Raw genomic sequence first — 266231 nt, 5'->3', positions numbered from 1 at the left:
AAGGCCAGCAGGACCATAGGTCCACTGTTTGACAGTTGCTAGGAGACCTAGTGAATAAAGGGGGGTGGAGTAGGGAGGGGGTGGGACTTCCTGCTTCAGCCACTGGTCTCAGACTCCATGTACAGAGTCTGGCAAATAGGTGTATCCAAATTCGCAAACCAGTTGAATCATTCATTCACTCACTCATTCAGTCTTTAAAAAAGTCCACCCTGAACATGAGCACCTATAATACACCTGACCCTTACTTACTGTACAGGATAAAGGCAAAGGAACCAAAGGGCGCTGCAAACTCAGACACCCCCAGCCCATTCCAAACCTCTCTCACATAGACTTTGCTTCTGTGGCTGATGTCTTTATGATGTCATAAAAATTCTGTTAGTGATTGTGAGCCCAAACCAAGCAGGAGGAAACTGAGGCTTAGAGAGGTGTAGCGATTTACCTGAGGTCACACAGGGAGTGTGTGGCAGTCTTGAAATTCAGACTGTCTGACTCCAGAGCCTGGGCTCAGCTGTAAAATCACCCCCACCCCACCCTCATTTCCCCCCTTGAGAGAACCCTGGCATCTGCTCCCTTTGTATAAGGCCACAGAATGTCAAAGGGAATAGGCAGAGGGATACGTGGCAGAGGTGACTGGGAGGAAGGGTCAGGGGTAGGCTTCACGAAGAAGGAGACAGAAGCCAAACTTTGGGGTTTGCCAGATAGTGAAAGCAAGAGAAGGCGTTCCAGGCAGAGGGAAGAACACATGCAAAGGCCCAGAGGGGTGGAAACATGGTAAGTTCAGGCGAGGGATAATGAGGCTGGAGTGGTGGACAGGGCCTCTGGTACATAGCCATGGAGGGCAGGCAGGGCACTAAGACTGTGGACAATAGGGAGTCACATTAGGTTTTCTGGTCAGAGAATAGCTCCACTCATCAGTAGTTTGTTTGAAATAATGAGTACTGACATTTCACACACACTTAATTGTTGGGAAAACTGAGGCTTTGAGCTGAGATGTGACCTACCCACAGTCAAAGAGCAAAACTGTGGCAGAGCTCTAAGTGGAACCCAGGACCCCGCCTCCCAGTGCTCACCTCCCTAGATCACTCCCAGGGGCTGGAAATAGCTCCTTCCAGAATATTGCTCACTGACTGGGGCCCTCCAATATTCCTCAGGTTCAACCAACCTAAAAACAACTAGGACTTTTAACTCTCATCACTGAATGCCATACTCTAAGGTATAACCAGCAGCCTGAATATTACCATTTATAAACCAGAATGTGTAAAGAGATGCACAGAGGATTGTAGAGAAAAAGGGATACTAGGATATAGCAGCTCCCAAAAGGCTAATTAACAAGGGCAGGTCACTAATACCTTGGACAGACAGCTGGCCTTCTGCTATTCAGGTCTCACCTACTGGCCTGAGGCTGGTTTTCCTCCATAGACTCCAGTCTCTCTAGAATCTCCTGTTATGACAGCCCTGAGCTCAGGATTGAGAGGCCAGGTCCTGGATGTGCTTCAGAATCATCCAGGAACATTTCTTAACTTTAATTCTGAGTCTTTACTCCAGATCTGAGGAATTGATTATCCAGGGATGACGCTTAGAAACTAGTAACAGATTGCATTTTCCAAAGACAGCCACTTCAATATATTTCCTCCCACATGTTCTTACAGTGTGATGTCGACATTCCTTCTATCGAATGGTGGATATAGTCTTATCTCCTTGAACCCAGACAGACGTTGTAATCACCTCAATCGATAGAGTATGGTGAAAGTGGCACTATGTGACTTCAAAGACCAGGTCATACAACTACCACATACAGTAAGTCCTCACTTAACATCATCAATAGGTTCTGTGACTTTTAAGTGAAAGGACATATAACAAAAACAATTTTATCAAAGGCTAATTGATATAAACAAGAGTTAAGTTCCTATGGCATCTCTGGACCACAGGCTGATGCTCTAACCACTGAGAAAAACCGGCCAGGGCCCTATGCCATCTCATTGACATTATAATGAAATGACATTGAACAAAACAACATTTGAAGACCTGCTCTGATTTTGCTTTGTTCTCTTGGGGCATTCATCCTACAAAATCCAGCCACCATGTTGTGAGGAAGCACAATAGCCACATGGAGAAGACACATGTAGATGTTCTGGCCAACAACCCCAGCTGTTCCCAGCTGACTTCCAGCCTCAACCTACAGACATGGCAAGAGTACAGACTTCAAATGATTTCAGCTCCCAGTCTTTAAGCCAGTCCAGCTGACACTGTGTATAGCAGAAACCAGCTGTCTTAATCGAGCCCTCCCCAATTTGTAAAATTATGACTAAAGAAAATTATTGTTGTTTTTAGCTAGTAAGTTTGGGGATGAATTCATTGCATAATAATACATAAACTGGTACAGAACTCATATGTTTTACAATTACCTCTAAGATTTTATTACATAGCCAGCTAAAATTTGGAACCACTGACCTGAGAGAGGTGGTGTCCAGGTCAAGAGCCAGGGCATCATGGGACAGAATAAAGGCAAAGGTGTACCACCTGGTTCTCAGGTGTAGGAGATGGATCCATAACCTCACCTTAGCAAAGATGGCTTTAGGACTGGCAAGGTCAAATGGAAGGGGACATCTGTTTCAGTTGTCTACTGCTGTCTAACAAGCCATACAAAAACTTATGGGTAAATAGAAAATTTTATGGATCATCTGGATGGTTCTTCACTGGTGTTGCCTGGGTTCACTCACTGGGCTGTTCTCATCTGGAGAGTTAACAGGGCTTAAAGACCCAAAATGGCATTACTCAAATGTGCTATTAGCTGGGGTACCTCATTTAACCTCCAGGGGGCCCCTGATCCTCCCTAGGCTGAACAGGCTGAACTGTCTCCCTCATAGCATTTTCAGGGCAGGGTTCCAAGAGAGCAAAGGTAGCTGCAAGGATTCTTCTTTTTAAAATCCTCATTTCATTTATCTTCAGATAGAGTGAAAGGATTGTGTGTGAGAGAGAGAGAGAAACATCCATGTACATCCACTGGTTGCCTCCCACAGGAGGCGGACTGAACTGCAATAGAGGTCTGGGAGCTGATGCTCCAACCGCTGAGCCAAACTGGCCAGGGCTCCAAGGGCTCTTTTTTCTTTCTTTTTTTTATGCTCACCCTAGGAGGACATTTTTGCATTTCTTTTTGCATTTCTTCAGACAGAGCGGAAGGCAGAGAGGGAGGAAGAGAGAGAGAGAAACATCGACGTAAGAGACACATGGACTGGTTGCCAACCACATGACCCCACTGGGCCGGGGACAAACTGCAACTGAGGTAGGTGCCCTTAGCTGGAACGGAACCCTGGGTTCCCTAGAAATCCCTGGACCTCCGACAGAGGCTCTAACCGCTCAGCTAGGGCTCCAAGGCCTCTTAACACCTAGATTTCTAACGGGCACAGTAGTACTTCACCGTGCCCCTCCTTTAAAGAAACTCTGGGGCCGCCCCTGGAAGTGGTGGGGCAGAGGGACTGGAGGAGAGACATGAGGCAGAGATGGAGCCCGGCGGCCTGGGCACGAGGAGACTGGCATGGTGGGCACAGCAGGCGACTCGTACCGGCGGCCTGCGGGGCACATGCAGTGGTTGCTGAGAGCCTTGGCGCACCATTGTGATGGGCTGGACCGCGGTGTAGAGAAGGGGATCGTGTCCTTGGAGCAGCGGCAGGGCGGCAGATCCCTGAATGCGCAGAGGAAGAGAAAGGGGAGAGAGATGACAGCCCCACTCCACTTCAGCCTACTTGTATCCTGTCTCTATTCCACTCCATTCCACTCCAACACGCTCCAGTCCCCACCCCAATTCTCATCACCCATTCCACCCCCAAATCCCAGTCCCACCCAGATAACCATCCCACAACTTGTTCCAAACACCCACTCTCTCTCCTTGCCTATTCTAACCCAGTAGTCGAACTATCCCAAGAAACCTGTCCAATCTCACATATTCAGTCATTAAACAGGCATCTTGCGCTCTCCATGGTGCCAGGCTCCTGGGAGGCTTAAGAGATAAGGTGTGAAGAAGGCCCTGTCCCTAGCCTTAAGGAGCTCCCTGCATTCACTGTATCTGGGCTCTCTCCCTCACTTCCTGCGTGCAATATGGCATCTACCCTTACAGTGGGTCTGTGCCAGTCGGGAACTGACCAGTGACTCCTGAACTGAGTACAAAGGCCCTTATTTTCCAATAATATTTAGTCCTGATAAATCCACTGAAGTGAATCCACATAAAGTGGGACCAAAGACAATGAGGAATGCATGTGCAAGATTTTATTGAGACTTTAAAAAAACCAAAATCAAAACTCCAAGTGTTTTCAAGTGAGTTTATTGTACTATTTATTTAATAAAACCAGGTGATATTTTTAACTGCCTATTGATTCTTTTTTTTTTTAATTGTAGTAAAATGTATACATAAAATAATACCATTTTAACCATTTTTTTAGTGTAAAGTTCTGTGGCATTAAGTAAATTCACATTGTTGTGTAACCATCACCACCATCCACTTCCAGAACTTTTTCATCTTCCAAAGTGAAACTCTGTACCCATCACACTAACTCTTCAATTCTTCTCCCTCAACCCCTGGCAACTATCATTCTACTTTCTGTTTCTATGATTTTCACTACTCTAGGGACCTCATATAAGTGGATCGTAAAGTATTTGTCCTTTTGTGACTGGCTTATTTCACTTGGTATAATGTCCTCAAGGTTCATCCATGCTGTAGCAGGTGGCAGGATTCCCTTCCTTTGTAGGGCTGAATAGTATTTCACTTATGTATACACATTTTGTTTATTCACTTATTTGTCAATGGACATTTGGGTTGTTTCTACCCTTTGACTGTTGTGAATAATGCTGCTATGAACATGGGTGTACAAATATGTGTCTGAATCTCTACTTTCAATTCTTTTGGGTATGTAGTCAGACTTGGAGTTATTAGATCACATGGTAAATCTATGTTTAATTTTTTATTCATTTTAAAAAGTAAGCTTTGTGACTAAAGTAAAATGCACTAATTCTTAGACAGAATGATGCCAGGTTGATTGTTCCTTTCAGAATAATTTTTCCAACAGTGATGCATTTTTATGTTTAATTTTTTTTTTTTTTTTTGCATCTTAATCATAAGGCGACCCACAAAAATATTTGGGAACTTTGTTAGTTTTTATAAGGCCTTTTCCCAGTTCTTCACGTCTCTTTTGGCACTCTGGGCCCTTCCTAACCCTGTTGATCTTTTCTTCTTCAGTTGTAAACTGGCCCAACTCTGTCACATCCCCACCATCAGTGACGTTGCCTGTGATTCAAGCAGTTCTTCAGTATACCCTTCACCTACACTACAAAACCTCCCCTTTTTCAAGATATGCAGTTTCACTTTGCAGACTATGTGTGTCAGGTTTTCATGTCTGATAATCAGGGAGAGCTTGAGTAACAACATGTGCTGAAGAGATGAGTGAGGAACAAATGTGATGTAACGTGGAGGGTGGGTGTGAGGACTAGTTTAATAAGTGGCCAGTTCATTAGTCAATATTTTCATGTTATGATAGATTTTTTCCATGACTTTGTAACTGCAGGGACATGGAAAATAAATATTTAAAAAATGAGGACCTTAAAACGTCAAGAAAATGAATTGATAGGAATAAAGTAGATTCTCCAAAGCCAAAAGAGGAGATAGGCTTCAATTAAAGGCTTTTAGGGACAAGGAATCAAACATGCAATTGAAGGTAACTGAGATAATAAAGACTTACAAAAAAAAATCTCACCCATGAAAAACTAAAAGCATTTCCCTTAGGATCAGAAACAAGACAGGGGTATCCACTTCCATTACTCGTATTCAACATAGTACTGGAAGTCTTAGCCACAGTAACCAGACAAGAAGAAGAAATAAAAGATATCCAAATTGGAAAGGAAGAAGTAAAACTACTTCTTTATTTGCAGATGACATAATACTGTATTCCATCAACCCTAAACATTCCATCAAAAAAACTACTAGAACTGACAAATTCAGTAAAGTAGTAGGATACAAAATAAATATCCAGAAATCAGTTGCACTTTTATACACCAATAATGAACTATCAGAAAGGGGAACTAAGAAACAATCCCATTTACAATTGCATCAAGAAAAATAAAATACTTAGGAATAAATTTAACCACGAAGGTAAAAGACCTATACTTGGACAATTATAAGACACTGAGGAAAGAAATTGAAGATACAAATAAATGGAAGCATATACCATGCTCATGGATAGAAAGAGTTAACATTGTTAAAAGTCCATACTACCTAAAGCAATCTATAGATTCAGTGCAATTCCTATCAGAATACAAATGGTGTAGTGCACACAACTAGAACAAATAATCCTAACATTTACATGAAACCACAAAAAACATTGAATAGCACTGCAATCTTGAAAAAGGACAAAGTTAAGGGAATCATGCTACCCAATATCAAACTATACTATAAAGCAATAATAAACAAAACAGCATGGTAGTGGCATAAAAGCAGACATATAGGTTAATGGAACAGAATAGACAACCTAGAAATAAACCTACACCAGTATAGTCAATTAATATTTGACAAATGAGGCAAGAACACACAATGGGTTAAAAACAGTCTATTCAATAAATGGTGATGGAGAAATTGGACAGATACATGCAAAAAAAAAAAAAAAAAAAGAAAAGAAACTAAAACTAGATCACCTTCTTACACCATATGGAAGAATAAACTAAAAAAGGATGAAATACTTTAATGTCAGACTCAAAACCATAAAACACCTATGTTTCCTTGGACAATTATCTTAGTAATAATTTTTCTGATACATTTCCTTGGGCAAGGAAACAAACAAAAAAAGTAAACAAATGGGACTACATCAAACTAAAAAGTTGTTGCGCAGCAAAAACAAAACAAAACAAAATACACCATCAACAAAATGAAAAACCAACTCACTAAATGGGAGAACATATTTGCCAATATACATCTGATAAAGGGTTAATATCCAAAATGTATAAATAACTCAAACAACTCAACACAAAAAACACAAGCAATCCAATTAAAAATTGGGCAAAAGACCTAAATACACACTTCTCCGAAGAGGACATACAGCAGGCCAATAGACATATATGCAGAGAAATGCAAATTAAAACCACAATGAGATATCACCTCATTTCTGTCAGAATGGCTATCAATAAATCAATGAACAATAAGTGTTGGTAAGCATGTGGAGAAAAGGAACCCTCGTGCACTGTTGGTGGGAATGCAGATTGGTGCAGCCACTGTGGGAAAGAGTATGGGGGTTCCTCAAAAAAAAAAAAAAAAAAAAAAAAAATGGACCTGCCTATGACCCAGTGATTTTACTTCTGGGTATATATGTGAAGAGACCCAAAACACTAATTCAAAAAGAATATATGTACCCCTATGTTCATTGTAGCATTATTTACATCATGGAAGTAACCCAAGTAGCCATCAATAGACAAATGGACAGAAAAGCTGTGCTACATATATACAATAAAATATTACTTGACCATAAAAAAGAATGAAATCTTACCATTTGCTACAGCATGGATGGACCTAGAGGGTATTATGCTAAGTTAAATAAGTCAGTCAGAGAAAGACAAATACCTTGATTTCACTTATGTTTGGAATCTAAAAGATGATATAAACAAACAAAACAGAAACAGACTCATGGATACAAAGAACAGACTAATGGTTGCCAGAAGAGACAGGGTTGTGGGACTGGGTGAAAAAGGTGCAGGATTGAGAAGTACAAATTGGTACTTACAAAATGGTCTTGGAGATGTAAAATACAGCATAGGAAATATAGTCAATAATATTGTAAGAATTATGCATGGTACCAGGTGGGTACTGGAAATATCAGGGGGAACACTTTGTAAAGTATATAATTGTTTAACCACTGATGACTAGTGACCTTGAGCATTTTTTCATATGTCTAATGGCCATCTGTATGTCTTCTTTGGGGAAGTGTTTATTCAGGTCCAAATTCTACTTAGAACATATTTTGTTCTAAAATATGAGATAAATTAAAATAATAAGAGTACAAATAGCCAAAATTTTCTAAATTATCTATTGAAAACTGATTACTTGTCTCATCCTTTCCCCAAATATTAAGTGTAATATGATTTATTTCTAAACCACCTCTTCAGTTTTATTAATTTACCTCTCTAGTCATCTCCCAATAGCATTCTGCTTTAATTATTGCAGTGTTTATGCTTTAATATCAGATAGAACCACTCCCACAGCATTATTCTTTTAAAAAAATGTTTTTATTGATTTCAGAGAGAGGAAGGGAGAGGGATAGAGAGATAGAAATATCTATGAGAGAGAAACATTGATCTGCTGCCTCCTGTACTTACTCTAATGAGGATTGAGCCCACAACCGGGGCATGTGCCCTGACCAGGAATGGAGCTGGTGACCTCTTGGTGCATGGATGATGCTCAACCAACTGAGCCACACTGGCCAGGCTGCATTATTCTTTTATTAACTATTTTAACTAAATTATAGTTGACATACAATATTAGTTTCAGGTGTACAATATAGTGTGATTTTTTTTTATACATTATGAAATGACCACCATGGTAGGTATAATTACCATATGTCATCATACAAAGTTACTAAAATATTATTGACTACATTCCCTATGCTGGACATTATATCCTCATGACGTATTTATATATTTTTCTATTTCAAAATGTGTTTTAATTCTCTCTATTTAGTGTTTTTCAATAGTTTATTTTTCTAAATTAAAATCACATTGGAATTTTTATTAGTATTTGCATTAAATTCGCATTAATTCAAGGAACATTCACAGGAGTATGACATACAGTCATATGTTATTTTGAAGTTTTCCCATTAAGGGGAATCTGGAGCTGAATCTATAATACAGTTCCTCCTGCTCAGGGCTTGTTTCTTGCCAGCCAAGCAGCAGCTGCTTCTGCAGGGTAACCAGGCTGCTTCCTTCTCCTTCTGTTGCCCACCTCCCCTGAGAGCCAGTTGAGGGGGTGCGGCAGCCCCACCAGTAGGGAGGAGGTGTGGTGGGAATCTGCATTTCCCCCTATCTTTATGTCTTGAGGTGCTATGTAGCGGAGGGGACAAGACAGGCATTGGCTCCCCACTGTCCAACCTCGCTGTCGATGGCATCAGGAGAGAAGGGATTGAGGAGTCCACACCTGAAAACTTACCCTAGAGGTCTCAGGGTGCTGCCGTACATGGACAAATCCAAGGTGGTGCACTTACACCTGCTGGAGGTGAGCATCAATCTCCTGATGAGCTCGAGCCACATGATGAAGGATCTGTGCTACAAATCACTCAGCCCCAGCCTATGGTGCACAACCTGTTGGTACACATGACTGTCTGGTACCAGGGCCACAGCTCAAGTTCAAGATCAAAGGCAAGCTGCTATTAGTGAAGATCCCTAGAAGGATTAAAGTAAATGTTAAAATCCATCCTGAAATCAAGACTAAACTCACTTTTTAACTAAAAAGCACATTCAACAACGTGTCAAATAAAAATTGTGTCAGCTTTTGAAAAAGTACTCTGGAAAAACCCTCTAATTGCCCCAGGTATAGTAATAGTCACAGTTGGTATATTATTTACCATTTCTTCATAAATCCAGAGCAGCCAGTTTTTCCTCCAGCTTTGGAGTCCATCACTGTTTCTATTGTTAAGCAACAGATGAAGTCATTAATTTGTATTTCAGGCCTAGGTTGTAGGAAAAATACAATTTGAGTATATGCATAGTTGACTTATCAGCAATTAAAGATATAGATGCAATTTCACTGTATTCTTAAATCCTGCTATCTACGTCAGATTATTTCATCTAATCCCTTTCCTAACTTCTATTAACTTATGATTAAATTCTACTAACTAGTCCTAGTGAACCTTCCCATTTTTTCTGTATAGAACACATGCCCCTGCAAAAAAATAAAACCATAGTTCTTCCACATAGATATATATAATCCTAAATTTTTATACATTTCTTTAATATATTTTTTCTATATTTTTAAACAATTGAGGTCATTATGTACAAATCGTTACACTTTTTTTTTTTTTTTTTTTTTTTAGTTTTCTGATATTATAAGTAATGCTGAGGCAGGATAGTAAGAAAGTAGGGAAATTCCTTGACAAGTGGAATAACTAGACAAGGCCAAACAATTTTTTTTTTTTTATCCTTACCCAAGGACATATTTTCATTTTTTGTTCAGGTAGAGCAGGAAGGAGAGAGAGAGAGAGAGAGAGAGAGAGAGAGTGAGAGAGAAACATCGACGTGAAAGGGACACATCGAATGGTTGCCACCTGCCCGACCCAACCAGGGCCAGAAACAAACTGCAACCGAGGTACATGCCCTTAGCGGGAACCGAACCCGGGTCTCGAGACCGCAGGCCAACGCTCCAACCGCTAAGCCAAACCGGCCAGGGCAAGGCCAAACAATTTAACCAATCTATAGCCAGCTAATAATTCACAAGGTTTTATCTTCCCTAACCAAGTACACTTAGGAGAAAATGGTTTACACATTCCAGACTGTCCTGGGGCTGACTGGCCTAGGTCCCAGTCTCTCTTTAATCATGTTCTTTAAAAATCAAACTAACCAGAAAATAATCCTGGGCCCTTTATACACACATTTTGATAATCAACATACTGAAGGACACATCTGAAAAGCTAATGCATATTCTGTTGAGACCTCCCCAGAGACCTCCTCTAGGATTCCTGCTGGCCAAAGAGAGATGAAAAGCCTCAAGACAAAGGATCCACTGTGCCCTGTCCCTTAAGGTAGCATGCCCGCACCTTTCCCTTTCTCCAAAGGCTTGCATCTCCTGAACTCCAAGGGACTTGCAGCCTGGGGTGTGATGGGCAATGGCAGCTCTACCCAGGCTAACCCACTGAACCTGTCTCCAAGTGCCCATTTACTCAAACTTTCTCTCTTCTGTTGCTTCTTCTACCTTAAGTCCTCCCTTTGTTTCACTTTCCCTGGCTTTAATAAACACACTCTCAAAAGCCACGTGGACTCATGCTGTGAAATCTTTTCTACACAAAGTCAAGAACCCACACACTACTGGCAGGCCCTAGGCAGACCCACCCTGGGCTCAGACCCTGTCCAGTAACAGTGCTGTTTCTGATATTATAAATATAAACCCAGTCCTTGACCATCTTTTTTTTTTTTTCCATTTTTTGTTCAGATAGAGTGGGAGGGAAAGAGGGAGGGAGGGAGAGAGAGAGAGAGAGAGAGAGAGAGAGAAACATTAACGTGAAAGGGACACATCCAGTGGTTGTCATCCACTGGACCCAACCAGGGCCGGGGACAAACTGCAACCGAGGTACGTGCCCTTAGCGGGAACCAAACCCGGGTCTCTCTGGACCACAGGCCGATGCTCTAACCACTGAGCAAACCGGTTAGGGCAGTCCTTGACCATCTTGAATGTATTTTTTAATTTTAAAAATTTAGAAATAACATTTAAATTTTGAAACAATCTCAGAAAAGTTGAATGTACAGTTCAAAGAATTTTATCTTCCTTAACCATTTGAGAATAAGTGGTCAATCTGACACCACATCACCCCTAAATATTTTTGTGTTTCCCCACAAGTAAGAATACTCTCCTACATAACCATAAAACAAGAATCCAAATGGAGAAATTAGCATTAATCACCACTACCATCTAATAGTACATAGTCCCCATTCAAGTTTGGCCAATTGTGCCAATAATTCTCTTATAGCAAGAGCACCTGATTCAGATTCAGGTATTATAGGTAGCTGTCATGTCTCTTTAGTCTCCTAGAACCTGGAACATGTGTTCAGCTTTTCTTGATCTCACAGGATTGACACTCTGGAGGACTACAGCCCCATTATTTTGCAGAATGACCCTCAATTTGGGTATAATTGATGTTTTCTCATGATTAAATTTAAGTTTACTATGAAACTTTGGCCAAAAAACACACAGAACCACTGCTGCGTTCTTCACTTTGCATCCCACCAGGTTGTGCCTGGTTTAAATTTGTCCCATTCCTGATGATCTTCACTTTGAGCATTTGATTAAGGTGGTCTCTGTCAGAATTCTTCATTGTGAAATTATTCCTGCCCACTTTGTAATCAGTGAATATTGTGTGGGAATACTTTAAAAGTATGAAAATAGCATATATCTCATTAAATTTTTCCTGAATTCATTCCTTAATTTCCTTAATTCATTCAGATCACCATGGACTTGTAATTCTTGTTTTATTCATTTGATTATAATATACTGTTATAATTATTTATGTTGATGTTCAAATTGTCTTTGATTTGGCAACTGGCAGCCTATTCAAGCTGGCTTCTGTGTCCTTTTGACATGTCCCTTTACTCTTTGCACAGCTTTGTTTTATGGTACAACAAAACATACCAGGTTTATCTTATACTTTCCTTCCATCAGTCATGGAATGAGGTACTTCTCAAAAGAACAAAAACAAAAACAAAACAAAGAAAAACCAGTCTCCCCCCCCAAAAAAACCCCTGATTTTCTATAGTGGGAAATGGTTATTTAGAAGCCAAGACCTGGGGGCTAGATGCATTCATTGCTGTTGGGATGTTGCTGGCTAGTATAAAGCATACACACAGGCAGATGTTAACATTTAGAATTCTCTCTATACTTACCTATATATATTGAAAACCATGAGGTCATACTTATACCAGTCCACATCCAATTCCAATCCAATGCCTTTTCATATTGTTCTTCAGTCAGGCTTCCATCATTTTTAAACTATTTGCTTATTTGATCAATTTTCTATATGTAACTGTACTGCATTGAATGCCCCCCCCCCCCAAGAAATGTCTACATATTAATTCGTGAAACCTGCAAATGTGACCTTGTTTGATGAAAGGGCCTTTTCAGATGTAATTAAGTTAAAGCTCTCAAGATGAGATCTCCTTGGATTATCTGGGTGGACCCTAAATTCAGTGACAGGTGTTTTTATAAAAGACACACACTAGAGAGAGACAGAAGAGGGAAGGCCACATGAAGACAGATGAGGTTTGTGCAGCCAAAAGTCAAGGACTGCCTATAGCCACCTGAATCTGAAAGAAAGAGGCAAGAAAGGATTCTACCCTTTCAGATCTGAAAGATAGGTGTCTGTTGTTTGAAGCTACTGTATTTGTGGGAACCTCACATCTCTGCTGTTACTCCATCTTCTGTACCAGTGCCCTTCTTTCTATGCTCCAGCTCTGACCCCCATTGTGGGCCTTTCCCACCTTCTTCATGGATGTCTGTCTCACCTTATTAAAGCTCCAACACTCAACAGACCAGGCCACCCTCTGTATAAATGCCCTTCTCATGCTGTTGCTGGATAAAATACAGGATGTCCAATTAAATTTGAATTTCAGATAAACAACAAATAATTCATGTAAGATTTGAGATATATTTGTACTAAAAGTTATTGTTTACCTGAGATTCAAATGTAACTGGGTGTTATGTATTCTGTTTTGTATTGTTGGCTTTTCTTGTGGGGAAGGCTAAATCTGGCAACCCCAGCTCCTCCCCCTACTTGGGCTATGACCTCTACCCCATATAGCAGGCCACTTCTCTGGGATGGGCTCTATACTCCACTGGGGTTCTGACAATGACACAGGGCTGCTTCTCTGACGGCATCCTTTTCTCTCTGCTCAGACTCTGGTACCCTACACTGGGCCATCATGACTCCCCACTCCTCTGCCCCCAGCCCCCACTACTACAGACACATGCCTTGCTTTGCCCCACCTAATGGATTTAGGACTGAATTTTTTATAAAGAGAAAGGAAGAAAAGAAAATAGAAAAGAAAGAGAGAAAGAAACAAGTTAGATTATACTTTGAAGTGTGGTTGATATTCTCCTTATAATAGAATGATTTTTAGGTGAAGAAATGGCCTGTAGGTATCAGGATTGTCTAGCAGAAAAACAAAACCAATAGGATATTGATAGATATGGATATATAAATATGAGATTTATTATAGAAATTGGCTCATGTGGTATGGAGGCTGAGAAATCTTACAATGAGCCCTCCACATGGTGGAAAACCAGGAAAGTAGATGATGTAATTCAGTCTGAGTCCAAAGGACTTCGAACTGGGTTTGAAGGAGGCTGGTGTAAGTCTTGGATTTCCAAGGTCCAGGTACCAGGAGCTCTGATTTCTAAAAGCAAGAGATATGAATGTTTCAGCTCAAGAAGAGAGAGCCAAGAATTTGCTCTCCTTTTTCCTTTTTTGTTCTATTCAAATCCTCAATGGATTGGAAGATGCCCACCCACATTTGTGAAGATATATTACTCAGCTTACTGAATTAAAGCCAAGTTTTTGCTGAGACATCCTCACAGACACATTTAGAAATAATGTTTTACCAACTACCTAGGCAGCCCTTAGTCCAGGCAAGTTGACATATAAAATTAATCATCACATGGTCTATTTGAGGAATTCTTAGCCTTTTATCAGACATTAAATAAAAAATAATATCATTTGAGAATTGCCTCAGGATAGTGAGATTTAAAAAGCTTCAAAAGCTAGGAGAAATACCATTTGAAGGGTGTTCAGTGTCTTATCTCCCGATCTCCTCATCATTTTCAACTTCTGTTTTTGTAAATGCTTCTCATTTCTCTACACTATCTACTCAAAAAATTTATAAGGTTTCTGAATAAGAACCCATTACCCCCAAACTCTAAATGTTGTACCTTTTCTTACAACAGTCATTGTCCTACCTCAATCAATCCTTTGATTTGAAAAAAGGTGGTATGGGGGATTTAAAATTGATCTATTATATCTGCTAAGTACTACAAATAAATCAATAATCCCACTCATATTTTTTTCTGCCAAGTTCAGTTCTCTCCTTGAGTCTCTTCCAGATCATCACTACCAACACTACATGCCAGCTTCTCCTCAGTGTCCTGACCTTGGAGATCTATTTTTCTTATGTTCTCTTGGCCTGATGCTGCACCACTGCTTGTGTGCTTGGATATGGGGCAGAGCCAAGGACCAGGCCTCTCTCTTCTGTCCACTTTGTTGCCACCACAGGTATTTCATCTTTGTATCATAGACTTGTTGCTCACCCAGGTCCCCTTACCCATCATCTCCTTATTGTTTCCTGCTCTTCACACAGAAGTGTGACCTTGGATGGAGCCTTCTCTTTAGGCTGGAGAAATAGGAAGACACTTTGTGGACTTTAATTACCTAGCTAGCCCTTTTGATTTATCTGTATAACTTTTATAGAGTTACAGGGCAAAATAAAAACTCAAGCAAAGTTTTGACCTAAATTAATAACTAAATTAGAAAATCTAATTTAGGGAAGCAGCCCAATGGCCAAAGTGCTCTCTAATTATGTTTATAAATTTACTATCAAACCAACTATGATCATAAATTGAAGTGCCATGGTTCAAGGGTATATTTCTGATAAAATAAACCACAACTCCAAGTTAGCAAGTCAGACCATAGCATACTTTTTTTCAGTTTTTATAGACAAAAGAAGCAGTAATAAAGCTGTTTCAGACTGTGAGAAAAGTTGCATATATTAGTAGTTACTTTATAACTATGCCAATGTAATAAATTCTGATGCCTTTAAAAAATATCCTCATTCATTGATTTTCAAGTGGAAGGGAGGGAGGGAGGGAGAAACATCAATGTGAGAGAGACACATTGATTTGTTGCCTCCTGTACTCAATCCCAACCAGGGCTGGGGACCAAACCTACAACCCACATATGTGCCCTTGTCTGGGAATTGAACCTACGACACTTTGGTGTACAGGCTGACACTCTAACCACTGAGCATACTGGTCAGGGCCAGATGTTTTTTATATGTTAGAATACTTTCCATTCACAAGTGATGTACAAAGTCATGTTTGTCTTTCTGAAGATCTGTCATAGTCATTTCTACCATCTCTGCATGGATCACTCTGCTTAATCTGCTATGACTTAGAAGATTGTAGACAATGGTTGACACAAGCCTAAGTAATAAATATGCAGTTAGCTCATATGAAAACCCATGTAGACTCATTTCATGAATAACAGGGAAAAGACTTATGGTAATAATGTAACTGAAACCCAAGTTTAGCTGCCTGTCCCACAAAAGCCAAACTTGTGAGACAGATGTTGATGAAAAAGGAAAGTGGTTTATTCAAGTGCAGACACCTGAGAAAATGGGAGACTTGTTACAAAACCTATTTCAACATCTCAGGGCAGGCAGGGATTTTTATAAGGAGAGAGAGGGAAAGAAGAACAAAGAAATCAAGGGGAGGTGGTGGTGGTAGTGTTGAAAAGTTCTCTATGTGCAGGCCAGCACGGTCCATTCTAATAAGAATCTTGAAACTGGTCAAGTGATGGTCTGGTGTGTGTCATCCTGGTCTTGATCATTCTGGTTCTACATTTGAAGGTCAGCAAATCTGGATCTGGGATGACTGAAGGTCAGGGTCTGTGTCTCCTGAAGTTAGATCCTAGGATTCTTATAAAAACATGCTGTTTATCTATAAGATACATATTAGTCAGAGTCAGCAATTACAGAAACAATGTTAAAAGAAGAGTGGGATGGGTAACAATTCACCACTGTAGATTTTTCTTCCATTTCCATGGAACTTAAAAGGTTGTAGCTAAAGTATTTCAGAAAACTTGAAAAATATAGAATCCAGTAAGTTTATAGGTGAAAAATAAAATTTTACAGACAATTAACTTAATTTGAGTCTAATATCTATATTTGTTTGTTATAGACTTCATTAAAGCATAATTAATTTTTTTTTTTTATTTTTGTTAGAGTCAAATTTGCACCAGTTCATTTATTGTATTAAGTCCAGTTTCAATTTAGCTTGATTAATTGCATAAACACAATAGGAATAAAAATTGATTATATAGACTTTTAAAAATCTGTTTTGCTGGAATTTTACAAGAAATTTTCAGACTGAACTTTAATTAGCCTCTCAGGGCAAAGAAGCCAAGCCACACAGTTGCTGTCAGGTTTTGCCTATAATACCTATAGGTTTGGATAAACTTCTCATGTTTTTGAGGTCACCAAAATGTCTTAATGTTTTTTTCTTGTTATTTCCCAGGAAAGTAACTTTCACCCCTTACCTGGAAAGAATACTATGAATCATATGAATAAGCAAGGCACCAAACCATTTTTCCAAGGGGCTTTTATTGGCTTTAAAGTCAGTCTCTATTCTTTAAAGTCTTTTGCTGACATTTAGAGTCTAGGCATGTCTTTCTTAAACATGACATTTTAATCAGTCTTAACTACAATAGGCCTTTTATGAAGAAATCAGATTCTTATTGGATTCATGCAAACAAACATATTGTCATGAAAATAATTATACTCATTAAGAGTTTTTAAATTCTAGAGGGATCAAGTAGGAAGAACAATATAAATACTTTAATATTTCTTATTAAGGTATAATTTACCAAATTGCTCTAAGAAAACAAACAAGTTTTTTATAAAATCAGCAATATCTTGAACAAAATCATCATAATAATTTTCAGTTTTTTAAGTCCTATAATTAATCTTGATTTATCTCAATTATTTTCCAGTATTTCTATGAAGACAACTATTTCTTAGAGTTCTATAAATCTATATTTATTTTAAAGGTGTGATCTGAAAATTTGTTCTTAGAAATTATATTTTAGAATAAGTCAGAAGATGTAGTATTTTTGCAAACGCATCAGAGTAAAATAATGCTGTCTTTAAATGACAAAAATTTAATATAACATGGTTATAGGTTTGACTATAATGCAATTGACAAAATAATTTGCTTTTTTTGTAACAACATGTTTAAGATAACATTCAGAATTATGAATAATGAAAGAATATTTGACTAAGAAATAAATTAATTTGTAACCCAATGTAAATTGTACCTGGGTTCTTGTGAAAAAATTACAATTGGGTCTGAAAAATAAAAGGGAGCTCCCTGGCTTTTTCATTTGTCATTAAAATTACCACTCCAGCCCTGGCCAATTTGGTCGCAGTTTGTCCCCGGCCTTGGTTGGGTCATGTGGGTGGCAGCCACTCGATGTGTCCCATTCATGTCACTGTTTCTCTCTCTTCCTCTCTTTCCCTCCCATTATATCTGAACAAAAAATGGGAAAATGTCCTCGGGTGAGGACAAAAAAAAATCAGCACTCCATTTTACTATTTATGTGTTTTTCCCCCCATTTCCCTCCTGAGTATTCCTCTTTCATTATCCTTTCCTCCTGTAATATGTACGTCCCTTTTAAAATTCTTTTTCTACAGATTCCAAAATGGCAGTGGAGTTAATGGAAGCTACACAGACCATTTCCCAGGACCAAACTGGAATTACAATGAAAATAAAGAGAAATCGTTAGGAAAAAACAACAGAAAAGCAGCTCGGAGGACCCTATAACCAGGGACACTAACTCAATCCTAGTAGGACTGCAGAGGCGCGAGAGGGGTCTGAGATCCTACAGACAGCAGCGGCCTTAGCTGTGAGCAGCGCCCTCAGGTTAAACTCCCAAGTGGCTCCACAGCGCAGAGCCATGACAGATGAATTCACTGAAAGAGAAACTAAGAAAACTATTCCATTTACCATTGCGGCAAAAAATTTAAGATACATAGGAATAAACTTAACCAAAGAAATAAAGAACCTATTCGCAGAAATCTACAGGTCATTGAAAAAAGAAATAGAGGAAGATATAAAAAAGTGGAACACATACCCTGTTCATGGATTGGAAGAATTAACATCATTAAAATGTCCATACTACCCAAAGCAATCTATAGATTCAATGCGATCCCCATCAAAATACCAACGACATACTTCAGAGAACTAGAACAAATACTTCAAAAGTTCAGATGGAACAAAAAAAAAAAAGACCTTGAATAGCCACAGCAATCTTGAAAAAGAACAAAGTAGGAGGATCACATGACCAGATTTTAGGTTATACTACAAAGCCACAGTAATCAAAACAGCCTGGTACTGGCACATGAACAGGCATATAGACCAGTGGAACAGAAGAGAGAACTCAGAAATGGACCCAAGGCAATATGCTCAATTAATATTTGACAAAGGTGGCAAGAGCATACAGTGGAGTAAAGACAGCCTCTTTAATAAATGGTGTTGGGAAAATTGGACAGCTACATGCAAAAAATGAAACTAGACCATCAACTTACACCCTACAAAAGAATAAACTCAAAATGGATAAAAGACTTAAATGTGACTCATAAACCCATACAAATCCTAGAAGAAAATGTAGGCAACAAGATTTCAGACATCATATGCAGCAGAATATTCACTGATACATCACCCAAGGCAACAGAAACAAAGGAGAAAATGAACACATGGGACTACATCAAACTCAAAAGCTTCTGCACGGACAATGATACAATCATCAAAATGGAAAGGCAATCCAAAAGACATATGGAGAAATGCTCAACATCACTAATCATCAGAGAGATGCAAAATAAAACAACAATAAGGTACCACCTCACACCTGTCAGAACGGCCGCCATCAACAAATTATCACACAACAAGTGTTGACGACGGTGTGGAGAAGAGGGGACTCTAGTACACTGCTGGTGGGAATGCAGACTGGTGCAGCCACTATGGAAAACAATATGGTGTTACCTCAGAAAATTAAAAATTGAACTGCCATTTGACCCTGTGATCCCACTTCTAGGATTATACCCTAAGAAGCCTGAAACACCTATCAGAAAGAGTGTATGCACCCCCATGTTCATAGCAGCACTATTTGCAATAGCTAAGATCTGGAACAACCCAAATGTCCATCAGTAGATGAATGGATAAAAAAGCTTTGGTACATATACACAATGGAGTACTATGCAGCTGAAAGAAAGAAAGATCTCTTATCCTTTGAGATGACATGGAGGGACCTGGAAAGTATTATCCTAAGTGAAAGAAGCCAAACAGAGAAAGACAAGTATCATGTGATCTCACTTATTTGTGGAATATAATGAACATAACAGTCTGACGAATGGGGTAGTCCCAGAGATGTGGAAGTGGGGTACGGTCTGACAATCCCCAGAAGAGGAGGTGGTGGGGGAGATATAAACCACAGAACTTATATGCATGTGTGTATGAACAATGGACATGGACAACAAAGTTGGGGACAGGGCTGGGAGGGTATGGGAGGGGGAAATTATGGGTGAAAAAGGAGAACCATCCCTAACAAAAATAAATAAATTAATTAATATAAAAAAATAATAAAATTCTTTTTCATTTTTTTTATTTCCTTAATTCTGTCTCTTTGCTTCTTTCCTCTACTGAATCCTTCTTCGACTTGCACAGAACTTCTGTGACTTTCCTAATCTTTTTCAGTTTTTCTTAATTCAGAAATAACTAACTTCAGAACAATTTATTTTCTTCCTATGTAAAAGCATTGATTGCCATAACTTATATTTTCATTATCAAAACCATATAGTTTTAAACAACTTAATTTGGAATTCTTAATTCTTAGAAACCTTATTTTTTTATTTTGTTTTATTTTTTTTATCCTCACTCGAGGACATTTTTCAGATAGAGTGAGAGGGAGGGAGAGAATGAGAGAGAGAGAAACATCGACGTGAAAGGGACATATTGAGTGGCTGTCTCCCGCACCATCCAACCAGGGCCTGGGACAAACTGCAACCGAGGTACGTGCCCTATGCAGGAACTGAACCCGGGTCTCTCATGACCGCAGGCCGACGCTCTAACTGCTGAGCCAAACCGGCCAGGGCAGAAACCTTATTTATTAGTGATAACTAAAAGCAATACATTTCATAATTTTTAGAAACAGGTTTTTTCATTGGCAAATGCACTCACATTTTTAAGAGGCATAACAGAGATAATATGACCTTGGAAACTTTTAAGAGGCTAGAGAAAAGGCAGTGGGAGGTACTGGGCCCTGCAACTTAGATTTAACAGTACCATTTTCCCTGCACATTGAGGTGGGGCAGTGTCACCCTGCTGCTTGTACATCCTCACAGGGGTTTGGGATGGCATTAATTTCCTTATTGTTCCTGGGACGGGGCAATTCCTGGGCCTCAAGGAGGAGGATTTAGAGTGCTAAAGAGACTTATTTCCTCACAGTTTTCTTTTTGGGTTTTACTCTCTGGGAGGGGAGTCAGAACTTTCTCCCCTCTTTGAACCATTAATTTAGATCTTTCTGAGTAGAATTCTTATGATGTAGTAACATGAAAGCTTGCACGTAAGAGATATAATCCCATTTACTAGACCTTAGGCAAAACAACTTCAATTGCAAAATAGTATAGTAGTTTAATTAATTAATTAATTGATTGATTAATTAAGTTCTCACCTGAGGACATTTTTGCATTTATCTTCAGATAGAGCTGGGAGGGAGAGAGGGAGGAAGAGAGAAAGAGAGAAAGATTGATGTGAGAAAGAGACATTGAGTGGCTGCCACCCACATAAATCCAAATAGAGCCGGGGACAAACTGCAACTGATGTACGTGACCTTAGCGGGAACTGAACTTGGGACTCTGGTTTGCAGGCCAATGCCCTAACTGCTGAGCCAAACCCACCAGGGCTGGTATAGTAGTTTAAATAACTATTTAGGGGCCATCACTCTTCCAACCCCAAAAGATACATTGACCAAGACATGTTACAATAAAAAGTCACCTTTTTTCTTGGTTATTGGCTCATAACCACAGGTGGACCAATCAGCCAGTATGCAACCCAGGGGCTGCCAAGGTCCCCATGCTTAAGGGTAAGGGCTACACACAAAATTGCAATTAGATCAACAGGAAGGAATAAGCAACTATATAACAGTATGATTCTTATGCAAATTTCTTCAAGTAATAATATTTCAAATCAAGAATACAATTACTGAGATACCTCCAAATATGTAGGCAATGAGAAAAGCAAACAATACACAAAAATCCAAATACTAAAACCAAAAAAATGCTCTAAAGAAATCCTACATCGAGGAACTGGAATTTTTCTTAGTCACTGAGCCATGCCTACCACTGCGTGGTATCTATTGATACCTATGGTATCCCAAATGGTTCAAAGAATCCCAAATGGCAGGGGAGGAGCTCCTGGTCATGCACACCAGAGACTTTACCCAGTTTTGGAATCCACTGACTCCTCAAAGAACTGTTTCCTTTCACCATCTAAGAGTTTCAGGTAGTTGATGCCTTGAAAGGGAGAGCAGAGAGAGTCCCCGAGTTAAAGACCTCTTGGCAGCTGCTGGGAAGTTCCTACAATCCCTGCCATAGGGTCAGCCTGCCACAAGCACCTGGGACCCTAGCCCGGTCTCTCTGGGATTTACCTGGGTCTAGTTATCCTAGATGGCTTGACAAAACTATAATTAAAACACAGGTTTGGGTGCCTAGTCATGAAAGCCAAACTCATGAGACAGATGTTGATGAAAAAGAAAAGTGGTTTATTTAAGTGACAGACAGCTGAGAAGATGGGGAACTCTTGTTGTAAAGCCCACCTCAACATCTTAGTCTGTGCAGGGGTTTTTATGAGGGAGAAGGAAGGTGGAATACAGAAATCAAGGGGTGGGCGCGTTGAGAAAAAGTTTTTTATGTGCAGACCAGCACAGTCCATTCAAATAAGGATCTTGAAACTGGTCAAATGATGGTCCAATGTGTCATCCTGGTCTTGATAATCCTTGTTCTATGTCATCCTGGTTTTACAGTTGAAGCTCAGCAAATTTCCTGGAACTGGGATGACTGAAGGTTGGAGTCTGTATCTTCTGAAGTTAGTTCCTAGGATTATTATATAAACATGCTGCTTCTCTATGAGATACATATTGGTCAGGCTCAGCATTTACAGAAACAATGTTAAAAAAATGGTGGGGTGGGTTACAATTCCCTATTGTTACAATAAGGTGGTGATGCCTGTGAAAATTTTAGTAGTGGTGGAGTTGAGACATGGAGAAATTGGAATAAGAGGGTTATATCCACCTAATGAGTGAAGAAAAATTTAGAATCACTGAATCAAGATCCTTGATAAAAAGGGGAAACTTGAATCAAGAAATGTTTCAGATCACTGCTGGCCTAGTGGACACCTGAGGGTCATTAGCACTGGGCAGCTTCTCCTGTAAAATGAGCAATAACTCCCTCTCTTTTCCTTAGAAAACTTTCTTAAATCCAATGAGGTGACAAATGACATAAAAGAGCTTATAAAAATCTTGGTGATATCCCACAGGGCCAGAAACAAATTTTGTTTTTAAAAGATAATTACTGCCCTGGCCGGTTTTGCTCAGTGGTTAGAGCGCCAGCCTGCGGTCCTGAGAGACCCGGGTTTGGTTCCTGCTAAGGACATGTACCTTGGTTGCAGTTTGTCCCCGGCTCTGGTCAGTCGTGCAGGTGGCAGCCACTCGATGTGTCCCTTTCACATCGATGTTTCTCTCTCTCTCTCTCTCTGTTCCTCTCTCTCCCTCCCACTCTACCTGAACAAAAAATGGAAAAATGTCCTCGGGTGAGGATAAAAAAAAATAAAAAAATAAAAAAATAAAAAAGATAATTACTACCACTACTCTCTGTTTAGGAATCATATAATTGAGGAAAACTCATTTTAGTGATGTAGATAAAAATCAGAACCTACCAATGAATTGCCCTTGGGTTGTGCTTTTTTGTATTCAACCCCTCCACACATTAATATTTTTACCATCAATATGGAGAATATGGGGGCAAATGCCAGAGAGTTCAGGAGCAAGAGTGGCTATCAGCATGAAGAAGAGGCACAGGTGAGGGATGCTCCAATAAGGTAGGTTTCAGTATTTTTTACTGAGCTTTTTTTTTTTTTTATCCTCATTCGAGGACATTTCTCCATATTTTGTTCAGATAGAGTGGAAGGGAGAGAGAGAGAGAGAAACGTCAACATGAAAGAGACACATCCAGTGGTTGCCACCCGCACAACCCAACCAGGGCCAGGGACAAACTGCAACCGAGGTACCTGCCCCTAGTGGGAGCCGAATCCGGGTCTCTCCAGACCGCAGGCTGACGTTCTAACCACAGAGCCAAACCAGCCAGGCTACTGAGCTTTTTGCAAAGGCTTAGGAATGGAGTTGTGACGAGGGAAGAAGTCAAATTAATTTTCCTCTATGGTAACTAGAAAACCATAGCAGGTATTTTACAAATTACATATTTGAAGAAAATGCACTTTGGAATTAATCCAAATAAAATCTTGGAAAAGTCACAGAAAATAAATATCATTTCCTGCTTGTTGTTATAAACTTTAAAGCATGGTGATTACTTTTTAAGATTAATTTGGTAATAATTTGGTGTGGAGTGTGTCTTCAGATAATACCTAAGAGGGTGGTGATTACAGTCTGAATTCCTGTTTTGTTTTGTTTTTTTGCCAACCCAACACACATGAAAATGACATTTTAGAGCATTTCCATCAGTACAAGATTTAGTAAAGTGAGGATCATGTTATTAAATAGGAAGAGACTTGAATTTATTTTAAAAGGTAAAAAATTATAAAACATTGATGCTCTGTTGTTAATAACTAGTCCCTGTGTATCTCCTCAAAATAGATGGTAACACTCCAAGTGTGCTAATAATATAGTTTGAGAGTCTTGTTTAGAAAACTTTTGAACTCAAAATGTAGCAGAGGCCACTCTTCCCACTCAGAAAGTTTCAAGGGTTCTGCAGAACTGTTCCCACTCCAAATGGTAGGATTCTGGATAAAATGCAATAACTTTGTTTTCTGAAAATAAAAACCTAGGTGCCATAACAGAAGATGGAACTCAAAACTAAAGCAATATGTGTATGAGATAATGCCCAAGAATTCCCGAGTACACTAATCCCAGACATAGGTTTGAATGACCATGGGCTGGCATTTTAGTATCCACACAAGGCTGGAGGCCACAAATGAAGGTTCACACCAGGTAAGTAGCTGGAACTAAGACTGCTGCTTAAGAGCAGAATCCTGGGAGGATTGGCTCTTTTTTGACAAGCACTTTAGACAGACCACATACATGGCCTAAAAAAGTTTGTGCCTTTGGGCACTTTGTGCATAAGAAGGGGTCTCCTCTGAGAAATTAAAACTCTATGCAAAGGTGTAAGATCTGAATTTGTATTGGCCATGTGGTATAAAATTACCAAGCTCATGTATTAGTATAAAAATGTGTCCTGAATGAGATAGAATTCCCAAGAGCTGTGACAGAAGCAAATGCAAAATATCTCTTGGGTACACTTTTATGATTGAAGGCACATGGAATATATCAAACAAACAAACAAAAAACCCACAAAAACACAAAACAATGCACGTTTCTAAAGATGTGCTCACAACAGAAAAGGGTAGACTGCATGAGGAAAAGATCCACCACGAGGTAGGGTCAGGACACAATACATTGGAGAATTGGTACCCCAAGGGCTTGAGATGACAGAGAATAAAATAATGAAGAGACTAAAATAAGAAAACACAAGAAGGAAAAGATGAAAGGAATAGGTTGCTTAGTAAAAGAAAGAGGCGTTAGAATATGACATAAATAGATATATTCCTACAACTCACTGATTCATAACGGATTCAAATTGAAACAAAAATTTGTGGGTAAGTTTCAAATTTTTTGATTGTTATACTTTGGAATAAATTACCTGTAGGGATAATGGAAACGGAATTATGTGACTCTTAAAGATTATATTTAAAACCACCTGATGGATTTAGTTTAGATCATGAACTTTTTGTTGATGTTTGAGCTGCTATATGAATAAATTTTCCCATAGAAATGTTTTTCTAATTTTTAACATTTTCTAATTATCAAAATAATCTCTCTTTATTATTTGAGACAAATTCTGAAATATGGAAAAAGAATAAATATTAATAGTTTCACTACCCTAAAAGATGATTTACATTTTAATATATTCCTGTCAGTTCTTGCTGTACAATGTGTTCCTGTAGAGGTGAACTTATACAGAAATACAATGTAGTGTACACTTTATTTATAAATTAACATTTGGTCATAATTTTATAGTTTACCCATAACATTAAAACTTGTTATAGATAAAACTTAAGTGATTATATAATATTCCTCATGAATATAGCATTTATTTTATATTGAATATTTAGATTGCTTCAACTTTTTATCATTATAACTATGTAGTACATATTTTTTAATACATTTTTATAGGATTAATTATGTTCTTAGGCTATGTCTAGGATTTTTTATTTTATTTTATTAAATCTATTCAGGTGATATTGGTTAATAGGCTCATATAGGTTTCAGGTGTATATTTCTATGATGCATGATCTATATATTGTATTGTGTGCCCACCACCCAAAGACAAATCATTTTCTGTCTCCATATATTTGGCCACCTTTACCCTTTACTACCCCATGACCTCCTACCCTCTGGTAACTACCATACTATTGTCTGTGTCTATGAGTTTCCATTTTATATCCCACTTATGAATGAAATCATGTAGTTCTTAGTTTTTTCAGACTGACTTATTTCTCTTAGCACAATATTCGCAAGGTCTCCCATATTGTCATAAATGGCAGTATTTCATCTTTTCTTATGGCTGAATAGTATTCCATATTATATATGTACCACATTATCTTTATCTAACCCTCCACTGAAGGACACTTTAGTTGTCTCATGTCTTGGCTGCTGTGAATAATGCTGCAATAAACATAGATAGGGGTGCACGTATATTTGCACATAAATGTTTTTGAGTTTTTTGGGTAGATACCCAGAAGAGAGATGCTGGATCATATGGTAAATTTATTTTTAACTTTTTGAGGAACTGCCACAGCGATTCCCATAGTGGCTGTACCAGTTTACATTCCCACCAGAAGTGAAGGAGTGTTGCTTTTCCTCCCCAACCTCTCCAACACTTGTTATTATTGTCTCATTGATAATAGCCATTCTAACAGGTATGAGGCGATATCCCATTGTCGTTTTGATTTGCATTTTCCTAATAGTTAGTGAGAGTGAACATTTTTCATACATCTGTTGGCTGTTTACATGTCTTCTTGGGAGAGGTATCTGTTCAGGTCTTCTGCTCATTTTTAAAAGAAAATTAAAACCATTAAAATTTTTTTTAAATTATTTTTTATTTCAATTTTGCCATCACCATTTATCCCATGTCTTCTTCCACCTCAATCCACTACCTTCCTCCCTGCAATCTCTACACTGTTGTCCATGTCCATGAGTTATCTCTCTCTCTCTCTTTCTCTCAATAATTCTGCAAATTTTTTTCTTTTTTTAAAAAAATTTATTTATTTATTTTTCTTACAGATGTTTCTCCTTTTTCCCCCACTGATTCCCCCATCCCCCTCCCTTTCTGCCCTCTCCCCAGCTTTGTTGTCCCTGTCCATTGTTCATGCATACATGCATATAAGTTCTGTGGTTTATCTCTTCCCCCACCCCCTCTTCGGGGGATAGTCAGTCTGTACCCCACTTCCACATCTCTGGGACTACCCCATTCCTCAGACTGTTATGTTCATTATATTCCACAAATAAGTGAGATCATATGATACTTGTCTTTCTCTGTTTGGCTTGTTTCACTTAGGATGACACTTTCCAGGTCCCACCATGTCTTCTCAAAGGATAAGAGATCTTTCTTTCTTACAGCTGCATAGTACTCCATTGTGTATATGTACCACAGCTTTTTTATCCATTTGTCTACTGGTGGGCATTGGGGCTGTTTCCAGATCTTTGCTATTGTAAATAGTGCTGCTACAAACATGGGGGTATATATATTCTTTCTGATAGGTGTTTCAGGCTTCTTAGGGTATATTCCTAGAAGTGGGATCACAGGGTTAAATGGAAGTTCAATTTTTAATTTTTTGAGGTAACAACATATTGTTTTCCATAGTGGTTGCATCAGTCTGCAACCCACCAGCAGTGTACTAGAGTCCCCTTTTCTCCACAGCCTCGCCAACACTTGTTGTTTGATGATTTGTTGATGGCGGCCATTCTGACAGGTGTGAGATGATAAAACATTGTTGTTTTAATTTGCATCTCTCTGATGATTAGTGATGTTGAGCATTTCTTCATATGTCTCTTAGCCATTTGTATGTCCTGTTTGGAGAGGTGTCTATTTAGTTCCTCTGCCCATTTTTTAATTGGGTTATTTGTCTTCCTTTTGTTGAGTTGTATGAGCACTCTCTATATATTGGAAATTAACCCTTTATCTGATATATCATTGGCAATTATGCTCTCCCACCCAGTGAATGGCTTTCCATTTTGATGATTGTATCTTTTGCTGTGCAGAAGCTTTTGAGTTTGATGTAGTCCCATGTGTTCATTTTTTCCTTTGTTTCTGTTGCCTTAGGGGATGTGTCAGTGAAAATTCTGCTGCATATGATGTCTGAAATTTTGTTGCCTACATTTTCTTCTAAATTTTTTATGGGTTTATGAGTCACATTTAAGTCTTTTATCCATTTTGAGTTTATTCTTGTGTAGGGTGTAAGTTGATGGTCTAGTTTCATTTTTTTGCATGTAGCTGTCCAATATTTCCAACACCATTTATTAAAGAGGCTGTCTTTACTCCACTGTATGCTCTTGCCACCTTTGTCAAATATTAACTGCGCATATTGCCTTGGGTCCATTTCTGGGTTCTCTGTTCTGTTCCACTAGTTTATATACCTGTTCTTGTGCCAGTACCAGGCTGTTTTGATTACTGTGGCTTTGTAGTATAACCTAAAATCTGGTAATGTGATCCCTCCTACTTTGTTCTTTTTTTTTCAAGATTGTTGTGGCTATTCAAGGTCTTTTTTGGTTCCATATGAACTTTTGAAGTATTTGTTCAAGTTCTGTGAAGTATGTCATTGGTATTTTTATGAGGATTGCATTGAATCTATAGATTGCTTTGGGTAGTATGGACATTTTAATGATGTTAATTCTTCCAATCCATGAACAAGGTATGTGCTTCCACTTTTTATATCTTCCTCTATTTCTTTTTTCAATGACCTGTAGATTTCTGCGAATAGGTTCTTTATTTCTTTGGTTAAGTTTATTCCTATGTATCTTAATTTTTTTTGCCACAATAGTAAATGGGATTGTTTTCTTAGTTTCTCTTTCTGTGAGTTTATCATTGTTTGGTGTATAAGAATGCCATCGATTTCTTGACGTTAATTTTGTATCCTGCTACTTTGCAAAATTTATTAAGTCTGGTAAATTTTTGATGGAGTCTTTGGGGTTTTCTACATATAGTATCATGTCATCTGCAAATAATGACAGTTTCACTTCCTCCTTTCCATTTTGGATCCCTTTTATTTTTTCTTCCTGTCTAATTGCTGTAGCTAGACTTCCAGTGCTATGTTAAATAAGAGTGGTGAAAGTGGGCATCCGGCCTTGTTCCTGTTCTTAAGGAAAATGCTTTTAGTTTCTGCCCATTGAGTATGATGTTGGCTGTAGGCCTTTCATATATGGCCTTTATTATGTCGAGATATGATCCATCTATTCCCACACTGCTGAGCATTTTTATCAGAAATGGATGCTGGATATTGTCGAAGGCTTTTTTGGTATCTATTGATATGATCATGTGGTTTTTATTTTTCATTTTGTTTATGTGATGTATCACATTTGTTGATTTGCGAATATTGTACCAGCCTTGCATCCCTGGGATGAATCCCACTTGGTCATGGTGGATAATTTTTTTGATGTGTTGCTGGATCTGATTTGCTAGTATTTTGTTCAGGATTTTGGTGTCTATGTTCATCAGGAATATTGGCCTGTAGTTTTCTTTCTTTGTAATGTCTTTTCTTGGTTTTGGAATTAGAATTATGCTGGCCTCATAAAACGAGTTTGGAAGTCTTCCTTCTTTTTGAATTTTTTGAAATATTTTGAGCAGAATGCGTGTTAGTTCTTCTTTGAATGTTCGGTAAAACTCCTCCGTGTAGCCATTTGGGTCTGGGCTTTTGTTTGCTGGGAGAGTCTTGATTTCATCTTCAATTTCTTCTGTTGTTATTGGTCTGTTCAAGTTTTCTATATCTTTCTGGTCCAGTTTTGGGAGACTATGTGTTTCTAGAATTTTTTCCATTTCGCTTAGATTGTTGAATTTGTTGCCGTATAATTGTTCATAGTAGTTGTTGACGATCTTTTGTATTTCTGTGGTGTCAGTTGTTACTTCTCCTCTTTCATTTCTGATTTTCATATTTGGGTTCTCTCTCTTTGTTTCTTGGTGAGTCTAGCTAAGGGTCCATCAACCTTGTTTATCTTTTCGAAAAACCAGCTCTTTGTTTCATTGATCCTTTGAATTTTTTTTTTGGACTCTATGTCATTTATTTTTGCTCTGATCTTTACTATTTCTTTCCTTCTACTTGCTCTAGGGTTTTCTTTTTGTTTACTTTCTAGTTCTTTAAGTTGTGACCTTAAGTAGTCCATTAGAGATTTTTCTTGCTTCTTGAAGTAGGCCTGTTGTTCTATAAACTTCCCTCTCAGAACTGCTTTCACTGTATCCCATAGGTTTTGTGTTGTTGTGTGTTCATTTTCAATGGATTCCAGGAAGTTTTTAATTTCTTTCTTGATCTCCTCATTGACCCTTTCGTTATTTAATATCATGCTATTTAGCTTCCATGTGTTCAAATATCTTTGCATGTTCTTGTTGCAATTGATTTCTAGTTTCATGCCATTGTCATCTGAGATGTTTGATATGATTTCAATCTTCTTGAACTTGTGGAGACTTAGTTTGTGTCCTAACATGTTCCATGTGCACTTGAGAAGAATGTGAATTCTTCAGTCTTGGGGTGTAATTCTCTGTAGATATCTATTAAATCCATTTGGTCTAGTACTTCATTTAGAGTTTCTGTTTCCAGCTACCTTTTTGTCAAGAGGATTTATCCAGTGATGTTAGTGGGGTGTTGAAGTCCCCTGCTATGATTTTATTGCTGTTGATTTCTCCTTTGAAGTCCTCTAGAAGATTTTTAATATATTTTGGTGCTCCTATTTTAGGTGCATATATGTTTACTAAAGTTATATCTTCCTGTTGGATAGATCCTTTCAATATTATGTAGTGGCCTTTTTTGTCTCTAGTTATGGTCTTCATTTTGAGATCTAATTTATCAAATTTGAATATTGCTACCCCTGCTTTTTTTTTTTCCTTTCCATTTGCTTGGAAGATTTTTTTTTTCATTCCTTCACTTTCAACCTATGTGAGTGTTTTGTTGTGAGGTGGGTCTCTTGTAAACAACATATAGGTGAGTCATGCTTTCTTATCCAAACAGCTACTCTGTGTCTTTTTATTGGCGCATTCAATCCATTTACATTTAAGGTGATTATTGATATGTATTTATTTATTGCCATTTTTGTTTAGTGTGGTTCTATTTTTGTTCCTATTTCTCCTGCTAATTACAGCAGTGCTTTTAACATTTCTTGCAGTGCTGGTTTGGTGCTAATGTATTCCCTTAGCCTTTTTTTCCTTTGTCTGGGAAGCTCTTTATTTGACCTTCTATTTTGAATGATAGCCTTGCTGGATAGAGTAGTTTGGATTCAGATCCTTGTTTTTCATGATCTTGATTACCTCATGCCATTCCCTTCTGGCCTGTAGTGTTTTTGTTGAGAAGTCAACTGAGAGCCTTATGGGGTTTCCTTTTTAGGTAACCTGTTGCTTATGTCCTGCTGCTTTTATTATTCTCTCTTTGTCTTTAATATTTGGCATTTTAATTACTATGTGTCTTGGTGTTTGCCTGTTTGAGTTCTTCTTACGTGGGGCTCTCTGTGCTTTTTGAACTTGAATGCCTTCTTCCTTCACCATATTAGGGAAGTTTTCTGTCATTATTTCTTCACATATATTCTCCAACCCTTGCTCATTTTCTTGTTCTTCGGGAACTTCTATGATGCGAATGTTATTACGTTCTAGTTGTCCCACATTTTTCTTAAGCTGTCTTCCTGTTTTTTAATTGTTTTTTCCTTTTGGTTTTTTGATTGGTTAATTTTTTGTACCCTATCTTCTCATTCACTGTTTCGGTCCTCAGCTTCCTCTACTCTGCTATTTAGTCCTTCCAAAGTGTTCTTTATCTGATATGTCATTCTTCATTTCTTCTTGGTGGTTTTTAATTTCCAACTGGTTGATTTTCAACATTTCTATGTCTTTACTCATGGTGCTCATTCCCTTACACATGCTCTTGAGCTTCCTCAAGATCATGGCTCTGAATTCTATTTCTGTTAACTTGCTTAACTGCACCTCATTTATCTAATCTTTGGTAGAGGTCTTTTGTCCTTTCATTTGGCTTTTGTTTCTGTGTTTTTTGTCAGATAGGCAGAGTATATATTTTTTGGTGTGTTGCAGAGCATTCGTAATTAGTTTGTGTGCCATGAGATGAAAAGGTTGCAACTCACTGCCCTGTATTTCGGTTGTGATTTCAGATTGGTCCTGGGAAGAGCTGACTTCACCTACCCTGCTGCCTCCTGGATCTCCACCTCATAGGGCTCTTTTTAGAAGAGGAAAGTCTATGAAAATACAAGGTGTTCCCTGAAAGTCTCTGCGATTCTAAGCTTTGGCACTTGTAGAAGTATAAATGCTACAGACTTACACAACATCGTGTGAAAGTTGAAATTTCTTTTCGACTAATATAGTTTTGTAAATTTTAAATATTAAGCCTTTAATTTTCATTGTTTCAGCTGCCCGTTTGAAGATACAAATGTTGCCCCAAACAAAAAAGTTTCCTATCTAAATTTAATATCTTTCCAGCCCATTGTAGCTGAAACAAAATATTTAATATTTAAAATTGAATTTTTTGTTTCATCCAATCAGGGCTGAAATGATGATATTTCATGTTTAATATTTAAAAGTTAAACTTCTTTGTTTTAGTCAATCTTTGCCATCTTTAACAGGGGGCTGAAATAGGAAATTAAAATTAAAACCTTCATAACTACAACTTACAAAACTAAATAAGTTTAAGAGAAATTCAGTTAAACTTTTAAATGGTGTTTTATAAATCTGTAGCATTTATACTTCTGCAGGGGTCTCAAGCAGAAGTATACTCCTGGGGGGCCCAAGCACACAGTATCAAGGCTTGTGGGACATTTCTCATTTTCTTTAACCGTTTAACTTCTTATTTCCACTGTTTTTGAGCAGGAGAGGTGATATTTCTATAGTTTTTGTACATGAGGGTCTCATGATGTTACACCCCCTCATTTCTTTCTTAAGAGAGCATGGCTTTGATGTGTTGTATGCCAATAAAATTGTCAGCACTAAGAGATCTTTCTACAGCAGCCCTGCACAGGTCTTTTTCTTTACAGTATCTGAAAATGGCCTCGGAAATGAAACCAAATACAAAGGAAGTACACTTTAAAAAAGAGTTCCAGCCATTTAAAAAAAGCCACACTGATAAGCCACCCATTTCACAGTCCTTTATGTAGATTATAGTTACTGTCCCTTTGAGTAGCTGAGGTCTGCACTGCCAAGTTCTCGGCATGCCTCTTTCTGCTAATTCACTAATGTAAGTCCCGTGGGGGCTATGATTAGATTGTCAGAGAAGGGGAATTTAGACTTAATTTAAATCTTGGGTTCTCAAAGATGTCAAAGGCGTGACAGGCTCCTAATATCATCTGTTGCTTGTGCATTTGTACCTTAAATGTAATAAATGTACACTTGGGCTAAGCAAACTTTAATGAGGCAGGCATGTGCTGTCCTTTTTTGGAAGGTAGGAGAGGTCTAATGACTGAAGCCTCATAAGGAACTATTTCACTTGCATGTTAATTACGGTAGAAAAACATCTTATTCTAAGGTACCACAGAAAGTGTGTGTTTTAAAAGTGTCCATTTCAGTTGTGAATAATTTTATTGTATACTCAACAGAAGTCATAAACCACAAACATTAGTTTATCCCCTGTATTTTACCATTTTCATTAAAACCCCCATACTTTCTACACCCAGGATTTGAAACACACACTATACATTCCATGTATAGGTCTCTCATGTTAGCCATTAATGTTCTGTCTAGTACACTCATGGGACTAAAATGTGATATATGTAAAAAAGATGTGAACTTGCAAACTGAGTTAACAGTGGGAAGTGGATTACGTTTGTAGATTCGATTAGTTATACAATTGTAAAAAATGTGTGGTTATAAGAAAGGGTAAGGGCCAAATGGAAAACCATTAACACATTAAATGTGATTTAAAATATTCTGAATTATGGTCACAAAAAAGATCTAGAATTGTTTAAATAATGTGGAATCCTTGTATAAACCATAAAAGGCATCAGAAATATGATGTGAAAGGGTTAATAAGCTCTTCTTTAATGTGTTAATTTTAAAAAGCTTTCTACTTTTCTAGTTATGCCTTAATATGATTATTAACACATGTTGGCTTAGGTGATGGACAGGAAACCCCACTTAGTGATTCCACAGCCTTACTTCTGGGTTCTGTGCTTTCTTTGCAAAGAGGTTCAAATAGAACAAGCAGGTCATGTTTATGGGCTAAGGTTTGAAGGTCAAAGTAATATCTGGCATAAGTACTGGCAGGAATACTAATATTAAAGTGAATTAAATGTAAAAAATACATTTCTATCTCATGCCTAGGGGAGGAGGAGGAGACAAAACAAACACAGGACAATTTTAGTCAGCTGGGCTATCTTAAAAAAGATCATTCTGAGCAACTGAGATGACCCTCTATTTTGTTTGGAAACAAACAAAGGCTACCCAGCTGTATCAATGCCCCAATGTTCAAACAAAGTGCAGCTATTTGTGATCTGTTCTGCATCTCAGCACTTGGTAGATTCACACCTCACACTCACTCACAATCCCCCAGGATCATGTTCAGACGAAAGGAATGATGTGTGCTGTTTCTTAGCACTGAAGCACTTGCGGGCATGGTCACTAGGCCCATCATAGGAAGGGATCTACTGAAGCAGAGACGTGCCAACGAAAGAAGTGGGCACATCACCACGGCAACAGATGAATCCATCTAGAGCCATCACTATTATTGCTGATGTGGCAGCACTCCAGGCAACAAGGATTCATCTCAATAAATAAACAAAGAAAGAAAGAAATAAGCCACATTCAATGGGAAAGGGGACCTTCCCCACCCCAGAGTATGTGACAAACATCAGGGGATATAATGCAAGTTTCTGTTCACCTTAAACTTACAGGGGTGAGAAATTGTTGCTATGACAGGACAGGAGGCACTTTTTAATCTGGAAGGCAGAAAGAGTAAAGACAGATGTCCAGGCTGGACTAAAGCCACTTTAGGATATGACCCAAGAGAGAGCCCTGGACTCAAACACAGTGTTTCTCCCATGTTGGGAATGCAGTCCCGCGATGCTCAGCATCCCCTGCCCCTTGCCAGACAAGGGGAACAAACCCACAGTGGTAAGCTCAGTCGGTGGGAGAGGCTAACTGGGAGCCGTCCTGTGCTCTGCAAACATACTGCTGTTGCTTGCCAAGTGTTTAAAACAAACATAAAACTTGAGTCAATTGTACTATTTTCACAGTAATCCCTTGATACAGTTAATGATATAAAAATGATAAATATCAGAACAATCATAAAGAGGCTTATATTCTAACATACTTGTTTTCTTAGTTTTAAAGCTTTGATAGTTTATCCAATGGTTAGGTCAACAACAGCTTGATGTGTAGAAAGCAGTCAGAATATGAGCCAAAATGAGGTTTTCTTATTTGTTGAACTTTAAACCCAGCAGAACCTATTTCCAAAATTATTTTCCTATTCATATGGCCATAAGTCGTTAGAAGGGTAAATCAGATAATGTTTTGAAAATCAGCTAATCAGGACTTAATATTCTACAGGAATAAATAAACTTTACTATCCCTTTTATATTTTCTGCACTAACATATTTCAACTGTGTAGAAATACAGTACCTTCATACGATTAAAAGAGGTTTAATCATGGAAGAAAAGCTTGACTATGGAATATGCATCTTCTGGGTATTTAAAAAAACTTTTTATGGCTAGATGGCTGATTCGCATAGCATTTACAGGCAAAATTTTGGAACAGCAGCTGCTCAACTTAACTTATTCTTTTGAAGGGAAATAATATTCTAAAAAGACACATAGATGTTGGGAAGTTTTAAGAAAAGCTGATAGACAGTAATTTTCAATTTAGACTCAAAATGCGACCATTCCAAATAGCAATCAAGAGCAGGGGGCGGAACCAGTGTGTATGAAACACTGAGCACCCACACTTTTCCCTGCCTGTTCTCTGCTGTTGTAGCTACAGCCAGAGCCCCGAGCAGCTGAGTGGCAGGTTTTGAAAGGAGTAGCTGCCATCATCACAGGGCTAGTGCTCATGAGGACAAATTTTTCTTCCTTCAAGGGACCACTTTGAAGACTGATGACTGTGGTGATCAAAGTCACTTTAATTTCTGCAACTTCCAAAAGTACTTCCATTTATTTCACATTTATCATTTGCTGTCAAACTGTTTGCTAATCCAGCAAGATCACCATGAATACTCAGTTTACACTATTATTATCAAAGTGCGCATTTTCACCAAAAGCCCCTTTGACAGCTACTGACAAACACTGGCCCCTTCGCTTAGTGACAAGTAGGTTTACTTCAGTTGTAAATACGCACGTTGGTAATTCTGAATGAGTCCCCTTAGAGTAATGAGCAAAGGTAACAAAAAACAAACTCTGGCCATTTCCTGTTATGATCTTGATCTTGCTGTTCAATGCAATCAAGAGGTGTTTTTTCACATTTCCTTAAATGCCACCCACAAAGACATTTGCACTGTCAAGTGGGCACACTGAGAGTCTGCTCGAAATGCCTCTTTGGCCCATCCTGCCTACCACCCTCAGAGCCCTGCACACCGTCAGTGTGGCCAGATCGAAAGCCCCCACTAACTCGGGAGTTTCACTTCCTTGTTCACGTGCCATCTCCGAGGAGCGCCCTCATGGGTAACCTATGCCCCACAACACATGCTGGGGCTGCTCAGTGCCCCGGGAGACTCTCCAAGGGGACAGGCACTGGGTGATGCCCGGTGATGCTTCTCTGACTGCTTGCATTTGGGAGCTTCCCAAACTCATCAGACCTATTTTTACACAAGTGCAATTTTCTTAAAAGGTCAGGAGAGAGCACAGGGATCAGAAACTGTTATATGTGGCTAATTTTCTTTCATTTTTTTTTCTTTTAAACAAAAGAACTTCAAATGAAAAGGAGGGAAAGACCAGTAAGAGCAAATATACAATATGTGACTCTGGTTTTATAATTCCTCAGTAGTCTAGAGGCCCTAAAACCTTAACAATGGCCAAACATTTATTTCAGAGGCCAGTGTATGCCCCTTAAACACAGGCTGGAACTGGTAGATGGCTTTAAGAAAGCCACGAAGATAGTTACTATACTGTTGTTCTGGTACTTAAATGTTTGTAAAAACACCAGAGGAACACATTTCAAATATCTAAGCAGATTATTACAACAATAACATATTAATATCTACTAATTAATGATGAGGGATACGAGTTGTTATACCAAAGGTGGAAAGGAAGAAGTATGTACACAATTTTATGCCTATTTCAGGTCTCTGCACAATGCAACCTTTAAAAATAGTTCTTAACATGTAAACTTTATGGGGGCCAATGAAGTACTGGGAAATGGTTAGGGAGTTTACCAAAAGCTTACAAACTCACATGTCCTTGACAGTGATGATGTTATTTATGAGTTGGCAGAAGTCCACATTCCACAGAGCCTGCTCATCCCAAAACTCATAGGCAAGAGTAGTGACTCCCAGAAGAATTCTCTTCCAGTTAGTAGGACAAATGTCAGTATCCATACAAGTCAAAAGCCTTTCCAAGTAAACCTGCAAAAGTAGAGCACTGGTCTTTGGTTTTAGTTCAGTGTACGTGCTGTGATGCAAATGGTTAGAAGTGACAGATTTCACCCATTTTTGAAATTCCTTTCATATTTAGGTTCTACAGAGACTGCTTGGCCAGCCAAAGCCAGAGGCCAACTCTTAGCTGCAGATCAGATGCTTCTGTTGCCTACTTTGTCCGTGTGAATTTTCAGCCCAGTTTTTGGTCACAGGAATGAACGGATGTGTTAGCAAAGGACATCCTGAATAAATGCATTGTGTTATTACCTTTCCACGTGTGAAGGGCAGCATAAACAGACTCAGTATCCATTCAAGTTGTGCAATACATACTTGAGTGCCTACCACGTGCAATGTTTCATACCTGGCTGGAGTTTATATGGTGATTTTTACATAATACTTGAATATATAAATCCCTGATGATGCTGAAAACATTTGTCCTTTCTCAGTAACTAGTCCTATTGTGGCACAAGCGGAAGATAAAAACTGGTGGTCAAGAGTGCCTCTCAGTGGCTGCTGTGTGGTGCAGCAGGACAGGCAGTACAAACAGGTGTGCGTCTGGCTGGTCTGTACAGCTGAGAGTGTTCCCGTCTTAGTGCCTTTGTAAGGAACACACATGCGCACAATGGATAGTCCTTCTTATATCCCCTAATCTTCACATCTCCATGATCATTTGGTGAAATTCATCTCTCTCTTACATAATCTGAAACATAGTAAATTCTGTTAGCTTCAAGGTAGGAACAGTCTCCTCTAATCTGCCAGGTAGCTTGTGAGGTTTCCTGATTTCTTTCACATGTATTAAATGTCTATTGTACAAAGAACTGGGCAAAGTTAACAGCTGAGTGAAGGGTTACAAGTTGTGATTTGTTGTTACCACCAAGGATGCTTTGCAAAAGAGTATATATGCCCTTTGACAAAAAGAAAAAAGTTCAGTTGTAAGGAGAGTGTTTACTGTCTGAAAGTTCAGATTTGCCAATGTTCTCCAAACTCAACTGTGTTCTTCAAAACAAATGCTTATTGAACATTACATGTTCTTAGTGAAATTTTGCACCCATTCCTCAAAACTTAGCATTCTCAGGTGCCCTAAGGATGAACCTCCTTACAAGGTTCAACTCTGCTTGATGGGACTAATTGGAGGCACTTATTCACCACTGACGATCTCTCAACTTTCTTTCTGATACCCTTACCTGCGGACTCGGCAGGTGCCATTCCTCATTCGTTTATATCACTTGCCCTCCTGTGTCAGTGGGATCGACATTTCCCTCCTCACTGAAGTTAACTCTTCTCTCGGTGAAGTCGATCCCATCCCACTTCTGCAGAACACCTCTCACAATGACCTCTTTTTGAAGTATCCTTCCCTGTCTGCCACAGGTTTTCCCCAATATGAATGTGTTTGGCCAAGGCCAAATGCTTCCTCTTTAAAGAGGCTCTTTCTGACCTTTCTATCTAAATAGCAAGCCCCTGTGATCCCTTTATCACTGCCCCCATCTCATCCTCTTGGTATTTACACCACCTGAAATGCCATCTTTTCAAAAACACTCACTAAAAAATTACTTATGTCTTCCTCGCCAGAATATAAGCTCTATAAAGGCAAGAATTTGATCCCACCTGTTCTCCCCTCTCTCCTCAGCACTAGACCTGTAAGGACTCCGAGCGTTGAAGGCACAGAGCCCCCAGAGTGGCTAGAGGGCTGGGAAAACCAGCAGCGAATAATCAAAGAGAAGCCCAGATAGGCAGATTCAAGAAAGTGTGGTCCTCATGCTCAGTGCTGCCAAGAAGTTGCTTGTTCCATAAATGTCTACTGAATACCGACTTGTTTTCATTATTCTATCTTCTATCCACTTTTTATTCACGTTTTCCCCCCTCTGCATGCTCTACCTCTAGCTCAGATTCATGCTCTAATTCCATCTATTTGAGTGATTGCTGGACATTGCCACTCCGCTGTCTCACAGGACCTCAAGCTTAATGTGTCCACAAAAACTCGCCCTCTTCAGCCCAGACGCCCTCCCTCCTGCATTACCCAGCTGTCCACACGCAGCACACCCTGCCCTTCGCCAGCATGCGCTGACCACTCCAAATGGCTGGTGGCTCCGTGAAAAAGGCCCGTGTCTCACCCGGTGCCCGTTGAGGGGCCTCTGCTCAGAAGCACAAGCTGCCTCTCCCAAATTTGAGGTGGTTACTAAAGGAGGAGGCATTGCCCCAAGTATTCTTTCCTTTCAGACCATGCAGTTGACTTTCCCCTTCAGGTTTGCTACTGTAGGGAGGAGTAATAAAATGCCAACCACTTCTCACAAGAATAGAATTCATTTCAAATGAAAAAAATCTTCCCATAAAAATTCTGTGTGGATGAGACAAAGGTCCTCCCAGCCACAGCTGTGCAGGCAACCAGCCAAGCCTTTCCAGGTGCGACTGTGCTCTCATCCCGGGCGCTTCACAGGCAGGTACAGAGGACAGCAGGGATGGACTAACACCCATCATCCAAGGAACAGAGGATCTAGGGGAACGCAGCCGGGACTCAGCTGAGGCCTACACTGAGTCAGTCCGCCCGCGGGCCAGACGGCTTGATACTGCCTCCTTCCTACCTGACCAGCACAGCCTGTAAGTGTGTGCACGTCAGGCACACATGTCTCCTGAGGTGTAGAGGGAGCGATCCGAAATCTCTCCTGATGTCTTCAATAGCAATTGTTTGTGACGAGAAAAGCAATGGCAGCATTTTAAATCGTAATGACTATTTCGCTAGAATGTGTATATTTTACTTCCTTTGACCAGTTTCTCAAGTCCTGACGATCATTTCAGGAACCTGCTTTGGTTCGAAAAGCAGGACCGTATCCTGTGCACGAGCCAGCAAAGCTGCTCTCCGGAAGAGCCCTCTTACCAGAGTCGCAACCGCACGTTTAGCAGAGAGGGTTCAGCACGGAAGAGAGTCCGGACAAATGTGTAGATAATTTTCAGTTCAGGGTCGCGCTTGAAGGGATTCTTTGGAATTATTTCTTGCTGAAAAGAGGAAAAAATGCAACATAAGTATCCACTGAAGAAAAAGACTTATGTACTCTCCTGAAAGCAGCCTCCTTGTGTTCACCTGTCTCTGAAATGATTTTGATTGGGTGACATGTCTTTCAGTCTCTTAAATAGAATAATGGATCTAAACAATACGGATTCAATACACACCCATTATTAAAGAAAAATACTGGGTACCACCTCAAAAAATTCATGTATGTTCCTTCCCCCTGTCCCCTACAGAAGTCTATCTAAATATAAACTATCTTTAGACTCAAAAGTCCTGTTGATGCTCTGGCTAGTTTGGCTCAGCAGTTGAGCATCGGCCTGCGGATCAGAGAGTCCTGGGTTCGGCTCATGCAAGGGGCACATACCACAAAAAAAAAAAGAAAAGAAAGGAAAAAAAAAGGTCCTGTTGATCGCCAGGTCATACGTCTCCACGATCAAATCTGAAAATATATTCTCAGTCTCCTATAACCATGAGACCCAGAGGCTATGCAGTCTGATACAGCAGTCACAGCCCAAAACGGCTACAGAGCACCTAAGAAGGAAATGGGAACATTTTTTGTCATGCTAATTGATTCAAAATTTAAATTGTTGTTTAATTTTCTGCATAGAGATCTTAACATATCTTTTAGGTTTGTGTACAAAAATTTATATTGCTTGAAGCTACTGAAAAGTATATTCTAAAAAGACATGTTTACTTATTTGGGGGCACATTTATAGCTCACTAATTATACAGCTGTGACTCAGTATTTCCCTAGTGCAATACTCTTTGTAAAATAATTAGATACAACATAGAGTTGGGGAGAAGACTTGAAAGGAGATGATTTTGACTTCAAGCTGCAGGGAGTAATTTTCTTCTAGTAGTTAAATTCAAGGCAGATCAGTATGAAATAAACACAACTGTATGAGAGAAAAATAAAGCTGACAGCTGACACCGTGAATGGATGTGTTCTTTCATCAAAAATGTCAAAGGATCTAGTCCCAACTCTTTAAAATAGGAATATGCATTTTAAAAAAGAATTTGTGAATTGTTAATATCTTTTTAACATATCATCTGGGAGCAGGGGGAAGCTTAACTTTCAACCAAGGGGTTTTACAAATTTCTTGTCTTATATTCTGTAAAAGGGTTTCCTGGCTTCTTTTCACTCAGCACATTACATTCTGTGAATTTTTATTTTTATTTTGTACAACAGCCAGCCAGAGTTGCCTTCATAAGCACTGATCATCCCTATAGGCAATGCAATAGACCAAATATATTTCCATCCCTCTAATCTCACATTGAATGTTTTATAAAGCAGTAGTGTTGGGCAATGATGTCTTTAGAATTTTAATTCATGCAATATGAGATTCATGTTTTTTCCTTTTTTTCTAAATTATATTCTTATTATGTATTTCTTCCTGTGTATTTTATATTTATTTATTTTTTTGTTACAGATATTTTACCTTTTTACCCCATTGGCACCCCCCACCCCACCCCCTCCACCCTGTCCCCGGCTTAGTTGTCCATGTCCATTGGTCATGCATACATGCATATAAGTTCTGTGGTTTTCCTGTGTATTTTAAATACTTTGAGTTAAAACTGTGCCTTTCTATTTTTAAAGTGACCAGTCTTTTGATTGAAATGTTCACCACATGAATACACTCTGCTCAGCTGAACAGTGGCTCTGCAGGCCTCTGGGATTAGGTTCCCCTAGACCTTTTTTCAAAAGGCCCATGACATCAAAACGATTTTTATTGGAACACTAAGGCACTGCCTGCTTCTATACTGACTTTTGCAATGTTGCATAAAAGCAAAGGTAAAATGTACTCCTTTCTATATCTCTGGGTTTATTTTGTTCATCAGCTTGTTCTGTTCATTATATTCCACAAATAAGTGAGATCATGTGGTATTTGTCTTTCTTTGACTGGCTTATTTCACTTAGCATAATACTCTCAGGTCCCTCCATGTCGTCTCAAAGGATAAGAGATCTTTTTTTTTTCTTACAGCTGCATAGTGTTCCATTGTGTTGAGATAAACCAAAAAACTTTTATGCATGTAGGCGTAACCAAGGACTATAGACAGCAATGCTTGGCCGGAGTAGGGAGAAGGGTTTCTGGAGGGGAAAAGGAGAAATATCTGTAACAAAAATAAATTAATTAATAAAAATTTACTAAAAAAACTCCACAAAGGTGATCAAAACTGGTTTCTGTGCATGAACGAAGTCAGGGGTACCACACTGTCTAGTAGCCATTCTATTCTTCACTGCCCCTTGCAGATGAAAAAGAAACTCCGCTCTACTTAAAAACATCCTTGATAAAGCAGTAAAAACAAACTGTGAAATCTTTTTTTTTATAGATACAACAGATGTTTCTTTTAATAAATTCTTTTTAAAAATATATTCTTGTTACAGATGTTTCTCCTTTTTTTCCCGATTGACACCCTCCTCCCCATCCTGCTCACCCCATCCCCAGCTTTGTTTGTCCATATCCATTGGTTATGCATAAAACCATGAAATCTTGATCCTTGATTCTAGGTTCTGAACAAGGGGAAAGTATGCATGAACACTGCAAATACTGAAGCGGGGTTGTGGTAAGGAAAAGCACTCATGACTTAGTTGTGAGCACAATAAGGCACTTTTTTTTTTTAGAATAACATCTTTATTTGATAGTACAACTGTCATTCGCTCAAAAATATAAAGCAAGCCTCCTACTTCAAGAAAAAGAAAGTATATATCTGTTTCCAATGACACAATTCAAGCTATCGAGCTGAAAGTAAGGATTTGGGGAAATGTGTACCTTCTTTTTTCTTTTTTTTTGAGAGAGAGAGATGGATTTGTTATTCCACTTATTTATGCATCCATTGGTTGTTTCTTATGGACTTTTGGTCTTCTTTATATAACTTCTTCAAAACAAAGGAGTAACATGAAGTAATTAAAAATGAGTAAACATAAAAATTAGGTGTCTTTTATTAGGCCAGACATTAAGGATATTTGCAAAAATGTAAATAAATGACACACTTTCCACTTAGATTTTGGTGTGGAAAAACACTTGTTTTTCATACAAAATTATGTTAACATTATGGTTCCCAAATCGAGGTGATCTGGCCCATTAGGAACATTTGGCCATGGTTGGAGACTGTTTTGTTGTGCTAATGTGGGGTGGGGATGCTACTGGCACCCAGTGATTTGGGTCAGGGATGCTCCTAAAAATATCCTACAATGCAAAACAAAAGGCAATCCACCACAACAAAAGAATCTTGTAGCTCAAAATGTCAGTAGGGCTATAAAAACTCTCTTTAAACATACAATGGATTTATTTTTAAATTCTCAACTTTAATTTCTAACCCACATCAATTAAATATCAATATAACCCACATAAACAAATACTCTTTGGGATCCTCAATAACTTGTGTTATTAGTCTTAAGAGAAGAACAGATCATTCACTTCAATCATGTAATAAAAGCACTCTACAGCTTACTCCAAAAATGTCTACAGTTATTACCTAACACTTACACATGATATCTTATAGATTTATTAGCTGGAATAACAAGACAGGTTTTAAAACTCACCTGTTCTTTATACGATAATATTTGGCTAAGGTCACACTGTGGAAGAAAAACAAATTGTAACGGTTGATTTTTTATGTTAGGTCTGAAGACATTTTTTAAGGGAGTTGGGGAAAGGGACGACCTTCCCAGCTGCTCAATGGCCTTGAAATCCTCATTTACAACAGTATCATATGGGTACTTTGCCCCTTGTTTTAGTTATTTTGCTTTTAGCAAAACTAGGAGAACCAAAATGCTAGGTGATAAGCTGTTAGAAGATATGTCTCAGTTGATTATTATAATACATGGTGGGGCAAAAGTAGGTTTACAGTTTGTATGGAAAACGAGGCAGTAATTAATAAATACAAAAATAGACTCGGTTTCACATACTCACAACTGTAAACTTATTTTTGTCCCACTCTGTACATCTTACTACATATTCCCTTGGCATTTGTCCTTCTACTCATAGAACCTTTCATCCTGTACACGATATATGTATTTGTACACATGCTTAAATTTAAGCCATACAGTAATTTTTGTGCTTTTAAAAAAAGTTAAGACCTGCATTTCCATTGATTGAGTTCACTATCCACCACTCACCCATTTTCCTAAAAGTAAAAAAAGTGTTCTATACAAAAAAAAGAGATTTAAGGTCACTTTTATATAATTATTAGAAGATTTAATTGCAAATATAGGAGCCCACAAAATCAATCGGTCTAGCTCTCCTGATAGAGGCAGTGCTAACGATGCAGCATACTTCATGGTGTAATAGTAATACAACTTATTTCCAAATCACTTTCACTGGCATTTTAACAAGCAGATGTGGTTACGGTGCAAGTTTCTGGATTTTTAGGTCATTCACTGATATAGCGTGATAGGCAGCACAGGGCTTCTCACGGGTGTTACACAGGTCTTCTCTTTGCCCTCAGCGTCTAAAGGAAGCTCGAATGAACTGAGAGAAGGCAAGTATGAATTTTATGACTAGCTCTATAGAATATGCACAGCCGTAAAAAGGCCTATAACACTGTGAGCATCTAATGTGGATCCTTCTGTTGTGCTTCAGAGTCATCTTCACATTGTTTTTCAAGTTACAGAACTCCAAGCACATAGGCTGAAAAGGACCACTCCTGTGAACCTTAGATGGCATTTAATTCAACAACCTATTTTTACAGATAAGAAAACCAAGGCCTAAAATAGACTTGCTCCAGGTCCTGCCAACAGTGAGAAGGTCCCTTTCTCCTCTAACCAGCCAGTGGTTCCCAAGCTTGTCTGCATGTCGGGGTCATCTGAGGAGATGTCGAAATGGCCCCACTTACAGCTCAAGTTGTGCTGGTTTAACTGGCGTTGGGAAGACATGGGGCTGTTTATAAAGCTCCCCAGGTGACTGCAATGTGCGGCAAAGTTTGGGAACCATGGACTAGGGTTAAGAAAAGAATCTCCCTGGATGCTTTTTTTGGTTTTGTTTTGTTAATCCTCATCCAAGGATATTTTTCCATTGATTTTTAGAAAGAGTGGAAAGGAAGGAGGGAGAGGCGAAGGGAGAGAGAGAGACATCTAGTTGAGAGAGACACATTGATGGGTTGCCTGCTCCATGACCCCAACTGGGCTGCGGATCAAACCTGCAACCCTTTGGTCCTCTGGCCAATGCTCTAACCACTGAGACAAATCAACCAGGGCTCCTTGGATGATTTTGTCCATATAATCATTGCCTCACATGTTTCCTCAGCTTATTAAAAGGCTTGTGATATTGAGAGAGTGGGGAGGGGGTATGACATACATGTATTTAAAGACATATATTTTGAAAAAGTTGCATTAAGTGATTCTAGTAAGGTCTGCCCCATGGAGACCAATGTACCATGATAAACATTTTTCAAAATCATCCCTGAAAGCCAATTAGCTCTATTAATTTTCTCAGTAAACCTTTATTTCACCAATAGTGAATGTACTGAAGGATCATTTTTAAAAGTTAAGAAGAGCAAATAAAACTTACTGTATGTTCAAAATTAGACTAATTTGGAGAAAGAAGCATGAAATCTACTTGTCTGAGCAAGGTTAATATTTAAAACTACCTTTGAATTATGTACTGTAATATCAGAATCTTTTGCATTCATAAGAAGCTACAAAATGCAGCCAAAGTTGAGTGGTTTTTTTTTTAACTCTTAGATTTAGTGTCTTGGCTGAATAAAAATATTCAGTGATTACTAGAATATGTCCCAAAGCTCAGGACTTTAGAGAGAGACTGGGCTCAGTTTTTGCTGAAACACAGTTTGAATCCAACTATTGCTGTAAGAGAAGAAAGTTGTATTATTATAATTGTGAACTTGCTATTTTTAATTCAAGTAGAAGTTCCTGATAATATAGCAAAAAACAAAAAATAAACACACACACACACACACAAAACAAAGACAACAACTGGTACATTATAAACAAAATTAAGTTTATAAGCTAATTATATTTTAAGACTGAAATATACAATTAAAGGTGAAAATATTAACATTGTTAGGGAGTATTTCCCAAACTGTGTTCTGGAAAATCAACACTCATATTCTAAAGAGACATTGATAATGTACCTTGGACAACCCCAATGGGAGTCAGAAAGCTCTGTATTATTTTCTCTCTTAAATAAGCTTGGAAGTTTCATCTAAGGATGTTTTTAAAGTTCATCCCAAATGTGCACTATGTGGTGTTCCTAGAAACTAATAAATGTTTTCATCATCATAACACTGCTCATGTTTGCTTAAGTATAATCCTGACTGTGACTCTTTCCAAAACATCACCTCTCTCACTTCTTTCTGCTGTGATTTTTATATGTATGGATTGATATAGTGTCTTGAAGATGTATTTATATATCTATACATATATATAATTAAATTTCATATATCTAATAAATTAAACCTCAGTTGAACAAATTTTATCCACAAAGAAATTAGCTTGAAAAGTTGTTCCTTAAGACTGATGAGATGCATTCTCCCCTCCCCACTTTGGAGGGTAGGAAGGAAAAGTGAATTTTCATACAGAAATAGTGCAGGAAAAATGTATGATGGGACGAATCTGACAAAAATCTAATTAAATTTTGATGCAGATTTGTTCTGGTACCAGTAGGAGACACAGTTCCTTCTTCCAAGACTAGCTTCCAAAGAGTTACGCCTATATGTCATAAAGAAATACTTTTTAATTGAAACATCCAATAAAAGTACCTCTCCCTTTCATTATGGTCAACAATGTCTTAAAAACAGAAATGCATCAGATAAAGATCAATACTTTGGGGGGGGGGATTTCTTATTTGCTAACTGGTATTCCCTTGTTCTATTCACTGTAAGAGTAAAATGGAAATTGAAAACTCATATTTAGGTCCTTGAAATCAATATATAATTGATACCAGTTTCTTAACCTGATTACTGAAAAAAACAATCAGGTGACTGAACTTTTGTATAGGTAAGATGCTTTCAGCATAAGCGGGAGGTCTGTCACTCAGCCCTTGGCAACCTTGTTCTACCCACCATTGGATTGTGGTTCCAAAATTCAGCTGTTAGACTGTGCTGTCATCTAGAAATACCATTGGGCATGAGCTGTACTTTTTAATTGGGCACCTTGGAAATACCTAAAAAAGAAGGGAAAGAGAAGAAAATATCTCAGTACATTAAACCTATAAAAGTGTGTTTTATCCTTGGTTAAATGTTGAACAATTAAGTATTAAGATTTTTCCTATACTCCATGAGCTGTATGAGTGTAATAGCATGTGCAGCTCGATGGGAAATTCATTAGCTACTTTAATTTCTACAGATGAGATTGGAGGGATGTGCCATAAAATGCTGCCCTTGATATAGTACCTGGTAATGAAACCCGGCAAACACCTATTATAAATCCCCTTTATAACAGTGTAAAAAGTTTAGAATAAGACTTCAGTGTATTTTTTTTTTTCTTAAGAATAGGAAAGCAGCTGAGATTTTCTATTTCTTCTATGCATTTACTACAATGAAATGTAATGCCTTATATAAAATAAATCAAGAGCATTTTATTGCAGTAAATGAAATCCAATAATAAATATTAGTTCAGGAGACAGGAATATAGAACAAGCATATTTGATCAGAAATGTGTGTGTATACTGGGGCTGCCCATTTGCTAACAAGCTGGGGGCCAAATGTCTCTCTGAGCCTCAATCTCCTCATCTGGAGGATAAAAGAGTATTATTTGAAGATCCTCTCACATCCCCAAACCAGATAAAACAACTTTCAAAATGTAATTCTCATTTCATGTTTAAAAGTCAGATTATCCTTACATTACTCAAGTGAGAACCTCAGAGAATAGTTTCCATTCTTTTCTAAATGTTATTAATTCTATTCTCAGTTATTTGACACTCACCACTCATGCTGCCCTTTGTGTTTGCAATGCCAGTTCCTTCCATCCCAGCGAGCTTAACTCCTCCTGCAGCTACCTCCAGGATACCTTGGCCTGCAGCCACACCACAGAACTTCTCTTCTGTACATTCACACATCTGAGTTACCACTTGTTACATGGTATCAATTGCTTACAGGGTATCCCTCTTATAAAAACCTAATCTTCTCTAGGGAAGGGAGGACTCTTACTTCTCTCCTACCTCCAGCTGCTGAGCACAGAATCTGGGACACATTAGTAGTTCAACCAGTGCCTGACAATTTTTAAAAAATCAATTACAGCCCTGGCCGGTTTGGCTAAGTGGTTAGAGCTTTGGTCGGTGGAACAGAGAATCCCGGGTTCGGTTCCCACTAAAGGCATGTACCTTGGTTGCAGTTTGTCCCTGGCCCCGGTGTGGGTGGCAACCACTCAATGTATCACTCTTATGTTGATATTTCTTTCTCTTCCTCCCCCTCTATGTGAAAATAAATGCAAAAATGTCCTTGGGTGAGGATAAAAAAAAAAGAAAGAAAGAAAGAAAGAAAGGAAAAATCAATTACAACTGGAAGGTAAATCTTACTCCAGATACTAACTAGAATTTATCTGCAGTGGTATTGGAGGGGTGACAATAAACTTTTTGAGAAAGTATTCATTGATTTGTAAAGAGCCCAACAACAATCAAATACTGACATAGCCTGAACTAGGTTTTGAAAATTCTGTTCCTTAAAGTAAGGTTAATAACTAATCCTAGTCACTGTAAATAGTTGAAAGTAGCAGTAGCAATCTTGAATATCAGAAAATACCAACAATTTTAATATGCTTTTTTTTTTAAAACAAATTCAGATGAACTGTTCTTCCTCATATTCACATAAAATAGTTTTCATCATGCTGTCATACTTTTCTATCAGTATGCATCACAAATGCACAAAAGATTAATCAGGGGAAAAAAAATCTACTTGATGCTTTTTAAAATACAGAGCATTTTAGAATTGTCAGTAGCCAATGATCAGAAAGATCCATATATTTTGCTTCTTTCAGAGGTTTTATTGCAAAGCCACTTACTGATTCCTTATTAACCAAAATTTCTAGATGGCATATTTTTTGAAAAGTATCACTATCTGGAGGAATAAATTCTCCTTCAAGCTAAAAATGTTTTAACTATAACTAAAACTCTGCTATATTCCTTATATAGTTAACATGTAATTTACTTTTGGGATCTCAAAAAACAAATATAGCATAAAAATAAAAATGTATTCAAATATTTTTATTCTAAATGGGAGATTATCTTATATGGCACATAATACACTATAATATAGTTAGTTATCAACAAAAACCTATATACTGGGGGTATAAAAAGAATAGAAAAAAATGCATCAAAACTCAGACTGGTTGGTAAAGTTTAGGGTGATATTTGCTCTTATTTCCCTCTCTTTAATTTTTTTTCTGTTATGAATGTATATTGGTTTGCCTTTGAAAATGTTAGTGCTAAATTTTTAACATTTTTAATTAGACATTGGCATACTGCCCTATGGGCACTCTTTTAGTAAATCAGTTAAATCCAACCAAAGAAATGCTGGACACTTTGCCATCTCCACTATCTAACCCTTTTAGTGTGAGCTATCTAGTATTCACTAGAAGGGGCAGAATTAAGTCTCTGGGTAAAACCTGGATATACTGGCTGCCAGCAGTTTACTTTCTCCTCATCTTGCTTGGAAATTTAACACAATTATCCCTTATGATTTAAGTTGTACTATTGCTGGCTCACCTCCTCAGTAAACTATACTGAAAAACATAGATATAAAATGCAAATACAAAAATAAAACCAAAAAAACCCAAACCAAACAGCCCCCAAAATATTGACAATTTAGGGTCCACAGGTATTATTTGAGTTGCTCGGTAGAATAGACAGAGACAAAGGATCATATTTGATCTTCATTCACTTAGCACTAATGACAGAATAGATGGGCTTTTATAATCTTTACAAGAAAGCAAAGGGGTTACTAAGTAGACTTAAGGTTCAATGGCAAAGACTAGAAAAGTAATCACACCCAGAAGCTTAGCAAGTCACAATAGAAGCTTAGCAAGCCTTACTACCCAAGGTCAAGGACCTGTCGAAATCCTGCTCCCACCCATTGTGCCTACTGCTTCATCTTAACCCGTTAAGACATGAAACTTAAGTTTACTTATTTTTCTCTATTTTTTTCACAAGACAAGTGTTGGATACTAACAATTACATATTTTAATTAACTTAAAAATTGTGAACATTTATGCATTAATGAAAACTGCTCCATGTATGTTGCATGTTAACGGGACAGGGTGCATGGTTTAGATAGAATTCTTAAGGCTTTCAAAAAATGTAGTATGCCAATTGTAGGTGTAATCTGAAATATTCTCTGAATTAATTATTATTCGTTATATTAAATCTAAACTTTAAAGTTTGATTTACACTTTAAATATAAAGTTCTATGTTTGAGCTAAACATGGCCACAGATCTACTTGCTCTCCTCTTCCTTTCAGAGATCTCTCATTAGAACTAAAGGCATAAAAGAGGTCATTGATAATTAGGACAAACAGCAGGTGATTTGTAACGTGTGAAAGCCGAGGACTAGCTGAAGGAGTGGTAGCGCACATGGCAGAGCAGAGGAAGCACAGTGTGGTGCCCACAGAGAGCGGCGGGGGCAGGACTGAGAGAGCCAGTTTATTTTACAGAACACATGGCAGGCTCCTTATTCAGCGGCTTGGCCCCAAATCCTTGCAGTGAGGCCTGTCAGTTAACAAAGTCCTGCTCTCTCCTGCTACTTCCAGTTAGATCTCAAGAGACAGCCAGGAACCACTGCACATCTGAGGGAAGCCGACAGGTAAGAGATCAAAACAGGAAGAAGGAAACCAATGGGAGCGATAAAATTCAGGAGAAAATGAAAACTTAAAAAAATAATTCTTAACCATAGACGGGCAAAACATTGCATTGGTGAAAGAACCAAATGCTATAAAAAAAAAAACAGTGATAATATAAGATACCGCTATAAAACAGCAACAACAAACAAACAAGACAGACAAAACAAAGAATTCAATAGAAGGGTTTGAGCATAAAGTTAAGAAAATCCTCAAGAAGCAGAAAAAGACAAAATAAAAAATAGATAATAGGAGGGGGAAAGTTTAGAGAGACATGTAGGAATACAGGTCTAAGAGTTCCAACGTCTGAGTAAGAAAAATACTATAAAAAGGAGGAATAGAGAAAATATCAGAGAAACAAAAAAATTTACTGAAAGGAAGGAAGATCTGCAGACCTCACGGCTGCAATAAAATGAAAAGTTACATCCCAAACCATATTATGAAATTTCAGAATTCTAGAGATAGAGAACACACTAAAAGCTTCCAGAGAAGGAAGGGATGGGGCGGGGGGAGTGGGGTGAGGACAAATGAATAAAATTGGTAATATACTATGCATCATACAATTTCAACAGGGTTAAGAGCCATAGTGTAAATGAGAAAACAGGAGAAAGGTCTTTAGAACTGCAAAAATTAGTTTTGACCAGAAACTCCATGCTTTATCAAATAGGAGGTGTTTCAGAGAGGCTAGATCTCTAAAAACTTCGGCCAACAGACCCTTTCCCAGGGACATGTGCTCCAGTAAAACAAGGAAGTGTAACAAGACAGGAAAACACAGGGTCTCAGACATAGGGGAGAAGTTTGTGAGATCCCAGATGACTTCCAAGAGTGATTCCAGAAAAACAGGCACAGCGCAGGCCTAGGGAAACCAGTCTGTCCTACAGTATGATAACCATACTTTTCCAAGGAAAAAATAGAACAGATGTGCTTAGTAGGTGGGAAATATTTCTGATAGGTATGTGACAATGTTACCACATTTGTGGGGAAAATAGCTATTAGAAAACAGGCAAGTGAATATAGTCCGGAAATTAATTCCACACAGACAATGAAGAATTTCTAGGTGTTCAGTTAATGTAGCATAAATGTAGTATTTCTATCTGATCGTCATCTTTCTCTGTCCAATTACTACATTGTTAGGTACAAAAACAACAAAAAAAGTGTTTTTTCTTTTAAGCATGAGACCAGCCTACTTCCTGTATTTGGCAATGTTAGATCCCGTTGGCTAGGAAGAGGGGGATTGGAGAAGAGAAGTGCCAGGTTTGAGAAAAAGAATGAAGCCTATACAAGCAGAGGCACAGCCAGAGAACTAATGGATCAGCAGTAAAAATATTTGCACAGCCATGATAATGGAAACATTGGTTCTGATTTAATAAAAGCCATGACACATGTTGAGGGAACTGAGAGAGGGAAATAAGGCCACGGTGGAGTGAGAAAGCTAAGCGTTCACCTGCTAGGACAGGAAGTCAATGGATAGTGATAAAAATGATCTTGGCTATTATACTTTTGTTAAAAAATAAGGTTAAAAGCCCGACCAGTGTGTCTCAGTGAATGGAGTGGTGTCCCATGGACTGCGAGATCCTGGTTTGTTCCTGGTCACGACACATGCCCAGGTTGTGAGCTCGATCCCCAGTAGGGGGCGTGCAGGAGGCAGCCGATCAATGTTTCTCACATAGATGTTTCTCTCTCTTCCTTCTTCTCTCTCTAAAAAATTAATAAAAACATATTAAATATATATATATATATAAGATTGAAATATGAAGGCAAAAAACACAAAGGCAGATCTTTATACCACAATCATGTTATTGACACTTAACTTAAATGCCATAACCCTTAAAAAATGAGCATTCTCTGAATATGTACACTTGATAAATAGGAAAACAGAAGAGATTAGAAAATCTACAAAAAGAGGTCCATGTGAATGGTATTGGGTCCATTATATATTTTAGGAATCATGGCAGACAACTTTTATATCAAACTAATAAGATTTTAAGTTTTCAACAGTTTACTTACATGAATTACATCATTGTTTTTCCTCCTGTCTTGCTCTAAGAATAAAAAAAAATTAGCTGATCAACTCTGATACAAATGCCATAGAAAAACAAAAGTTGCTGATTATCAGACAGACTACCAACATACAAAAATGAGAGAGAATTTTATTTCAGTTTTTATAATCTCCAACACAATATATAATTTGAATTACCTGGAAAGATGATCCCCACAGAGTAAAATTTAAAAACTTAGTTTTGATTTTTTGACCTAACATATCATCTATATTAGGTACAAATAAGGGCAAAGCCAATTAGAGTAGAAGAGAAACTTAGCTAATAACAAGTGTACCTGTTGCATATCGGAATCTCTACCCCCATAGCAGTTTCTAATTCTACAGTGATACCCAGCTCCAGGATCTAGCAGTTGACAGCTCTAAGAACCAGTCTCTGGCCCAGCACTAATCTCTGGACTCATCAGCATCTCCAGAAATGTCCTGAACCACTTAGTGGTAATCAACTAAAATATCTTCACTAAAAAAATAAATGGGTATTTACTCAATTGGAAAATAACCTATTTAAATTTTAAATTTTAAATGAAGTGTGCTAACTTAGCCAGCCCTGGCTGGTGTGACTTGGTTGGTTGGGCATCGTATTGTACACCAAAGGTTTGCCAATTCAATACCGGGTCAAGGGCACATGCCCAGTTTGTGGGCTTGATCTCTGGAAGGGGTTGTGCAGGAGACAGCCCATCAGTGTTATGCTCTCATGTCGATGTTTCTTTCTCTCTCCCTCCCTTCCTCTCTCTCTAAAAATCAATAAACTGTTCTTTAAAAAAATTAAAATTAAATAATAAAATGAGTGTACAACCCTAATTGAACATACCTGCAGCACACAAAGTCATTCCGCTCACACAAAGGCCAGAGGAAGAATAAAAGCACTTGGTTTCCCACACTGCCTCCTATAGTGTGGGGCAGGCAGCACAGACACAGTCCTTAGGGCTGCAGAGAGAGGGGCACAGGGTGGCTTTTCCTTTACTGGCTCCACTCTACTTGTGAGCCACCCGTGGCTTAGAAAGAAACGACCTCACCTCAACGAGCAGAGCAGAAACTTACACAAGCACTGACTTGCTTTGTATTTAAAGGTACAATGAATACACTTGTATACTTTATTTTTCACAATATTTGAATATTCTGAAAAGGGAGTACTACTTCTCAGTTACAAAGCCACATTCACCGTCTGGGGGAATCCACAGGCTTCATTGTTCTAACTTTTAAAGAAATTAAGAGCTCAACTAAAGTTTAAATAGCATAAGAGCTATAAGACATTTTCTCCAAGAAATAATGGAATAATCCTGGGCATTTAAATGAAACAAATGGACCTATGGGGCTTTAACCTGTTTGTGACAGAATGTTTACTCCACAAAACATTGTCTTCATTGTTAACCAGAATTATTTTAAATCAAACATTTCCTCTCTTTCCCTCTCTCTTCCCTCTTCTCTCCTCCCCATCTCTCCCCTCCTAGCTATTGGTTTTTAGAACTTTTACCTCAACATTTGTAAAGTTGAACAGGATTCTACTGTCAGGAGGGCAGAGGGGAGAGGGAGCCACGCAGACAAACATTATCCATTATCGTGTGAGATCTGGCATCTTAACGCCCAAACCTTTATATTACAAACCAAAGTCTCGATGTATGTTTTATTCTCTTTTGAATATTTGACTGAGAGTCTCATGTACCACCCTACCTCTCCGTTAGCACAGGCAATGCGAAAGTGAAGTCTGTTAAGTCTTTGAAGTAATTCTGAAGACACTTGTGTCAAAGTGGGAATTTTAAAGTAATCAGAGCTCTGAGTTCTTCTTTGGGAAACAGACAAACAAATAAACAAAGAAAATAAACCAAAAGCCAAAAACCTGTTTTCTGTAGCACTGGCAGTGACATTTCACCCATTCAGTTACTCAGTTAAGTTCCTTCTTCCACCATTTTCTTTCCTTCTGTGTTCAAATTATCGTTGGGGGGAATAAAACAAGGTCTATCCAGGTGACTGAAAACAGCCTACTTAAAAACACCATATGGCTCTGGCTGGATGGAGCATCATCCGGTGCACCAAAAGGTTGCAGGTTCGATTCCAGGTCAGGGCACATACCTAGGTTGCAGGTTCAGTCCCTGGTCGGGGTGGGTATGGGAGGCAACCGATCAATGTTTCTCTCTCACATCGATGTTTCTCTCTCTCTCTCTCCCTAAAAATCAATTTATAAAAACCACACACTATACAGACTCTCACATCAGTCTCCATTTTGAATATAAATAGCAAACCCTAAAATGTTTGCATCTGAACTGTCCTGAGTAGAGTAGAAGCTACCTAAACAGATGGGAGCAAAGGCACCACCAAGCCCTACCTGGCTCCTTCACTTAGGTACCACATGGATAGGTAAGGATAGGGAGATGGGATGGATACTCAGAAATTGGGTATTAAAGTTTCATTGAGAAAAGAAGGAAAATATATCCAGAAGTCTTGATGAAGCCCCACAGATGTTAATAGACACATAAGCAGGAAGGGGTAAAAACCGGAGGGTCATAGGCCGGGTTGGCAAATGGGAATAGGGGAAAGAGTTGGGTGCTCAGGTAGTAAAGAAGGAAAAAGCTGGCCAGCCAATACAAGGAAAGAATTAGGAGTGGGGACCTCAGGCAGAGCCAGCTTTCACCCCCGGGGTCCACCTCTAGAAATGCTGACTCCAGGCAGGAAGGAGCCCGAGGCAGTGGCTCTCCCCCGAGGAAACCCTGAGGGCAGCAGAGGCCAGAGGTACAGCAGAGATCAGATGGCATTTGCTGCTTCTTACCTTCAGGCATCTCCAGGTCGCTGATGTGCTCCAGCTGGTGGCCCTTGCTGACTTCGAAACTGAACCTGGCAGGCTCCGGGGAAGCAGGCAATGTTTCTATTGCCACCGTGTCCCTGGCAGCCACATCATAGACCTCGACTTACAGTTGGGCTTAACCCCCCTGGAACACCGGCCCAGCTTGGGGTTGGCATTGGGCTTCAGGCAACAGGTCAACTTGTTCCCCATGGGGCACCTCCACTCCTCACAGCAGAGCTGTGATGGTCACTGTTGTTACTCCAAATCCTCCCCGCCCCCACTCTACAGTCCTCAGCAATTCCCTCTCCCCCAAGATGTCTCAGCCTGGAAAGCAGCCCCAAGGCCTCACTGAAAAAGCAGGTGAAGCCTCAACCACTGTTTGCTTGGCTGCTGGGCTGCCAGGCCCTGGGCGGGCTCAGGGTCCAGCCACACCCCTACAGCCTCACCTCTTGGGTTGACTAGTCTGTGCTGACAGCAACCAACTGACTTATTTAAAATGGGTAGGGTCCAAACAAGGGCTGAGAGCTACAACCACAGTGGGAAGAGAGGACTGGCCGAGGCTCTTTCTCTTTCCATAGCTGCCTCTCAACTGAAGGCTGTTCTCCTAGCTGGTGTCAGCCAACCAGAACACACTCTGTGGTTACCTGGTTACAAGGGACCAATCACACCCAGAGTTCCACCATACTGGGGCTCACAGAGAAGGCAGTGATTCACTCTCCCTTCCCCCAGACTTGGGTTTCCATCCACTACATGCAGCCGGGAGCTTTCCAGTCCTGTGGGAAGTGCAGAGGGCATTTGTTAATGCAAGCAGGCCAGTGCCATTAGCACCTTGGTTTCACCAGGCCTGACAGCTGACTCATTTGATGTATCGCTCACTGAACTTAGTTACACACTAATTGTTGACTCTTTTGGTAACTAAATGCTCCTTCTCTCTACCTTCCCCAAAATGTTTGTTTTCACCTGCACCTTGACCGTAGCAACGTCTGGGATCCTGGTCCTACTCTCCGCAAAGAGCTATGACTGTGCGTCTTAAATGAGACTTGAAGAAACATTACCCCTCTACTTCCTCAAAAGTGAAACAGTGACCAAACTCATCCATCCCAGCTCAGAAACACCAATTCACTTTTCTTGCCTCTGGTTTTCCCTTCCATGGCAGGAATTTCCAGATTTCCCTTTTTTCGCCAATAGCAATACATAAAGCATGGTTTTTTTTTTTTTTTTTTTTTTTTATTGATTAATTTTTGTTACAAATGATTCTCCTTTTTTCCCCCAGTGGTTCCCCCCTCCCCCTTCCCTCCCCGCCCCTTCCCCCGATTGTTGTCCATGTCCACTGTTCATGCCTATATGCATATAAATTCTGTTGTTCATCCCTCTCTCAGCTCCCCACTCCTTAGGGGATTGTCCTCAAACTGTTATGTTCATTATATTCCAGAAATCAGTGAGATCATATGAAATTTGTCTTTCTCTGCTTGGCTTGTTTCACTCAGGATGATACTTTCCAGGTCCCTCCAACACATACAAAATTGAGAACCACAAGAGACCACGATGCAGATTTGATGGACTATAATGACAGTTATCATTAGGCAGGCACTTGCTATATGCCCAACCCCATTTCAAGTGAAGTATATTCATTCAACTGTCCAGACAATCCTCAGTTTACAGACTTCACAGAAGAAACCGAGACACAGAAGTAAAGTAACACTTTCAAGTTCACGTGGTTATTCAAAGGTGGTGCCAGTGTTTACTCCCACACTGCGTGGATCCTGCAGGCACGTTATCGTGCTCATTGGAAAATAAAGGTGGAAATAAAACATGGGAGGGAGGGATGTTACTTCAGGAATTTTTTTAAGGAAGAACAATTTTTTGCTGTGGATTTTTAATATATTTTCCTTCATTTAACACTAAGTCTATTCCATGTCCCAAGCACTGTATGTGTGAAACATTCCTGCCCTCAGTGAGGCCAGAGGGAAGACAATTTCTCATGGACACAAAGAGAGAACAAATTCCAGCACAGACAGGTCCAGTGCAATTGGATATCAGCTCCCTTCCAGGAAAACTTTCTGGACCTTAACAGCTCACCCAGCTGTGCAGGGGCTGATGTTAGAGTGAATGATCTCCCCGTGACTCAAGGGAACCAAGGAAAGCTGTGATGGGCACTGGTCATGGAGGCTGCAGAGGCTGACAGGGGTGATGGGGTTGAGTCAGTGTGAGCTGTCTCTGAAGAAGGCCACTTTTATGTTTCCCATCCCCTGCCAGCTGTTTCACAAGGAGGCCCCCATCTCCCCCTTGTCCATTAGAGCTTCCTCTGTGGCCCCAGGAAGGCTCAGCCCAGCCCTCACTCTGTCTTCCCTAAATAGACTTGAGCAGCAGAACTAGGTCCTGCTCCATCTGGCCCGGGGTTCCTGTGGATGCATGCGGAGTGCTGGTTAGGAAGAGCTCAGGCCAAGCCACAGAGAGGAGAGACCCGGTCGAGGAGATTATCCCTTCTCTACCTGACCATCAGACCACACCTGGTCTCAGTCCTTGTGCATCTGCTGCCTGGACTGTGCTCGGAGGGCTCCTGGGCTGTGCTTCCGCATTTACAGCCCAGCTGCCCTTGGTTCAGTCATCTCTAGGCTGGTCACATTGGGTTTCCCTTGGCGAGGGGCAAAAGGTGGCCTGAAATATTAACCCCAGATTTCAGGGAGGCTCCTGTGTCCCCCGTCTGTAGCTGAGGTGAGGTGCTGGGGAGCCAGTGTGGAGGCCTCCCTGCAGGAGAAATGGCGCTGTAGGTTGTTTGTACCCCAGCCTACCCCCATTCTAGACCAAACACCTGAGCTAACTACTCACCCTAGGCCTCCATTCCTCACTGAGTTCCCTGCTGGGTGACAATACCACCTCCAGCTTCTCCTCCACTTAGAGGGAAAAGTCACCTTGTTCCCAAGCATCTCTCCTGGTCTCTAGACTTCTGTTGCTCAAGTCTGAGAGATATTTCCAAGTAGTACAGGACACGAGGATGAGCCCAGAGAGAGAGACCCCACGTTGTTCTGACTCAGGAACACCTTGTTGGGAGTGGGTCAAGGAATGGTGGGCTGGACCCCTCCAGGGTCATTTCCAGGTCTTGGAGGGAGTCCAGGTGTAAACTAAGGGAGAAGGGCTTTTATTTTTTTCCTGGGCAGGAACCAGAGGCCGAGCAGAGCTTGACTTGGAATCTACTAGAGCCAGAGACTGAGGTACTCTGGGATGGGGAGCCTACTGCTGGGCTGAGACCTCTCGCTCGTCAGGCGGGACCTCCAAAGCGGATTCTCCATCACCGCATGTGGTTGTGGTGAGACAGGCCAGTAAGCCAGGACAAGCAGAACAGGGAAACTGAGACAGACAGTGAAACAGCAGTTTGTAGTCATCTAGTAAATGCTATTTTCCTAAACCAAGGACATTTAAGAGTAAATGGCTTGCACTTCTCCCCAACCAGAGGGTAAACCGCTTAAATCACCCTACTCAGGAAGACAGATAGCAGATATCCAATTAGTGCCATTTGCCAACCAAACCAAAGGACACATGATGTTAAGAGAATAAATCTCATTTTGGTACATCAGCATAAAGCTGATGAATAGTCTATTTTTTTCTTTAAGCGTTTCATTTTAAAAAATATGTTTTCATTTTTTAAATTTAAAAAAAAATTTTATTAATTTATTTTTGTTACAGATGTTTCTACCTTTTTTTCCCCATTGACACCCTCCTCCCCATCCCCCCCATCCCATACCTGGCTTTGTTGTCAGTGTCCATCGATTATGCGTACATGCATGTAAGTTCTGTGATTTATCTCTTCCCTCCCCCCATCACCCCCTCTTCTGAGGGTTGTCAGTCTGTACCCTACTTCCACGTCTCTGGGTCTACCCAATTCCTCAGAGTGTTATGTTCATTATATTTCACAAATAAGTGAGATCATGTGATATTTGTCTTTCTCTGCTTGGCTTGTTTCACTTAGGATAGTACTTTCCAGGTCCCTCCATGTTGTCTCAAAGGCTAAGAGATCTTTCTTTCTTACAGCTGCATAGTACTCCATTGTGTACATGTACCACAACTTTTTTATCCATTTGTCTACTGATAAACACTTGGGCTGCTTCCAGATCTAAGCTATTGTAAATAGTGCTGCTATTGTTGTGACACAAGAGAACTGACAGACCACCAGAGCCAAATTAAACTAAATAGAGAGCAAAGCCAGTGGGCGACTGATGCCCAGTTCTCGGAGATCAGCCCTGACTTTCAGCTGATTCTTTATTTTATAGGGGGTTTTCTACAAACTTCTGCAACTGGCATTTCTTGTTGGCCTTGGGGAAGAGCAAGCAAGCAAGTACAGAAGCTGAGGCAGTTAGCGATAAGCTGGAGGGAACGGAAGTGGGAGGGAGCTGAGACGAAAAGGAACTGGGTGAACTGGGTCAGCACACATTGATCCTGCTGTTCATTCTATTTTCTAAGTTCTAAAAATAAACAAATTTGCTTAGAGGACAAATTCTTTTAGAAGAGTACCAGGCCAGCCGATACTTCCTCTGTTTGCCTCTGGAAGCTTCATAGTTGGCCTTTTGTTTATTTAATCAGGACAAAGTGAAAGGTGCAGGCCAGTACACTATAAAAATGGGGGTACATATTTTCTTTCTGATTGGTGTTTCAGGCTTCTTAGGGTATATTCCTAGAAGTGGGATCACTGGGTCAAATGGCAGTTCAATTTTTAATTTTTTGAGGTAACACCATAGTGTTTTCCATAGTGCCTGCAACAGCCTGCATTCCCACCAGCAGTGTACTAGAGTCCCCTTTTCTCCACACCCTCGTCAACACTTATTGTTTGATGATTTGTTGATGGTGGCCATTCTGACAGGTGTGAGGTGATACCTCATTGTTCTTTTAATTTGCATCTCTCTGATGATTAGGGATGTTGAGCATTTCTTCATATGTCTCCTGGCCATTTGTATGTCCTGTTTGGAGAGGTGTCTATTTAGCTCCTCTGCCCATTTTTTAATTAGGTTCTTAGTCTTCCTTTTGTTGAGTTGTATGAGCACTCTATATATTTTGGAATTTAACCAACCCCTTATCTGATATATCATTGCCAATTATGCTCTCCCATACTGTCTAGGCTGAGCAAGCAAAACAATGGTCGAGCAGTTTGCCTAGCGCCAGTTCCCAGGCTATCGGACATGTATCATTGAAAATTCTGCTGCGGATGATGTCCGAAATTTTGTTGCCTATATTTTCTTCTAGGATTTTATGGATTCATGGGTCACGTTTAAGTCTTTTATTCATTTTGAGTTTATTCTTGTGTATGGTATGGTGTAAGTTGATGGTCAAGTTTCATTTTTTGCATGTAGCTATCCAATTTTCCCAGCACCATTTATTAAAGAGGCTGTCTTTACTCCATTGTATGTTCTTGCCTCCTTTGTCAAATATTAATTGAGCATAATGTCTTGGGTGAATTTCTGGGTTCTTTTATCTGTTCCACTAATATATATGCCTCTTCTTGTGCCAGTATCAGGCTGTTCTAATTTCAGTGGCTTTGTAGTATAAGCTGATATCTGGTATAGGGATCCCTCCTACTTTGTTCTTCTTGTTCAAGATTGCTGTGGCTATTTGGGATCTTTTTGGTTCCATATAAACTTTTGGAGTATTTTTTCTAGTTTTGTGAAACATGTCATTGGTATTGTGATGGAGACTGCATTGAATTTATAGATTGCTTTAGGTAATATGGACATTTTAATGATGTTAATTCTTCCAATCCATGAACAAGGTATGTGCTTCCACTTTTTTTTTTTTTTTTTTATCCTCACCCGAGGACATTTTTCCTTTTTTGTTCAGGTAGAGTGGGAGGGAGAGACAGGAACAGAGAGAGAGAGAGAAACACCGATGTAAAAGGGACACATCGAGTGGCTGCCACCCGCACAACCAACCAGGGCTGGGGACAAACTGCAACCGAGGTACGCGCCCTTAGCAGGAACCGAACCCCGGCCTCTCGGGACCGCAGGTCGACGCTCTAACCACTGAGCCAAACTGGCCAGGGCATGTGCTTCCACTTTTTAATATCTATTTCTTTTTTCAATCTCCTGTAATTTTCTGCAAATAGGTCCTTTATTTCTTTGCTTAAGTTTATTCCTAGTTATCTCAATATTTTTGCCGTGATGGTAAATGGGATTGCTTTTTCAGTTTCTCTTTCTGTGAGTTCATCATTGGTGTATAAGAATGCCATAGATTTCTTGACATTGATTTTGTATCCTGCTGCTTTGCCAAATTAATTTATCAAGTCTGGTAGATTTCTGATGGAGCCTTTAGGGTTTCTATGTATAATATCATGTCATCTGAAAATAATGACAGTTTCACTTCCTGCTTTCCAGTTTGGATCCCTTTTATTATTATTTTTCCTGTCTGATTGCTGTGGCTAAGACTTCCAGTACTATGTTAAATAACAGTGGCAAAAGTGGGTATCCTTGCCTTGTTCCTGTTCTTAAGGGAAATGCTTTTAGTTTTTGCCCATTGAGTATGATGTTGGCTGTAGGTCTTTCATATATGGCCTTTATTATGTCAAGATATGATCCCTCTATCCCACATTGCTGAGCGTTTATATCAGAGATGGGTGCTGGATTTTGTTGAATGCTTTTTTAGCATCTATTGATATGATCATGTAGTTTTTATCGTTCATTTTGTTTATGTGGTGTATCACATTTATTGATTTGCGAATATTGTATGAGCCTTGCATCCCTGGGATCAATCCCACTTGGTCATGGTGAATAATTTTTTTGATGTATTGCTGGATCCGATTTGCTAGTATTGAGTTCAGCATTTTGGCATCTATGTTCATCAGGGATATTGGCCTGTTGTTTTCTTTCTTCGTAGTGTCTTTTTCCGGTTTTGGAATTAGAATTATGCTGACCTCATAATACAGGTTCGGAAGTCTTCCTTCTTGAATTTTTTGAAATAGTTTGAGGAGAATGGGTATTAGTTCTTTTTTGAATGTTTGTTAAAACTCCCCCATGGAGCCATCCGGGCCTGGGTTTTTGTTTGCTGGGAGAATCTTTATTACATCCTCAATTTCTTCTGTTGTTATTGGTCTGTTCAAGTTTTCTATCTCTTCCTGGTCCGGTTTTGGGAGACTATGTGTTTCTAGAAATTTGCCCATTTTGCTTAGATTGTCGAATTTGTTGCTATATAATTCATAGTATTTGTTAATGATCCTTTGTATATCTGTGGTGTCAGTTGTTAATTCTCCTTCTTCATTTCTCATTTTCTATATTTGGGTTCTCTCTCTTTGCTTCTTGGTGAGTCTAGCTAAGGGTCCATCAATCTTGTTTATCTTTTCAAAAAACCAGCTCTTTGTTTCATTGATCCTTTGAATTGTTTTTTGTTTTTTTTGTTTGTTTGTTTTTTTTGGTTGCTCTGCTCTTTACTATTTCCTTCCTTCTACTCGCTCTGGGTTTTTTTGTTTGTTTGTTTGTTTGCTTTCAAGTTCTTTAAGTTGTGAGGTTAGATAGTCTATTAGAAATTTTTTTGTTTCTTGAGGTAGGTCTATAGTACTATGAACTTTCCTCTCAAAACAAGGCTTTCACTGCATCCCATAGATTTCGTGTTGTTGTGTGTTCATTTTCATTTGTTTCCAGGAAGTTTTTAATTTCTCCCTTGATCTCCTCAGTAACCCATTCGTTGTTTAATAACATGCTATTTAGCCTCCATGTGTTCAAATGTCTTTGCATGTTCTTGTTGCAATTGATTTCTAGTTTCATGCCATTGTCATCTGAGAAGATGCTTGATATGATTTCAATCTTCTTGAACTTGTGGAGACATAGTTTGTGTCCTAACATGTTCCATGTGCACTTGAGAAGAATGTGAATTCTGCAGTCTTATGGTGTAATTTTCTGTAGATATCTATTAAATCCATTTGGTTTAATGCTTCATTTAGAGTCTCTGTTTCCATGCTAACTTCTTGTCAAGAGGATCTATCCAGTGATGTCAGCAGGGTGTTGAAGTCCCCTGCTATGATTGTATTGCTATCAGTTTCTCCTTTGAAGTCCTCCAGAAGATTGTAATATATTTTGGTGCTCCTATATTGGGTGCATATATGTTTACCAAGGTTATATCTTCCTGTTGGATAGATCCTTTCAATATTATGTAGTGGCCTTCTTTGTGTCTCGTTATGGCCTTCATTTTGAAATCTATTTTATCATATATGAGTATTGCTACCCCAGCTTTTTTTCCCTTTCCGTTTGCTTGGAAGATTTTTTTCCATCCCTTCACTTTCAACCTATGTGAGTCAAATGGTGTGAGTTGGGTCTCTTGTAAATAACATATTTATGGGTTATGCTTTCTAATACAATCAGCTACTCAATTTTTTTATCGGCCCATTCAATCCATTTATATTTAAGGTGATTATTGATATGTACTTATTTATTGCCACTTTTGTTTAATGTGGTTAAATTTTTCTTCCTATTTCTTCTACTAGTTACAGAAGTCCTTTTAACATTTCTAGCAGTGCTGGTTTGGTGTTAATTTATTCCCTTAGCCTTTTTTTTTTTTGGGTCTGGAAAGCTCTATATTTGACCTTCTATTTTGAATGATAGCCTTGCTGAATAGAGTAGTCTTGGATTCAGATCCTCATTTTTCATGACCTTGATTACCTCATGCCATTCCCTTCTGGCCTGTAGAGTTTCTGTTGAGAAGTCAGCTGAGAGCCTTATGGGGGTTCCTTTGTAGGTAACCTGTTGCTTATCTCTTGCTGCCTATAGTATTCTCTCTTTGACTTTAATTTTTGGCATTTTAATTACTATGTGTCTTGGTTTGGGCCTGTTTGGGTTCTTCTTACTTGAGGCTCTCTGTGCTTCTTGAACTTGAATGCCTTCTTCCTTCACCAAATTAGGAAAGTTTTCTGTCAATATTTCTTGAAATATATTCTCTAACCCTTGCTCATTTTTTTTTCTTCAGGGACTCCTCAGATGCGAATATTATTACAGTTCTAGTTCTCCCACATTTCTCTTAAGCTGTCTTCCTGTTTTTTAATTGTTTTTTCTTTTTGGTTTCCTGATTGGTTGATTTTTTCTACCCTGTCTTCTATTTCACTGATCCGATCCTCAGCTTCCTCTACTCTGCTGTTTAGTCCTTCCAAAATGTTCTTTATTTCAGCTATGTCATTCTTTATTTCTTCTTGGTGATTTTTCATTTCCAATTGGTTGATTTTCAATGTTTCTGTGTGTTTACTCATGGTGTTGTTTGTCCTTACACATGCTGTTGAGCTTTCTTAAGATCATTGCTCTGAATTCTAGCTCTGTTAACTTGCTTAACTGCATTTCATTTATCTCACATTTGGTAGAGGTCTGTTGTTCTTTCATTTGGTATTTGTTTCTTTGTTTTACCATTTTCGCTATTTCAGTGGGTTTTGGACCCTGCCAAATTTTTTCTGTGGGTGTTCATGTTCTGTTGTTTGTGGCTCCCTCTCTGGATTTGGATGAGCCAGGGAGGACCCATGTTGTACACCACTGTCAAGTCTTACTTTTCTGGATATATTTGAAAGCCCAGAAATGGTTCAGTTATCCTCTAGCTTTTCACCTGGAGGCCATTGGTAGCAGTTACTTGAAGAGCCTTGGGTTCTCAGTTGAATAAAAAACTCCCTCAGGTGTTCAGATTAAGGGATTTCCCAAGGGTGGGGCAGATGCTGGTTGTTAATGGGCCTCAATTTGCATTTAAATGTCCACCGGGTGGGGTTGAATCTCCAAGGTAGGGGCTGCCTCTTCCTACAAAGGGGAGCCCTTCAAAGGGGTTAGATAGCCACCATCCTGCGTGACCACAACTCAGCAAAAGATCTGAGCGCCCTTCAAATCCCAAGTGTCCCCATACAGTTCCAGTCTAGTCTGTCCTTTCTCTGCCAGAGCCCAAGATGAGTCCCTGTGGCTATTTTAGCATCTGTCCCAGCTCTCTGCACTGTGGAGCCACTTGGGAGTTTAACCCTGAGGGTGCTGCTCACAGCTAAGACTGCTGCTGTTCGTGGGCTCCCAGCCCCCCTCTTGTGCCTCTGCAATCCTACCAGGATCAGCTTGGTGTCCCTGGTTATATGGTCCTTGCAAGCTTCTTTTCTGTTGCTTTTTTCCTGATGATTTGTCTTTATTTTAGTTGTAATTTCAGTTTGGTCCTGGGAGATGGTCTGTGTAGCTTCCATTCACTCTGCTGTCATTTTTCTAAATATGATGATGAACATTCTATTGATGCTCAAATAACACCTCCCCTAAACACCCAACCTTTAGGAGATAAGATCTCCCCTAAATACACAGCCTTTAAAAGCCCCCAAGAGGAGGGTCCAGTTTATGGTCACCCACCCAGGAGCATGCCTGTGACTCCCCTACACCCATTCTCCCTCACAGGCATGCTTCTCCTATTCTAAGGGACCCCACGAGGCTTGCAACCAGGTCAGCAATGGGCAGTGGCAGTTCATCCTGGGCAAACCCCTGAACCTCCCCCAAGGCCCCTTTTCTCTGACTTAGTGAGCCAGAGCAGGCCAGCCTGGGATCATTATCCTAGCCTTTTCTTGTTTCACTGTCCCTAGCTTTAATAAATGTCCTCTAAAATTCACCTGGACTCGTGTTGTGAAACTTTTCCTGCATGAAGTTAAGAGCCCATACACTACTGGCTGGCCCCAGGCAGACCTGCTCAGGGCCAGTTCCCCTTTCTGGTGACAGAGGGACCAGCCTATTTTATGTCTCGACCCCTCCTGCCAGTCTTGACATAGCTTCAGTATATCCATAGCTACAGGACTTCTGTTCCAGGACTTCAGGTGGTTCTCAAGTGTGGTTGTTCTATAATTTAGTTGTAATTTTGATGTCACAGCAGGAGGTGAGCACAGTGTTTACCTACCTGCCATCTTGACCAGAGGCCTCTCCTCACCTACTTTGCCTGACAGGTTGGTCAGATTCTGAGGAGATGTGTTAAACAATAATGGACTATCTATGGTTATATATTCCCTAAAAATTAGTTATTTTTATTTTTATTTTTTTCTTATCCTCACCCGAGGACATTTTTCCATTTTTTGTTCAGATAGAGCGGGAGGGAGAGAGAGGAAGAGAGAGAGAGAGAGAAACATCAATGTGAAAGGGACACATCGAGTGGCTGCCACCCGCACGACCAACCAGGGCCGGGGACAAACTGCAACCGAGGTACATGCCCTTAGCGGGAAGCGAACCCGGGTCTCTCTGTACCACAGGCCGACGCTCCAACCGCTGAGCCAAACCACCCAGGGCAAAATTAGTTATTTTTAATTGAATCTTTTCTCCTCTATTCTCTCATGTAATCATCTTGAGTTTTAGTAGAATGTGTTTTTAATGTCTTGTCTTTAAAGCTAATACTAATTTTTATACCTTTCTTTTTTTCTTTTTCTTTTTTTATTAAATATTAGGTGAAAGAGAATGAGCACTTTTTTTTAATTTTAATTTTTTATCCTCACCCAAGGACATTTTTGGATATTTTGTTCAGATAGAGTGGGAGGGGGAGAGAGGGATGGAGGGATGGAGAGAGAGAGAGAGAGAGAGAGAGAGAGAGAGAGAGAGAAAGAGAGAGAGAGAGAGAGAGAAACATCGATGTGAAAGGGACACATCGAGTAGTTGCCACCCGCACAACCCATCCAGGGCCGGGGACAAACTGCAACTGAGGTACATGCCCCTAGCAGGAACCGAACCCGGGTCTCTCCAGACCGCAGGCCGACGCTCTAACCGCTGAGCCAAACCGGCCAGGGCTATTTTTTTCTTTTTCTTGTGACTCCTGTTATGGCTTTCGGGTTCACATTACTTCTTCCTGATGTACATTCTTTACTGGTTCTCTCAATGAAGGTCTAAGGGAAGTCAAAGCTGAGACTATCTGTATGTTGGAAAATGTCTTTATCTCTTTCTCTGACAGATAGCGCTAGGTGTTTAGTTTCTTAATAATTATTTTTCCTTCCTTACTATTTAATATTTTTAGCCACCATATCTTCGTGGGAATAAAGCCCCAAGGGTGGTATGTGCAACTGAGACAATGCATTCTGAGCTTGCCAATTATGTTACTTAGTAGATGTGAAGTTGTTAATAATGATAGTTATTATTACTATTCCTATTATAGTCTTCAGAAAGTACATTCTCAGAGCAGATGTTCACACCAAAAAATATGGAACGGTGGGCATTACTGGGACTTTAATTTTCAGCCCTTGAGTATCTTCAGCTGTGGTCGTTTGCAAACTGTGTTGAATCATATAATCAGTTTCTACAAACCACCAGCAGGACAGCACAGCCAGCCCATGCCTAAGAGGCTTTGAGCTGCATATTGGGGAGCTTCCGCTATCACTGTTTTGTTGGATTCTGTGCAGAGAAACATGAAAAAAGACTCATTCTCTCACATTTACCCCTGAGTTTTATTCATCTCCACATCCAAAGCAGACACACCATCTTTCTAGAGCCTGGGTGTTACTCTCAATTCAGTCTTCCCACATAGCCAGTCATTTCAGGCCCCAAGTTCCAGAGCTGAATGCAGAGTCCCGTTGAACCCATTCCTTCCATCCTGGCCTATCTTCCATCTTGGAGAACCGTGAGGAAAGAGGTGGCACCGAGGCAGGTCGACCTGGAAGTCCTGGCGTGAATCTGAACTTCAGAGAGTGAAGTAGTGCGAGGGGAGCTTGAGATGCCAGGGCTTTGGGGTGGGAACACCGGAGGAATGGAGGTAAGTGTGGCGCTAACCCAAGTCAGTTCAGGTGTGTTCCAAAGTTTCCTAAGAAGGGAAGCCACACCCTGGAGAGGATACGGTTTTGTACAGTGGCAATTTCTGCTCCAGTTTTGCCAATTCTGGTGTTCCTGAGGGATAAAGGGATGCAAAACTGCAAGGCAGAACTTGCAGTTGCCTTCAGGACTTAATGAAGGGGAAGAATTTCATCTCAGTTTCCTGTGGACCAGACAGGGCTATATTAAGAAGGACCAGAGACTGTGACGGACCAGTGTGGTTGATCCGTGTTCCAGCCAAGCTCCTCCTGGCCCTGGCTGGGAACAGGGGCCTCAGGCGGATCTAGTCATTGCAGCTTCCTGTGGTCTAGGTGTGGCAGGTACCAGGCATTGCTGCTGAATCTCAAAATCTTCCTTCTTCTTCCGCAGGCACATGGTGACCTGTGAAGGTAAGGAGAGGGCCTCAGCATGGACTGTCCAGCTGCCCAAGTGTGGGAGACTGTCAGAGAAGATGGACAGAGCCACGGAGACCAGGCGCGTCCCTCTCCTTTTTTAATTTAATGTTCTCCATCAGTCCTTTTTTTCCCCTCTTTCATCTTTTCTGTTTTTCTCTCCCCTTTTCACTCTCATTAGTTCTACCATTTTCCCCTCTAGTAACCATTTATATTCTTCCCTCCCTCCCTCTTTCCCTCCCTCCCTTCCTCTCCCCACACTGTAGCTTAATTGAGGTATAACTGACATATAATAAACTGTGTACATTAAAGTGAACAATTTGATATGTTTCGATGATAACTTATTGAACTGTCACTACAATCAAGATAAGGAACGCCCATCACCCCCAACGCGTCCTCATGCTTTTCTGTAATTCCTCATTGTCTGCCATTTGAGACACACCCTCATTCCCAGGCAAGCACTGAACTGATTTCTATCCCTAGATATTTGCTAGTATTTTGTGAAGTTTGTATATGAATGGGATCATACAGTATCATCTTTACCTAGCTTCTTTGACCCAGCATAGCTATGCTGGGATTTATGCCTGTCATTGCTGAAGAAGATCCCATTGTGGGGCTGGTCCATGGTTTATGTATCCTTCACCTGTTGGTGGGCATCTTGGCTGGTTTTCATTTTGGGCTAGTCCATGAAAACCTCTTACGGACATTTGTGTACATGTCTCTTTGTATAGATGTAAGCTTTTATTTTCCTTGGATAAATTCCTAGGAGTGCAGTGGCTGGGTAGGTATATGTAACTTTTTTTAAAAAGCTACTTTTCACTAGCACTGTATAAGACTTCCAGTTGCTCCACATACTCACCAAAACTTGTGATAGTCATTTTCATGTGTAGTGGTAACTCTACCACTATGATAGATTCATGATGTTTAGTTATATTCCCCTAATGACTACTGCTGTTAAAAAAAGAAACAGGCAAACCTTGGAAAAGCATTTGCAAAACATGTGCCCATCAGAGGACTTGTGTTTCTAATACAGTCATATACCACATAACAACAAGGGTATGTTCTGAGAAAGGTGTTGCTAAGTGATTGCCTGTATAGCTTGTTGCTGTACAAAACAACACACAATTAACCCAAGCAAGAAAAATGATGCAATGAAGAGATACAGTACACACAAGATATAGGAGGCTACTGCCAGTATAACACGCACACTGTTGTACAGCAAACCTTTCTATAAGTAGAAAGAGTACACTCTAAAATAATGACAAAAAGTATGGTATAGTAAATACCTAACCAGTAACACAATCCTTTATTATCAGTATCAAGTATTATATACTATACACAATTTATACTTTTATGCAAGTGGAAATGCAGTAGGTTTGTTTGCACCAGCATTACCTCAAACACTTGAGTGATGTGTTTTGCGAGGACCTTACTATGGCTATGATGCCACTAGGTGGTAGGAATTTTTCAGCTCTATCATAATCTTATGGGACCAACATCATATATGTGTCCCATCGTTGACCAAAATGTTGCTATGTGATACATGACTGTGTATAAAAAACTCTTACAACCCAATAGCAAGAAGACAAGCATCACTTCCTCGCTTACCAAGAAACAGCAGATCAGGCATGTGATGAGCACCAAGAGTCCCGCCAAGCAGATGAGGATGATGGTCCAGAAGGGGAGGTCTGGGGAGACAAGTGCTAAGCTGAGTCACCTTCTCTCATCTCCCACAGGGATCTTGCTTTCTCCCCACTGTGCCTCAATGGTTCTTGACATGGGTTGGCCAACTGTTGTTCTCATCTAAGTTCTTGTGTGCCTGGTTCTCTTGGATGAGGCACAAAATCAAGACATTCCCTTCCCACCCTGAGGCTGCTGGGAGGCTTACCAGAATCCTCAGTCAGGGCATTATGTCTGTTTGGAGAATACCCTGAAAGTGAATAAAAAGGAGAATGAATGAGAGTGTATTTTACTCTGTTTAATAAAACTCTTCAAACACAGAGAAAAATAGAAACATATCATAAACATCCATCACCGAGTTTTAGCAATGTATATTTCATCCAGTTAAAAACATTTCATCTGATGCATACATTATTAACACTTGCCACTCTTGCCTCATTCCATATTTTCATTGAAATATTAAAGCAGACATCATGATGTTTCACTTCGTTTCACTTTGCATCTCTGAAAAATGAGATGTAATGGCCGACATAACGGAAAGCCGTTATCACACTACAGGAGTGTATTAATTCATACCTCTGAGCACAGAGGACTGAAAGTGGGCTGGACCATCTTATGATCATCAGGAGAAATGGTTCATCCAGGTTGGCAAGCACAAGGTATCTCTCTACATATGTAAATTCCCACTCACAATCTCTCTTCTCACCCCCTTCTCCTTTACCACATTGTTTTATACTCATTTTCCAGGATGCACTTACAAGATAATTTCCCCCAGGAATCCTTCTCTGATTGTCACTCCCAAGTATGGATTGGTTTTCATCAAATAATTTACTATTGACAATTGCCTATTCTTGTTATTTTCAACTACAACATAAACTTCATGAGGGTAGGGACACATTGCACCCACTGGGCATGGGGAGAGGGTCGCAGGTCCCCTACTTCTACAACTTCTCCCTAGCCCTCTTCTTAAGATGTGCTATCCAATACAGAGCTGCCACAAGGGGCTTCTTAAATTACAATTAATTTTAATTAAATAAAATTTAAAAATCTAGTACCTCATTACATTACAAACCAATAAAAATAAAAATAACAGTCATATGCCCTGGCTGGTGTGGCTCAGTGGTTGAAATGTTGGCCTGTGCACTAAAGGATTATGGGTTTGATTCCTGGTCAGGGGCACATGCCTCAGCTGCAGGTTTGATCCAGGCCCCATTGGGGTGCGTATAGGAGGCGACCAATCAATATGTCTCTCTCATATTAATGTTTCTCTCTCTCTCTCTCTCTCTCTCTCTCTCTCTCTCTCTCTCTGTGTGTGTGTCTTTTCCTACCACTCTCTCTAAAAATCAATGGAAAAAAAATATCATTGGGTGAGAATAAAAAAAAAAATCAGTCCCATTAGCCATATGTCAGATATTCAATAACTCAATATGGCTAATGGACTAGACAGCAGACAGAGAGCATTTCCATTATTGCAAAAGTTCTATTGGGCAAACTACAGCCTATGGGTCAACTCAGGCCCACTGCCTGTTTTTATACAGCCTGTGAACCAGAAAACAGGTCTATCTCATCACAACTGTCAAGGTTGGCTCACAAATAGTTTGCTGCTGAAAGCCCTCACTGACCATCTGGTAAACTGGGTTTCAATATACAGATAAGGACACAGAAGTCCACAGTGGAAAAAGGACAAAGACTGAGGGCACAGAGCAGTCTAGGTGAAGGCAAAGGCCTCCTGTGTCCCATTGGGTAGCCTTTCCTCTCCCTCAATAGTGGGTAAAGCCAGGGGGACTGTGCTACCTCCTGCCAGCCTGAGAAAGTTCAATGCTGACTCATCCCCAAGCCTCCAGATTTCCAGGAAAGTCTACGGGTGTAGAAGTTAGACCCCCTACTTCTGCCCCAATGACCAGGAGCCTTACCATCCACTAGGACACTGTCCCTGTCCAGGGTAAAGTTCTGCAGTTGGGTGCCATTCTGGGTCAGCTGCAGGAATTCCTCGTAGATGGCAGCTCTGTCCATTTGCTGTGCCAATGGTGAGAAATGACACAGGGAGTCCACTCCAGTGTGGTTGCTGTGGGTGACAGACCTGGAAGCAACAAGGGATGCAGAGGTATCTGAAATTCTGTCCTGAGTCTAGTTTCCCTGTTCTAGGTCCTGCCCAAGAGAACTTTCTGCAATGATGTAAACATTTGGATTTGCACTGTCTAATATAATAATTGTTGACCACAAGTTGTTACCAATCACTTAAAATGTGGCTAGTATGTGTGAGTGAAGAACTGGGTTTCTCATGTAATATAATGTAATTAAATTAAATTTTTTTTCTTTATTGATTTTAGAGAGAGGAAGGAAGAGGGAGAGAGAGATAGAAACATCGATGAGAGAGAACATCAACTGGTCACTTCCTGCATGCTCCCCACTGGGGATTTGGCCCCCAACCTGGGCATGTGGCATGACTGGGAATCAAACCAGTGACCTCTTGGTGCATGCGTCCATGCTCAACCACTGAGCCATACTGGCCGGGCTGTAATTAATTTTTAAATAAATAGCCACAAGGAGAACATTTTTGAAATGTTGAAGTAAGGACTTCTGAAAATCCATAAAAGCAATGAGAATACAGTAAAAATGGTTGAAATCAACTTTTCAAATGTGCACAAATGAACCAAAGGCTTGCAGCAAACTGAGTAGTGTTTAGTTAAGAAGAATGCCTGAGTCATGATAGAGGGAGTTAGTACCGTGGCATTATAGCCTGCACTATCCCCAGTCTGCTCTCACACTGTCTCAGGGACTTCTCAGAACCATGGTAACTGAAAAACAGCAGCCAAGTAGACATAGTGGGTTTGGAGCTCCCTCAAAGATGAATCCCAACTTGTTTTTATTTGACCTGTCTGGTAACCCCTTGAAATATCCCCATTTTCAGGACTTGCCTTTATTTGACTCAGAGCTTACTCAACAAGGAAAGCCTATCCCCAGGGAACTTCCTAAAATTAATCAGTGGTCACTGTTTTGCATTGTAGCTGCATGAGGGAGCAATATTAGTTGAGGCAGGCAAGAGGTGAGCCAAAAACATAAGAGAATAATTGGAGGAATGAGATGTCCATAGTGGGCTTTGAAACTCTCCAATGTATTTGAGGGTTCTAGAAGGCCACAGGAGTGCAGGTCTGGGTGCATGCCCAGGAGAGACTTGAAAAGGTCTTTATCGCTTATTTCTACCTGAAAAAGTTGGCTTAATATGTTAAAAAATTGGTTGATGTAATCCACCATAGCAATAGAATAAAGTACAAATACCATATTATCTCAATACACACACACACACACACACACACACACACACACGAATTTTACAAAACAGGTCTTTTATGATAAAAAAAAATACTCAACAACTGGAGATTTTAAAAAGAAACCTTCTCAACCTGATAAACAGCATCCAAGAAAAACCCACAGTTAATATTATAGTCAGTAGTGAAAGACAAACATTTTTCCCGAAGACCAGGGACAAGACAGTGATGTCTGCACTCATCTCATACATTAATCACATTGTACTAGTTCTAATGAGAGCAATAGGCAACAAAAAGAAATGAAAGGTATCTGGATCGGAAAATAAGATGTAAAACTATTTACGTCTATAGACGATGTGATACTGTATATGGAAAACTCTGAGAAATACACACACACAGAATGTGAATAACATCTCAATAGGTGTATAAAAAATTTAACTGCCACAAGGTTTGTGGCTATACTCCTGGACAACAGGATTAGATTGCTGGGTTTTAATTCATCTCATGAAAGCCCCCATCTTATATGGATTGCGGAATCAGGAGCTGATTTCTTAAGACATGTATTCTACAATCCATATCCCATGAGCCCCAGAAACAGACACTTCCATTTCTGCTGAGGTTTTTTTTTTTTTTTAAATCCTCAGCCAAGGGTATTTTTCTTTCTTTCTTTCTTTCTTTTTTTTTTTTTTGGTGTGCTTTTATTTATTTATTTATTTTTATTTCACAGTGTTTTAATTAATTAATTTATTTTTGTTACAGATGTTTCTCCTTTTTGCCCCACTGATTCCCCCATCCCCCTCCCTCCCCGCCCTGTCCCCAGCTTTGTTGTCCATGTCCACTGTTCACGCATACATGCATATAAGTTCTGTGGTTTATCTCTTCCCCACCACCCCATTCTGGGGATTGTCAGTCTGTACTCCACTTTCATGTCTCTGGGACTACCCCATCCCTCAGACTGTTATGTTCATTATATTCCACAAATAAGTGAGATCATATGATACTTGTCTTTCTCTGTTTGGCTTGTTTTGCGTAGGATAATACTTTCCAGGTCCCTCCATGTCGTCTCAAAGGATAAGAGATCTTTCTTTCTTACAGCTGCATAGTACTCCATTGTGTATATGTACCACAGCTTTTTTATCCATTTGTCTACTGATGGACATTTGGGTTGTTTCCAGATCTTAGCTATTATAAATAGTGCTGCTACGAACATGGGGGTACATATATTCTTTCTGATTGGTGTTTCAGGCTTCTTAGGGTATATTCCTAGAAGTGGGATCACTGGGTCAAATGGAAGTTGAATTTTTAATTTTTTGAGGTAACACCATATTGTTTTCCATAGTGGCTGCACCAGTCTGCATTCCCACCAGCAGTGTACTAGAGTCTCAAGGGTATTTTTCTATTTATCTTCAGATAGAGTGGGAGGGAAAGAGAGGGAGACAGAGAGAAACATCGTCATGAGAGGAACACATTGACTGGCTGCTTCCCACATAATCCCAACCAGGGGTGGGGATGAACCTCAACTGAGGTACATGCCCTTGACCAGAATCAAACCTGCCACGCATTGGTCAGTGGGCTGATGCTCTAACCACTGAGTAAACCAGCCAGGTTTGCTGAGGTATTTTTAAAATAACAGGTCTATATTTCTAGGGCTCTCTTCTATAACAGCTAGAAACTGAGAGATTGTAGCATAGGGACAGATACTCTTACTAAATAAGACAAATGTCCTTTATATAAAAGAGAAGTTAACAGAGTCATCAGGTCCTGATTTGGAACTCACCTGAAGGCCAAAACTTGACAGTCTGAAAAATAACTCTTGATGCTGCTGTTTTGAAAGAGCTGGTTGAGCTGAAAGACAGGGTAATATTTCTTTCATCAGAATCCTGGGCTGGGTGGCCTCAGAGAATGTTCAACCACTGAGAAAACTTCTCCATTTTTTTTTTCTTGGCTCAACAAAGACTAGTAAAGATATGTATATAAAAAAAAAAGAAGTCTTGTTCTAGGGTATGACTTAGCTACATGACCTTGGAACATCTAGTGAACCTCTCTGTGCCTATTTCTTCATTTGTAAGATGGGAATAAGAACGTGTCTTTATAAATTGTTATGAAAGTCACCATCTGACTTCCTAGCATCCACAGGTCAGCCCCTACATGGGGACAAAGTGGACACAAGTCAATTCTCACCGCATGCTCCATACTTCTCTTGTTCCGCTGGTGTGCGGTGGTGCCTGGCTGGGCTATATCCTGGACGTAGCATAGATTGGTGACAGTGAAATTCAGCTGGAAGTGCTGAGGGCTGGGACTGCTTGTTGGTTTGTCTGTTGGCAGATGAACTGATGCCTCTACTTCTAGAATAAAAAGAAAGTATAAAATTTCCATACCCGGGGAAGGTTTTAGCAAGCCAGTCTACTAATTTCTGATAATACATTCTGAACTAGGTTTTTTTTTTTTTTTTATCCTCACCCGAGGACATTTTTCCATTTTTCCATTTTTTGTTCAGATAGACTTGGGGGGGGGGGAGATAGAGATAGAGATAGAGATAGAGATAGAGATAGAGATAGAGAGATAGGGAGAGAGAGAGAGAGAGAGAGAGAGAGAGAGAGAGAGATAGAGAGATAGAGAGATAGAGAGATAGAGAGATAGATAGATAGATAGATAGATAGATAGATAGATAGAGAGAAACATCGATGTGAAAGGGACAAATCGAGCGGCTGCCACCTGCACAACCAACCAGGGCAGGGGACAAACTGCAACCGAGGTACACACCCTTATCGAGAACCAAACCTGGGTCTCTCTGTACCACAGGCTGACGCTCTAACTGCTGAGCCAAACTGGCCAGGGCTGAACTAGGTTTTTTAAGGTGAGTTCCAGAAGACCCTCCATGTACCTGTCGACCTTGAATGTATTCATCTATCTACCTGTTCAACCCCCTTTCCATCAAGGATTGTGAGTTTACTAGGATGTCTGGGAGAGGAGACTGGGCCTCTCTGAAGCATAGCTGGCAAGCACAAGTGACCGCCCCAGTAGGCATCTGTCACACACCTCTGCTGACCTAGGTTCCTAATGTGTCTTGTTTCCTCTGGTCTTCTTCCCCCTCCCAATCCATTCTCCACACAGCACCCAGAGGATGAGCTTTTGAAAGCAAAACTCAGAGTGTGCTGTGCTCCTCCACAAACCATTCCAGTGCCCAAAGACATCCCTGACCACCTCTTTAGCCTCCACTGTCACCTCTCCCATGTCAAAGTGCATTCATAAGCCACAACATACTTCTTACAGCTATCTGTCTCTTCCCATAGGCTAGGTCATATTCTCCATCACATCTTAGTTTTATCATTTCCTTAGGAAAACATTCTAAGACAGGAAGGAATGTGTGTCCCTCCTTGAGGTTCCCACAGGCTCTTGAAAGCCCCTTATAGACATTTTCACAGTGTATCATCAAAACCTATTTACTTGGATTAAATATTAGTTGAATTAATAAAAGAATGAATGACTCACAATTAGAGGGCCTAAGAAGGCAACTCAGGATCCTCCATATTTGGGGCTGGAAAAATTTATGTGTAAAAATAAACATTCCCTTGAGGGTAATTGCTGCACGTTCTCTTCCTACCTCCTGTTGGGTGACCAACTGCCATGAACATGGGTCATCAACACAGGCTTCCAAAAAGTACCACTTTTCCCTCCAGAGCCTATGTCCATTCCATTGCTATTGAGAAGACTCATCCTTCCTCAAAGACCCATCTCCACAAGCCATGAAACCGGTCCCCCATCTTGTACCTGTCACTTGAATATCTGCCAAATGGTAGGTGGCACCCAGCCAGTGGGATGAACCATTGAGGGTCTTGTCTAGAAAGACTTGCTTCACCATGCTGGGGTCTACACTGGAGGAGAACAGTTCCTGGACGGTGACTGACATGGAGCCCAACCTAGAGTCAGAGATCACAGGAACTCAGCTGGCATCCAACACCAGCAGTGTCCCCTGAGCTCCTGCTTAAGGATTCAAAGACCTAGGGGCAAGCTGAGGGAGAGCATCTGGCTGCCTTTTCCCACAGGATGGAGAAGAGCCCCTGACCAAGAAGGGAAGGTTTTTAGGACTTGAGAATAGAAGTAATAACAGTAATAAGCATGAACATCTACTAGGCACCCCTAAGAAGTGATTTACACACTCCCTCACCATCACTGTGGTGGAAGGAATTATTATAACTATTCTCATGTTAAATGCAAAGAAACTGAAGTCTGGAAATATTCAAAGCTCAATATTCAACCTCAATATTCAAAACAATGTGCCAAATGATCCTCTTCTTTAGTGCAGATTTCCTAGTTCCTTGTCCCATACCTCAGAGACCTGGTTGCAAACCCATCTCAGACAGTTCCTGGGCTGTTTACTTTGCTGAGCCTCAGTTTTCCCTTCTGAACAATGGGGACAATCACTGTATCCACCTCAAGGGGCTGTGATGAGAATTAAATGAGATGATCATGCATAAAATTGCTCAGCAGGGAGCCTGGCCATGACAAATCTTATTGGGCTGATTTTGGTTGAAAGTGTCCAGAAGAGGAGAAGGTGGTAGGTTCTAAGGGTTAGTGGCTCCATGACGTTAATCCTTCTCCCACCACCTGAAGATATATGGAAGAAGATGGTATGATCGGTGACAGAGATGGAGGGAGAATGGGCCCCATGTCAGTAACTTCCAGTTCAAAGATGTGCCACAGGAGCTCAGAGCCACAAGCTACCAGCTCAGCCAACGCTTCCAATCTCAACTTACTTCAAGTCAGTAACCAAGCAGGAGTAGAATATATCTTGTAGCTGGCTGCCTCTGTAGAGTTTGGTGACCTAGAATAAAGGGAAGGGAGAGCGGGTGAGATGAGGTCTCTAGGGCTGGAGTCAGCCACTGGAGCCAGTGAAAGAACATAGGCCTTGGGGCAAAGAAGACCTGAGTTCAAATCCTGAGTCTGCCTCCAACTCACTGAGTGACCCCTTTCTGAGCCTCGCTTTGCCCATCTGGGAAATGGGGAAGGCAGCCACAGCTCTACCTCTGGAAACTGAGAGAACTCAGAAAACTTGGATAAAGTAAAGTGCTGAAACACTCACTTAGTTAGAGGAGTGAGGGGGGTACCCAGGGCAAGGAGAGATGAGATGGATGAGAGAGACCATACCTTGTCCTGGATGTCCCTCAGCAGGGTGATGTACTCAGAGGACATGGGGTCTGGATTGCTGAGGTTCCAGTTGATGATGCAGAAATTTAGTTGATACTTACTCTGAATAGATAAATTCTGGGGGGCATAGCCTATGGCCATGAAAAAGGAGGAAAAACATGTGAAGATGCTCAGCTTTTAGCCCAAAAGCATGGTATCACAGAGAGCTTCTGATTTCTCTCAGAATTAGCCAAAATCAGGTCTACAACCTGGGGACTGTGGGGTTTCCAAATGGCAAGTCACCCAAAGAGGAGAAAAACAAGTTTTACAGGGATTCTCCTGAGCTGAGCTTCTCTGCTTGTGCTTATGCAGTTACCACTTGTTGGAATGATTTTCTGCCCTCCTCTCTTCCTGGAAAACTCTTATTCATGCTTCAGAAGCCCAAAGACATGGAGCTCCAGGAAAGCAGGGACCCAGCCATCTATCTTGTTCTTGTCATGACCCAGTGCCTAGCACAAGTCTGGACACATAATATTTTTCAGGAAGTCCTTCTTGACTTGCCCCCTACCCTCATCTCTGATCTCATAGAAAACAGTTATATGGTATTGCTGCAGTTTTTGTGTCCCTAAGAAGTATCCTTGACTATGAGTTTTTCAGGGACAGAAGCTGTGTTTTTTATCTCCATACCCACCCAGCACATGGTTTGGGACAGAACTGTCACACATATGTGTCTGTTAAATGAACGAATGGGAATTGCAGTAGATACCCAGAAATGAGGGGCTGAGATTCTCATCTTTCATTTGTTCACTCATTCATTCATTAATTAATTCACTCACTCACTCACTCACTCACTCACTCACTCACTCACTCACTCCTTGAGTACTACAATGTACCAACATATTAAGAAAGGAGGATGCAGCGCTACAGTAGACACAACCTGATTTTGTAGAGTTGGACAATTAAACAAGTAATTGCAGTAAAGTATGATGTTGGTGTAGTGCCTATCTAGGGACTATGGGCCATGTACAGCAGGTTTCTCATCTTCTGAACTACTACCATTTAGGGCTATGAAATTCCAGGCGATGGGGTTCTCCTGAGTTTTGAAGGATGTTAGCAACATCTCAACCTCTGTTCACTAGATGCCTGTAGCACACTCTCTCAGTTGTGACAATTAAAAATGTCTACAGACATTGCCCAGTGTGTGTGTGTGTGTGTGTGTGTGTAGGGGGGGGGGGTGCAGAATTGTCCCTGGGTGAGAATGACTGGCATAGAGGAACCTCGCTTAGAAGAAACCCTGCCCAATAAATATCATGTGTCTGTAATTTTGACTTTGAATTAAAATTTATTACATTAATTTGGTTAAAGAATTTTATTTTATTTACCTGAAATAACAGGAAATACCCTCCCTATGGAGTCTGGGGAGGGTGTCTCCCAGTCAGAGCTTAGACTGATTTCTTAAAGAGGAAATAAAATGGAACCAAGACATGTGATGATCAATGTAAATCTAAGTTTAGCATAAACACTCACCATTGACAAAGAGGCTGCCCTTGACCAGGGTGTAGGTGCCCATCTGGGTAACATTGTGGGTCAGCTGGCTCAGCTCCAAGTAAAGTTGATCTCTGTCTAGCCCATGGTCCAAGGGATCAGAGAGGTAGGTACAGATGGCATCCACACTGGTGGATGCCCCATCATTCTCAGGCCTGGAGAGAGAGGTTATGGGAACTTTAGAGAGAGAGAGAGCCTGAAACCTCTAAGTGTGGGGACCAGAAAGATGGAGAAGCACCTGAGAGGTCAGTGAGAAGATTGAAAAGGGAATGGTCACCAAACGTGGTCATTACTGGCAAATGCTTGGGAAAGAATCTTACCTGAGGGAGATCAGTCTGCAACCCAAGTAGTAGGGGCCCAGACTGCTCTTCATGAACAAGGATCTGAGCTGGAGAGGAAGGAGGAAGAGGATGAGCAGGGGGTTGAGTGAGGGGCTGGGTAGGATTTACTCCACCAGGAGTTCCTGGGACCAGGGTCTCACCAGGTGCTGCAGAACCTTCTTGGTGGAGTTGAATGTGGCTGAGCCACTGTTCATGTCTGTTGAATACTGGAGGTTGGAGATAGTAAAGTTGAGTGTGAGGGTTTCCAGATTGCGTGATAGAGCTGTAAGAAGAGAAGGGGATATATGGCAGTCATCGAGAGCTGGCCTGAGCCCAGATCAGAGTCTTGCAATCATAATAATCTGTTGTCTTCTCTTCCAGCACCACCACCACCACCCACCAATGTGGTCAAGTTAAAACCATAATCTCCACTCAGTAATATGATATAAACCCACCTGACCCCCAAGTAATACCAATTCCACATGTGGAATGACTCTCATATACATCACTTCTCTCCATCCTCTCCTAGCCCAGTTCTTACCTTCTCTCACCTGGACCACTACCCCCAGCAGGCTCACTGGACACCCTGTCTAAAAGATGCTCCCTACACTGAATACTGGAAGAAATTTTCTTACCTAAAAGTCTCACTATGGTCACCATGCTCTATACCACCCATGCCTCTGTATGGCCTTCAGCATTAGCTTCAAGTTTATTGACCTGGCACTCAAGTCCCCTCCCAAACTGGTTCTTGCCAATCTTTCCATTTCATCTATCCATCTACTCCATATTAAGCTTTGTACTTCAGGCAAACCAAATCCCTCTCAATTCTCTACACTATGCTGTTAGTGCCTATTGACCTTTGCTCATGGAATCCGCCTGCCAGGGAATCCCCTCTCCATGCCCTATTTGCCTAGAGCATTCTTACTCATTCTTTTTCTTTTTAAAAAATATGTTTTTATTTATTTTTTTAGAGAGATAGAAGCATCCTCATGAGAAACATTGATTTGCTGTCTTCCTCACGCCCCCTATTGGGGATCAAGCCCATAACCTGGGTATGTGTCCTGACCAGGAATCAAACCAGGACCTCTTAGTCCACGGGAGGAAGCTCATTACACTGAGCCACACCAGCCAGACCCTACTCATTCTTAAAGGCTCTGTGGGGGTGAAACTCACCAGAAAGCTCTTCCCATTTAAATGTCACCAGATGTCCCTTCCTGAAACATCCCACATTGTGTTATAATGGTCTGATAATCTCATTAGCCTGGAGGCTCCAACAGGGCAGGCATTAAATTGAATTGGTGTAACTGATTTCCCTAAAACCAAATTTCATACTCTAGCTTCCCAGTTCCTGTGTGACAATTGTCTGGTGTTGAACTTTTCTTAGAAAGGAAAGGAGGTTTCTCAAATACCTGTGGTTGCTTCTGGTTGCACAGGTGATGATAAAGTGGGCAGGAAGGTGATGTCTGGCTCAGGAGCTGTAAAAACAGCAGTCATCAGGGAGAGACAGCACTGCCCCTGCAACTCCCAAAGTGGGAAAAGCCCATCAGGCTCTCCTGGGCTCCAGCAGAGGCTGTCCCAGAAAAACCATTCACAGCTGTATCATAAATGAGAGTGACAGAAGGTATGATTGTGTGAGTACAGGGGTGAGCAAACCTGTAAATGAAATTAATTCAAGAGAGTGAGAGTGGGTGAATGATAAAGAGACTGAACAAAGAGGACAGATAGATGGGTGGGTAAAAAATGGACGGACAAATGGGATACCTGGATGGACAGAGGAGGAATGAAAAAAATGAAGGTCAAAGACAAAGCATGAAGAATAAAGAGAAGGAAGAGAAGTTGTAGAGATAGAAGGAAAAAAGGAGGGAGAACAGAAATAGGGAAGGACAAACAGGTGAATGGTCAGAAGGATAGGTGGACAGATGGTCAAAGAGGAGAGAAGAAAAAGCACAAAGAAGAAAAGTTGAGAAATGTATAGAAAAATAGAAAGAAAACAAACAGGTGAATAAGTAGAAGGATGGTTGTCTGGATGAATGAATGGAAGGAAGGAAGAAAGGAGGAAGAAAGGAGGAAGGGAGGAAGGGAGGAAGGGAGGAAGGGAGGAAGGGAGGAAGGAAGGAAGGAAGGAAGGAAGGAAGGAAGGAAGGAAGGAAGGAAGGAAGAAAGGAAGAAAGGAAGGAAGGAGAGAGAGAAGGAGGGAAGGAGGAAGGAAAGAGGGATGGATTGAGAAAGGAAGAGAGAGAGAAGGAAGGATGGATGGGGAGGGAGGAAGGAACAGAAGGAGAAAAGAATGCATCTGAGAGAAGGAGTAACTGGGATAATGGAAGAACAGATGGGTGACAAGATATACAAATGGACACTGGATGAGTGTATGGGCAAGCTTGGCCTAACCCCTGAGCAGCCCCTGAAGTCTGCAGCTTGATGCTGAGGCCCCTGTAAGAGATTTTGTTGTCAGGAAGCATGAACCCAAAGTCACTATCTGACTTCAACCTCTATCTCTGTAGGGAGTTCTTTTTCAAATTTCTTACTGAAACCTGAAGGGATATGGAGATTTAGAAAGCTAATACCATGGAGGCAGGTCCAAAAAGAGGCCAAGGACTCAGCATTCTTCCTCCCATTGACACCTTGGCCCCATTCAGAAGAATGACCTGAGTTTGGGGCAAGCTCTCTTTGTCAGAGAGGAGAAAAGTTTGGCTCAAGACCCATGGAGGCTGAAATGGGCACTAGAGGCAAAGGCACATACTTGTAGGAGGCTCGTCCGGACCATGTTCATTATAACCTGGAAACAAACAAGTCACATGTAAGGGGAGGTGAAAGAACAATCCCAGGTATTCCATGCATTTGGCCATGCGGGGCTCCTACCTGGATTCCTTTCCCTGTGTGTACCAGGTGAGCATCTATGCATCTTCTAAGATGAGACTCAAGTGTCATGTCTACTATAAAGGTTTTCCTGATCTTTCCATTAAAAATATCCCTTTCCTATCTACCTATCCAGCATGCTCCCAACAAGAGACTCACACATTTATTCTCCCACATGTCCATACTCTCCAGTCTTCCCTTCCACCCTCCCTCCCATCTATCCCTCCATCCACTGAATGCTGCATTTATTGAGGCTTACTGTGTCCCAAGTTCCATTACATTTGCAGAATACACCCTGAACAAAACAGTCTGCCCCACTGGAGCTTACATGAGGACAGGCTGTGCATGTGGCCCGCCTGTCTCTGTCCATGGTGCCAGGCACAGTCCTGGCTCACAGTAGATGCTTGGTAAATGCTGAGTGAGTGAACAAAATGAAGCCTATATGTTGCATTGTTTCCAAGCGGGGAAATCCTAAGGGGGCCCCTGCAATGGCCAAGGCAAAGGCAACAGATGTGAACTCAGAACACCAAGCCCCAGATGGGCCACAAACCTACTGTGGGTATGTGCAGGTCTCTTCCACTGTACTTCTGCTTCCCTGCTTGCTAAAGTGGGAGTCATCAAGGACCAGAATGTCTCCCCGGCCATCTGATGGGGCCATGGCAATAAGAAAGTGTGAGTTGCCAAGTACCATTTCCAGATTGTAGACGGAGGAGGGAAGCTGAGTTATTCCAATCAACCTACCACGGCCATGCTTTGTCTCTCAGAACCCCATATGAGGGTCACCCTCTTAAACGCTGTTGCCTCCTGGATTCTAGGCTGATGGCCAGTGTGTCTGAAGCTTGGACCCCCTGTAAGGGTGGTGAACCTTTTTTCTGCCAAGGGCCATTTGGATATTTATAACATCATTTGAAGGCCATACAAAATTATCAACTTAAAAATTAGCCTGCTATATTTGGTCAGGCTAATTTGGTGAGGTGTGTGATGTTAGCTGGTACTGATTTTGTAGGCTTCATACAGCCTGCGGGCTGGACGTTCCCCACCCCAGCTAGATGTTCAGAGTGCCTGCCTTCCTTCCTGGCACAGGGCCCCGACCCAGGACAGAAGTCTATCCTTGGTCTATGGTGAGAGAAGAGCAGGGAGAGGAGAGAGATGTGGAATATCCTTTCCCCAAATATCTCCTAGAAAAAATGGCATTAGATGTTGACAATGGGGGATCATGACCTGGCTTCAAAACTCTCAAACTACCACCCACTTGGGAAAATTACTTAACCTTTCTAAGCGTCAGTTTATTCATTTGTAAAATAGGTTTAATCAAAGATCAGCCTTACAGGGCGGCTGGTGAGGGGAGGGAGAAGAATCAGTGTGGAGTAGAGATTCACACCCGAGTTTATCTCAACTTTTCCCCTAGAGAACTGGTAAATGGGAACCCTCTGGAGTCAGGGGTGGTCCCAGTGAAGTGGGCGGAGAACTGCTGACCATTGAGGTAGAGGCTGTCCTTATCCAGAGAATAGGGGCCCAGCTGAGTGATGCCATGGGTCTGCCGGCTCAGCTCATAGAACACCTGCTTGGCAGGCAGCCCTGGACCGCTGGGGAGCTGGCGGTAGGTGCAGACAAAGTCCACCCTTGTCTTGGCGCCATTCTTCAGAGACCTGGGAAAGAAGAGGTTGACCTTTGGGGGATGCAGTTCACTTGGCACCTCTTCACCTGTGGTGACTGCACACCTCAGATCCTGTGTTTCAGCCTTGTTAAGCCTTTTACAATTTCTCTACATGGCCACACTCTCTCGCCTCAGGATCTTTGCACTTGCAGAGAATTCTGTCTAGAAGTCTCTTCTCTTCTCTGCTTACCTGGACAATTGCCTGGTCATCTTTCAGATCTCAACTTAGGCACCTCTTCTTCCTCCAAAACCCTCCCAGGAGGGTCAGGGACCTCTTCTGTTTCCCACCATACCCTGTGATCCCCCCATCACAACCCTGGTCACCCACTATGTGAGCATATATTATTTGTCCCTGTTCCCTCCAGATGGTGACCTCCTAGTGGGACAGTCTAGTTCATTGCTATTGTGCTGAACTTCCAGCACTTATCACATTGTTTGTTCCATGTAAAAACCAAAGTCCTAATGAATTAATAAGTAAAATGTGATAAATACATGCAATGGAAATTATTCAGACTTAAAAAGAAAGAAAATTCTGCCATGCTACAACATGGATAAATCTTAAAGACCTATGGTAATTGAAATAAGCATCACAAAAAGACAAATACTGCATACTTCTATTCATATGAGATACCCCAAGTAGTCAGATTCATAGAGACAGAATGTAGAATGGTGGGTGCCAAGATTGGGGATAGAGAGAAATGGGAAGTTATTGTTTTGTGGATGCAAAATTTAAGTTTTGCAAGTTCTGAAGATTGGTTTCACAGCAATGTGAATATACTTACTACTACCAAACTGTATACTTAAAAATAGTTCAGATGGTAAGTTTATGTTATGTGTACTTTACCACAATTAAAAAACATCAACTTCTTTCAAGACTCTCCATGGTGTAGACCTTGATGATATTTCAAATTTCATCTCTTTCTCTTATTCTCTATCTGCTCCAGCCATATCAGCCTCCTTGCTGTTCATAGAACTTGCCAAGTTCATTCTTACAGCAGGACCTTTGCACATGCTGTCCTCTCTGCTTGAAACAATTTTCAGGGCCAAATTCTTCTTGCCAGTTGGGACACAACTCAGAGGTCACCACCACAGAGAGGCTACCCTTTTCCCCTGGGTAAAGCTCCTTTCCTATCACTCTCTACTTATTTATGCTTCACATCACATTATCACATTTGAAAGCACTTCATTTCAATACTTATTCTCCTGATTCCTGTCTGTTTTGTCCACTAAATGAGGGTAGAGTCAGTGCTTGTCTTGTCAGTGTGATATCTACCACCTGCCTCAGAGGTGCTGTACCATCATGTTAGTTGAATAAAAATGTGAATCGAGAAGTACTTCATAAATGCCAACAGAACAAAAACTGACCCAGAGACATGAGAGTAATTGCCCAATCAGTACAGAGTTTTGCTTGGCATGATGAAAAGTTTTGAAACTAGATAGTGATGATGGGTGTACAACATTGTGCATGTAATTGATGTCACTGAAGTGTACACTTAAAATAGTTTAAATTTTGTATCTATATGTATTTTATCATAATATAAAAAATTAATAATGTAATATTTTTAAAATGGATGCAGAAAAGGACCCTCCACAAATAGCCTGCCGCAACCAAGGACAATCCCTACAAGCAGAAGTCCATGTCCTTTGGTGGTGGCCTATAGAGGGGAGTGTTCTCACCTTAATGAGGTGACCTTGCAACCTTTATATCGGGGACCAAGGCTGCTCCTCCAGAACAACTTGCTGAGCTGGAGAGGAAGGAGAAAGCCGTTGTTGGTCAGAGGCAGGCAACAGTTCCTGTGATGGGTCATGGAGAGGGGTGAGGAGTAAGTAGGGCTCTCACCAGATGCTGCATGAGGGTGTTTGTGATGTTGAACTTGAGGGAGCCATGATGGCCCATGTCCGCTGAGTAGCGCAGGTTGTTGATGGTGAAATTCATCGTGAATAGCTCTTCACTGACCTCCATAGCTATGGTAGGTGCAGAGAGAGCCAAGACTCAGCGAGGTTGAGGGGGTCCATTGTCTACTTAAGAGTGGGGATTCATGGGACCCATGTCCTTCTCCTAATAAGACTGAGGGTCACTTGTTAATGGAGATGACTCCAGCAGTGAATAAGAGCAGGTTTAATGATGTGGGGGCATCAAGATGGGCCATTTCTACCCGGTGCAGGAGTGCAGGGCTCTGTGAAAACACTGTGGCTTTGAACTTTCCCAGGGAAAAGTCTCCAACTTGCCACACTGATGGGGAACTGATGACCCCTGATATTTTTATTCATATTCTCTCTGCTCCCCATCTCTACCTTTGTCTCTCTGTGCCTCAATCTCTCTCTTTCTTTCGATGATAGATAGAGAGATTTATATCTAAATCTCTATTTATATCTACGAGAGTGGCTGGCTTTTAAAACTACTGCATATAAGATTGGCATACTTGGTTGTGAGGGCAGGAGATGTATCTATCATCTCTCCTGCCATTACAACCAAGTATGTCAAACTTCTATGCATCAATTTAGAAAGTTTAAAAATCCTAGCAGCTAAAACCAACCTCTCCATACTTCAATTTACTCAACTATAAGATCAGTTAATAATGATTTCTACTTCAAAGGTTATGATAAGGTTTAAACAGGTTAATTTTTGTAGCGTGCTTAAGCACAGTGCTGGGCCCAGAGTAAACACTGTGTGAAGATTATTACAGAAAATTAATAAGCAAATATTTTCTTACTATGTTGGAGCTTTTTATATGGATAAGTATAAGTTGGGTACTAGAATAACCCACATTAAATAAAAGAGGAAACCAAAGTAGAGAAATGATCGTTTTCCCAGGGTCACATGGCTGAGAGGAGTCTGGTTTGAACTCCAGGCCTTAATTGTGACCATCCCTGTTGTGCTCTTGCTCAGACTCATGCATCTAGTACAATGTTAAACAGTTGGGATGACCTACGTAGACCCCAGTAGAAGTAGAACATATGATGCAGGTAAGACCAGCAGCCCCATGGCTTGACTCTACAATAGGTAAGCAATGCAGGGGTTGAATACTTATTTAAGAAAAAACTCTGGGGAAGAAAGCTTCCCTTCCCTCTTTCCTCCCTCTCTCTACTCTACTCATCACTCCTTCATGGCTTCCTTCTGTCCATATTTCCTTCTATCTTTCTGTCTATCTGTTCACTCATCTATGGGATCTTCCTACCTTTCTTCCTTCCTCCCTCCATTTCTTCCTTCTACCTTCCATCCATCCATCCTTTCAACCATCATTCCTTCTTAGCTACCTCACGCTTCTCTTCTTTACTTCTTCCCGTTTATATCTCCTATGTATCCTTCTATTCATCCTTCCTCCCATACCCTTTCTTCCATCTATCCATCCATCTTTTATTTCTCCCATCTCTCTTCTTCCTTCCATTTATTTTATACATATTTTATTCCTCCTTTCTCTTTTTCTATCATTTCTTTCCTCCATCTGCTCATCCATCTTCTCTCCTTGCCTTCTTTCATTCATCACCTCTTCCTTTCATCCATCCACCCGCCCACTCACCCACCCACATCCATCCATCCATTTTATGTTCCCTCCATGGGCATTGAATTGTTCCTATAATGCTCCAGGAACTATTCCAAGGACTGGATAATGATAAACAAAACACAGTCAATGGAGCTGACTTTAGCTCATTTTTTCTAAAATAATTTAGGAAAAGATGGTTGTTATTGGACCTCAGGAGCCCAGAACCCTGTCATGGTTTGGAAAAAGTAAAGGAGGCCCGTGATGGACCCAAGGACAGTTTGAGAAAACACTCCTAATGTAAGGGCAGTTATCTCTTAAAAACCTACCATGTTTTCATTGCAGTGCTTTAGATGCCAAGAGAGTTTGGCCCATACACTGAAACATAGTAGGTGTGCACCGAAAATAAGCATGTCTTTTGGGATAAATTAACTCATAATGGAGAGTTAGAGCATAAGCTTTGGAGCTACGGGAACTCTGGGTTCTATTATTTACTTGCCCTGTGGGCTGGCAGCCTCTCTGAGCCCAAGTGCTCCCATCTGTAAAATGGAACTAAGTCACATGGTTATAGTGCGAATGGAAGGACTGAGTGTATATGTTTTGGGATACATTGTGTCCTCCCTCAAAATTCATACGTTGTAACCCAACCACTGCCTCTGTAAGTGACTGTATTTGGAACAGGGCCTTTAAAGAGGTAATTAAATTAAAATGAGGCCTTTAGTGGGGCGGGGGTGCTCATCCAATCTGACTGATGTCCCTATAAGGAGAGGGGATTAGAACACACAGAGAGACCTCAGGAATGTGTGTGCAGAGGGGCCGTCATGGGAAAGGCAGCAGGAAGGCGGCCACCTGCAAGCTGAGAAGAGAGGCCTCGGAGGAAACCAGTCCTGCCTGCAATTTGACCTTGGACTTCCAGCTTCCAGGGCTGTGAGAAAATAATCCTGTCATTCGAACCCCCCAGTCTATGGTGTTGTGTTATGGCAGCCAGAGTGACTAATCCAGTATGTAATTTAGATGGTGCCTGGAAGGTAGTAAGTTGAAATAAATGTTCACTAGACATCAATGAACAACGGGTGTAATACAGATGTTGAGAAACTCTGATAACAACAAAGATATGAATGGAAGGATAAGAAAAGACTACCAAAGGCAGGGTTTTAGAAAAACTAAAGTAAAAACCACATGAGGGTCAGAATGTGGTGGGGAAACGTATCGGTGTCTAAGATTTTCTCACCCTGGGCTGGAATGCTCCACCAGAACCCGGGAGAAAGAGAAGGGATGAGTTAGGGGCCCTTCAGATGTTCCCCTCACCAAAGACAGAAGGTGAAGGAGAACACATACTCCACAAACTAAAGTGAGAGTGAGACCCAAGAACTTGGGGCCAGAAATACTCACTGGTGGGAGTCAAGGCTGTGGCTCCATAGATGTAACCTGTAGACAGAAGGCGAGAGGAACTGAGTGAGAGCTGGGTGAATATAAAAGATGAAGGCAAAGGGACTGTTTGTGATAAAAGCAGAGGGAAGAGACAGTGGAGAAATATTCGAGGAGGAGGCAACCAGCTAACAAGATTGAAGGTGGCGGGGCCCAGTGATTACCTCATCACAAGGAAGACTGAACCCAGAACAGATGGAGAAAAGCTCGCTTTAGAGAAATGGAGGCACCGCAGAGCCCTGACTGGGAAAGAGATCTGGCTGCAGCTAAGCCCCTCACCATTGACATGAAGACTGTTCCTGTCCAGAGTGAAGGAACCCAGCTGGGTGACACCGTGGGTCTCATGGCTCAGCTCCCAGTACAGCCGCTCTCTGTCCAGCCCGGGGACCGCAAGGTCAGAGCGGTAGGTGCAAATGATGTCCACTCCAGTGGCTGCTCCATGTTTCTCAAGCCTGGAGAAGGAAGGATGTGAGTTATGGAATACAGAGGGGTGTGGAAAGCCGTACAGTGGAAGGAGTAGTATGAGAGAGTGCTGATGGGGTAGCTCTGAAGCCCTGTCAGGGCTCACCTAAATGTCTCTCATCTGAGACAAACTCTTACAATTAGGTACAGAAAACATTTTAACTAGAGTTTGCAGACAGGATGCAGTAGTTCTCTATTGGAGAAGCTTCACTGAAAACAAAATGTTCTCTGAATTACGTGAACTATAAATATGATGCCTCATTTCTAAGCCTTGAAGGAGGCATGGAAGCATCATGGAGGGTGCTGGAGGCCCGCAGTGCCAAGGGCATGCCCAATAACTGAGCCCTGCTGGCTGGTGCATGAAGGTCCACCTGACCTGATAAGTTACTCTATCTAAGGGTCTCACCTGAGCGAGGCCAGTCTGCAGTCTGAATAGAGGGGGCCGACACTGGTCTTATTGAGCAAGAGCTGCAGCTGGAGGGGAAAAATGGGGGATGAGCAGAAGGACCAAGAGGCTGTGGGCAGGCATAAAGTGGGGCTGGTGCTGGTCATCGAGGGGCCCTCACTTGCTGCTGTAGGATACTCTCAGTGGAATTGAACTTCAAGGAAGCTGGGTACCCCATGTCCTCTGTGTACCGCATGTTGGTGATGGTAAAGTTCAGGGTGAAGAACACCAGGGTAGGGCCAGTAGCTGCAGTAGGGGAGGAAGAGAAATATGTCACCTGGGAGCACAGTAAACTGCAGGGGTGTCTGGGTTCTAATCATGGGGCACCAGCAGTGGACTAAGTACCGCCGTGGACTGCAGGAGCTGAAGGAGAGCACGTTATGGAATTGCTAAGACATCGGGAACATTCACTCATGTATTCAGTGAGTATCTACTGAGCGTCTACTGTGTGAGTGTCTCTGTGCTGGGCTCTGTGGCTCAGAGATGAATAGGACAGAGTCTCTCACTGTTGTGACCAGAAGAGGGGCCAGAGCATTATGATGCAGGGCAGCCGGAGATGTGCCACTCAAAGACAGACACGCCATCAACGACCAGGAAACGTTCTCAGTGGAAGCATCATTTCTGGTGTTACCAAAGGCAGAGTAAGAGTGAGGTGACAGGAGCTGAGCAGGAAAGACTGCAGCCTGGGTAAAGGCCTGGCAGGAGGACCGGGCCATTGTACTCAAGGAACTTGAAGTCCCATCACTGTGACCATGGGGGAGTGTGACCTGAGACTGGAGGGAGCCTCTGCGCCCAGGAAGGGGGGCAGTGACTATGCAGCAAGGAGTCTGGGTGTGACTGATAGAGCAGGTGGCCATCCAAAGATTGTCAACAAGACAGGAATTACATAGACAGAGGTACACTGGGAGGGATGTTGCAGCTACTGTGTGGAGGTCAGAATGGAGGCAGCTGCAATCATCCCAGCAAAAACTGCCTGAATAAGGGCTTTGTGATGCTGATGCAAAGAAGAGAAGGACTCGTGAAATGTTTCACATGGAGAGGAGATGATCTGGTGACAGGTGGAGGTGGGAGGTGAGTGAGAGGGCAGGTCAGGTTTAGCGCCTGCGTCTCTGTCTTTGGTGATGAGGAAAGAAAGCAAGTTTGGGAAAAGATGATGACTTAGGGTCAGAGACCAAGGTGCTGGGCTGAATGATGTCCAAGAGGTGGGTGGACTAAGGGTCAGAGCAGCTGTGTGGTGTGGGCTGGACTCAGGGTTTGGATTCTGAGCAGCTGGACCCTAAGGAGCTATTGGGGGGGGGTCCCTGAAGTCCACAGAAATGAGTGAGCTCCCCCTGGGAAGGTGAGTGAGCAAAAAGAGAAGTATCTAGTATGGGTGATTTTGGGGAGAGGATTTGGTGCCTCCTACCTGTGGGCCTATTGGAGGGGGATGGAGCCAGAGAAGTGAAGTATGTGGATGTCACAGAAACTGAGGGAAGAAAACAGGAATAAATTCCAAAGTACACTGTTACCTTAAGGGAATGGTGGCATTACTGGTGGTTCTAGTTATAGAAATGTGTACCTCTTTCTATGCACCATTTATCCTGGGGTCAGTTGGGTGGGGAGTGGGGAGGAGGGGTGACTCCTTACGTCCCCAGTTTGACCACATTTCTATGCATAACCTCTGGACTCCTTCCCGTCCAAATTGGGGTGGTGGGAGGGGTAAAAGGAGGGAAGGTTTGGCTGTTTAAGCAGCTCCTATTTTTAGGGACAGGGCAGGAATCACAGGTACACAGAAGCCTGAAATACTCACTATTGGAGGTGGTGGCCGAGGCCAAATGGGTGTAACCTGTAAAGAGAGGGAGAGATGATGAGGAGGGAGGAAGGGGGAGATGTTCAATATAAAGGCAAATTGGCCACTGGAGAGATGGCCGCTGGACTCACTGCTGGAGTTCATGAGAATGAAGACAGAGTACTCACCTGGAAGACAAAATCCACCCTCCCCACTCCAGAGTCACAAAAGCCTTGCTCAAATCCCTCTGCAGTGAGAGTCTGAACTTGGGCCAGAAGCCTGCTGCCACAGAGCCTACTCAGTGGAGAGGAGGAGACCCAGCTCCCACACGGCCCCTCACCACAGATGTAGACACCTGCATGACAGATGCTGGGGAGGAAGCACCCAGGCGCTTGGCGGGCACATCATCATTCTGGAGATGCCAGGGAGAAGGTACTCCAGGACTCTATGGGTACCGGCCCCCACTTCTCCAGGCTGAAGGTGAGGTGGAGGTGGAGAGTGAACTCCTAGTTCCTTACATTCCTAAGGGCTGGGACTCACAGGGTTGTAGAGACTTTGGAACAGCAGAATACTCACTACTAGGGGTGGTAGTCTGGGTCCTGTGGGTGTAACCTGTGAAGGTAGGGAAACAGCGAGGTGGGGGCGGGACCAGGGAAAGGGGCCGTGGAGGGGGAGGATGCGGCACAAACTGAGAGTCAAAAAGGTGGCAGTCCCTCACCGTTGATGTAGAAACTGTCCTGGTCCAGGGTGTAGGGGCCCAGCTGAGTGAAACCACGAATCAGCAGGCTCAGCTCCTGGTACAGCTGCTCCCTGTCCAGCCCAGGGACCACAGGGTCAGGACGGTGTGTGCAGACGACATCCACTCCAGTGGCTGTCCCAGCCTTCTTGGGCCTGGTGAGGGGGGGTTAGGGGGATGATAATAAACGAAGTGAGTCCCTAGGTAGGGGTTCTGAGATTCCTGTGGGCAGGACAGGAAGGAGCCGCAGGAAATGAGGAGGCTGGTGGAGAGGTGAGAAGTCGGACTTAGATTCTCTGAGCTCACCAACTGTGGCCATCGCCACACTGTGAGCAGAGTCAAAGGGTGGGACATTGTTAAATTTCAAGGCAGAACCTGCATCCCTAAGGCCTGGGGACAGGAAAGTTCATACTTGAGACATGTCTAGAGATGGAGTTCGGGATGAAAGCAACTGGAAAAGACACACTTGTCTTGAGAAAAATGCTGGAAACAGACTTGAAAACCCAAAGGAAATGCTCTCACTGGTCAAAGGGAGGGAGGAAGAAATTCAGAAGAATGACCAGGCTAAAGGCTCAATCCTGCTGATAAGCTCTGCAGGATCTGGGGACAATTGGTGGGGGGAGATAGAATCAGAAGAGGCATTGGTCCTGGATCCAGTGCCTTCTGAATTCCACCTCTTTTAAGGACATAGATGGGGTTGGGTGGGGGGTTGGCCATGAAAGCAGAACAAACTCCTCAGATGCGGAAGCACCAGCAACTAATCCAGATGGCTATTCAGGGTCTCACCTGAGGCGGGCCAGTCTGCAGCCTGAATAGAGGGTGCCCACACTAGTGTTCCTGAACAAGGGCTTGAGCTGTGGGTGAGGACAAGAGAAGTAAATAGATGGGCTGAGAGGCAGGGGCCAGAAGGTCATCTATTTTTGGGACAGGAGTGATGTGTGCAGGGCTACCACTGATGGGCAGTGGGCAAGACGGAGTTTAGGTAAGTGGCTTCAATGAGCAGGGCAGGGAGAAGTGGGTGGGCTGGCATCAGTGTGCTGGGCAGAGGTTAGGTGGGCAAGGTCTGGCCTCATGGGCAGGGCCTTCACCAGGCGCTGCAGAAACTTCTCGGTGGTGTTGAATTTCAAGGAGCCTGGAGGCCACATGTCCGCTGTGTACTGCAGGTTGGTGATGGTAAAGTTGAGGGTGAAAGGCACCAGGGGTGGTCCTGTTGCTGTAGCAGAAGAGGAGAGGTCACACTGGGTCAGGCCTGGGATGGATATAGGGGCAGGGCCTGGGCCATGATCCTGAGACCAGTGGCCATTTCACCGGAGACACAGTGATGGTTGATGAACTTGTGGCCTAATTTCAGAAACACCAGTGTGGATGTTTGACCATCACATACAGTGAAGGAGGGAATAGTTTGGAAGCTACCCAGCTTTGAAGGAGACAGTGTACAACCTAACCTTATTATTTATTTCAATTCAGCTGCTAACTTTCCTCCACTCATCCACCCAACCATCATTGAGTGGCCACGTCTCTGCATCCAGCCAACAACACAGAGGTGATTCACAGCTGAGTCCTATTGCAAGGACTTCCCAGCCCATGTCCCTGACCTCCTCCCTCCCTGGGAGCTGCAGACTCAGGCAGGGGCCTGTCGCTTTCTTCCCTGGTGGGGTAGTGGGGCTTCTGAAGGCTACTCAGTACTCACCACTGTGGGTAGTTTCTGAAGTCTGGTGGGTGTAACCTGCAGAGGGAGGGGGAAAGAGAGAGATGTTGGATGCGGGGAAGGAATAAAAGGCACACAGGGGGAGAATGAGGGCTCAGCAATACAGCAAAGCAGAGGTGGCCACTGCTCACCATCGACCCAGAGACTGTTCTGGTCCAGGGTGTAGGAACCCAAGTTGGTGACACCTTGGGTCAGTCGGCTGAGCTCCCAGTACAGCCGCTCTCTGTCCAGCCCAGGGCCTGCGGGGTCAGGGCGGAGGTTGCAGACTGTGTCCACGCTGGTGGCTGCCCCATCTCTCTCAGGCCTGTGGAGGAAAGGACGCAGAGGCAGAGACAATGAGGACCCGTCTGTGGAAGGTACTGGAGAACACTGTGGGGGCACCACAGGGAATGTTAGAAGTGGTGGCTCTTGTCAACAGGACCTGGAATGCTGTGTCATCCCCCACTGAGTGCATCTGCTCCACACTGTAAAAACTGTTCCCCAAGAGGCCACCTTCTGAGTCCAGGACTCTGCTCATTGACCTCCTGCCGTTTACAATCCATTCTATGCAGCCAATTCTCACTCTGAATGGAAATCTGTCCTTCGTAGACATTTGCTGAAATTCTTCCTTGGCTCCCGGCTGTCTATGGGTGAAGCCTCAATGTCCCAACATGCACATTAGGACATCCAAGGCCTGCCTTGCTGCCTCTCCGTCTTCCTTCTCACAGGTGGGTGTCCCTGCTCTGCATGTCCTCCTCTAAACTGCTTCCCCACCTTTTCCCTCTCCCTGCAACACTCCTCCTGGCCCAGAGCTGTCGGCTGGCCATCGCTTACTGCTCTCTGGGTCTGGGGTTCCATCTCAGCTCCTCCTAGGTCCTACACTTCCCTCGCTCAGAACTTTAATGGTGTCAATGCTGTCACTGGGCCTCCGTTTCTCATCTATAACATGGGTGTAAGCATGGTATCCATGGGTATCGTGTGAGAATTAAATATGTTGATATTAGCAATATGTGAGGAAAAGTATAATTAATATGTATACACATTTGCATATAATTAACACTACGGCACTATTCTTGGTGACAGAGCCTATGCTTTGGCCCTCATCAAGTTTTTGGAACAGAGCACTAAGCTTGGCATATACTAGGGGCTCAAGAAATGTTTGTGAATGAAAAAAAAATGTGTGGAACTCCAGGCCAGAAGATTGGAGAGGCCACTTTGCTGTGGGGGCATCAGCACCCTAGGCTGGGCTCCAAGGAAGATGACTTCATTCCATCCCTCTTCATTCTGGCACCTTAGAAAGAAAATCTTTTCTCAAATTCTATTTTGGAGGCTTGGAGAGTTATTTTGGGGAGAGGGGCACTGAGGCTCAAAGCTCCTAGAGATGCCAGGATGGAGCAGGCCACACATGCTTGGGAGCCCCCATCCCTAGATGACCCAGGGCGAGTTCCACATCTCTGCACTGGAAGGGAGCAGAGAATCAAGGCAGGGCTGATGTGGAACGAGAATGAAGCGATGGTTCTGCACACAGAAAAGAGGTAAAGAAAGCTTAGTGAGCAAAGGCCTGGGCTCTGAGGAGGCTGGGCTTCAGTCCTGGTTGAATTGGCTCTTTTCGCAGCTATTGGGTCTGGGGAAGTTCCTTAAATTCTCTGTGCCTGAATGTTTCATCTATAAAATAGTGATATTAATTATGATGTTCAAAGGGTTTTGGGAGATGCTGTATGCAAATCATTTAAATGTCCCGTCCCACTAAATTTGCACTCCCAGGGGACATTTGGTAATGTCTGGAGACAGTTTTAGTTCTGCATTGGGACATGGGACATCTAATCCAGGGTGGCTCCAGCACCTACCTATCCATTGAGGTTTCATTTCTTTACACATGGACAGTCACTGGAAGTGCCAAAGGAACAGCCCTTCAACTGCCAAGAGCTTTCTTGCAAAAAAAAAAAAAAAATGCCCAGTGCTGCCCTGCTGGCAGGCTGTTTCCTGTCCACATCCTTCTAAGAAGAACGGTAGTGGGGCATGTCCCATTCAGGGCTGGCAAGTCTGGCTGTCTGACGGATGATCTAGGTGAGCAGAGCACAGGACTAGCACTGGGGCTGGGACTACGGTGAGGCAGGCACAGCTCCCAGATACAACATTTAAGGGTGTGCTCTCAGGATTGTGCAGGCACAGGGTTTAACACCTGTGGGCAAGCATCTCCTTAAATTCTGTGCTCTAGGCACCCCTCTTCCCATGGCTTAGTCCAGGCCCTGGCCAGCCCCACAGCCCACATCTGACTACACCTCTGAAGGCAAGACAAAGAGGTCTCACCGTAGCGCGGTCAGCCTGCAGCCAGTGTAGCGTGAACCGATGCTGCTGTTGGTGAACATGGGCTTGAGCTGAGAAGGAAGGAGTGGTAAAACAGAATCATCATGTAAAACACAATGTTTTAAAATAAAACAACAGCTTCCTAATCTTCTCATTCCACATTTAACTCTCAGAAGGACGCTTTGGGACAAGTGCTTTTATCGTCTCAGTTATACAGATGAGGAAGCAATACGAGACTAATTGCTGCTCCAGTCACATCACTTGTGTGTGGCAGTTCCACGTTTTGAACCCGGACCTGCCTGCGTCCCAGCCCTCCACAGCCTCCAGAATTGTAGCAAGGGGGTGGGGTGGAAGTTGGAGAGAACATGGGTAACAGGGGGCTCTCACCAGATGTTGTAGAACTGACTCTGTGTAGTTGAACTTCGCAGAGCCTGGCTGCATGTCCTCTGTGTGGTGCAGGTTGGTGATGGTGAAGTTGAGGGTGAAGGGCACCAGGGCAAAGCCAGCAGCTGCAGTGGGGAGGGTGAGGAGAGGCCATGACTGAGACAGTGTTGGACCAGATGTGAGGCAAAGGGTCACTGGAGCACAACCCCTACCTGCTCTGGGGGCCCTACCAGCTTGGACATAAAAGGGAGGGGGTGCCCATGCCCAGGGCTGTTTCTCTGAGGTTGGAGACAGAGTGGGGGCAGGGAGTTGAGGCAGCGGTATGTTCTATTCTACATGTTCCCAACTTTGGCCACATACAGAAAGATGATGGTATCAGGGTGCTATGTTAATGATCCAGAGATGGTGCCTGTATATTAGCCTCTAGGTTATTTGCTTCTTCGCAGCAGAAAGGATCCATTAGCTCTAAAGCTTACCAGGGCTAAACTCAAATTTTTACATGTCCTGTTGTTTTAAACATAGCCCAAACAGTATATTTTAGCCACTTTGAGCCTGCCTGCTCTGCATAGCCTATGAAATTGCAGCACCATCTGATAGCCATGAAGAGGATAAGCCTTGTGCTGATCAACATCCTAAGCCACTGCAGCCCCTCAGAGCTGTCTAACCCTGACCCCACTGGGCTGTTGAATGGCATCGCCTAGACACATAGCCTCTCTGGTCCTCTCCTCCCCTGGATGTCCCCTTGCCCTTCTCTCCATAGTAGTGATCACCATGCCATAACCTCTTTTATTAATTTTTATGTTTTAATTACAATTTACATTCAACATTATTTTGTATTAGTTTTAGGTATACAGCATAGTGGTTAGACAATCATATAATTTACAAAGTGTACTCCCGATACTTCTGGTACCCACTGGCACCGTACTTAGTTATTAAAATATCATTGACTATATTCTCTATGCTGTACTTACATTCCTGTGACTATTTTGTAATTACCAACTTGTACTTCCTCTTTTTTTAAAAAAAAATTTTTTTTTATCCTCATCCGAGGACATTTTTGCATTTATTTTCAGATAGAGCAAGAGGGAGAGAAGGGGAAGAGAGAGGGAGAAACATCGATGTGAGAGTGACACATTGACTGGTTGCCACCCACACAACCCCAACCAGGGCCGGGGACAAATTGCAACCAAGGTACGTGCCCTTAGTGGGAGCTGAACCCGGGTCTCTCTGGTCCGCAGGCTGACGCTCTAACTGCTGAGCCAAACAGGCCAGGGAATTTCCTCTTTTTAAAAAATCCTTACATGAGGATATGTTTTTATTGATTTTAGAGGGAAAGGAAGAGGCGGAGAGAGAGAAACATCCATCAGTTGCTTCCAGTATGCACCCTCCCTGACTGGGGATCAAACTTCAACCTAGGTATGTGCCCTGATCAGGAACTGAACCCATAACCTTTTGGTGTACAGGACTGTGCCCCAACCAAATGAGCCACCTGGCTAGGGCTCAGTTGTACTTCTGAATCTTTTCGCCTAATGCCCCAACCTCTCTCCCTTCTGGCAACCATCATGATTCTTTTTTCAATTTTGTTTGTTCTTTTATTTTGTTCATTGAAGGTGTCTGCTCTGAGGGACCTCCCCTGCATGCCAACCTAAGTGCTGACCAATAAACCTTGTGTGTGCTACACTGCCATCTGGTGATCATATCTTTTCGCTTGCCCAACCCTGAACATCCCTCCAATCCCCTATGCTGGTTAGACAGGCGGAAGAGTAAGTGAGAAATGGATACTTCAAGACCATAGTCTATCTAGGCTTGAGCCAGTTTCTCCCTCTTACCAGGAGAACTTTGAGGACCCTCCTGGAAAGGTTCACCCTGCAATTCCTGATTTGAGGATTTGTCTGAGGGGCAACTTGCCAAATAACAAATTTTCCCTAATTTACTGACTTAATAAAACTCATTTTATGAATAATTTCTCTCAAGTATATTCTTATTCAAGAGTATACTTAGCGGAGACTTCCGGGCAAGATGGCAGCATAGATAAACTCAGTATTGAGTCCTCCCACAACCACATCAAAGTTACAACTAAACTACAGAACAACCATCATTCAAAACTGCCTGAAATCAAGCTGAATGGAAGTCCTACAACTATGGAATTAAAACAGCAGCCACATTGAGACTGGTAGGAGGGGTGGAGGAGGATGGGCTGGTCCCACACCCACGTGTGACGGATAAAAATCAGGAGGACACCTCGGCTGAAAAGGTCCTCTCTGAGGACTGAGGGGTCCCCGTCCCATACCAGGTGCCCCGCTTAGGGTTCCAGTGCCAGAAAGAGAAGTCCCCATAACTTCTGGCTGTAAAACCAGAGGGAACTGAGGCTCAGGGAGGCTGACACGGCTGGAGCCCCAGGCAGCTCCTTAAAGGGTCTGCACACGGACTTATCGGACTCACTCCCTCTAAGCTTGGAGAGGAGGCAGCTCAAGGGGCACTGGAGACACTCAGAGAAGAACTGAGCTGTTTGGCACTGGAGTGAGGGCTGGAGAGGGGGCTTTCTCCGGGACAGACGTGAAGTCAGAGGCCTTTGTTCCTTTGGTGAGCCCTTCCTTGGGGCTGCAGACAGTCGTCATATCTGGGACTCCAGCAACCTGGCTCACACTGGTATCCCTGCCCTTGTGATTCCTTGAGGCTCTGCCCACCCAACTTTCAGGCCTACCCAAGCTGTTGCCAGTTGCTTAACCATAGGATTGGCCTGTCTTGGATCCTGCTTCAGGTTTTCCTAAATTCTTTCAAACAAGCAGGTAGACCCATACCTCTCGTTAAGTAATACACAGAAACAAACACATGGAGGCAGCCAAAATGAGGAGACAAAGAAACAGGTCCCAAATGAAAGAACAGAACAAAACCCCAAGAAAAGAACTAAGCGAAATGGAGATAAGCAACCTAACAGATGCTGAGTTCAAAATACTACTTATAAGGATGCTCAATGAACTTAGTGAGAACCTCAGTGAACTTAGTGAGGACCTCAAGAACATAAAAAAGGACCAGTCAGAAATGACGGATGCACAGTCAGAAAAGAAGGAGGCGTTAACTGAAATAAAGAATAATTTTCACAGATTCAATAGTAGAGCACGTAAATCCAAGAAGCAAACCATTGATTTGGAATATCGTATAAGGAAGCAAAAAACGCACAATCAGAACAGCAAAAAGAAAAAGTAATCCAAAAAAATGAGGATAGTGTAAGAAGCCTCTGGGACAACTTCAAGCATGCCGACATTCACATCTTGGGGGTGCCAGAAAGAGAAGAGAGAGAACAAGAAATCGAAAACCTGTTTGAAACAATAATGGCAGAAAACTTTCCTAACTTGGTGAAGGAAACAGACATAAAAGTCCAGGAAGCACGGAGAGTCCCAAACAAGATGAACCCCAAGAAGCCCACACCAAGACACATCATCATAAAAATGCGAAAGGTTCAAGACAAAGAGAGAATCTTAAAAGCAGCAAGAGAAAAGCAGTTAGTTACTTACAAGGGAATTCCCATAAGGCTGTCAGCTGATTTCTCAAAAGAAACTTTGCAGGCCAGAAGGGAATGGCAAGAAATATTCTGAGTGATGAAAAGCAAGAACCTACAACCAAGATTACTCTATCCTGCAAAGCTGTCACTTAGAATTGATGGCCATATAAAGAGTTTCCCAGACAAGAAAAAGTTAAAGGAGTTCATCACCACCAAACCATTATTATATGAAATGTTGAAGGGTCTTTTTGAAGAAAAAGATAAAATATATGAACAAAATGGCAATGAATACATATCTATTGACAATGGAATCTACAAACAAAATAAACAGGCAGAACAGAAACATTCTCATAGATACAGAGAACATTTTGTTGGTTGCCAGATGAGAGGGGTTTTGGGGGAATGGGTGAAAAAGGTGAAGGGATTAAGAAGTACAAATTCATTGCTAGATTGACAAACCTCAAAGGGAAAGGAGTTGGGGGGTGGGAAGAAATAAACCAAAGAACTTATATGCATAACCAATGGACACAGACAATAGTGTGGGAAAAGGCGGGAGGGGGGTGGGAGTGGGGAGGAGGGGGTCAATGGGGCAAAAATGAGGAACATATGTAATACATTCAACAATAAAGTTTAAAAAAAAGAGTATATTTAGCCCTGGCCAGTTTGACTCAGCTATTAGAGTTGTTAGCCCATGGACCAAAGGGTTGTGGGTTTGATTCCCAGTTAAGGGCATATACCTGAGTTGCAGGTTTGATTCCCAGCCCCAGTGGAGGTGGTGCAGGAGGCAACCCATCAATGCATGTCTCTCACATTGATATTTCTCTCTCTCTCTCCCTCTCACTCTATCTAAAAATCAATGGAAAAATATCCTCAGATGAGGATTAACCCCACCTCCCCAAAAAGTATATTTAAAGCAGGGCTGGGGGTGGGACTGGTATTCAAATTTAGTAGGGTTACTGAAAAACATTGAAAAGATAATATGGGAAGCCTGAGGAATCTGGTTTGAAAAAAGCCACCTATAAAAAAGAGTGACATTTGGAAGAAATTAAAATATGGACTGCATATGAGATGATACCTAAGTATTGTTATTTTATGTCATGTGGTAATGGTACCATGTTGCATCACATAAGACAATGTTCTGATTCTGAGTGATTCTTGTGGAGTTTTTAATGGTGAGATGTCGTGATGTCAGGACACATTCATGGCTCTATCTATGCAGAGTCAGCTCTGCTATAATGCTTGTTTTGAAAACATGTTTTTTTTTGTTGTTTTTTTTTCAGGGTCATGGATATATTAGAGAACAATCTGAACATAATGTACATTTCATGTTTGCTCATGTGTAATGTCATCTGCAAGGCACATGGGAGAAACACTAGTTACATGCAGAAAACTGCACCCAGCTGAACCATAGCTGCAGACGCCACACAAAAGCAGGAACACCACCCAAACCAGCTCAGTCAGTGCCCCTCAGAGCAGCCATGAGAGATATCATACCCTCTCGGGTCTGATATTCTGGTCGATTTCAAGTTACCCTCCTTTCAAACCACCTCACGAGAACTCACAAGCTTCAATCCCTGTGATGACCACTTCCACAAGCAAACATCAGTCCTCTTTCAAGGTAAAGGGCTACATTGTTTGGTAGTATTTATGTATTTCTTAACCACTCAACATATGTAAAACTTCTGTTTTATTAGATTCCTATTTTTTTATGTCACTGACAAGATTTTTGAGTGTTGAGCCCCAATCTTATTATTTTACAGAAGCCCTGTGATTTCCATTGTGTGACTTTGCACAGCATAGGTTAGGATCACCTAGGTCAGGTTATAGCAGAACAAAGTGCAAGAAACAAATAAGACAAAATGTCAGCAACTGGGCCAGATGCATGGAGGCTCCTGGCACCCCCGTCTCAATGTTTTGGCTATTTTTGATAGTTCTCATTATAAAAAGTTGGGGGATGGGACAAACACACACAAATATTTATAAAATGGAGAAACAACATCATGGTCCCTAGACTAAAGTAAATTGCACATCCCTTACCATGTGGCTAAAATGAAATGACTATATGTGTTGACTATAGCCAGAGAGACTACACAGTTGACCCTTGACCAATGCGAGGTTTAGGGGTGCTGACCTCTGTGCAGTTGAAAACTGTATATAACTTTGATTCCCCCAAAACCTAAACTGACTTTTGGTATCTGGAGGGATTTATTCTAGGATTCCCTGTGGCTGCCAAAATCCATGGGTGCTCAAGTTCCCTATATAAAAGAGTGTAGATCAATGGATACAGTCGGCCATCCACATCCGTGAACTGTCAACCACGGATCAAAAACAGTACAGGTATTCCTTGAAAAAATTTCCATATAAGTGAACCGGCATAATACAATGTTGTTTGAGGATCTACTATATGTATTCTCAAGAAACAGATTCATAAATGTATTATTTGAAGAATAAAGTCATATGTATTCAATATATTCACAAAGAATATTCCTCAAAACAAGCTGTTGGTTATGTAGGTAAACTGGGGAATGGATCCTTTACTGATTTGGCTTTGGCAAACTGGCCACTAGGCAAACCTGTTCTCAGTGAGATTCTTCCCAGGTTTGTAAGATGATTTAGAATTCAGGGTCTACCTATAGGTTTTAGAAGCAGGTCACAGACAATGGCTTAGAGCTCTGAGGACTGGGGGTGGGACTGGTATTCAAGAAGTCAGCAGGGGCCTGAATTAGCCTTGGCCTCTCTGGAGTGATGCTACCAACTCCACTCCTCTATGTCCAGTGATTAGACCCAAAAGGAGTGACTGGGAGCCTATTCAGAGAAGGGAATATTTACCTGTGGGACTGGAGAAAGGAGTCAGGATCCCCATAGAAACTGTGGCCACCATAGACACTGGAGAGAAAAAAAACATAAGCTTGGGGTGGGGAGTCATCACCTCACCTTGGAGATACGAGAGGGGGTGGTCACACCTGGGAATTTCTTGGACACTGGTCCCTGTACATTGGAGACTGGGGTGAAGTAGGGATAAGCGTAGGCACAGTCAACTTCTGGTCTCTTCCACTCCTAAGGGCTGGGACTTATGGAGTTGTAGAGACTTCTAAGCCTTAGAATACTCACTGCTGGGGGTGGTTGCCCGGGTCTGGTGGGTGTAGCCTGCACAGATAGGAGAAAGATAAGGTGAAGAGGGGCAGGGATGAAGGAAAGGGGAAAATAAAGATGGAGAATGTGGGACCTGCTGAGATGCTAAAAAGATGGCAGCCACTCACCATTAATGCAGAGACCTTCCTGGTCTAGGGTGTAGGGGCCCAGCTGAGTGACACCATAGGTCAGTCGGCTCAACTCCCAGGACAGCTGTTCCCTGTTCGGCCCAGGGACCACAGGGTCAGGGCGGTGTGTGCAGATGACGTACATTCCAGTGGCTGTCCCAGCCTTCTTGGGCCTAGTGAGGGTGGATAATGGGGCTGACAATAAACGAAGTGATTTCCTAGGGAGGGGTCTGACATTCCTGAGGGCAGGACAAGAAGGAGCCACAGGAAATGAGGAGGCTGGTGGAGAAGTGAGAAGTCAGACTTAGATTGTCTGGGGTCACTGACTTCTGGCCAGCCTGGGCCTTTAAGCAGAGTCAGTGGATGAAAGGATTATTATTAAATTGCAAGGTAGAAACCTGCATCCTCAGGACATGGGGACAGGAGTACTCATACTTGAGACATGTGTACAGCTGGAATTTGGGATTAAAGCAAGTGAAACAGACACATTTGGCTTGAGAAAATCCTGGGGACAGAATTGAAAATCTAAAGGAAATGCCTTCACTGGTCCAAAGGAGGGAAGAGGGAATTCAGAGGATGGTCAGGCTAGGGGTCCAATCCTGCTCATGGGCTCTGTAGAATCTGGGGACAGTTGATAGGGAGGTACAATCAGAAGAGGCATTGGTTCTGGAACAAACGCCTCCTGAATTCCACCTCTGCTGGAGATCTAAACAGGGAGGGCAGGAAGGAATGGGACCAAACTCCTCAGTTCGAGGAGCACCTGAGGCTGCCTTGACTGGCCCTTCCAAGGTCTTACCTTAGCATGGTCAATTTGCAGTCCAAGTAGAGGGGGCCCACAATGCTCTTCTTGAACAAGATTCTGAGCTGTAGAGGAGGGAGAGGGAAGTGAATGGATGGGCAGAGGTGCGATGGATGGGGCTGGAGTTAGTGGGCAGGGCTTTTGCATCTATGGAGACAAAGATGAGGTGGCTGGAGTCTACTTCCACAGGTGTGACTCTGGTAGTGGGCAGGACTTGCCCTGGTGGTTGGGGCAGAGGGATGTGGGCCAGAGTCAGCTTCCACGGATGTAGCAGTGTTAGGTAGGCTAACCTCAGTGCCCGGGGCAGTAGTGAAGTGGGCCAGGCTCTCACCGCGTGCTGCAGAACTCTTTCAGTAGTGTTGAACTTCCAGGAACCACGGTGACCCATGTTCTCCTCATAATTCAAGTTAGTGACAGTGAAGTTGAGAGTGAATGGCACCAGAGCAGGGACAGTGGCTGCAGTGGAGGGGAAAGGAGATGCCCGCCTAGCCCACCTTATGCTCCGTGTGTTAGCTTGGGGTAGCCCACATGTGTGTCATCAAGCACTGGGGAGGGGTATCCACCTCCAAAACTGGCAGTTTCAAAGGGAGGAGATTCCAGATATCAGCATGAACTGAGGGGCACTGAGATAAATATGAAAAGCTGCACTGTGGAGGTAAATTCATCATACAGCAGAAAGCAAACACGTATGACCCTCTGGTTTGCTAAAATTCCAGACAAATATCCTCTTTTCCTGAGTTTCTTTTTTTTTTTTTAATTTCATCCAAATTGTTTCTATGTGATCCACTTATTTATTGGTTTTTAAAATTGTTTGAAGAGACACTTCCACTGTGTTTTTATAGGCCTGGGCCTGTTTTAGGTGTTTTACTTACATTTTAACTCATTTAAGCCTTGAGGTAAACCCTTTGGAGGAAGATAATATTCTTATCTTTATTTTAGATGTTAGACCTAAATCCAAGGGAGGTTAAATAATTTGCCCCAAGTCACACAATCTCTCAATGACAGAGCACAATTTAAACCCTGGCTTTGTGGTTCCAGAGTCTGTGCTCCTAACCCCTCCACCTGGACCACAGGCCACTCCCACCTGCGTGACTGCTCATTCTGGCCAGAGTGAACAGGGATCCAAATGCCTTCATGAGGCCCTAACTGATGAGTATGATAGACGAGTAATACAGGTAACGACAGCTCATCTGGGACCCTCATCAGGGACAATGGGTGTTATCAAAATCTATCATGAGCCATTGGGAGCCCAGGAGTAGAAAGCTGGCCCTCATTTCAACCAGAAAATGCCCAAATCCCCAACCAGAACCTGTAAGAGGGCATTTCTAGGTATACACAGAGCTCATGTGGTTCCCTTGTTTCCTATAAATGAAAACTAAAAACCCTAGAGAAAGAACTACCCCGCAGCACCCACACACCTAATTCACGCAAGGCCACTCTGATTGAAATTCAATACCTATTTATACCATCAAGCTTTTATTGTCTGTCTGTTGGCCTGGAAGCCCATCAAAGACTAGGTCCCTTTCTATTCTGTTTTCTTCTGCATTACTAGGGCCTTTTATACAGTAAGTGCTAAAGGAATACTTATTGAATGAATGAATGAAGAAATGGTCATGGCCCTCCATTGGGGAATTACACAGAGAAAGCTCCTACCTATGGAGACTGGAACTGGGGTCGCTGAAGTTGCTGGGGTGATGGTGGAGGCTATAGCAAGTGAAAAGAAAACACAGTGAGTCAAATATGGTGGAGGAAGGCCTCCCAGCCAAAGAGGGCCCATCATAGTGATGGAGAACTCAAGAAGTTAAACATTTTTTAGCTTCAGATATATGGTTAACAGGCTTGGTAACTAATGAATGTAGAAAGCTATTGTTCCAGGGACTGGAATGTATAATTGGACCTGCCCTGGCTTCAGGAGGCCCACGCCCGAAGGTCTAGAAGTCACCCAGATGGTGTCTGAGCCCTTGTGCTCGAGGGAGAGAACGTCCACCACCCAGGATGCAGATGAAGAATCACTGGTCAGCAGATGAGGGGCTCCTCGGAAAATCGCCAGATTGCAGCTTTTATCCGATTAACCTTTTCCCCTGAATTCCAAACCCTTCACCTACACTTTTTTCTCCTTATAAAAAGGGTCGGCTTGAGATGAGATGAAAGACGGTCTTTTTAGGGTACATAAATCTCATCTTCTCAGATCGCTGGCCACCTGAATAAAGAGCCCGTAACTGTCCAACCCTTGTCTCTACTTATTGGTTCTGGTAGTGACAGATAGCACACTGACTTTTCCGGTTTCAGTGGCGCCTTCAGACCTTTTGTCTGTCTTCAAGCCCATGCCAGGCTTCTCTTTTCTGAGCAACAGAGTGAAGGTGTGAAAAAAAAACAATATTTCCTGACTCTTTTCCTCCCTGGAGAAGTGTGATAAGGATAGCAGAGAGAAGAAATAGGCCCCAAGGCAAAGCAATAGTGGGACCCAAATGAGTACTCACCACTAGGGGTGGAGGGCAGGGCCTGATGGGTGTAACCTGCAGAAATAGAGGGAGAGAGAGGGTGAAGAGGTATAAAAATGGGGGCTGGGAGGAAGTGTCAAGAATCTGAGGCCCATTGAGTGTCTATGAATCCATTTAAGCAGTATTTTTGGAGCACCCTCAAAATAAAGACCCTATAGACAAACCCCAAAGAATGCCACTAGAGCACAGGGAAGAATTTCTATATCAGGTCATCTGTCATCTTCATCCCTCTGCCATCTGTCCCCAACCCCTTTCTCTGAGTGTCTACTCTCTCCATATACCTCTGAAAAAGTTGTGAACGAATGCCTCTTCCTGAGGGAAACAAGCAAAGGTATAGGCCAGTGTGGGACAAGCTCAAATCCTGCCCACACCCCAGAGGGCAGGAGATCCAGAATGTGTGCCATGAGCCAGAGCACACAGTCTGCAATGAAACCCCGACGGCAGCGCATCCACTCGCCATTGACATAAAGGCTGTTCCTGTCCAGTGTGAGGGAGCCCAGCCAGGTGACACCGTGAGTTTCATGGCTCAGCTCCCTGTACAGCTTCTCTCTGTCCAGCCCAGAGCTTGTGGGCTCAGAGTGGTAGGTGCAGATGGCATCCACTCTGGTGGCCGATCCGTCCTTCTCTGGCCTGGGGTGGGGAGGAACATAGGTATGAGAACATATGCAGGACTCATGATGAGGGAGATGGCAAGAGTGAAATATCTAGGAAAGCCCCAAAGCTGAAATACTCTTCCTGAGAAGGCAAAAAATAAAATAGAATGAGACAAACTATTTAAAATTTATTAATACTCAATGGATGAAGAAGGTAGATTAAAACTCAAGTTGACTATTATAAATAGTGCTGCTACAAACATGGGGGTACATATATTCTTTTGGATTGGTGTTTCAGGCTTATTAGGGTATATTCCTAGAAGTGGGATCACTGGGTCAAATGGCAGTTCAATTTTTAACTTTTTGAGGTAACACCATAGTGTTTCCATAGTGGCTGCACCAGTCTGCATTCCCACCAGCAGTGTATTACAGCTCCCTTTTCTCCACACCCTCGCCAACACTTGTTGTTTAATAATTTGTTGATGGCGGCCATTCCGACAAATGTGAGGTCATACCTCATTGTTGTTTTAATTTTTATCTCTCTGATGATTAGTGATGATGAGCATTTCTTCATATGTCTGTTGGCCATTTGTATGTCCTGTTTGGAGAGGTGTCTATTCAGCCCCTCTGCCCATTTTTTAATTGGGTTCTTTGTCAAGCTAAGATCTGGAAACAAGCCAAGTGTCCATCAGTAGATGAGTGGATTAAAAAGCTGTGGTACATGTACACAATGGAGTACTATGCAGCTGTAAGAAAGAAAGATCTCTTATCCTTTGAGATGGCATGGAAGGACCTGGAAAATATTATGCTAAACGAAACAAGCCAAGCAGAGAAAGACAAATATCACATGATGTCACTTATATGTGTAATATATTGAACTAAACAAACTGATGAACAAAATTGACCCAGAGACATAGAGGTGGGGTACAAACTGAAAAACCTCAGGAGGGGTTTTTATGGGGGGAGAGATAAACCACAGAACTTATATACATGTATGCATGACCAATGGACATAGACAACAAAGCTGGGGATGTGGCGGGGGTTGGGGGGTGGGGAGGAGGGTGTCAATGAGGGCAAAAGGAGAAACATCTGTAACAAAAACAAATTAATAAAAAAATAATTTAAAAAAACCCTCAAGTTGGCACAATGTTTGTTTGTCTTTCACGAGCCAGTATCCTGCTGCCCCTTCTAAGACTAGGCCAAAGGGGAAACGTATTCCCATGGGGGCAGCACCAAGATTTTGCATCACCTTTGAGCATCTCAAATGTGCATGCCACAAAAACTGTTCACTTTTGCTTTTTAATATTCCTTAACACAGAATAATTTTGGAAATTACTAAAGTTAACTCCTGGCTTTAACTCCTGGGAGATGTTCTACACCTTGGTTAGGACCAGTTGGAAGACAAAACAGAAGCCAGAGAAACAGGAACTGGAAGGAGGCTCAGCAGATGCAGCATCGCAGGTACCCAGAGCCCGCCACACTGGGCAGGTGGGGAACACACACAGGGTGAAGAACATAAACTGAATTTGGGAGGCATGAGATGTGAGCATCCACTCCTGAGCATCTCACCTGAGTGAGGTCAGTCTGCAGTTGGAATACAGGGGGCCGATGCTGGTGTTCTTGAACAAAGAACAAAGCTGGGGAGAAATAAGAGGGAGGTAAGCGGGAGAAGGGGAGGGTGCTGGCCAGGGGTGAGGAGACGTAGGCAGCAGGCATCTCAGGGCTCTTACAATGGGCTGTAGGACCTCTTCTGTCATGTTTAACTTTGCAGATCCTGGATGTCCCATGTCTGGCACGTATGGCAGGTTTGTGATGGTAAAGTTGAGGGTAAATGGAACCAGGGTAGGGCTTGTTGCTGCAACTGAAAGGCAGATGAGAGGACTTATCTTGAGTCCACTAAGATTCTCTGTCCAGTCCAGCCTGCAGCCTCTGAGCCCTCACACATATGGGCTCTGATTTCTGAACCAGAAGGCTCCACCCAGCTTGGTTCTTACTTCAAAGCAGGCAAGGTCCACCATGTAAACCATACCCAATGCTCTCGGCATCTGGAATTGGTTCTTCTCCTAGGAACTCTGATTTGGAGGTCCCTAATGTGATACCAAGACTTAATTGGGCTGGTATGTGACCAGACTCATAACACAGGTTTCTAGTTACAGTTTTAGTTCGTTCGTTCATTCATTCGTTCGTTCGTTCATTCATTCTTTCAGTGAATATTTATTGATGCATGAAGCATCACATCAAATTATGTGCCATCACCACTGGACACATATATTTCTAGTTAGCAAAATAGAATTTATGTCAATTATAACAATAGAGGGAATTTAATACAAAAATACTGGAAGGGTAACACAGAGAGAGATTAGCAAAATCAAGAATCCCCCAGCCCCATAGAGCTAATGAGACAAAGAAACAAAAGTGTCACACCAGAGATTGCTGAGGCCATGGAGGGCTCACAGCCCCTGCTGGAGATGCTACATAAAGCAGAAGAGAGGGAGGTGAAGAAATACCCTGGCTCTTCTCCTGCCCTGCCCACCACTGTTCTACCAATGCTTCCTATTCGCTGAACCTCACAAGTAACTAGTTAGCAACGATAAGCACGCTTGGATCAAACTGGTGTTCTCACTGATGACCCAACTGAACCTGAGCTGAGAACTTCCAACTCACAGATGCCTCCCAGGAAAACCAAAGAGCCTCTAACCCATCATCTAGGGACCTAATTTCCCTGAATTCTCCCTGGAATTCTGTGACAACTCCAACTGACATGTGAGCGACTGCCTGGGGTATTCTGTTGATAAGGACTCTGAAGCTGTCTTGAGCTCAGAAAGAATGGATGCTATTATCATTTAGTGATGTCAGCCATAGATGAGTGGGAGTACTCACCCAGATGTCATACATCTATACTGGGTAAAACCTGACAGAGACATTATAGACTAGAACCAGGAAAGAAAAGGAGGGTTTCCCACATCACGAGGAATCATACTTCATTTCTTTCTTTCCTGGGACAATGTACATATTTCCTCTAGACCGACCATGAGCAAGTCACGGCAGTGGACACTAGGCGCACAAAGGAGAAAGACACAGTTGCTCCATACAGCAGGTTTACTTAATAGTGAGGTCAACAGAAATAAACAATGTTCAAATACAGAGAACATGCAAAAGTGTGCAATATATTTATTTTTAAAAATAAGCAACAGGATTTAAAGTGAGTGATAAATAAAAGATTTTTATGCCTTTCTTGCCTAATAAAAAGTTTTTAAAAGCACATTAAATAATACTAGTTAGATACTGAGCATATTACTTGGTCCATATTCAGTACTCAGTAACGTCAGATATTGTGTTATCTTTTGATGCTCACCATGGTCACATCACCATCACCATCTTTATTATCATCACATTATCATTAAAATCATCATCAGAAGAATCACAATATATATTCTTATATCACAAGGATATAAGCTCTATGAAGGCAGATATTTTTTAAAAGTTCATATTCCTTGCTGTGTCCCCAGGGCCCAGGATAGAGTAGGTGCTCACGGAAGTTTGTTGATTGACTAATTATTGCTAGATTTACTGTGACTTTCCATCTTTATTTGAGTGAATGATGTCAGAGACGTTCGCACTCACCAGGCATACTCTAACAGATGTGCCATTGACCGGTGCTTACCTGTGGGGCTGGGGAAGGAAGATGGGGTCTCAGAGGTCTCCAAGTCAACTGTGGAGGTCCCAGGAGCTGCAGAAAAGCCTTGTCAGTGGAAGCAGAAAGGCACTCACATGGCAGAAAGCCCAGCAGGAGCTATTATTTACTGGGCTTTCTCCATGTGGGGCTTGAGCTGGATTCCCTCTAGAACTGGGGGAGAGGGGAAATAAATAACTCATGCCCTCCCAGGAGCTCCTTCCCTCCTGGAGAGGACACAGTGGGCAGGAGGAGGGGTCAGCTCCTCCCCTGCCTGGTATGGGGGGCTCTGGGACATCAATTGCCTACTCACTGCTGGTGATGAGTGTGGAGCTCCGATGGGTGAAACCTGTAGCAAGAGTGGGGGAGACTAGTGGGTAAGGTTAAGAAAAAGGAGGGGGACCAAGTATGGGTCAGGGCTACCCTGGTGCAATACTCATGGGGCAGGGGCTATTGGGGATTCTCCATCATCAGTACTTTCACATAGGAAAGAAGGCCCTGAGGGTAAAGCCAGTCCAAGATAAAGAACAAACCATGAGGTCCACATCATTCAGAGTGCTTGGCCAAGACCCTAAGGGCCAGACAGGAAGTGTGATCTCAAGTCAGAGGGCAGAGGCTGCCCAGTAAGAAGGAAGAGAACACATCCCAGCTGCTCACCATTGACATAGAGACTGTCCTTCTCCAGCATGTAGGGTCCCAGCTTCGTGATGTCATGGGTCAGCCGTCTCAGCTCCCAGTATAGCTGCTCTCTGTCTAGTCCAGGGCCTTCGGGGTCAGGGCGATGAGTGCAGATGATGTCCACTCTGGTGGCTGTCCCATCCTCCTCAGGGCTGGGTGAGAACCTCCACATGGTTGGTCCAACTATCTCTCCATCATTCATCCTTCCCTCCCTCTTTTTGCCAGCCCCTAAGACAGGAGCTTGGGAAACTCTAGTTAATGAGGAGTCTGCTCCCTTTAGGAAGATAACCTCCATAAACAAGTAACTAGAAAACCACAGGACTCCAAGCCTCTTGCATGCTTGGGAGAGAAGCCTCTGAAAGCACTGGATGTGTGACAGACACGGATGAGGCACTCTTGGTGGGGGTGCACAATCCTGGAAGAGGTGAATGAAGCCAAGGCAGCCACGTCCTGCCACAGGTCTTGACCGACACAGCAAGGTGCTTAGGGTCAAGCTGAAATGGGTGGAAGTGGCCCCAGGACAGATGACCACTGAACGACCAGTGACATTTTCCTTCAGAGCATTGGAGTTTTCAAATGGCGGGATCAGAAGGCTAAAGTTACCCTCTCGAGATCCTATGGACCAGCAGGGCTGGAACATTTCTAAAGCAACTCAAAGAACTAAATGGCCTGAGAGAGATGCCTTTTTGTTAGTCTGTCGGCACGCATGGCTTGTCCAGCAAAAGGCCTCTGTGCATCAGCAGCCATCTCCAGACAGAAAGGGGCTCCCACGCCAGGGCCATGGATGAAGCACCTTTCACAACAACTACCATTTATCGATTAAATACTTACTATGCAGCAGGCCCAGCATTTTGTACTCATCATCACTCATTTAATCCTCAAAGCATCCTTATGGTCTGTATTGCTCAATTTCCACAATTTTTATTACACCCATTATAGTACATATTATATATGACACAACTGTATATAATGTAAATATAATACACATACATAAATATATGTTTAACGTATATGATATATATTTACTTATATTTTGTTATTGTATTATATATTGTACATATATAAATTATATGTTATACCTGTTATACCTATACCTAATATGTAATATATATACATATATTTTAACTAACTTATACAGATTATACTGTTGATAATGTATATTAGGTATTATACCAGTGTCGCCCCATTTCCACCACAGGCTGGAATGTCCAGGTGCCCTTTCTAGCCCTTTTTAGGGGATGGTGTCTGCCTAAACCCCCAGCCGTCTCTGGGCAGGGCAGACTCCTTTCAGCTGAGTCCAACCCATTTAGGAGCACATTTTCTCTCTGTAACAGTAGGTTTTCTTCCCCTCTTAGATGCTCTGGGCCAGTTCTTGAGAGAGGTTGTCAGACTGGCATTTTCCACACCCTGCAAGGTCATAATGGGGCTGCGGAGACAGTGCTGCTTGAGGGCCAGGAGTTTGGATCTACAACCCCGAAAGCTGGGCCTTCTCTGTGAGACCTGCACAAGCTACTTTATCCCTCTGAGCCTCAGTTTCACCTTCTGCTCGTGCTTCATGAAGCTGTTGGCAGGACTGATGAGATTAGATGTAAAGTACCGTGCCCTGGGTCTTAGTAATTATCAGATGCTCTTCTTGTTGTTGTAGGTATTTTTGATGCTTAGAATCATGGGCAGTGTTCTTACAAATATGGACAAAGTCATAGAGTCCATAAGGTGGGGTCCCAGAGCCCAGCTGGGCTGTGTTCTTGGGTAAGGTCTCACCTGAGCAAGTCTAGTCTGCAGCCTGCATGGCGTAATTTCAGACTGCTGTTCTTGAACACAGATTTGAGCTACGAGAGAGGAGAGGGGAGGGGAGGAACCACTGTGGGAGGCTAGGAGGAGCTGGGGCATTGGAGAGGTGAATAGGGTAGAGGTGGTGAAGGTGGGGGCGTAAGTGGGGTAGGCAGGGCTGACTCTAGTGGGTAGGACAGGGGTAAAGTGGGTGATGCTTGCATTAGTGGGTGAGGCTCTCACTAGACCCTGCAGGATCCTCTCTGTGGTGCTGAATCCCCTGGAGCCTGGTTGCTGCATGTCCTCTTTATAGGGCAGGTTGGTGATGGTGAAGTTGAGGGTGAATGGCACCAGGAAAGGGATGGCTGCTGCAGCTGGGGGAGGAAAAGGAGGTACCCGAGTTAGAGCTGACTGGGCTCTCAGACAACTTCTGGGGGCTGAGATGAAGGGCCCAGATCTGAGGAAGCAGGGATTTAAAGTAGATGGGTACCTTAGGGCCAAAGACAGAAAGCTCTACAAACCAGAAAGCAAGATGCTGATAAATGCAATAGCATGCACACCCATTAGAATGGCTGTTATTATTTTTAAATGGAAAATAGCCCTGGCTGGTGTGCCTCAGTGGTTAGAGCATTGGGCTGTGGACCAAAGTGCCATGGGTACGATCAAGGGCATGTACTTGGGTTGCAGGTTCGATTCCCAGCCCTGGTTGGGGGACATATGGGAGGCAACCAATTGATGTGTCTCTCTCACATTGATGTTTCTTTCTCTCTGCCTCCCTGACCTCCCTTCCATTTTCTCTAAAAATCAATGGAAAAATATCCTTGGGTGAGGATTTAAAAAAAAAAAAAAAAAGAAAGAGTAAGCATTGCTGAGAAGGTGGGGAAATTGGAGCCCTCATGCATTGTTGATGGGAATACCGGTGGATCGGCTATAGAAATCGGTTCCTCAGAAAGTTAAATTGAGGATTACCATATGATCCAGCAATTTCACTCCTAGGCATATACCCCAAAAAACTGAAAACAGGAACTCAGATACTTGAACAAAAATGTTCATAGCAATTGAACACTATAGTGAAAAGGTGGAAACACCTAAGTGTCCATAAACAGATGAATGGATAAACAAAGGTGGTCCATTCATGCAATGGAATAGTACTCAGCTATAAAAAGGAATGAACTTCTGATACATGGTTTGCTATGGGTAAACCTTAAAAACCTAATGCTAAGTGCAATAAGCCAGACACAAAACAACACATATTGTATAATTCCCCTTACGTAAGGTAGCTAGAACAGGCAAATTCATAGAGACAGAAAGTAGAATAGAGGTTACTGTGGGCTAGGGGAGGGGAATGAGGAGTTGGTGTTTAATGGGGAGAGAGTTTCTGTTTGAAATATTGAAAATATTTCAGTGGTAATAGACAGTGGTAACAGTTGCACAACATTGTGAATATGCACTTAAAAGTGGTTAAAATGGTGAATTCTATGTTGTTTTCAAATCCTCTCTTAGCCCCGCAGCAGCATGAGACCAGGGGCCTGTTACTCAATATGTGTGATCCTCTCACTCTTTAACTGTAAAATGAGGAGAATCATACTTTGTAAGAAAATTATGGAGGTTAAATGATTGTTAAAAGAGTTAGTACATTTCAAGGGCATTATGCTGAGTGAAAAAAGCCAGTCTCGATAGGTCGCATGTTGTATGATTTCATTGATATGACATTCTCAAAATAACAAAATTGTAGACATAATTTTTAGATTAGTAGTGTCCAAGAGTTGGGCTGGATGGATGTGATTATGACAGAGCAGCACAAAGGAGATTTTTGTGGAGATGAGACCATTTTGTACCTTGATTGTGGTGGTGGTTACTAAAGTCTACATATGTGATAAAATGGTGAAGAACTACATGCATACACACACACATGAGTACATGTAAATTGTGACATCTGAAATCTGAGTTCTGTAGGTTTTAACAATGTCAAATGACTTCCTGGTTTTGACATTGTACCATAGTCAAGTAAGATGTTAATCATGGAGGAGAAACTGGGTGAAGAGTACAGGAATCTCTGCATTTATTTTATTCTTTTATAAAAGAATCTACATGTATATCAAAATGAAAAGTTAGAAATAAAAAGAAGAACAGCATGGGGCCTGGCATGTAGTAGTGCCAAACAACTATGAAAGATGGTTATCTTTCATAGTTATTATCAACTGTAACCGCTTGTTTAATTTCAGTCTCTCTCAATACACTAAACTGGGTGAGGGGAGGGACCACACCTGACTTATCATCGTATCCCCTCTGCCTAGCACAGAACACATGCTCAATAATATTTGTTGAACTAACTATTCTGGTCATTCCAGTGCTAGGTGTTGTTATATACATTTTCATTTAACTTTCACAACAACCTTATGAAGTATTTCTCCCATTTGTCAGGTGAGGAAACTGAGGCACCAGAGGGTAAGTAAATTTCTCAAGGTCAACAGCTGGAGAGATGAGGAGGTCACATTCTCTGCTCTTGAGGAGTGCAGAGCAGAGCAGAGCAGAGGGTGCCCATGGTAGCTCCAGCTTCCCTAAACAGCAACTTTTTTCCTGCAATTCCCAGGTCCCAGCGTTGAGGCTTCCTAGAAGGAGCTGGAAGACACGTCACCTACCTGTGGAGCTGAAGTGGGCTGGCACCGGCGAGGTCCTTGGGAAGAACATGGAGGTCACTGTAGCTGAAGAGAAATGGTCTGGGGTAAGAATGGGGACCCTGAGTGTGGCGTGGATGACTCTGTGCATCTTTCCTGTCCAGTCCAAGCCACTGATGTAGAGGGGGTGAGTGAGTCAATTGGGTCCTCTGGCTTCCTCTCCTACCAAGGCCCTGGGGGGTGGAATCAGTTGCTGTCCACAGGGGGCCTGGAGCACCTGGTCATCAGGGCCCTGAGTACTCACCACTGGGCATGGAAGCTACGGTCTGATGGGTATAACCTGAAATGAGAAAAGGAGCCAGTACTAGGATATAAGCAGGGGAGAAATGTCCAAGATACAGGCTGAGGACCACAAGCCCCTACTCCAAATGGAGACTTCAAGTCTACACGGTTCAACAGTAATCATTCAGGGGCAATTATATCTTGTTCCTAAAGGGCTGAGAAAACAAAGACCTAGTCCCTGCCTTCATGGGCTTGCATTTATTTGGGAAGATATATATACCAACATTTCTAGAGCATTGGTTTTCTGTGTTTCTCAGACTCTAGAAGGGATTTTGAGATTTTGGCAGGGAGATAGATAAATAACCAGACTCTTGACTCTCCATTAGCTTCAGGAAGAGGGGTATCATCAATCATCTGTCTGTAGAAAAGTTTTTGTACCCCAGACAAGTATACAAATCACCTCTCTGGAATGCATAGATGCCAAAGAAAGAGAAGACTTTGCAAACTGGAGGGTCTATGGGGTCCTTGAATCATCAAATGGAATTGCTTGGGCAAAAGACTTCTCGTAGGATGGGTACTGTGGCAAACTGGAGAGTCCACATCCCCTCTGGGATGCAGCTTCTCAGCTTCAACCTATGGTTACAAAAAGCATGCTCACCATTGACGTAGAGGCTGTCTTTGTCCAGGGTGAAGGAGCCCAGCTGGCTGACACCGTGGGTCCTATGGCTCATTTCCCAGTACAGCTGCTCTCTGTCCAGCTTAGGACCCATGTGGTTAGAATGGTATGTGCAGACAGTATCAATTCCAGTGGTGGTTCCATTTTTCTCAGGCCTGGCAGGGAGGGTACACAGTGATGGGGAGGTGGGGACTCCAGGTCAGGGCCCAGAGAAGCAAGAGGACTGGTGGGCTCCTGAAAGGGCCCTGGTGCTGGGGGAAGGCTGGGAATCAATTGCATAGCCAAGGCCCCTGAACACAGAGGATATAGCATCCCATAATGTTGATATTTGTGCTAAATTTTAAAGTGAAAATCATAACAAGGCAACATATACCTTAACAACAGAAGCACAACAGAGAGGGTAGAAGGAAGGCATCTGAGAAATAGATAAGGTGAAAAAAGGCAATGTCAAATTGCTTAAATCCCAGCTCTGCTGCTTAATTCCTGGGGGATTCTGGGTAAGTCTGTCAATCTCTCTGGTTTATTCTTTTCATCTTCAAATGAGGTAATAGTATAGACCTCACAGCACTAAGTACTAGTAAGTGCTCAATAAAAGGCAGCACTTTTTGTTAAGTATTAAGAGAGTCAGCGTCCTTGGCATGAATGGACTTCGCAATGACTGAGCATTCTGAAGGCAACACTGAGGTCAAGCAGCCAGCCTAGGCTGGGGGTGGGGGTGAGGCTGTGTGGTATTCCAGAGCCAGAGAAGTCTCAGGGCCAGTAGAAAGGTAAGATAATAGCATCATGGCTGAGGGACCATGGTGAGTATCTTTGGAGCTCTGGGCATTCCATCCTCAGACAAAAGGTCACACGTGGCAGACTCCAATAAAACTATAACCATTGTGCTTTATTGCTTAATAACCCCCCTAGGGGTGGGCAGATATCCCAAGTCCACCTCTGAGTAGTCAGGATTTGGTCATTGCTGAGGAATAACAGGAAAAGGGAAGGCTTACTAGGAATTACAGGCAGGCCAATTATTAGCCTAGAAAAGAAAATCATGCATACAGTACTCTAGAACAAGGTTTCTCAACCTTGGTACCATGGACATTTTGGGTCAGATAATTCTTGGCCCTGGGAGACTATCCTGTGCCTTGTGGGATATTTAGCAGCATCTCTGGCCTCACTCACTCTAGACTAGTAGCAAACCCACCCCTGAGTAGTGACAACAAAAAAAAATTCTCCTGACATTGCCAAATATCCTCTGGCAGCAAAATCACTCCTGGTTGAAAACTACTGCTCTATTGGGATGAAGCTGACTTGACTGGCATGTTGATTTTTCGATGAGTTCCAGAAGAAAGATCTTTCTGAAAAGTTCAACCTTACCTTCTGGCAAGGAAAGACTATGAAGATTCTCCATTTTATGATCAGGGAGACAGTGTGAGACAGACTGGAGGCTGGTGGTCAGCTCTCCTTGGGATAGTGGGTGCAGGACGTTAGGGTCCAGCTTGTGGTCGCCCCCCCCCCCACATTGCCTATTCAAGTTCTCACCTGAGCAAGGTCAATCTGCAGCCAAAGTAGAGGGGCCCAATACTGCTGCTCTGGAATAATGGTTTGAGCTGGGGATGAAAGAGAGGAGGGTGAGCAGATGGGCCGAGGACCTAGGCAGGACAGAAGTAGACATTGGAAAGTGGGTATTAGAGGGGTTCTCACCAGGCGATTCAAGATTCTCTCCATATTATTGAATATCTCAGATTCCGGATTCCCCATGCTCTCTGTGTAGCGCAGGCTGGTGATGGTGAAATTCAGGGTGAAGGACTCCAGAGAAGGGCTCACACCAGCATTAGGAAAGGAAGAAGGGAGATTTATTATGAGCTGTGGCTGGGATAGCTATGCTGGGCCCAGGGTGGTCACTCTGGCCTCAGTGTCCAGCCCATTGGGCCTATGATGCCCCTCCTGTGTCACCATGGCATCCAGCCACACTTAGAAATGGGGAGGCAGCGCTGTACTGGATGGATAATTTTAGCTGGAAAAAGAACCTCAACTTTTCAGCCTAATGTGTCGAAAGAGAAGCAGCTTACTGGTAGACATTTTGGTGGAAGAGAAGCATAGCCAGTTGTTTGAACCCTGGGGCATAATTTTCTACAGTCTTTTGACTTCACTATGAGGGAATGTACAACTGCTGAGTGGTCAAGGCTGTTCCTCCCATGAGAGTGACCTCTGCCTCAACTTCATCAACCTTCTTTGCAGAGTGAATATTAGATGGAGTGATCATTTCTGGTTTTCCCTGAACAGTCATTTGGCTCTTGTGTAAATATTAATTCAACCCCCACCCCCCACCCCCGTTTCTTTCTTAAAAGTGTCCCAGTATGGAAAACAAAACAAAACAAAAAAAACACCTAGTCACCTAGGGGATAGAGTATGAAGAATCAAAAGGCCAGAGGTCTGAGCTGGGTGACTGTACCCTCTACAAATCGAATCTGTGGAGCACCAACTGTGTACCAGCCTTCACACTGAGCACTTTACTTGCAGCATCTCAGTTGACCCTCATCACGGTCCTGATAGGTCAGTGTTACCAGTTCCACTTTACATATAGGAAAACTGAGGCTCAAGGAAAGTAAATTTTACCCTAGTCCCACAGATAAAGAAATGGCACAGCTATGATGCCTTTTTGGCTCAGAAATAGTTATCTTTCCAATTGTATGCACATGTTCATTGCAACATTGTTTACAATAGTCAAAAGGTGGAAGCAAACCAAGTGTCCATGGATGGATGAGTGGATAAACAAAATGTGATATATTTATACAATGGAATATTATTTAGCCCTACAAAAGAAGAAAATTCTGACACATTCTAAAACATGGATACACCTTGAGACAGAAAAGGACAAATACTGTATAATTCCACATTCAGTATTGTATGAGGTCCCTAAAGTAGTCAAATTCATAGAGACAGAAAGTAGAATGGTAGTTACCAGGGGCTGAGGGGAGAGGGCAATGAAAATTATTTTTTTAATGGGTACAAGAGTTTCAGTTTTGCAAGATTAAAAGGTTCTGGAGATTGGTTACACAACAATGTGAATATACTTGACGCTATTGAAATGTACACTTAAAATGGTAAATTTTATGTTATGAATATTTTATCATAGTCAAAAAATTTAAAACAATAAGATGCATAAAAAATAGAGGGTTTTAATTTTTTTCTTAAAAAACTCTTTTCTCTAATACATTTATTGAAGTCAGGTCCCAGTGATGGAGCTGTTTGTGAGGGTGAGGGCATAGGTAGATAAAGTTGATAGAAATCTCATATTTCTGACAAAATAGAACTAGGAATGGGGCTCCTGTGGACCAAAGAGGAGAGAGCTTATTACCTGCTAAAACAAACAAATAAAAATAATAATAACATTCCCAAGAAGATAACAGGACCCAGAGTATACACAAGCATAATTCACAATATCTAGCATACTGTCCAAAATAATTTGACTTAAAAGAACCAGAAAAAATATCTATCTTGTCCTTGAGGGAAAGACAATTAACATGCAAACTCTAAGGTGACCCAGATACTGGAATTAGTAGACTTCAATGCAGCTATTATAACTATGCTCTATGAGGTAAAGGTAAACAAACTTAAAATAAATTTAAAGAAAGAAGTTCTCAGCAGAGGAAGACAAACAAACAAACAAACAACAAAAAAGAATCAAATGGATGTTGTAGAACTGAAATATACAGTATCTAAGATTTAAAAAAATCACTTGATGGGCAGAATAGAGATGACAGAGAAAAGGGTTGATGATTTTAAAGATATATTTAGAAATGATCAAATATGAAGAATGAGAAGAAATTAATTTAAAAATAAACAGACCCTCAGAGACTTGTGGGGCACTATTATTCATTGGAGGGCCAGAATGAGAGAAAGAGATTAGTACAGAGAAAAGTTAATAAAATAGTGGCTGAAACTTTCCCAAATTTCTTGAAAACCTACATTTTCAGATTCAGAAACTTAGAATATGCCAAGCAGTATAATCTCAAAGAAAACTGTGCCCAGACACATCATAGTCAAACTTCTAAAAATCAGTGATCAAGAACAAATCTTTAACGCATCTAGAGAAGAAAATGACATCATTAATCATGGAATGACTTGGTCTATAGCACATGCCACATATTTTAAAGCCTGCAGGAGTAAGGCATGCTACATAAATGGCTCAGTGGATCAGGGTGGGCAGTCAGGAAGTGAAGAATGGGCATCTCTTTAAAGCATATAAAACATCTGCAGTGTCATGACTTACAAAATATAGGTCTGAAGGTAAAATTCAAATTATGGGACATCAGTTGTTATCCCATAACTTCAGACTCACACAGCAGGATGAGGGTTAGGGATACCCAGCCTAGGTCATGACATAAGCATGTAAAAGACCCAGAGACTCAATTTTTAAAATATATCTTAAGTGCAGAGGTAAGGCAGGCTTCATGGCATAAATCAAGCCCCTGTATTAGGTTCCTGGAAACTCAGATGCCCTCAGACCCACATCTGGGCAAGACAAGGAGACAAAGCAAGATTCAAATTTATGACTAAGTTCTCGATTGATTTTCTGGATATTTAAAGAAAATCCACAAAGGGGAAGTATACAGAGATTGCTATATTCTTTCATTCATCTAATTTACAAATATAAGGTGAGTGCCTACTAGATGCTCAGCTCCAGGGTGGCAAATACATAAAGACTAAGTAAACAAAAGTGGTAGTAAATTCCATGAAATAAGTACTCATGGTGATATGATAGAGAAACAAGGTATGTATTCAGGAGAAGTGCTACTTCATACAGTGGCCTGGGAAGGTCTTTCAGTGAAGGTGATGGCGGGGCTGAGATTTGAAAGACAACAGGTGCCAGGAATAGCTGATCTTCAGGAAGGGCCAGTATAAAGGCCAGACAAAGGTTAGGACACTAGAAGGACAGACAAATATCTGATGTGGCAGTTTACAGAGTGATGGAGAGAGCGAGGGTACAGGCTGAGGCTGGGTGGTCAATAGGGACCAGACCACACAGAGGTCAAGTTTTGCAGAACTCAGAGAGCAGGTTGTGACCTGTAGAGCTGAGAATGGGTGATAGAGGCATGAAAGACTCTGGAGAGAATGTAGACATCACTGAAGATGAGCAAAAATTAAACATGGGGAAAATAATTGAGTCTCATCTTGAAGAAATATGGGGCAGAAGCCATTTGCTGGACTTTGAGCTTCTATTTTGACTCAGAGCCAAGGCCGTGGGTGGGTTCAGGGCTGCTGTGAGGCTGGGGATGGACACTTTGGAGGGGACATTAGGAGCTTTCTCCTGAGGAGTGCACTGTGGGGAATAAGGGTTGGCTGGACATTGAAATTTCAGATTTGAATACTCACTGCTTGTGTCAGGGGTCCAGTTGTGACGGTTATAACCTGCAGGTAGGGAGAAAAGAGTAAAGAAGTACTGTTGGATGGGTGGGATTTAATAGTTGGCAGACCCAGAAATGAAATTCATTAACAACATTTTGAGATTCATAAGTGAACAATAATGGCTACATTTCATTGGGTACCTTTATGTGCTTTGTCCTTTGAAGATAGCAATGAACATCATCACCCTTACTATTGCCAAAATAAAAATACAATATAACTTATTGGGAATGGACTATGCAGCAGAAATAATGCTGAACACATTACAAGGGTAATGGGGCAAATTTGTGAACAAATATGTGTTCCAAGCCTCTGTGGTCTCTCAGTCCTTTAAGGTAATTGTTCGCAACATTTTATGATAGTATGATTTTATTTTTCTAGCTTAGTTTCTGGATTTTTGTGTTGTATATTAGAGGCAATTGCAGCATAAGAGAGTTATGTGAAGGGGAAAGTGTAGTGAGATGATGGGCAGGGCGTGTGCATGGGCTGGGGAATGTTAGAGAAAATTTGGAAGTGGGGTTGGATGGTAAAAAGGAGGAGCGACTTGGAGGTTGGGTGGATGGTGTAAAACTTGGAGCATGAAAGAAACTGGGGAAAGAGAATTTTTCATGAGTGCTTCTCTGGGTCACGGATTGCATCTCCTTTGATGCTCTGTGAGAGATGTGAGTAAAGACTGGACCTAGGGGAGTCTCTTGGGTTATTGCTGACGGCTCTCATTTAATTTTCAGGACAATCCTGCCTGGTATGTATGCTTATTCTATGAACGGGACATTAGCTCCTATAGAGTTTACATGACTTGTTCAGCAATACACAAAACAGAGATCTGTCACTCACCAAAGTCCCATACTATTAACCACTGCTTTAAGTCAGTCCCAATCATGGAGTTCAGTCTGCTACAGACACAGAGCAGGGTGTGCTGTTGTTAATGCAAATAGATATTTCAAACTACAAAGGAAAGGAATTCCGAGCTGATACAGAGGGTAAATAACTAATCAAGCACTAGGTTGGACTGTTGGGCCAGTGGTGACTAACGGCCCTTCCTGTCCTCAGATTTGAGACTTCCTCTGCCTGAATAGTCTGCAGTGCTGACTTGTGATTAGGAACTTGGGGTTTAGACCCAATACCGGGTTCGAGTGTGGACTTGGCCAGTGCATTATGGCTGGATGACCTTGTGCAAATGACTTCCTGTGGAAATGCATGATGGTTCTCTAAAAATGAGTGTTATAACTCACAGGGTTTAGAATAAGATTAATAGGCAATAATATAAATAAAAATATTGTCACAATTCCTGGCACATAAGAACCTTTTGGTGAGAAATGGCCACTATTATGGTTATTCTTGGCATTAGTGTTGCTGTTAGGGGCATTGTTGCCAACAGTTATGATTCATGGTGTACTGGCTATGTGTGGTGGTGTTTCATGGACAGTTTCATGAGTGTCATTGTGGCTGGCCCATGGAAACTGAGAAAACTGCTATTAAGTTGATGGAGAGAATGAGGTAGAGTGAGGGCTGAACTCGGCACCCACTGGGGCAGGCTTAACTGCAGGGCTGTGTATGGCCTCCTTCTCTCCTTCTCTCCTTCTCTCTCTCTCTCTCTCTCTCTCTCTCTCTCTCTCTCTCTCTCTCTCTCTCTCTCTCCCCCCTGCATGCTCCTCTTGGATTCCAATAGGACGAGAATCATTTCTTTCCATGTGGTGAAAAAGAAAAGAAAATCAACCTCCTGTGGTGTGTTAAGCATTATAAAATGAGCCCCCAGGAAAATGCTAGGATTGTACCAGTGCTGTGAATCTGTGTACAGCAATTTCTCACCCTCAACATTGTTGACATTTTGGTTTAGACAATGTTTCATGGTGGGGGGCCGCCTTGTGTTTTTTTTGTGTGGGATCTTTCCTTTTTTGTTTTTGTTTTTTAATCTTCACTTGAGGATATTTTCCCATTGATCTTTAAATAGAGTGAGAGGGAGGGAGGGAGGGAGGGAGGGAGAGAGAGAGAGAAACATCGACTTGAGAGAAACACATCGACTGATTACCTCCTGCAGGACCCTGACAAAGGCTGGAGACCAAACCACAACTGACTATTTGGTCTGCCGGCCAACACTCTAACCACTGAAACAAACTAGCCAGGGCATTATTGTGAGATCTTTAGTAGCACCCCTGGGCTCTCCCCACTAGCTGTCATTAGCACCCCTCCAGTCATGACGTGAACATGTTGCTGGACATTACCAAATGCTCCCCACCCCTCGCCCCGGAAGAGCAGAATCCTCTCCAATTGAGAACTACTGGTATAGAGAGACGGGGGCTGCAGGACACTCCAGCTGCAGCACAGACACTCACCATCGACATAGAGACTGTCTCTGTCCAGGGTGTAGGTGCCCAGCAGGGTGACACCTTGGGTCAACTGACTCAGCTCCTGGTATAATTCTTCTACGTTCAGCCCAGGCCCCATGGGGTCAGGATGGTAAGTGCAGGTGGTGTCCACTCCTGTTGCTGCTCCATCCTTCTCAGTCCTAGGGTGGTAGGGTTAGGGAAATAGGATGTTCAGAGACACAGAGGAGTTACATACTTTGTTCAATTCTTTCCTTCAATTGACCAGTGCCCCCAGGTTTTATGATATTCCTCTTTATTGGGTCTTGGCTGATTTCTCAAGCATGTTCTTTTCTGGATGGATTCATCTAGGTGCCTTCCCACTACATAAAGTGGCTGATCTTCAGGCCTTCAAACCCAGTAAGCTTTTTTCTTTTGCCCCTCATTCTTATGGAATCATTTTGGGTCATTGTTTCAGCTACCAGTTTTATTATTGTGAGGTCTAATCTCATTCTCTCTGGCCAAGACCTCTCTCCTGAGCTCCGCGCTGTGTAACCAACAGCCTCAGGGATGTCCTTCAGACTTCTTAGATTGCAAATATCTCAAATTCCGCTTACCATCTTCCCTCCTAAAAGCAAAGAACCTGCTCCTTCTCCCATGTTTCCATATCCATGCCAGAACCAGAAATTTGAGAGGCTTCCTGAACCTTCTGTTATCTTTTCTCCCCCATCCAAGCAATTATCCAGGTCTAGTTCGACATCTCACTGGTCTCCCCACCTCCTGTCCCATCATCACTTCAAATTTTTCCCTCCCTATAATTACCAGTGTGCTTAAAATAAATGACATCATGTCAGGGCTCTGCTCACAATTCCATGGTTTTCCACAGCTCTGAGTGAGTGTAATTAATACTATGGAACACCTACTAGTTGTTCCACTTTTACACTGACTGTCCCATTTTAACTATTCAGCAACTCTGTGAGATCAGTGCTGATGATTCCCACTTCACAGAGGAAATAAAGTCATCCCCATGTTAAAGAACTTCTCAAACCTAACAGGGCTAGTGACAGAAACAGGATGTGACTTCATACATTTGGACACGGAGACCATTCGTGCTCAGCTTTTTGCTGTGTAAATACTATACAACCCTTTCGTGCCTTTAACCTTGACCTGAGCTCTTAATGTTATTCATTTATCAAAACTCATCCCACAGTTTACCAACTACTCACACAGCTACACTCGTGTGCACCCGTTCATCTGCTCAGCCAGTTTCCCAGGCAGCCAACTTCCTCCCTTCCTTTCCTCTCTCTCTCCCCTTCCTCCCTCCCCCTCCCTTTCTCCTCCCTTTCTTACTTTCTTCCCTTTGTCTTCCTTCTTTTCCCTTTTTGCTTTTATTCAACTGTTATTTTCTCCATACTCTGCTCTCCAATTTCACAGAACTCCTCTCATGCACCAGGATATTTCTCACATCTGCCCCATTATTTAGGGCACACCACCCCTTGAAATAGATTTGCCACTACTTCTTCCAGCTAATGCACACTCGGCTGTCAAAATATACCTCAGGCACCACCTTCTTCAGACAGCCTCCATCCAACTCCCCTGCTGAGCTAAAAGTCCATTTTCTGGGCTCCCATGGCCCCCATGAAGCGCTTTATTATTGTACTAACCCTTTCATATGATGATAATAAGTCTATATGGTGGCTGTGGGCATCTTGAGGAAAGGGCCCATGACTGATTCTCTCAGTACCCTTAGCTGTTGTCACAGGGTGTTGTTACCTGAGGTGTCTCATTTCCTGTTTGTTTAATGAGTCAGTGCTGCATTTTTTTTGACCAATAAGCATAAATGCTCTGTGGATCTGTTTATCCAAATAATTGAAGAACTTTGATAAACACCTCTTTCAGGAAGCCCTCTCTGATGCACTCAGCCAGAGGGTATGACTTCCAAATTTGAATCCCTGGAAGGCCTCAATTACTTATGATTCTTGCTTGGTAGTTGCCCTGTTTAGGTCTCACCTCCAGGTGAGCTTGCCTGTGACAATGCCCTTTATACGTGTTAGGAAGGGAAGTCTTACCTGAGCAGGGCCAGTCTGCAGCCAGAGTACAGTGGGCCGATGCTGGTGTTCTTGAACAAAGAACTGAGCTGGAGAAGAGGGAAAGGGAGGTAAGCTGAAGGGACCATGGGGAACAAGAATAAAGAAGGCCAGGGTCGGCAGACATGGGCTCTTACCAGGTAAGTCAAGGCCCTCTCAGTGGAATTGAACTTCGCAGAGCCTGGGTGTCTCATGTCTGGGGTGTAGAGCATGTTGGTGATGGTGAAATTGAGGGTGAAAGGCACTGAGGCTGGGCCCTCATCTGCAGTTGGAGGGAGGGAGAGAGGAGACTCATCACAATCTTAGGCCTGAGCCGCATGTGGGGGGAAGGGACTAGTGCTATCTCTCTGTCCACAGTGTCCAGTTGTTGAGGCCTGAGCTATCCTACCTGGGGGATCATCCCTCCTCAGTCAGTCAAAGGGGGAGAAGGGACCCCCATGCTAGATGTGTGACATCACCTCAAAAAGAAACCTCAACTCTTTCATCAAAGAGTTCATGAGGCTGTTCAAGGGCTGATGAGTTGTGGACATACTGGTGGAAGATGGGGTGCCGAGACCGTTTATGCTCAGCCTTGGGCCACAGATGTTTGAGCAGTCAAGAAATCCAAATTGTAGTAATTGCCACAAAGGAAATGGTGGCCTGAGTAAGAGCATGCTGAGCTGAGATTTGGAGGACAAGGCAGAACCAGGCACAGCTGAGTTCCAAGAATGGTGAGTGCAAAAGCCCTGAGGATGGAAGGACATTTGAGCCCTGGAGGGAAATAAATGAGGCTGCTGAAGCCAGAGATTAGGGAGTGAGAGAGCGAGAGAGAGAGTGAGACAGGTTGCCCTGGGTGGGAATCATGGTCCAGATCATGCAGGAAGTCATCAGCCACAAATGAGAGTTGAAGTTTAATGGTACTTAGATGATAGAGTCCTACCTGTAGAGCTGGGGGTGGGGCTCAGAGATGCTGTGGGTCCTGGAGAGAATGTGGAGGTCATCAGAGCTGAAAGAAAATACAATATGAATAAAAATGGCTGGGCTCTATCATGAAGCAATGAGAGGGTAGAGCTGTTCATGGGAACTTGTATCTATAGCTTGGCTCAATCTGAGGTTCCTGGCGGGTTGTGGCTACCCTGGAGGTGGGTGGTACTTTCCTCTTGGGGACTAGGCTAAGGGAAAAAAGGTCACAGAGGCATATGGACACCCACGCCCTCATTACTCACTGCTGGTAGTGGGGATCCAGTACCGATGGTTATAACCTGCAGAGAAACAAAGAGGAAGAGGAAGATGGTGGGAGGAGGTTAAGAATGGGATGAGGGCTAGAAATAGAAACAAACGCACAAAACTCCCTGTGTGCTTTCTCTGAGATACATCAAAGAACAGCAACAGCACTGTACTCTTTATGAGTTAACAGCCTGATACTCTGAGGCTAATGATCATTTCATCTTCATTATCATTAACCAGAAAGACAATCATGATCAAAGCATCCCCAATCTTGTGGGGGTTTCCTAAGTGCCTGGAATAATAGCAACCTTATCAAATGAATAATAGGGACAACAATTTTAGATGAGTGTTTCCAGCCTTATTTGTGTTTTCTTTATATATTAATTACAATTTTGTCCTTACTCTTCCAGTTTATTCTACTACCCAACCCTCCCAAGACAGCTTGGTCTGTGACAATGTAGTTCTCAGACTTCTGTAATGTTGAATTAAGAAAACTAAGGGGGGCAGGGAGAGAGAGGGGGGGGGGAAGAGAGAGAGAGAGAGAGAGAGAGAGAGAGAGAGAGAGAGAGAGGTGGGCTTGTGGAGAGAAGAAAGGCTGGGTATTAATCAGAGACTATAAAGTTGAAAAATAAGAGAAAATGGGGGAAAATAGGATTTAAAAAAGTATGGTTCTGGATCATGGATGGGATCCTCTTTAATGTTCTGTAAAGTAATGCAAGTAAAACTTTGACTTTTTATATTTATGGTCTGACTGGGTTTCTTGAAATGAAATTTATCTCTGAGACTGGGCCAAGGGGAGCCCTGTGATTTACTTGGTTTATTCATTTGACCCTCACAATAATCGTAGGTGAATCTTCTATTCTGAAAATGGGCACTGGAGCCTAAAAAGGTCTGGTGGCTTGCCCAGGGCCACACAGTCATCAAAGACAGGACCAGGGCTGGATTAAAGCAAGATAGATAAGTAATCTCCAATGACTAATAAAATTCAATACAGGTTTTAATCCAGGCAATAAGAAAATGTCCACGGTGATATAATGGGGACACAATCAAGTTTAGTTTAAATTGTTATATTAGAGGCTCCTTGGTATGCCTCCCCATTCTGAGGTTTGAGGCTTGTTCTTTCTGGGTTAGTCTGCAGTGCAGTCTAGTAGTGAAGGGGCCTCAATGTCAGAGTCAGTTTAGGCTTTGATTCCTGACACTACACTTACGTTAATTCTCTGATCTTAGGGAAATGGATTTCCCCACCAAGCCTTGTTTTCTCTTCTGTAAGATATACGTGATACCGTAGAGAGTGTAGGGAAGGATTAGTAATATGCAATACATATAACATTACAGGTCATAGAAATCCATCAATAAATACCAGCCTTTAGTGTAGGTGCTACTGTGGCTGTAGTTACTAAGAGCATGGTCGCAAAGGAAGTTATTGCTAAAAATGTTACCAACGGCTTTGTTCTTTGTTTCTCAGGTGGGGTGTACTTCCAGCTGGCCCATGGAGAAAGGGTCAAGGGCCACAAGCTGCCATGAGGAAGTGAAGGAAGCAAACCAGTCACTGCACTGGGACCCACTGGCTCTTGAGTTGACTGCCGTGGGCTTACTTTACTCTCTTCCTTCCTTGATGTTTGTGTGCTCCATTCGGGCTACTGTGAATGGCCATTGGGATAAAGAAGACTAAAGGAAACTTTTATTTCCAGACCTCAAAATGTACTTTTTAGGTGTACAACTGAGCCCTTGTGGAAATTCTAGGGGTATGGAGAAACACAGGTACAGAGCAATGATCTGCAAGGAGACTCCATCTGGGGAGTAGGAGGAGACCCCACCTGCAGCAGAGCTGCTCACCATTGACAAAGAGGCTATTCCTGTCCAGGGTGTAGGGCCCCAGCTGAGTGACACCATGGGTCCCCTGGCTGAGCTCCCAGTACAGTTGTTCTCTGTGCAGCGTGGAGCCTGTGGGGTCTCGGTGGTGGGTGCAGATCATATCCACTGCGGTGCTTGTTCCCTTCTTTCCAGCCCTAGGGAAGGAGGGACATGGGAATCGAGACATGAGAGGTGAATACTCTTGACCACTCCTTTCTTCAGTTGCACCCCTTAAGTTTCTATATCGGCACTCTTCCCTGGGTTTTATCTGCTTTCTAAAACATATCTTTTTCCGTCTCATGGGGAAACCTAGACCACCCACCTCCTTAAATGCAGTGTTCTACAGGTTACTACAACTACTCCTTAGATAATGTTCTTCTTGTCCCCATTATCTGTTTATTTGATTGAAGCTCACTGTTTCAACTACCAGCCCCTAGGACACTCCCTGTCCATTCATGAAAGTAAATATAGATGGTGTTGCTCCAGTAGCAGCTTAGTCCTGCTTGGGCTGTGGGACTGGGGATGTGGGGCTCCCAGGGAAAGAAAATATGAGGACCCCGGGGCTAGGCAGCATGTGGACGGGAAAGACAAGAGGACTGGAGATTTTGGGGAAGACAAGCGATCACCCACATGGCTGGTTGTGATGCTGAGCCTGAGAACAGGAATTCATGCCTTTGAGAACACATTTTGGGCAGGCAATCAAGTTTGGAGGAGAACGAGTTAAGAAGTAACCATGGGCAATTGGTTCAAAAATAACTTTGTCCTGAATTTAAGCTGACTCTAAAGTGTTTCACTCAGAGCGAAGGCTTTACAGGGAGGAAGAAAGAACCCCTCCTCCCTTGCCTGTCAATTCTTCTAGCTATGATCCATGCTATTCAAAACATCCCCATTTTATACCCACATACAGCTATTGTTTATAAAAATATGTCACTTATGTTAACATGTAACAGGTTTATTATTTTTAATGAATACATGAATAAATTTTTGTTTTAATTTATAGCACAATATGGGCAGATATAACCCAAAGCCCAAAGGCTCTTCGAGTTCTGAATACTTTTAAAAATGAAAAAGGTTGCTGAGCCCAGCGAGCTTGAATACTGCTGGTATTGTGGATAAGCGAAGGATTTCCAGGACCAGAGCACCAGGTTCAAATCCCAGCTCTCCTTAAACTCGCAACTTGACTACTCTGCAAGGTCAGATAATAATCATATTGTTGTGAAGATGAATGAGTGAAAATGTGTAAATCACTTACATTTATTGGATGGCATATACTATGAGCATTATTACTATTATTATTATTGATTTCCCCATATTATGAAGAGATGGAGGCAGGTATGGTGGCTCAACTTATTGGAGGACACTTTGATCTACAATACACCAGGAATCTCTCCTTATGGAATGATGTGGGTAGAGGACCCACCTCTCTGGATGACTGATTTGGTTGGATGGAGGGACCACAGAGCGGCCATAGGGTCATCAAGTGTAAGGAAAGTATCCTGAGCGCACTGACCTCAGAGGACACTGAGTGTGGATGTAGACAGAGAAGACAGGCCATTTCTTCAGGGTTCAGGTCCATTTGAGAGTGTTAATATCACAATATATCTTTTTGGTACTCAATATTTGATTTGTTTTTCCCTTTGGTTCAATAAGACTTCCTTTGGGAAATCCCTACTTCTTTTCAGAAAATAAACTGTGTTTATTCTCTGCAGTGTCCTGCGTTTGTCTTGGGACAAATTGAGTTTGTCTCCAATAGGGTAGATATGAGCTGGGACAGGGAGAATGTCAAGGACTCTGGGAACACAGTTGGTAAAATGCTACCCTGGCTGGTACTTATGAGATCCCATTAATTGAGCACTCACAATGAGGCAGGCATTGCGATGAAAGATTAACAACTCCAAGAGCAAGCCACTGTTATTATCACCACTTTATAGGTAGCCTGATTGAAGTACAGAGAGGTTGTGTGCCTTGTCCAAACTCACACAGCTAGCAAATGGTAGAGCAAGGGTTCAACCTTGGGCATTTTGGATCCAGTATGTTAAACTGCCTTTCAGTAAAAGCCCAAGTAGCTGTGGTTGACCAGGATGTGAAGAGCCAAGAAAGGAGAGAAGTAAGATTTGCATAAATGCTTTAGAGGAGTTCTCACCTGAGCAAGGTCAGTCTGCAGCCAGCATAGAGGGAACCGATGCTGCTGCTGTTCTTGAACAAGGGCCCCAGCTGAGAAGGAATGAGAGGAAAATGAGTAGGAGGGGCCAAGACAGTAGGGTGTGGCAGTGTTGGGGAGAAGTGGAAATTACTGGGGGGCTCTTACCAGTTGCTGCAGGTATCTTTCAGTGGCACTGAATATCTCAGAGCTCAAGTTTCCCATGTCTTCCTTGTAGCGCATGTTGACGATGGTGAAGTTGACAGTAAAAGGCAGCAGGAGAGGAAGTGCGGCTGCAGTGAGGGGAGAGTAGAGTGAGGCCAGTCCCGAGTCAGGCCCAGGCTGAGGGAGGGAGGGAGGGAGGGCTCTGAGGATATGCCTTAACTCCAGTGCCGAGTTGTGGCCTGGTCTACGCTGTCCTCCTTGAGGCACCTTGTAGCAGTCACTGTCCAAGACCCCCCTACACAGGATGACCAACCATCCCAGTTTCCCCAGGATCATGGGGGTTTCTGGAAGACAGACTCTCAGTTTAGAAGTGTGACTGTCCTGGGCAAACTGAGAAGAGCTGGTCAGCCTAGTCCCACTTGCCCTTGACTCTTACTGTTTCTGCACATGCCAGAACCTGTATCTCTTTGGCTTAGGGAAATTACCAGGCCCAGAGAGCATGTCTCTAGCAAGGACAGGTAGCAGTTGGAAGATAAATACCCTCATATGGGAGGTCTCTAAGGTGCATGTTGTATGCATTCTCCCTTCCAAACTGCAGAACAAGTTTCTGTTGTTGAAGCCTTCCAGTTTGTGGTACTTTGTTATGGCAGCTCTGGCAAAGTAATACACCAAATGACCTAAAAATTCCATTTTTTAAAAAATCCTCACTCTAGGATATCTTTTCATACAGAATTGGAGGGAAGGAGAGAGGGGCACACACACACACACACACACACACACACACACAGAGAGAGAGAGAGAGAGAGAGAGAGAGAGAGAGAAATATGTATGTAAGACAGACACATTGATTGGTTGCCTCCCACATGAACCTGACCAAGGCCAAGGATAGAACCCATGACTCTGGTCTGTAGGTGGATGATCTAACTGCTGAGCGAAACTGGCCAGGGCCCAACAATTTCTTTTTTAGTGTAGTAAGTCCTCAACAGGTTCTACAACTTTAAGTGAAACAATGTATAAAGAAACCACTTTTACCATAGGCTAATTGAATGAAAACAGTTAAGTTCACATGACATCTCATCAATGTTATAATAAAACAAAGTTGAACATATCATTATTTGAGGACCTGCTGTATATCCCCCCCAAAAACTGGAAACAGGGATTCAAATGGATACTTGTACATCCATGTTCATAGTAGTATGTTTCACAATAGTCAAGAGGTGCAAAATACCTGCTTTTCCATCAAAGGATGAATGGGTAGATAAAATGTGATCTATCCACACAGTAGAATATTGTTCATCCATAAATAGGAAAAAAGTTCTGATACATAGTACAGCATGAAGGGAACTTGAAAACACTCTAACTAAAATAAGCAAGACACAAAAAGACAGAGATATTGTACACTTTCTCTTATAATGAGATATCTATAATAGAAAAATTCATAGAGACAGTAAGTAATTAGAGGTTATCAGGAATTTGGGTAGGGGGGGAAGGGGAATTATTGCCTTATGGGTACAGAGATCCTGTTTGGGGTAATAAAAATGTTTTAGAAATAGATAGTAATGATGGTTACACAACAGTGTGGGTATAATTAATGCCAATGAATTGTATATTTAAACAGATAAACTATATAAGATAGATAGATAGATAGATAGATAGATAGATAGATAGATGGAATAAAAAAAGTTATTCTTACTTGTTCCTGAAGTCATAGTCACATAGGCCAAGGTGAACACCTCAGATGTAGACACAGGGACAAGGGAAGTTTTGGATAGTGTATCGAAAGTGGTTGTAGTCTCGGCCATAGTGGAGCCTGAACCTGTGGCAGCTAATGGAGTGATCTCAGGAGTTGTTGTTTTCAGGAAAGTAGTTGGACTTGATCCTTCATGACTGGTTTTAGGTGCAGTCAAGGTCACAGTATCCCCAGTAACACTTACAGTAACAGTGTTGGAAAGTTCTGGGAGTCCAACTGAGGTAGCAGGTGGCAAGGTTTGTGTGCTCCAAGCAGGTACAGTATAAGGCTTACCAATGGTTGCAGGGGTAGTGGAAGGCTCAAGAACACCAGGGACATTAGTCAGAGTTGGAATACCGGTACTGGTCTCTGAAGCAGGACTGGTGGTCAGTAAGCCTGTGGTCTCTGGTAAACCATGGGAAAGAGTTGAAGTTGAAATAGTTGTGCTGAGGTCCATCCCAGGATGGGTAGAAAATGAGGCTGTTTTCATAGGAACATCTATTGATACTGTTGGACCCAGATCAATGCTGCTGGCATCATTCACAACTGTGGTGAAGAGAGAGGATGTTGTTTTTGGTGGACCAATGGAGACAGTTTTAGTTGGAAGAGATGAACTAATTGCCAACCCAGGTTGGGTGGACAGTGAGGCTGTGATATCTGGCAAACGAGGTAAAACAGTTGAAGCAAGAACGTTTATGCTCGTCTCTGCACTAGGGTGGGTGACCAATAAGGCTATAGTTGCTGGTTCACCAGGAGTAAGAGTCGAAATAGCCATGCTGCCATCAGTTTCAGAAACAGTGACCTGTGAGGTCACCTTACATGGTACACCAGGAGAGACAGTCAGAGTTGAAACAGCTGAACTGGCTTCTTTTTCAAAGTCAGTGGCCACTGAAGGTGTGGACTCTGATTCACTGTGAAAAACACTGGGGATTGTTTGGGGAACTGTTTGGCTGGTCTCTGTAGGATGGGTGACCAATAACACTGCTGTATCTGGCTCAACAAAGGAATCAGTCAGTGTTGAAACAGCTGTATTGGCTTCTATCCCAGAAATTGTCAGAGCTGAAAAAGTAGTGCTGGTGTCTGCCCCAGAAATAGTAGCCTGTGATGTCTGCACCCCTGATAAACCAGATGAGACAGTTCCAGCCGGAACACTTGAACCGGACTCTGCCCCAGGACTGGTGGCCATTGAGATTGTACTGCCTAATTCAGGAAGGGAAACATTGGGGGTTGTTTTGGAAACAGTTAGGCTGGTCTCTGCAGGAAGGGTGACCAATAAGACTGTTGTATCTGGTTCACTGGAGGACATAGTCAGATTTGGAACAGCAGACCAGGCTTCTGTTTCAGATTGGGTGACCCATGAGGATGTGGTCTCCAAATGATCTTGGGTATTAGTCAAGGTTGAAAAAGATGTGCTGGTATGTACCCCAGAACTAGTGGCCTGTGAGGTCACCACCTTTGGTACAGCAGGTGAGACAGTTCTAGCTGGAAGAGTTGCACTGGATTCAGGCCCAGGACTGGTGGCTATTGTGATTGTGCTGGTCTCTGTCTCAGAACTAGTAGCCTGTGAAGTCACCACACCTGGTAAACCAGGTGAGACACTCCCAGCTGGAACACTTGAACTGGAATCTGCCCCAGGACTGGTGGCTATTGTGATTGTGCTGTCCAATTCACTAGGGGAAACATTGAAAGCCCTTTGGGACACAATGGTCTCTGAAGTATGGGTGGTTATGAAAACTGTTGTATCTGGTTCACTGGGGGACACAGGCAGAGTTGGAATGGCTGACCTGACTTCTGTTTTAGGTTGGGTGACCAATGAGGTTGTGGTTTCCAGATGATCTTCTGAATGAGTCAAAGTTGGGAAAGTTGCGCTGGTCTCTGCAGCAGAACTAGAAGTCTCTGAAATCACTACCCCTGGTAAACTAGGTGATACAGTACCGGTTGGAACATTTGAACGGAATTCTGCCCCAGGAATGGTGGTCATTGAGCTTGTGCTTCCCAATTCACTGGGGGAAACATTGAAAGCTCTTTGGGAAACAATGTTCTCTGAAGTATGGGTGGTTATAAAAAATGTTGTATCTGGTTCACTGGGGGACACAGTCAGAGTTGGAACAGCTGACCTGGCTTCTCTTTCAGGTTGCATGAGCCATGAGGCTGTGGTCTCTAGATGATCTTGGAAATTAGTCAAGGTTGAAAAAGATGTGCTGGTATGCACCCCAGAACTAGTGGCCTGTGAGGTCACCACCTTTGGTACAGCAGGTGAGACAGTTCTAGCTGGAAGAGTTGCACTGGATTCAGGCCCAGGACTGGTGGCTGTTGAGATTGTGGTGTCCAATTCACTAAGGGAAACATTGAAAGTTGTTTGGGAAAAAATTGGGCTGGTCTCTGAAGGATGGGTGGTGATATAAAGTGTTGTATCTGGTTCACCAGGAGACATAGTCAGAGTTGGAAGCACTGACCTGGCTACTGTTTCAGATTGAGTGATCAATGAGGCTGTATTCTTCAGGTGATCTTGGGAATTAGTCAAACTTGAAAAAGCTGTGCTGGTTTCTGCCTCAGAACTAGTATCCAGTGAAGTCACCACAGTTGGTAAGGCAGGTGAGACAGTTCCAGCTGGAACACTTGAACCAGACTCTGCTCCAGGACTGGTTGCTATTGAGACAGTGCTGCCTAATCCATGATGGAAAACCTTCAGGGTTGTTTTGGGAACTGTTAGGCTGGTGACTGCATGATCGGTGACCAATAAGACTGTTGTATCTGGTTCCGGAAGGGACACAGTCAGAGTTGGAACAGCTGACCTGGCTTCTGTTTCAGGTTGGGTGACCCATGAGGCTGTGGTCTCCAGATAATCTTGGGAATTATTCAAGGTTAGAAAAGTTGTGCTGGCCTCTGCCTCAGAACTAGTAGCCTGTGAAGTCACCACCCCTGGTAAACCACTTGAGACAGTCACAGCTGGAAGAGTTGAACTGGATTCTGCCCCAGGACTGGTAGCCATTGAGATTGTGGTGTCCAATTCACTAGGAGAAATATTGAAAGTTGTTTGGGAAACAATTGGGCTGGCATCTGAAAGATGGGTGGTGATGTAAACTGTTGTATCTGGTTTACCAGGAGACACAGTCAGAGTTGGAACTGCTGATCTGGTTTCTGTTTCAGGTTGGGTGACCCATAAGGATGTGGTCTCCAGATGATCTTGGGAATTAGTCAAAGCTGGAAAAGTTGTGCTGATCTCTGTCCCAGAACTAGTATCCTGTGAAGTCACCATCCCTGGTAAACCAGGTGAGACAGTCACAGCTGGAGCATTTGAACTAAAGGCAGCCCCTGGACTAGTGGACATTGAGATTATGGTGTCCAAATCTCTAGAGGAAACACTGAAAGTTGTTTGGGAAACTATTGGGTTGGCCTTTGGAGGATGGGTAGTTATGTAAACTGTTCTATCTGGTTCACCAGGGGATACAGTCAGAGTTGGAACAGCTGACCAGGCATCAGTTTCAGGTTGGGGGATCAATGAGGCTGTAGACTCCAGGGGATTTAGTGAATTAATCAAAGTTGGAAAGGTTGTGCTGGTCTCTGTCTCTGTTTCAGAACTAGTAGCCTGTGAAGTCACCACACCTGGTAAACCAGGTGAGACACTCCCAGCTGGAACACTTGAAGTGGACTCTACCACAGGACTGGTGGCCATTGAAACTGTGCTGCTTAATTTATGGTGGGAAACATTGTAGGTTGTTTTGGGAAATGCTAGGGTGGTCTCAGCAGAATGGGTGACCAATAAGACTGTTGTATCAGGTTCCACAAGGGACACAGTTAGAGTTGGAACAGCTGACCTGGCTTTTGTTTCAGACTGGGTTACCAATGAGGCTGTAGTCTCCAGATAATTTTGTGAATTAGTCCAAGTTGGAAAGGTTGTGTTGATCTCTGCCTCAGAACTAGTAGCCTGTGAAGTTACCACTTCTGATAAACCAGGTGAGACAGTCCCTGATGGAACACTAAAATTGGAGTCTGCCCCAGGACTGGTGGCCATTGAGACTGTGCTGCCTAATTCACGATGGGAATCACTGAAGGTTGTTTTGGGAAATGCTACGGTGGTCTCTGCAGGATTGGTGGCCAATAAGATTGCTGTATCTGGCTCACCAGGGGACACAGTCAGATTTGGAAGAGCTGTCCTGGATCTTGTTTCAGGTTGTGTGACCCATGAGGCTGTAGTCTCCAGATAATTTTGTGAATTAGTTAAATTTAGAAAAGTAGTTCTGGTGTCTGTCCTAGGACTAGTGGCCTGTAAAGTCACCACTTTTGGTACACCAGGTGAGAGAGTCCTAGCTGGAAGAGTTGGACTGGTGGGCATTGAGCTTGTGCTGTCCAATTCACTAGGGGAAACAGTAAAGGTTGTTTGGGAAATGATTGAGCTGGTCTCTGAAAGATGGGTGGCAATGTAAACTGTTTTATCTGGTTCACCAGGGGATACAGTCAGAGTTGGAACTGCTGACCTGGCTTCTGTTTCAGGTTGGGTGACCCATGAGGCTGTAGTCTTTAGGTGATTTTGTAAATTAGTCCAAGTTGGAAAGGTTGTGTTGATCTCTGCCTCAGAAGTAGTAGCCTGTGAAGTCACCACACCTGGTAAACCAGGTGAGACAGTCTCAGCTGGAACACTTGAACTAGACTCTACCACAAGACTGGTGGCCATTGAGACTGTGCTACCTAATTCACGGTGGGAACCATTGTGGGTTGTTTTAGGAACTGCTAGGGTGGTCTCTGCAGAATGAGTGACCAATATGACTGTTGTATCAGGATTCCCAGGGGACACAGTTAGAGTTGGAACAGCTGACCTGGCTTCTGTTTCAGATTGGGATACCAATGAGGCTGTAGTTTCCAGATGATCTTCTGAATTAGTCAAAGTTGGGAAAGTTGTGCTGGTCTCTGTAACAGAACTAGAAGTCTGTGAAATCACTACTCCTGGTAAACCAGGCGAGACAGTCCTGGTTGGAACATTTGAACTGTATTCTGCCCTAGGACTAGTGGTAATTGAAATTGTGTTGTCCAATTCGCTGGAGGAAACATTGAAAGGTTTTTGGAAAACGATGGCCTCTGAAATATGTGTGGTTATGTAAACTGTTTTATCTGGTTCACCGGGGGACATAGTCAGAGTTGGAACCATTGGCCTGGCTTCTCTTTCAGGTTGAGTGACCCATGAGGCTGTAGTCTCCAGATGATCTTGTGAATTAGTCCAAGTTGGAAAGGTTGTGCTGCTCTCTGCTTCAGAACTAGTAGCCTGTGAAGTCACCACACCTGGTAAACCAGATGAGAGCGTCCCAGCTGGAAAACTTGAAGTCGACTCTGCTTCAGGACTGGTGGCCATTGAGACTGTGCTGCCTAACTCACGGTGGAAAACATTGTGGGTTATTTTGGGAACTGCTAGAGTGGTCTCTGGAGGGTGAGTGACTAATAAGACTGTTGTGTTCTGCTCCCCGGAAGACACAGTCAGAGTTGGAAGAGCTGACCTGAATTCTGCTTTAGGTTGGGTGACCCATGAGGCTTGGGTCTCTAGATTATCTTGGGAATTAGTCCAGGTTGGAAAAGATGTGCTGGTCTCTGCCACAGAACTAGTGGCCTGTGAGGACACCAGCTTTGGTACACCAGGTGACACAGTCCTAGCTGGAAGAGTTGAACTAAATTCTGCCTCAGGACTGGTGGCCATTGAGATTGTGGTGTCCAGTTCACTAAGGGAATCATTGAAAGTTGTTTGGGAAACAATTGGGCTGGTTTCTGAAAGATGGGTGGCTATAAAAACTGTTGTATCTGGTTCAGCAGAGGACATAGTGAGAGTTGGAACAGCTGAACTGGCTTCTGTTTCAGGATGGGTGACCCATGAGGCTGCGGTCTCCAGAAAATCTTGGGAATTAGTCAATGTTGAAAAGGTTGTGCTGGTCTCTGCCCCAGAACTAGTAGCCTGTGAAGTCACCACCCCTGGTAAGCCAGGTGAGACAGTCTCTGCTGTAACACTTGAACTGGATTCTGCCCCAGGACTGGTGGCAATTGAGATTGTGCTGCCTAATTCAGGATGGGAAATATTGTGGGTTGATTTGGGAACTTGTAGGCTGGTGACTGCAGGATGAATGACCAATAAGTTTGTTGTATTTGACTCACCAGGGGACACAGTCAGATTTGGAAGAGCTGACCTGGCTTCTGTTTCAGGTTGAGTGACCAATGAGGCTGTAGTCTCCAGATGATCTTGTGAATTAGTCAAAGTTTTAAAAGTTGTTCTTGTCTCTGCCCTAGAACTAGTAGCCTGTGAAATCACCACCATTGGTACACCATGTGAACCAGTCACAAATGGAACATTTAAACTGTATTCTGACTCAGGACTGGTAGCCATTGAGATTGTGGTGCCCAATTCACTAGGGGAAGCATTGAAAGTTGTTTGGGAAAATATTTGGCTGGCCTCTGAAGAGTGAGTGGCTATGGAAACTGTTGTACGTGGTTCACCAGAGGACACAGTCAGAGTTGCAACAGCTGACCTGGCTTCTGTTTCAGGTTTAGTGATCCATGAGGATGTGGTCTCCAGATGATCTTGGGAATTAGTCAAGTTTGAAAAAGATGTGCTGGTGTCTGCCCCAGAACTAGTGGTCTGTAAGGTCACCACCTTTTTTACATCAAGTGAGAGACTTCTGGCTGGAAGTGTTGAACTAAATTTGTCCCCAGTACTGGTGGCCATTGAAATTGTGATGTCCAATTCAGTAGGGGAAACATTGAAAGTTGTTTGGGAAACAAGTGAGCTGGCCTCTGAAGGATGGATGGCAATGTTAACTGGTTTATCTGGTTGGCCAGGGGATACAGTCAGAGTTGGAACAGCTGACCAGGTGTCTGTTTCAGGTTGGGTGACAAATGAATGTGTAGTTTCCAGATGATCTTGTGAATTAGTCAAAGTTGGAAAGTTTATTCTGGTCTCTGTCTCAGAATTAGTAGCCTGTGAAGACACCACCTCTTGTAAACCATGGGAGACAATCACAGTTGCAGCACTTGAGGCAGACTCTGCCATAGGACTGGTGGCCATTGAGATTGTGTTGCTTAATTCAGGATGGGAATCATTGGGAGTTGTTTTGGGAACTGTTAGGCTAGTCTCTGCTGGATGGGTGACTAATAAGACTGTTGTATCTGGCCCACCAGGGGACACAGGCAGACTTGTCAGAGTTGACCTGGCTTCTGTTTCGGGTTCTGTGACCCATGAGGCTGTAGTCTCCAGATAATCTTGTGAATTAATCAAAGTTTTAAAAGTTGTGCTGGTCTCTTCTCCAGAACTAGTAGCCTGTGAATTAACCCCCCATGGTAAACCAGAAGAAACAGTCCCAGCTGGAACATTTGAACGGAATTCTGCCGCAGGACTGGTGGCCATTGAGATTTTGTTGTTCCATTCAGTAGGGGAAACATTGAAAGTTTTTTTGGAAACAATTGGTTTTGTCTTTGAAGGGTGGGTGACTGTAGAAACTGTGGTGTCTGGTATACCAGGAGAAATAGTTATAGGTCGAATAGATGAACTGACTTCTGTCTCAAAGTCAGTGACCACTGAGGATGTAGATTTTGATTCCCAATGGGAAATACTGGGAGTTGTTTTTGGGCTGGTATTTGCAGAATGGGTGGTAAAAATGTCCCTTGTATGTGGTTCACCATGATAAACAGTCAGAGTTGGAATAGTTGAACTGGCTTGTGTTTCAAAATTGTTGAAATATGAATTTGTAGTGTCTGGTTCATGTGGGAAAGCAGTCATAGCTGAAAAACTTGTACTTGTTTCTGCTCCAGTACTAGTAACCAATGAGCTTACCACATCTGATACACCAAGTGAGACAACTGTAGTTGGAATGGCTGAACTGGCTTCTGCCCTAGTACTGATGGCTGTTGAGGATGTGGTATCTGATTCACTATGGAAAAATTTTGGAGTTATTCTGGAAATAGGTGTGTTGGTCTCTGCAGAATGGATCCATATAGCTGTTATATCTCTCTCACTATGGGAGATAGTTAAAGTCGGAACAATGGAACTGGCTTCTGTCTTAGGATGCGTGACCAATGAGGCTGTGGTCTCTGGTTCATATGGGGAATCAGTCAGAGTTGGAAAACTTGTATTGGTCTCTGCCCCAGAAATTGTGACCAGTGAGGTCACAAGCCCTGACACAGTAGAAGAAACAGTTGGAGGTGGAATAGCTGAACTTGTCTTTACCCCAGGATGAGTGGTCAATGAAGCTGAGGTTGTTGGTTCACCAGGAGAAAGAGTCAGACTTGGAATGGATGTACTGGCTGTATCAGTGCTACTGACCTGTGAGGTTATCAAATCTGGTACACCAGGAGAAACAGTCACAGTTGGAAAAGCTGAATTGGCTTCTGTCCCAGGGCTGGTGACTGATGAAGCTTTGCTGTCTAATACACTATGGGGGAAAATGGGCATTGTCTTGGACACTGTTGAGATGGTCTCTGCAGGATGGGTGACCAATAAGACTGTTATGTCTGGCTTACCAGAGGAATCAGTCAGAATTGGAACAGCTGAACTGAATTCTGCCCTATATTGGGTCGTCCAAGAGGGTGTGGTCTCCAGTTCATCTGGGGCAATTGTAAAAATTGGAAAAGCTTTGCTGGTAGCATGTGAGGTCACCACCCCTGGTACACCGGGAGATACAATCCTAGCTGGCACACTTGAACTGAATTCTGCCCCAGGACTGGTGGCCACTGAGATTGTGTTGTCCATTACACTAGGGAAAACGTTGAATGTTGTTTGGGAAACAACTGGTCTGGTCTCTGAAGTTTGGGTGGCTATGGAAAATGTTGTATCTTGTTCACCAGGGGAAATAGTCAGAGTTGGAACAGCTGACCTGGCTTTTGTTTCAGGTTGAGTGACCCATGAGGCTGTGGTTTCCAGGTGATCTTGTGAATTAGTCAAAGCTGGAAAAGTTGTGCTGGTCTCTGCCTCAGAACTAGTGGCTTGTGAGGTCACTACCTCTGGTACACCAGGTGAAATACTCCTAGCTAAAAGTGTTGAACTAGATTCTGCCCTAGGACTGGTGGCCATTGAGATTTTGCTGTTTAATTCACTAGAGGAAACTTTGAAAGTTGTTTGAGAAACAATTGGGCTTTTCTCTGAAGGGTGGATTATTGTGGGAACTGTTGTATCTGGTATACCAGGAGAGACAGTCACAGGTGAAACAGCTGAACTGGCTTCTGTCTCAAAGTCAGTGGCCACTGTGGCCACTGTGGATATAGATTCTGATTCACTATGGAAAACACTGGGAGATGTTTTGGAAACTGTTAGGCTGGTCTCTGCAGGATGGGTGACCAATAAGACTGTTGTGTCTGACTTACCAGAGGAATCAGTCAGAATTGAAACAGCTGAACTGACTTCTGCCCTATATTGGGTGGTCCAAGAAGGTGTAGTGTCCAGTTGACCAGTTGTCAGAGTTGTAAAAGCTGTGCTGGTGTCTGCTCCAGAACTAGCAGCATTCGAGGTCACCAGCCCTGGTACACCAGGAAAGACCATCTTAGCTGGAACACTTGTACTGAATTCTGCCCCAGGACTGGTGGCCATTGTGATTGTGCTATCCAATTCATTATGTAAAACATTGAAAACTGTTTGGGAAACAATTGGACTGGTCTCTGAAGAATGGATGACCTTGGAAACCGTTATATCTGGTTCACTAGGGGTCACAGTCAGATTTGGAAAAGCTGACCTGGCTTCTGTTTCAGGTTGGGTGACCCATGAGTCTGTGGTCTTCAGATGATCTTGTGAATTAGTCAAAGATGGAAAAGTTGTGTTTATATCTGCCCCAGAACTAGTAGCCTGGGAGGTTACCACCTCTGATACACCAATTGAGACAGTCCTAGCTGGCACACTTGAACTGAATTCTGCCCCAGGACTGGTGGCCATTGAGACTGTGCTGTCTAATTCACTATGGGAAACACTAAGGGTTGTTTTGGTACCTGTTAGGCTGGTCTCTGCAGGATGTGTGACCAATAGGACTGTTGTATCTGGCTCACCATGGGATACAGTTGGAGTTGGAACAGCTGATCTGGCTTCTGTTTCAGGTTGGGTGACCCATGAGGCTGTGGTCTCCAGTTGTTCTTGGAAATTAGTCGAAGTTGAAAAAGTTGTGTTGGTCTCTGCCTCAGAACTAGTGGCCTGTGAGGTCACCTCCTCTGGTACAACAGGTTTGACATTCTTAACTGGAACAATTGAACTGGTGTCTGACCCAGGATTAGTGGCCATTGAGGGTGTGCTTTCTGATTCATTTTGGGAAACACTGGGTGTTGTTTTGGGGGGAAATGGGCTGGTATTTGAAGGATGGGTTACAGAAGGGTCTCTTGTATCTTGTTCACTAGGATAAACAGTCAGAGTTGGATCAGCTGAACTGGTTTCTCTCTCAAAATGGTTGAAATATGAGGCTGTAGTCTCTGGTTCATGTGGGAAATCAGTAATAGTTGGAAAAGTTGTATTGTTTTCTGCCCCAGATCTCATGACAAGTGAGCTCACTACCCCTGATACATCAGGTGAACCAGTTATAGTTGGCATGGCTGAACTGACTCCTGCCCCAGGCCTGGTGGCTGTTAAAGATATGGTGTCTAATTTACTATGGGAAAAATTCAGAGTTTTTCTGGAAATAGAGTTGCTAGTCTTTGGAAAATGAACCCAGGAAGTTGTTGTGTCTGGCTTATGAGAAGATATGCTCATAAATGGAACAGTGGAACTGGCTTCTGCTTTAGGATGGGTTACCCATGAGTCTGTTGTCTCTGGTTCATGTGGGGAATTAGTCAGAGTTGAAAAGGTTGTACTAGTCTCTGCTGTAGAACTGGTGATCTGTGTAATTTCTGCTCCTGATACACCAGGGGGAATAGTCAAAGTTGAAATGTTTGAACTGGTCTGAGCCCCTGGGTGTGTAACCAATGTGACTGTTGTATATAGCTCACCAGGGGACTCGGTCAGAGTCTGAGCAGCTGGGCTGTTCTCTGCTGCAGAACTAGTATCTAGTGATGTCACCAACCCTGGCATACTAGGGGAGACAGCTGAAGTTGCAATAGTTGAATTGCTCTGTGCTGTGACCCATGGGGCTGTAGTCTCTGATTCATCTGGAGAACCAGTCAGAGTTGACATAAACATGCTTGCTTCTGTCCCAGGACTAATAATCTGTGAGGTCACCATTCCCAGTACACCAGGTGTGACAGTTGAAGTTGAAATAGTTAAACTGACTTCATCCACAGAACTGGTAGCCATTGCAGGTGTCATATCTGATTCACTATGGAAAACATTCAGGGGTGTTCTGGAAATAGTTGGGCTGGTCTCCACAGGATAGGTGACCCATGATGTTGTGGCCTCTGGCTCACCAAAGAAAACAGTCAGAGTTGGAACAGCTGTACTGGTCTCTGCTCCAGAACTAAAGACCAGTGCAGGGATGGTCAATGATCTTTGACTGAATATGGATGGGGTTGTCTTGAAAACTGCTGTGCTGGTCTCTGCTCCAGGTCTGGTGGCCAAAGAGGCAGTCTTCTCCATAACATCAGGGGAAATATCTGGTGTGATGATCACTCCTGTTGTGCTTGTGCTGGCTGTTTTACCTGATGTCTTGAGAGTCAGTATTCCCAAAGTAGAAATAGAGACTCCTGTGGTCCAAGTCGCTCTAGTGGTGGTCTGTGCCCTCTTTGTCCCTCCTGTTGGTAGTCCTGTAAATTGTGAGATGGGCATACAGTTTGAACAGAATGATTACCACTTACTGGACTGGTCTGATTTTTTTCTTCACATGAGAAAAGAAAGAAAAATGTCTCTGCCCAAAATGTACCTACAGTGTTTCTGGAATGGGAAAAGGAATTGTGATTGGCATTCCCCTACCTTCTTTGTATCATCTTGGGCTGCAACTCCCAAGTTGACCACTCCTTGCTCCCAAATGTTTTCTGTATTCTCCATCCCCTGAGTGTTTGTTTAAGCAGTTTTATCTGCTTGCCATGACCATCTCTCATCAGATTTCTTATTTTCTGTTCTTCAAACCTCAACTCAAATCTACCTTTACAAATTAATGTCAGAACTAATCTCTCCTTTCTTATTACCTCCTTATCATACTGTCTGAGCCTGCACTGCACCACACTCTACAGTTTTCTTGGTAATAAATATTCATGACTGCCTGCTTGACATATAGTAAATGCTCAACAAATATTTGTTGAATTAGTGAATTGATTAATGAATGAACACATGGATGGATATATGCATAGGCAGGTCTCCTCTTACTTGAGAGAGATCATGTATTATTGTGCTTAAGAGCTTGGATTCTGGAATAAGTTAGTCCCACACTAAGATTCTGGCTTCTCTACTAAATAGATGTATTGTTAAATCTCACTAGTTCTTCATTTTCTCACTTATAAAGTAAGGATAAGTATAGTGTCCATCTATAATAAGTATAGTGTTGATAAAACGTCACCAGGAATGGTGCCTCCTGGCTCACAATAAGACATTATTACTACTACCACTGCTACTACCTGCCATTACTATTATTACTACTATCACTGCTACTACCTGCTATTACTGTTATCACTACTGTCACTAGTATTGTTACTTCTATCTCTGCCACTACCTACCATTATGGCTTGTTACTACTGTTATTAGTACCACTGCTATTTCCAACAATTACTGTTATTTCTACTGTTATAACACCACTGCTGCTACTACCATTACTGCTGTTTCTACTACTGTTAATACTACCACTGCTACTATCTACCATTACTGCTGTTGTTACTATTACCACCTACTACTACTGTTATTACTACAGTTACTATGACTACAACAATTATTGTCACTGTTACTTTACTAAAGACATAACTACAGTTATTCTATTACTATTGCTACTGTTACTACTACTTCTACTTTTTGTACTTCTACTGCAAAATAAACATTTACTGAATTAAATTTCTCAGGAACCACCCTATTTGACTAATGTGAATTGAAGTCAGCCTCTGAGGAAGAATAAGAGTCACTGGCTGGGACAACTACTGAACAGGGCTTCAGAAAATGGTACCCAGGAGTGAAAAAGAAGTACTGGAGGCTTCTCAATAGAGACCACAAAGCCTACTGGAGATTGGTGCAGGGAGAGAGACAAAATTAAGAGGATTTTTACTCTTATGATAAAGGCATGACTCTGTTGCTGAAAATATTCTAAAAAATATATTTCTGAGAATAGACATTCTAAAGTGATTTGTAAAAAAAATGCAAAAATGGTGGTGGAATGAATGGAAGCTACACAGATGATCTCCCAGGACCAAATGGGAATTACAACTAAAATAATAACAAATCCTTGGGAAAAAGCAACAGAAAAGAAGCATATAACCAAAGACATCAGTAAGATCTGCAAAGGTGTGAGAGGGTGGTGGGCTGGGAGCCCATGGACAGCAGCAGTCTTAGCTGTGAGCAAAGCCCTCAGGGATAAAATACTAAGCTTCCTCCACAGCACAGAGTGCCGGAACGGAGCACTGGATTGGCTACAGCCTCTCACTTGGGGCTCTGGCAGAGGGAAGGTAGACAGGACTGGAACTCTGTGGGAACACCCGGGATTTGGAGGGCACTCAGAGGTTTTTCAGAGTCATGGCCACAAAGGATGGTGGCCAGCTTATTCCTTCCCAGAGCTGTGGGGAAAAGCAGCAGCTCCTTCCTCAGAGATTTAGACCCTTCCAGGTAAGGCAAAGAAATGCAAATTGAGGCTCATTAACAACCAGCAACTGTCCCACCCTCTGGAAATCCTCTTACACAGAACACCAGGCTATATTCCAAGGCATTGAGTAACTGAGACTAATAACCTTCAGGCTAAAAGCTAGAGGATAACTGAACCTTTCCTGGGCTTACAAATCTACCCAGGAAAGTAAGACTTGACAGTGGTGTTTAATGTGGGCCATCCAGGCTCATCCAAACCCAGTAGAAGAAGCCACAAACAGCAGAACACAAACACCCACAGGGTAGGCTCCCTGTGGGTAGGCTCCAAAACCCACTGAGATAGCCAAAATGGTGAAACAAAGAAACAAATCCCAAATGAAAGAACAAGAGAACTCTATCAATGATGAGATAAATGAAATGCAGCTAAGCAAATTATCAGATGTAGAGTTCAGAGCCATGATCTTGAGGAAGCTCAACAGCATGAGTAAGGATATCAACATCATGAGTAAAGACATAGAAACATTGAAAACCAATCAAGTGGAAATGAAGAATGACATAGCAGAAATAAAGAACACTTTGGAAGGTTGGAAGGACTAGGCAGCAGAGTACAGGAAGCTGAGGACCGGATCAGTAAATTAGAAGACAGGGTAGAAAAAAATCAACCAATCAGAAAATCAAAAGGAAAACACAATTAAAAAACAGAAAGATAGCTTAAGAGAACTGTGGGAGAACTGAAAACGTAATAACATTAGCATCATAGGAGTTCCCGAAGAAGAAGAAATGGGCAAGGGTTAGAGAATATATTTGAAGAAATAGTGACAGAAAACTTTTCTAACTTGATGAAGGAAGAAGGCATTCAAGTTCCACAAGCACAGAGAGCCCCAAGTAAGAAGAACCTAAACAGGCCCACACCAAGACACATAATAATAGAAATGTCAAAAACTAAAGACAGAGAAAATCCTAAAGGCAGCAAAAAATAAGCAACAGATTACCTACACAGGATAAGCCAACAAGGTTATCATCTGACATCTCAACAGAAACACTATAGGCCAGAAGGGAATCACAGAAAGTAATTAAGGTAATGAAAAACAAGGATCTGAATTCAAGATGACTCTATCCAGCAAGGCTATCATTCAAAATGGAAGGTCAAATAAAGAGCTTCCCAGACAAAAAAAAAGGTTAAGGGAATATATTAGCACCAAACCATCACAGCAAGATATGTTAAAAGGACTGCTGTAATTAGTAGAAGAAATAGAAAAAAAAAAAAAAAGAACACTAAACAAAAATGGCAATAAATAAGTACACATCAATTATCATCTTAAATGTAAATAGTTTGAATGCTCCAATAAAAAGACACAAAGTAGCTGATTGGATGAGAAAGCATGAATCACATATATGTTATTTACAAGAGACATACCTCACAACAAAAGAATCACATAGGTTGAAAGTGAAGTGATAAAAAAAAAAATCCGTCAAGAAAATGAAAATGTAAAAAAAGCTGGGGTAGCAATACTCATATCTGATAATTTAGATTTCAAATTAAAGGCCATAACTAGAGACAAAGAAGGCTACTACATAATATTGAAAGGATCTATGCAACAGGAAGATATAACCTTGGTAAACATATATGCACCCAATATAGGACCACCAAAATATGTTAAAAATCTTTTGGAGGACTACAAAGTAGAATTCAACACAATACAATCATAGCAGGGGATTTCAACACCCCACTGACATCACTGGATAGATCTTCTGGACAAAAAATTAACAAGGAAACACAGACTCTAAATGAAGCTCTAGATCAAATGGATTTTACATATATCTATGGAGAATTACAGCCCAAGACTGCAGAATTCACGTTCTTCTCAAGTGCACATGGGACATTCTCAAAGATAGACCCATGTTAGGGCACAAACTAAGTCTCTACAAGTTCAAGAACATTAAAATCATATCAAGCATTTTCTCAGATCACATTGGCATACAACTAGAAATCAATTGCAACAAGAACATGCAAAGACATTTGAACACATGGAGGCTAAATAGCATTTTATTGAACAATGAATGGATTACCAAGAAGATCAAGGAAGAAATTAAAAGATTCCTGGAAACCAATTAAAATGAACATACAACAGCACCAAATCTATGGGATGCAGCAAAAGCAGTTCTGAGAAGGAGGTATATAGCACTGCAAGCCCACCTCAAGGAACAACAAAAAAAAAAGTTCTAATTGACTATCTAACCTCACAACTTAAAGAACTAAAAAGCAAACAAAAAGAAAACCCCAGAGAAAATGGAAGGAAATAGTACAGATCAGAGCAGAAATAAATGTCATGGAGACCAAGTAAACAATTCAAAAAATCAATGAAACAAAGAGCTGGTTCTTTGAAAAGATAAACAATATTGATAGATCCTTAGCTAGACTCACCAAGAAACAAAGAGAGAGAACCCAAATACACAAAATCAGAAATGAAAGAGGAGAAATAATAACTGACACCACAGACATACAAAGGATTGTTAACAAATATTTTGAACAATTATATGGCAACAAATTCGACATTCTAAGCTAAATGGATAAATTTCTAGAAACACATACTCTCCCAAAACTGAACCAGGAAGAGAGAGAAACAAGAGCACAGGCCTGGACGGCTTCACAGGGGAATTTTACCAAAAATTCAAAGAAGAACTAATACCCATTCTCCTCAAACTATTTCAAAAAATTCAAGAAGAACGAAGACTTCTGAACTCATTTTTTGAGGCCAGCATAATTCTGATTTGCAAACCAAAAAAAGACACTACAAAGAAAGAAAACTACAGACCAATATCCCTGATGAACATAGATGCCAAAATCTTGAACAAAATACTAGCAAATCGGATCCAGTCATACATCAAAAAAATTATTCACCATGACCAAGTGGGATTCATCCCAGGGATGCAAGACTCATAAAATATTCACAAATCAGCCCTGGCCAGTTTGGCTCAGTGGTTAGAGTGTCGGCCTGCGGTCCAGAGAGACCTGGGTTCAGTTCCTGCTAAGGGCATGTACATTGGTTGCAGTTTGTCCCTGGCCCGGGTTGGGTTGTGAGGGTGGCAATCACTCAATGTGACCCTTTCACGTTGATGTTTCTCTCTCTCTCACACTCTATCTGAACAAAATATATATTAAAAAAAAAACATTTAAGAAAATATTCACAAATCAATACATGTGATACACCACATAAAAAACATAAGATAATGAGAACCGAAAAATGGCGGCGGAGTGAACGGAGCTACACAGACCGTCTCCCAGAACCAAACTGGAATTACAACTATAACAGAGACAAATCGACGGGAAAAACCAACAGAAAAGCAGCTTGCGAGGACCATACAATGAGGGACACTGACTCCATCCCAGTAGGCTTGTGAAGGCGCGAGACGAGGGCGGGGAGCCCACGGTCGGCAGCTCAGCAGCGGCCTTAGCTGGGAGCAGCACCCCCAGGTTACACTCCCAGGCGGCTCCACAGCACAGAGCCCGGACAGAGGCTAAAACAGCCACAGCCACTCACCTTGGGCTCCAGCAGAGGGAGGGCAGACTGGACTGGAGCTGTGTCGGGACACTCGGGATCTGGAGGGCGCTCAGAGCTTTTGCTGAGTGGCAGCCACGCAGGACGGTGGTCACACTGCTCCTTCCCAGGGCTCTGAGAGAGGCAGCAGCCCCTCCCTAGGAGATCCAACCCCACCCTGTGGGCCATTGAAGTGCTAATTGAGGCTCACTTACAACCAGCATCTGCCCCACCCTCAGGAAATCCCCTTGTGCTAAGCACCAGAGGGAGTTTTTCAATCAACTGAAAACCCAAAACTCATCAAGTAACCTAGACTGCTAACCTCCAGGCAAAAAGCGAGAGGATAACAGTACCTTTCCTGGGCTGGCAACTTTAACCAGGAAAGTAAGACTTAACAGTGGTGTTCAACGTGGGTCCTCCCTCGCTCATCTAAACACAGGAGAGGGAGCCACAAACAGCAGAACACCAACACCCACAGGGAGAACTTGACAGGCTCCAAAGCCCACAGTGATAGCCAAAATGGTGAAACACAGAAACAGAAGCCAAATGAAAGAGCAAGAGACCTCCACTGAAGATGAGATCAATGTGGAGCAATTAGGCATGTTAACAGAGCTAGAATTCAGAGCCATGATCTTGAGGAAGCTGAACAGCATGAGTAAGGACATAGAGACACTGAAAGTTAGCCAATTGGAAATTAAAAACCAACAAGAAGAGATAAAAAATGACATATAAGAAATGAAAAACACATTGGAAGGTTTAAAAAGCAGAGTAGAGGAAGCTGAGGACTGGATCAGTGAATTAGAGGACAGGGTAGAAAAAATCAACCAATCAGAAAAACAAAAGGAAAAAACTATTAAAAAACAGGAAGACAGCTTAAGAGAACTATGGGACAACTGGACGTAATAATATTCGCATCATAGGAGTCCCCGAAGAAGAAGAAAATGAGCAAAGGATAGAGAATATATTCAAAAAAATAGTGAGAGAAAACTTCCCTAATTTGGTGAAGGAAGAAGGCATTCAAGTTCAAGAAGCACAAAGAGTCCCAAGTAGGAGAACCCAAAGAGGCCCACACCAAGACACATAGTAATTAAAATGCCACAAATTAAAGACAAAGAGAGAATCCTAAAAGCAGCAAGAGATAAGCAACAGGTTACCTACAAAGGGAACCTCATAAGGCTCTCAGCTGACTTCTCACAAGAAACACTACAGGCCAGAAGAGAATGGCATGAAGTAATCAAAGTCATGAAAAACAAGAATCTGAATCCAAGACTACTCTACCCAGCAAGGCTATCATTCAAAATAGAAGATCAAATAAAGAGCTTCCCAGACAAAAAAAAAAGGCTAAGGGAATACATTAGCACCAAACCAGCACTGCAAGAAATGTTAAAAGGACTGCTGTAATTAGCAGTAGAAATGGGAAGAAAAATAGAACCACACTAAACAAAAATGGCAATAAATAAGTACATATCAATAATCACATTAAACGTAAATGGATTGAATGCTCCCATAAAAAGACACAGAGCAGCTGATTGGATAAGAAAGCATGACTCATCTATATGTTGTTTACAAGAGACCCACCTCTCAACAAAAGACTCACATAGGTTGAAAGTGAAGGGATGGAAAAAAATTTTCCAAGCAAATGGAAAGCAAAAAAAAGCTGGGGTAGCAATTCTCATATCTGATAAAATAGATTTCAAAATGAAGACCATAACTAGAGACAAAGAAGGCCACTATATAATATTGAAAGGATCTATGCAACAGGAAGATATAACTTTGGTAAACATATATGCACCTAATATAGGAGCACCAAAATATATCTAACATCTTCTGGAGGACTTCCAAGGAGAAATTTATAGCAATACAATCATAGCAGGGGATGTCAACACCTCTTTAACAGCACTGGATAGATCCTCTAGACAAAAAATTAGCAAGGAAACAGAGACTCTAAATGAAGCACTAGACCAAATGGATTTAATAGATAGCCACAGATAATTATACCCCAAAACTTCAGAATTTAAGTTCTACTCAAGTGCACATGGGACATTTTCAAAGATAGACCACATGATAGGACACAAAATAAATCTCTACAAATTCAAGAAGATTGAAATCATATCAAACATCTTCTCAGATTACAATGGCATGAAACTAAACATCAATTGCAACAAGAACATTCAAAGACATTTGAACACATGGAGGCTAAATAGCATGTTATTAAACAATGAATGGGTTACCGAGGAGATCAAGGAAGAAATTAAAAACTTCCAGGAAACCAATGAAAATGAACACACAACAACACAAAATCTATGGGATACAGCAAAACCAGTTCCAAGAGGGAAGTTCATAGCATTACAGGCCTACCTGAAGAAACAAGAAAAATTTCTAATTGACTGTCTAACCTCACAACTTAAAGAACTAGAAAGGAAACAAAAAGAAAACTCCAGAGCAAGTAGAAGGAAGAAAACAGTAAAGATCAGAGCAGAAATAAATGACATAGAGACCAAAAAGAAAATTCAAAGGATCAATGAAACAAAGAGCTGGTTTTTCAAAAAGATAAACAAGACTGATGGACCCTTAGCTAGACTCACCAAGAAACAAAGAGAGAGAACCCAAATACACAAAATCAGAAATGAAAGAGGAGAAGAAACAACTGACGCCACAGAAATACAAAAGATCATTAACAGCTACTATGAACAACTATATGGCAAAAAATTCGACAATCTAAGTGAAATGGACAAATTTCTAGAAACACATAGTCTTCCAAAACTGACTAAGAAGAGATAGAAAACTTGAACAGACCAATAACAACTAAGGAAATTGAAGAGGTAATCAAAACTGTCCCAGCAAACAAAAGCCCAGGCCGAATGGCTTCACAGGAAAGTATTAGCGAACATTCAAAAAAGAACTAATACCCATTCTCCTTAAACTATTTCAAAAAAGTCAAGAAGAAGGAAGATTTCCAAACTCATTCCATAAGGCCAGCATAATTCTAATTCCAAAACCAAAAAAAGACACTACAAATAAAGAAAACTATAGGCCAATATCCCTGATGAACATAGACACCAAAATCCTGAACAAAATACTAGAAAATTGAATCCAGCAATACATGAAAAAAATTATGCACCATGACCAAGTGAGATTCATTCTAGGGATGCAAGGCTGGTACAATATTCACAAATCAATAAATGTGATACACCACATAAACAAAATGAAGAATAAAAACCACATGATCATATCAATAGACACTGAAAAAGCATAAGACAAAATTCAGCATCCATTTCTCATAAAAACACTTAGCAATGTGGGAATAGAGGGATCATATCTCGACTTAAGAAAGGCCATATATAAAAGACCTACGGCCAACATCATACTCAATGGGCAGAAACCAAAAACTTTTCCATTAAAAACAGGAACAAGACAGGGATGTCCACTCTCACCACTCTTATTTAACATAGTACTGGAAGTCTTAGCCACAGCAGACATGAGAAAAAAATGAAAGGGGTCCATATTGGAAAGGAGGAAGTGAAACTGTCATTATTTGCAGATGACATGATATTATACATAGAAAACCCTAAAGACTCCATCAAAAATCTACTAGACTTAATAAATGAATTTGGCAAAGTAGCAGGATACAAAATTAACATCAAGAAATCAATAGCATTTGTATACACCAATGATGAACTCACAGAAAGAGAAACTGAAAAACAATCCCATTTACCATTGCGGTAAAAAAAATTACGATACCTAGGAATAAACTTAACCAAAGAAGTAAAGGACCTATTTGCAGAAAACTACAGGCCATTGAAAAAAGAAATAGAGGAAGATATAAAAAAGTGGAAGCACATACCTTGTTCATGGATTGGAAGAATTAACATAATTAAAATGTCCATACGACCCAAAGCAATCTATAGATTCAATGCAATTCCCATCAAAATACCAACGACATATTTCACAGAACTAGAGCAAATACTTCAAAAGTTCATATGGAACCAAAAAAGTCCTTGAATAGCCACAGCAATTTTGAAAAAGAAGGACAAAGTAGGTGGGATCACAATACCAGATATCAGGTTATACTAAAAATCCACTGTAATCAAAACAGCCAGGTACTGGCACAAGAACAGGCATATATACCAGTGGAAAAGAACTGAGAACCCAGAAATGGACCCAAGGCAATATGCTCAATTAATATTTGACAAAGGTGGCAAGAGCATACACTGGAGTAAAGACAGCTTCTTTAATAAATGGTGTTGGAAAAATTGGACAGCTACATGCAGAAAAATGAAACTAGACCATCAACTTCCACCCTACACAAGAATAAACTCAAAATGGACAAAAGCCTTAAATGTGACCTGTGAATCCATAAAAATTCTAGAAGAAATTGTAGGCAACAAAATTTCAGACATCATACGGAGCAGAATTTTCACTGATACATCAACTAAGGCAACAGAATCAAAGGAAAAAATGAACACATGGGACTACATCAAACTAAAAAGTTTCTGCACAGCAAAAGAAACAATTATCAAAATGGAAAGGAAACCCACTGTATGGGAGAACATCATTGCCAATGATATATCAGATAAGGGGTTAATTTCCAATATGTATAGAGTGCTCATACAACTCAACAAAAGGAAGATAAAGAACCGAATTAAAAAAATGGGAAGAGCAGCTGAATAGACACCTCTCCAAACAAGACATACAAATGGCTAAGAAACATATGAAGAAATGCTCAACATCACTAATCATCAGAGAGATGAAAATTAAAACAACAATGAGGTATCTGCTCACATCTGTCAGAATGGCCGCTATCATCAAATCATCCAACAAGTGTTGGTGAGGGTGTGGAGAAAAGGGGACTCTAATACACTGCTGGTGGGAATGCAGACTGGTGCATCCACTATGGAAAACCATAGGTGTTACCTCAAAAAATTAAAAATTGAACTTCCATTTGACCCAGTGATCCTGCTTCTAGGAATATACACTAAGAAGCCTGAAACACCAATCACGAAGAATATATGTACCCCCATGTTTGTAGTAGCACTATTTACAATAGCTAAGATCTGGAAACAGCCCAAGTGTCCATCAGTAGATGAATGGATAAAAAAGGAGTGGTACATATACACAATGGAGTAATATGCAGCTGTAAGAAAAAAAAGATCTCTTATCCTTTGAGACAACATGGAGGGACCTGGAAAGTATTATCCTAAGTGAAATAAGCCAAGCAGAAAAAGATAAATACCACAAGATCTCACTTATATATGGAATATAATGAACATAACAGTCTGAGGAATACTGTAGACCCAGAAACATGGAAGTAGGGCACAGACTGACATCCCTCAAAAGAGGGGGTGGGGGGGATGGGAAAAGATAAACCATAGAACTTATATGCATGTATGCATAACCAATGGACCTGGACAACAAAATTGGGGATGTGCCGGGAGGGATGAGGAGGGGGGTGCCAATGGGGTAAAAAAGGAGAAACATCTGTACCCCCAAAAAAGAAAAAATTAAATAAAATAAATAATACATAAATAAATAAATAATATACTGTTAAAAAATAAAGTGATTTGTATGTGTTTGATGATGGTGGTGGTGATGGTGATGACGCTGATGATGATGATGATGGGGATAATGATGATTAGCAATTGTAAAGCACCTAGCATCCTTTATCTCTTTGATCATCACCAGAAGATTCAATGTACACATTATTATTGCCTTTTACAGAAAAGAAAAAGAGAGCCTCAGAGATCATATTTTGTCAAGGTCACACAGCTACTGACTGATAGTGTGAAAATTTGAATGGATAGATTTGTCTGCATTCTAAACCTATGCTGATAACAACTGTATATATTAATTTTCTAAATGAATTTCAGAATCCTGTGGGATTCAAAAGGAAAAGAGAAAATGAAGAAAAATCATTCATCTTGGTAATAGGGAAGGTCTTACCAATAATTTTCTAATTCAGTATATCTCAGCATGAGGCAATGTTGGTTGTCACAACTGTGTATATGTGGAGGATGCTACACATTTCTAGTAAAAAACTAGGGGTACTGTTTAACATCCTACTGTTTAACAACACATGACAACCCACCAGAACAAATACTTACCTGGGTTCTTACTTGTCAATGGTGTTGAGCGTGGAGAAACTTCAGAAGCACTTGCCACTGTTTCCAAGTCAATATTCTCTGTTATTCTAGTATCCATAATGGGTGATAAAGATGCCTTGACTGGCTGGGTAGAAGTTCCCAGACTACTGACCATAACCAAGGATCCATCAGCAGTACTAATCTCTCTCCCAAGGGTGGTGTCTACTATATGAGGGGTGATTGGGGAGGAAGTAATACCACTAAGGGCTGGGGTGGTTGAGGAGTCAGTGGTAATGAAGGTTAAAGAGGGAAATGATGTTGAAGCAGATGGAGGTAGGCTTCTTGTAATGGTGGGTTTAGAAGCATATCCAGGGGCTAATTCTGTTCTAGAAAACTCACTAAGTGATGAGACAACTGAGCTGACACCTGGAAATTCTGTTGTGGCAAAGGAAGACATAGCGTCTGACAAAGGTGTCAATGTTTCAGTCACAAAAGTCTCAGCTGATGAGAGAATATCTCTATCACCGGTATGAGAACTCTTCAAAATATGAGTAGACTGAGAAGGTAGAAGAATTTCAGTGGGTGTAGCTGAGCTGAACTCCAAGTCCAGGCTGGTAAGCTTCAGGTCAGAAGTAAGAGGAAAAAGTGATACTTTCTCAGCTATTGTGGAGGTAAAAGACACAGGCATGGATGTGGAAACTGAACTCTCAAATAAGACAGATGCCGTCTCCATAGGATACATGAAAGAGGAAAACTCAGAATGGACTGGAACAGGGGAAAGTGTTTCCTGTCGAAAACTGGTGCCCACATTAGTCACAGCTCTGTGCATGGAAGGGTGAATTGATTCTGCATGTGTGGAGGCTCCAGCAGTGGCCAGTATCTCAACTGTGGTGTCGCTCACGTTAGGAGGTGAATGAGCTCTAGGGTCCAAGCTTGTGCCCGACATGTCTGTGGTCTTCACCAAGCCAGAAGTCTGAACTGAGGTGACTAGAGAAGGAGAGGAGGAGCCATTGTCATGTATTGTGGGAGGACTGGGAGACAACGCAGTTGTGATTGGAAGTGATTTCAGGGAAGAAGAGCTGCTGTTTTCCTCAAGGAGAGGACTGGTGCTTTCCATATCCTCAGGACCTCTGCTCACGTCAGTGATCACCTCTGAGTGTGTAAGAGTTTGAGTCCCATCCAAGTGAGTACTCTCCAAGGAGTCTGTTGTGGATGTGTCCAAGGGAGTTGTTTTCCGTGTTGTATCACCCTGGTGACTTGTTTGTGAGGAGAAGTTCATTTCTTTGTCTTCTGCAATGATGGGAGCTGTAGAGGGCCTGGGTGCTCCTATGGGTGTGTCTGGGGTCATCGTGGATTGTGGCAGGCCAGAATACAATGTCCCACTAGAGGAGATGTCTTTTCTCCCAGAGACGTCAGTAGACCCCCCAGTGGGTACTTGGGAGGTGGTGAATATTTCCGTGGCTGAGCTCATTGGCTGAGAGGTGCTGGTTCTCCTCAGATCAGGCATCATGGTGGAGGATGACTCTGTCTCAAACCCTGTTGTTGCTCTAGAGGCAGGCATTGGTATGGAAACAAGGGTTTTGGATATGATGGAAGAGGTAAGCACAGGAGAAGTGACTTCCGATGTCCCTGTGTTAGGTGGGACAAAGGAGCGTGTTTCTTGTCCAGAACTGGTGTTCCTCACACCATTGACAGTGGTGTTCCTGGCCAGGTGTGTTGCCTCTGTGTGTGGGTGTGCTTCAGAAGTGCCCAGTATCTCACCTGTGGTATCGCTCAGTTGTGGAGATGAATGGGCTCCGGGATCTAAGCTTGAGCCTAAGATGTCTGTGGTCTTTGCCAGGGCAGAGGTCCAAAGTGAGGCCGCTAAGGGAGAGGAGGAACCACTTCCAGGTATTGTAGGAGAAAGTGGAGATGGTGAGGATGGGCTAGGAACATATTCCAGGGTGGAGGAGTCGGTATGATCCACAAAGGAAGGACTTGTCCTTGACACATCCTCAAGACCTCTGCTCATGCGAGTCACCTCTCCTTGTGTTAAAAGTTGAGTCCCAGCCGAGTGAGTGACGTCCCAGGAGGATGTTGTTGATGTGCCCAAGGGATCTGTTCCCTGTGTTGCATCCTCCTGGTGACCTGCTTGTGTGGAGAAATTCATTTGTGAAGCTTCTGTCAGGATTAGGGATGGAGAGAGCCTGGGTGTTCCTGTGGCTGTGTCTGGTGTCATCGTGGAATGTGCTGGGGCAACATGGGATGTCCCGCTAGAGGAGATGCCTTCTGTCCTGGACACGTCAGTGGCACCATCAGTGGGCACTTGGGTAAAGACACTGATTTTCTCCGTGGCCGAAGTCATGTGCGTGGAGGTGCTGGTCTTCATCAGTCTAGGGGTCATAGAGGGTGCTGACTGTGTCTCAAACCGTGTAGATTCAGAAGAGGCAGGCATTGAAGTGGAGACTGAGGCTTCCCTCTCGATGGAAGTGGTAACCACTGGAGAAGTGACTCTGGATATTTCTGTGTCCGCTGGGACAGAGGAATGTGTTTCTTGTTCAGAACTGGTGCTCGCACTGGTCACAGCTGTGTGTTTGGAAAGGTGAATTGTTTCTGCATGTGTGGAGGCTCCAGTAGTGGCCAGTATCTCAACTGTGGTGTCGCTCACGTTAGGAGGCGAATGGGCTCTGGGGTCCAAGCTTGTGCCCGACATGTCTGTGGACTTCACCAAGCCAGAAGTATGAACTGAGGTGACTAGAGAAGGAGAGGAGGAGCCATTGTCATGTTTTATGGGAGGACCGGAAGACAAAGCATTTGTGATTGGAAGTGATTTCAGTGAAGAAGAGCTGCTGTTTTCCTCAAGGAAAGGACTGGTGCTTGCCACATCCTCAGGACCTCTGCTCATGTCAGTGGTCACCTCTGAGTGTGTAAGAGTTTGAGTCCCAGCCAAGTGAGTACTCTCCAAGGAGTCTGTGGTGGATGAGTCCAAGGGAGTTGTTTTCCGTGTTGTATCGCCCTGGTGACTTGTTTGTGAGGAGAGGTTCAGTTCTGCGTCTTCTGTAATGATGGGAGCTGTAGAGGGCCTGGGTGCTCCTATGGGTGTGTCTGGGGTCATCGTGGATTGTGGCAGGCCAGAATAGAAAGTCCCACTAGAGATGTCTTTTCTCCCAGAGACCTCAGTAGACCCCCGAGTGGGTACTTGGGAGGTGGTGAATGTTTCTGTGGCTGAGCTCATTGGCTGAGAGGTGCTGGTTCTCTTCAGATGAGGCATCATGGAGGAGGAGGATTCTGTCTCAAACCCTGTTGTTGCTCTGGAGGCAGGCATTGGTATGGAAACAAGGGTTTTGGATATGATGGAAGAGGTAAGCACAGGAGAAGTGACTTCCGATGTCCCTGTGTTAGGTGGGACAAAGGAGCGTGTTTCTTGTCCAGAACTGGTGTTCCTCACACCATTGACAGTGGTGTTGCTGGCCAGGTGTGTTGCCTCTGTGTGTGGGGGGGCTTCAGAAGTGGCCAGTATCTCAACTGTGGTATCGCTCAGTTGTGGAGATGAATGGGCTCCGGGATCTAAGCTTGAGCCTAACGTGTCTGTGGTCTTTGCCAGGGCAGAGGTCCAAAGTGAGGCCGCTAAGGGAGAGGAGGAACCACTTCCAGGTATTGTAGGAGAAAGTGGAGATGGTGAGGATGGGCTAGGAACATATTCCAGGGTGGAGGAGTCGGTATGATCCACAAAGGAAGGACTTGTCCTTGACACATCCTCAAGACCTCTGCTCATGCGAGTCACCTCTGCTTGTGTTAAAAGTTGAGTCCCAGCCGAGTGAGTGACGTCCCAGGAGGATGTTGTTGATGTGCCCAAGGGATCTGTTCCCTGTGTTGCATCCTCCTGGTGACCTGCTTGTGTGGAGAAATTCATTTGTGAAGCTTCTGTCAGGATTAGGGATGGAGAGAGCCCGGGTGTTCCTGTAGCTGTGTCTGGTGTCATCGTGGAATGTGCTGGGGCAACATGGGATGTCCCGCTAGAGGAGATGCCTTCTGTCCTGGACACGTCAGTGGCACCATCAGTGGGCACTTGGGTAAAGACACTGATTTTCTCCGTGGCCGAAGTCATGTGCGTGGAGGTGCTGGTTTTCATCAGTCTAGGTGTCATAGAGGGTGCTGACTGTGTCTCAAACGGTGTAGATTCAGAAGAGGCAGTCATTGAAGTGGAGACTGAGGCTTCCCTCTCGATGGAAGTGGGAACCATTGGAGAAGTTACTCTGGATAGTTCTGTGTCCGCTGGGACAGAGGAATGTGTTTCTTGTTCAGAACTGGTGCTCGCACTGGTCACAGCTGTGTGTTTGGAAAGGTGAATTGTTTCTGCATGTGTGGAGGCTCCAGTAGTGGCCAGTATCTCAACTGTGGTGTCGCTCACGTTAGGAGGCGAATGGGCTCTAGGGTCCAAGCTTGTGCCCGACATGTCTGTGGACTTCACCAAGCCAGAAGTCTGAACTGAGGTGACTAGAGAAGGAGAGGAGGAGCCATTGTCATGTTTTATGGGAGGACCGGAAGACAAAGCATTTGTGATTGGAAGTGATTTCAAGGAAGAAGAGCTGCTGTTTTCCTCAAGGAGAGGACTGGTGCTTTCCACATCCTCAGGACCTTTGCTCACATCAGTGATCACCTCTGAGTGTGTAAGAGTTTGAGTCCCAGCCAAGTGAGTACTCTCCAAGGAGTCTGTTGTGGATGAGTCCAAGAGAGTTGTTTTCCATGTTGTATCGCCCTGGTGACTTGTTTGTGAGGAGAAGTTCAGTTCTGCGTCTTCTGTAACAATGGGAGCTGTAGAGGGTCTGGGTGCTCCTATGGGTGTGTCTGGGGTCATCGTGGATTGTGGCAGGCCAGAATAGAAAGTCCCACTAGAGATGTCTTTTCTCCCAGAGACGTCAGTAGACCCCCCAGTGGGTACTTGGGAGGTGGTGAATGTTTCTGTGGCTGAGATCATTGGCTGAGAGGTGCTGGTTCTCCTCAGATCAGGCATCATGGAGGAGGATGACTCTGTCTCAAACCCTGTTGTTGCTCTGGAGGCAGGCATTGGTATGGAAACAAGGGTTTTGGATATGATGGAGGAGGTAAGCACAGGAGAAGTGACTTCCGATGTCCCTGTGTTAGGTGGGACAAAGGACCGTGTTTCTTGTCCAGAACTGGTGTTCCTCACACCATTGACAGTGGTGTTCCTGGCCAGGTGTGTTGCCTCCGTGTGTGGGTGTGCTTCAGAAGTGCCCAGGATCTCACCTGTGGTATCGCTCAGTTGTGGAGATGAATGGGCTCCGGGATCTAAGCTTGAGCCTAACGTGTCTGTGGTCTTTGCCAGGGCAGAGGTCCAAAGTGAGGCCGCTAAGGGAGAGGAGGAACCACTTCCAGGTATTGTAGGAGAAAGTGGAGATGGTGAGGATGGGCTAGGAACATATTCCAGGGTGGAGGAGTCGGTATGATCCACAAAGGAAGGACTTGTCCTTGACACATCCTCAAGACCTCTGCTCATGCGAGTCACCTCTGCTTGTGTTAAAAGTTGAGTCCCAGCCGAGTGAGTGACGTCCCAGGAGGATGTTCTTGATGTGCCCAAGGGATCTGTTCCCTGTGTTGCATCCTCCTGGTGACCTGCTTGTGTGGAGAAATTCATTTGTGAAGCTTCTGTCAGGATTAGGGATGGAGAGAGCCCGGGTGTTCCTGTGGCTGTGTCTGGTGTCATCGTGGAATGTGCTGGGGCAACATGGGATGTCCCGCTAGAGGAGATGCCTTCTGTCCTGGACACGTCAGTGGCACCATCAGTGGGCACTTGGGTAAAGACACTGATTTTCTCCGTGGCCGAAGTCATGTGCGTGGAGGTGCTGGTCTTCATCAGTCTAGGTGTCATAGAGGGTGCTGACTGTGTCTCAAACGGTGTAGATTCAGAAGAGGCAGTCATTGAAGTGGAGACTGAGGCTTCCCTCTCGATGGAAGTGGGAACCATTGGAGAAGTGACTCTGGATAGTTCTGTGTCCGCTGGGACAGAGGAATGTGTTTCTTGTTCAGAACTGGTGCTCGCACTGGTCACAGCTGTGTGTTTGGAAAGGTGAATTGTTTCTGCATGTGTGGAGGCTCCAGTAGTGGCCAGTATCTCAACTGTGGTGTCGCTCACGTTAGGAGGCGAATGGGCTCTAGGGTCCAAGCTTGTGCCCGACATGTCTGTGGACTTCACCAAGCCAGAAGTCTGAACTGAGGTGACTAGAGAAGGAGAGGAGGAGCCATTGTCATGTTTTATGGGAGGACCGGAAGACAAAGCATTTGTGATTGGAAGTGATTTCAAGGAAGAAGAGCTGCTGTTCTCCTCAAGGAGAGGACTGGTGCTTTCCACATCCTCAGGACCTTTGCTCACGTCAGTGATCACCTCTGAGTGTGTAAGAGTTTGAGTCCCAGCCAAGTGAGTACTCTCCAAGGAGTCTGTTGTGGATGAGTCCAAGAGAGTTGTTTTCCATGTTGTATCGCCCTGGTGACTTGTTTGTGAGGAGAAGTTCAGTTCTGCGTCTTCTGTAACAATGGGAGCTGTAGTGGTTCTGGGTGCTCCTATGGGTGTGTCTGGGGTCATCGTGGATTGTGGCAGGCCAGAATAGAAAGTCCCACTAGAGATGTCTTTTCTCCCAGAGACGTCAGTAGACCCCCCAGTGGGTACTTGGGAGGTGGTGAATGTTTCTGTGGCTGAGCTCATTGGCTGAGAGGTGCTGGTTCTCCTCAGATCAGGCATCATGGAGGAGGATGACTCTGTCTCAAACCCTGTTGTTGCTCTGGAGGCAGGCATTGGTATGGAAACAAGGGTTTTGGATATGATGGAAGAGGTAAGCACAGGAGAAGTGACTTCCGATGTCCCTGTGTTAGGTGGGACAAAGGACCGTGTTTCTTGTCCAGAACTGGTGTTCCTCACACCATTGACAGTGGTGTTCCTGGCCAGGTGTGTTGCCTCTGTGTGTGGGTGTGCTTCAGAAGTGCCCAGGATCTCACCTGTGGTATCGCTCAGTTGTGGAGATGAATGGGCTCCGGGATCTAAGCTTGAGCCTAACGTGTCTGTGGTCTTTGCCAGGGCAGAGGTCCAAAGTGAGGCCGCTAAGGGAGAGGAGGAACCACTTCCAGGTATTGTAGGAGAAAGTGGAGATGGTGAGGATGGGCTAGGAACATATTCCAGGGTGGAGGAGTTGGTATGATCCACAAAGGAAGGACTTGTCCTTGACACATCCTCAAGACCTCTGCTCATGCGAGTCACCTCTGCTTGTGTTAAAAGTTGAGTCCCAGCCGAGAGAGTGACGTCCCAGGAGGATGTTCTTGATGTGCCCAAGGGATCTGTTCCCTGTGTTGCATCCTCCTGGTGACCTGCTTGTGTGGAGAAATTCATTTGTGAAGCTTCTGTCAGGATTAGGGATGGAGAGAGCCCGGGTGTTCCTGTGGCTGTGTCTGGTGTCATCGTGGAATGTGCTGGGGCAACATGGGATGTCCCGCTAGAGGAGATGCCTTCTGTCCTGGACACGTCAGTGGCACCATCAGTGGGCACTTGGGTAAAGACACTGATTTTCTCTGTGGCCGAAGTCATGTACGTGGAGGTGCTGGTCTTCATCAGTCTAGGGGTCATAGAGGGTGCTGACTGTGTCTCAAACGGTGTAGATTCAGAAGAGGCAGTCATTGAAGTGGAGACTGAGGCTTCCCTCTCGATGGAAGTGGTAACCACTGGAGAAGTGACTCTGGATAGTTCTGTGTCTGCTGGGACAGAGGAATGTGTTTCTTGTTCAGAACTGGTGCTCGCACTGGTCACAGCTGTGTGTTTGGAATGGTGAATTGTTTCTGCATGTGTGGAGGCTCCAGTAGTGGCCAGTATCTCAACTGTGGTGTCGCTCACGTTAGGAGGCGAATGGGCTCTAGGGTCCAAGCTTGTGCCCGACATGTCTGTGGACTTCACCAAGCCAGAAATCTGAACTGAGGTGACTAGAGATGGAGAGGAGGAGCCATTGTCATGTTTTATGGGAGGACCGGAAGACAAAGCATTTGTGATTGGAAGTGATTTCAAGGAAGAAGAGCTGCTGTTTTCCTCAAGGAGAGGACTGGTGCTTGCCACATCCTCAGGACCTTTGCTCACATCAGTGATCACCTCTGAGTGTGTAAGAGTTTGAGTCCCAGCCAAGTGAGTACTCTCCAAGGAGTCTGTTGTGGATGAGTCCAAGAGAGTTGTTTTCCATGTTGTATCGCCCTGGTGACTTGTTTGTGAGGAGAAGTTCAGTTCTGCGTCTTCTGTAACAATGGGAGCTGTAGAGGGTCTGGGTGCTCCTATGGGTGTGTCTGGGGTCATCGTGGATTGTGGCAGGCCAGAATAGAAAGTCCCACTAGAGATGTCTTTTCTCCCAGAGACGTCAGTAGACCCCCCAGTGGGTACTTGGGAGGTGGTGAATGTTTCTGTGGCTGAGCTCATTGGCTGAGAGGTGCTGGTTCTCCTCAGATCAGGCATCATGGAGGAGGATGACTCTGTCTCAAACCCTGTTGTTGCTCTAGAGGCAGGCATTGGTATGGAAACAAGGGTTTTGGATATGATGGAAGAGGTAAGCACAGGAGAAGTGACTTCCGATGTCCCTGTGTTAGGTGGGACAAAGGACCGTGTTTCTTGTCCAGAACTGGTGTTCCTCACACCATTGACAGTGGTGTTCCTGGCCAGGTGTGTTGCCTCTGTGTGTGGGTGTGCTTCAGAAGTGCCCAGTATCTCACCTGTGGTATCGCTCAGTTGTGGAGATGAATGGGCTCCGGGATCTAAGCTTGAGCCTAACGTGTCTGTGGTCTTTGCCAGGGCAGAGGTCCAAAGTGAGGCCGCTAAGGGAGAGGAGGAACCACTTCCAGGTATTGTAGGAGAAAGTGGAGATGGTGAGGATGGGCTAGGAACATATTCCAGGGTGGAGGAGTCGGTATGATCCACAAAGGAAGGACTTGTCCTTGACACATCCTCAAGACCTCTGCTCATGCGAGTCACCTCTGCTTGTGTTAAAAGTTGAGTCCCAGCCGAGAGAGTGACGTCCCAGGAGGATGTTGTTGATGTGCCCAAGGGATCTGTTCCCTGTGTTGCATCCTCCTGGTGACCTGCTTGTGTGGAGAAATTCATTTGTGAAGCTTCTGTCAGGATTAGGGATGGAGAGAGCCCGGGTGTTCCTGTGGCTGTGTCTGGTGTCATCGTGGAATGTGCTGGGGCAACATGGGATGTCCCGCTAGAGGAGATGTCTTCTGTCCTGGACACGTCAGTGGCACCATCAGTGGGCACTTGGGTAAAGACACTGATTTTCTCCGTGGCCGAAGTCATGTGCGTGGAGGTGCTGGTCTTCATCAGTCTAGGGGTCATAGAGGGTGCTGACTGTTTCTCAAACCGTGTAGATTCAGAAGAGGCAGGCATTGATGTGGAGACTGAGGCTTCCCTCTTGATGGAAGTGGTAACCACTGGAGAAGTGACTCTGGATATTTCTGTGTCCGCTGGGACAGAGGAATGTGTTTCTTGTTCAGAACTGGTGCTCACACTGGTCACAGCTGTGTGTTTGGAAAGGTGAATTGTTTCTGCATGTGTGGAGGCTCGAACAGTGGCCAGTATCTCAACTGTGGTGTCGCTCACGTTAGGAGGCGAATGGGCTCTAGGGTCCAAGCTTGTGCCCGACATGTCTGTGGTCTTCACCAAGCCAGAAGTCTGAACTGAGGTGACTAGAGAAGGAGAGGAGGAGCCATTGTCATGTATTGCGGGAGGACCGGGAGACAACTCAGTTGTGATTGGAAGTGATTTCAAGGAAGAAGAGCTGCTGTTTTCCTCAAGGAGAGGACTGGTGCTTGCCACATCCTCAGGACCTCTGCTCACGTCAGTGGTCACCTCTGAGTGTGTAAGAGTTTGAGTCCCAGCCAAGTGAGTACTCTCCAAGGAGTCTGTGGTGGATGAGTCCAAGGGAGTTGTTTTCCGTGTTGTATCGCCCTGGTGACTTGTTTGTGAGGAGAGGTTCAGTTCTGCGTCTTCTGTAATGATGGGAGCTGTAGAGGGCCTGGGTGCTCCTATGGGTGTGTCTGGGGTCATCGTGGATTGTGGCAGGCCAGAATAGAAAGTCCCACTAGAGATGTCTTTTCTCCCAGAGACGTCAGTAGACCCCCCAGTGGGTACTTGGGAGGTGGTGAATGTTTCTGTGGCTGAGCTCATTGGCTGAGAGGTGCTGGTTCTCTTCAGATGAGGCATCATGGAGGAGGAGGACTCTGTCTCAAACCCTGTTGTTGCTCTGGAGGCAGGCATTGGTATGGAAACAAGGGTTTTGGATATGATGGAAGAGGTAAGCACAGGAGAAGTGACTTCCGATGTCCCTGTGTTAGGTGGCACAAAGGAGCGTGTTTCTTGTCCAGAACTGGTGTTCCTCACAACATTGACAGTGGTGTTGCTGGCCAGGTGTGTTGCCTCTGTGTGTGTGGGGGCTTCAGAAGTGGCCAGTATCTCAACTGTGGTATCGCTCAGTTGTGGAGATGAATGGGCTCCGGGATCTAAGCTTGAGCCTAACGTGTCTGTGGTCTTTGCCAGGGCAGAGGTCCAAAGTGAGGCCGCTAAGGGAGAGGAGGAACCACTTCCAGGTATTGTAGGAGAAAGTGGAGATGGTGAGGATGGGCTAGGAATATATTCCAGGGTGGAGGAGTCGGTATGATCCACAAAGGAAGGACTTGTCCTTGACACATCCTCAAGACCTCTGCTCATGCGAGTCACTTCTGCTTGTGTTAAAAGTTGAGTCCCAGCCGAGTGAGTGATGTCCCAGGAGGATATTGTTGATGTGCCCAAGGGATCTGTTCCCTGTGTTGCATCCTCCTGGTGACCTGCTTGTGTGGAGAAATTCATTTGTGAAGCTTCTGTCAGGATTAGGGATGGAGAGAGCCCGGGTGTTCCTGTGGCTGTGTCTGGTGTCATCGTGGAATGTGCTGGGGCAACATGGGATGTCCCGCTAGAGGAGATGCCTTCTGTCCTGGACACGTCAGTGGCACCATCAGTGGGCACTTGGGTAAAGACACTGATTTTCTCCGTGGCCGAAGTCATGTGCGTGGAGGTGCTGGTCTTCATCAGTCTAGGGGTCATAGAGGGTGCTGTCTGCGTCTCAAACTGTGTAGATTCAGAAGAGGCAGGCATTGATGTGGAGACTGAGGCTTCCCTCTCGATGGAAGTGGGAACCATTGGAGAAGTTACTCTGGATAGTTCTGTGTCCGCTGGGACAGAGGAATGTGTTTCTTGTTCAGAACTGGTGCTCGCACTGGTCACAGCTGTGTGTTTGGAAAGGTGAATTGTTTCTGCATGTGTGGAGGCTCCAGTAGTGGCCAGTATCTCAACTGTGGTGTCGCTCACGTTAGGAGGCGAATGGGCTCTAGGGTCCAAGCTTGTGCCCGACATGTCTGTGGTCTTCACCAAGCCAGAAGTCTGAACTGAGGTGACTAGAGAAGGAGAGGAGGAGCCATTGTCATGTATTGCGGGAGGACCGGGAGACAATGCAGTTGTGATTGGAAGTGATTTCAGGGAAGAAGAGCTGCTGTTTTCCTCAAGGAGAGGACTGGTGCTTGCCACATCCTCAGGACCTCTGCTCACGTCAGTGGTCACCTCTGAGTGTGTAAGAGTTTGAGTCCCAGCCAAGTGAGTACTCTCCAAGGAGTCTGTGGTGGATGAGTCCAAGGGAGTTGTTTTCCGTGTTGTATCGCCCTGGTGACTTGTTTGTGAGGAGAGGTTCAGTTCTGCGTCTTCTGTAATGATGGGAGCTGTAGAGGGCCTGGGTGCTCCTATGGGTGTGTCTGGGGTCATCGTGGATTGTGGCAGGCCAGAATAGAAAGTCCCACTAGAGATGTCTTTTCTCCCAGAGACGTCAGTAGACCCCCCAGTGGGTACTTGGGAGGTGGTGAATGTTTCTGTGGCTGAGCTCATTGGCTGAGAGGTGCTGGTTCTCTTCAGATGAGGCATCATGGAGGAGGAGGATTCTGTCTCAAACCCTGTTGTTGCTCTGGAGGCAGGCATTGGTATGGAAACAAGGGTTTTGGATATGATGGAAGAGGTAAGCACAGGAGAAGTGACTTCCGATGTCCCTGTGTTAGGTGGCACAAAGGAGCGTGTTTCTTGTCCAGAACTGGTGTTCCTCACAACATTGACAGTGGTGTTGCTGGCCAGGTGTGTTGCCTCTGTGTGTGTGGGGGCTTCAGAAGTGGCCAGTATCTCAACTGTGGTATCGCTCAGTTGTGGAGATGAATGGGCTCCGGGATCTAAGCTTGAGCCCAACGTGTCTGTGGTCTTTGCCAGGGCAGAGGTCCAAAGTGAGGCCGCTAAGGGAGAGGAGGAACCACTTCCAGGTATTGTAGGAGAAAGTGGAGATGGTGAGGATGGGCTAGGAATATATTCCAGGGTGGAGGAGTCGGTATGATCCACAAAGGAAGGACTTGTCCTTGACACATCCTCAAGACCTCTGCTCATGCGAGTCACCTCTGCTTGTGTTAAAAGTTGAGTCCCAGCCGAGTGAGTGACGTCCCAGGAGGATGTTGTTGATGTGCCCAAGGGATCTGTTCCCTGTGTTGCATCCTCCTGGTGACCTGCTTGTGTGGAGAAATTCATTTGTGAAGCTTCTGTCAGGATTAGGGATGGAGAGAGCCCGGGTGTTCCTGTGGCTGTGTCTGGTGTCATCGTGGAATGTGCTGGGGCAACATGGGATGTCCCGCTAGAGGAGATGTCTTCTGTCCTGGACACGTCAGTGGCACCATCAGTGGGCACTTGGGTAAAGACACTGATTTTCTCCGTGGCCGAAGTCATGTGCGTGGAGGTGCTGGTCTTCATCAGTCTAGGGGTCATAGAGGGTGCTGACTGTGTCTCAAACGGTGTAGATTCAGAAGAGGCAGTCATTGATGTGGAGACTGAGGCTTCCCTCTCGATGGAAGTGGGAACCATTGGAGAATTTACTCTGGATAGTTCTGTGTCCGCTGGGACAGAGGAATGTGTTTCTTGTTCAGAACTGGTGCTCGCACTGGTCACAGCTGTGTGTTTGGAAAGGTGAATTGTTTCTGCATGTGTGGAGGCTCCAGTAGTGGCCAGTATCTCAACTGTGGTGTCGCTCACGTTAGGAGGCGAATGGGCTCTAGGGTCCAAGCTTGTGCCCGACATGTCTGTGGACTTCACCAAGCCAGAAGTCTGAACTGAGGTGACTAGAGAAGGAGAGGAGGAGCCATTGTCATGTTTTGTGGGAGGACCGGAAGACAAAGCATTTGTGATTGGAAGTGATTTCAAGGAAGAAGAGCTGCTGTTTTCCTCAAGGAGAGGACTGGTGCTTTCCACATCCTCAGGACCTTTGCTCACGTCAGTGATCACCTCTGAGTGTGTAAGAGTTTGAGTCCCAGCCAAGTGAGTACTCTCCAAGGAGTCTGTTGTGGATGAGTCCAAGAGAGTTGTTTTCCATGTTGTATCGCCCTGGTGACTTGTTTGTGAGGAGAAGTTCAGTTCTGCGTCTTCTGTAACAATGGGAGCTGTAGAGGGTCTGGGTGCTCCTATGGGTGTGTCTGGGGTCATCGTGGATTGTGGCAGGCCAGAATACAATGTCCCGCTAGAGGAGATGTCTTTTCTCCCAGAGACGTCAGTAGACCCCCCAGTGGGTACTTGGGAGGTGGTGAATGTTTCTGTGGCTGAGCTCATTGGCTGAGAGGTGCTGGTTCTCCTCAGATCAGGCATCATGGAGGAGGAGGACTCTGTCTCAAACCCTGTTGTTGCTCTAGAGGCAGGCATTGGTATGGAAACAAGGGTTTTGGATATGATGGAAGAGGTAAGGACAGGAGAAGTGACTTCCGATGTCCCTGTGTTAGGTGGGACAAAGGAGCGTGTTTCTTGTCCAGAACTGGTGTCCCTCACACCATTGACAGTGGTGTTCCTGGCCAGGTGCATTGCCTCTATGTGTGGGGGGGCTTCAGAAGTGGCCAGTATCTCAACTGTGATATCACTCTCTTTTGGTGTTGAACCGGCTCCAGGATGTAATAGTGAGTCTAATATTTCTGTGGTCTTTATTACAGCAGAGTTGTAAAATGGTGTTTCTAAATGAGAGGAGGAATGACTTCTAGATTTTGTAGAAGATACTGGAGACTGTGATGATTTAATGGGAACATATTCCTTGTATGTAGGGGAGGTTTTATCCAGAAAAGATGGACTTGTGCTTGATAGATTTTCAGGATTTCTCCCCATACGAGTGGTCACTTTCTGGGTTGTCTCCATTTCTGAGATAGCCATTGTATCTTCAAGATTAGTGGAAGTTGTGCCATGAGAAAAATGTGTGTCCACTGTGTTCCCTTTACTAGAGTCAATGAAGAAATTCACTTCAGTTTTCTTTGTAATTAGAGGTGGACTGCTTTGTTGAACACTGATTGTGTTACCTTTAAGGGTTGAGTCAAGGGAGATAGAGGGCACTATGCCCAATGACTTGCTGGCCCCTTTTACAGTCCCCAAATAGGGTTTGAACCCAGCCTTATATGGAAAATGGGAGAGTGAAATAATTTCTTTTCCTGTTGTCCCTTCTGTTGTTGACTTTTCTGAGGCTGTGACTCCTGTGGGCAAGTGAGAGAGGCTGACGCTGCCTCTCCCTGTGGCTGTAGACTGAAGAGTGATAAATTCCACCTTTGTCTCCATGGGGACAGTAGTTGTTGAAGTCTCCCGAAAATTTCCCCCAGTGTAAATAGCCTCTGGGCTGGTGCTGATCTCATTGGAGCTCATAATTTTGAGAGTTGGAGCTTTCTCTGGTCTTCTTGTGGGCATTCCTGTGATTAAAAAGAGAGTTGTTTGGAGATAGGCAAATGGCAACAAGAGGAGTCCTTTTGGTTGACAATATCATTCATTTCCTCCTTGTATTTCAATTTAAATTATTTCCTTCTTTTCTCCCCACCTCAAAGAAAATATTAACCTTCCCATAACACATCTAAGCCTCCCTCTAGACTTCAGGGATATATTTGCATAAGATCTTTGAGTTATCTTGTTTGTTGAGGAGAAATTGTCACCTGGAGCTCAGTCTTCCCCATGCCCTATATATAAGGGCTTTTTGTGCAAGGTCGGATGTGATAAACCTGGACTCTACTCATGCAAGAAGGTTTTTCTACCCCATTTTCACTTCTTCCCTAGGAGCCTGCCTTTGATGAACCAGTTTCAGCTTACAACTTCCAGATCTCCCAAATCTTCACTGCAAATCCACCTAAGGATTTATATTTGAGAAGAAAGAGAACAAGGGAAGGAGATCTTTTTTTTAACCCTCAGGATATTTTGAATTAATCTCTCTCTCTCCAAATCCTTTTCCTATCCTCGTGGAAAAGAACATTTAATTGCCACAGGTTTGAGGAAAGCTCAATTCTCTAAGGGCACTCCCCCTGGGTACTGCCTTTTCACATTTTTCTATCCAACTTGGCATAACCAAAAATCAAGAACCCTTAGTCTACCTTAGTAAAAGGGGCCTATGTCATTGGAAGTCTATCTGTGCCCTCCCTATGAACATAAGATTTCAGAGATGGTCTGCTTTAAAAAGATCCTTCAAGCTGGGGCAAGAGAATGTGCAGAGAAAACTTATTCTGTGGCATTTTCCCTGATAAATTGATTAGATAGTAATAATAAACATTACTAAGTTGAAGCAATAAAAGGGTTTAGTTAATACATTTTAAAAAATAAGTATTAGAGAAGAGTGGCAGGAAGTCAAAGAAACCTATTTCAAACCTAGTTATTTTAATTCCTTAAACAATTCAACTTTTGACCCCAGAGATGAGGAGAAATGACTCAAATGAAATAGCCTTGAAGGAAATCGAGATAATGCTTATACTTACCCAGGCTGACTGTAGTCAAAAGAGATGTGGGGTTACTGGTAGACCTACTGGTGCCTTCATATACTGTGTCACTCAGCTTCATTGACTCATCAGTTCCTGAAGGAGAATGGAAGGGAGGTGTTACCCTTTCATTCCCTCAGAATATGGGTTTATGAGGGACATTCTTGTTTGACACTGGCTTAAAAATGCCCTCACTTGTCTCTGAGAAGGCATTTAAACAATATCTGGCATTTAAAGATTTAAAGGTTTAACTAAAGAATAAATCAGGATGGTGGTGAACAGGACTGGAGTGAGGGTGACTGTTGAGAGTGGGAGTGAGTGTGAGAGAGAATTTGAGTGGACTTGAATGTGGATGAACAATCTTGAGCAGTGCAGAAACGCGGGGCAGAAGGTTCCTGTGCTATGGATGGGGAGCAGCCAGCTATTGCAGTAAGCAGCTCATCAGGGTGCTTCTCCCTGCATGGCCAGAAGGCCCCACCATTTTGGAAGATCTCTGGTCTTTTCTGGGAGGAGGCAGCCAGAGAGACTAGGGCCCAGCGACCTGAGCCCACCAGTGTACCTCACACCATTGAACCAGTGGATCCTGCTGTGTCAATACAGACCAGAGCACAGTAGCAGTGCTGTCAAGGTGCCTGCTGTGAAAGCCACAAGCAGCTGGGAGCCAAGCACCATACCCCACAGCAGCAGCTTGACAAGAGCCGAGACACACCCCAAAAATTAGAGGCTCAGGAGCAGACATCCATCCCCATGCAGCAGCAGCACAGATCACCAGCTGAGACCCATCCCCCACAGCATCAGCAGAGGCTGAAGAGGAGCTGAGCCCTATAAAGGAGCAGTGTTACCCAGGTGCCAATGGTGGGACCTGTGGCTCCTGTGGGGCCCACATGATACAGCTGCCTTTGGCACTGGTGGGGCCCATTGCTCGAGTGGGGCCTATGTGATACAGCTGCCTGTGGCACCAGCAGGACCCACAGCTCCAGCAGCAGTGCATACCAGGACAGACCAATACCAGCAGCCAGTAGTCAATTCTCCAGAACCCACAGAAGGCTAGAGGAGCCATTCACCAGAATAGTCTGGGAGGCACAGCAGCCTTATTTGATACACACTGACCTGCCTACATATCCCAACATCCCTCACTGGGTCTAGAACTACCAGATGGCTAAAATGGGGAGACAAAGAAAAAATACCCAAATGAAAGAAAAGGAGGAATCACCAGAAAAAGAACTATATATAAAAAAAAGAAAGAAATTTGTTAGATAAATAATTCAAAGCAATGATTTTAAGGGTGCTCAAACAATTCAGTGAGAATTACAAGAAATTTAATGAGAATTATAAAGAGCTCAGTGGGAACTATATCAGCTTAAACAAAAGATAGAAGCTATGAATAAAAATCAGGAGAAAATAAAGAATGACATAGCTGATATGAAAAATACCTTAGAAGAATTCAATAGTAGATTAGAAGAAACTGAAGACCGAATCAGTGAGTTAGAAGACAAGGTAGAAAAAACACTCAAATAGAGCAGCAAATGGGGGAAAAAAATTAAAAAACAGGAAAGTTTAAGGGAGAGTGGGATAATACAAAATGTAACAATATTTATATAATAGGGGTACCAGAAGAAGAATCAGAGAAAGGAATAGAGATCCTGTTTAAAGAAATAATGACAGAAAACTTTCCTAATTTGGTAAAGAAAAAAGTCACAAAAGTCTAGGAAACACAGAGAGTCCCACGCAAGAAGAACCCCACAGCTAGACACATCATAATAAAAATGGCAAACATTAAAGACAAAGAAAGAATCTTAAAGGAAGCAAGAAAGAGACAGAAAGTTACCTACAAGAAAGCTCCCATTAGACTGACAGCTGATTTATCAATAGAAACACTGCAGGCCTGAAGGGAACGGCATGAAGTGTACAAGTAATGAAAGGCAAGGGTCTAAATTCAAGACTACTCTATCCAGCAAGGCTATCACTCAAAATTGAAGAAGAAATAAAGAGCCTCATAGAAAAAAAAAAAAAGCTAAAGGAATTTATCACCACCAAACCAGCACTGCAAGAAATGCTAAAGGGACTGCTGTAAGAAAAAGAAGAAATAGAGACAGAAATAGGAACACAGGCATAAAGTAAAAATGGCAATTAATAAGTATTCATCAATAATAACCTTATATGTAAATGGCTTAAATGCCCCAATCAAAAGACATAGGGTAGCTGATTGGATGAGAAAACATGACCCATATATATTCTGTCTACAAGAAACCCACCTCACAACAAAAGACTCACACAGGATGAAAGTGAAGGGATGAAAAAAAATTTTCAGGCAAATGGAAATAAAAAAAAGCTGGTGTGGCAATACTCATATCTGATAAAATAGACTTCAAAATGAAGGCAATAATAAGAGACAAAGAAGGTCACTACATAATATTAAAGGGAACAACCCAACAAGAGGATATAACCCTGGTACACATATATGCACCAAACACCAGAGCACCAAAATATATTTTAAAACTTCTGGAGTACTTTAAAGGAGAGACCAATAGCAATACAACCATAGTGGGTGACTTTAACACCCCACTGACACCACTGGAAAGGTCTTCTAGACAAAATATTAACAAGGACACAGAGTCCTTAAATGGCAAACTACATCAGCTGGACTTTATATATACAGAACATTTCACCCCAAAGCTGCAGAATATATATTCTTCTCAAGTGCACATGGGACATTCTCAAATATAGACCACATGTTAGAGGTAAAGTAAATTTCTAAAAAATTCAAGAAGATTTAAATCATATCAAACATCTTCTCAGATCTCAATGGCATGAAACTAAAAATCAATTACAACAAAAACACACAAACACATTAAAACACATGGAGGCTAAATGGCATGCCATTTATTGTTTAACAGCATGCCATTTAGCCTCCATGTGTTTTAATGTGTTTGTGTGTTTTTGTTGTAATTGATTTTTAGTTTCATGCCATTGAGATCTGAGAAGATGTTTGCCCTGGCCGGTTTGGCTCAGCGGTTAGAGCATCGGCCTGCGGTCCTGAGAGACCGGGGTTTGGTTCCCGCTAAGGGCATGTACCTCGGTTGCAGTTTGTCCCCGGCCCTGGTCGGTCGTGAGGGTGGCAGCCACTCGATGTGTTCTTTTCACATCGATGTTTCTCTCTCTCTCTCTGTTCCTCTCTCTCCCTCCCACTCTACCTGAACAAAATATGGGAAAATGTCCTCGGGTGAGGTTAAAAAACAAACAAACAAACAAACAATAAATGGGTTACCAAGGAGATCCAGGAAGAAATTAAAAACTTCTGGAAACCAATGAAAATGAACACACAACAACACAAAATCTATGGGATATAGCCAAAGCAGTCCTGAAAGGGAAGTTCATAACACTACAGGCCTACCTCAAGAAACAAGAAAAATTCCTAATTGACTTTCTAACCCTACAACTCAAAGAACTAGAAAGTAAACAAAAAGAAACAGCCCAAGCAAATAGAAGGAAAGAAATAGTGAAGGTCAGAGCAGAAATAAATGACAAAAACTAAAAAAAAAAATTCAAAAGACCAATGAAACAAAAAGCTGGTTCCTTGATAAGACAAACAAGATTGATGGACCCTTAGCAGACTCACCTAGAAACAAAAAGAAAAGACCCAAATAAGCAAAATCAGAAACGAAAGAGGAGAAGTAACAACTGACACCACAGAAATATAAAGGATCATTAAAACATACTACGAACAATTATATGCCAACAAATTGGACAATCTAGGCAAAATGAACAAATTTGTAGAAACACACATTCTCCAAAAACTCAACCGGGAAGAGATAGAAAACTTGAATAGAATATACAACTAAGGAAATTAAAGATGTAATCAAGAAACAAAAGTTGAGACCTGGAGGGCTTCACAGGGGAGTTTTAACAAACATTAATTTTTTAATTATTATTATTTTCTTTATTGATATTAGAGAGTGAGAGAGAAAGGGGGAGAGAGAGAGATAGAAACATCAATAAGAGAAAACATTGATTGGATGCCTCCTGCATGCCCCCCACTGAAGATCAGGCCCACAACGTGTGCATGTGCCCTGACTGGAAATTGAATCTGTGACCTCTTGGTGCATGGGTCGATTCTCAACCACTGAGCCACACTGGCCAGGCTGAACATTCAAAAAGATCTAACATCCATTCTCCTCAAACTATTCCCCAAAAATCCAAGAAGATGGAAGACTTCCAAACTCATTTTAGGAGGCCAACATAATTCTAATTTCAAAACCAGATAAAGACACTACAAAGAATGAAAACTACAGGCCAATATCCCTGATGAACACAGATGCTAAAATCCTTAACAAAATATAAGCAAATTGGATCCAGCAATACATAAAAAAATTATTCATCATGACCAAGTGGGATTCATCCCAGGATACAAGGATGTACAATATCCACAAATCAATAAATGCAATATACCACATTAACAAAATGAAAGATAAAAACCATATGATCATATCAATATATGCTGAAAAAGTATTCAACAAAATCAAGCACCCATTTTTGATAAAAATGTAATGCAATGTGGGAATAGAGGGATCATATCTTGACATAATAAAGGTCAAATATTAACCAACATCATACTCGATGGGCAAAAGCTACAAGCATTTCCCTTAAGAACAGGAACCAGACAGGGATGTCCACTCTTACCATTCTTACTTAACATACTACTAGAAGTCTTAGCCACAGCTATTGGACATGAAGAAAACACAAAAGAAATAAAAATTGGAAAGGAGGAAGTAAAACTGACATTATTTGCAGATGACATGATACTGTACATAAAACCCTAAAGATTCTATCAAAAATGTACTAGATTTAATAAATGAATTTGGCAAAGTAGCAGGATACAAAATTAATGTAAAGAAATAGACCGCATTCTTCTACACCAACAACAAAGTCAATGAAAGAGAAACTAAAAAAGCAATCCAATTAACCATTGTGGTAAAAAATCTAAGATACCTAGTAATGAACTTAACCAAAGAAGAAAAGGACCTATTCGCAGAAAACTACAGGTCACTGAAAAAAGAAATAGAGGAAGATATAGAAAAGTGAAAGCATACACCTTGTTCATGGATTGGAAGAATTAACATTATTAACATTTCCACACTACCCAAAGCAATATATAGATGCAATGCAATCCCCATCAAAATATCAACGACATATTTCACAGAACTAGAACAAATACTCCAAAAGTTTATATGAAACATAAAAAGACCCCAAATAGCTACAGCCATCTTGAAAAAGAAGAACAAAGTAGGAGGGATCACAATAACAAATATCAGGTTATATTACAAAGTCACTCTAATCAAAACAGCCTGTTATTGGCACAAGAACAGGCAGATAGATTAATGGAACAGAAGAGAGAACCCAGAAATTGACCCAAGTCATTATGTTCAAGTAATATTTGACAGAGGTAGCAAGAACATACAATGGAGTAAAGACAGCCTCTTTAATAAATGGTATTGGGAAAATTGGACCACTGCATGCAAAAAAAAAAAAAAATGAAGCTAGACCAACAACTTACACCAAACACAAGAATAAATTCAAAATGGATAAAAGACTTAAATGTGACCCATGAATCTATAAAAATCCTAGAAGAAAATGTAGGCAACAAAATGTCAGATATCACATGCAGCAGAATTTTCACTGATACAATGCCTAAGGCAATAGAAACAAAGGAAAAAAATGAACACATGGGACTACATCAAAGTGAAAAGCTTCTGCACAGCAAAAAAACGAACCATCAAAATGGTAAGGGAACCCACTCTATGGGAGAGCATAATTGCCAATGATACATCAGATAAGGGGCTAATTTCCAAAACAGAGTACTTATACAACTCAAAAAAAGGAAGACAAAGAACCCAAATAAAAAATGGGCAGAGGACCTAAATAGACACCTTTCCAAAAAGCACATACAAATTTCCAAGAGACATATGAAAAAATGCTCATCATCACTAATCATCAGAGAGATGCAAATTATAACAACTATGAGGTATCACCTCACACCTGCCAGAACGGCTGCAATGAACAAATCATCAAAGTGCTGGCAAGAGTGTGGAGAAAAGGGGCCTCTAGTACAATGCCGATGGAAATGCAGACTGGTGCAGCCAGTATGGAAAATAATATGGTGTTTCCTCAAAAAATTAAAAATTCAATTGCCATTTGATCCAGTGATTTCACTTCTAGAAATATCTTCTAAGAAACCTGAAACACCAATCAGGAAAAATACATGTACCCTTATGTTCATAGCAGCACTATTTACAATTGTTAAGACTTGGAAACAGCCCAAGTATTCATGTATAGATAAATGGATAAAAAAAACTGTGGTACATATACACAATGGAATACCATGCAGCTGTAAGAAACAAAAATATCTTATCCTTTGAGACGACATGGAGAGACCTGGATAGTATTATCCTAAGCAAAACAAGCTAATCAGAGAAAGACAAATATCACACGATCTCACTTATTTGTGGAATATAATGAACAAAACAAGCTGAGGAATAAAAAAAAAATAGACCCAGAGACATGGAAGTGGGGTGCATACTGATAAACTTCAGAATAGGTGGATGTGGGGGGAGGGAAGAGATAGACCATAGACCTTATACACATATATGCATAAACAAGAAAAAAGACAATAATGCTGGGGGGGGGGGGCAGGATTGGGAGGAGGGTGTCAATGGGGGAATAAAGGAGAAACACCTGTAACAAAAAATAAATAAAAAATAAAATAAAATAAGGAATAAATCAAATATCACTTTGGGCATAAGGAATGAAAAACTGTTTTGGTTGTGGGGACTGCTGATTTAGTTGGTCTCAAGCATATAAATATTTGAAACACTGTCTTCTTAGAACCAGTGAGGTCTTTATCACTCTATTATGCCTTTATTCATTTTGAAATATTCATATATAATGTGAATTTAATATCATAATTTTGTTGCAGTTATTGAGAAATCTGACTTCTGGTTAAAAAACCTATGTGTGACTTTCAGACCCACCCATAGGAAATTACCTCAAGGATATTTTCTTCAAAGAGGACATCTGTCTTCTCCCCTACCAGATTTGTTGAACAGCAGGTACATTGCAGTCACTCAAGGGAGTTACAGTCAAGGACATGGGCCTTTGTTGACTAGCCTTGCTCTTATGCATACTTGCATTCCTAGTCCAGGTGATTTCATTCCTAGTCTCTTTATCTAGAGTATTTCTCATGTGACTTGGTTGAGCTCTCTTGATTTATCAGAGGGAGGAGACAGACATCTTTAGGACATTTTCCCACTTTGGTTCCCAATTTTTTTACTCCTGGCCTTCTTTCTCCTTGTCCTCCTGACTCTTGGGCCTCTTGCTCCAGGCCCCCTCAACAGTGAGGCAACCCTCACGTCTATGCTAATCCACCTGGTCCTCAAGCTCTATACTATTCCATGGAGAGAAATAAAACAGAGAGTAGTTGGTGCTATCTTCAGTATTACCTCTTGCTTATACTATCACATTCAGTGATTGAGGGCTTGATTATTTTTTACTTTTGACTTTTTATTTTAATCAACTCCTCTAACACCTGACAGCTCAGTGCTCTCACTCCAGCTCAGCTGAACTCTGGAAAAATGTTATAATAATAAAAGCATATAACTAACAAAATTAGCAATCAATAATTGCTTTTTTGCACAGCAAAGGAAACCATCAACAAGACAAAAATTCAACCTACTGAATGGGAAAAGATATTTGCAAATGATGTATTGATAAAATATACAAAGAACTCATACAATTCAACATAAAATAAAACAAAATACCCAAACAATCCAAATGAAAATGAGTGGAGGACCTGAAGAGATATTTCTCTAAAGAGAACATGCAGATGGCCAACAGACACAAGAAAAGATACTCCACATCAAGGAAATGCAAATCAAAACCACAAAGAGATATTACTTCACACATGCCAGAATGGCAATCATCAAAGAGATAACAAATAGCCAGTGATGGCAAGAATGTCCAGAAAAGGGAACCCTTGTGCCTGGTGGTGGGATTGTAAATATGTGCAGCCACTATAAAAAACAATATGGAGATTCCTTAAAAGTTTAAAAATAGAACTACTATATTACCCAGCAAGTTTACTTTTGAGTATTTAAGCCAAAGAAAACAAAAACTGATTTGAAAAAAGGTATATGTACTCCTATATTCATTGCAGGATTGTTTGAATAACCAAAATATGAAAGCAGCCTAGGTATTCATTGATAGATAAATGAGTAAATAAGATGTGATATTTTGTCAATGAAATATACTCAGCCATAAAGAAAGAATGAAATCTTTCATTTGCAACAATAGGAATGGACCTCGAGGATATTATGTTAAATGAAATAAGACTAAGAAACACAAATACCATATGATTTTCCTTATATGTGGAATTAAACAACCAAAATAAATCAACAACAACAAAAAACAAAACAGAAACAAATGCATAGATATAGAGAACAAACTGATGGTTGCCAGAGAGGAAGGGGTCAAAGTTGAGCAGAAAGGGAAAGGGGATTAAGAAGTATAAACTTTCAGTATAAAAGAAGTAATGGTGATGTAAAGTAGAACATAGGGAATAGAGTCAATAATATTGTAATAACTATATACAGTGATGGATGATTATTAGACTTATTGTGGTGCTCATTTTGTAAGATATGTAAATATTAAATCACTATGTTGTACAACTGAAACATAATATATTTCAACTAGAGTTAAAAATAAATTCAAATTAATTATTTATTTGGAAAGAGTTGTTCAACATGCCCTTTTAACTATTATCTTACATACTCATATCTAGAATAGAGAAAGGTAGATTTTGACTAAAAGATACTGAATTTGGGCACCATGCTATTAGAAGTACCACCAAATTCTAAGAGAAAATAAAAATAGCCTAATGGAAGAAATAGAATAAAAAATCAGATTCCTGGCAGCAATCCTCTCTTCCATTCAATAATTTCCACCAAAGCTAAGAACCCCAAACAAATTCAGGAACAGTCAGTTATCCCTTGTAAATGGAGTAAAAATATCAGGGACTACAGCAGACCTGTACTCTACATTGGGGGGGGGGGCTCTCCTTGGTGACTATAGTCTCAAATATGCCAGATATGGTAGCCTTGAGTGGTTCATTTCTGGCCACTGATGTGGTGATGTTCACAGAGGTCATCTCAGGCAGGGGTCCTGTCCACTCCTACAGCACTGCTCTCAGAAACCAGGACAAATCTTTCATGGAACCAGTGCCTGAGAAAGTTGTGGTTTTCCAGGACTGAATGTTTGTGAATGATGTAGATGGTGTCAGTCTTAAGGAAGGAGGAAGTGAAGTGAGGACTCTGGATTTCCTTTCTTCAGAGAAACTGGAGGAAGGTGAAATTAAGCTGGGGAAAAACACTGGGAAGGTAGAAATCTGGTTTCTTCTTCAGGGGAAGGGCTTCTCCATGACCGAGTCTCTGGACCTCAGAGTCTCTTGCAGGAGTAGTCATCTCTGAGAGTAGAAATCTCTGAATCAAAGCCATATCTGTCCCTTTCCAGAAAGCTATGATTGTTTTATCCAGAATAAGTGCACCCCCAGGTGTAGCCCTAAAGAGACCTCTTGGTGTGGTCAAGGTAATGTGTGAAGATTTCATCATGGGAGAAGAGGTAAAAGAGTTGGTGTTGGCTCCTTTGGAGATATTGGGTGTCTACAAAGATGGAGTAGGGACTGGGCTAGATACTCTGTCAGAAAAAAAGTGAACTCAGTCCTGGTGACATCAGTGGTAGCAGTACTGGACACTTGAGAAAGGACAGTGCTTCTGTCTGTGGTTGAGCTGGTATCCTGGGAATTACTGGTCTCTCTCAATCCAGAGGTTTAAGTGGAAGCAGATTCTTTCCAAGTTCTGGTAGATGCAGGATAAATGGATAATGATGAAGACATAGTGGTCTCCACAGTGTACACAGAAACCATTTAAGAAAGGTTTTGTTTGATTCTGAGTGTATGGAAGCAGAGGAAGGTGGTCCAGAGCCAAAACAGATAGAACAATGAGTAACCACTGCTGCATCTGTCAAAGGATTTGTCTCCACGTCTATGGTGGCCTTGGGAGTGGCCAATCTATCCTGTGAGTTATTGATCAAAATGATAGGTGTAGTGGTTCCAGATTTTATGGTTGTGCCCACAGGATATATGGTCTCCAGTGATCCAGGAAATTGAGTAAACTCAGAGATGAGAAAGATTGATGTCATCTCTGTGGTCAGTAGCGTGGTTGAGGTTGTCTGTATTTTACTTCTAGAGATAGATGAATCTATAATCTTCAATATAGGAGACTTTAGACTTTGTTCCTGGGCACTTGAATTGAGAATTACAGTTCTTACTGCGGATGTGGTCTCTCCAGGAAGAGTAACCGTGCCTGTGGAATTATGTCTTGAAGTTGTAAAAGTCATGGTGAGAGACAGAACAAAACTCTGCTCTGGATCTCTGCTGGTGAGCACAAGATTTCCTGTGACAGACACTTCAGTGCTACTCACCATTTGAGGTAATGTGACCCCACCTGTCATGACCCCTGAGGGGGTGGCAGCAGTAAGGTGGATGAGCTATCACTGGATCCCAAGGTGAGTTCTCAGGATCTTGTGGCTCCCACATCAATTGAACCTGTTATAGATGCTAAAGACATAGAACTTCTATTAGCCAAGTCCAAGGTGAACAAATCAGTCATAAAAGTGGGAGGAGAGATATTTATATCAGTCCATGTGCTTGGCTTATGAGAAAAAGTGATGGGAGTACGGTTATTTCAGGGCTTTGGGGAGTCAAGTTTGTATCTGAAATCTCAGGGAATGAGGTGCTCACCCCTTGGTCATCAGAAATAGTTGCAATGGGAGCAGATCTAGTTGTGTCCTCTAGACTTAAAGTTTTCTATCGTGCTGACCTCAGTGACTTTACCTGACTACGAGGAGAGTAGGGTGGCCACTCTGGTTCCAGTGGAAGCTGAAGAATAATGGGTAGAGCCTACTTCCATGGCCAATGCTAAGGAAGAAAGTGTCCCCCCTATAGAATTGATGTCAGGCAAACCAGTGACATGTAAGTGAACAGCTGTGTCTGTGACAGTCTATGAAGAGGTCCCCATTGCTTGGGTGCTATCTGTGGTCTAGACCCTCTTCTCTGGATAAGGCATTATAGTTAAAACCAACCTTGCTATCCTGGGACTGGAGGTGATCACCTCTAGAATGAGGGCTTCACTCTTGCTTGTTAGTTCTTCAGGAGATGATGTCACAGAAAGAGACCACAGTGGAGATATAGTGTCAGTGGTCTCTAATTCTGAGATGGACTCAGACTTGGGCCCCACTAAATGGGAGGTTTCAGATATAGAGGAGCCAATTTTCTCTTGCCACACTGATGAGACTGATAGTATCTGAGCTGTCTGCTCTATCAGAAGTGCAAGGAGTAATGTGGCCTGTAGGGATGGTAATAGCTGTGTCAGTGTCCACAGAAGAGGCACTCAGTATTAGGTCCCTTCCAGATGTCTGCTCTGACCATGGGAAGCCTTACCCATAGGTCCACGTATCTTCTGTTCAGTTGTCTGTCTTTATACCCAAGGCAGTAAAAAAAATGACCATGGTATTGACCCATGCCATGGTTCTAAGTTTCGATTTATTTGTCACTGAACTTGTGATTTGCTTGGAGATTGTAACTAAGTTGCTGCAGAGTCTTGAAGGCCAGTGAAGGTGCTCAGCAGGACGTGTATGTCTACTGTGGTCCCCACAGTGGAACCAAGCCATTTGAACAAGTTTATTTCAATTGTCTTAGGAGTCAGAATTGAACTGACTTGCTGAACATTCCCTGTGGAGCCTAAAGGAGTTGATTCTGAGAGTAGGGAGGACACTGTTCCTCTTGCCTGGTTGGTCCCTTCTGGTGTCCCAGAGTATATACAGATCAAGCCTCAGCTGGATATGGGGAGTGTAAGATTCTATTTGTAGCTACTGCCATTTCCATAGAGAATTCTGCTGGCACCATAGTTAACTGTGGGCAGGTGAGAAGTCTGGTGCTGCCACTCTCTGTGGCCATGAACTGAAGGGTGGCTGGTCATGGTGTAGTCTCCACAGCAGCTGTCTCTGTTAGAGTTTCCCTGAGAGAAGTTTTCACAGTGATCCTAGTCTCATGGTTGCTACTGGGCTCCTGCGAGCTTGGATTTATATCTTCAGATGTTCCTGGGCTTCTGGTGGGCAGGGATGCGACTGAAATAGCTCTTCAGTTATACAGTTTGCAAAAAGGTGAAAAAAGGGGGCTCCTCTAGTTTTGATTCTTCTTCTTCTCTCCTTAAAACTCAGTTGGACACACTCCATAGTCTGCTCCTTTAGATGGCAGGAACCATATTATCCATGATTGTGTCTAATGGTGTATGAGCTTAGTCTATGATCAGATTGTAGAGCTTATTTTGGCACCATAAATTTCTATATCAGTGTAACCCATGTGGACCTCTGTACCACATCTCAGGTCTCAGTGGAGAGTAAAGATTGTGCCCAGGTAGGTAGGGGGACTCTCCTTTCTTTTACTCAGGTTTTCCTCCTTGGGTGCCAGCTTTAATCAATATATTTTAGCCTGATATCTACCTTTCTTCTCTAAAACTCTCACTTAAAATTATTAGTCTAATTGAAAGGTAGCTCTGTGGCTTAACAAATTAGGGGAAGAGGTAGATCCAGGCAGCTTATTTCCTCTATATTTGCATGTTATTTCACCTCTCTCATCTGGAAAGAAGAGAACCACGTCACCTTATAGAATAGAAAGACATGCCAAATTATTGCTTTCAGGAATCAGGACAGCTGTACTCATCAACCTAAGCACCTCAAGTGGACATCTTGAAAGCCATAACAATGGACAATAATTTTTCACCTTATACTGTAATCACTTCAGTGATGAGTTACCCCATAGTATAAACCTATGACAACCCAGGTTTACCTTTCCCCATTGATGGCAATTCCTGACCTTAGTGAGGATGTCTGATTTAGGAAGGACCTTCATAATTGTTCAGCTGATTTGTAGAGATGTAATGTCTGTCCCTGAGGATTATATGGCTCTTGAACATATAAATTACTAAGTAGAAGTACTTCATATTAGAAGTAAATAATTCTCCCCCAATTATTATCAATAGCCTCTGTGTATGACAGCAGAAAGTTATGATTATCTACCAGAACCTGGGGCTTGGGAAATCAATTAGTTTACTCCAGAGACCAGGAGAAAAGGCTCAAGCTTAGTATACATAGAAGATGATCATACATACTCAGACTAATGACAGTCACCAGAGATGTGAGGCCATCCACTGACCACGTGGTGCCTCCCTGTGGCCCCTCACTCAGTGCCATGGTGGCAGTTCCTACAGACTCCTCAAGCTCTAGAGGAGAAAAATCAAGAGTGTCATTCTAGAATTTCCTCAACGTGCGTGTGTATGAGATATACTGTTTCTAGACACTGGTGCAGCATTGTCCTTATCTGTCTCTGGATTATAATTATTGAAGAGATTCTTACTGATGATGGGGCTGCTAAATTTATTGGTCTCAAACAAAAACATCTGGTAATATTCTGTTTCTATCACTTGTAATTTGTGAATTTACCATTGGTGAAGGTTTTCCCTCCCATATTTGAACTCACTGTTACATAAAATCATAATATCATGAGTCATTATATCATATTAGTTAACAGGTAAATTTGTCTTGAATACTCACTTCATCATTTTTTTTCTTTCTTTCTCTTTGTTTTTTGGGTTTTTTTTTTTTTTTTTTTGGTACCTGCCTCTAGCGGGAACCAAACCTGGGACTCTCTGGTCCGCAGGCTGATGCTCTAATCACTGAGCAAAACCAACCAGGGCCATCATTTTCATTTATCATTATTTTATAATTATTATAATACATACTTCATATCTGGGAAGGGGAAAGACATGCTTTGACTGGAAGGAACTGAATTTGGGCTCAAGAATGTTGGAAGTTACTAGTCACATAGAGAGAGTAGAATAATCCTACTAGATATTTAGAAGCAGAAAGGGGAATCTTAGAAGGAATTTTCTCTTCTTCTCATTCAATTGTATTCACCAAAACTCAGAACTCCGACACAAAAGAAGTCAGGAACTGGGTTAGTACTTGTAAATAGTATAGAGTTGTCAGGAGCTGAAACTGAGCTGGGCTTTACATCTGGAGCCCTCTCTTTGCTGGTGGTAGTCTCAGCTATGCCGTAAGTGGTGGCCCTCGGTGGCATGGTCACTAATGCAGTGTTGTCCATCTCAGGGGTCCTGTCCTCTTCTGTAGCAGTGGGCAGGGACTAGGGGGAACCTTCTGGGGTGCCAGTGCCTGGTGAAGCTGGGGTTTTTGGGGATTGAATGTTTGTGGATGGTATTAGTTCTGAGGCAGACAGAGGAGAATTGGGGTCTCTGGATCTCTCTGCTTTGGAGGAAATAGAAGAAATTGAGGTTGAGCTTAAGACAGGTACCAGGGGAGAGAGGGATTTGGTCTCTTCTGCAAAGGAAGGTCTTGTGTGTGACTGGACCTCTATACTTCTACTCATAAGAGCAATCATCTCTGAGAGTGGAAAACCTTGAGTCTCAATAGAGGGTGTCCCTTGCCAGGAGGCTGTGGTTGTGGTGTTTAGAGTGGGAGAACTCTTTGTTGTAGCCCTAGATGAATTTGGTATGGTAAAGGGCAGGTGTGAAGAATCTGCAATGGGAGGGGAGGTGGAATGCTTTATATTGGTTCCTATAAAATTGTCAGTGTCACCTACTGACTGAGTAAAGTCTGGGCTAGATATTCTGTCAGAAGAAGTGACCTCAGTCCTGGTGACTTCAGTCATAGCAGCACTGGACACTTGGGAAAAGACACAGGCTTGTGTCTGTGGCTTTGCTAGAATAATGAGAAGTACTGGGCTCCCTCAGTCCATTAGTTTGTGAGAAAACAGACCATTCATCAACCCTTGCAGATGTAGGACAATCAGAGGTTAATGTTGAAAGGTTAATGTTGACGGCCTCCACGATGAAGGCAGTAACCAATGATAATGTGACTTTGTGTGGTTCTGGGTGGGAATGGGCAGAACATAGTTCAGCTTCAGAACTTGTTGCTCAGATGGTGGATATCACTGCATCTGTGGAAAGATAAATCCCCTTTGTGACTGTAGTGTCTGTGGTAGTCTCAGAATCAGCCAGTGTCTCCATGAAGATATTGATCCAAGTTAGAGATGGACTGTTCCTAATTTCTCTGATCACACCCAGCAGATATGTGGTTTTCATCAGATCAGCTGAGTGAGTAACTGCACTTATGAACCCCAGTGAGGTGGCAGACACCCCTCTTGTCTCAGTGGTCACTGGTGTCATGGAGGCTGTTTGTGCCTCACTCCTGGAAATGGGTAAAGCTGTCATTTCTAGTGTAAAAGTCTTTAGGTTATATCTCTTGGACCTTGTATTCAGAATTAGAATCACTTTAGGAGGGGTCATTGCTACTGGAGATTTGTGCCCTGACATTTTAAATGCCATGGTGCGAGTTGAGGGAGAATTCTGCTTGGTCCTCGTGCTGGTAAAGATTATTGTTTTTATGACAGTCACTGCTGTGTTGCTGACCAAGCAAAGATGCTTGACCCCATCTGTCCTTGACCCTGCAGAGGATTCTTATATGGAGCTAGATGGGTTGGTTTTAGGTTCCAACATGAGTTTTTGGGAACTTGTGTCTCTCTGAGCAGTTGAACCAGTGATGGTTGCTGATGATGAATATTCCGTAGTTGTCAAGTTAAAGGTAGAGTCATGGTCAGGTAGAGAAGTGTGAAGGAGTCATTTATATTAGTCTGTTTGCTTGGCTTCTCAGAAGTAATGGAAGCATAGAGTGTTGTTAGTTCAGGGCTTTTGGAAATCTGACTTATACCTGAAATCTCAGGGAATGAGGTGAACATCTGCTGATCATCCAAAGAAGTTATAATGGGATGAGATGTAGTTATGTCCACTAGACTCAAAGTTCTAACACTTATGCTGACTTCAGTGACTAGCTGAATAAGAAGATGGCAGGGTGTCCAAACTGGTTTCAGTGAAAGTTGTAGAATGTTGGGTAGAGCCTGATTCAGTGATTATTGTTTCAGAATAATGTATCTTTCTTGTAGAACTGGCCTTGGGCAAATTTGTAACATGTAAGTTGGCATCTGTGTTTATGACAGTCAATGGGGTATCTATGCTAGACCCGCATGGCCGGGAACTGTCCTTGGTGCTGAAACTCTCCTTAGGCTAGGTGTTACTATGGGAAGTAAGCTTGTTGGCCAGTGCTTTCTGTTTGTGACAATTGGAGTGGGAGCTTTATAGCAACCCCAACTAATCACCCTAGTAGAAAATGAAGATTCAAGTGAAATCCCAGGTGAAGAGGCAGCTTTATGTGTCTCCACTTCTGTCATAAAGTTATAAATCTTTTGCTCCACTGACAAAGATACTACAAGTGTAGGGGAAATTAATTCTCCTTCTAAGCTACTGGTAAAGCTCATGGTGGACTGACCAAGTTGTGAAGTAAATAGGGATATACTTGTCTCTGTTTATGCACTTCAATGGTCATAATGAACTGTGGAAATATGTCAAGTTGATGTTACTTCTGCCTCTGTATTTCTGTGTGCAATGTTTTTTTATTTTTATTTTTTATTTATAATAATTAATTTATTTTTGTTACAGATGTTTCTCCTTTTTCCCCTACTGATTCCAGCCTCCCCCTCACTCTCCACCCTGTCCTCAGCTTTGTTGTCCATGTCCATTGTTCACGCAGACATGCATATAAGTTCTGTTGTTTAACTCTCCCCCACCACCCCCTCTTCTGGGGATTGTCAGTCTGTGGGACTAACCATTCCTCAGACGGTTATGTTCATTATATTCCACAAACAAGTGAGATCATATACTTGCCTTTCTCTGTTTGGCTTGTTTTGCTTAGGATAATACTCACCAGGTCCATCCATGTCATTGCAAAAAATAAGAGATCTTTCTTTCTAATAGCTGCATAGTACTCCATTGTGTATATGTACCACAGCTTTTTTTATCCATTAGTCTACTGATGGATATTTGGGCTGTTTCCAGATCTTAGCTATTGTAAATAGTGCTGCTACGAACATGGGGGTGCATATATTCTTTCTGATTGGTATTTCAGGCTTCTTAGGGTATATTCCCAGAAGTGAGATTACTGGGTCAAATGGAAGATCAATTTTTAATTTTTTGAGGTAACACCACATTGTTTTCCATAGTGGCTGCACCAGTCTGCATTCCCACCAGCAGTGTACTAGAGTCCCCTTTTCTCTACACCCCGCCAACACTAGTTGTTTGATGATTTGTTGATGGTGGCCATTCTGACAGGAGTGAGGTGATACCTCATTGTTGTTTTAATTTGCATCTCTCTGATGATTTGTGATATTGAGCATTTCTTCATATGTCTCTTGGCCACTCGTATGTCCTGTTTAGAGAGGTATCTATTTAGGTCCTCTGCCCATTATTTAATTGGGTTCTTTGTCTTGCTTTTGTTGAGTTGTTTGAGCACTCTGTATATATTGGAAATTAACTCCTTATCTGATATATCATTGGCAATGATGTTCTCCCATACAGTGGGTTGCCTTTCCATTTTGATAATTCTTTTGCTGTGCAGAAGCTTTTTAGTTTGATGTAGTCCCATGTGTTCATTTACTCCTTTGTTTCTGTTGCCTTAGGTGATGTATCAGTGAAAATTCTGCTGCATATGATGTCTGAAATTTTCTTGCCTACATTTTCTTTTAGGATTTTTATGGATTCATGAGTCACATTTAAGTCTTTTATCCATTTTGAGTTTATTCTTGTGTATGGTGTAAGTTGATGGTCTAGTTTCCTTTTTGTGCATGTAGCTGTCCAATTTCCCCAACACCATTTATTAGAGAGGCTGTCTTTACTCCACTGTATGCTCTTGCCACCTTTGTCAAATATTAATTGAGCATATTGCCTTGGATCCATTTCTAGGTTCTCTATTCTTTTCCATTGGTCTATCTACCTGGTCTTGTGCCAGGACCAGGTTGTTTTGATTACAGTGGCTTTGTAGTATAACCCAAAATATGGTAATGTGATCCCTCCAACTTTGTTCTTCTTTTTCAAGATTGCTGTGGCTGTTTGTGATCTTTTTTAGTTCCATATGAACTTTGGAAGCATTTCTTCTAGTTCTGTGAAGTATGGCGTTGGTGTTTTGATGGGGTTGCATTGAATTTATAGATTGCTTTGGGTAATTTGGACATTTTAATGATGTTAATTCTTCTCATCCATGAACAGGATATGTGCTTCCACGTTTTTATATCTTACTCTATTTTTTTTTCAATGACCTGTAGTTTTCTGCGAATAGGTCTCCTTTATTTCTTTGGTTAAGTTTATTCCTAGGTATCTTAATTTTTTTTGCACGATGGTAAGTGGGATTGTTTTTTTAGTTTCTCTTTCTGTGCATTCATCATTGGTGTATAAGAATGCCATTGATTTCTTGATGTTAATTTTGTATCCTGCTACGTTGCCAAATTCATTTATTAAGTCTAGTAAATTTTTGATGGAGTCTTTGAGGTTTTTTAAATATAGTAACATGTCATCTGTGAATAATGACAGTTTCACTTCCTCCTTTCCCATTTGGATCCCTTTTATTTTTTCTTCCTGTCTGATTGCTGTGGCTAAGACTTCCAGTAATATGTTAAATAAGAGAGGCAAAATTGGGCATCCTGGTCTTGTTCCTGTTTGTAAGAGAAATGCTTTTAATTTTTGCCCATTGAATATGATGTTGGTTGTAGGTCTTTCATATATGGCCTTTATTATGTCAAGATATAATCTGTCTATTCCGAGATTACTGAGCATTTTTATCAGAAATGGGTGCTGGATTTTGTTGAATGCTTTTTCAGGGTCTATTGATATGATCATGTGGTTTTTATTCTTCATTTTGTTTATGTGGTGTATCACGTTTATTGATTTGCGAATATTGTACCAGCATTGCATTCCTGGAATGAATCCTACATGGTCATGGTGAATTATTTTTTTGATGTATTGCTGGATTCGATTTGCTAGTATTTTGTTCAGGATTTTGGTATCTGTGTTTATCAGGGATATTGGCCTGTAGTTTTCTTTCTTTGTAGTGTTTTTCTGGTTTTGGAATTCGAATTATGCTGGCCTCATAAAACTAGTTTGGAAGTCTTTCTTCTTCTTAAATTTTCTGAAATAGTTTGAGGAGAATGGGTATTAGTTCTTTGAATGTTCGGTAAAACTCTCTCGTGAAGCCATCAGGGCCTGGGCTTTTGTTTGCTGGGAGAATCTTGATTACATATTCAATTTCTTTTGTTGTTATTGGTCTGTTCAAGTTTTCTATCTATTCCTGGTTCAGTTTGGGAGACTATGTGTTTCTAGAAATTTGTCCATTTCGCTTAGATTGCCGAATTTGTTGCTGTATAATTATTCATAATATTTGTTCACAATCCTTTGTATGTCAGTGGTGTCAGCTATTATTTCTCCTCTCTCATTTCTGATTTTGTGTATTTGGGTTCTCTCTCTTTGTTTCTTGGTGAGTCTAGCTAAGGGTCCATCAATCTTGTTTATCTTTTCAAAGAACCAGATCTTTGTTTTATTGATCCTTTGAATGGTTTTTTTGGTCTTCATTTTATTTATTTCTGCTCTGATCTTTACTATTTCCTTCCTTTTACTTGCTCTGGGGTTTTTTTTCTGTTTGCTTTCTAGTTCTTTAAGTTGTAAGGTTAGATAGTCTATTTGAAATTTTTCTTGCTTCTTGAGGTAGGCCTATAGTGCTATAAACTTCCCTATCAGAAATATTTTCACTGCATCCCATAGATTTTGTGTTGTTGTGTGTTCATTTTAATTGGTTTCCAGGAAGTTTTTGATTTCTTCCTTTATCTCCTTGGTGACCCATTCATTGTTTAATAACATGCTATTTAGCCTCCATGTTTTCAAATGTCTTTGCATGTTCTTGTTGCAATTGATTTCTAGTTGCATACCATTGTGATCTGAGAAGATGCTTGATATGATTTCAATCTTCTTGAACTTGTAGAGACTTAGTTTGTGCCCTAATATGAGGTATCTTTGAGAATGTCCAATGAGCAATTTAGAAGAATGTGAATGTTGCAGTTTTGGGGTGGAATTTTCTGTAGAAATCTCTGAAATTCATTTGATCTAGCACTTCAATTAGAGTCTGTATTGCCTTGTTAATTTAATTTTTTTGTCTAGAAGATCTATTCAGTGATGTCAGTGGGGTATAGAAGTCCCCTGCTATGATTGTATTGCTGTTGATTTCTGCTTTGAAGTCCTCCAAAAGATTTTTAATATATGTTGGTGCTCCTATATTGGTTGCATATATGTTTATCAAGGTTATATCTTCCTGTTGGATAGATTCTTTCAATATTAAGTAGTGGCCTTCTTTGTCTCCAGGTATGGCCTTCATTTTGAAATCTAATTTATCAGATCTGAGTATTGCTACCCCAGCTTTTTTTTTTGCTTTCCATTTCCTTGAAAGATTTTTTTCTATCCCTTCACTTTCAACCTATGTGAGTCTTTTGTTGTGAGCTGGGTCTCTTGTAAACAACATATATGTGAGTCATGCTTTCTTAGCCAGTCAGCTACTCTGTGTCTTTTTATCAGTGCATTCAAACTATTTACATTTAAGGTGATAATTGATATGTACTCACTTTTTGCCATTTTTGTTTAGTGTGGTTATATTTTTCTTCCTATTTCTTCTAATAATTATAGCAGTCCTTTTAGCATATCTTTCAGTGCTAGTTTGGTGCTAATATATTCCCATACCTTTTTTTTTTTTTTTTTTTTTTTGTCTGGGAAGCTCTTTATTTGACCTTCTATTTTGAATGATAGCCTTGCTGGATAGAGTAGTCTTGGATTCAGATTCTTGTTTTTCATGACTTTGATTACCTCATGGCACTCCCTTCTGGCCTGTAGTATTTCTGTTGAGAAGTCAGCTGAGAGCCTGATGAGGTTTCCTTTGTAGGCAACCTGTTGTTTATGTCTTGCTGCCTTTAGAATTCTGTTTGTCTTTAATTTTTGGCATTTTGATTACTATGTGTCTTGGCGTGGGCCTGTTTGGGTTCTTCTTACTTGCGGCTCTCTGTGCTTCTTGAACTTGAATGCCTTTTTCTTTCACCAAGTTAGAAAAGATTTTGCTCACAATTTCTTCAAATATATTCTCTAACCCTTGCCCATTTTCTTCTTCTTTGGGGACTCCTATGATGCAAATGTTATTACATTTATAGTTGTCCCACAGTTCTCTTAAGCTGTCTTCCTGTTTTCTTTTTTTTTTTTTTTCCATTTGGTTTCCTGACTGTTTGAGGTTTTTTACCTTGTCTGAACGGTCCTCAGCTTCCTCTACTCTGCTGCTTAGTTCTTCCAAAGTGTTCTTTATTTCTGCTATGTCATTCTTCATTTCCACTCGGTTGGTTTTCAATGCTTCTATATCATTACTCATGGTGCTGTTCTCCTTACTCATTCTATCAAGCTTCCTCAAGATCATGGCTCTGAACTCTACCTTTGATAATTTGCTTAACTGCATTTTATTGATTTCATCTTCAATATAGTTCTCTTGTTCTTTCATTCGGGATTTGTTTCTTTGTTTCACCATTTTGGCTATCTCGATGGGTTTTGGAGCCTGCCCAATTTTCTCTGTGGGTGTTGGTATTCTGCTGTTTGTGGCTCCCTCTACTGGATTTGGATGAGCCCGAGTGGGCCCACGTTAAATACCACTGTAAAGTCTTACTTTCCTGGTTAGATCTGCAAGCCCAGGAAAGGTTCCGTTATCCTCTAGCTTTGTCCTGGTGGCTAGTAGTCTCAGTTACTCAAGGCTTTGGAATGTAGCTAGCCCTGGTGTTCTGCATAAGAGGATTTCTAGAGGGTGGGATAGAGGCTGGTTGTTAATGAGCCTCAATTTGCATTTCTTTGCCTCACCTGGGAAAGCTGAATCTCTGAGGCAGGTGGGGGCTCCTACTTTTTTCCACAGCTCGGGGAAGGGGCACACTGGCCATCGTCCTTTGTGGCCACAACTCAGCAAAAGCTCTGAGTGCCCTGCAAATCCCGGGTGTTTCCACAGAGTTCCAACCCAGTCTGGCCTCCCTCTGTGGTAGCCCCCAGGTCCATTGTTGTGGTTATTTTAGTGCTCTGTGCCGGCTCTCTGCACTGTGGAGCAGGCTTGGTCTTTATTCCCCAAGGGCACTGTTTACAGCTAAGACTGCTGCTGTCCAAGGGCTCCCAGTCCACCACCCTCTCATGCCTCTGCAGATCCTACCAGTGTTCCTGGTTGTATGGTCCTGTCCTGCTGCTTTACTGTTGCTTTTTTTCTGAGGATTTGTCTTCATTTTAGTTGTAATTCCCATTTGGTCCTCAGAGATCATCTGTGTAGCTTCTATTCACTCCGCCTCCATTTTCACATCCTCTACACCTATCTTGTGGGCAGCTGGGTCACACAGACCTTTCTGGTGCCCCTGCACCCTGCAGGTCCCATGGGTAGCTGGATTGCACAGTCCCTTTGGGGACCCGGCTCTATGCCTATGTTATGGGCTGCTGGGTCGCACAGGCCTCTCTGGTGCCCCTGCACCCTGCAGTTCCTGTGGGCAGGCAGCTGGATGGCACCAGTCTCTCGGGATCTGGCTTCCCACTACTTGTATGGGCTACTGGACAGCACAGGCCTCTGTGGAGCCCCAGGTCCTGCCACTGGTGGCTGGGGAGTGCTACTGCCCCATGGGGCTCAACTCCTGCTCAGGTTTTGCTGTAGTTTTTGAGGATGGGTCTCAGATGCTGGTCTCTACTTCTGTTGCCTGGGGATGGATGTTTGCTCCAATGTTTTTCTAATCTTCCCCAAACCAGTGAAAGTCCCCCTGTCTTTAGTAGTAATTGATGTACTACAAAACCAGTACTGATCTTAGGTCCAAAGGTACTGGTTTTATACATACTTGTTGTGTGTGTCATATGTTCAGGTTTCTGAAATGCTGATGATACCATGTTCTTGGTTGCAGTTGTGGTTAAAGGACTAGCAAGGTGCTTGGAGTTGGAGATTGGCCAAGAGGCTATTACCTGGGGGGACAGTGTTTCTTTCGCAAAGGGTACTTCTGGTAAAGAGACACCTTGCCAGAGAGTTGTGTAGTTAGCAGTAACCAGGCTTGTCCAAGTGACTGGGAAAGAGGTAGTTATTGATCCACCAATGGGTGCAATCCCAGGGTATCCTACGGTGGTCTTCATTGGTTGAGTGTTATTCATGGTTTTGACTTCCTCCTTGGGATTGGTCATAAAAAGATGGTAAAGCTAGGAGAGGTGGCTTTGGCTTCTTTGACAGAATCTGGGGCCTCAGTGGGAGTCACTGTTTTTGAAGCATCCTTAAGGGTTTCTTCTTCTGTCCCAGTGTAGGTCTCTAATGTGGATTCCAAGTCTGAGGTCTTGCTATAAATAGAGAAGCTCCTAGGCCTTGAACCTTCTGTCCAATCAAGTGTTCTAAGTACGATGGTGTCAGCATGGGTGGTTTCCACTGTGCCTATGTCCCTAGGGAAAGCACTGGGGGACAAACCACTCTCCTCTGTCTGCGCTGCCTTTATAAAGGGAAATGAAGAAGGCAAAATAATTATAGCTGTTTTAGGTTCTGGATTTTATTCATAGCAGTGGAAGGAAGAACATGTGAACTGAAATCTATCCCTGTAGTGGACACAAGTTCCTCTGAGATTGTGCTTTTGGTTATCACATGGGTTGGCTCAAAGTCAGTTCCAGGAACATGAGCACCTAGAATTATGGAGGATGATGTCAGAAGAAAATTGGTGCTCATCCTGGTCCCGTCAATGGAGCTAGTTCCAGGAGAGGAGATATTAATCCCAGAAGCATGAGTTAGGGGTATGTTGGATCTTTCTTCAGAAGCTATGGTTGTTCTAGGCATTAACTCTGAGAGGGCAGAGGAGTATGCCTCAAATGAATAACTGGTCCCTTCTGAAGCATTTGAACCAGGGGTAATATCAACGGAGGAAGTAAAATTGTGGTTACTTTCTGCACCCATAGTCATGTCAGAGAATGACTCAATTGGATTTGTGGCTCTGTATAATAGGAAGACATTGTCTGGGATGTTCGCTTCTTCTACGCCATGTAGCTGTGGATGTTGTGAGAGCATTGGATTGAAGGGATGGGGGAGATCCAGTGGTATGAGATGTAATAGGAATTGCTTTTTTTTCCCCCAGTGGCTCTCATCCCTTAGATACTAGTGGGCTCCCTGAAGCCTTGGGCAGTGAATATGTCCATGGTGGGATCACCTGGTTGTTCAGAAAATGTGAGGACTACAGTTCCTGCTTGTCTATGAATGCAGTTCCTGCTTCCTCTGAAAAAATCGAGTCTGCAAGGTGCTCCCACCTAACCCTCCATATTCTAAAAAATGTACTCATGATTGTAGGAAGTATTATTGGTTACGGTGAGGATTCTATTTTTATCAGATTGATTTCTGAATTTGTTCTAACAGAACATTTAAATGCCAATTCGGACAAAAATGGGAGGAGGTGCTGCCCCCCACTTCTCTATGTCCACTGCTCCTTCTCCATACCAGCCTTATTCACTGAGTGTCCACAGTGCACCTCCCCCATCTAAAACCTTGGCCACTGAATATTATTTTTAAAGGATCCGAGTATAATTTAATCTCCCCCCCTACCCCCGCCATGTTTGAGACTCCTGTTTGGCCTTTAAAGAGAAGTTCAGTGCAGAAAAAATTAGATTATAAAAATATAGGTCAGTCTCTAGGCCTCCATCACTTTCTCCAGAGAAGAGAGAACAGTTTCGCTTTTGGGAAAACCTCCAGGGCATGGAGCTTACTTTCTTATGGCATCACATCCTCCAAGATGGTGACTCTCCCATTTAGGATGATTCCGAAAACCACCAATCATTCTTAATCAATTCTTATTATATTAGTTTCTGACCTCTTCCAGTAAGAACTAACTACTAATAAAAACCTCCTGAATCCAAAATGGTCAATGTTTTTAGGAGAAAGCCAGGTGACACCAAATTCTCAGACTATTGTTAGCAAAAATCAACAAAACAAAACAAAGCAAACCAATTTATCACAGAATGAACAATGAGGTTCCCAGAGAAACAAACTGAACTATCAGTCATCATACCTGCAGAATAAGCTGCTGTCATAGGTGTTGAAGGGTCACTTTTCAGCAACAAGGAACTTTCATGCACAGGGGTGTTAGTAGTGGACACCACAGTCCCAGCAGTGCCTGTAGGAGAGACAGAGGATTGGATGAATATTGGTAAATTTAGAAGGAAGGCACATGTGAAAAATCAATATGTACACACTTTGGAAACAAAAAGACATTTGTTTACAAGGAAGTGTTATTCAAGGACTAGAAACAGGAGGACATGTTTTGGGTGATTTGAACTCTAATTTGCATAGGAATTGTTCCATAAACAAACAAGGCAGAATAAAGTATTAACAGGCAGTAACTTATCCTTTTATCTCTTTAGTTCCAGCATCAACAGAAGCCACACAGTGTCTAGAGGTCATGGACATCAAAGTGCTGGTCTGTTCCATGGAGAACAGGCTAATCAAAGATGTGCATGAGTAAGCCAGGTAGCTGCCCAGGTGACTTCATATCAGATACTTTAATAGGACGAGGTGAGGTGCAAATCCTGGATACTACCAGGAAAAACTGTCAGATCCTGCTGGTAGGCTGATTGTTTTATAAATAAGACAACTAAGGTGACGTGGTCAGTCATCTCAGGGAGAAGAGACAGACACAGAAGCCACACACTTCTATTTCCACCATTCTTATGAGAAAGATCTTCAACTGGGGATACCTAGGAAAGCTGAGGGACCCATATTCATGACAGGTTGCTTCTCATCTGGGTAAGAAGGTGACACTGAGAAGAAGTTTCAACCCCTAAACATAAAACTGTGGTGTTCTGCCATGTGCAGTAATCCCACTTCTGGGTATGTGCCCTAAAGATTGGAAAGTATGGACTCAAATGGATAGTTGTATACTAATGTTCATAGCAGCATAGTCCACAATAGACAAAAGCCAGAGAAAACTCAACTGTCCATCTATGTGTGAATAAACAAAATGGGGTGTATACCTAAAATGTTACATTATTCAGCCTTTAAAAAATAAAATTCTGGCCACATGGATGTATCTTACAAACACTATGCAAAGCAAAATAAGCCAGACACACAAAGGGCAAATATTGTGTGATATTGCTTATATGAGGTACCCAGAATAGTCAAATTCATAGACACAGAAAGAATGGTGACTCCACGTGCTGAGGGAGGGGAGATGAGGAGTTACTGTTAAACTGCTACAGAGTTTCCGTTTGGGATGATGAAAAATTCTTAAGATGGGTAGTGGTGATGATTGTATAACCAAGTTAATGTGCTTATAGCCACTGAATTGTATATTTAAATATGGTTAAAATTGTAAATTTCATGTTAGGTATATTTACCACAATAAACACTTTTTTTTAAAATGTGATATTCGTCAGAAAAGGCTGCAGAGTATGAAATGGGTGAGTGATCCCACAATTATAAATACGAGCAGGTGAGTTCTATAGTGAACTAGGAAACCACTCAGGGGGCGCTGGTGGCCACCCTGGCCAGCTGGATATTCCCCTGCAGCCAGAGTCCTGGAGCAAAACAAGTAAGAAACCTTATGGATAAAAAGAGAAAGATTCCTGACCATCTTCAGACCCACCAAAGAAAAACAAACCCATTTCCAAGAAGACAGAAACCGCAGGTCCTTCCTTATGAATGAAGGAACAAGGATAAGCTGACGAGATCGGGGGCATAGGTACTCCCTAACCCAGAAGCCACAGAGTGTCTGTTTGCTGGGACCTCTAACAGTGGAGAGGCAGGTGTCCAGGGAGGCTCTCTCTCGGACTCAGAAGAGGTCAATGTTCCTAATGGGGTTTTGGCCAGGCCCGGGTCCACTCCTAGGCTAGTGTGCTCTGCCCCAGGCTTCCTGAGAAGGGAATAGTCTCAGAGGTGCGGCCTGTCTGTGCTCAAATGTTGGTAAATGCTTCTGAAGGGATCCAGGTTGGGGTTGTGGATCCTAGGAAAGAGGCCCTAGGCCCTGCTCGGGTGGATCAAAAGGAGCAGGACTGCTGCTAATGGTGGGGGATGTGTGAATGGGGGAGTTTATTTCCTCTTCAGCAGACAAACTGGACCATGAGGTGGCAGAGCTTGTTCCTGCATCCTCCTAAATACCCATGGAGGATGTGGTCCCTGGGAGAGATCTCCTGCCTAGCAGTCCAGAGGCCAAAGAGAAAGGTGACACCTTCTCAGTTGACACTTCCCTAACCTTAGGGAAGAATGAGGTAGAGCCTATGGTTTCTCCTATAGTGGGAAAAGTGACTGGTGGAGTAGTCATCTCACGGAACACAGAGGAGGCTGAAGAAGAGGACCCTGGCCCAACCCTCCCTTCGGTCACTGACGGTTCTGACCAGGGGCCAGTGGGCCTTCCGAGTGGCTGCCTCAGAGGAAGCTGGGGCCCCAGCAGTGCCGGGGGCCAAAGGCAGAGATGAATTCCATTTGTCAGCTAAGCTTATTCCCGGACTGACTGTGGTTTTTCCATGGTCAGATGTCTGAGTGACCCCTAAGTTGGTTTCCACAGAGCCAACATTGGCAGCAAGACTCGGAACCTCCGTAGACCACTCTAGAGATGAGCTTGTCTTGTCTTGAGACATGAAGCTGACTGACGTTGTTGCCTCTGTTGGTGGGGGTCCTTTCCCAGATGCTGGGGGCCGAGTGCCATGTGGAAGTACTGCTGGAGATGAAGGGGTAGAGAGAGGGAGTGGAGATGGGCTCTCCTTGGCTTCCCAGCTGGGCAGGTCTGAAAGTCTAGATTCAGGCACATTGGTGCTGCTTCCTGTCCCTGAGGTCGTGGCAACCATGGTTGTAGCATCTGGTGATGAATAAATCAATGAGCTCGATGGACTGGGTTTGGGGCTCATGGTGGGTTCTTGGGAAGCTGTGGCTGGAAGAGGAATTAAGTCTCCAATTGCACCCCAAAATCTGAATTATTCTAGGTGCTGGCCCAAGGTGGTTGAATTTGTATTTGGAGAGCGTTGGTATCTACTCCTGGATTTGGAAGTTTATGAGGAGGTATGGACACAGATGAAAAAGTACCAAATGTTGTCTTGGATGCACTTGGACTTAAGACATTAAGATCAGCTGAGACAATTTCCTCGGTGGAGCTGGTACTCTGCCATGTTCCCTTGGGGGGAGATGCAGTGAGGACCCTCAGCCAAGAAGTGACTGTGCTGTGCCCACTGGTAGTGAGGGCCAAGCATTCACCTGGGACATCAGAGGTCACCTCCGATGTGCTGCTTCCAGTGGTAGAGGAAGTGGAGGCTTCTGTAGAGATTGGTCCAAGGGTTGACAGTGTCCCAATGTCAGGAGATTTTTCTGTCATATTTGTGTCATGGGATCGAATGGAGTATCCAGCTGTGTCTGTGCTTGTCCATGCTGCTATGCCCGGGCTAGCAGGACAGGGTGTCCTTGGGACACTCAAACCTCCAGTGTGAGTCGCTGAGCTGGTGGACACTGTTCTTGGATAGCTGTCTGTGGTTCTGAGCTCCTTCACTGTATGGGGCAGAAAGAGGTGAGCTGAACGTGTAACCCTGGGATCTCTAGTGGTGCTATACATGGTGGAGGCCCCGGTGCCACTGGTGCCCATCTCTCCAGAAACGGACATCTCTGGCTGGGACCCAGAAGAGTAAAATCTTCATTTGTCTCCATTCTCACTACTGACACAGGAGCAGTGGTCTCCGCTGAGGGGAACATGAGGGCTGTGGGAGACCCAGCTGGAACTGGTGAAGCTGGCGTTGTTGGAACTGTCTGAACTGCTGCGACTGGTGTGCGCTCTGAGGCTGACGCTGGACGTGCCTGCTGACTCGGGGGAGGTGCTGAGGACAGACTCTCCTTCCTGACAGCTCTGTGGACGGTGCCGGAGACAGAGTACCCAGGGGGACAGCGGGGTTACCCCCAAGTAGGCACTTGTCTGGATGTTAGTTAGTGACAAAGAAGTTAAGGAAGGTAGGTTGGGTATGTTCCCTTTACTAGTTTCGTCTGTTTCCATTATCGCGCTTGTGGTGACCCCCTGGGTTGAGCTGTGGTGGACACTGTGGCTTCGGCAGCAGGAGCAGGAGATGAGGACAGAATGCTGAACGGGTGGCTTGTAGCAGAGCCAGGCTCAGGAGAGCGGTGAACCGCAAACATCTCTGAAGTCAGAGGCTGAGTCCCACCCCTGGAAACTGTAATCCCTCCAAGGGCCAGATGATAGGGGGCATCAGACAATGTGCCAACGCACTGGCTTTTCCCATCTGGAGTGCTTGAGCAGCACCCATGAACTGAGATGGAGATGTAGAGGGGGGGCATTTTTACTGGCCAAAGTGGAATCTGTCGATGTCACCGATGGAGAGGTGGTTCCAATAGGCGGGTGGGCTGTTCCCAATCTTCTTTCACTGTAATAGCCCTTTGTGGTTGTTATATTTGTGGAAACTGGAGAAGGAACAGCGGCTGGGACATCTGTGGCCTCTGTTGTGAGCGTGGCTGTTGCTGGGTCCCGAGAGGAGTTCTTTGCATGGAGCTGGCTGTTGGGGAAGTGAACCTAGTGACCTCCCCGTAGCAGAAAGAGGGGCAGGGGCTGAACAGTGGTTGGTGCTAAAGGGAACCCTGTCTCAGATTTGGGACCAGTCTCTGGCCAAGCTGTGTTTCCAGGTGCCGTGGAATAATTAAACAGGTCTGTGCTAGTCTGTGACATGGCTGCCGCAGAAGTAAAAGCCGAGGTCCTAGAGGGGCGAGATGTTTCACAAAGAGCTGTGCTGGCTGAGTTTGCAATGGAGACATTGCTTCTGCCTCTGAGTGGGTGGGATGCAGAAGATAGAGATGAAAGGGACGGCCGGTTATCCATGGTGGGGAAGGCTTGGGTTGGGGCAGAGGTGACGGCCAAGGCGGTCTTGACTCTGGAAGCAGATGTCTCAAGTTGAGAAACAGATGGATTCAAAGTTCCCCTTGATTCTTCTCCAGGAATAAGTAGATAGGTGCTGGTCTGTACTGAGGTGAAGGGGACAGGTGAAGGAAATGTATTCATTCTGGGAAAATTAGCAGGGCTGAGGGTCCTAGGATCATCTGACCATTTAGAAGCCAAAGTCCTAGCTGTGGGGACGCTGGGGGTGTCTGCGGTTTCAGAGGCAGTGCGGAGCGTGTGGACAGGCTGCTGTCCCTTCCTCTGATGCAGGTGGATGGGCCAGGGGAGCTGCGGTGCTTCCGACTCTTGCTGCTGCAGTGCTGTGTGTCATGGACAAAGGGACAGCTGAGTTGGGCTCAGTGCTCTCTGTGGTCTCAGGGGTCTCTGTGGTCATGGAGGAGGTGACTCTCTGGACCAAGATGGTACAGGACCCTGACACTTTATCACCACGAGCAGACGCAGATGACCATAGAGGAATGCTGATGCTTATCCTCATGTCTTCGGCAAAGCTGGTCTCAGGAGAGGAAAAGAGCGGTCCCATGGTCAGTGGAGTCGGTTCCAGGCCGCCCCCCCCCCCCCCGGAACGTGGAGCACCTGTAGGAGGAGAGTCAGGTGGGGAAGAAGAAGCTGTCCCATCCCATGGACTCCTGTTTCCTGGAGCATGTGAGCCAGTAACGATGGTCTCATGAAGTCATGGACATCGGGACATTTTTCCTGGAAACTGTCAAATCTGTGTTGGTCTCCACTGAAGCTGGGTTACTGCAGGAAGATGCTGTGTCCCGGGTTCCCCCTGTCCTGTTGTCTTCCGTTGCTGAGGTATCAGTGAGCGCAGTGTACTCATCAGTGATTTGGCCACTGGTGGTCTCTGCAACATGTGTGTCTGCAGGTGCTTCTCTGGCAAAAGTCCCTTCTGTGGAGCTAGTCCTTAGAGAATGAAGCCTGGAACTACTTTTAGTAGAGGAGTTCCTGGAAGGAGTCCACTAGCCGGGGGACTCAACGGTGGGCTGGTTCTTTGTTCTGAATGTGCAGTTTCTCCAGAGGTTGAATCAGAGAGGGCAGAGGTCACCATTTCCAAGGATTGGTGGTTCTTCCCTGAACCAAAGATACAGGACTGACTGTGGCCTTAGCTGGAGAAGCAAAGGGCAGGACACTTCCGTTCACTGCGGTTACACCTACAGACGTACCCTGTGGCCAACTGGTTCCTGTGGGTCCATAATCTCTCTCCCCAGTGGGGCCAGCGCTACTGCCCCCTGCTGACAAGTATGAGGTAGAGGCCTGTGGGTTCAAGCATGAATGGATCCACATTTGCCCCTTGGGGTGTAGGTGTAAGAATATCTCCTGAGTGGAGGTGGCTGCTGGGCTTCCTGTAGTTGTATTGTGGAGACTAGCTGGCATCTCTGTGTTTCAGCATGCTGTTGGGAGGGAGGGTTGGGGGAAACTGGGCAACTCTTCTGACCAAATTTGGGCAAGAAAAAGGGAAAGATGTTGCAACCACAGAAAGTTTCCTTAATTGAAAATTTGACCATCCAGTTCTCTCCTGCAAATTTTAAATGGAACCTCACTGCCTACAGGATGAAATTCTTTAGTCTATTATTGTCTTAATGATCTCTCTCTCCCCCCTCCTCCTCTCCCTCCTCCCCAGCCCCAGAATATTTCTCTTTACCTTTTTTGTTTTTCACAACTAGTGGTGTTCTACTGCCATCTAGTGGTCAGAGGTCAGGACGCTGCTAACAACCCCATGGCGAAGACTTACCCAGCCCCAAATGTCAATAGTGCTCAAGTTAAGAAAACCCGCTCCAGTCTTACCTCCCACAACATCCTTCTGTAGAAGGTAGTTAGACAGACATGAGCAGAGCAAGGTCTATGGGCCAGGTACAGAAGGCCACCTGGTGCCTAGCAACCTACAAAGCTGGGAAAACAAGGACCTTGCCCCCAGGGTAACCTTTCCAACCCTCGCATATTGCTGTTCGCTGTTTGTGCAGTTTAGATCCCCTGACCTTTCATATCACTGGTCATGCAGTTCAGACCTTTCCCTGACCTTTCCTCCCCTGGCATGTTGCTAGTCATGTGGGTTAGACACCCTCCGAGGAGGAATAAACAGGGGGCCAGAGAAAAGCCCTTAAGCATTAAGCCCCCAGGACAATGAAGTTCTGACCTGCATCAAATACATCTAGGCCTCAGTTATATTTCAGCTCCAGGCCCAGAAAAGCAGTAAAACCAGATAAGTGACGCCATGACTGACCTCAGGACCCGCTGCATCGACTAATGACCCCTTGCCTTGGTGCTGACCAAACAGTGGAGACCACGACCCTGAAAGGACACACCCTCTTGAGACCCTCCCTGAAACCTCTCCTGAAATCCCCACCCTCGGAGCCCTTAGGACTGGGGACCCTGTGCGCTCTCCCTCTCCAGAACACGCCCTGCCCTTCTCCTCGCCCTCTCCTCCCACTTCACTCTTCTCTGTCCTGAGTACCAAGGGCCCTTCTTTTGCTGTAACTTGTTTCCTGAGCCTCTTTGACTTTCCAAATAAACTTTCTTTTCCAGCTTGAATCTTGGCTCCGAATTCTTTCTTAGCCAGACTCAAGCACCAAGGTTGCTGAACCAAGGCCCAGTCTGACGCCACCGGTATGACATCTGGTGCCACTTGGCTGCCAACACTTCCACCTGACGTCTGTGAACCACAGCTACAGTCGTGCAGTTCCCCAGCCAGACAAATCTTAAATCCGCACTCACGTTTCCATTCTGGCTGGGATGATCACTATGCGCTTTTCACAAAGTAACACCTACTCATCATTTAACATTCAGCTTTAATTTCTGTATTCCTTCCTTTGTCTTTACTGAATTTTCTAATATTCTACAATGAGCACACGTTATTTCCAATGTCTTTTTTTTTTTTTTTAACTTTGAAAGATGAAATTAATACCAGATCATTTGAGAACATTGGAATTTTCAGGAAAGTCTGAGAAGGAGAATAAATGCCACGGCTCATTTTATTTTTCCTTCTGTAAAGTTAATTTTAAAAATACACAGCTCACCCTGGCCGGTTTGGCTCAGTGGTTAGAGTACCAGTCTGCAGACCAAAGAGTTTCGGGTTCAATTCCTGATCAAAGGCATGTACTTCAATTGTAGGTTGGATCTCTGGCCCTGGTCGGGGTCATGCAGGAGGCAATCAATCGATGGGTCTCCCTCACATCGATGTTTCTCTCTCTCTCTCTCCTTTGCTCCCTCCCACTCTATCTGAAAATCAGTGGAAAAAATCCTCGGGTGAGGATTAAAACATAATAATAATAAAATGAAATACACAGCTCAAGCGTCTCTTCCTCTGGGAAGTCTTCTTTGAAGCTGTGACCCTCAGTTATAAAAAGTATACATTTGATCTCGATCCCATTTCTGGCACAGAGCTCCTGAAACTCTTGGAATTTCCTAAGTGAAGAGGGGACCAAGGTGTTTTCTGTTACTTTAATGTGACTTTTGGAAAGCCTCTAGGACATCAAAGGGTGGGGCTGGTGCCAGGACATCAAAGGGTGGGGCTGGTTGCCATTAGAGTTGGAACTTTGTGGGGAGAGGCTGGAGATTGAATCAGTTGCCAATGGCCAGTCATTTAATCAATCATGCATATGTAATAAGGCCTCTATGAAAAAGCAAAAGTGTTCAGAGTTTACAGGTTGGTGACCATGCAGAGGTGCTGGAAGGGTGGTGTGCGGAGGGCCAGGAAGCTCCTCGCCCCTTTCCCATGCCTGGGCCTCTGCATCTTCCGTCTGGCTGTTCCTGAGTCACATCCTTTGGAGACAGGCCAGCGAGCTAGGACGAGTGGAAGAGGGAAACTGAGGCAGACAGCGGAACAAACTGACAGAGCAATTTACAGCCGATACAGAAGGTCACCTCCCTAGAGAGGACATCTGGGCCTCAGTTGTATGTCAGCTCTAGACCCAGAAAAGCAGCAAAACCAGGTGGGGGACACCAGGACCAGCTGCAATGACTAATGACCCCCTGCCCTGACACTGACCGATCAGTGAAGACTACCCATGGCCCTGAAGGAGCACACCTGGAAAACTGATGAATGTTCCTCTGAACCCCGGCCCCCACCCAAGACCTCCCCTGAGGTTCCTGTCTGCAGAAGAGATAAAAGCCTCACTGACAAAGGACCCAGCACTCTGCTTTCCCTCCCTCCCAGGAGCACACCTTCTCCTCCTCCCATTCTCCCCCCACGGGTGTGCTCACCTCCTAAACTCTAAGGGACCCCATGAGGCTTGCAACCAGGGCAGCAATGGGCAGCGGCGGTTCATCCTGGGCAAAGCCACGGAACCTGACCACGCCCCCGGTTCTCTGACTTCTTAGTGAGCCAAAGCAGCCCAGCCTGGGCTCATTTTCCCAGCCCTTCTTTGTTTCACTGTCCCAGTTTTAATAAACATCCTCTAAAATTCACCTGGAATTGTGCTGTGAAATTTTTTTCCACATGAAGTCAAGAACCCACACACTACCAGCTGGCCTAGGCAGACCCCCAAGGGCCAGGTCCCCTTTCGGGTAACACTTTTACTATAAATCCATGAACTAGTTAGTAAACAGTTTCTCTGAGCTCTGTGAGCTGCTCTAGCAAATTAATTAACCCTAGGAGGAGACCGTGAGAATCTCATATTCATAGCCAGTTGGCCAGAAGTCCAGGAAACAAGCAGGACGTGTCGTTGGCATCCTGAGCTGGAGGGCACCCTAGAACCTTCAGTCTGTAGCCCGTGGGGCAGAAGCGCAAGCAGCAGCCTGGGCTTCTGGCCTGAGCTGTGTGCTGAGGGAGAGAAGCAATCTTGTAGAGATGAGCCCTCAACCTGTGGAATCTTGATGCTGTCTCTGAAAAAATACTGTCAGAATTAGCTGAGTTTTCCGACACCTCTTTTTGTGTCCAAGAATTGCTGGATGTTGTGTGGGGAGCCCCCCGACATGTAAACATTGGAAACAGGATCCAGCAACCGAAAATAGAAGCCCTTTCTGATCCTGTTGTCTTCTCTCTAAGCACCAGTGTGTATCACTTTAGCCATACTTCTCATACTGTATCCCAATAGACCAGAAGTTTCTAAAGGACAAAAGAAAGAAAAAAGTCTCTGGAATCCACTTCTCTCCTACATATCACAGTGTCTTGTATCCATCTGTTGCATGAATGAATTCAACTCGTTAAGAGCACAGCTTCAACATGAGTTTTCTATTAATGGGGTGAAAGTAAAATTCATTGATTCATTCATATGCTAAGTTTCTACTGATCACAGAAATATGCTGAGGTAAGAATAACATCAGCTTCTGTAGACAACTGTAGATAATCTGTCCTGCAGAAAGTTCCACCTCCTGAGGGTAGGGAATGATGACGATGATGATGGAGTAAAGAAATTGTGCAGGGTCTCTGTGCCAGACCCTCTCTTTACTTGCCTTGCCTCACTGAGTCTCCATGACAACCCCACATTCTTATTATTCAATGAATTAATATGTACAAATAGTGTTTGACACATAGAAATGAACCCCAACCCAAGTTCTCCACTCTCATGTCATTACACCTTCTCAGACACTGAAAGCACAATAATAAGAATGAGACCACTTTTTCTACGTAGCCATGGTGCAGAAGGCTCTCTCCTGTACCTGATGGTCACCAGCGACCCTGACCCACCCACCCGCCCCTTCAGCTGTGCTGTCTGAACTTCATATGATGTAAGAGGCAATGAAAGGCACAGAATCAACCATCTCAGATGCAGAGGGCACCATCTTACATATATCAGTTCACTCTCTGAACTGAGAATTCTTTCTGAGAAAGTTCTGTTAAAAAAACAAACAAACAAACAACAAAAAAAAACGTTAAAGCTGAGATCACACGCTGGCCTTTTGCCCTCCAACTGGTAAGGAGTGAAATCTCAAATCAGAGAAAAGAGCAGAGTGGCGAGAGCTTGCTAAATCTGGAAGGCAGGACTGGTAAGACTGATTAGACACCTTAGAAGTAACTGAAGAGATGGACGCAGTCTGGGGGGATGGAGCACAGAGGAGGTCTCACTGGCATGTTTCAGACACCAGAAACCAATGTGAATGCTCCCAGAGGCCCTGACAGATGGACAGCCAGAAGGAGAACAGTGTCCCCGAAGAGGCTCAGCCCTCAGTGCCAAGAACTCCAGCGCCGAGGACGCAGGGATTGAGGATTCTACCTGCAAACAGGGTGTCCTGGCAGAAGCAAGGACGGGATGTTGAAAGCATCCCGGCCTCTACCACAGGAGGTCAGTAGCCCCTGTCCTCCCAGAAGTGACAACCAAAAATATCAGACATTGCCAAATGTCCCGGAGGACCAAAATCACACCCAGTTGAGAACCGCTATTTAGGAGGCACCGTCTACCTTAATTTAGATTTTACAAATACCCGATCACACACTTGTTCCCACATGACAGATACAAGCCTGGAGGCTCAGAGAGGTTACCTCACTTGTCCAGCATGTGGCATAGGTGAGATCTGAACCCGGGCTGTCTGGCACCTGTGTGTGTGCTGCTCACAGCTGTGCTGCGGGGCTTATGAAGTCTCTGTTGTCCAAGTATAGGGAACAAACAGGACTCCTGGGATAGGGAAGGCCCATCACCCAGGAGCAAGGAGTGGAAGGCAATGAAGAACCCAGACAGGACTCAGGCCTCAAATACCCTCTTTTTGCCTGTGCTAGTTCCTACCTGGGGGCCTGGGCAGTTGTGTTCCAGCAACAGGAAACTTGCCTGTGTATGTGACTAGGTTGGCAGCTGGGTCTGGGGTTGACACAATTTGCCTCCAGGATACTGTAGATGTGGAGAAAGAAGGTGGAGGGATAAGGGCCAGCTGTCTCTCTCCTGTCTGCTCTTGAGGAAGTCAATATCCATAAGGCAGAGAGACAAAGACCTCAGGTCCAATCCGCTTCCTGGAGACCCATTCTCTCTCCTTCCTAAAATCAAGCCAATTGCAACTACTGCAGAACAAGAAACAAAATGCGCAGTGGGAGGAATCTGGAAAACGTGGAATCCCAACACTGTCACTTACTTACTGTGTGACCCGAAGCAGATAACTTAACCTCTCTGAGCCTTGTCTCCTCATGTGTCCAAGAAGGATAATATAGGGCTATCGTGAAGGTGCAATGAAATGATGCCTATGAAGCAGTTCGCACCATGCAGGACAGGAGGACAGGACTTATTAAATGCTGGTGGTTTGTGGCATCACCTACCCACAGAGATGGTGTGTGATCCTGGAAATGAAGACCTGTGCGTTGACTGTCTGGTGGCTCCAGATGTCACTCGGCTTGAGGTTTGGGCGAAGACCACTGCGTTCCATGGCACCCCTGTGGAGGAAGGACCAGGTTGGTTATCTCAGCTGGAAGCAGCAGGAAGGAAAATCTTTTCTTCTGGATTTCCTCTTCTTTCCATAAGAATCTCTACTTAAAGACTCATTTATTGACTGTTTGAATCACTCATTCGTCTAGACCCTCCAACCCACGTTCATCCGACCAGCAGCTCTCAGGAGCCAGAGTGGTGAACAAGACAGGTCCTTGCTCCTGAGACTAATTTATTATGAATGGCCTTACCAGAAAATCTTCTCTCCCCAGCTTCAGGGAAAGCAACTATCTGGTGTCATGGCTGCTCTGGATGTCTGGCCCCCAAGGTCAGACTTCCTCACCTCCACCTGCCTGGCTGTTTGCCCAACGGCCTTCTACGTGACTGTGCATCGGCCTTGTACCCCAGGCCCAGGAGCACGCTTCCCGGCCCAGAGCGCCACACTCCCCGGGGCCCAGTCCTGCCTTCCTGGAGCTGGAGGTCCCGGGGCAGTTGGCATTCAGATTTTGGTTTTGGTTCTTAAGAGCTGGCAGCAGTATAGCACAGCAGTTAAGATCAGTGACTTAAGATTCAAACGTGTTCAAGGTTCAAGTCCCACTTCCCCACACCGGCTCTTTTGTCACCTCAGGAAGTTGCTTGATCTTTGGTTTCGGGTTTCTCATGTGGCAGTAATAAAAGTAACTAAATATATATATATATATTTTAATCCTCATCCGAGGATATTTTTCCATTTTTTGTCCAGGTAGAGTGGGGGGGAGAGAGAGGAACAGAGAGAGAGAGAAACATCGACGTGAAAGGGACACATCGAGTGGCTGCCACCCGCACGACCAACCAGGGCCGGGGACAAACTGCAACCGAAGTATGTGCCCTTAGCGGGAACCGAACCCGGGTCTCTCCGGACCGCAGGCCGACGCTCTAACTGCTGAGCCAAACTGGCCAGGGCAATATTTTTAACATATAAATATACAGTGTATCATATAACAAAAGTGGAGATAAACATATCTAAATATTTAATAAATATAAATATATTATATGTAATATAAAAAAAATGAAGCTAGAAAATGTATCTAACACCTGGCCAGGTGGCTTAGTTGATTGGAGTGCCATCTCATACACCAGAAAGGTTGTGGGTTTGATTCCTGGTCAGGGCACATACCCAGGTTGTGGGTTCAATCCCTGATTGGGAGGCAATGGATTGACGTTTCTCTCTCACATCAATCTCTCGCTCTCTCTCTGTCTCCCTTCCTTTCTCTCTAAAAGCAAGAAACGTATCCTCAGGTGAGGATTAAAAAAACTATCTAACAACAGAAACAGATTTATAAGGGTTGCCAGATGTGAGGGAGCTTGGGGGGTTGGGTGAAAAAGGTTCAGGGAGTAAGAAGTACAGACGGTCACAGGGATGGAAAGTCCAGCGTAGGAACTGTAGTCAATTACACTGTAATAAGTACATAGGCTGCCAGGCGGGTACTAGACTTATTGGGGGAACCGCTTCATAAATGACCACTACGCTGTATGCCTGAAACTACTGAACTAATATTGAATGTCAAGTATAATTGAAAAATAATAAAAATAACAGCTTTTATAAATAAGCACTGCACTTCAAACTCTTCACCCTTAACGAATGATAGGTGATCATCACTACTTTTATTATGAATACAGATTTTCTGTCTCTACTGTTTGGGGTGAGGGGTGGAGAGAGGTAGTTGTCCTGCTTTGAGAGCCACCCAGCTCCCTCCCCAGTCCACTGGCCCCATCGGTTGGGCATGTAGCAGTCTGGAGGGTAGGTAGGGACAGGGTGAGCCATGCTTCTCAGAGACATAGCTGTGGAGAGGGTAGAGACTCAAAAAATTAGCTGGACATTGTCCAGGAGGATGTGCCCTAGACAGAGAAGCTGAACCCCCGATGGGATCAGGGACAGAGCTCTGGATAAAGAGGAAGAACCTGTGGTTAGCTCTTCATGGCAGCCCCCTGGCTGCTCCAGAGGGCCCTGTGGGGATGGAGAGGTTTGCAGAAGGAAAGGTGGCAAAGCTGGATCCTTCCATAGGAGCTCAGAGAGCTGAGGGTTGGATTTGTCCTGGGGCTCTGGGAGGAGGCTCCAGCAGTTAGGGAAGATGACCACCTGTCCTCATGCCAGTACTGTCAGCTTGAGAGGTTTGGGGTTTTGCTCTGGACAGTGAAGATGAGCTAGCATCCCCCGAGGCTGTCAGGGCATCTGTCATGACTTTGGGGAAGAAGGAGGTAGACCAGTAGTTCTCACCAAGTGCACTTTCTGCCTCCTTCATTCATGCAACAAGTGTTTACAGCATACGTACTATGTTCCAGGCACAAGAACAGGCTTCAGAATAACTACAGGATAGGGACCAGGACAGAGGGTGACCAACTTGTCTTGGTATGGACTTTCTCAGTTTTCACACTTAAAGTTTCACACTAGGAACCCCCTCAGTCTCAGTTGGTTGGTGACCATCCTGTGATGTGTCCTCCTGACCTGACATCTGCTCCCTCAGCTTAGGGTCTGTGATGAACTAAGGCCCCTGTGAGCAGCTGTGAGCTTGGAGCAAGGAGATGTGGAAGCAGACTGGTACCGGTGCTCAGAAGCCAGACTTGGTCAGCGGCAGTGGGATGCAGATTTGTTTGGAGCCAGACGATGGGGTTTGAAGCCCAAGTCTACCCTGGCTGTGTGGGGAACCTTCCGCTTTGAGCTTCTGTCCCCTCACCTGGGAAATGGGGAGCCTACCATGAGCAGCAGTGGCACCCTATATGAGCCGCTGTGTCTGGCTGTGGGTCTCCCAGAAGGCACCCTCCGGGGGCAGCCTTGGGAGCATCGGGTGATCTGAAGGACAAACTGAGTATGAAGAAGCCGCCCTGCCCACCTGGACCCATCACCTTCCTTCTGAGGGGGCCACCGAGTCACCTGCAGAGAAGGTGACCTGTTTCTTGAGGCTCAGGGGAAATAGGAACAAACCTGTCCTCGTTTCCAGGAGTCACAAGTGGTGGAAGATGAACTGGAGTTCTGGCCAGAGCAGGTTAGACTCGGAGGCCTGCCTCTCAGCTCCAAACACTCTCTACGTGATGTCTTCTCCCTGGATAATCTCCCTCTCTGGGCCTCAGATATCTCTGGCCAGGCCCAGGCTGGGGTGATGGCCACTGTTCAGGGACCCAGCAAGGCACCCAGGAAAGGAATGAGATCTTTATATGCGCTGTGTTGCCATTGCCCTGGGGGACCCTGCTGGGTAGGGTGATAGTCCCCATGTGCCAGGAAACTGCCAGGAGAGGAGAAATCTTCATCAACACAGCTGCCTGGACAGTTTCTTCCCAGGAGAAGGTAAAGGTTGGGGCTTAGAAATCATCCAGAAACTGGGATTTGGATGCTTGCTCGTGACTTAACAAAAGGCTTAACCTCTCTGAGCCTGTTTCCTCTTCCATGAAAAACAAGTCAATGGAGACTTCTCTCAACCACTCAGGCTCAATCGACATAACGCAGGTAAAGCTCTGGAACATAGTAGGTGCACAATACAAAATGATGGTTACTGAGGTCTGTTAGGATCTCAGAGTGTCTCACCCAGGGGCAAAGTGGAAAAGAGGACCGGATGCAGATGCAGAGGACAGACAAGGTCCAGGGTGAAGTGAGAAGTGAGTGAAAAATGGATTTCCTCCAGCTCTGTAATTGTTACAAATTACTCTTTGGGGTGATGGAAACTCAGAGAGGTTAGGTGTCTGGCCCAAGGATGCACAGCCTCTCAGGATTGGATCTACATTTCTTTTTATCTCTGCCCAGGTATCAAGGGAGTCTTTGCCAGCATTTAAGTCAAAAGTCCTGAAATATGTCTGGATTGATCACAGGGGAATTCCTGCCCTGAGAGGTTGTCTTGTGTGCTGCAGACATAATAGGGTGGTGGGGAAGAGTATCGACCCATGCTCCAGGCAACTGGCCCTCCATAGGGCAGAAGCAGGAATCTGCCCAGTTCAAACAGCCCCCAACATTAGACCCTGAGTGAGCCTTGGGGATGAAAGCAGTTAAAACAACCTCTGTCTGTAGCAACGTGCTTTGGGGACAGCTCAGGGGACACACCCCATCGGAAGTGGTGGGATTGTTCTGCACAAACCCGCCTACCATTCATGTCATTGTGTGGACACCTCACAATGGTGTCCAACCACAAAGCTCTTCCCCAGGCCAAAGCCCAGCCTCAGTGCCTCAGGGTTGGGGGCTGGGGAGCCTCTCCACCTGCTCTGGGAGCTGCAGCCTGGCCTGGGTTGGGAAAGACAAGGTGGAAGCTTGCGTACCCAGGTGGCCCCAGGCTGCCAGTGCCCAGGGCCTCACACCCCAGGGCCTCACACCCTCTCGGGATGCAGAAGCCTCTGTGCCCTCCTCTTCAGGGCCTGGTGGCCTCATTTCCCAGCGGAGTGTTGAAGACAGTTCTGTTCCCGAGTGGAGCAGTGGAACAGATACTCAGGCACCAGCACGTGGTAGATGCCCTTTCTGTAGTCTCAGATTGTCCTGGACAGCAGATGAGTTTGGCTGCAAAGTCCTGACTCCCTGCCCAAGGAGGCAGCAGGAATAAAACAGCGGGGTCTGGGCATCCCAGGACCCCATGAAGGAGCTGGGACCTCCTCTCTGTAGGGGAGAGAGCCTGGTCCTTCCCAACCCCAAGCTGGACCCCCACCTTTCCCTGAGGCTGGTGGGCTTTCTCTGGGCAGCGAGGCCCAAGCTGACCCCCAAATGACCAACAGGCCTGCAAAGTCCGCCTTGGGATCTAAGAGCAAATTCTCGTTTCCCTCCCAGGCTGCCTTCCTGCTGGTACCCCTGCCCTCAGCACCCCCAGGCAGCCCACACGCACTCACACCACACTGTCCTGCTGAAACACGCCTGGCAGCTTCCTGCTCCTGGCCTTTCCCACCCAGCTCTCCCCACCAGGACTGCCCTCCCCTTTGCACTACGTGTGCCTACGGAAATCCTGCCAACCCAACCACCCTGCTGCTATGTAGGCAAACTGCCCCCTCCCAGCCCCCCTAAGACAGCAAAGCTGCTGCGCCGCCTTGTTCCCCGGCCTGGGTCTTGGACATGCAGAACTGTCACTTGCCCATGTCCCTCCTGAGAACTGGACACAGGTGCTGGGAGCAGAGGTGTCAATTACAAAAATAATAATAATGATGATGATGATGATGATGGTGATGAACGTGTGAGTGAGCCAGTGAATGAAAGAATGCCTAGATATGTCCACGCTGATCTCGGCAGATCAATTCATAACACAACTCGTAACCCGGCCGGCTGTCATGTCAGCCTGTGCCGAAAAGCAAAGCCAAGTCCTCCTGGCTGCCCAGGGGGTGGGGGGACTTGGGAAGCCCCAGGCACCGGTGGCCTCTGCCCATCTCCTCCAGCAATCTGTCAGGCTCCGCCACTGGCCCCAGCCCAGTACCACTTACCTGGCCCGTAGGTGAGGAGAAGACTCACAACCAGAGCCATTCGGTGCCCAAGCCAGTGGGGCTGGGGGGATGCAGGGCGCTCCCAGCCCATGTCCTGCTGTGCTCCTCACCCCTGAACACTCCCTGAGACTGAACCCTGCCCAGCCCGGGCCCCAGCTCCTGGGAGGGCGGTGAGGACACGCCTTGCTGGGCCGCCCGGAGGGCTGGGCCTCTGGAAGCAGTGGTGCCACACCGCTGGCAGCGGTCAGCCGGAGTCTCCAGGGCTGGTGATGACCAGCACCGCGACGGATGCCCTCTGTGGGGCAGGCTGCAGGGGACCCCACCCACCAGACAGAGCCCGGCTCCTAGAGGGAGTGAGGTTTAACTGAGAGACTCCCATGGGTCTGTCCCGGCCTAAGGGAGGGCAGGGACCTGGGCATCAACCTGTCCCATCCTCAGAAGGCCTTGGGTTCCACCTCTGACACCTTCCTGCTCAGGGGCTGGCCCCGCCAGACTGGGGCTAGGTGGACCCTCCCTGGGGGAGGCTGGCTGGCTCCAAGGGTTTCGGAATGTGCAAACGTGGGAGTGGAGAGAAGACTGCGTTCCCATGTGGGAGCTCCCTGGTTGCCAGGGGAGCTGAGGGCCACATTTGGAGAACGCCCAGAGCTACTCTATCCCCCTTCATGCCCCACACAGCCAACGCAGGCCCTCAAGTCCCTCCCTCCCTCCCCGGCCATGCCTGCAGCTAGGGGGTGCTGGGGGGGGGGATGCCAGGAGGGAATTTGAGATTCTGCCTCCTCCTTGACAACTCCACAGCCCCCACAATGTTCTTATCACCCTGGACAGCTGCCCCAGAACAGCCTCTCCCTGGCCATCTGCCCAGCACAGGTGTCTAGGGTGCTCCTCCTCAGGCATCAGGCACTCAGTGCCTCCACCCTCCTCCCTCGTCCAGGAGACCCCCCACCCTCCCCTCCCTCCTGACCCACCCTCAAGCCTCTGACAGCCCAAAGACAGGAAGGTTTATCTTTTCATTGAAGGGAAGGGATGCACAGGAGCCCAGTGCTCGGGTGGCAGGCAGCGGGCACCCCACGTGACTGCATACCTCTCCTCACACAGCCAGAACCGTCTCTAGAGACCCATGGCCAGGGCAAGCTGATCAGAAACCTCAGGTTCTTCCATGTCCTACGCAACCTACAACCTACTCTCTCCTCTCTGCTGGCCCTGAGCTCATTCATTCCCTCTCAGGACAGACATGGCCTGAGCCCCAGCTCCATTCCACATGCAGCCTCACCAGGATGGACACATGAACATGGACAGGAGATCAAGCTGGGGTGGCAGAAAACTAGAGAGTGGTGGGAGGACCAGACCCAGACAGGGTGGGGCAGAGAATCAGGCACTGCTTCCTGCAGGAGGCACCTGAAGGGTAAGACAGAGTCAGCTGGGCCAGGGGAGCGGGAAGAGATGAGAGGGTTCTGGGGAAAAGACACAGCGGGAGCAAAGGTGGAGGTTGCAGGAAGGAAGAAGTTGAATCTGGCCTTTGTCCAGCCCCCTCTCCAGCCCCATACCCAGCTTTCCACAGAGGCATGCCCTCCCTCCTTAGGAGAACAATCACAGAAAAACAGAGGCCAAGATCGTGGGTCCTGTGGAAGATCACTGCTCAACTACCCCCACGTTACAGAGGAGAAAACTGAACCCCAGAGAAAAACTATGAGATAAGTGGCCAAGGTGGGAAGACTCCTGCCCCTGCACTTCCCAAACTCTTCCCATTTAAGCAATCCAAGTCCTCCTTCCCTAAGACATGATGAGCACCCCAGTCTGTGGGGCTTGGGGGTCGAGGAGCTGCCCTGCTCTCACAAAGGGCACACAGGGGTGAGCAGGTTTAGGTTCATGGTGGGTAATCACAGCTACTGTTTTCTGAATACCTACTATGTGCTGGACATGGCTTCTAGTCATGACCATGACCATGACACCTAAGCTGGGTCTTGCCCTCACAGCCACTGGGCAAGGTGGCTCCTCTACGTGGCCCACTGCGTGGATGAGAATGACCAGGCTTGGTGGTTTGCCCAAAGTCACTTGGTTTGCAAGCAGCAGAGCTAGGACTTGAACTCAGTTTGGATCCAGAACAGTGTTTCTCACCCAGGGTGACTTTTCCCCCTAGAAGACATTTTGCAATGTGTAGAGTCATTTTGGTTGTCATGAGGGGAAGGGGGCTGCAATGGCATGAAGTGGGTAGAGGACAGTAAATGCCCTACAGTGGACAGGAGAGCCCCGTCCCCCAACAGTAAATTATCTGGCCCCAAATGTCAGTAGTTCACTGATAAGAAATCCCGACCTAAAGTTGCGCTGTTGTCCACTGGAAATTTCTGTGACGATGTTCATGTTCTATACCTGTGCCATCCATTGAGACCACTGAGCCCTTGAAATGTGACCAGTGTGACTGAGGAACTGAATTTTTATTTTATTTTTTTTCTTACCCGAGGACATTTTTGCATTTATCTTCAGATAGAGTGGGAGGGAGAGAGGAAGAGAAAGGGAGAAACATCAATGTGAGAGATACACATCCAGTGGTTGCCACCCACATGGCCCCGCCTGGGGCCGGGGACAAACTGCAACTGAGGTACATGCCCTTAGAGGGAACCAAACCTGGGTCTCTCTGGTGCGAGGGCCGACGCTCTAACCAGCCAGGGTGAGGAACTGAATTTTTAATTTTGTTCAATCATAGTTGAAAAAACAGTATATGCATATCATGTTCATTGTAGCATTATTTACAACGCCCAAGATATGAAAACAATCTGAGTATCCATGGGTGGATGGATAAGAAAAATAATAGAATATTATCCAGCCATAGAAAAGAAAGAAATTGCCCTGGCCAGGTGGCTCAATTGGTTGGAGCATCATCCTGTACATTGGGTTCAATTCCTGGTCAGGGCAGATACCTAGGTGGTGGGCTTGATTCCCAGTTGGGGCATGCACGGGGGCTTGGGGGGCAACCAATTGATGTTTCTCTCTCGCATCAATGTTTTTCTCTCTCCCCCTTCCTCTTTCTAAACATATTCTTGGGTGAGGATGAAAAAAAGGAAGGAAACCTTGCTATTTGTGACATCACCATGGACCTAGAGGGTATTATGTATGCTAAGTGAAATAAGTCAGACAGAGAAAGACAAATACTCTATGATCTCACTTGTATGTGGAAACTAACAAAAACCCCAAGCTCATAGTTATGGAGAACAAGTTGATGGTTGCCAGAGGCAGGGGGTGGAAGTGAAAGAAATAAGTGAAGGAGTTAAAAGGTACAAACTTCCAATTATAAAACAGGACGTCAAGGGGATGTAATGCACAGCATGGTGAAGGAAAAACACACACAGCTAATCCTCAGTTCAGTTATTAGCCGCCTTGTGAGTAGGCTGAGAACAGCGTAGGCTTGTGAATATGTGAATGTACTGTTTTGACTGGAATTTTATGAAATCTAAATAGAGATCAAGTAGTTCCAATTAAAAACCTAGGGTGTAGATGGAAATGCACCATCAGGTTTAAAACACACACTGGATTTAGAAGATACGAGAAGAGGAATGTAAACTGTCTCCTTAGTAACTTTGACACCGTTTACTTATTGAAATAATAAATGTTTAGATGTATTGGGTTAAATAAAACATATGATTACAATGAACTGTGTCCATATATTTCACTCTGGAAAATCTACAATTACATATGCAATTTGGGTTCTTTCTATTGTATAACAGTGGTCTAGAATCTGAGTGCTCTCCACTTATAAACAATCTTAATTATTTAAGATAATATTTTCATGATTTACTTCTTTAATCTTAACAATCTTAACTATAAATACCCTGCCTCTGTGCTGTCTCTCCCAGCTTGGCAATGACTGGGATGGGGTGAGGTCCATATTCCCCTCTCGGCCCCTGGTGGTGTTAAGCTCCATGAGCAGGATCACTGGGGAACTGGGGAAACAGGGCCAGGTCCTTGGGTGCTGTCCTTCAGAAGGTTGGCCTGCACTTCTGTGAAGAAGTAAGGAAACCTCTGGCTCCTGCTGTACCCAGGCTGAGGGGGTGCTGGCCAGCCTTCCCTATCAGATGGCATTGATGGGGGCAGAAGGGAAAACCTGGGCTGGGCCAGCTGAGCAAGACAGAGGGCTGAGGACACTGCCTGGGCATGGTCAGATAAGAGGAGAGGACACCCACTGACCCAGCAGAAGTGGGTTTCAGGGACAAGGGAGAGGCCCCATGCAAACATCCTACAAAAGGCAGAAGCAGCTCCACAGAGGTTGTCAGTGACCCCTGAGAAGGGAACTTCCGTGCAGGAGTGTGGACAAGGCCAGATTGTCAGGGCCAGAAGTCCAGAGAGAATGAGACCAGCGCTGGAGGTGGCCTGGGTTCAAATCCCCATTCCCCCACAGCGGTGGCAATGAGAACAACAATAACAATGTTCATGAATCACCTGCCATGTGCTGGGCATGAGCTAAGGTAGCTGACATTAAACCACAGCATGAACATGAGGCATTATTTATGTTTTCTCTGAGCTTCCCCCTTCGTAGACCTGATGACCCATTTAGTTCTCAGGGCATTTTCGTGAGGTGGTGCAGTCATCAACCCATTTCACAGAGGAATAAACTGAGGCACAAAGAAGTTACCTAACTCACATAAAACCACACAGGGAGGTACCATGTATTTCCATTTATAACAATTTCAAGGACAAGAAAGACTATTGATGGGGATGGAAATCAGAATAATGTTCTGGGGATGAAGACATTGTTTGGAAAGGGGCATGAGGAAATCTGCGGTTTTCAATGGGGCGGGGGCGGGGGGGCAGCACAAGTATTCCCCTCTGGGGACATTTGGCATTTGGGGCTATCAAAACTGACAAGTGCTTTCAAAGACATACAAATGGCCAACAGGTCAACAGGTACATGAAAATATGCTCAACATCACTAATCATTAGGGAAATAAAAATCTAAACCACAATGAGATACCACCTCACACCTGTCAGAATGGCTATTATCGAAAAGACTAGAGACAACAAGTGTTGGAGAGGATGTAGAGGGAAGGGAACCCTTGTGCCCTGTTGTTGGGAACGCAAAATGGCACAGCCACTGTGGAAAACAGTATGAAAGTTCCTCTAAAAGCTTAAAATAGAACTACCATATGATTCAGCAGTCCCACTTCGGGGTATTTATTTATTTTATTTTATTGTTATTTATTTTTGGTTAATCCTCATCTGAAGATATTATTCAATTGAATTTTAGAGAGAGTGGAAGAGAGGGAGGGAGGGGGGAGGGAGGGAGAGACAAAGAGAGAAAAACATCCATGTGACAGAAACACATTGATTGGTTGCCTCCCACAGGACCTTGACCAGGCCTAGGGATCAACCCAGGTATATGCCCTTGACCTGCAATCAAACCCCAAACTCCCCAGTCCTTGGGGTGAGGCTCTAACTATTAAGCCAAAATGGCCAGGGCAACATCTGGGTATTTATTTAAAGAAAACAAAACCACTCTTTCAAAGTGATATCTACACTCCATATTCATTGCAGCACTATTTACAATAGAAGGCATGGAAACAACCTAAGTGCCTATTCATGAAATAATGGATAAAGAAAGTGTGAATATGAAAAGGAAGAAAATCTGCATTTGTGACAACAATGATGGCCCTCAGGGCATTATATTAAGTGAAATAAGTCAGACAGAGAAAGACAAAAACTGTGTGATATCACTTATATTTAGAATGTAATCCCGCCAACATCCTCAATAATACAGAAAACAGACTGGTGTTTGCCAGAGGTGGGGAGTGGGTGTGGGGAAATGGGTGAAGGTAGTCAAAAGTTAAAAACTTCCAGAAAAAAAAAATTGAGGTGTGGGTGCTACTTGCATCTATTGTGTGTTGACTGGAGTCCAGGCTCAGCAACCTACAGTGCACAGACAGGCCCTCAAAACAAAGAGTTGCTCAACCCCAAATATCAATACTATGGACTTAGAAACCTTGTTCCAGAGGAAAGGAATGTTCTATACTTTGACACATCTGTAAATATTCACTGAGTCATATACTTACAATGAAGACATTTTGTGCACTTTACTGGGTAAAAGTTACACCTCAAGAAACAGTTTTTAAGAATTAACTTTTTTTAAAAAATGCAATTGGCAGTCCTGGCCGGTGTGGCTCAGTGGTTGAGCGTTGACCCATGTATCAAGAGGTTGCTGGTTCGATTCCAAGTCAGGACACATGTCCAGGTTGTGGGTCTGATCCTCAGTGAGGGGCATGCAGGAGGCAGCCAATCGATTTTCTCTCTCATCGATGTTTCTATTTCTTTTTCCTTTCCCCTTCCTCTAAAATCAATCAAAAAAAAAAAAAAAATGCAATTGGCAGAGGGTGAAATTGAACCGAGGCCCGTCTGAATATTTTTTCACCTGAACACTGACAACAGCCTGCTCACAGGGCTCCCTGCATCCTTTCTCACTCTGATCCAAGTCATTCTCCATAGCTCACCTGTTCAAACCTTCCAAAGCTCTTCATACCACACTTGGAGTAAAATTTGAATTCCTCACCTTGACTTTCACGGCCCTTGGGTCTGGCTTCATCCACCTCTTGGTCTTCTTTTCCCTCTACTCTCCCCTCTCTCTGCTCTACTGCACTGGTCTCCTTGCTGGAAGCATGCATGAAGACTCTGCCAACCTCAGGGCCTTTGCACATGCTCTTTCTTCTGCCAGGAATTGTACACAACTGGCTCATTCCCATCCCTCAAGCCTCTAATCAAATGTCACCTCCTCAAGAGTTCTACCCTCACCACCCTCAAACTGTCCTGCCTTCTTTATGGCTTGCCACCTCAATATCCTATTTATTTCTTCTATAGCACAGGCTTATTTTTTATATTTCTAATTATTTTAGGATTTATACATTCACTTGTCTATTGTCTCCAATTCTCCTGGTGGGCAGGGGCTTGGTCTATCTTAGTGTAGCTGAGCCCCTAATGATTTTAATGCTCCTGGTATTTTCGACAGCTGAAAAAATATGCTCACTTGTTAACCTCTCTTGCTGCTCAACTCCTTCTGTTCTCATGAACACAGTCATAAGCTGTTGATGTGGTGTCTCTTGGTCAAGCAGGAGGAGGTAAACTCTAGGTCTCCAAGAGAGTTTATGAGCTTGTTTTTCAGGAGCAAAGAATATCTCCAAGGTAGCAGAGACCCAGGAGCCTGATGTGAATACGTGTTATCTGTGCCTAATGAAACACAGATTTCCCTCTCAGTTCCCGGGAATCCCCCTCCCCTACTCCCTAGCTGCATAAAAACTCTCTACTTTTGCTTTTAAAGAGGAACAGATTTGAAAAATCTTGCTCTTCTGTCCTTGCACTTTGGCAAAATGAAATAAACCTTTCTCTCTCCATGCACGGATGTCTCAGTGTTTTGGCTTTACCTGCACAATGGGTACCTGAACCCAAATTTTGAGAGGTGATTCTGCAACATTAATCATGGCTACAACCTCCATGAATGGCACACAATAGACCCTCACATATTTACTGAATAAAAAATATAAATTCCTAGGATTTCCTCCATGGGGTTGAAAACGGAACCCTATTCTATTTCATTTAGCCACGTGAGGGCATAGCCGCTTTAAGAACCAGCCCTCTGGGGCACGCTATCCTGGACTTCTTTTCATTCTGGGAAATGTCTGTGTAATTCTTGACTCTCGGTTAACCACCCTACCTTAGTTCAGGCCCTCATTTTCTCTGATGTTTCAGATGACCTTTTCACTCATCCTCTGCCTCCAGCTCCACCCTGAGTTTACCTCCACCCAGCCAACAGAGTGACCTTTCAAAAATGCAGAACCAGCCATGCCCATCTCCTGGTCTGAATTCTTCGGTGCCTTCTCATCACTCTCCGGATCAAGTTCAAAGTCTCCAGCCTGGCTCTGAAAGCCCACCTTGATCTGGGACCTGCTTCCCTCACTCACCTAATCACATGTCCCCATAGACTAGTGCTTCAGCCAGGTCCAAGTGCCCACCCTTCCCCAGAATGTTTGACATGGCTTCTCCCCTCCAAGCCTTTGGCCGGCTGTTCCCTCTGCCAGGACTGCCCTCCCTCCATGCATTCCTTCAAAGGCTTTGCTGACGTGTCCTGTGATTCATGAAGCCCCACTGCGTCACACAGACAGCATACATAGCTCCCTCCCTGTTTCCAGATCACCCGATAACTTTCTGTGGGAAAGAACTTAACCCACATGCTCACATGTCTGTGTTTCTATTTCTGGCACACCTTAGATTCACGAATACTGCATAGGGTAGGTACCTGACACACAGTAAGTGTGCACAAAAAATAAAATAGTTTGTCAACTGATTCATTTATTTATTGACCAATCATCAAGCACGAGGGACAAGGAGATGAATGAGATGAACATGGTTGAAAAAACAAATAGGATTCTACCCTCTGTTTTCTATACCCCTCTGGTGCTTCATCTTTCTGACCTTGGTAGTTCTTTGTACATGGTACATGGGACCCCCTGATGGAGCCTAAACTGACCCAATCTCAAATTCAGACACATCTGGGTAATTATACAGGATGGATAGATTGGAGTATTTAAGGTCTTCTGGGGATGGATAATCCCTAGCTGTGGGGGGCTGACCTGTGCACTGCACGATGTCTATCAGCATCCCTGACTTCTACTCACAAGATGCCAGTAGCACCTCCATCTTCCTTTACCCCCACACCCAGTGTTGACAACCAGAATGTCTCCAGATATTGCCAACTGTCCTCTGGTCACAAAATTACTCTTAACTGAAAACTCCTGAATTATATCAATACCCAAAAATGTGGCCCAGTTATCAAAAAGAGAAGTAATTATAAGTATAACCTATTGGTTAAAAGCTTACAGTTCTCATTTAGAAAAATTATTGACTTATATGTTTAAGATTTATAGACTTTACAGGGTCTAAATTATATTTTCATATAAAAAAAAAGGCTGATTAAATAGAGATTAAACTGATAGTTGCCAGAGGGGGGTAGGTGAAAATATATTATTATGATATGTTTGCATGGTGATAGATGATTACTGGGCTTAGTGCACTGACCACATTGTCAGGTATGTAAATATTGAATCACTATATTGTACACCTGAAACTAAGATGATACTATATACCAACCACACTTAAATTTTTAAAAATTTAAATAAGGAAAAAAGAAGGGGTGATATTCTATATCTCTCTGGGGTGATGCTGATGTTCTATATTTTGATAGGGGTTTGGGTTACATAAGCATTTGTCCAAAGTTATCAAATTACACTTAATATCTGTGTATTTCATGGAATGTAAACTTGATCTTAAAATATAACCATCTATGTACAGATACTGAACTCCAGTTAATGCTCTGTATGGTGAACTGTTTAAGGGGGATGGAACTGATAATGCTACTTCTTTGGTATACATAAAAACTAAGATGATTGGATATGGTGGATTTAAGGATAAAGAAATGGATGGATAGATGAGTGGAAGGAAGGAAGGATGGATGGGTGAGTGCATGTGTGAATGGTTGATTGAATGATTAATGGATGAGTGGGTGATAGAGGGACAGATGACGGATGAATGGATGGCAGACAGATGCAAGGGTTAATGGATGAGTGTATGGGTGGATGGATGGATAGATGTGAGACGAAGCAAGTGTGGCAAATTACGAATGTAGAATCTAGGTATTGGGTATATGGGAGTTTATTGCAACCTTCTTTCAACTTCACTTATGTTTGAAAATTTTTATAACAAGTTGTTGAAAAACAATACCTTGGACAATATACTTAAATGTGTGCATGTTATTGTGCATAAATTCTAGTTTCTTAAAGAAGAAAAAGTTATAGTTTATATAGCTTTGGGGTCAGATTTACCTCTGGCCTGGCTGCGCCCTATTTTCCTCTGAATCAGCCTTCTCTCCCATCAGCTTGGGGTGGTGACTTATCGAGCTAGACTTCCAGGTACAGGGTTCACCTCGAATCTCCACCACTTCGCAAGTGTGCAGCTGTGGACAATGACCTTACTTTCTGTGCATCTCAAGCAGGGCAATGACGGCACTTACTTTACAATATTGCTATTGAGGCTGAAATGAGAAGCGTCATACGCAGTGAGGACCAGAGGCGGCAAGCATGCTACCTGGGAGAACTGTGACATGAAATGGCTTCTGCTGTCACCCTGGGGGAGCCTGTGAGAGACTTCAGAAAAGCAGAAGGGGGGTGAGGGGGGAGGGCCAAGGAACTAGGTTCTTATAATTATTTACAATGGCCAAATTTATTCATTTTCATTCCCCAGATGACGCAACCTGAGAAATAGGGATTTTAAAGGCTCTTCCTCACTTGCAAATCTTGAATGCAGAATTAAGATGCCTTCTAGGCCTCATTGCAGGGTCTACAGCCCTCAATTTGGTGGTCTATTATTCATAATAAGTCTCCCTGTCCATATTTTCTGAATTATGTGAAAGTGGAGGCAAAGATGATTGCGGTGATGAGTGTAATGACTCTGAGGCAAACAGACGTCTCATGTTATGGGTTGAATTGTGTTCCCCAAAAGATGTCAACATCCTAACCCTAGTACCTCTGCATGGGACCTTATTTGGAAATAGGATCTTTACAGATGATCAGGTTAAAATGAGGCCATTGGGCCCTGGCCGGTTTGGCTCAGTGGTTGGAGCTTCAGTCTGCGGACCAGAGAGTCCTAGGTTCGGTTCCCACTAGGGGCACATACCAAAAAAAAAAAAAAAAAAGAGGCCATTGGGGTGGGCTCTAATTCAATATGACCATGTCCTTATAAAGGGGGGAGATTTTGACACAGAGACAGACATGGAGAGAACACCTTGTGAAGACGAAGGCTGAGATTGGGTTGACGAATCTACAAGCCAAGGATTGCCATCAAACCACCAGAAGCCAAGAGAGAGGCATGGAATGGCCCCTTTCTCCCCCACAGCCCTCAGAAGGAACCAACCCTGTCAACACATTGATCATGGACTTCCAGCCTCCAGGACTGTGAGATAACACATTTGTGTTGTTAAAACCACCCCGTTTGTGGAAACTTTGTTACAGCAGCCCTGGGAAACTAACACACCTGCAAACAGCAACACGGAAGCAAGCAGCGGGCAGGCGGGGAGGAGGCAGCAATGAAATTCAAACTGACAGGTGTTTGCCCGGTGCTGGGCCAGGTATGAGGATGTGACATGGAAAGGTGTCACAGCCCCTGTCCTTAGGGCTTAGAGTGATGGAAGGAAGCATGTAATAAGTAAGAAATAGCAACATGCCACTGTGGTGGCAGGTGACTTACAAGGTGGGGATTTAATCTAATCTGGGGACTAGATGAAACCTGGAGTGGGTGGAGACCCAAAGGTGAGTAATATTGGACAAAGGGGAGGCAGAAGAGCAGCTGAGGCACATGTCTATTCAAGGGGACAGAGTCCTAGAGAGAATCTGGGGAGACAGAGGCAGGGTTTGGAAGGTGGAAGACCCAGCTGTGGACCCAAACATGTCCATGTCCTAACCCCCAGAACCTGTGCATGTGACTTTATATGACAAAAGGGACTTTGTAGATGTGACAGAGTTAAGGATATTTTTTTTTTATTAAAGATTTTAAATTGATTTTTAGAGAGAGAGGAAGAGAGAGGGAGACAGGGGGAAATATTTATGTGAGAGCAAAACAATGATTGGCTGCCTCCTGCACGCCTGGACATGTGCTCTGACTGGAATCGAACCGACAACTTTTCGATGCATGGGACGATGCCCAACCACTGAGCCAACTGGCCAGGGCAAGTTAAGGATCTTGAGCTGGGAGGTCATCCTGGATTATCAGGCGGCCCAGGCCCAGTGTCATCACAAGGGTCAGGGTCAGAGAAGGAGATGCAACGAGGGGCACACAGGTCAGAGGGTCAGAGAGAGATCTGAAGATGCTCCACTGCTGGTTTTGAAGAGAGTAGCAGAGCCAGGAGCTAAGCAATGTGGACAACTTTCTAGAAGCTGTAAAAGGCAAAGAACAATTAGAAAACCCATACACCAGAGGACCAGTCAATAGCGACTTCACAGGGGGCGCTGAACTCCACACAGACAACACGGAGGCTGTGAACACCCAGGCTCCAAGAACTGTTTGTTGAACAACAATGTGAACAGATAAATCAACAAACAAGCCAGCAATCTATCTTCATCACCATCGTCACCACTAACTCTTTTTTGAGTCCTTATAGCAGGCTAAGGCATCGACTGGCAGGACCTTGTTTTATTTCTTTAAGCCTCATAACAAACCTGAGAGTTACACATGATTTCCCTGTCCACAGATGTTGAAACCACAGCTCTGAGAAACTGTCCAACTTGCTCAGTCATTCAGTGAAAGAGAGGCAAAGGCAAAGAATCTGAACCCAGGCAGAGCCTGTGTGTGGAGTTCCATTTCCCAAATTTGTAAACAGATGAACGTACTAATAAAGGCATCCTCCTCCCAGTACAGTAATTTCCATGAGCCAGGCATGACCTCACCCAAAAAGCCAGAGGAGAGGTGTGGCTCTTTAAGTAGTGTTGTAAGACCCAATTCCAACATGGTAAGAAAGGAGTTCCCCCCACACCAACACACAATTCTCAGACACCAGGGATATGCACAATAATTCAGTTCAATTCTGATTCTCTCTGCCCAAAGAGAGCAGCAGAAGCTACAGATTAGGGGCTCATGGCTGCCCCCACCACACATGCACACACTTCAGGCACCAGCCACAAGCACAGCCTCCCACCTGTGCTTCTGACCAACCGGCCATAGACCGGAGGTTGCAATGACCCCCGGACTCAGGGTGCCAGTCTCAAGCCCAGGTTGTTACCTGCACATCTGACCAACTGGCTATGAATCAGAGTTCCCACAACCTCCTCCTTGAAATCAATTAATTTGCTAGAGTGACTCAGAGAAACGTGTCACTTACCAGATTACAGATTAATATAAAAGAATATAACTCGGGAACACCAGATGGAAGAAATGCCCAGGGCAGGGCACGAGGAAGAGGCCCTGCACGGGCACCACCCTCCCAGCACCTCCACGTGTTCACCAACCCAGATGCTCCCCAGACCCAGGCTTCAACCCTGGAACTGTAGATGGAGACCGAAAGCTTATAAATCACAATACTACACTCTGATATCCACATCTTATAGAGGAGGATGCTGAGGGTCCACCGCTGATGTGAGCAGTGTGTCTGCTGCCAGGATTCAGAAGAGCTGGAGCTCAGCCCCAAGTCTAGTGCCACAGCAATGACCACTGTCTTCCCCGATCCTCCCCACCCTGACCTTCCTTCACAGGACAGCCAGAGGGGCAGAGGTGAGCCAGAACTGAGGGCGGCATGTGCCCACTCTGGGACAGACGCTGGCAGCCTCCTCCAGCCGTTCTTCCAGTGGAAGGGATTAAAAAAAACAACAGCTGGCAGTTCCAAAACAGTCCCAGGGATGTAAGTTCAGCACAGGGAATACAGTCAGTAATATTGCAGTGACTATGAAAGGTGCCAGGTGGGTACTGGAAATATCAGGGGAATCGCTTTGTAAAGTAAATGATGGTCTAACCATTATGCTGTACACCTGAAACTAATATAAAATAATACTGAAAGTCAACTGTAATTGTATAATAAAATTAAAAAGAAAAAATACAAAGTAATTTAAAATACAATGTAATTCATATTTTTCTAGCAGTCACACACAACAAAAAGTAAAAAGAAACAGGTGAAAATAATATAAATAGTATATTCCAGGCTTGGCATACTCTGTCTGTAAAGGGCGGAATAAGTATTTCAGGTGTCCTGGGGTATATAGTCTTTGATACATATTCCTTTGTTTGGGGCAGTTTTTATTTTGTTTTAGTATTTTTTTTGTTTGTTTTTTCCCTGTGTGTTTGTTTTTGCCCCAACCCTTTAAACATGCAAAAACCATTCTGAGCTTGAGGTCTCCACACAAAAAGAGGGCCACAGGCCCTTTGCCCGTGACATGAATGATTCAGGAAATAAATGGTAATCTACTTTAAAATAATTGAAGGAGGGGAAAGAAGACAGTAAAGAGAGCGAGTGGAAAAGGGAGAGGAAAAGGAGAAATGGAGGGAGGAGCAGGAAGAATGAGGAGAGGACAGGAGAAGAAGGAAGGAAGAAATGTGGAAAAGAAGAAAGAAAAAGAGGCTGGGAGAAGTGAGAAGAAATACCAGTTAAGACCCTGCGTCATTCCCTCATGCCCTGACTAGTGAACTTCTCACTGTGGCTTCAATTTCAGTTCCTCCTGGAAAAACCCAGGAATTTATGGACTTCAGCCTAAAAGCCTCTAATCCGTAAAAATGCTGTGTATTTTTTCTCAATACAGTATTTATGCATGCATACCTCTCCTCACTCAAAGTAAAAAGGAATATAAATCTACACACACCAAGCTAAAACTTAAGGAAGGAAATCAGAGACAAGGAAAAAATGAAGCAATGTCGGTGAGAAGGTTGGTGCCCGTTATAAAGTGCTTCATATTGAGTCCAGGTTCGGTGTAAGCTTGGCCCTGAGCCAATGTAAAGGAAGAACTGTAATCGGTTCATTGTTGTCTTGTTCTAAGGGGACAATGCTGTCCCTCTTTTTTTCCTTTCTGTCTCTCCTTTCCTTTTTAATCTTCCAGTTTCCCCAGAATACAGTTTTAGGCTGGCCAAGAACCCAACGTTTAAGCCCAGAGAGAATTTGCTAAAGTTGTTTCAGTCTAGTAATAAAAAATGTTTTTTTAATACAGCAATCCCCAAATTCCAGTGTAGCTTTCAAAAGTCTCTGCATCACAGGAGCTGGGTGAATGAAGGTAATTTCTGTCATTTATTTATAATAATTATCTCAACCACCCAGTGAGGTGGAATTTACCCAGGGACACATTGGGTCACATAGCTGGCAAGTATCAGGTGCTGTTTGTTACATATGAAGGTCAGCATAGCCAGAGATGGGCCTGGTATGTCCAGGGAATGATAACAGATTCCCAGCAGGTGATATTTGCATATGTGGGGAGTGGGTATGACGCCCAAGGCTCCAAGTCAGGGAGACTCACTTCCTTGCAGTCAGACAAAAAGTACTTCCCAGGTAGTCACACACCCCAGTTAAGTGCTGGCACAGCACCAGGGGTGGGGAGGTGAGGGGTGGGGGGAGAAGCTGCAGGTGTGGGAGCCCAGAAGGAAAAGACCTATTCCAGAACAAAATGTCTCCAGAGGGCTTGGGCTCCACCTGAACTGGGGCTGTCTTACTACATTTTTTGATGTGAGTCAGTCAGTCTGTCTGTCTCTCTCTCTCTCTCTCACACACATACACACAAACACACACACAACAGTCAGTTAATATGCTCAGCAGACTCTGAGAAGCCATGAACCCTGATTTGAAGTGGAAAGTTTTCTAAAAATTAAACTTTGAAAGTACAGTTCCCGGAAGAAAGTACAGGGTTCCCCATTCAGGCTCAAGAAATAAAAAAGAATGGGATAGATAATGTCATCAAAAGCTGACACAAAACCTCCCAATACCTATTTCTTCTCTCCTTTTTAAATAGCCATTCTAAGGTGTGAGGAGATATCTCATTGTGGTTTCATTTTGCATTTCCCTGAGGATTAGTGATGTCTAGCATCTTCTCAAGTACCTTAGCAATTTGTATGTCTTCTTTGGAAAAATATCTATTCAGTTCCTCTGCCCATTTTATTTTTTAATTAAATTGATTTGGGTGACATTGGTTAACAGGATCATACAGGATGCAGGTGTGGATTTCTATATTACAAGATCTATATATTGAGCTGTGTGTCCACCACCCAAAGTTCTCTGCCCATTTTTTAATTGGATTGTTTGGGCTTTTTTGCTAGAATAGATCTTAAATGTTCTCACCATAAAAAGGAATGGTAGTCATGTGATGTGATGTGATGTGATGGAGGTGTTAACTAATGCTGCAGTGGTTATCACTTTGCAATATATAAGTCTATCAAATAAACACATTGTGCACCTTAAACTTATACAGTGCTATAATGTGTCAACTGTATCTCAATAAAGCTGGGTGGGAAAAAGACCTCAAGTCCACAGCTCAGAAATGGGAAACTCATGGGTGGTTATTGTCTCCAGAGTGAACTGAGAAGCAGGGAGCTTGGATCAGGGAAGTCCTGGAATTGCCCAAGCCTTTATCAGCCAGCAAGCCCAGGCTGGGGCACATGTGATGGGGAAACCCCTCTGGTTACTTCCCAGTCCTTCAGGGTCTCCCCTGTGGTGGAAGAAGGGTGTGTCTGCCTCTTTCCTCCTAGCAGCTGTTGGAAGAAAGGCACAGAGAGAATCACATTTGGGCTTGGAAATTGGTTAAATTTAGGCTGAAACTTTGGTCTTGCCCTTTGCCTAAATTCTGCAATTTCTGGCTGGTCACCCCATGCCTCCAAGCCTCAGTTTTGTCATCTTTATTTTTTTCTTTTTTTGGTATGTGCCCCTAGCAGGAACCAAACCTGGGACTCTCTGGTCTGCAGGCCCACGCTCCAACCGCTGAGCCAAACAGGCCAGGGCAGTTTTGTCATCTTTAAAATGGGAATAACAATAGGTCAAAACATATTCAATTACCTTTTTGGGGGTCACAATCAGATGTTGTCAGTTTCATGTGATTCCACACAGTGCTTATTGCGAGAGGGCGCCGAGCATCTCCTAAAGCTGCAAAACCAGCGCGGTGGCCGCGTTTTCTTCCAGGACATGCTGAAGCCTTCCCAAGATGAGTGGGGCAAAACTCAGGACACCCTGGAAGCCACGCTGGTCCTGGAGAAGAACCTGAACCAGGCCCTGTGGGTCTGCAGGCCCTGGGTTCATGTGGAGCAGACCTTTTGCTCTGCGACTTCCTGGAGAACCACGTCCTGGGTGAGCAGGTGAAACTCATCAAGAAGATGGGAGACACCTGACTCACCTCCGCAGGCTGGCGGCCAGGCTGGGCGGGCGAGTATCTCTTCAAAAGGCTCACCCTCAAGCAGGACTAGGAGCCTTTGGAGCCCAGAGGCCTTCGAGGGCCCCTTTTTATCTCCCTGGTGTCTGACTTTTGCCTGAGCCTCTCCCCGAAACCACCCTGGAGCCCTCTCCCATGCATTGCACCAAATGGAAACAAAGCTTTTTTCAGGAAAAAAAAAAAAAAAGAGGAAAGTTAAGTCACAATGTAAATTTAAAAAATAATGCAAAATGATTTCTAGAACATGAGTGCAACTATGTAAAAGCTTTTGTAAAAAAAATTTACAAAATAAGTTTTTAAAAAAGATAGTCACAACTACACAAAAAATTAAGTACCCACAAAAAATCAATATCAAAAGGTAACAGCAGTTAAATGCCTTTGGATGATGTGGTTATGATTTCTTTCTCTTTCTCTCCCTCCGTTTGCTTTTAGAGTTTTTGTTCCATGAACTCCTTGAAAGCTAGGGGACCCCAGGTGTTTCTCAATGCCTGGTGTCATCCTGAGTGAACAAGGCAGATGCTTTCAGCCTTGTACGTTTGAACTGAAATCTCTATTCCGTGGGTGAAGAAAAAAGAGTCAAAGCGAGCCTGTGAGGGTATAATGGGAGTGACTGCTCAGTGGGTATGGGGCTTAGGTTTGGGGCGCTGACAATGTTCTGGAACTAGATAGTGGTGGCTGCCTAACACTGAACGCTACCGACACGAAATTGTTCTTTTAACCCACTTTAATTGGTTATAATGGTAAATTTTGTTATGTGTATTTTACCATAATAAAAAGAAATTAAAAACAAACAAAATGAGCCTGTGTAATTGAGCCAAAAACTTTTTCTTGGAAAAGCCCTCATCTGAGACTCTTGGATCTCCAAACCCGTGTGACTTTGAAACAGTGAAAATGTTACAAAATAATTTTAAAATGATGAGTTTTTGAGTATTTATTACTTCTACTTTTCATATGACTGAATTATAACTTTAGATCATTTTAAATCATGGCTGTGTTTATCAACCTGTGCACAGAGTTCCTGGAAATTTTACAACTGTCTCTTGTGAGATGATGCAAATGGTGCAAGAGTTTTAATCGCATCCCTTCTGATCACGTGATACCACTCTCCCTGGTCACAGCATGGCTTCATTTCACCCTCATGTACCCAGCATACCCAAACCTCTGATGCCAGCTACCTTTTTCTTTTCCCTAAGGTCCAGAACCAAACATGCAGCTGTCTGTATTGAGACACCTCACCAACACCAAGTCCTATATGAGGGTAACAGACCTGATCACCCCCTGGTACCCCAACTCTGCTCTTCCTCCTCTCACTTAATAATGCCAACATCCACCCATTCCTCTCAAAGACCTGCCCATATCTCCCCTCATGCTTTGAGCTTCATGGAAAAAAAAGAAGATTGAGTCTTTTACTTTTTAACCTTTGTATCCCTAGTGCCTATTAATGTGTTCCTCTCTGCCTTCAATTCATCGGTAAGCCTTTATTGAGCACCTGCTGTTTTTCAGGCAATAAGCACAGGAGATAAGTCAGAAAAGACAACTTTTCTCCTTGAGCAAACTGCAATCCAATGAGCTCTATGGGGGAAAGGTCGGTGCAATTTGAATGTTTTCTGCTCCCCACTCTACTCAGCAACTTCCCTCAGGGTCACAAGGTTTGTGAGCAATCTGGTTCCAGAGATGTTCCCAGAGCCCGGACATTTGTGTGCCTTGGTTTCTTGAGGAGTGAAATAATTGTGTGGGAAAAGTCACCCATGTTTCTTAAGAGAAGTTACTGTTTAAAACCTCCATGAAATAGTCCTGGGGAAGCTGGAAGAGGTTCAGTCTGCTAGTGATTGTGGAGGTTGGACAGAAAGAGTGTGAGAACCCAAGGTGGGAAGTGCATTCCCCTCCAGGTGCTGGGGCAGGCAGTGGTGAGTCGGTTAGAGGATGCCGGAATTCATACTGCACAGAAATGAAAGATGCCTCCATTGGAGCCCACTGATTTGAGTTCTTCCAAGAGCTGTGGGGTTTAGTCAAGTTTACATCTCTGAGCCTTGGCTTCAGACTTGGAGGGCATGTGGGGAGCAAGGGAGGAACATGTTAAGAACAGGATTAGAAGACCCCAGGAGGCCCTGCAGAAGTGGGTGAGGGAGTTGGACCATCCTGATTGCAGTGATCACACCTAACACTTTTGAGCACCTCTGATATACCAGGTAAGGAGGCTCACAGATGTTCAATGACTTGCCCAATGTTGCATAGTCATAACCAGGGTTTGAACCTGTGGCCCTACACCTTAGACCACATGTTTTCTCCAGCTTCTAAAGCCCTGTAAGGGTTGACTCCAGTTTCACATCATGTCCCTCTCCTCTGGCTCTCTCCACTTCAGTCACATTGGCCATTTCTCAAATGCCCTTTCTCCCACCATCTACCACAAGGCTTTGCACAGGCTACTCCATTTGGAGAATTCTTCCTGCCTGTGTATCTTTCAGGTTCAGCCTGTGGATAACAGGACTCAGGTGTCCCCTTTCAGATCCACCTTTGGAAACACTTCCTTAGGACTGATCACTTCTTCTCTGTATGTCTCATTGTAATGCCTAACTACACACCAACTTTGTGATGGTCTGATTAGATTACTACCACCATCAGAATCTAAACTCCATGAAGGCCAAGCTGGGTCTGCCTTACTCTCTATCTGAGCCCAACACCTCATACAGTACTTGGGCGCAAAGTAGGTACTCAATAAATATGAATTTTATATATCTACTATGTAAACATAATTATGTGACACTTACCAGGCATTACACGAAGTGCTTTAAAGGTGCACACTTACTTAACTGAGAAGCAATTCCATAAAGTTGGTACTAAATGCCATCCAGTGGCAGCCAGTAGCCCCATGTATCCACTTGAAGGGTTACCAGTGCAAAAACAACAACAACAAAATCCCTGAATTTTTTATTTTATATATATTTTAATTTGTCTATCCTGAGAAAGAAAATTAATGTTAACAAGGGCTCCCGGTAGCTGATTGGGCTCAAATGTGTAAACAGAGGCTAGCAGTCATTGCTAAACAGGGGCCTCTCACTCCATCTGTGCCTCAGGGAGAAGCCTGCACCAAACTGTTTGCCGCCTGCACTGAACTGCCTGGCTCCTGCGCTTAACTACCTGCCTGCATTATGTCCTTACCCCCCCCCCCCCCCCCCCAAGCCAACACTTACAAAGGAGTTCCTGGAATCATGTTTCAACCAGTAGGACTGAGACTTACCCCATCCCATCAGAGCTGTGAAGCCATATCCTCATTAGTATATTCATCAACCAATCAAAGTGACTTCATTCTGTACAATCAGAAGAGTGCTTTTGGGACCAATCAAACTGTGAGAATGGAGTCCTCATTTGCATGAGAACAGACCAGAGACAAGGGGCAAGGAATTCTCTATATGAGTCAGCTCTTCTCTGGCTCTGGGAGTGCACGTCCAGTTTCCTCTGAAGACTGTATTTCCCCAGCTGGAGCTGTACCACCAGAGCGGTCTTGCCAGACCAGACTGGAGCTGTCTCAGGCGGCCGAGTAGAGCAGCAGGGGCAAAGCACAGAACCGCAAGCTGTCTCAAAGGAGAGGGGCTGTGCTGCAACACCAAGGTCTCCTCATCCACGGCCACCTCACAGCTGGGCTGTCATAATTCAGCTGTAACATTGAGCTGTCTCACAGCTGTGCTGTTCTACAGCCTAGTGATATCACAACTGAGCTGTTCCACCGCCAAGCTGTATCGTAATTGAGCTGTTTTCACTGAATAGAGTCTCCCCCTTCACTGCACACCCCAAATTAGTGACTCATACTAGTATTGAATTGGCTCCAAAGACCATCAGTTAACACATTTAAAATTTAAAAAGTGTTTCTCAACTCAGTTATTAGAAAACATTTAAGTTTGGGACAACTTGGGTATATAATCTACTCTTTCAACTGTAAGATCAAGTATTTCTGACAAAAATGTGGCTAGTCCAAATTGAGACATACAGTAAGTGTAAAATATGCACCTGGTTTTGAAGACTTGGTACAGAAAAAATAATGTAAAGTGCCTCATTAGACTCATTATTAATGAAGTTTTTCAAGTTGAAATGATAATGTTTATCACATTATCAAGATAATATTTGATATCAATATCAAAATAATATTTAGCAAGTTGAAATATAATATTTTGGATAAACTGAGTTACATAAAATATATTGTTACAGTTAATTTCACAGTGTGTTCAGGCTGGTATAACAAAACACCATTGACTGGGTGGCTTATAAACAACAGATGTTATGTTTTCTCATAGTCTGGAGGCTGGAAGTGTGAAGGCCCTCTTCCAGCTCACAGATTTCTCACATCTTAATGCAGTGGGAGGGGCCAGGGAGCTCTCTGAAGCCTCTTTTATAAGGGCATTACTCTCATAGGGCTGACCCCTGATGACCTAATCACCTTCCAAAACGTCCATCTCCTAATGCTATCACACTGGACATTAGGATTCAACTAAGAATTCAGGGGCTTGAGGGACACCGGTATTCAGACCACAGCACCTGTTTATATTGACTTAAAAAAAAATGGCTATTAGAAAAGTTACACCTGAGGATCACATTATATTTCTTTTGGGCAGTGGGGTACTAAAATTACCCTTATTTTATAGAGGAGCAAATTGAGGCACAGACAGGTTAAGTAACAAGCCCAGTGTAACACAGCTGGTGAGCAGCACAGTCAAAATCTGAATCCAGAACATGTGTCTCCAAAGCCAGTGCACTTAGCCACTTTCATCGCCCCAACATCCCTCATACATTGGGGGGGATCTTTGGGAGGGGGATACCTGAAGATCACCAACCCCTACTTGCACCCCAGGAGGGAGTCCTTGTAACAAGATCGTCTGCACTGGGCAGAGAAAGCCAGGAGTTCAGCAGCATGGTTGTCCCTTCCCTACGGATTGCCACCGAGGGCGGATCTCTGTCTTCCTCCCTGGGGCTCCAGCACACAGCAAGAAGGAAATACTTATGTGCATCAGGTGGAAGAAAAAGTGTGTGGAACAAAACACAATTGTGTTTCCGGATGGTTGGGTTTAAAATAAATAAAACTTTCTTCCTCTTTCTCTTTGAGTGTGACTGGCCCAGCTTCCAAGGACATCTGTCCCATGCAGAAGGGTCCTCAGCTGGTCAGTCTCTGGCACTCAAGACCTTTCCTGGGACTTCAGGGGCCAGCCTCTTGGGAATAATACAGAAAAGGAATGTCAACTTTTTTCTTTGCCTCTAGAGATTTTCTGTTTAAAGCCACATCTACCTGTCATGAAAACCAAATTGACATTTGGTCAGAGGTATTTCACGCCCTGACTTATTCACCCCATACCTATGCTACACACTCAGTTGCAGCCCCTGACAGGTCCTCACCCCCTCCTGGTCTGCTCCCTCAGAGACACAGACTCAGAAACATACATCAACAGGATCTTCACAGACACCCAGGGGCTGTGCCTACCCACTTAGAAACCTACCACCACTGTGATTGTCTCACCAAATGCATTCTTTTCAAGAAAATCCACAACCAGAAGCAGATCAAGAATGAAATCTCCCCAACAGACCACAAGTCACCCCAATCTGTTACAAAGTAACAGACTCAAGAAGAGATGGGTGAAAAAGGCAAAGAAGAATGAGGTACAAACTTAAGAAGCCATGGGGATGTAGAGCACAGCACAGAAGATACAGTCAATGATATTATAATAACTTTGTGTGGTGGCAGATGGGCACTAGATTATCGTGGTGATCACACCATAAGGTATGTGAGCATAGAAGCACTACGTTGCACGCTTGAAACTGACATAATATTGTATCTCAACTCTAATTTAAAAATGAATTCAGATATTTCAGAAATATAACACATGTACATTTAGAGCCCCCTCCCCCCGATAATCTCATTCCCAAAGACAATCATTAATTACTGCTAATATTTCCCAGGTAAATTTTGCTAGGTTTTGCTCTATATGTTCACTAATAAAGAGAATTTTATGATAATGAAAGAGAAAAATAACAACCAAATGTGTGAACAATGGGTTCTTGTACTAAAAAACAAAAACAAAAAACAAAACCTGTAAAAAGACAGAGATAATGGAGTCATTTCAACACAGAATGGGTGTTAGATACCATTAAGGAAGCACCATTAATTATGTGACGTGTGATGGCAATAAGAGCTGCAGTGATCTCCAGATGGCAGCGGATCCTTCCTGCCACAAAGAGTTGGAGTTGAATTCGGGCTCAGCCATGTGACCAGTTTGATCAGTTCAAAACATGGCAGAAGTGACAGTGTAACTTCTGAAGCTGAGCCTTAGACAGCTGCAGCTTCCATCTGTGGGGTAGATGCTCCTCCTAGGATCCGTCACCATGCTGTGAGAAGCCAGGCCATGTAGAGGAGAGTCAAGATGCTCTTCCCAACAGCCCAGGCTGACAGCCAGCACCAGCCCCACCCAGGGGAGTGAACCATCTCGAAGGTCTGGTCCAGTCAAGCCTTGACATGACTGCAGCTTCATCCCACACGACGTGGACAGAACTTTTCACCTCACCCCAGCAAATCGTGGAACCGTGAGATGTTAGATGGCTGTTGTTTTAAACTGCAACATTTTGTTTTGTTTTGTTTTACATAGCAACAGATAACTGTAATAATGTTAACAAGCAAAGATGAGTATGTTTTCTGTGGGCACTGTTTGTGGGAATATAAAGTCATATGGCTGTTATATGGAAAAGAGTATAAAGGTTCCTCAAAAATTATAAATATAATTACCATATAACTTCTACTTCTGAGTATTTATATGAAGGAAATGGTATCACTATATGGAAGAGGTATCTGCACCCCCCTGTTTATTGCACATTATTCACAATAGCCAAGATATGGGGAGAGCCGAAGGGTCCCTGAATAGATGAATGGGTAAAGATGTGGTGTAAGATGGCCAGTATACATATGAAAAGATACTCAACATTACTAATCATCAGAAAATGCAAATTAAAACCACAATGGGATATCGCTTCATCCCTGTCATAATGACTATCATAAAAAAGCCGAAGTGCTGGTGAGAATGTGGAGAAAGAGGAACCCTCCTGTGCTGTTGTGAGAATGTACATTGGTGCAGCCACTGTGGGAAAGTGTGGGGGTTTCTCAGAAAACTAAAAATAGAACTATATTATGGCCCGGCAATTTCACTTCTGGGTATTTATCTGAAGAAATCCAAGACACTAGATGAAAAAGATATGTGTACCCCTATGTTCATTGCAGTGTTATTTGCAATAGCCAAGATATGGAAGCAACCCAATTACTCATCAGTAGAGGACTGGATAAAAAAGCTGTAGTACATTTACGCCATAGAATATCATTTGGCCATAAAAAAGAAGGAAATCTTACCATTGTGACAACATGAATGGACCTAGAGGGTATGATGCTAAGTGAAATAGGTCAGTCAGAGAAAGACAAATACCGTATGATTTCACTTACATGTGGAATATAAAGAACAAAATAAACAAACAAAACAGAAACAGACTCATAGATCCAGAGAACAAACTGATAGTTACCAGATGGGAGGGGGGTTGAGGGTTGGGTAAAGAAAATGAAAGGAGTGAAAAGTACAAATTGCTAGTTACAAAATAGCCATGGGGATGTAAGGGGAATATAGTCAATAATATTGGAATAACTATGTATGGTGCCAGGTGGGTAGCAGAATGATCAGGAGGATCACTTTGTAAATTATATAAACATCTAACTGCTGTGTTGCACATTTGAAACAAATATAAAATAATATTGAATGTCAAGTGTAATAGACAAATTAAAAAATAAATATTAAAAATTGTTCTATAAAATAGGTGCTATTATTTATAATGGAATATTATTCAGCTACAAAAAAAAAGAAGAAAATTCTGCCATTTGTGACAACATGGATGGACTTGAGGACATTATGCTTCAGACAGAGAAAGTCAAATACCATATGATCGCGCACCTATGTGGGAATCTTGAAAAACAAACTCATAGGTACAGAAAACAGGTGGTGCTTGCCAGAGGTAGGGGATGGTGAGTGTGCAAAGTGGTTGAAAGGGGTCAAAAGATACAAACTTTCAGTTATAAAATGAATAAGGCCTGGGCATGTATAGTTAGTAATAGAGTTTTGTATACTTGAATGTTGCTAAGAGACTGAACTTAAAAAGATCTAGTCACAAGAAAACACAGCAGTTTGTAACTACATATGGTATGAGTGTTAACCAGACTTACTGTGGTGATCATTTTGCAATATATTTAAATATTAAATCAGCCCCGGCCAATTTGGCTCCATGGTTGGAGTGTCGGCCTGCAGACCATAGAGTCCCGGGTTTGGTTCCCGCCGGGGGCACGTACCAAAAATAAATAAATAAATAAATCATTGTGTTGTACACCTGAAACTCATAGTTGTATGTCAATTATATCTTAATTTAAAAATAATTTGGACTATTAAATACTTAAATGTAGGATGGAGGCAGGCAGGACCGGAAGGAGGGTGAGTGTGTGAGAGCGAGCTAGTGTGTGAGAGAGTGTGAGTGGACGTGAAGGTGGATGACCAAACTCATGTAGTGCAGAGACGTGGAGCAGAACGTCCTGTGCTGTGGACGGGGAGCAGCTGGCCACCACAATAAGTGGCTCTTCAGGGCACTTCTCCCTGTGCTTAGGGGAGGTCCCACCATTTTGGAAGATCCTGAGTCTTCCCTAGGAGGAGGCAGTGGGAGTGGCTAGGGCCCAGAAACCTGAGCCCCCCAGTGCGCCTGGCACCATCAAACCAGTGGACACCATGTGTCAACACAGACCAGCGCACAGTAGTGGAGCTGTCAAGGTGCCAGTTGCGGAAACCGGTGAACGGCCAGTCGAATGGCTGGGAGCCCAGCATCATCCCCCACAGCAGCAGCCTGATCAGCGTCAAGTCAAGGAACAGAGGCTGGGGAGCAGACATCCATCCCCAGGCAACAGAAGCACAGATCAGCAGAAGAGAACCATCCCCAAAAACTATAGCAAAGGCTGAGCAGGAGCTGAGCCCCACGGGGCAGCAGCACTCCCCAGCCGCCAGCAGCAGGACCTGGGGCTCCACAGAGGCCTATGCGACCCAGTGGCCCACAAGAGCAGTGGAAAGCTGGGGATGCAAAGGGACCTGTGTGACCCAGCTGCCCAAGGTATGGGCAGGGAGAGCGGCTCCAGCAGGGCCTGAGCAATACAGCTACAGGTGACACCAGCGACCATACAGGAACACAGCTTCGGAGGGGCCCACGCAATCCAGCAGCAGCACCTACCAGAAAACACCAAAACTAGACCCTAGTAGTCAATCCTCCAAGATCCACAGCAGGCAAGAGGCGACACGCAACAGAACAGTCAGGGAGGCACAGTAGCCTTATTTGATATACAGTGAGCTGCCTACACATCCAAACATCCCTCATCTGTTACAGAGCTACCAGATGGCTAAAATGGGGAGACAAAGAAACAACACCCAAAGGAAAGAAAAAGAAGAATCACTGGAAAAGGAACTATAGGAAATGGAAGAAAGCTACTTGTCAGATAAAGAATTCAAAGCGATGATTTTAAGGGTGCTCAAACAATTTGGTGAGAACTAGAAGCAACTTAATAAGAATTATGAAGAACTCACTGGTAACTACTTCAGCTTAAAAAAAAAGAGGTAGAAGCTATGCATAAAAATCAAAAGGAAATAAAGAATGACATAGATGTTATGAAAAATATCTTAGAAGTGTTCAATAGTAGATTAGAAGAAACTGAAGACTGAATCAGTGACTTAGAAGATAAGGTAGAGAAAAACACCCAAATAGAGCAGCAAATGGAAAAAAAGTTTAAAAAGCAGGAAGAGAGTTTAGGGGAGCTGTCAGACAATACAAAACATAACAATATTCACATTATAGGGCTACTGGAAGGAGAAGAACCAGAGAAAGGAATAGAGAACCTGTTTGAAGAAATAATGACAGAAAACTTCCCTAAACTAGTAAAGGAAAAATCACACAAGTCCAGGAAACACAAAGAGTCCCAAGCAAGATGAACCTCAGAAGACCCACACCTAGACACATCATAATAAAAATGGCAAACATTAAAGACAAAGAAAGAATCTTAAAGAAAGCAAGAGAGAGACAGAAAGTTACCTACAAAGGAGCTGCCATTAGACTGACAGCTGATTTCTCAATAGAAGCGCTGCAGTCCAGAAGGGAGTGGCTTGAAGTGTACAAAGTAATGCAAGGCAAGGGTCTGAATCCAAGACTACTCTATCCAGCAAGGCTATCATTCAAAATTGAAGGAGAAATGAAGAGCTTCATGGATAAAAAAAAAGCTAAAGGAATTTGCCACCACCAAACCAGCACTGCAAGAAATGCTGAAGGGACTGTTGGAAGAAGAAGAAAAAACGGGGGGGGGGGGGGACACAGGCATAAAATTAAAATGGCAACTATTAACTATCAATTACTTTAAATATAAATGGCTTAAATACTCCAATCAAAAGACATAGGGTAGGTGATTGGATAAGAAAACACGACTCATATATATGCTGTCTACAAGAGACCCACCTCATACCAAAAGAATCACACAAAATGCCCTGGCCGGTTTGGCTCAGCGGTTAGAGCGTCGGCCTGCGGTCCTGAGAGACCCGGGTTCGGTTCCCGCTAAGGGCATGTACCTCGGTTGCAGTTTGTCCCCGGCCCTGGTTGGGTTGTGTGGGTGGCAGCCACTCGATGTGTCCCTTTCACATCGATGTTTCTCTCTCTATCTCTGTTCCTCTCTCTCCCTCCCACTCTACCTGAACAAAAAAAACAAAGGAAAAATGTCCTTGGGTGAGGATTAAAAAAAAAAAAAAAAAAGAATCACACAAAATAAAGTGAAGGGATGAAAAAAAAAATGTTTCAAGCAAATGGAAGTGAAAAAAAGCTGGTGTGGCAATACTCATATCTGACAAGATAGACTTCAAAACGAGGGCCATAATAGGAGACAGAGAAGGTCACTACATAATATTAAAAGAATCAATCCAAAAAGAGGATATAACCCTGGTAAACATATACACACCAAATACAGGAGCACCAAAATATATTAAAACACTTCTGAAGGACTTTAAGGGAGAGATCAATAGCAATATGATCATAGTGGGTGACTTTAACATGCCACTGACACCACTGGATAGATCTTCTAGACAAAAAATTAACAAGGACATAGAGTCCTTACAAGACGAACTAGATCAGTTGGACTTCATTGATATTTATAGAACATTTCACCCTAAAGCTGCAGAATATACATTCTTCTCAAGTGCACATGGGACATTCTCAATGATAGACCACATGTTAGGACACAAAGCAAGTCTCTACAAATTCAAGAAGATTGAAATCACATCAAGCATCTTCTCAGATCATAGTGCCATGAAACTAAAAGGCGGTTGCAATAAAAACACACAAAGATATTCAAACACTTGAAGGCTAAATAGCATGTAATTAAACAATGAATGGGTTGCTAACGAGATCAAGGAAGATATTTAAAAATTCCTGGAAATGAATGGAAGTGAACACACAACAACACAAAATCTATGGGACACAGTGAAAGCAGTCCTGAGAGGGAATTTCATAGCACTACAGGCACTCAAGAAAAAAGAAAAATTCCTAATTGACTTTCTAACCCTACAGCTTAAAGAACTAGAAATCAAACAAAAAGAAAAACCCAGAGCTAGTAGGAGGAAGGAAATAGTAAAGGTCAGAGCTGAAATAATCAAAATAGAGACCAAAAAAACAATTCAAAAGATCAATGAAACAAAAAGCTGGTTCTTTGAAAAGATAAACAAGATCGATGGATTTTTAGCCAGGCTTACCAAGAAACAAAAAGAGAGAAACGAAATAAACAAAATCAGAAATGAAAAAGGAGAAGCAACAACTGACACCACAGAAATATAAAGGATCATCGAAACATACTATGAACAATTATGCGTCAACAAGTTGGAAAATCTAGGAGAAATGGACAAATTTCTAGAAACACACAGCCTCCCAGAACTGGACCAGGAAGAAATAGAAAACTTAAACAGACCAATAACAACAAAGGAAATAGAAGAGGTAATTAACAAACTCCCAGCAAACAACAGCCCAGGCCCAGATGACTTCACAGGGGATTTTACCATACATTCAAAGAAAATCTAATACCCATTCTCCTCAAACTATTCCAAAAAATCCAAGAAGACAAAACACTTTCAAACTCATTTTATGAAACCAGCATGATCCTAATTAAAAACTAAATAAAGACACTACAAAGAAAGAAAACTACAGGCCAGTATCCCTGATGAACACAGATGCCTAAATCCTTAACAAAATATTAGCAAACAAAAATCCAGCAATACATCAAAACAATTATTCATCATAATTAAGTGGGATTCATTTCAGGGATGCCAGGATGGTACAATATTCTCAAATCCATAAATGTGATACACCACATAAACAAAATAAATGATAAAAATTATATGATCATATCAATAGATGCTGAAAAAGCATTCAACAAAATCCAGCATCCATTTCTGATAAAAATGCTCAGCAATGTGGGAATACAGGGATCATATCTCCACATAATAAAACCATATGTGGAAAACCTACAGCCAACATCATATTCAATGGGCAAAAACTAAAAACATTCCCCTTAAGAACAGGACAAAGACAGGGATGCCCACTTTTGTCACTCTTATTCAACATAGTACTGGAAGTCCTAGTCACAGCAATTAGACATGGAGAAAAAATAAAAGGGATCCAAATTGGAAAGGAGGAAGTAAAACTGTCATTATTTGCAGATGACATAATAATGTACACAGAAAATCCCAAGGACTCCATCAAAAATCTACTAAAGTTAATAAATGAATGTGGCAAAGTAGCAGGATACAAAATTAACGTCAAGAAATCAATGGAATTCTTATACACTGATGATGAACTCACAGAAAGAGAAACTAAAAAAAAAAATCCCATTTATCATTAGAGCAAAAAAAATTAAGATAAGTAGGAATGAACTTAACCCAAAAAGTAAAGGACCTGTTCATAGAAAACTACAGGTCATTAAAAAAAGAAATAGAGGAAGATATAAAAAGGTGGAAGCACATAACTTGTTCATGGATTGGAAGAGTTAACATCATTAAAATGTCTGTACTACCCAAAGCAATCTATAGATTCAATCCCCATCAAAATACCAGTGACATATTTCACAGAACTAGAACACTCCAAAAGTTTATATGGAACCAAAAATACCCCAAATAGCCACAGCAATCTTAAAAAAAAAAGAACAAAGGAGGAGGGATCACATTACCAGATATCAGGTTATACTACAAAGCCACTGTAATCAAAACAACCTGGTACTGGCACAAGAACAGATAGATAGATCAATGGAACAAAACAGAGAACCCAGAAATTGACCCAAGACAATATGCTCAATTAATATCTGACAAAGGTGACAAAAGCATACAGTGGGGTCAAGACAGTCTCTTCAGTAAATGGTGATGGGAAAATTGGACAGCTACTTGCAAAAAAATAAAAAATAAAGCTAGACCACCAACTTACACCATTCATAAGAATAAACTCAAAATGGATAAAAGACTTAAATGTAACTCATGAATCCATAAAAATTCTAGAAGAAAATGTAGGCAACAAAATTTCAGACATCATATGCAGCAGAATTTTCACTGATACAACACCTAAAGCAAGAGAAACAAAGGAAAAAATGAACACATAGGACTACATCAAATTAAAAAGCTTCTGCACAGCAAAAGAAACAATCATCAAAATGAAAAGGGAACTCACCATATAGGAGAACATAATTACAAATGATGCATCAGATAAGAAATTAATTTCCAAATTATATAGAGTACTAATACAACTCAACAAAAGAAAGACAAAGAATCCTATTAAAAAATGGGCAGAGGACCTAAATAGATACTTCTCCAAACAGGACATGCAAATGGCCAGGAGACATATGAAAAAATGCTCAACATCACTAATCATTAGAGAGATGCAAATTAAAACAACTATGAGGTATTACTTCACACCTGTCAGAATGACCGCCACCATGAAATCATCAAACAAGTGTTGGCAAGGGTGTGGAGAAAAGGGGACTCTAGTACACTGCTGGTGGGAATGCAGACTGGTGCAGCCACTATGGAAAATACTATGGTGTTACCTCAAAAAGTTAAAAATTGAACTGCCATTTGATCCAGTAATCCCATTTCTAGGAATATACCCTAAGAAGCTGGAAACACCAACCAGAAGTAAGATTTGTACCCCTATATTCATAGCAGCACTATTTACAATAGCTAAGATATGGAAACAATCCAAGTGTCCATCAGTAGATGAGTGGATAAAAAAGCTGTGGTGCATGTACACAATGGAATACTATGCAGCTGTAAGAAAGAAAGATCTCCTATCCTTTGAGATGACATAGAAGGACATGGAGAGTATTATATTAGGCAAAACAAGCCAAGCAGAGAAAGACAAATATCACATGATGTCACTTATGTGTGTAATATAATGAACTAAACAAACTATGAACAAAATTGACCCAGAGACATAGAGGTAGGGTACAGACTGACAAACCTCAGAAAAGGGAGTTTGGTGGGGAAGAGATAAACCACAGAACTTATATGCATGTATGCATAACCAATGGATATAGACAACAAAATTGGGGAAGGGGCGGAGGGAGATGGGGAGGAGGGGGGAAAAAAGAGAAACATCTGTAACAAAAACAAATTAATAAAAATAATCAAAAAGTTTTTTAATTAAACAAGTTCTTACTCTCAAATGTATTCACAGACATTCAGTCCCCTCAACCTAAACACATTTTATCAACAGGTCCTCTGCACAGGTCCCCACAGTTCCTGGAACATAGGCCCACAAATATGCAACACAAGGAACTGACCCCAAAATATTGACAGTCCCCACAAGCAAACAACACCACTCACCAACTGACCTGCCCACAAAGACACACATATTGGTGTGTATTGACACACACCAATTCACAGAGGTGTGCATGTATATCCTTAACTACCCACAGATCTATCGAGATCAGCCATTTTCAACCTTTTTCATCTCATGGTACACATAAACTACTAAAATTCTGTGGCACACACATAGATATATTATATTTTTTCTGATCTGACAAAAAAGTATAATTTTCATTCATTCATACTGGAAAACTATTGTTGTGTTCACTATTGTCAGTTTTTTATTTGACCCTCTAATGGAAAAGAAGTCAGTGCCCTGACTAAATAGTGGGGTATTACATGTTCTAAAAGTTGTTGCGGCTCACTGGTTGAAAATCGTTTATCTAGACTTAGTGAGGAAACAAAAATACATAAGACCAAGCATGGAGTGTTCTGAAATCTCTCAAGCCCTCACCAGAGACCTTTCATTCATTTATCAACAAACACGTACTGAATGCCTACTGTATGCCAGGCACTGTTTAAAACTTTTAGAATACATCAGTGAACAAAACAAAAATTCCTGTATTGGAAAGTATATAAAGTGCATGGAATACCTTGAACCAGAAAGTAAGGAAGGGCTCAAAGATTAATAAGGACATGTTGATAGAACAAAGGAGCCAGCCTGAGAGAGCTCTTAGTTAACATAAATAATGATAGTTATTAGCGATACTCCATTCAATGCAATAAAAATTAAGAGAGTTTTCCCTGGCTGGGTAGCTCAGTTGGTTAGAACATTGTCCCTGTAAGTCAAAGTTGTGGGTTTGATCCCCAGTCAGGGAACATACAGGAAGCAACCAATGAATGCATAAATAAGTGAAACAACAGATTGGTCTCTTTCTTTCTTTCTTTCTTTCTTTCTTTCTTTCTTTCTTTCTTTCTTTCTTTCTTTCTTTCTTTCTTTCTTTCTTTCTCTTTTCTAAAGTCAATAATTAAAAATTAAAAAAGAAAAAAAGAAAAGAGTTTATGGTGATATATAAATAAATAATGAATAAATACCTAACTAAGGGAGAAGAGAAAGCTTCCCTGACAGCAGAATGCCCACTGATAACTAGTGGAATGGCACAGCTCCAAACCCTGGCAGGAGTAGCTGACCCACAGGAATCATCGGTGGGTGCTGTCAGGGTTAAGTGCATGTGCCAATCTGACTGGGCCACGGGCTGCCCTGGTATTTGATCCAACAATTTTCTGGGTGTCTCTGCGAGGGTATTCTTGGACGAGATTAACATTTGAAATGGTGGACTGGGTAAAGCAGATGGCCCTCTCTCATGTGGATGGGCCTCGACCAATAAGCTGAAGGCCTAAATAGACAAAAAAGGCTGACCTTTCCCTAACTAAGAAAGCGGTCCTCCTGCCTGACTACCTTTGGACTGGGACATTAGCTTTTTTCTGCCTTAGCTCTTGAAATGAAACATTGGTTCTTCCTGGATCTCAAGCCTTCTGACTTCCATGCCAGAGCTACACCATTGCTCTCCTGATTCTCCAGCTTGCTGACCTGCCCTGCAGACCTCAGGACTCATGAGCTTCAATAACTGAGTGAGTCAATTACTTAATCTCTCTCTCTCTCTCTGTACACACAACTAACACACACACACACACACAATTTTATTGCTCTCTTCACTTAAGAGATTCCAAGTGTTTTAGGAGGTCAGTGCCAGAAAGGAAATGAAGACCAAACATGTATTTCTTATTATAAATCACAATATTACAGAAGGCTATCTGGCTGGTGATAAAGTTTTTTGCCTTGACCAAATTTATTCAAGATCTGGGACCTTCTCCTAGCCCCTTTGTGTATTTCCTTGTAAAATCCAATTTTAGCAAGAACCCTCCTAAGTTAGTTTAGCAAGAACCCTCCACCCTGATAACTCTCACTTAATATCTAACATAATATAATAATATTTAATATCTAGTTGGTTTAGCCAGAACCCCCCCCCCTTACCCTTAATGTTTTTTCTTAGTAATTGTCCACCCACTAACCCCCACCCTGCTCCTTGGCTATAAATTCCCACTTGCCCTTGCTGTATAGGAAGGTAAGCCCAGTCTTTCTTCCCCAATGAAAAATTCCATCAAAGTGGTCCCTATATCTGTCTTGATAGCTCCCCCATTAAATAAAGTCTTTTTTACTATGCTTTAAAAAGTGTCATTAAGTATTTTTTTCTTTAACACTGGCAGAATGAATGAATGAATGAATGAGCACCTTTTCAAAAATCAATGTGCCAACCATTAACTTTAGCTAGTGACTCTGTGCATGGCCCAACCATAAGCACTCAGTAAAGGGCAGTTGTAATTATCTTTCTTACTTCCCCCCTCTCCAACCCCACACATCCTAGGATCCAGAATTCCCCAGTTCTCCACTCACCACACTCACCTGGCCCCAGGACTCTCTCTTGGACCACCTGACCCAGATGCAGGACCCTTCCTATCATGCAGACCACAGCCTGCTTTTCCCTCCTTCTGTGAAAGTGACAAAGAACATGTGCGTCTTCCTTTCCTCTACTGTGAGGTTTTACCCTAAACCTTCTGAAAATACCAATGTGGGGCTTCAATAATTTCCTCTCTCAACCTCCTTTCCCAGTAGCCCATGGAATCAGCAAATCCTTCAAGGTCTTTAAAGCCTACCCACAAGTCTACCGCTTTTCCCCACCTCCCTAGTCCAGCCATCAGGTCTTTCTGCGGGATGATCACTTGGCTTTCTAATGGCCCCTTTCCCCTACAGGTCTGTTCTCCACACAACAGCCAGAAGAGGTTGCTATAAATAAGAATCAGAGTACCATTGGCCAGAGTTTTTATGGCCCTGCATTTCTGTCAGCTTAAAAGCCAAACTTCTTACAATGACCTGGGACAATCTGTTGATTTACTCCCACCCCCACCCCCACTCTGTTTCTAGCTTTTGGTCCCTCTCCCCCTAATTACTTCCCTCCCCCTTGTTCACTCTGCTTCAGCCGCTCTGATCTCTCCGCTGTTTCTCAAACTCGCTCCTGCTTCAGGGCTCTTGTACTCACTGATTCCACTGCCTGGAACACCCTTTTGCCAAGTGTCTACATGGCTCCATTCTCACCACAGTCAGACCTTTGCTGACATGTCACCTCTTCAAGGACCACCCCTGCCCCACCCCAGCTCTGTCACCCTCTTTGTCTCTCTCATTTTTTCCACAGCACTTATTACCACCAGACACAATACCTTCCCTCACTTGTTTGTTGGCCCCCTCTCTGAAATGCCAACTTCAGGAAGGCAAAGGCAAGGTCTATTTTTCTCACCATTGCACACTCAGTAACTAGCACACAGTAGGTGTTCAAAAAATGTTTGTGGGATGAATGAATGATGAAAGAGCTTCTGCTAAGATTCTTCTCTCCTGTCCTCTCCCCCTCCTGTTAACCATCCCCAAATGTTCTCCCTACTCCCCTCTCCTTCCTTTGAAAAATCCCCATCTTCCTGCTAAAGAGGGATGTGGACTCCCCTGGATCTAAGTCCCCAAACCTCACCTCTGTCACCTACGGGCTGCATTTCCTTGGGCTAGTTGTTTAATCCTTCTGAGCCTCTGTTTCCTCAACTACAAAACATACACAAATAGAAATTCTGATTTTGCAGTGCTGTTGAGAGGATTAAGGGGGACTAATCACTAATGAAAAGTTCTCAGCACAGTGACCGTCACATGCAAACATCAAGAAAATGGTGTAGTGAGCTTTCACAATAATAATTATTATCTGAACATGACTGGTAATTATACTGCTTTAAATAATCATTGATAATAGTTACATTTACTTCTTACATTGACTTCCAGCCTCATTACAGATAATCACTAGACAATGAATGAATGAATGAATGGTTATTGAACTTTTGTGGGGGGCAATCATGGGTCCCTGTGAGAACTATACAAATAGTTCCTTAAGAACTATACAAATAGTATAGTTCCCTTTCCCTGACAAAATGTCATACACATGACCTTACACCCAGTTTAGAAGACAAGGTTCCTTTCATAATCCCTCCACCCACAACCCTTTGCCAGATGGTTTTTCTACCCTCAGAAAGTTGTATCTATTTTTTTTCACCAGAATTTCTTAGGCACCAGGGTCCATACCGCTCTCAAAAGTTTTATATCACAACCTCTTCATAATCCAAGGTACCTTTTACCACTCTCTGCTTACCTAGTCTCCCGAAATTGGGGCTGGTCTTGTTATCTCTGTGAGAGCAGTGATAATAACAATCACAATGCCATCACTATGGTCAACAGCAGCTTTAATAAGTACATACTATGTGACAGTCCCTGTTCTAAGCACTTTTACACATAATAACACAGTTAATCCTCAAAAAAACCCTCGAGATTCCTCTAAGTGAATGTTCAGGAGAAGAAGCAGGAAGAAGAAGAGGAGGAACAGAAGGAGGAGGGGAGATGGGAGAGAAAGGGGAAGAGAAGGAGAGGAAAGAGGAAGAGGAGGGGGACTGGGACCAGTCCTTCTAAGGCCCTGTTCTGAATCTGTGGTGATTTCACATACCTTTGGAAAATCTTAGAGGTCAAAGACATCTCAACATCCTTTTAGTGCATTTTTTTCTAGAGAAATGTCTGCATTGTCAGCACCAGAGTTTGTCACCCACCAGGTGGCTGTCTTTCCCAAATAACAAACAGATTAAGCAGTTCCCTGGTGCAGCTAGATCAAGAATGAGGCATTGAGGTGCAATCCTTCCAGCTGTATGGGCTTCTCTGATCCTCAGTTTCCTTATCTGTACAATGGAAATGACAACAATAAAACCTCCTCAAAAGGTTTTTGTAAGGACTCCCTGAGAAAGACCATGGGCGACGGTCCCAGCAAACAGTTGGTGCTCAACAGACTTGGGCTATTTTCACTGGCATGAGCTTACGGGTAGGCACCTGTCCCCAATCAGATGTTTTTCAGAGGCCTTCCCTAAACACGGCCCCAAATTCTCTGACTCTTGCTCAATGTCTGGCTGGCCCCCACCCATCCTTCTAGCTTTATTTTTCACCCCTCCTTCTGCACCCTTTTTTTCCACATACTCTGCACTCCATCAAAACTGGCCAGTGCATCACAGGCCATGTACACCTGGTGACAACTACCCCAAAACCTTTGCTGATGCTTCCATCTCAAGACAAGCTCATGGTAGAGTAGACTGGCATGGGTGTCAGACTTTTAACAGCCTTGGACCCTATCCCAGTTTCACCTCTTGGATGCTGTTGTCCTTCAGCAAATAACAAAACCTCTCTGAGCTTCAGTTTCTCCATGCGTGGTATAAATAATGAGTACCTTATAGATAATGAATAAGAACTAAATGTAGATGGGAGACTCATCTGGACCAAAGAGGTATAGTAATAGTAGTAATCATAATAATTATTATAGTAAGTTAATAATTTTAATGCTAATAATAAATATCAATTGATGTTATATTATATATAATATATTAAAATATAATTATTATTGCAGTAAAATAAATCATATGTTAGTAATAGATGTTAATGTAAGTATGTGATATATATAGTATAGCATATAATTGCAAGTATAATAATTATATAAAATAATGTATATATAATAACTACATATACTATTTATAATATACCAATAAATGTAAGTTATATTATATATTTACTACATATGTAGTTAAATAGTATATATAATTATATTATAGGCTTATAAAATATACAATGATATATTATATTTTATAATAATGCATAATATAATAAATTATTATAATCATTATATATTATATTACTATATAATATATGATAGTATTAGAAATATATTATATATTATGATATATAATTTATATATAAATTTTATAATATATTACATTATAAATATATGTTGTTATTAATAATAATAATTGTTATTAATAATTAATATATCATGTGCCAGGCACTGTTCCCAAAGCTCTACGCATATTAAGCCTTGGAATTCTTACAACAACCCTTTGGTGTCAATACTGTTGTCAAATAAACCCCTTTTACAGATGGGGAAACTGAGCTAAGGAGAGGTGAATAAGTTGTCCAAGTAGAGAGTGGCAAAGCAGAGTTTCGAACCCTGGAAATCTCCCTCTATAGTATTCCTGCCTAATGGACCACAGGACACTCTGCAGCAAGGGGCAGGTTTTGTACCATCCAACATGGTAGCAACCAGCCCTGCACAGCTACTAAACTCTCATAATGTGGCTACTGTGCTGAGAAACTTAATTTTTATCAACATCTATTAAATAAATTTAAATAGCCACATGTGACTAGAGGCTCCTGTGTTGAGAAGCAAAGCTTTGGGGCCCTTTCTTTTAACTACCACACTTCACCTTTTGACATATAATGTCCACGATTGACCGGGCTGGCTGTAAGAAAAGCATTCCTGGTATAACAGATGCGGAGGTATCACCTCGACTGCGTAAAGGTATAGTTCTTCCCGCATTCCTGAAAATATGAGGTGGCCATTTCCCACTCCACTTGAAGATGCTAACTCTAGGTGAATACTTCACTTTCCTCTAAACTTTATTTCAAGAAGAGACAGAAGCACAACTGTGAAGAGGAGAGAATTGGGTGCTCTGACTCAGCATCCAGAGGTGATAGGGAGTGGTGGGGACTGTGGCAAACTGAAGAACTACTCTGGCTCTCACAAAAGGGACAACTGCTGCTTTTTTCTGCTGGGAGATGCACCTAGGGTGGCTGAAACTTCAAACTTTTTCAAAGAAATTGGAAACCTGGAAACTTCAAGAACTACAAGTTTTAAAATATCGATAAGGAATACAAATATTTTAAGACATTGTGCAGCAAAATAAACACATCCTTGGGCCTGAACCAAGCCCTCGGGTATTATTTGAAAACTTTTAAATTAAACCAATGATTCTCAATCCTGACTGTGCATTAAAATATCCTGTAGAAGCTTTTGTTTATTTATTTATTTTTTGTAGTCAGGCTTGAGAGCCACTGGTTTAAATAGCTGGACCTTTCATCCAACAAATATGTGTTGCATGCTCACATGCCACATTCTGTGACAGGACAAAGTAGGTGCTTGATACATGGGGTAGAAATGCAGGCAAACAGGCACTTTACTTCATCTCTCAGGCCCCGTGTCCCCTCTCTTCCTCTCCTTTCCATTTCCCCCTCCTTTTTTTCTTTTGCTCTCTCCCTCCTTTCTCCCTTCTTTCCTTCTGTCTTCTCTTCCTGACTTTCTCTTCTCTTCTACCTCTCATTTCCCCTCTCCCTCTCCCCCTCTCTCTTTCTGTTTCTCTATCTTTTCTCTCTCTGTCTCTGTCTCCGTCTCTCTCTCCTTTTAAACCTTTCACTCCGCGCCCCTGTCACCTTAAAGAGCAGGGAGGCAAGAGAAGAAAAACAAGCCGAGCTGTTATTTATTCCCATCTTTTCTCTCTTCTGTTTCACTGACATTTGAGCCCTGAAGCACCCAGGGGCCCTGAAGTATGTGAATGACTCCTTGGCAGCTCCGTGGAGGCTTGAGCTGAGCAGTTCTGACACTCTTTAAGCCCAACCAAACAGGACTGGTCAGGAGGCTAGCAGGGCACCAGGAAGCCTCCAGATAATTTCCTGATGCAAGACCACAAGAGTAATATTGAGGAAAAACAGTAAAACTATGGTGGCAGGGGTGAGGAACGGGAAGGAGGGCAGTTGCCCTGCAGGGAGCATTATTTTTTCCTTCAAAAATTGGAGGGAGCAAAAATGTGGGTTGGAACAAATACAATTTAAGATGGTTATGTTCTGGCTTTGTGCCAAGGGTTGTGCTCTCACAGGGCTGCTGAGAGTGAAGTCAGCTGGGGCATCTTTAACAGGAAACTTGGTTTTCAAGATTCCTACTCCTCAAAGACAGACAAGGCCACATTTATCTACATGGTTTCTTTCCTGCTTTATCTGACTACTGAGCTCTGAAGTGGGGGGGTTGGAGACTGGGACTATAAACCGGGAAGCCCTGGACAGGACAGTCCCCTGCTCCTGTCCTCCAGAGCCCTGTCCAGAGCTCAGAAAGGGCTTGGTACTGCCTTTCTCTGCTCAAAAACCTACCATCCATCTGTCCATTCAGCCAATAAACATATTCTGGGTGTCTAATATAGGTTCTAGTCTATGCTAGAAGCTAAGGATTGTATTATTATTATGGCTATCACAAGAAAAGCAGCAAACACTTATAGATTGCCAATTCTGTGTCCCCTAAATGTTCTAGAAGTTATTTAATCTTTCAGGAAACCCTCCTATTTTCCCCTTCTTATAGAGGAAGAAACAGAGGCTTAGAGAGGCCCCAGGTCACACAGCCTAGCTGGGATTTGCACTCGGGCTGTGTGGCCTCACACAGGTGCTCTTCACTACCTTGAACCTCATTATCCTCGCTGAACGGACAGTCTAGTGGAGGAAATATTAAACAAACAGGGCAATTTCAGATATTGAAATAATCTGAAGATTCTAAAACAGGGTATTTCCTGTATTATTACTTTTTTTTTTTTTTTTTTTTTTGAGGTCACACCAGCCTTGGGAGAACTACAGAGAAAACACTCAGGCAGAGAAAATAGCAAGTGCAAAGGCCCTGTGGCCCAAAACCTCTCCAGAAACAGCAGAGACTAGTGTAGCTGGAGAAAAGGCCCAAGAGGCAGGAGAGCAGAATGCAGTGATTTTAGGCTACGTGGAGAGTTAGGGCAGGAGCCTGGGAGCATAAGTAGGGATGTGGGAGGCAGTTTTGCAAGTACCGTGGGTCTCCAGCCTTGCTCCAGTTGTCCTCACCCCAGATCCTTAACACTCTTGCCCTGTAAGACCCAATCCCTGTGAGTTCTTTGCCATCCCCTAAATGAAAAAAACAAGGCAAATCACCTCCAACCCTCCTCTCTCTGCTCCCCTATTTATCTCCCTTTAACTTTACATCCTGGTGTCTGTGTTAGGACAAACAAAAATTAAAAACAAGAGGCTTAAATCTCCCTGATTCCCAGTTTCTGTGGGAAGGTAGTAGCCTAACTTCAGTGGGTGCCATGCTCCAAATTGCAAAACCACCTCCTGTAACAAAGCTGTGAGAAATTTGGTTTCCCAGGGATAAAACACATTAGCTAACACAGACAGCCACCCCAATTACCAGGATGAATCTCAGATGACTTTTGTGGGACAAATGGTGTTGTCAAGTCCAAGTCCTCCAACTTGAGGATTAATTATCATTTATCTTGAAAACATGTAGGTACAGTAGTCCCTCCTTATTCATGGGGGATGCATTCCAAGACATCCAGTGGATGCTAAAATATATATATTTAAAACATTTATATATTTAAAACATTTATATATATATACATATATATATATAGTGATTTTTCTTATATTTACATACCTATGATAAAGTTTAATCTATAAATTAGGCACAGCAATGAGATTAACAGCAATAACTAATAATAACATAGAACAATTATAACAGTATTCTGTAATAAAAGCTATGTGAATATGGTCTCTTTCTCTCTCTCTCTCTCTCTCTCTCTCTCTCTCTCTCTCTCTAACTATCTTAGTGCCCTGTACTCACCCTTCTTCTTGTGATGATGTGAGATGATACAACCCCTACGTGATCAGATGAAGTGAGGTGAATAATGTAGGTAGGCATTGTGACGTAGCCTTAGGCTCCCATTGATCTGACCATTTACGACTTCTCTCTGGCATGTCTGAAATACCAGCATCACTGCTCTTGCGCTTTGGGGCCATTATTAAGTAAAGTAAGGTTTACTTGAAGACAAGCTCTGTGATACCATGATGGGCAATCGATCTGGTCACCAATGTGGCTACTAAGTGGCTGATGGATGGGGGCTGGGCATCTACAGCGTGGAGACCCTGGGCTAAGGGACGAGTCACATCCTGGGCAAACGGAAAGGGACATCATGAGATGTCATCACACTACTCAGAACAGCGCCATTTAAAACATGAATTGTTCATTTCTGGAATATTTCATAAAAATATTTTCAGATTGCAGTTGACCGCAGATAACTGAAACTGTGGAAAGTGAAATCACAAAATATGGAGACTCATGGCTTGTAGCTATTTGGCTTTGTAAAAGGGTGAGATTTCCCTGTCTCACGACCTCTTACTTAGTGATTGCCTGTGAAGTGTGTCACACTCTGGATTAATGGTTTTTCATCATTTTTTCTCAACACCTGCATGCCATTTTCTACTTTTTTTCTAGTTGACACAGCCAGGGAAGAGTCCCAGGAAGTCAGAGATGGCCCAGTTTGTCCTTATAATTTCACAGCTACATAGTGGGCTCTGTCATCGGTTCTGGGTTCAAATCCTGTGTGGTCCTGGACAAGGCATTCAACTTCTCTGTGCCCAAATTTCCCCTTTACTCAATCAGGGTAACGTATGACAGCACCTGTTTCAGAGAGTCATTGCCAGGGCGAATGGGGTAACAGGCTTAGCACAAATCCCAGCAGAAAGCAAACACTTTCAGTTAAAAACCACCACCCTTTTAAGATCACTTATGTTCATTGGGTCAGCGCCACGCCAGACCCTAACATTAATAACAATGGAGTGATGTTCACATTCCCAGTAAAAGCTAGCATTTAGTTTTACCCTGTAGCAGGCACTGGGCTAATTCCTTTTTATTTTTTTAAGTTGTGATAAAATACACCCAACATAAAATTTGCCATCTTAACCATTTCTAAGTGCACAGCTCAGTGGCACTACGCACATTCACACTGTTGTGCAGCCATCACCACCATCCATCTCCCAGAACTTTTTTGTCATCCAAACTGAAGCTCTGTCCCCATTAAACATTAACACCCCCCCACACACACACACTCAGCTGGTGTGGCTCAGCGGTTGAGCGTGTACCCATGCACCAAGAGGTTGCTGGTTCGATTTCCGGTCAGGACACATGCCCAGGTTGTGGCCCAGTCCCCAGTGGGGGGCATGCAGGAGGCGGCCAGTCGATGTTCTCTCTCATCGATGTTTCTGTCTCTCTCTCCCTCTTCCTTTCTCTCTTGCTAAAATCAGTAAAGAAAAAATTTAAACAAACAAACAAACAAAAGAAAACATTAACTCCCCATCCCCTCCCCAGACCCTGGCACCCACCATCTATCTCCTGTCTCTATGGATCTCACTGCTCGAGGGACCTCCGATGAGTGGAATCACACAGTGCTTGTCCTTTCATGTCTGGCTTGTTTCACTCAGCATAATGTTTTCAAGTTTCATCCATGTTGTAGCCGATGTCAGAACTTCCTTTCTTTTTAGAAGTGAATACCATTCCATTCTCTACATATGTACATTTTATATACATCTATTTCTCTCATCTGTTGATGGACATTTGGGTTGCCTCTACCTTTGGGCCATTATGAATAACACTGTTATGAACATGGGTGTGCAAATATCTGTTCAGGACCCTGGTTTTCATTATTTTGGGTATATACCCCAGAAGCGGGATTGCAGGATCCTGTGGTAAGCCGTTATAAATGCAGACTCCTGGACCCCTCCAGACTTACTGTCCCAGAAACTGTTTTAGTAAAGTCCTGTAGGAAATGCTGAAGTGCCTTCAGGTCTGAGAACCATTGGGGCAGTCTCCTTGTTCTCTCACTTCACATCCTTCTGCAAATGTGGTGCGAGAGTCGACCCCAGCATCACTCAGGTGTCCCTGGACTTAAACCTCACCACCTGGGCTAAACGCCTCACCCACCTCAAGCTGGGCCAGTGCGAGACCTTCTCTGACAGTGGGGTCTCCTACAGGGCTCACCTGTAGCCCCACCTCCTTGGAGAAGTTGATCTGACCCCACACCCCAGGGGTCTTTACTTTCCCAACACCTCTAGTATGAGCTAAATTGCACCCCCCACACCCGCAACAAATTCATATGTTGAAGTCCTAACCCCCACCTGAGGAAGCAAACTTATTTAGAACTAGAGTTGATGCAGATATAATTAGTCAAGTTATGATGAGGTCATACTAGAGCAGGATGTGCCTCTAATCCAACATGACGGACGTCCTATAAAAAGCAGAAATTCGGACATGGGCACCCACACAGCACACAATGTGGAGGTAAGACGAGATTGGAGTGAGGCTGCTAGATGCCAGAGAACACCAAAGATGGCCAGCAAACTTCCAGAATCCAGGAGAGAGGTCTGAGGCAGATTTCCCCTCATGGCCTCAGAAGGCACCAACCCTGCCCACACCTTGATCTCAGACTTCCGGCCTCCAAAAATGCGAGATGATAAATCTCTGTTGCTCAGCCCCCAGTCTGTGGTACTGGGTGATGGCAGCCCCAGGAAACTCATGCAACCTCCAGAGCCCTCATCACTCCCCACTGTGCTTCTGCTCTCTCACCCGACTCCCTGGAGCATCAGGGCCTGCTGTGTCCTCAAAGCTGGCTGGGCTGCAAGTCCAGGACTCAACAAAGAAATGCCCAGTGATTGAGTGAGCCTCCAGGGGGAGCAGACAGAGTGCAGGACTGAGGTAGAGGGAGGGGCCTTGGACCTGGCTGCACCTCTCTGACTGTGTGGTCCTGGTAAACCCGGACCCTCTCTGAACCTCAGTGTTCTCCTCAGTAAGACGCAGCCACCAGATAAGCTGATACCTCTAGGCTCCCTGTGTAATCATGAATCCCACATGCCACCTTCTTCTAAGCCTGCATGGAAAATGTGGTTTCTTCTGAGCACCGTACACACAGAGAAGGCCCCATTCATGCCTCACCCCACCAGTTGTGCCCACTCCACTTCCTAAAAGTAATGGTCACTGCTCATTGGCCCTTCATGCCAGGCATTATCTCCATGATGCCCTGCAATCTGAGTGCTGTTATTACCATCTTGTCCATTTTGCAGATGGGAAAATTGAGGCTTAGAAAGGTCAAGTCAAGCGGCCTTCGGAGTCATAGCCAGTGAGGGTTGAAGGGGGGATAAATCCTCAAATAATAGCCTTCAGCTACTGTACTTTCCAACCCCACACAGATTAGACCAAGGTTATAAGATACAAATTTACAGAGGGCCTACTGTGTGCCAGGCATTGTTCCAGGCACTGGGGACACATTAGTGAACAAAACAGAGCCGCTGCTTCATGGAGCCCACAGGCTAGGGGAAGATAGACAAACAACTACATAGGTAACAGTAAAATGTAATGCAAGCTGGAGAAGAGAGGAAGGGGAGAAGGGGAGGGATGCGTGTCTCTTTTGTGTGTGTGTGTGTGTGTGTGTGTGTGTGCGTGTGTGTGCGTGACATGTTTGGAAATGTGAAAGAGGAGAGGAGACCAAGACAGAAGGGAGGCCCAGAGCAGCTGACACACTAGGCCATCCCAGAATGAGCCCGGGCCCTTGTGTACATGTGTCCCTTCTCCAAAGTAAACCAGGAACAGCAGGAAGCCCTTACCTGTGGGCAGCAGGTATCTCAGTGCCAGCAGCACCAGGAGCCATTGCCGGCCTCCAGAGGCGCCCTGCCCCAGGCCGGCCATTCAAGGCATCAGGGAGATGTGAGGGCCACTCCTTGCCCTTGGTGCAGTCCCTTGTCTGGGCCTACAGTCATGGCCAGCACCCCCTCCCCAGGGCCAGGCAGCCAGGTAGGGTATCAAATGTGCCCAGGAGGCCTAATCCCTCTGAGGCCAGGTGGGGCAGGGAAGGGCCTTCTTGTCTGTTCCCAGGCCCTGATTGGTTCCCAGGGCCCTTGGTTGAGCCTGCCTTCATTCCCAGGAAAACAGGGAGCTGTGGGCGTGGGGGGTAGTCTGGCCGGCTTGGCAACAGGTGTCAGGGAAAGCCTCCACCAGGCGGTATTCCCCCAGTGTGTTCCCAGAACCAGGACCGCATCATGACTGTGGTCCACAAGCACTGCTGCTTTCTTTTTTAAAAAATATATTTATCGATTTTCTAGAGAGAGAGGGAAGAGAGAGAGAGAGAGAGAAGAGAGAGAGACAACAATTGGCTGCCTCCTGCAAGCCCCTCACTGGGGATTGAGCCTGTACCCTGGGCATGTGCCCTGACTGGGAATTGAACCGGGACCCCTCAGTCCATGGGACAACGCTCAATCTACTGAGCCACACTGGCTGGGCGCTTTTGCCTTCTTGAGTCCCCTCCTCCAACAATTTTTTTAAATTATATTTTATATCAGCTTTAGTATAAAGGTAAATATAATTCATGGTGGAGAACAGTCATTTTTCCCTTACTATTTCAAAAGAAATGAAAACATTTTGGGGAACCCCTAAAATTCCTGTGGGGCCCAGGCACTACACCTTCTAGACCTAAAGAACAGGTCAGGTTTGCCCAGCCTCTGAGCCCTGAGAAATGCTCCCGCAGAGGAAACAAAGAGGGCGAGGTACCTTTGAGCTATTCCATGGCCTCCCATTTGTGACTCAGAATGAACATTAAAAGCTAAAATTCCCTCTGGCAGCCATCAGCATGTTGTCCGTATTTATGAGTTTGTTTCTGTTACGTTTTGTTTTCTCTTTTTCAAATCTCACATATGGCTGAGATCATATGGTGTTTGTTTTTCTCTGTCTGACGTATTCCACTCAGCATAATACCCTCTAGGTCTGTCTATGTTAGGGCAAAAGGCAAGATTTCACTCTTTTTTATGGCTAATATTTCATTGTATTTCTATAAGGGTGGGTGAAAATAGTAAAAGGAAATGAGAGGTACAAACCTCCGGTTATTAAAACAACAGTTAGTCGTGTGGATGCAATGTACAGCATAGGGAAAACAGTCAGTGTTATGATGATACCTTTTCATGGTGACAGACGGTTACCAGCCTAACTGTGCTGATCATATCATAATGAATATAAATGTCAAATCACTATGTTGTACATCTGAAACTATAATGTAATACTGTATGTCAACTGTACCTTGGTTTTTAAAAAGTCACAAGTCATTGAACCTGTAAAATCCAGCACTTCCCAAACCTGTATAACAAAGGACCAGTTTTAAGAACAGAGAGGTTGAGTAAGTTGCCAAAGTCACACAGCCAATTTGAGTGCAGGCCCATCGGGTGCTGCAGAGCATGCACTCCATCACCGTCCTGTGCCACTACGGTCCTGCAGGAACAGAGCAGAAGTGTGTGGGGGATTCTGTGTGATCTCAGGCAGCTCAACCTTTTTAACCCTGTTTCCTCACCAATAAAATAGAGATAACAATGATACTTACCTCCTAGAGCTGCAATGAGGTGCTTTCTAAAACTTTTAGAATAATTAATGCTGCTAATAACAAGCATTCTGGAGAATTAGTTGTTAAACAATGAGGTGAATAGTTTAGAAATATGTGTTAAGAAATGTGGCTACAGTGGACCCTTGAACAGCACGGGGTGTAGGGGTACCAACATGCCACATTCAAAAAACCCATGTATAACTTCTGACTCCCCTAAACTTAACTACTAAGAGCTTCCTGTAGACTGAAACATATCAATAACATAAACAGTCAACTAACACGATTTGTATTACATGGTGTATTCTTACAATTAACTCAGCTAGAGAAAAGAAAATGTTAATAAGAAAATCATAAGGAAGAGAAAATACATTTACAGTACTGTACGTATTTATTGGGAAAAAAAATCTTTGCATTAGTGAACCCACACAGTTCCAACCACGTTGCCTAAGGATCAGCTGTAGTGCCATATTACAAGGATGGAGACGCATCGAGCAAGATGCTAACACTTACAACTGACCTCGTTTTATTGCACCTCACAAGGGGTGTGCTTTTTTTTACAATCTGGAGGCAAGACTCTCCACCAGCAAAAAGATTACAACTTGCTTGATTACAACACTCACTTTATTATGGTCTGGAATGGAATCTGCAATGTCTCTGAGGTCTGCCTGTGTTTACTAAGTGCTGGCTGTGTGCCAGGCTCAAGGCACAGTCTTTCATATGATGCTCCTCCTTTGAACCTTGCTAGACCCTTGCCAGACCCTGTGGTGTAGATCAGTGCTTTTCAAATTTTATGTATACACAAGTCACCGGAACTCAGAATCTGAATTTTTGACAAACTCCTGGCTGATCCTGCCGGTCCAAGGACTTGGAGTAGCCAGAGGTATCCCCATTTTTCAGAGGAGGCACACTGAGGCCCAGGGAGGTGAAGTGGCTCCTCCCATCTCACACAGCTGGTGAGGGTCAGGGCTGAAATGGGCCCCAGGATGTGACTGCAGAGTTTTGACTGGGCTTTGTAGAATCCTACCTGGAGTCTGACTAGGAAGGGCCCTCGTACCAGGCAGAAGAACTGCATCTTGTTCTGAAGGCCCTGGACAGGCACCGAGGTGTTTTAAATGAAGAAAGAACAGGGTGAGGTTCGATTCTAGAAAAAGCCCCTAATGGTAAGAAAGGTTTGGAAGGAGAGATCCTAGGGGCAATGAGTGGGGGGAAATCTAGGAAGGCCTCCCAGAGAAAGCATTTGATTTATTTGCGTTACATCTTGCACACTAGGCTCCTCTTTTCAAATGCAGCAGCTGGGGACAGGGCTGACAGGTGTCCCACAACATAGATGAGTTTTTTAGCCACACCAGACCTAGAGCCAGAGGATCCTAGCAGAGGTTTTGGCTTCTGAGTCCTCCAGCTCCTTTGAATACCTGGGAAGCCGTAGCCCTCTCCTCCTTAGAGAATGCAGGAACCCTGCCCAGAAGTGACATTAGGCACTGGGCTGTTCCATTGTCCTTAAGCTAAATTCCTTTCTCTCCTGCATGTGACCTAGGTAAATGCCCAGGCAGATAGGGGAGGGGGCTTGACTCTGCTCAGCTCCTTGTGATGTAAATGCTGAGTATGAGTCCAATAGAGCCAGAACCCCTGGGTCACTCTAAGGGAGAATGGGTTCCCAGGGTTTGGGTCTCTCTCCCAAAATTCTGATGTATTCGCTACACATATCAGCTCCATCAGCCCCCAATAAGCACAGTGGTTAAGAGTATGAGTTCTGGAACCTGATG

At 43.2% G+C, this 266231-nt stretch overlaps 2 protein-coding genes across 2 annotated transcripts; both read right to left on the bottom strand.

The window, feature by feature from the left end:
- Positions 1-32977: 32977 nt before the first annotated feature.
- Positions 32978-45478, bottom strand: LOC118643880 (cyclin-Y-like protein 1). Its single transcript, XM_036282230.1, has 5 exons — positions 45326-45478; positions 40471-40589; positions 37417-37632; positions 34184-34352; positions 32978-33088 (listed from the first exon to the last, which is right to left on the bottom strand). Exons 1-5 carry the CDS (start codon positions 45476-45478, stop codon positions 32978-32980), a joined length of 768 nt encoding a protein of 255 aa, XP_036138123.1.
- Positions 45479-68639: 23161 nt separating this feature from the next.
- MUC16 (mucin 16, cell surface associated) lies at positions 68640-212127 on the bottom strand. Its single transcript, XM_036282229.1, is given in 82 exon segments — positions 68640-69293; positions 69295-69347; positions 70967-71046; positions 71247-71288; positions 72952-73118; positions 76085-76152; positions 76489-76652; positions 78079-78227; positions 79065-79132; positions 79456-79586; positions 80962-81134; positions 81300-81367; positions 81461-81582; positions 82709-82774; positions 84040-84075; positions 85632-85804; positions 87490-87557; positions 87653-87777; positions 90687-90722; positions 91002-91174; positions 91591-91658; positions 91751-91875; positions 93419-93454; positions 93938-94009; positions 94116-94288; positions 94920-94987; positions 95222-95346; positions 95824-95859; positions 95973-96145; positions 98131-98198; positions 98515-98636; positions 104843-104899; positions 105125-105160; positions 105274-105446; positions 106070-106137; positions 106404-106528; positions 107726-107776; positions 108553-108588; positions 109031-109203; positions 110736-110803; positions 110897-111021; positions 112831-112896; positions 113153-113188; positions 113497-113669; positions 115279-115346; positions 115531-115661; positions 117930-117992; positions 118210-118245; positions 118846-119018; positions 120391-120458; positions 120553-120657; positions 124136-124263; positions 126591-126763; positions 128630-128697; positions 128785-128909; positions 129853-129888; positions 131690-131862; positions 133851-133921; positions 134016-134189; positions 135692-142118; positions 142545-142581; positions 143506-143553; positions 143731-145685; positions 146442-146580; positions 146674-147423; positions 159036-173798; positions 174846-174941; positions 175041-175069; positions 186036-186298; positions 186671-186774; positions 186777-186864; positions 188142-188233; positions 199972-200076; positions 202977-203550; positions 203602-203960; positions 203963-204103; positions 204234-204419; positions 204422-204471; positions 204473-204905; positions 205117-205505; positions 205507-205785; positions 212021-212127. Coding segments are annotated over 82 exon segments (33261 nt in total). The 3' UTR covers positions 68640-69253.
- Between the last annotated feature and the right edge of the window lie 54104 nt (positions 212128-266231).

This window comes from Molossus molossus, unplaced genomic scaffold, assembly GCF_014108415.1.
Source record: "Molossus molossus isolate mMolMol1 unplaced genomic scaffold, mMolMol1.p scaffold_m16_p_4, whole genome shotgun sequence".
NCBI classification, from domain to species: domain Eukaryota; kingdom Metazoa; phylum Chordata; class Mammalia; order Chiroptera; family Molossidae; genus Molossus; species Molossus molossus.
The sequence above is the reverse complement of the archived record's forward strand: the minus strand, read 5'-3'. Positions and strand labels throughout refer to the sequence as shown.

Bases quoted from the DNA above. Each gene is read 5' to 3' on its own strand.
- LOC118643880 (XM_036282230.1), bottom strand. From the start codon at position 45,478: ATGTCTTCCCAACGCCAGTTAAACCAGCACAACTTGAGCTGTAAGTGG. The intron at 37,633-40,470 runs GTAAGAGGGCTC...TTTGCATCACAG, and splicing joins AACGTGCGGTTGCGACTCTG to CACGTACACTGAACTAAAAC. The intron at 33,089-34,183 runs GTGGAATCACTA...TTCATTTCCGAG, and splicing joins CAGAACCCAGAAGTAAGGCT to GCCATTTTCAGATACTGTAA.